The following is a 220704-nucleotide window of genomic DNA, read 5'->3' as shown; positions in this document are numbered from 1 at the left end:
GGGCTTGAACTCATGATGCCAAGATCAAGAGTCACATGCTCCCGGACTGAGCCGGGCCCCTTGTGCGTAAGGTGGCCCATAGTGTTACCCTCAGGCACAGTGTTGCAGGGCGACCTCTGGAGCTCACTCATCTTGTATGACTAACCTTCTCTCCACTGAACGACTCCCCGTACAACCCAGCCCCCACCCAGGAATCACCCTCCTCTCCACATCTGTGCTTCGGAGAGGTTGAGAGAGCGCACAGGAGTGGAACCAGGCAGAATCTGTCCTTCTGGGACTGGTGGATGTTGCTTAGCAGAAGGTCCTCCAGCTCCGTCCTAATTGTCACAAAGGGTGGGTTAGGATTTCCTTCTCTTCAGCCTGGGAATTCGCCCATTGCTTGGAGAGAACCACATTCTCTTCATCCATTTGGCTGGTGATGGACGTGGGGGCGCTTTTCACGGTTTGGCTATTTGTGAATAAACAGGTGTTCTTTCGTGTCTCTCTTCTTTCAGTTACCATAATGTTTTTGAGGTTTGCCCAGCTTCTAACTTGTGTCAGTATGTCCTTCCCTTTCACTGTCAAGTAATACTGGAGGAGGAGGAGGAGGCTGGGGGTGGGGGTGGGGGAGAAGGACGAGCTCCTTGAGTGTGTCCCAAATGGACAACATGGCACCGTCCTCCTGGCCCTGGGAGAAGGAACTGTTTATTCAGGCAGGAAGCAGACTCGGCAGGTTAGACACCAGCTGCGGGACAGTATGTTAGAGGTGGTGGTCGAGACTTGAACTCCAGTCAGGCAGACTTCAAGAGCTGCCCGCCACTATCCACGAGGCCCCTTGTGTGCCAGGCTTGGTGCGCGCCTGACTGTGCACCGCACCTTGCTTCCTGGTCCCAGGCAACCCTCTCCCACCAGTCCCAGGAGATGGATGGTGTCCTCATCTCCGGTGCACCGCTGAGGTCCCCAGGCCCTGACAGTCACTGTGTATAGTCACACAGCCAGGAAGTGGCCGAGCAGCCCTGTCACTGTGGATAAAAAGAGTCGAGCCAGCTGGGGAGAAGACTCTTCATAGGGGCCCCTGCCCTACGAAGGTGAGAGTTTTTATGAGGAATGCGGATAAAATGTGCTCCATGCTTTTTCTGTATCTTGCATGTTAATCCAATTATTTTCTTCCTTATTCTGTTGATGGGATAACTTAGTTGGATGAACTTTTTGACGGTTAATAGATCAGGTGGCCTTCACCTGAACTAAAAACTTTCGTGCATCAAAGGACACTATCAAGAGAGTAAAAAGACAACCCAAAGAATGGAAAAGAATATTCAAAAATGGCTTCATGTGATAGGGGATTCACATCCAAGATAGAAAAAACTCTGTGCTTGGGTGGCTCAGTCAGTTAAGCATCTGATTCTTGATCTCAGCTGAGGTCATGATCTCAGGACTGTGAGTTCAAGCCCCTCGCTGGGCTCCACACTGGGCGTGGAGTCTACTTAAAAAAAAAAACAACTCCTATAACTCAACAACAAAATAACTGATAACCTGATTCAGAAATGGGCAAGGGACTGGAAAAGATATTTCTCCAAAAAATCGTATTTGTTCTATTAAGGCAATCCCTTCAAACAAACCAACAAAAAGACATTTCTTCAAGGAAGACATAGAAATGGCCAGTAAGTCCATGAAAAGATGCTTATCAGGGAAATGCAAATCAAAAGTCAATGAGATAACCACTTCACGTTCACTGGGATAGCTATTAATTTTGAACAAAAAAAATAAAGGAAAAAGGGGTGTCTGGGTGGCTCAGTGGGTTAAGGCAGAAGCCTTCGGCTCAGGTCATGATCCCAGGGTCCTGGGATTGAGCCCCGCATGGGGCTCTCTACTCAGCAGGGAGCCTGCTTCCTCCTCTCTCTCTGTCTGCCTTTCTGCCTACTTGTGATTTCTGTCAAATAAATAAATAAAATCTTGGGAAAAAAACAAACAAACAAAAAACCAAGTGTTGGCAAGGATGTGGAGAAATTGGAACCCATGTGCATTTTGGTGGGAATTCCAAATGGTGCAGCCACTACGGAAACTGGTATGGGGGTTCCTTGAGAAGTTTAACAGAGAGTCACTGCAAGATCCTGCATTTCATTTCTAGTTATGTGCTCCCAAAGAACTGAGGGGCTCAAACAGTACTTGGCACACCAACATTCACAGCACCATTACTCACAATGGACAAAAGGTAGAAGCAGTCCGGGTATCCATCGGCAGACGAACGGATAAACAGAATGTGGTACATCCATACAATGGTATATTATTCAGCCTTAAAACTTAAAATCACGATACACACCACAGCATGGAGGAACTTTAAAAACATCACGCCGAGTGAAATAAGCCAGACACAAAAGGACAAATACTGTTTGCAAAAGGACACAAAAGGACAAACACCACCTAGATGTGGGATGTGGAGTAGTCAATTTTATAGAGAAAGAAAGGAGAATAGTGCTTTTCAGGGGCTGGGGGGCAGGAGGGAACAGGGACTTGTGTTTAATGAGTACAGAGTTTCCATTTGGCATAACAAGAAAGTTCTGGGGGAGGACGGTGGGGAAGGCAGCCCAGCACCATGAATGTACTTATCGTCACTGAAATGTGCACTTAAAGATGATGGGGCTATGGGGCGCCTGGGTGGCATTAAGCATCTGCCTTCTGCTCAGGTTATGGTCCCAGGGTCCTGGGATCGAGCCCCATGGCTGGCTCCCTGCTTGGTGGGAAGCCTGCTTCTCCCTCTCCCACTCCTCCTATTTGTGTTCCCTCTTTGCCTGGCTCTCTCTCTCAAATAAATAAAATCTTAAAAAAAAAAAAAAAGAAAGAAAGAAAGATGGTGGGGCTGGTCAATTTTATGTGCTGTGTATTTTACCACAATTTTCAAAAAGTTAAAAACTTTAAGAAACTGAAGGCAAAAAACACTTTTCTTGACATTCCAAAGCTTAGAGAATTTATCACCAGCAGACCTGCAAAACAGGAAATGTGACAGAAAGCCCTTCAAGCAGAAGGAAAAAGATACCAGATGGAAATCTGGATCTACACGAAGGAATGAGAAACGCCAGAAATGGTAACTATTTAGTAACCACCAGAAATGGTGGGTAAGTAAGTACACAAACTGGTTTTTTTGTTTTTGTTTTTTAAGGTTTTATTTATTTATTTGACAGAGAGAGACACAGCGAGAGAGGGAACACAAGCAGGGGGAGTGGGAGAGGGAGAAGCGGGCCTCCCGCTGAGCAGGGAGCTGGATGCGGGGCTTGATCCCACAACCCCAGGATCACAATCTGAGCCAAAGGCAGATGCTTAACCAACTGAGCCACCCAGGTGCCTCACATCTCTTCAACAGACAACTGATTAAGCAAAATTAATTACAGTGTGTTGTCGTGGTGTGTATAACATATGTAACAGTAAAATGCATGAAAAGAGCGCAAATGTAGGGAGGGGAGACGTGCAAAGGTCCTGTTGCAAGGCTCTTATGCCCTATGTGAGTTTTAGTAGATAACCTGAATATAGTCTGTGATAAGTTAATGTTATAACATAAACTCTAAGCAAACACTAAAAGAACAAAGCAAAGAGCTGTAGTTATTAAACTTAAAAGCATGTGAAATGGTATCATAAAAAATACTCAATCCAAATAAAGGTGGAAAAAGGGAACAAGGACCCCATAAAACAGACTTTTTTCTTTAAATCAAGATGACAGATTTACGCCTACCCATACCAATAACCTAATAACCAATAACATTGAACCTAAATTATAGAAACACCCAATTATACGACAGACTTTGTCAAGCCAGACTGTTATGGACTGTGTGCTGCCTAAGGAGTACACTTTACTTTTTTATAACATTTTATTTATTCAAGAGAGAAAAAGACCGCACACACAAGATGGGAGTGGGCGGCAGAGGGAGAGGGAGAAGCAGAAGTTGGTTCTTTGAGAAAGTTAATAAAACTGATAGTTTCTCATTAGATCAAATCAAGAAAAGAAATGATAAAATTTTCTAAATTCAGGAAGGGAAGAAAGGACATCTCTGCATTTCCCAAAGAAATTAAAAGCATAGAAAAAAGAATATTACGAACAATATTATGCCAATAATTTGACACGTTAGTTGAAAGGGACAAATTCCTTGAAAAATGCAAATTACCAAAACTGACACAGAAGATCTAGGATATCTCCATAGCCTTTTAACTATTAAAGAAATCAATTAATAGTTAAAAACCTTTCCACAAAGAAAGTGTAAGAAGCAGACGGCTTCACAGTTGAATCCTATTAAACATTTCAGCAAGATGTTATATTAATCTTACATAAACTAAGAACACAGAGGAGGAGAGAGTGCTTATCAATTCACTCTATGGGACCAACATTACCTTGAAATCTAAATCAGACAAAAGCATTACAATAAAAGAAAAAAAAATAGGACAAATGTCCCCCAGGAAAATAGTTATGAAAACCCTTAACAAAATATTAACAGAGCTACTGAATCAACACATAAAAAGGAAAACACTTGGGGCGCCTGGGTGGCTCAGTGGTTTGGGCTGCTGCCTTCGGCTCGGGTCATGATCTCAGGGTCCTGGGATCGAGCCCCGCATCGGGCTCCCTGCTCCGCAGGAAGCCTGCTTCCCTCTCTCTCTCTCTCTCTCTCTCTCTCTCTGCCTGCCTCTTTGCCTACTTGTGATCTCTGTCTGTCAAATAAATAAATAAAATCTTTAAAAAAAAAAAAAAAAAAAAAGGAAAACACTTGGGCGCCTGGGTGGCTCAGTGGGTTAACGCCTCTGCCTTCGGCTCAGGTCATGATCCCAGGGTCCTGGGATCGAGCCCCGAATCAGGTTCTCTGCTCAGCGGGGAGCCTGCTTCCCCCTCTCTCTCTGTCTGCCTCTCTGCCTGCTTGTGATCTCTGTCTGTCAAATAAATAAATAAAATCTTAAAAAAAAAAAAGGAAAACACTTCCTGACCATTGGGGTTTATTCCAGACTGAAAAGCAGATTTAGCCATCATAAATCTACCAATGGAATCAGCCACATTAATAGGATTTTGGAGAGAACCCACATCATCTCAACAAATAACAATAATGTGACATAATTCAACATTCATGGTAAAAACTCCTAACAAACCAGAAAGAGTACGACATTTGCTTAACTTAAGAAAAGGCATCTGCAAAGAGCTACACTGACATTTTACTTACTGTGAAGACTGAACACCCTCCCTCTAGGACCAGGAAGAGGAGAAGGATGTCTACTGTCATACTTCTATTAAATATTGTAATAGAGATCCCGGCTAGGGCAATAAGGCAATAAAAAGGAAATAAATGGCAACAGATTGGAAAAGAGGACGTAAACTTCCATTTGTGGTGACATTATTATTTACATAGAAAATCCTAAGTATTCTAGCAAAAAAAAAAAAAATTTAAAAGTGCTGGCACTAATAAGTGATTTTTTAAAAAAAGATTTTATTTATTTATTCGACAGACAGAGATCACAAGTAGGCAGAGAGGCAGGCAGAAAGAAAGAGGAAGGGAAGCACGCTCCCCGCTGAGCAGAGAGCCAAGATGGGGGGCTCGATCCCAGGACCCTGGGATCATGACCCAAGTCGAAGGCAGAGGCTTTAACCCACTGAGCCACCAGGCACCCCAAGTGATTTTTTTAAAAGATTTTGTTTATTTATTTGACAGACAGAGATCACCAGTAGGCAGAGAGAGAGGGAAGCAGGCTCCCTACTGAGCAGAGAGCCCAATCCTGGGCTCCATCCCAGGACCCTGGGATCATGACCTGAGCTGAAGGCAGAGGCTTTAACCCACTGAGCCACCCCAATAAGTAATTTTAACAAGGTTGCAAGATACAAGGTAAACATAAGAAATTAACTATATTTTTAGATACTGGGAACAAACAGTTGTAAAATAACATTTTAAGATATCATTTAAACAGTGCCACAAAACATAAAATACTTACATTAAAGCTAACAAAATATGTACAGGAAGTAGGCACTGAAAACTATAAAATATTAATGGAAGAATTTAATGAAAACCTAAATAAATGGAGAGATAGACTATATTCATGAATTGCAAAGCTCAGATTGCTGTCAATTCCCTCCAATTTACCTATAGATTCAATAAACCCCCAATAAAAATCCCAGCTAGCTTTTTTTTTAATTTTGTAGAAATTGACCAATGTAGAAATTCTCAAATTTACCTGGAAACACAAAGGACCAAGAATGGCTAAGACAACTTCGAAAAACAACAAAGTTGCTAAGCTAACCCTATCTGATTTCAAGATCTATTTTGCAACTGAAGGAATCAAATAGTGTGTTGTTGGCAAAAAGACAGAAAAATAGATCAATGATACAGAATAAAGAATCTAGGAATTAGGGACGCCTGGGTGGCTCAATCAGTTAAGCTGCTGCCTTCGGCTCAGGTCATGATCCCAGAGTCCTGGGATAGAGTCCCATGTCCGGCTCCTTGCTTGGCAGGGATCCTGCTTCTCTCTCTGCCTCTGCCTGCCATTCTGCTGCTTGTATGCTCCCTCCCTCTCTTTCTCTCTGACAAATAAATAAATAAAATCTTAAAAAAAAAAAAAGAATCTAGAAATTAACCCAATCAAAATCTCCCCATCTTTTTAGGGAACATGATAAACTGATTCTAAAGTTTATACAGAAATTCAAGGACTTGGGACTCCTGGGTGGCTCAGTGGGTTAAGCCTCTGCCTTCAGCTCAGGTCATGATCCCAGGGTCCTGGGATGGAGCCCCGCATCAGGCTCTCTGCTCAGCGGGGAGCCTGCTTCCCTTCCTCTCTCTCTCTGCCTGTCTCTCTGCCTACTTGTGATCTCTCTCTGTGTCAAATAAATAAATAAAATCTTTTAAAAAAAGAAAAAATATTCAAGGACTTAAAATATCAGAGATGGAATGCCTAGTGGTTCATTCAGAGCACGTGACTCCTGATCTCAGGGCTGTAGATTTGGGTCCCACATAGAGGTAGAGGTCACTTTAAAAAATAAATAAATAAAAATGACAAGAGCACCAAATAAAAGTCTTTAAATAAATAAATAAATAAATAAAGTCTTTAAAAAAAATAAATAAAATAAAAATAAATAAAATAAAATCAGAGATGGAGGGCTTTACTACTTGATTTCAAAACTTTCTATAAAGAGCCCAAAATAGACCCAAACTTGATTATCTTTTTTTTTTTAAAGATTTTTATTTATTTATTTATTTAAGAGAGAGTGAGAGAGAGCATGAGCGAGGAGAAGGTCAGAGAGCGAAGCAGACTCCCCATGGAGCTGGGAGCCTGATGTGGGACTCGATCCCGGAACTCCAGGATCATGACCTGAGCCGAAGGCAGTCGTCCAACCAACTGAGCCACCCAGGCGTCCCTATCCTTTTTTTTTTTTAAAGAAATTATTTATTGGACAGAGAGACAGCGAGAGAGGGAACACAAGCAGGGGAGGGGTAGAGGGAGAAGCAGGCCTCCCACTGAGCAGGGATTCTGATGTGGAACTCGATCCCAGGACCCAGGATCCCAGGACTCGATCATGATCTGAGCCAAAGGCAGATGCTTAACCCACTGAGCCACTCGGGTGCCCCCAAAGTTGATTTTCTGATTTTCTGTAAATATGTCAGTATAATTCATGGGAGGCAAAGATAGTCTTTTCAATAAAAAGTGGTTATATACATGAACAAAACTGGACCTGGCTCACACAGCACATGGTAATTTTTTTTAAAGATCTCATTTATTTATCTGAGAGAGAGAAAGTGAGTGTCAGAGCATGAGTGGAGGGGGGAGGGGCCGCGGGAGAGGGAGAAGCAGGCTCCCCGCTGAGCAGGGAGCATGAAGTGGGGCTCCATCCCAGGACCCGGGGATCAGGACCTGAGCTAAAATCAAGAGTCGGACTCAACCCACCCAGCCACCCAGGTGCCAGCACACAGGAATTAACTCAAGTGAACCACAGACCTAAGGATAAAGGCTAAAACCATAAAACTTGCAGAAGAAAACACATGAGAAAATTTTTGTGAACCTGGGTTAGGCGAAGATATTTTATTTTATTTATTTACTTTTTAAGATTTTATTTTTAAAATAAACAGGCAAAGATGTTGTAGACAAGACACGAAAAGCACCAGCCATGAAAGAAAGAAAGAAAAAAGGTTGGGGGGAGCCTGGCTGGCTCAGTCGGAGCAGTAAGCAACTCTTGATTTTGAGGTCATGGGTTCAAGCCCCATGTTGGGTGTAGCGAGGACTAAAAAAAATAAATAAGTAAACTTAAAAAAAATAAAAACAAAGATAAATGGGATTTCATCAAAATTAAAAACTTTTGTTCTTTAAAAGACATAATTAAGGAAATGATCATCTAAGCCAGAACATGGTAAGAAATATTTGCAATACTTATTTCTGCCACAGAAGGTGAATCCAGAATACATAAATTACCTGCACAACTCCATAATAAGAAGATTTTTAAAAAATTATTTATTTAAGTAATCTCTACACCCAAGGTGGGGCTTGAACTTGTGACCCCCAGATCAAGAGTTGCATGTTCTAGCACCTAAAATGGCCACGTGCTCCAGTAATTAAAAGATTTTAAAAATCCAACTTTCAAGTGAGCAAAAGCCTTAACCCTTCTGAAAAGAAAATATGTGAATGGCCAACAGACACATGGAGATACTCAACATCTACAATCACCACAGAAATTAAAATTGATACCACAAAGAGGTATCGCTACACATCTTCTAGGAAGGCTGAAATTGTACAAGACTGACAGCACCAGACCTTGGCAAAAACATGGAGGAGCTGGAACGCTCACATATTTGCTGAAGAGAATGTAAACATGGACCCTAGTTTGGAAAACAGGTTGGCAGTTTGTTGTCAGGTTGAACATAGTTTTATCTGATGACTGAGAAATCCCTCTTGGGTATGTAACCAAGAGAAAGGAAAGCACATGTTGACAAGAAGATTCATGGAAGATTTACTCATAATATCAAAAGAAATGGAAATAAGCCAAATGTGTATTCGTAGATCATTAGAAACCAGTCACAGGACAGTCAGAACGGATATCGCTGGTCAATAAAAAGGAATAGGCTACATCCGGATAAGGACACTGGTGAATCCAGAACCATCACGCTGAAAGAAAAAAGCCAGACCCAGAAGTGTACAGACAATACCATTTCATGTAGATGAAATTCTAGTCTGTGCAAAGTTAACCAATCATAACACGAACCAGATCTGTGATCACCGGGAGGAGTTAAGGAAAATTGGCTGGAAAGAACAAAAGGTCTTCTGGAATAATAAAAATGTTCTACACCTTGATCGGTATGGTGATCATACAAGCATATATATTTTTCAGAACTCAATGAACCGTATACATGTAGCATGAGCATTTTATTACATGTAAATTATACTTCTATAATGTTGATTTTATTTTGAAGATTTTACATATTTATTTATTTATTTATTTTAGAGAGAAAGAGACCACAAACAGGGGGAAGAGCAAAGGAGAAGGTAGAGGGAGAGAGGGCCCCGAGCGGACTGTGCCCTGAGCATGGGGCCTGGCGCCAGGCTTGATCTCATGACCTTGAGATCACAACCTCAGCCAAAGCCAGGAGTCACACGCTTAACTGACTGAGCTACCCATGTGCTCCTGTAATATTGATTTATTATTTTAAGATTTTTATTTATTTATTTATTTATTTATTTATTTATTTGACAGAGAGAGAGATCACAAGTAGGCAGAGGGGCAGGCAGGGGGTAGGGGGAAGCAGGATCCCTACTGAGCAGAGAGCCTGATGTGGGGCTCGATACCAGGACCCTGAGATCATGACCTGAGCCAAGGCAGAGGCTTAACCCACTGAGCCACCCAGGCGCCCCCAGGACATGTTGATTTTAAAATAATTCATTTGTTAGATTTAATGGGAGACTACTGATAACAGAAAGGAAGGGCAGTGAACTTGAAGACAGGTCAATAGGAATTATCCACAATGAAGCTCTAAGACAAAAGAATGGGAGGGAAAAAAACATAAAAGAGATGCCTGAGTGATGTGGACACTGTTAAATTATCTATCCTGTGTATAATTGGAGTAGCTTCAGATGAGAAAAGAGAGCATGGATCCCAGAGCAATTAAAAAAAAAACTTTTTTTGAGAAATTTCCAAAATGAATGAAAAACATCAACTCATAGATTAAAAAATTTCGGTGAGCCCCAAACACTATAAAAACCAAAGGTGGGAGGGGGGCACCTGGATGGCTCAGTGGTTTAAGCCTCTGCCTTTGGCTCAGGTCACGATCTCAGGGTTCTGGGATTGAGCCCCACATCAGGCTCTCTGCTCAGCAAGGAGCCTGCTTCCCCCCACCCCCCGCCTGCCTCTCTCCCTACTTGTGATCTTTCTCAAATAAAAATTTTTAAAAAATAAAAATAAATAAAATCTTAAAAAAAAAACCAAAGAGGGAGTGGGACACACCTAGGCATTTTGATAGAAGTACTGAAACTGAAGATAATAAACATAATAGAAAGCATAATAGAAACCAAAGATAATAAACATAATAGAAAGCATAATAGAAGATAATAAACATAATCGAAAACATAATAGAAAGATAATAAACATAATAGAAAGAAAAATGAGACAAAGTCACAACACTCTCAAGGGGAAAATGCAAAGAGCGTCTAAATGTTCACTGGAAACTATGTAGCAGGACCAGTTTCCCAGGGCTGCCATAAAAAGCACCACAAAGTGGGTAGTCTGAAATGAGAATTTACTGTCTCTGTTCTAAAGGCTACAAAATGTGAAATCAAGGTGTTAGCAGGGCCCCTGCTCTCTCTGAAAACAGAGAGAGAATCCTTTCTTGCCTCTTTCTGGCTTCTGACAGCTAGCACTCCTTGGCTCCCAGCTGTGTGATTCCACTCTCTGCCTTCATGTTCACATGGCCTTCTTCCTTTGTCTCTAACTTCATGTGCCTGTCTTCTTATAAGGATTAGAGATGCACCTTATTCCAGTATGACCTCGTCTTAACTAATTACATTGCAACACTATTTCCCAATAAGGTCATATTCTGAGGTCCTCAGAATTAGACTTCAACATGTCTTTTTGGGAGGGGGACACAACTTAATCCATAACAGATGCCAAAAAACAATGGAATAACATGTTTAAAGCACCAAAAGGGGGCACCTGGGTGGCTCAGTGGGTTAAAGCCTCTGCCTTCGGCTCAGGTCATGATCCCAGGGTCCCGGGATCAAGCCCCAAATCGGGCCCTCTGCTCGGCGGGGAGCCTGTTTCCCCTTCTCTCTCTGCCTGCCTCTCTGCCTACTTGTGATCTCTGTCTGTCAAATAAATAAATACAATATTTAAAAAGAAAAGGAAGTACCAAAAGAAAAAAGAAATTTTTACCCTAGAATTCTATACCAGTGGTAACAGCCTTAGAAATGATAGTCAGGGGGTGCCTGGATGGCTCAGTGGACTAAGCTTCTGCCTCTGACTCAGGTCATGATCTCGGGGTCCTGGGATGGAGCCCCGCATCGGGCTCTCTGCTCAGCAGGGGACCTTCCCCCCGCTCTCTGCATCTCTGCCTGCTTGTGATCTCTCTCTCTCTCTCTCTCTGTCAAATAAGTAAATAAAATCTTTAAAAAAAAATAAAGAAATGAAAGTGAGCAAAGGGGAATATTCCCCTTTATCTATATAGATAAGCTGGACTTTATTAAAATTAAAAAGGTGTGTGCTTCAAAGCATAGCATAAAGAAAGTGAAAAGAACACAGAGAATGCATTCCATACCATTTGCAAACCATAGATGTGATGAGACTCGTATCTAAAATATATAAAGAGCTCTTACAATTCAGTAATAAAATGAGGACTCAGTATTAAAGTGGGCAAAGGATCTGAGTAGACATTTCTCAAAAAACATATGCAAGGGTCCAATAAGCCCAGACAAGATGTTCAAAATCATTAGTTACTAGGAAAATGCAAGTCAAGACCACAATGAGATACCATTTCAACCCCCTACGATGGCTCTAATTAAAAGGACAGATAGTAGCAAGTGTTGGCAAGGAGGTAGAGAATTCCAAGTCATAGAGATGAGCTACTCAGGATTTCTTAATCCACAGCAACTAGAGATAATAAATGATTACTCTTGGGTTAAGCCTATAAATTTGGGGGTGATCTGTTCCACAGCAAAAGGTACCTAACACAGTAATCTCAAACACCATACTCCTAAATATATAAAACATAAATGAAAATAAACTGTCTAATTAAAGGAAACCATTGTCAAACTGGATTAAAAACAAGATCAACAAGATCTTATATACTTCTTGTGTTTTGGTTTTATTTTTTTAAGGCTTTATTTTTAAGGAACCTCTACATACAACATGAGGCTCCAACTCACAACCCCGAGATCACATGTGCTTCTGACTGAACAAGACGGGTGCCCCTATACTTTTTATGTTTAAAAAATTTTGTTTTTTTAATTAAGTGGTCTTTTTAAAAAGATTTTATTTATTTATTTGAGAGAGCACAAACAGGGGGAGCAATAGAGGGAGAGAGAGAGGGAGAACCCTGGGATCAGGACCAGAGCCAAAGGCAGACTTTTAACCATGTGAGCCACCCCAGGACCCCTATTAAATAGTCCCTAAGCCCAACATGGGGCTCCAACTCACAACCTTGAGATCAAAAGTTGCACGCTCCACTGACTGAGCCAGCCAGGCGCCCCAATTCTTTTTACCTTAAATATAAAATCACAGATGGATTTAGTGTAAAAGAAAGGGAAAATACATACAATGCAAATACTAAGTAAAATAAAGCAAGCTGGCATGGTCATATTAACATCAAAGTAGACTTTAGATAGAAGTCTTATAAGAGTTAAGAGGAATATTTCATAATTTAAAATGATGAGGAACATATGATAATCTTAAACTTGCATGTACCTAATAACACATCTTAAAAACATAAAGCAAAGGCTGACAGAACTAAAAGGAGGAGGAGACGAATTCACAATCATATTTGGATATTTTAACATGCTTCATGCAGTAACTGATAGGACAAGCAAAAAGGTGAGAAAAAATGCAGGTTTGAATAATGCAATTAATGAACTTGAACGAACTGATACCTATAGACCACTACATCCAACACCTGCAAAACCCACATTTTTTTTTTCAAGTCTATCTACTCTTTAAGGTAGCTGCTGCCTTCCAGTTTCACAAGTAAGGAACTGGGAATTCACCGCTTCATCTTAATACCAAATAAAAAGCTGAACAGACTGAAAAGCTGACAACTCTACTAGGATCCTTAAAAGAGGTGAGGACACAGTGCCAACCACTGCCCCCGCGATTGGAGAGACTGAAAGGCCAATTCACAGAAAAACTTACCGGGGCGACTCATGGGCAGAAACTGCTGTGGCGACAAGTACTGGGGCAGGAACACCAGAACTCTCCTTGATGAATTGCTGGAAGCTTCGTGTAGGCAATTCTGAGAGTTAAAAACCCCAGGGGGACCCCATCCTTGAAGAACCCCACAATTTTATGAGATTTGCCTCTAGGAGCTCAAGCTGGTTCCCAGAGTAAATATTAAAGAAAAATCCACTTGTGCTGCTAGCAGGAAGAGGAGAAAAAGGCCTGTTTTGAAATTCATCACAGCACTCTGTTCTTAAGGAGGCTCTCACCCCCAGGAGGAACTCCTTAACGAGAGCCCAATGCACCTGGGTGGAGGGGGGAGGGAACTACCCACCCCCAGCCCATTCCAGCTGTCCTCTCCAACTTAAGAGGGAGGGAAAAGAACTTAAAAACACTTGTGAAGCTCACAGTCTAGTGATACAGGCTCGCTCATCACAGGACTAGAACACTTCCTCTCCCCCCAACACCTCAGACATTTCTTTTTGGATCTTTTTCTTAGGATTTCCGTCTCTCTGCTGACATCGCCCATCTGTTCTTGCATGCTGTCTATTTTATCCATTACAGTCCTTAGCATATGAATCAGAGTTGTTTTAAATTCCCAGTCTGATGATTCCAACATCTCCGCCATGCCTGCTTCCAATGCTCACTCTGTCTCTTCCAACAGTAATTTTTTTTTTTTTTTTCCTTTTGGTAAATGCCTTGTGAGTTTTTCCTGACAGCCAGACGTGATGTGCTGGGTAAAAGGAACTGAATGGATCTTTAGTAATATGTGGGTTCCTAGTAGACCTACCTGTATTCATTCCAGACAGAGCGGACTTCAAAACAAGGCAGTGTATCAGGGATAATGAAGGGCATCACCTATGGTCCATTTACCAAAGTACACCATATTCCAGGCCATCAACCAAACCTTTAGAAATTTTTATTTATTTATTTATTTACTTACTTACTTATAAGATGTTATTTATTTTGAGAGAGAGAGAGAGAAAGCAAGAGAGAGAGAGCACAAGCCAGAAGGAGGGGCAGAGGGAGAAGCAGGCTTCCCACTGAGCAGAGAGCCCAATGTGGGACTCGATCGCAGGACCCCGGGATCATGACCTGAGCTGAAGGCAGACGCTTGACTACTGAGCCACCCAGGTGACCCAAGGCTTTAGAAATTTTAAAGGATGGGGGCACCTGGCTGACTCAGTCAGTAGAGTATGAAACTCTTGATCTCAGGGTTATGAGTTCAAGCCCCATGTTGGGTGTAGAGATTACTTAAAAATAATCTTTGAAATAATCTTTTTTTTTTAAAAGATTTTATTTATTTATTTGACAGAGAGAAATCACAAGTAGTTGGAGAGGCAGGCAGAGAGAGAGAGAGGGAAGCAGGCTCCCCGCTGAGCAGAGAACCCGATGCGGGACTCGATCTCAGGACCCTGAGATCATGACCCGAGCCGAAGGCAGCGGCTTAACCCACTGAGCCACCCAGGCGCCACTGAAATAATCTTTAAAAATAATCTTTTTTAAAAAGACTTATTTATTTATCTGACAGAGATGACAAGTAGGCAGAGAGGCAGGCAGAGAGAAAGAGGGGAAGCAGGCTCCCCGCTAAGCAGAGAGCCCGATGCGGGGCTTGATCCCAGGACCCTACGATCATGACCTGAGCCAAAGGCAGAGATCTAACCCACTGAGCCACCCAGGCGCCCCTAAAAATAATCTTTAAAAATAAAATAGAGCGGTGCTTGGGTGGCTCAGTAAGTTAAGCGTCTGACTTCGGTTCAGGTCTCGATCTTAAGGCCTTGGGATGGAGACCTTCGCATTGGGCTCCACACTCAGCAGGGAGTCTGCCTGAGACTCTCCCTCTGTCCTTCCCCCCCCAAGGTGAGTAAATAAACCTTTAGAAAAATAAAATAAAAATTTCAAGGGATGGGGCGCCTGGGTGGCTCAGCAGGTTAAGCCTCTGCTTTCAGCTCAAGTCATGACCTCAGCGTCCTCCCCCCCACCCCGCTTGCCTCTCTGCCTACTTGAGATCTCTGTCTGTCAAAAAAAATAAATAAAATCTTAAAAAAGAAACACACACAAAAAAACAAAAAACAAAGTATAATATAAAGTAATATAGATAGAACCAAAAGTCAGCAAAATAGAAAACATACAATATAAAAATCAACAAGGCAAAGGTGTTTATTTAAAAGGTTAGTGGCACCTGGCTGGCTCAGTCAGCAGAGCACACCTCTTGATCTCAGGGTCATGAGTTCAAGCCCTGCACAGGGTGTAGAAATTACTTAAAAATTAAAAAAAATTTTAAATAGGTAAATAAAAGGTTAATATACTCAACAAATCCATATAAAGGCCAATGAAGGGGAAAAAAAAAACAGAGAAACACATGACCAATATCAAGAATTAAAATGAGACATCACTAAAGGTCCTACAAGCATGAAAAGGGTAGTAAAAGGACATTAGGAACCACCTTATGTCAATGCATTTGAAAACTCACTGAAGTGGATAAATCTTTTGAAAAAGAAACCTTAACCACAACCGACCCAAGGAGAAATAGGAAACCCGAATTTCCTGTCAAAGAAACTGAATCTCAAATTAACTTTCCCGCAAAATTCCAGGCCTGGATGGTCTCACGTGAAATCTTCCAGACTAGTAACCAATAACCAATCTCACAGAAGGTCTTCTAGGGAGCCGAGGAAACAGGGCACGCTTCTCTGGTTATTCTGTACTGGGTCAACTGAGCTGTGCCTACACTTCTCAGAATCCCTTTCCCCTTGTGGTTCAAGGTTAGAGCAGGCCACACGGAAAACCACACGAAAACTCAATGAAGAAGTAAAGCTTGGTCATTGCTTCTGGCGGTGGTTCTATTCAGACGGGGCCACAGACAAACATGGCTGTGCCAGTGGCTTCCAACTCGCTGTTGCTCTCCGCTGTAGTGAGACAGACAGACAAAACACAGGACCTTGTGACCTGTTTCCCTCAAGCTCTGTTCATCTCAGTTCTCCGCCTGGCTGACCAAGGGTGACCCCCACACTCTCCGCCAGGCCCACATCCCGATGCAGAGGCAAGAGCCTTCTGGAGACGTCCTCACCGGTTGTCCTTCATGATCCCACTCTGACAGCTGGATATGCTAGCTTCCCAGATCTTCCAGAAAACTCTGACTTGTGCACCTGCGCCAGTGGTTTGAAAGTGCTGGCTGGAGATTTTCCAGTTCTCCCTCGACTCCCCTCTCTGGACCTTCTTTCCTCACCACCATCCTCAATTGCATAAGCCCTTAGTCCAATAATAAAGCCCCGATTCCACAAAATCCACAGCGTTTTTTCAACTTCAAAACAGTTCTGCTTCAAAGATGTGCGCGTCACTGAGCACAAAGGAAGGAAGAGAAGTGCTGCCGATTAAAGGAGGCTAAAGAAACAGGACAAATCAACGGAATGTGTGATCCTGGATTGGAACCCAGACAGAGGAAAAAAATAAAAAACAGGGCTACAAAAGACATTTTTGTGACACGGGCATTTTTAAATATAGATTGTGTATTAAAAATAGTACACGTCCAGGAGCCTGGTTGGTTCGGTTGGGGGAGCCTGCGACGCTTGATCTCAGGGTTGTAGGTTCGAGCCCCACAGTGGGTGCAGAGATTACTTAAAAATGAAATCTTAAAAAAAAAAAATAGTACCTGTCCATGATACATTTCCTAAATTCCATCACTGCCTTATTGCCTTTAGGATAATGTTCTTGCTCTTAGGAATTACTCCCTAAAGCATTTAGAGGGAAAGGATCATGATGTCTCAGAGGACTTTCAAATGAGCTGTTCACCGTCATTATCATCATCACATATGCAAGGAGAGCAAGAAAAGCCAGTTAAGCAAATATTAATGAGCGGTGACTCAAGATGAACAGTATAGGGATACTCGTTTTCAAAACAGAAAGTTAAAAATAGCCCCACCTGTTCCGGAGACGCTGGGGCTCCTTTCTGTTCTTTGAAGGTATCTGGCTTGACTCCGCTCTCAGCCCAGATCAGTCGATAGACGCGAGTGGGTCTTCCCGGTATCTTCCCGGAATGGGCACTGAGAAGTGGGAAAGCGAACACACATGTTGTTTTGTTAGTTAGCCACTGCCAAATTTCTCCCTGCGAAGGTTATCATTTGGCATCACCACCAGCAAATGCACGAGAGCGTGCTTTCCAGCTTAGAACTTTTGGCCAATTTTATAGAGAAAGCTACTTCTTTCCCTTGGCATTGTCCTTATTGCGAACAAAGCTAAGCGTCTTTCCATATAGTTAAGGACCATACATACCCGTTTCTCCGTGAACCGTCTGTTCATTTCTTTTGCACATTTTAAAACATTTGGGCTTTTTGTTTTTTCCTTATGTATTAAGGAGATAAATATATTGTGTGTGTCGTGAGTTGTAAATATTTTCTCGGAGATTGTCATGTTTTTACTTTGCTTATGGGATCATATTTTCTTAGCCAGTTTCTGAATCTGCTTAAGGAGTTTTGTTTACAAATTTGATTTTACTGCCCCTGAATTTTCCCTAGCTTTTTATTATGAAGATTTTCAAACATACAGGAAAGTTAAAAGAAGTGTACAGTGTACACCCACGTGTCTGCCACTTAGAGTCTATTACTAACACTTCACCATTTTTGTCTTCTCATATTTCTATCCACTCTATGCATCCTTCTATCCATCCGTTAATTCGCCTAACTTTTCAATGCATTTCAAAGTAAGTTGCAGCCATCAATACACTAGGTGGGGGGGGATTCTCTATTTGAAAAAATATTTTTATCGAGAGATAATTCACCTACCATGAGATTCACACTTTAAGTGTATACAATTCACCGGTTTTCAAAATATTCGCGAAGTTTTGCAACCACCACCGCTACCATCTTAGGTCTATATATAATTTTGTTTTTCCCCAAAATGCTTATCTGGTTTTCTGAACACCATATGGTAAAAACTCAGTCTTTCTGTCAGAGGCTGAGATGTCCCAGTTGTCACTAAATACCCACGTGTTCGGGGGTCCAGTTTTGTTCCATTGGCCTGCTTGTCCCTCTATTCCCATGTGTGGGATTTCTTTGCTAACAACAGCCCTGGCCCTAGATGGGGGCGGGGCGGGGGGTGGACAGCCCAAGGTGGAGGCCCTCCCCTGCTTCTGAGGACTACCGGGGCTGGGCCAGGGAATGTCCAGCTCTGGCTGCCCACGAAGGTACCTGTGCAGTGTGGCCGGGGCACCCAGAGGTTTGGGAAGTAAGGCCAAGGCTGTCCAACATGTGCTAAGCAGTCTTCGGAGTATGACCCGACGCTAGCAGCCCATACAGCACGAGTCTGGTCATAGTTGGCGTCAGCCATAAAGGGGCTCACTGTCTGCAGAAAGGGGGTGAAGAGAAGAACTCCGGTCCCCACCAGTCCGAGCTCCCAGACCCTCTCAGAATCACAGAGTGATTCACAGAATCACAGAATCTCAGAATCCCACCCACCCACGGCTCTGCCCCTGGTCTACCAGCTCCCCGGACCGCGCCTCCAGCCGGCCAGCCCCGAGGGAGGCGTGACCCACAGAGGCCACGCCCCCCGAGAGGCCCCGCGAGACCCCACCCCCCCCACCCCCAACCCCGGCTGAGCGCGGCGCCACCCCAGCCCTCCCGAGTCCCCATCCTCTCTGACACATCCCTCGCCCCAGCCCCTGAGCCTCCACCTTCTATAAGCTCCTACCCCTGCCAGAGCAGCCCCTTCTGAGCCGCCCGCTCTGGCTAGGCACCTGCAGGGTGACCGCTGAGAGGGGCACTCTGCACCCACCGCCGAGGAGAAACTTCACGTACAGTCGGGCGGAGGAAGGAGAGGGCGGGTCCCAGGACCGGAGCGTTCCCGGCGCAGACTCCTCCAACCCGCTCCTGCCCAGCGCCGTCCTGGATCCGAGAATAGGGCGTGGCTCGGGAAAGCCTCCAGACTCAGGATCCAAGTCCTCACCTTAGCTCCGGAATGTCTGCGTGCTCTAAGCCCTACCCGTTCCATACATCTCGCGCCCTGACCCCTAGCCTCCTCCATCTCTTTCAACAAACAAAGCCTGCCCTATTCACTGGACTGTGCCCCAGATGTCTGTCTGATCTATTAGTAGCCGCAGACGCGGGTGGCACTTTAAGCATTATTGTTTGTTTGTTTTTTAAATTTATTTGACAGACAGAGATCACAAGTAGGCAGAGAGGCAGACAGAGAGAGAGAGAGAGAGGAGGAAGCAAGCTCCCCGCTGAGCAGAGAGCCCGATGTGGGGCTCGATCCCAGGACCCTGGGATCATGACCCGAGCTGAAGGCAGAGGCTTCAACCCACTGAGCCACCCAGGCGCCCCGCAGGTGGCACTTTAAACACACGCGCGCGTTCGCACACACACACGACTTTGCACCATTTTTTTAAAAAGGATTTTATTTATTTATTTGACAGAGATCACAAGTAGGCAGAGAGGCAGAGAGAGAGAGGGAGAGGGGGAAGCAGGCTCCCCGCTGAGCAGAGAGCCCAATGCGGGGCTCGATTCCAGGACCCTGAGATCATGGACGGAGGCAAAGGCAGAGGCTCAACCCACTGAGCCACCCAGGTGCCCTGCACCATAATTTTCAATGCCAGATCAAAGAACGGGAGTTTTCAGCACAGCAGGCAGGACAGCCCTGGGCCGGGTCTGTGGGGTTGGAGTGCATTGCTAACAATATAATAGGGGTTCCTGTCGATCATCGGAGATCTGTTGGTTGATGATGACTTTGCTCCTGAAGGAGGAAGCCTTAGTGGGAAGGTGGTCATGGGCAATGGGGACGAGAGGATCCAGGATTCCCACACCTCCACCCCTTAGCGCCGCCCTACTGTTGAGTCACAGGGACAGGGAAGAGCTGGAAACGTGAAGGGACAACGGGGGTTGGGAGGTGGGGTAAAAAAAAGCCTAGAGGGTGGGTGGGGGAGGATCCAAAGTGTAAGAGGAAGAGGCTGACTCTGACCTGATGACCATTTGGGGCAGGACAGTGTAGTCTTGAGTAGAGAAGAGCCAGGAGCGCTGCATCTTTCCCTCTCCAATCCCTTCACCTGCCTCTCCTCCTCAAGCTCACTCCCATCTCTCTACACCCCCGCCCCCCGGAATCCCCTCCACACCAGGCCCAGCACCGAGGGGTGCCGGCTGGGTCCCCCACTGAGTGGCCAGAGCTCCCCTGTCCTTAACACCGGGTTTCATCTGGACCACTGACACCGTGTTGCAGTATATGGTATCCAAGTGTCTCTGTGCAGCCTGTGCAAAGGGTGGTCGGCTGTTCATGCGGCTTTGAACCAGACCCGAGGTACATGCAGGCTGGTAAAAGGCATGTGCAGACCAGCGAGCTGCCTGCCCTCCAGATTTTATATAGAGAGACATGTATGGAGTGTATGTTATACATATATAATATGTATGTATATAATACACAATGTATATTCTAAAGGATTTTATACATATCATGCATATACAATATATACCTATATTATGCATGTTAAATATGCATATTCATACTCACACATATTTATACATATACATATAAATAACATGCTATGTCACACATATACAGTGTGTAATGTATACTATATACTATTACATATATAATATACATATTATATGTGCTGTGTTATATGTATACACATGTGCGTACATATACACACATGTATAAAACAACACATGTATAATATCTAACATGTGAATTATACTATTGCATATATTACATACATATATATACTATTACATACATATATATACTATACCATAGTATATATATAATTCCATGTACATAGAGGAAAAAAACCTACTACATTTTTAATTGGGGGTCACTTTGGGGGAATGAGATAGGGAAAGAAGGGAGATTCTCACTTTCATGAAATTCTCTTTCTGGATTTTCTTTTTTTTTTAAGATTTTATTTATTTGGGGCACCTGGGTGGTTCAACGGGTTAAGCCTCTGCCTTCAGCCCAGGTCATGATCTCAGGGTCCTGGGATCAAGTCCCGCATCAGGCGCTCTGCTCAGTGGGGAGTCCGCTTCCCCCTTCTCTCTCTGCCTGCCTCTCTGCCTACTTGTGATCTCTGTCAAATAAATAAATAAAATCTTTTTTTAAAAAAGATTTTATTTATTTGACAGAGAGAGACACAGCGAGAGAAGGAGCACAAGCAGGGGGAGTGGGAGAGGGAGAAGCAGAGCAGGGAGCCTGATGCGGGGCTCGATCCCAGGACCCTGAGATCATGACCTGAGCCGAAAGCAGATGCTTAACCAACTGAGCCCCCCAGGAACCCCTCTCTTTCTGGATTTATTAATGTATAAACTTTTTAGAAAAGCATACTATACACACACCAAAGTGCACAAAGCTTTAACATAAAAAATGAGCACAAATCCTTAATCTCTACCCACACAAAGAAATAAGGTAGCGACAGCTTCCCAGATCGTCCCCCTCTTGCAGTCATCCCCATGCCTCCTCTGTCATTCACCACTGTCCTGACCTCCTCTAACATGCTCTGGAATAGTTTTGTCCGGTTCTGAACCTCAGGTAAGTGGGCTCACAGAGTACATACACTTTTATCTCTGGCCTCCTCTGTTAAACGTGATGTTTCTAAGATCCATCCACGCTGGGTGTAGCAGAAGGTCATTCCTGTTCATTGCTGTAATTTTCCATGTGTGAATACAGTGTGCTTTATTTAGCTACCCAACTATCGACTGACATTTCAGTTGTGTCTGGTTTGGGGTTGTCACAAATAATTTATCGAGGAGCACTCTCATGTCTTCCGGAGCCCGTGTGCGCTCACAGACAACCAGCGGAGAAACGGAGGCATCACAGAGTATTCATATCTCCCATCTGACGGGGTACTTGTCGGTTTCCCCCATCCTGCAAATTTATATCCCAACTAGCAAAGCTTAGGAATTCCGGTTGTCCCACACCCCAACTGCACTGGTACTGTCAATAATTTTAGGGTGAGGGGTGCCTGGGTGGCTCAGTGGGTTAAGCCTCTACCTTCGGCTCAGGTCATGGTCTCAGGGTCCTGCGATCGAGCCCCACATCGGGTTCTCTGCTTAGCAGGGAGCCTGCTTCCCTCTCTCTCACTGCCTGCCTCTCTGCCTACTTGTGATCTCTAGCTCTCTGTCAAATAAATAAATAAAATCTTAAAAAAATATTTTAGGGTGAACTATTTCAGTGGCTGTGTAGTGGTGTCTTACTCCGGTTATGATCTGTAATTCCCCAGTAAGAATAAGGTTGAGAGGCACCTGGGTGGCTCAGTCCATTCTGTATCTGACTCTGGATTTCTGCCCAGGGCATGGTCCAGGGATGGTGAGAATGAGACCTGAGTGGGGAAATATATAGATTTGCCCTCAGATTAATTTCTATATATAACATATATATTTTTAGATTTTAAAAATCTATTTATTTAGAGAGAGCATGTGCAAGCAGGGGGAAGGGCAGAGGGGGAGGGAGAGAGAGAATCTCAAGCAGGACTTCTCGCTGAACATGGAGCCTGATGCAGGGCACCATCTCAGGACCCTCAGACCGCCACCCAAGCAGAAATCAAGAATTGGGTGCTTGGGGCACCTGGGTGGCTCAGTGGGTTAAAGCCTCTGCCTTTGGCTTAGGTTGTGATCTCAGGGTCCTGGGATCGAGTCGCACATCTGGCTCTCTGCTTGGCATGGAGCCTGATTCCCCCTCTCTGCCTGCCTCTATCCCTACTTGTGAACTCACTCTCTCTCTCTCTGTCAAATAAATAAATAAAATCTTTAAAAAGAAAAAAGAAAGAATTGGGTGATTAAAATAAAAAAAAGAAGAGTTGGTGCTTAACCCAGAGAGCCACCCAGGTGCCCCTAATTCTGAAATATTTGATGTCCCTTCCAGCTATCATAAATCTTATCATTAAAAAATACTTTTTAATGGTTCATTACAGGTACAGAGGTAAAAAAAATCCAAGGCGCCAGGGTAGCTCAGTGGGTTAAAGCCTCTGCCTTCGGCTCAGGTCATGATCTCAGAGTCCTGGGATGGAGCTCATCCGGGAGCCTGCTTCCCCCGCCCCCAGCCCCCGCCTGCATCTCTGCCTACTTGTGATCTCTGTCTGTCAAATAATTAAATAAAATCTTAAAAATCTTTTAAAAAATGAAATTAAAAAATCCACCAAACTGATAACTAAATTCTTCTGGATTTTCCACATACTTGGTCTTGTCATCTGCAAATAATGACAATTGTACTTCTTCCTTTCCTGAGCCTCGTGAGTTTGCTTTACTTTTTGACTTTATTCCACCACTAGGACCTGCCATAAAATGTTCTAGAAGAGATCAGAGCAGAAATCCTGTATTGTCCCCAGCCTCACAAAAAAAAGCACTCACCGCGTCACCGCAGGGTCTGACGCCAGCTGCAGGTTTTTTGGAAACTGTTGATCAGATTGAGGTTTTTTGGAAACTGTTGATCAGTTTGCTTCTATTTCCATTTTGCTTCTTAAAAAATAACGAAGGCAGGGCGCCTGGCTGGTTCCGCTGGAGGAGCGAGCAACTCCGGATCCTCGGATTCTGAGTCTGAGGTCCACATTGGGCAGAGAGATGATTAAAATAATAATAATAATAATAAATTAATTTCTTAAAGATTTTATTTGTTAGAGAGAGGGAGTGAGAGAGAGAGAGAGAGAAGGAACAGGGAGAAGGGCAGAGACCGGGGAACCTGATGTGGGGCTCGGACCTGAGACTCCAAAGGTAGATGCTTAACTGACTGAGCCACCCAGGCGTCCAGTAAAGTTAATTAAAAAATAATGAAGGTATGTCAGCTCTTAGGAATTAATTCTTGGGGTGCCTGGGTGGCTCAGTTGGTTAAGCAACTGCCTTCGGCTCAGGTCATGCTCTCAGGGTGCTGGGATGGAGCCCCGCATCAGGCTCTCTGCTCAGCAGGGAGCCTGCTTCCCCCTCTCTCTCTGCCTGCTACTCCACTTGCTTGTGCTCACTCTCTGTCAAATAAATAAATAAAATAAAATAAAATAAGGGGCGCCTGGGTGGCTCAGTGGTTTGGGCTGCTGCCTTCGGCTCGGGTCATGATCTCAGGGTCCTGGGATCGAGCCCCGCATCGGGCTCCCTGCTCCGCAGGAAGCCTGCTTCCCTCTTTCTCTCTCTCTCTCTCTGCCTGCCTCTCTGCCTACTTGTGATCTCTGTCTGTCAAATAAATAAATAAAATCTTTAAAAAATAATAATAAAATAAAATATTTTAAAAAGGAATTAATTCTGACTTTTTTCTATGTCTACTCAGATGATCATATGGTTTTTCTTGCCCTTTTTCCTGTTAACACGGTGAATTATTTAGACTGGTTTTAATGTTCTGGATCATCCTTGCACTCCTGGAACAATGAGCACTTGACCGTGATATGTAATTCTTTTTGTATATCACAGGCTGTGGTCAACTAATTATTTTGACTAGGATACTTGCACTTATGTTCCCTTAAGATATCAGGCTCTAATTTTTCTTTCTCGGAGCTTCTTTGTTGGGTTTTGGTGTGATGGCTATATGCCCTCATAGAATGCATTTGAAGGTATTACTCTTTTCCTAGTCTTTGAAAGAGTTGGATAAGATCTTTATTAAACCTCAAACTGGATACAGCCATAGAACTGGCATCCAGAATTTTTTTTTAAGATTTTATTTATTAAAAAAAAAAGATTTTATTTATTTATTTGACAGACAGATCACAAGTAGGTGGAGAGGCAGGCAGAGAGAGAGGAGAAAGCGGGATCCCTGCTGAGCAGAGAGCCCGATGTGGGGCTTGATCCCAGGACCCTGAGACCATGACCTGAGCTGAAGGCAGAGGCTTAATCCACTGAGCCACCCAGGCGCCCCTAGCATCCAAAAAAACCCAAACAAACAAACAAACAAACAAGCAAAAAAACCCCACAACCCCCCCCCCCCCCGCAACAGGATTTCTAGCTCCTGAGAAGCTCCCATCCCTGTATGGGTCCACACGTGGCCCCTCGAAGACTATTATTGTGAGGAGTTTTATAGTATGGATTCAATTTCTTTTTTTTTAAATATTTTATTTATTTATTTGAGAGAAAGAGAGAGAGACAGTAAGAGAGAGGGAGAGAGGGAGCAGGGGGAGAGGGAGAAGCAGGTTCCCCACAGAGCAGGAAGCCCGATGTGGGACTCGCTCTCAGGGACCTGGGATCATGACCTGAGCTGAAGGTAGATGCTTAACCGACTGAGCCACCCAGGAGTCCCTGGATTCAATTTCTTGAACAGATTCAGCACAGTAGTTGTGGAAATAGCATTCTATATTCTTGGAATGGCTGGCTAGGGAGGGCAGTAAGGACCTTGTCCTCCAAAACTCTGGTGTTGTGCCTTTTGGTTAGTGTGATAATATCCTGGGGGATGGGTACAGACACTCCCGTGGCTTTGGCTTTCTCACAGGCAGCATCTTCCCTTGGAAGACTCTATCAGAATATCTAAAAAGGCAAAAAAAAAAAAAAAAAAAAAAAAAAAAGGCACTACCTCTCCCCCACTTTTGGAGACGGACACTTCCGGAAATCTTTGTCAGGTCACTAGATGATTGCGGAAGTAATGGAACAGAAATGTCAGTGACCACACACAACACCACATACACACTGGATGAAAATATTTTGGTGAAAAATCAAATACCTCCAGCCTCAAGCAAAATTCAGCAATCTTTGAGGAGTATTAAAGTCGGATTTCAGGAATTAACATATAATATTCAGAGTGTCCAGTTTTCAACAACAAAAAATTTACAAAACATACAAAGGAGGAGGAAAGTATCACCCGTTAACAGCAAAACAAACAAACAAACAAAAAACCCCTGCTAATTTCACAGACACCGTCCCAAGGAAACCTAGACACTGGAACTGTTAGTTAAATATATTGTGTCAACAGTCTTAAATATGTATGCTCTGTGAGCTAAAGAAAACCATAGACAAAAAACTAATGTAAATCAGGAAAATGATACAGAAACAAAATGAAAATAGCAATAAAGAGGGAGCAATTATAAATAGGAAGCAAACAGAAGTTCTCTAGCTGGAAAAGTCCAATAACTGAAATGAAAAAAAAAAATCATGAAGGGGAGTTCAACAGCACATTTTGGCAGATGGGGGAAAAAGTGAGCATTCTTGAAGACAAAGACTCTTGAAAGTAGGCAGCCTGAAGAACAAAAAAGGAAACAGAACAATGAACAGAGCCCGAAGGACTGTGGAACACCAAGAGACAGGACACATATCACAGACTCCCTATAAAGGAGGGAAGAGCAAGAAAAGAGCAGAAATAAATTTGAAGAAATAATGACTGAAAACTTCCTGAACTGATGAAAGACACGTATTCACAAAGTTCAACAAATACTAACCAGGATAAAAATCAAGGAGATCCACATTAAGATAAACTGTAGTCAAACTGTGAAAACATGAGGATGAAGAAAAATCCTAAAACAGCAAGAGCTGACGTGTCACAGACCAATAGTCTGCAATAGGGTTAACAGATGATTTCTCATCAAAAACCACGGAGGCCAGAAAACAGTGGGATGACATATTTAAAATCTTAAAAACAAAAACGAAAGTGAAAAACACCTGTCAACCAAGAATTCCACATCCAGCAAAATTATCCTTCAAGAACTAAGGAAAAATAAAACACTCTGAGATAAACAAAAGCTAAGGGAGATCATGACCAGTAGACTTGCCCTACAAGAAGTGCTAAGGGGAGTCTTTCAGGCTGACATGAAAAAAAGAAAGAAAAAACAACAACACTAGAAAATAAAGTTGTGGGGTGCCCGGGTGGCTTGGTGGGTTAAGTGACTGACTTGATTTTGGTTCAGGTCATGATCTCGGGGCTGTGGGATAGAAACTTGCATTGTGTTCTGCATTCAGCATACAGGCTGCTTAAGATTCTTTTTCTCCGGGTGGTGCAGTGGGTTAAGCCTCTGCCTTCAGCTCAGGTCAGGATCTCAGGGTCCTGGGATCGAGCCCCACATCGGGCTCTCTGCTCAGCAAGGAGCCTGCTTCTCCCTCTCTCTGCCTGCCTCTCTGCCTACTTGTGATCTCTCTCTCTGTGTCAACTAAATAAATAAAATATTTAAAATAAACAATTATATACAGAGTTCCATCAGAGCCCCAAATATAAGGAGCAAAACATAATAAACACAAACTCAAAATGGATCAAAACCCTAAATGTAAGAGCTAAAATCATAAAACTCTTAACAGAAATCATAGGGGGAAAGCTTCATGACATTGGCTTTGGCAATGATTTCTTGGCTACGACAGCAAAAGTACAAGCAGCAAAACAAAGACAGATAAACTGTACTTTAGTGAAATTAAGACCTTTTGTGAATTAAAAGACACAATCAACAGAGTGAAAAGCCAACTCAGAAAATGGTAGAAAATGTTTGCAAATCATACATGTCATAAAAGATTAGTATCTATAATATATGAAGAACATCTACAGCTCTTAAACACTAATGGGTCAAAAAAGAAATCATAAAGGAAATGTAAAAATATGTAGAGACAAATAAAGTAAAAATAAAAACAACAGGGGCGCCTGGGTGGCTCAGTGGGTTAAGCTGCTGCCTTCGGCTCAGGTCATGATCTCAGGGTCCTGGGATAGAGTCCCACATCGGGCTCTCTGCTCAGCGGGGAGCCTGCTTCCCTCTCTCTCTGCCTGTCTCTCTGCCTACTTGTGATCTCTCTCTGTCAAATAAATAAATAAAATCTTTAAAATAAATAAATAAATAAATAAATAAATACAAACAACATACCAAAATTTATGGGATGTAGTGAAATCACTGTTAAGGAGGAAATTTACAGGCTATCAATGCTTACATTAAAAAAGAAAAAAGGGGGGCATCTGGGGGGCTCAGTCAGTTAAGCATCTGCCTTCAGCTCAGATCATGATCTCAAGGTCCTGGGATGGAGTTCTGCATTGGCCTCCCTGATCAGTGGGGATCCTGATTCTCCCTAGCCTGCCAATCCCCCTGCTTGTGCACACTCTGACAAAAAAATAAATAAAAATCTTTAAAAAATAAATGGACCTCAAATTAATAACTATAACTCAAGGAACTAGACAAAGAAGAACAAATTAATTCAAAGCTAAAAGAAGGGGGTGCCTGGGGGCTCATCGTTAAGCGTCTGCCTTTGGCTCAGGTCGTAATCCCAGGGTCCAGACATCAAGCTCCGCATCAGTCTCCCTGCTCAGCAGGAGGCCTGCTTCTCCCTCTCCCACTCCCCCTGATTGTGTTCCCTCTCTCGCTGTGTTTCTCTCTGTCAAATAAATAAATAAAATCTTTTTAAATTTTAATTTTTATTTATTTGACAGAGAGAGAGAGCACAAGCAGGGGGAGCAACAGGCAGAGGGAGGAGTAGACTCCCTGCTCAGCAGGGAGCCCAATGTGGGACTCGATCCCAGGACCCTGGGATCATGACCTGAGCAGAAGGCAGTTGCTTAACCAACTGAGCCATCTGGGCGCCCCAAAGAAATAAATTCTTTAAAAAAAAGCTAAGAGAAGAAAAAAAAAAAAGATTAGAGCAGAGAAAAATAAAGAATAGAAAAATAATAAAGCCAATCAATGAAACCAAATGTTGGTTATTTGAAAATAGACCCTTATCTATATTGACTAAGAAACAAAGAGAAAACACTGAAATCTTAAAACTCAGAAACGAAGATGGGACATTACTACTGATTCTGCAGAAACAGAAGAATGATAAGCGAGCACTATGAACAGCGACAAACTGGACAATCTAGATGAAACGGACAAATTCCTAGTAACACGAAACCTACCATGTCTGTATCACAAAGAAACACAAAACTCAAGTAGAACTCTAACTAGAAAGGGGATTGAATCAGTAGTCAAAAACTTCCCAATAAAGAAAATCCCAGGACAGCTGGCTTTAACTGATACATTCTACCAAACATTAAAAGAAGAAATAACACCAAACCTTCGCAAACTCTTCCCAAAAACTGAAGAGGAGTGGAAAACTTCCTAACTTATTCTGAGGCCAGCTTTGCCCGGATACCAAAGCCAGACAGACTCTATAAGAAAACAGATCCACAGGGCGCCTGGGTGGCTCAGTGGGTTAAGCCGCTGCCTTCGGCTCAGGTCCTGGGATGGAGGCCCGCATCGGGCTCTCTGCTCAGCAGGGAGCCTGCTTTCCTCCCTCTCTCTCTGCCTGCCTCTCTGTCTACTTGTGATCTCTCTCTGTCAAATAAATAAATAAAAATCTAAAAAAAAAAACAAACAGATCCACAGACCGATACTCCTTGTAAACACTGATACATACATACAATGGAATATTCTTCAGCCTTAAAAAGGAAGGGAATTGTGGCACGTGCTACAAGATGGTTGGATTTTGAAAATATGCTAAATGAAATAAGCCAGGCACAAAAGGGCAGATACGGTACAATCCCACTTGCACGAGGTACCGAGAGTAGTCAAATGCATAGAGACAGAAAGTGGTATGGTGGTTTCTAGGAGCTGGGGGTATGGAGGAATGGGGTGTTCTTGTTCCATGAGAACAACACTTAACCATGGGACATTGAGAAGGTTCTGGGGAGGGGTGGTGGTGATGGTTTCATGACAGTGTGAATGTACCCAATGCCACTGAACCACACCGTTAAATACAGTCAAATTGTAAATTTCACATGACATACATTTAGCGCAGAGCCCGTCACGGGGCTTGATCTTATGACCCTGAGATCATGACCTGAGCTGAAATCAAGACTCAGATGCTTAACCAACCAGGTGCCCCAGCATGTGACTCTTGATCTCAAGGTGGTGAGTTCAAGCCCCACATAGGCATGGAGCCTCCTTGAAAATAAAAAAAGAAAGAAAGAAAGAAAACATAAAGAAAATAAAAGCAAAGAAGTTCCTATACTCGCCACAGCATGGATGAAATTGGGAACATTATGCTAAGTGAAATGAGCCAGACAGAAAAGGAAAAGTAGTCTACCGTTCCACCTGTTTGAGGGATCCAGAGTCAGCGAGTTCACAGACACAGAAGGTAGACTACAGGCTACCCAGGGTCGGGAGTAGGGAAGAATGGGGATTACCGCTTACTAGGTCCAGAGTCTCTGTTTGGGATAAGAAAGCTCTAGAAATAGAGAGTAGTGATGTCCGGGCAACACTGTGAATGTACTTCATGCCGCTGGGTTGCACACTTTAAAACTGTTAAAAATGATAATTTTTAGGGGCGCCTGGGTGGCTCAGTGGATTAAGCCTCTGCCTTTGGCTCAGGTCATGATCCCGGGGTCCTGGGATGGAGCCCCGCGTAGCGCTCTCTGCTCAGCGGGGAGCCTGCTTCTCCTTCTCTCTCTGCCTGCCTCTCTGCCTACTTGTGATCTCTCTCTGTCAAATAAATAAATAAAATCTTTAAAAAATGATAATTTTTAAAAAAAGATTTTATTTATTTATTTGACAGACAGAGATCACAAACAGGCAGAGGCAGGCAGAGAGTGAGAGGAGGAAGCAGGCTCCCTGCTGAGCAGAGAGCCCGATGTGGGGCTCGATCCCAGGACCCTGAGATCATGACCTGAACTGAAGGCAGAGGCTTTAACCCACTGAGCCATCCAGGCGCCCCTGATAATTTTTATGTTATACATCTCTTATCACGATTAAAAAAAACTATGCCAATATTTCCATGATCTTGGTCACTTGGGGACCTGTTTACCTTGACCTACTATTTCTTTTGTTCCCAGTCATGATGTTTCTTCTATCATTCTTGATTTTGCTAAGTTGTTGGGTGTTTAGTATAAAGAAACGCATTGGTAATTGGAGGCTCTGGGCTGTATCCTTTTTTCTATAAAAAGACGGGGGGGGGGGTGGTTCTGCGGTGCGCATGTGCGTTTGGCTTCTTCCCGGCGGCTAAACTAGGGGGCGCTAACGTACCATCTCCCCTTAATCCTCTCGGGATGGAGATCATTTGAAACCCGGCTTCAGTTCCTGTGAAACCTAGTGTGTTTCCGCTTTACCCTAACGCTTGAGACTCAGGGTCCAAACCAAAGCCTTGGGTATATTCCAAAGCTTTGAACTCCACTATTTGTGTGGCACTGACAGTATGTTGAAAGTTCTGGTTCGCTTCTTAAACGCTCAGCCTCCTGGAAGGGAAATGCTGCTCCAAATGTCAGATTTGCCTTTCTTGGGCTCTTTCCTCCCTCCAATCTTGGTGCTGCGAATCTTCGTTGCTTTTGTGGTTCTGAGATGTCTTCAGTGTTTTGTTTTGTTTTGTTTTGTTTTAGACAACTTTTTAAAGATCATTTTCTTTTTAAGTTTATTTATTTAAGTAAATCTCGAAACCCAGTGGGGGGCTCGAACTCATGATCGTGAGATCCAAAGTCACACGCTGTACCAACGGAGCCAGCCAGGGTCTCTGAGACAGTTATTTTTAAAATAGTTTACCCAGGGGCACCTGAGCGGCACAGTCGGTTGAGTGGCTGACTCCTAGTTTCAGCTCAGGTCATGACCTCAGGGTTGTGGGATCGAGACCCTTGCTGGGCTCTATGCACATTGTGGAGTCTGCTTGAGATTTTCTTTCCCTCTCTCTGCCCCTCCTATTCATGCCCTCTCTCTTAAATAACTTAATATTTTATTTTAAAAAAAGGTTTTAGGAGCACCTGGGTGGCTCAGTGGGTTAAAGCCTCTGCCTTCAGCTCAGGTCATGATCCCAGGGTCCTGGGTTTGAGCCCCACATCGGGCTCTCTGCTCAGTGGGGAGCCTCTTCCCCCCACCCCCGCCTGCCTCTCTGCCTGCCTGTGATCTCTCTCTCTCTCTCTGTCAAGTACATAAATAAATAATCTTTTTTAAAAAAGGATTTTATTTATTTATTCATGAGAGAGAGAGGCAGAGGCAGAGGGAGAAGCAGGCTCCCTGCAGAGCAGGGAACCTAATGCAGGACTCAACCCCAGGACCATGGGATCCTGGCCTGGGTCAAAGGCAGACACTTAACTGACTGAGTCACCCAGGTGCTCCAATAAATAAATCTTTAAAAATATATATTTTATCCAGCCTTCCTAACTGTTCTCATTTGCATGGCTAGTCTCAAACAACTTCCTCTAATTCCACAAGAAGAATACACAGCTACCTCTTTCTGAATTTTATAAAATGAGTGTATGCATTCCTTCTGAAATAATATTTAAAATTAAAAAATTTAAAACCGTGTTGATCTTCTGTTTGGTCTACATCTGACAGTAGCAGCCAACGCTTATAGAGCCTACAACCTAGGTTAATGTGCATTATTTCATCCCATTGTCAAAACAGCAAAAACATTTATTCCCATTTTATAGCTCTGAAACTGAGGCTAAGAGAAATGAAGTCATTTACCAAAGTCACATAATTGGTAGAAAACAAGGCTGACTTATCTCCACCCATACATCCTTTTTCAGGAGGCTACTGGAGGATAAGCTCCAACAACATGAGGGCAAAAACCAAAAACTGCTGTGGTATTTCATATGACACATGAACATAGGGGCTTCCTAGGAAAGAGAGAAGGGGAAGTCCCAGGATTTGCAGCACAGAAGGTAACCAGTCCAGACAGAAGCAAGACGGAAGGCAATGACTAACTCCAGGGAGAATAAAAAGTTGTTAAAGATAGGAAAAGGTCATCATAGTCTACCATGGGACTTGGCCATGGACAGCATTTTCACATGCAAACACTGCGTTATGTGATGCAGCCACATCTGTGAAATAAAGTGGAGGATGGGAAGCTGGGGAGGGTGTGTGTTTGTGGTGTGGGCACAGGTGTCTGTGAACAGGAAATAATCCTTATCTTCCATTGTGAGTAATCACTAATGTGGTTAAAACTGAAAAATCAAGATGTATACTATAAACATATCAGTTCTAGTGGGTAGAGGCCAGGGATCCTACAATGCACGGACAGCCCCCAGAACAAGGAGTCATTGGTCCCGAATGTCAGTATTGAGAAACTCTGCTCTCCGGAACAGGAAATGAGAAAGGGGAATGCTGTGTTCATTAACAACCCTTGGAATTATTTGACTCTTTATAATTTTGATTAAAAAAATAATAACAACAGGGACGCCTGGGTGGCTCAGTGGGTTGGGCCTCTGCCTTTGGCTCAGGTCATGGTCTCTGGTTCCTGGGATCAAGCCCCACGTCCGGCTCTCTGTTCGGCGGCGAGCCTGCTTCCCCCTCTCTCTTTCTGCTGCCTCTCTGTCTACTTGTGATCTCTCTCCCTCTCTCTGTCAAATAAATAAATAAGTAAAAATATTTTAAATTAAAAAAAAATAACAAAAATAGTGGTGTCTAGCTGGCTCAGTAGGAATGGGGAATTATGTGTACAGGTGATTAGGAGAAAAGAAGCCATGCAAGAATGATCCCAAATAAAAACCTAGAAAATCACATGCTCCAAATGTTGGGTGGGTACTTGTTTTCGCATGGGGGTCATCGCCCCCCTGAAAGTTAGCACCAACGAATGTAAAAGGGCGGAACCAGACTCAGTTTGAACAGTTGTGCGGGTTGGGCACTGCACAAGGGTGGTCCATGGAAAGGGACTTCCTCTGCGCCCTGAACATCGCACAATTGTGATGCTTTTTAAAATAATTTCCCGGGCCCCTGGGTGGCTCAGTGGGTTAAGCGGCTGCCTTTGGCTCAGGTCATGATTTCAGGGTCCTGGGATCGAGTTCCGCATCGGGCTCTCTGCTCAGCAGGGAGCCCGCTTCCTCCTCTCTCTCTCTGCCTGCCTCTCTGCCTACTTGTGATCTCTCTCTGTCAAATAAATAAATAAAGTCTTTTAAAAAAAATAAATAAAATAAAATAATTTCCCAGCGGAAGGCAACAGAGTTGCCTAGTTCTGACAAAGCTAGAGGACTGCGTGGGTTTTCCAACAGAGGGCAGCAGCGTAAGCAAGAAGAGCTGGGCACTCGCTCTGGCGGTCTCACACAGGAGTAGTTTTTCCAGCTGGTATATACCGCAGGTCACACTCTTCACTGGGGGAGAGAGAACAGATAGCTTGTGTCACTCCAACAGTCTCAGGGAGACCGGGTAGGGGCAGAGGGAAGGTGACCACAAGAGGGCTCTGGGTCAGGGTGACAAGGACGTAGGTAAGGGCAGGGCTCCTCGGAATGGGCATGGAGACATACCCAATTCCCCAATCTCCAGGTCCTTCAGTCCTGCGTCAGTGGCCCCACAGATCTCCAAGTCCTGGATAAAGTCGTCCTGAAGGACGGATCCTGCCACAAAGCCGCTCTGGGAAGGGGGCCAAGGGAGCCAGGCCTTTTGCTGGAATCCAGTTGCACCCCAGCGTTCATCCCACCCCATTCCCGGTTCAACCCCACCCATGTGCCCATCACCCTACCCGCCTCCCCTTCCCTGGTCCGGATGCGGGACACACACACACACACACACACACACCCCTCCTCCCCATGCTTCTGCCATAGCCACGCCCCAGGCCACGCCCCATACAGCCCCATCCTGCCCCCCACTTCCAGAACTTTCCCAGGCCCTCTGGCTCTTGCATCTGCCTCCTCTGCCCGCGGCTCCAGCGCACTCAGGTTTCTCCTGATAAGGCGGATGTGCAGACCTCACTCATTCATTTATTCACCAATTCCACAAATCCACTGTGCTGAGTATTGCACAGGGTCCTCGGTGCTGTGGACACAGGAGAGCAAAACAGAAAAGCCAACACCTGCCGGCTTGCAGTGCTCTCGGAAAGAGTATTCTAGGAAGACGGAACAGCACGTGCAAAGGCCCTGGTGCAAAGGCTGGCAGTTTTCAGAACAGCATGGAATCCAGCGCGCCCTGGGCAGTGCTGCTGGTTGTACAGCAGCTCAGCCAGGAGGGCAAGGGACCAGATCATGGGGCCTCAAGTGCCCAGGAAAGGCTTTCACTGTCATTCTCAGTGCTGTAAGTGATGTCTCACTGTCATTCTCAGTAATTTGTGTTCCTTCCTTCCCTCCGTCGTACATTCATTCCAGATACGCTTGCTCTTTGCCAGGTGGTGTCCCCTCCACCCTCCACTCAGCAACCAGAGGGCTCTTTCCAAAGCACAGGTATGCCCTCACCTCTCCTTTCCTGCTCAGAACCTGCTTTGACTCCCCAGGGCCCTTGGGAAAAAACCATGCTCCCTACCCTGGCCCTGAGTGGCCTGGCTCCTTCCTGAGTCTTCAGCTGTACCTTCTGGCCTCCCTTAAAGCAGACAAGTCATCTAGCCCCAAAAGCGACCCCTGAAATTTCCTGCCTCTGGGCCTTTGCTCACACTGACCCTTCTGCCCTCAACACCCTTCCCCTCCAAAGAGACCCGACCCTCTCAGCCTGCATGTCTGAGGGCAACAGAGGACGTGGGACTGAGTGTCCATCAGCTTTGGAGGGAGGCTGGACACAATGATCTCAACAGCTCCACGCACTTCAGAGGTCGATGCTGTGTGATGGTGTGAAGGGTGTTCATTCACTCAACAAACACTTGCCCAGCATCTTTGTGCCTGGCCCTGGACTTGGGGGCAGTGGCCAAGATACCGCCCTGCCCTGCCGGGGCTCAGGGTGCCATGGTGGGACAGATGCCTTTTGCACTCATGTGGCTGCTATTGGGGCCCTGATCTGACAACACCAATGACAAGAGTTTGTCCAACACACAGTTTGTCGGAAAAACTTGAACCTCCAGATTTTCTGCTCAGGCTGAGTTAAAGCCACACCACTTACAATGGCCTCCCATGTGAACTGGCTCCTCATTTCCTGTTTCCAGATGCTATTTTTTCCCCCACTGTTCTTAGTGTTTATTATTCTTAGTGTAAATATACACACCATGAAATTTACCACCTTAACTCTATTCAGGGGTACGATTCTGCTACATTAATATTCAGTGTTGTATCATCACCACTATTCGGTTCCAGAAATATTCCATCGTCCCAAACAGAACCTCTGGGCCTATTAAACAGTTATTCTCCATTCTTCCTTCCCCCAGCCCCTGATAACCCTTCTTCGGCTTTCTGTCTCAATGACTTTGCCAATTCTAGATGTCTCATGTGAGAGAAATCATACGTTATCTGTCCTTTAACGTCTGGCTTATTCGCTTAGTATAGTTTTCATCTGTTCATTTGTTGTGGAATGTTCCAGAACTCCACTCCCTTTTAAGGCTGAATACAATTTCCTTGTAAGGCTAGACCCCATTTTATTTTTTCATTCATCTGTTGCTGGACATTGGGTTGTTTTCCCCTTTTGGGCCACCGTATTCCAAGCTACTATGAACATTTGTGGGCAAGCATCCGTTTGAGCCCCTGGTTCCAACTGTTCTGAGGCAAAGACCTCACCATGGAGTTCCCGGACCATATGGTCCTTTTATATTTAACTGAGGAACCCCCACACTCTTCTCCACAGTGGCTGTGCTGTTTTACATTCCCATCGCAATGCTTGAGGGGTGCAATTTCTCCACATCTTTGCCAACATTTGTTATTTTCTGGTTTTGTTTTTCTTAATAACCATCCTGGAGGGTGTGAAGTAGTATCCTGTTGTGCTTTTTTTTTTTTTTAATTTTATTTTTAAGTAATCTCTCTACCAACCTCAGGGCTCGAACTCAAGACCTCAAGATCAAGAGTTTTGTGCACCACTGACTGAGCCAGCCAGGCGCCCCTCCCACTGTGCTTGGATTTGCGTTTCCCTGATGCACATCTTTACATGGACTTATTGGCCATTTGTACATCTTCTTTGGAGAAATGTCCATTCAAGTCTTTTGGCTATATTTGAGTTGATTTTTTGTTGTTGTTGGGTTGTAGAAGTTCTTTATATATTCTGGATACTAATCCCCTACCATATATAAGATTTGTGAATACTTTCTTCCGTTCTGTGGGTTACCTTTTCACTCTGCTGAGAGTGTCCTTTGATGAACAAAAGTGTCTAATTTTGATAAAGGCCAATGTATCTATTTATTGCCTGCACTTTTGGTGTCCTATCTGTGAAATCCTTGCAAAATCCAATGTCATGATGGTCTCCCCCTGTGTTTTCTAAAAGTTTTTTTAAAAAGATTTTATTTATTTATTTGTCAGAGAGAGACAGTGCACACAAGCAGGCAGAGTGGCAGGCAGAGGCAGAGAGAAAAGGAGGCTCCCCAAGGAGCAAGAAGCCTGACGCAGGACTCGATCCCAGGACCCTGGGATCGTGACCTGAACCAAAGGCAGCACCTTAACCGACTGAGCCACCCAGGCATCCCTCCTAATAGTTTTTTTGAAGCTATGATTGTTCTCTCATCTTCACAATGATTGATCTAACAATTGTGTGGTTTTAGCTCTTCCCTTAGGTCTTGGACTAGTTTTAACTTTTGGACATCGTAGAAGGTGAGGGACCAACCTTCCCTTTTTTAGGGGGACATGTGAATACCCAGCGTTTTCAGCCCCATTTGCCAAAAAGACCATCCTTTCCCTATGGAATGCTCTTGACACCCCTGCTGAAATAACTGAACTTTTTTTTTTTTTAAACAATTGACCACTGTTAAAAAACAGACATTTTTTTGATACTCCCATGTTTGTGAAATTAGAAATTAATAAATCTGGGAGTGCCTGAATGACTCAGTCCATTAAGCATTAGACTCTCAGTTTTGGCTCAGGTTATGATCTCATGGGTCATGAGATCGAGCCCTGCATCAGGTTGCATACTCAGTGGGGATTCTGCTGGAATATTCTCTATCTCTAATACAGAAATCTTTAAAAAAAATAAAAATACTAAACTCGTACACCTTTTCTCCTGTGAATCTGCCCATTGTCAGCTTATTTGCAGACCCAGCCACTGAACATAGGAGAGGACTTCTCTTTCCTGTGGTTTCTGGCAATGGGGAAGGGGTGTCACTGGCTGGCTGGAACCTTCCGCTCAATCCAGAGGCTGCATTGCAGAGTCCCCAGGGCCTGGCGAGGCAGACAGGGTGAGGATTCTTCTTGGTCTCCTGGCTCTCCACAAGGCACGTCATCCAAAGCTCTGCCGATTTCTTCCCTTCCGAAACTGCCAGGAGCTGAGAACACACGTATGTGAACCAGCTTTTTGGAGCAGGGGGAGCAGCCCTTGTGATTTTTGTTGGGGTGCTCCTGCTTGTATCCAATCCCTTCCCTTCCAGATATGGCCACTATGCTCCTCTGTGTCTGTCGCTGGTGCCGTTACCCACAGGGAGCATCCCAGGGCAGGATAAAGGCACGGGTCCTGCCGCCTTGATGCTCAAGCCAGCTTCACAGCCCGGCAAGTCCGTGGTTCTCGCCAGCCTGCTGCGGGTCGCCAGTCAAAAAACCAAACTGGAGGAGATGAGCCAGACTCTAACCCCTGGGAATGCTCTGTCTGGTTTCCGATGGCGCAGGTTGTCTGCTCGTGTTGAGTACCTAGCCAGCAGGCTAGGGATCCGAGATGCCAAGTGACATGCAGGATTTCAGACAGTGCCAGGCCTCAGGGGACTTTGTCTTAGTAAGGGGTCCCAGTCCCCAAGGGGCTGTGTCGTCTCTACTCTCATTGCCCTGTCGGTGCTGGGTAAGTCCCATCTCAGCATCACCTGCCCATTGTCCCAGATGACTACAGGTAACTCATTTTTGCAGGAGACTGATGCTGCTGAACGTTCATTCTGACTCAGGAAAGTTAATTCGGGTCTTTCCAAGGAAGGCCTTACTGGGTTGAGTCGTTATTGGACCTGCTGTACCTCTGACGAGCATACTTGTCAATGGCCACAGAGGGAGCCTTTGATTTGGAAAAACCTGCATGTTGGGAAAAGATTTTGGCGAGCGTTCATCCTCAGCAAATGCCTTATCAGTACCTTTAAAAAGAAAACCGCGGGCCCATTCTGGAGCCACTTGATGCCCCCGACATCAGGAAATCAAGATTTAATACTTAACCTAACCGCAGTTTGAACCCCCTCAGAAACGTAGCCTTAACCAGCCCCAAGAGGGAATGGAGGCGATCCCCGGAGACCCCGGTGCCCTTAGGAAGATGACCTTGAGTGAGCCAAGCCGTCTATAAAACCTTCCTCCTTCCTTCCTCTGTCTCCCCACCCTTCCTCCTCCTCCTCTTCTTTTTTCTCCTTCTCCCCCTCCTTTTACTTCTTTTTCTCCTCCCCTGCTTCCTCCTCCTCCTTCTTCTTGTCTTACGCCCGCTCTCTGCCTTTATAAACCTTTCCTTTCCTTCAGCTCAGTGGAGCTGCCCTCTGCTTGCCGGACGGAATGCTGCCTGATTCACGAAACATTTAATAGAGGCGATTACACCCCCAAGTTTCCTGGGGGGAATTTTGTTTTTTAAAAGTACCTAAGACTGAACTGAAAGGAGGACACCACAGAGCGCTGGGGCCGGCCTTAGGGCTCCTTTCACAGGATTAAGTACCAGAAATCTAAGCCAGATTTAGAACAAAAATTATGAGCCACGTGCATGGTAAATTCCCCTCCTCCATTCTTCGTGTGCCCCTTTACCCCCAACACCCTGTCCCCTGGGTTCACTCTCGCACCTGCCTCTTCCAAATCTGGCCTCACCTCTTTAGCAAATTCTTTTATTTTTTTTTTTAATTTTATTTATTTATTCATTTGACAGAGACATAGCGAGAGAGGGGACACAAGGAGGGAGAGTGGGTGAGGAGGACGCAGGCTTCCCGCTGGGCAAGGAGCCCAATGTGGGGCTCGAGCCCAGGACCCCGGGATCATGACCCGAGCCGAAGGCAGACGCCTAAGGACTGAGCCACCCAGGCACCCCCAGCAAATTCTTTTAATCCCTAAAACTCCTCTGACTTACCCAGAAAATCCCTCAAGCACCCAGAAGCCAGCATGAATTTTCCTTTTCCTGAAAGTATTTCTGAAAGCATCTGGCCTGATGTCTGGGCCCAGGGGACGCAGGTTATTCCCGAAAGCGCCGGTGGAGAGGAAGCTAGTTTGGAAGAGGCTCCGGGAACATGGTTCTTGCTGCCGCTGCTGACTTCTCCTGCTTCCCAGGGCTCCATAATCGAAAACCATCAGCTTTAGGCCTTCCCATGCGATGCCCTTCCTGAAGGCATCATTGAGCATAGCTTCTAGCCCGGGACAGCAGCAGACCTTTTAAAGTACGAAAGCCCCTTTCCTCCCACTGTCGGAAGACGCCACCTAACCTGGAAAGTTGGGAGAGATTCGTGGTCATTTCTAACCCGCTCTTCGGGAGCTTGACTGGCTTTTACGGGGTGTCCTTCTGGGGGCACTTCCTTACGGGGTGTAAAAAACCCATGATTAGTCTGTGGTTATAGGCCAAGACCTCCTGGAGAAAACTCCCCACCGTGGGGAAACAGAGGCCCAGAACCCCTCTCAGCCCTCCTCCAGATGAGCAGGAAGTGACACAGGTGGGCGCCCTTGGGGCAAGGCCCAAGGACTGATTCTAGAGGCCTTTCCCCTACAAAGGTGAGCCTGGCCGGGGGTTCAGTTGTGGGCCCCCAGAAGGCCAGCACCCCCAGCCTTTGCAGACATGCTATACAGGCTTCTCAGAAACACTGTGTTACACTTAGAAACCCCCCAACACAGGCATTGTCTTGTTTCGGTTTTAGCTGGAAATCTTGCCCCTGTTATAAGGAAGCAAATCCAAACTAGCGTGGCTGGCCAGGCCGGACCATCTCCACCATCTCTCCGTGCTGTTACAGACGCTGCTTCTTGATTCTTTGAAAACAGCTTGCAGGAGAGCATGAAGAAAAAGGAATTAAAAGTCAGTGGTGCTGGCCTGGCAGGTTGCGTCCTCAGAAAAACAGAAGTTGGCCCCAGGAGCGACTCAAAGTTCACTGGTTTCTCCTGCCAACTGCAGAGCCTCACCTACTTGGGTCAAGGCCACTGCAGATATGGCAAGAAGCCAAGGTCAAGGCGCACCTGGGTGGTTCAGGTCAGGATCCCAGAGTCCTGCTCAGCGGGGCATCTGCTTCTCCCTCTCTTTCTGCCCCTCCCTCCTGCTCATGCTCCCTCCCTCTCTTCTTCTTGGCCAAGGCCAAGGCACTGGGCAAACAACACCCTGAACTGGAAACAAAAGGAAGCTTAACTAACAATGTTCAGGGACCCCAGTGCCCTCAGAGGGTCCATGCCCCCCCTTCTGTGGGCCAAGCACAGTCCCACCCCAGCCCCTGCTACTTAAGTTAGATGGGAGCTGGGTTTCTTGATGGGTGCATCTACTGCTGGCCGGGGCACTCATGTCCAGCCTCCACCTCGAATTTCGCCCATGCCGGCGAAGTCTCCGGACAACCTGTTGCATTGCCTCCCTCGGGCCCCCTGAGATGCTCGGGCCCTCCTTACACCCCACCAGGCCTTGGTGGTCTTTCCGACTCCTCACCCTGCAAATCATTGTTCTGGTAGAGCTGTGTTCCGTAAATGCAATGGCACCATATATTGTAATAAATACGGTTATAGGTCCTGCCTTCACGCGGAGCCTCCAACCTCCTACTCTCCCCATAATCTCCCTGATAGAGGCCCAGGTAAATTCCTCTGAAGAGGACTCAGCCTTAAAATAGGTCCCAGCTTGGGGGAGGGGCGGGGAGGCTGGCTCAATAGGTAGAGCATTTGACTCTTGATCTGGGAGTTGTGTTCGAGCCCCACTTGGGGGGTAGGGATTACTTAAAAATAAAATCTTGGGGGGAAATATAAAATTAAATAAATAATAAATAAATTCTTGGCGGGGGTGGTGGTGAAAAGGTCAGGCTAGTGTATAGGTGTCATACACAAACAGCTGGAGGACTGCTAAGTGCAGAACCCAGAGGCCTTGCCTGGGGAAGAAATGAAGCTTTCTCATGGGGGACCGTCTCCCTGCTCCTTCCCCCCTCCCTCTCCCCAACCACAAGTACACAATAAGGAACTGAACCCACAAGACTATTAGAACAGGATGTCCTGATCTTTACTTCTTCGCCCGGTGGTACCCCAATCTTGCCTATGAAAAAGGAAGGAATATTTGATCCAGGAGAGAATCAAATCTACCAGTTTGTATAAGACCAAAGAGCCAGGAATGGGCGATGTTCTGGGGACCCTGTGGCCCAGACCCCAGCCACCATCGTCACCCAGATCCTTGCCATCACTCGGATCCTTGCCAGAGCAGCTCTCTTCCCAGCCCGCTGCCTCCCAGCTTGAGATTTCTCTTTGCATCCACGTTAGGGGGAGATGCCGGAACATAGCCTTGCATCCCTCGGGGGTGCTGTGAGCATTCCCCTCTATTTTTCCCAATTCTTTAAAGCTGCCTTAGACTTTGTAGCCTTTACCCCAGCCTTCACCTCCCTTGTTCAATATAGATACATATTTTTTAAAGATTTTTATTTATTTATTTGACAGAGATCACAAGTAAGCAGGGGGGTGGGGAGGAAGCAGGCTCCCCACTGAGCAGGGAGCCCAATGTGGGGCTCGATCCCAGGACCCCAAAATCATGACCCGAGCCAAAGGCAGAGGCTTGACCCACTGTGCCACCCAGGTGCCCCTAGATAAGTATTTTATGTATTTTAGAGTATTTTATGTATTTTAGAGATAGGGAGAGAGGGGGCAGGGGAGAAGCAGAGGGAAAGGCACAAGCAGGCTCGGTGCTGAGCTCCTGCTGAGGGGCTCCATCCCACCACCCTGAGATCATAACCCGAGCAGAAATCAAGAACTGGATGCTCCACCGACTGAGCCGCTGGTGCCCCACTTTGTTCCACGTACTGATGACCTCATACCCTGCAATCAAGACCAGGCAGGTCGACTTTAGACCCCCCTGTCCTCCTCGATGCACTAGCTGAACGAGGCCATCACACCTCCAGACCTGACCTTTGGTGAGCACAAACTGCGGTCACCTGCTTCAGCCCCGAGATGTCTCAGAGTGCTCAAAAACTCACCCCCAAATTCTGTCCATTCTTCTTCCCAAACCGAAACAGCTGCTTTGTAGCTCTCCAGGGGCAGCTTGGGCCAGCCTTTATGTGCCCTCCTCCCAGATGCTACCCACAGCCCATTTCCCCGCCCTTGGTGGCAGGGACCGCCTTTGAAACTTGAAAATGAGCCTCATTCACAGCCCCAGCTCTCAGCCTCCCTGACTGTGGCAAACCTTTTCACCTAGGCTACTGGGAGGATGGTGGAAGGGCGGTGGGTGCTCTTGGACAAGCTTCTCCCGGGTGTGTCCTGAGCCCACGCCTCGTGTCAGTTAGACCTCGTGGCATCAGGCACAGCCCGGGCCTGCCGGCGGCAACCCTGACAAAGCGGGGACTCCCCCCACCCCCCCCCCGTAGAGCCCCTGTCGCCTCTATGCTCCCGAGGCAGCACCTGCCTTCTTCCAAGTTCACAGGACACAACACCCTCCACTCGGCTGGCAGACCACGGGTGACGCACGCCCTCACCATCATCTTCCCACGCTGTGACCCTGACACCCAGCTCTCTCCTATCCCTCCTGGCTGGGGGTCCCTGTTCCGTCCACACTTGCCAACGGTACCAAGGGTCTCCGGGCCACCATGGGACCTCTTAGCCCTGCGCAGACCCCCCAGACCTGCTTCTATTTCGTGAGGGCTCCTGCAGACGAAACTGGCAGGACAGCAGAGCTGGCCCGGCACAGTCACCCCGCACTGAGGACTGGAAGCAGAGAGCTCCTCTCTGACCCTCCGGCACCAAGCCGAGTTCTCCCTGAAGCTCACACAGTGGAAACAGAGAAAACGGCCACATCCACACCAACTACGGTTGTGTTTTCAGAGTCCTCCATGCTGCTGGCACATGTAGAAATCCCATGGATGCTTTTTTTTTTTAAGATTTTATTTATTTGAGTGTGAGTGAGCACAGAAGGGGAGAGGCAGAGGGTTCCCACTGAGCTGGGAGCCCGACGTGGGACTCAATCCCAGGACCCCAGGACCATGACCTGAGCTGAAGGCAGACTCTTAACTGACTGAGCCACCCAGGCACCCCAATCCCACAGATACTTTTTTTTTTTAAAGATTTTATTTATTTATTTGACAGAGATCACAAGTAGGCAGAGAGGCAGGCATAGAGAGAGGGGGGAAGCAGGCTCCCCGCTGAGCAGAGAGCCCGATGTGGGGCTCAAAACCAGGACCCTGAGATCATGACCTGAGCCAAAGGCAGAGGCTTAACCCACTGAGCCACCCAGGCGCCCCAATCCCACAGATTCTTATCCTCTGCTGGGACTCCCGTTGCCAGTGGGAATAGTAATGCCACCCTCTTGCAGGCTAGTCCCCTCCCTGCTAAAACTTCTACTGTGCCCTGGGAAGCCTGGACTGAGGACCCTGAACAGTTATCTCCAGGGAAGGACAGAGTCGATAAGGCGGCTAAACTCACAGTCAGGTAAATGCCGTGAGATCTGAACCAAACGGATGCCAAAGGGTGCTGAGCAATTATCGGTCGGATTATGCCTTGGCCCCTGTGGCCCCGTTTCTTTTGACCTTCTGGCTTGCACTGACCGGTGGCAGATCCCAGGACCTGTGTGCCAATGACAAACAGCAAAGGAGCTGCAGAGGAGCTGTTCTGCTGTCGCAGCCACATTTCTGACCACATCATTTCCTGGTGCACCTTTTGTAGAGTTGCACCAAATTCCCAGGGGAGAGCAGCATAGGCGGGTAACCCCGCAGGGTCCGTGCTGCCCTTTGAGGCGTTCCAAATGGATCCCATAGATAAACCTCTGGCCTTAGGCTCATCTTATCCCCCATTTGCTGGCTGTCTGCACGCTTAGCACACAAACAGAACACTTGCTTTCTTCCAGATTCTCCAAGGTGGGGATCTGGGGAAGGGAAGCAGCTGCCCAGACTAGCTCATCACGTAATCTTCAGGTGTGCTTTGCAGTTTTCGATCATGCCCTCAAATCTGGGTGACCTGAACCTGCTCTAACTCACCACGAGGCCACTTAGGGATGGGCCCCCCAGCTTCAGCCAGAGCTCACTTTCAGTTGGTTTCTATGCTGGGGGTTCCCTGTCCTGTTTCGCAGCGGTAAATCTAAAGCCTGGTCAAGCGGGTGGTGGTGAAGTCCCCGAGGAAACATTCCCTCCACCCGGAGCCCAAGCAGAGATGGGCCAACTTTCTGGGTGTGTCTTTATGGTATCAATCAACCTTTTTTTCACCACAGGCTCTCATGGGAGGTGGATCTCTGAGGGACTGAGTTTTACGCACGGGTCTCTGCTTCCCTCCAAACAGCCTGGCCCAGGGCCTGGCAGCCGTGAAATTCCAAGGCCCTGGGTCTCTGCTATGGACAAATATTGTCAGGGCCCCCAGTCTGAAGCTCTTCCTGCAGTTTGGGCTGAGGAGACTTCCCATGCTCTCTTCTGAGCTCCACTGCACATTTAAAGGATATTTATTTAATTTTTAGAGATTGTATTTATTTGTGAGTGAGTCAGCACGAGTGGAGGGGCAGAGGGAGAGGGAGAGGGAGATGCAGGCTCCCCGCTGAACAGGGAACCCTGTATTGGACTCTATCCCAGGACCCTGGGATCATGGCCTGAGCCAAAGGCAGACGCTTAACTGATTGAACCACCCATGCATCCTAGTTCATTTCTAAACCAGCATTTCTGGGTATTTTCCCCAAAGCAGGCACCCTACAGAAGCACAGTCCAACAATCTCCTTCATGAAACACATACTCGGTGGCACCATTCTCCGCTTGCTGGTTGTTTAATAGAAGCTGAGTCCTCACCTGGTTTAAAAGCCCAGCCTAGGGGTGCCTGGGTGGCTCAGGGGGTGAAAGCCTCTGGCCTTTGGTTCAGGTCATGATCCCAGGGTCCTGAGATCGAGCCCTGCATTGGGGGGTCTCTGCTCAGCAGGGAGCCTGCTTCCCTTCCTCTCTCTCTCTGCCTACTTGTGATCTCTCTGTCCCAAAAAAAAAAAAAAAAAAAAAGCCCAGCCTCATCTGGCCTCTGCTGGGAATACCACTCACCCCATCTGCTTGCCACCCCAGCCCTACGGCTCTCTCCAACAGAACACAGCCACCTTCTTCTGTTAAATAGGTTATGCTCCCTTCTGACTCAGGGGCTTTGCACATGCTGTCATCCCTTCCCCCTCCCTGGAAACTCTTCTCCACTCAATCTAGTTTCACCTGTTTATAGCATCAGGGCTCAGCTCAAACTCACGCATCACTTCCTTGGCAAAGCCACATGTCCTCCCCCCATCTGCCCAGACAAGGTTAGAGAGATCTAGGCTCTGCCCTCACAGAACTCCTGTATGTCTTCAGGACACCCAACACGGTGCCAGAAAAATCACAGCTCAATGTACACTGCAATTGTGAAAACTACCCATTTATTTAGGAGACTATTTTATTAATGCCTGTCTCCCCCAGCAGGCTGTAAGCTCTGTGAGGGCCTGAGTTGGCTGCTGGGCCCCCCTCCAGTGCCCTGCATGGGACAAGGCGCACAGTAAGTGCTTGGTAACTGTGTGCTGAGTTAACAGAATGTGAGTAAATGCAGAACCTGGGCAAAAAAACCTAGGGGATCCCGATTTCCTGGCTCAAGCCTCACCTTTAATAGGCCCGGTATGAGAGATCTCCCAAGGCCCCCATTCTCAGAGAAATCTTCAACAAACCTACCCCGCTTGGGTGGGGAGACAAGACAAATTCTCCATAGCAGTAAGTGTTTTGAGTTTTAATGAGACGGCATAGAGCACCCTTCTTTACTTCTCTATCGGTGGTGGGGGGAGGAGCTCAGATCTCAGCTTCGGGTTGGGATTACAAAGTGTGGGAGGCAGATAAATGTGAATGGGACTTGGGGGCCAGGGCTGGGGACAGAAGACAGCGCAGAGAGTCTGCTAATCCCAGACCCTGAGCTGAGCCAGAAATCCAAGTCCCTGTAGCCTCCAGCGCCAACCTTGGGAACAGACACTTTGTGTGTGTGGTCCTTATCTGCCAATCGGGGTCAGAAAGCACCAAGAAGATCCATCAGGCCCTGAGTGCCTGAAGAGTGCCACTGCCAGCCTGGAGAGCCAAGAGGAGACCCATGTTGCATCTTGGACACAAAAATGCCACCTTGGCTAGAAGGGTGGGGACGACATAATAACTTGGTCTAGTGGGGCTGCTGAAGGTGCTCTCTTGGGCCTGGAAAATTGGGAGGACTCCCTTGGGTCAGGAGGGGGCCTCACCTTCCACCTGATGAAGGAAACCATGGGTGGGTGTCTGTAAAGCTCAGCATCCGGTACGTAGTATAAGCAGAAGGGGGAAGGCAAAAGACACAAAACTGATCCTAAAACTACAACTGGACTCAAGAAAGGGGATGGGGCCCAGGAGAGGAACTAAGCCCAGGGACTGCAAGCGAGGAGAAAGCAGAACCAGGACCAGAAGATGGAACGTGGGCCAAGGCCCAGCCGATGGGGGAGGTAGGGGGGTCCAAAATTTAGGAGGTGCGGCTAGGTCCAGAGGCAGAGCCAAAGGAGTTAAGGAGGATGCACCAGATTCTGGGGCTTCTGCAGGAAGCAAGAACCGGCCCCTGAGCAGAACCCAAAGTCAAGAAAGGCAGAGCACAGAGAGGTGAGACCCCACAACACAGGAAGATCAAGAACTACTGGTTACCAGGGGCTGGAGCCAAGCCTCAGGGACAGGCTTGGAACCAGGGAGCAGACAGGGCCAGGGGCCGGGAGTTGGAACCAGATGCTAAAGACAGGGTAGAACCGCACAATATTACCACTCCCATCCCGTACCCCCCACCACGCGGTGATATCCAGGGGGAGAGGCTCGCCCGGAGGGTGACAGCAAGATGCGCAGGCGAGCTACACAGGGTCCCAGAGGCCTTGAGGACTACTACCCCCAGGACGCAGTGTCAGGCGGGTAGTGGCTTCCCGCTAGGCCCTCGGTCCCGGGTCTTGCTCAGATTCGGTCCCCGGCACGCCGCGGATGTCGGGCAGCAGGCGGCAGCCGGCCACGATGTCCAGACGCTCGGCCAGCGCGCAGAGGTCTCCCCGCGCCAGGCGCACGCTGTGGGCCGCCGCCAACCCTGTCGCCTGGGCGGCCGCGAGCCTACTGGCCAGGGCGGCCACGTCGCGGCCCGCGCGACGGTACACGCCGCTCACCGCGGCCGCCACGTCGTGATCCAGCCGCGCCTGGCTCTCGGCCAGCCGGAGCTGCAGCAGCGAGCGCGCAGGGGCCGGCGCCGGGGTCTCCTCCGCGCCCCAGGCCTCCCCGGCCGTATCCCGCTGCACCACCAGCGCAGGCAGGTCCCCCGGCGCGGCGGTCGGCTCCGGCTCCGGGTCCGGGTCCGAGTCGGTTTCCGCGGCTTCCCCGGCCACCCGCAGCCCCGTGGGGCGGCCGCGCGTCGGGCCCGAGGGACCCAGGTACAGCTCCTCCTCCGACGAGGACGCAGAGAGCTCCGAGTCGGTCTCGGCCGCCTCCCCCAGCACCACCGTCTCGGGCCTCCGCGGCGGTCTCCGCCGACGACCCTGGGACGCCATGGCGCCGAACTAAGGAGAAGAGGGGCGAAGGGACCGCATGAGAGGCGTCTGGCGGTGGTTAAAAGGCACAGGTTCCGGATTCCCAACCCCTTCACCGACTGGCCTAGCGCTTTGGGGCCATCTGCGTTCCCTGCCTGGGCCCCAGTTTCCTCTTCTGCGAAAGGGCTCCTCATCCCTGCTGCCAGACATAATGGACCCGCCACCCTTTCGGTGCACGGACGGGGAAACTGAGGACCAGACAGACGCAGGCTCCGAGGCCGGAGCTCCCAGAAGCCCAACCCCACCTCTTTCCGATTCTGCCTCCTAGCAGAGGCCACACCCTCCACACCGTCCTCCGAGCCCGGGCCAGATCCGGAAGCACACGGGCTCCCCAGATGCGCAGGGACCAGCGCCAGGGTCACAGAAAGGGTGACAGCCCCGCTGGACCCCGGGGAGGGTGCACGAGCCGGGGCGCGGGGGCGCGGTATCACCGAACACCGTACCTGGTTACCGAAGCTCCGAGCCTGCAGGATCCGCAGCGTAGCCGAAGCGCGTTGTCTCTACCGAAGGAGGAGCGGGCACGGCGGCCAAACACGTGAGCCGCTCCGCTACCTACCAAGAAAGCAAGCCCCCCAAACCAGCTGTGTGGTTGGGGGGGAAGAGTCACGTGAGTATAGGTAGGACCAATAGGAAAGCATCTGGGCGGGTGCTTCCGGATTCTGCTGCTCGGCGAGTGGACGAATAGAAATTTTGAAAAGCGAGGTTTGTTTCAGGTAACCAGCGATTCGGCCAATCGAAACGCTCGGCAACCTGGAAATAGACGGGAGACGAAGGAGAAGGGCGGAGATGCTGTCACGTGTGGCCAATGAAAAGAGGCCCTCCCTCTAAGCCCCCCGGGTTCACGCGCGCACCATGTGAGCCCGGTAGGCGGGGCTACCTTGAAACCCCAATGGAGGCGGGGGTGGGCGGGCTCGCACCTGGTGCAGGAGGCGGGGCTTGTCCAGCTAGGCCAATGAGAGCGCGAAGCGCTGGACGGTCGTTGGGCGCGAGGCCGGCGCATGGCGGACGGGGCACTCTTCGAGTTTCTGCATACCGAGATGGTGGCGGAGCTGTGGGCGCACCACTCCGATCCTGGCCCTGGGGTGAGCGCCGGGCCCCGGGGGAGTGGGGAGGAGACGCGGGCTGCGGCGGAAAGGGCGGATCGAGGCCCTGGGGAGCGCCGAGGGCGGGTCAACGGCCCGGGTCGAGCCCCGCCCAAGCCCCTGCCTCGCTGGGCGCTGGCTCGCTCCTCCGTGAAGTGAGAGAGGCCGCTGCGGCTAAAGCGTACCTCAAGGCCTAGCACAGAGTCAGCAGGCGGTAATTATGATAATTACTACTGCTGGACGTGTACCAAAGACTTACTGCTGGGTTGAATCCCGCCGGCTCCACTAACTAGGTGTGGGAGCCAGTGACTCAATCCCCTGCGTGCCTCAGTTTCCTCATTATTAAAGGGGCATTATAACAGCACCTCAGCCTCAGAGAGGGGCATGTACTCTTCGAACAAACACTTATTAGGCGCCTATTGTATTCCAGGCACTGTTTCCCTGTCCTTGCGAAACTTCTAGGGAGTCCAACAAAAATATGTCACTACCTAGTGAGAGAAGTTCCATAGAGAAAACTTCCATAGAAGAGCGCCTGGGTGGTTCAGTCCATCACCCCTCTGCCTTTGGCTCAGGTCATGGTACCAGGGTCCTGGAGTCAATGCCCACATTGGGCTCCCTGCTCAGCGGGCAGCCTACTTCCCCCTCTGCTGCTCCCGGGGGTGCTTGTGCTCTCTGGCTCACTCTCTTTCAAGTAAATAAATAAAATCTAAAAACAAAAACAAGCAAATAGAGTTATGAAAAGAATAGGGATGGCGGAGGAAAAGCCTTCCAAGGAACAGACAGTAGGAAGTTAGCCCCGTGGTTAAGGCAGGGTGGGGGTGAGTGGAGCACATTCCAGAAGGAAAGGAACAGCAGGTGCAAAGCCCAGAGGTAGTAGCGTGCTTGGCATTGTGGAAGCTGGTTCTTCTGTGGAATAAAATGACTCAAACTTTAAAGCCCTTGGGGTGACGTCAAGCACCTAATCCACCCCCCGAACCTGGGAGCTCCTGTTACCAAATCTGTTACCAAAAAGAAAGGGTGGGGGAGAGAGTAAGGTGCTTGAGAAGTGATCGCCGCGATCAGTTTTATTTTCGTCATTATTCTTAGCATGATCATCGTCATCCAAATGCAGGACATTTTACCTCGCTTAGGTTTTCTGGTGTAGGAGCCCCAAGGAGGGTGTTGGTTCTCAACAGTTTCCAGTTCTTTCATTCCTTCCGCACACTTCATCGCTAACCTACCAAATGTTGGGCCCTGGGGTAGGCTCTGGGAATTCCTCAGTGAAACCTACAAAACTCCTGGCCCTCCTGGAGTTGCCAGCGGGAGGGGATGGCACTAAGATAAATGAATAAAATCTAGTATGTTGAGGAAATGCCATGAGAAAGATAGAGCATGGGATAGGGAGTGCCCATTGGCCTGTGTGTTGGGGGGGGGTGCTGGTTTGCAGTGTTGAGGTACCCCATCCAGCCTGGTTTTCAAGCCAGAAACTCCAGTATCCCCGACATCAGCCTTTTCTCCCTCACCAGCAGCCCCCAAGCGGGCCCTGCCCATTCTCTTAGAATGTGTGTGCCACTTCTCCCTACCCCTACCCTGGAGTCCAGGCCCCTCTTTGCCCCTGTACCAGCCTCCTCCCTCCTCACTCAGCTCATTTCACCTGCTGTATCTTCACTGCGTTCACATGGATTAATCTTTTGGACCTTGGCTCAAAGGCTTCCTTGGGGAAGCCTTCCCAGAGGCCCCAGCTCAAATCAGGTGTCCTTGGGACGTTCTTACAGCCCCTTCCCATTTGTCCTTGGCAGCCCTATCACACCCACGTATGTATCTAAATTATGGGTCAACATGAGCCTTCGATTCACATCCGTCCTCCCCCCACCATCCACACCAGGCACCGTGTAGGCTCGGCCAAGGTCTGCATTGATCATCACACAGTAGGTCCTGTGCACACAGTAGGTCCTCAGCGTGGGTTTGTTGACGTGGACGCAGCCCCCTGCGGTGGAAGGCTTGGGGTGGGGACTGGGGTTTGTGACCATAAGAGTGCCTACCACAAATGAATGTTTCCTGCACACCCTCCTGGGCTTCCCACTCCCAATTTTCATTTGATCTTCCTCCTGACCCACAGAGGTCAGCACAATCCTCCCTGCTTTGTAGGCTTCAAAGCTTGAGAAACCGAGGCTTTGATGGACAGGAGTGCTGGCTCTCAAGTGGCAGAGTCAGGAATGCAAAGCCTGTGCTGTAAACTTGGGCCCCTTCCCTGGCATTCTCCAGGAGCATTTTAATGGGTTTCTGTGGTCAAGCAAGTGTGGGAAGTGCCACGTTACTCAGCTGTGCTCACCATGGGCTTTCAAAGCATACGAATGGGCCCAGGACCCAGCTGCCCCTGGGATTCCCGTGCTGGGGTCCTGCCCCAGAGCTCCCCAGTGCTTCCAGGATGCAGCCAGGGGCGAGGTCTGCAGCAGCTCCCCCCAGGTGCCTGCCACCTGGGACCCCCATTTCCAGGACCATATCAGGAGCACTGCTGCTTAGGACACCCGGGTGGCTCAGTCGGTTGAGTATCTGCCTTCAGCTCAGGTCATGATCCCAGGGTCCTGGGCTCTCTGCTCAGCGGGGAGCCTGCTTCTTCCTCTTCTCTCTGCCTGCCTGTCTGTCTTTTTTTGTGATCTCTGTCTGTCAAATAAATAAATAAAACCTTTAAAAAAAGAGAGAGAGAGAGAGAGAGAACTGTTGTTTGCTCAGCCCTGTTTCTTCCACTCCTGGCCCCTCCTCTCTCTTCCTCTTTCTGTTCTTTCTCTTTGGTCCAACAGGTCTCCTGTCTGAACTGAATGCAGGCCTCCTGTTGGGTACTTTTGGTGTCCCCAGCACCATATTCTGTTGGATTTAGTCCTCAGAACGGACTTGCAAGGTAGACGCTACCATCCCATTTTACAGAGGGGGGCCTTCCCTGCAGGGGGTGGGGCAAGGGTGAAAATCTGAGGGGAACATCAGGATGCAGGCTTTGGGCTTTGAAGCGTGCCTGTAGCTTCCAGTCTACCCCCACCCCCACCACCTGCTGCCAAGTTCCTTGAGAGCAGGGATGGTGGCTCGTTCCTCTGTCCCCAGAGCACACATGCCCAGGAGTCTTGGAGATTTCCATGTCCTGTCTGGTGGTCATCTGTGGCTGCTGAAAGGATTTTTCTGGACGGTTACAGGTGGAGGGCAAGACTAGCCAGAGGAGTCAGGAGGTCAAAGGGACTCTGTTATCTTAGCAGGAAAACCAGGGAGGAGCCGGCAGTGGTTTCTCCACCTCAGCAGCTTTAAAGATAAGGAAAGCGGAGGAGTTCATTCTTCCTTAGAGCCAAGAGTGTCAGTCAGCTACGACCGGGAGCTCTGGCAGGCAGCCTGGGAGCAACCCTCCTGGGGCTGGACCTTCCCCGACCCAAGCCCAGCTGGTGCCTATGCCAGCCAGGGCAGCTGTCAGGTGCAGCCCTCGGCCTCATCAAGAGCCTGAGGAACCCCCGTCCCAGTTCCTGGCAGAGTGGATCCCCAGGACAGAGCCCTGGAGAGGGCGCCATGCACTTGAGGCCAGGGAGCTAGCCCTGGGAGCTCGGGCTCTGCCCCTAGAGGAGCCCTGGAAGGTTTAAGCTGAGGGGCGCGGGGTGCAGACCTACTTTCCAGAATGGCCTCCCAGGCCACACGAATGAGCCTGAAGGGACATGCGGCAGGCAGGCTGCGGCAGGGGCCTGGGGCCCAGGCAGGCACTCAGCCTGGGGTGGGAGGAATCAAGTCTGGGGGTGCTTTGGGAGTGTTGAGAAGGAGAAGGTAGGACCTGGGGGGGTCTGGGACCACCTGGGTGGATGCAGGAGGTGAGTCCAGGCCCACAGGGTGGGCAGCATCCTCATTCTTATGCGTTCACTCTCCTCGCTTCCTGGGCCATGCGCCATGCGCCGGGGGAAGTGAGGACGTCCCCTCTCCCCATGCTCCTCTTAAGGCAGGAGCTGCCCCCATGCTCCTCTTAAGGCAGGAGCCCAGGCAGCTCGTCCCGCAGGCCCCACAGCTGGGCCTGCACGGATCACTGAGGGCCAGGGCAGTGGAAGAGACCGGAAGGAGCCTGGCATGCCCCTCCCCCACCCCCAGTCCTGGATGCTCTTTGCGAGTCCAGGGCTCGGTTTGCTTGTTTCCCTGTTGTCGTCATAGTCATCATTGTCGTCCTCTTCCTCCTCCTCCTCCTCCTCCTCAGGGCTTGGGCCTCCCTACAGGGAGTACCCTCTTCTCTTACTGTCTCTGCGAGCCTTCTTCCACACAATTCCAACGTGTCTTCTTGGCCCTGGGATGAGCATCAGACGGCCTGGGGCCCTTCCATGGGACTTAGAACTTCTGTGCCAGTGTGACAGCCTGGGAGGCTTCATCCCCCTTACAGATGTGTCCGTCTGTCCACTCCCTTTGTTATTTTCACTACGGTGCATCCCATTTCCCCAGGCTGCCGCTGTGGCTGCCCATTCCTCCCAGCTGGGGGGGCGCTAGGAGGGCCTTCTGGAAGGGGCTTCCCTCTGTTCCTGCATCTCGTTTCCTTTCAGTGGGCTGTTGTGCAAACTCATTTGATGTTGGGAGGGACGGTGGTGGGAGTCCAGAACCGTTCTGGCTCTGGCTCTGGCTCTGGCTCCCGCTCTGGGCTGGGCAGGAGGAGGAGAGTCCGGCCCAGGCTTCCGCAGAATGACAAGCCTCTAATCCCTGAAGAGCTTTTGTAGGGACTGGTGGAGGCAGGCGGGGATAAAGCCTTGGGGCTTCCCCTCCCTTCCACCTCCACCCTTTCCCCTGTCACCTGCTCATCCTCTGCCCTTCCCTTTTCTTCTGTTCGTCCCCATTGCCTGGATCTTTCCAGTTCAGCACCTACTGCCCTGGCCTCTCACGTGGCCAGAGTCCGGAGTTGCCACGACTGTTGCCCAGTGTGGGTCACGCCACCGTTGTGAGGTAGGGCCTGCCGTCAGGCCCATTTCACACATGGGGAAACTGAGGCCCGGGGCCATGAGATAGCTTGCCCAAGGTCAGTAAGAAGCGGAGCCGGCCCTTGAACCCAGGCAGTCTGAAGTTCACCAAAGGGAAACCTTTCCAGACCACCCCCCACCCCTGGAGCTCCCTGGCCCAGCTGAGGACGCTGCTGAGTCCCGGGCTGTCTGCTGAGGGCTGCTGTCCTGGCTGCGACTCGGGCTTGCGGTGCCACCCCACCCCCTTCCCGCTTTGCCCGCCCCCCCACTCCAGGAGCACTCAGACTGGGGCTTTTCTCCTGGCGATGTCCCCACCTGGGCTGAAGCCACTAACACCATTAGTTCCGACGACGAGGCTGGGGCAGAATGGTGTGCCCTCTCCCACAGTGCCCCCGCCCCCAGCCTGGTCTGCAACCCCCCAACCCGCCCCCATCCCCACCTGTCAATGCTGTCTCCCACCCTCAAGGCCAGAGCCACACCCCCATCCCTCTCCCGGCCTCCTTGCCTTGGTACACAGCCTCTGCTGGGAGTTCCCTCCCCTTCCCAGCTCCCTCCTCTGAGAGGCACCCCAGGGACCCCCTCCTGGGGGAGCTGGCTCTGCCCCACTCTGCACTGCCCTGTTCCTGTCACCTGGGCACCTGTCACCCCCCCCCCACCTCAGGCACAGTGGCCAGCCCCTAGGGGCCACCAGGAAATGTCTGTGAAATGAATGAGAGTCTCCACGTGCCAGGCAGGCCTCAAAGACGCAGATGTGCTTGGTCAGAGAGGAGGCTGGCCCTGCCTCTTTGAGGCGCTCACCTCTAGAAGGGAGGGGACACGGGAGTGCGGCCACCCTGCCAACTGACAGAGAAGGCTAGCTGAGGGCGTGGCAGGCAGGATTCTGGGTGCTGAATAAGTCAGCCCACGGGACAGAGCCCCTCCTTCCTGGGGCTTTCCTTCCGCCCCAGGCTGGTCACCGAGATTGACAGATGCAGAGGTGGTGAGTGACAGGGACAGAAACATTTGCTGAGCCCAGCTGGGAGCACTTGGCCCACATTTAATGCTCACGAGGACACTGGGAGGGAGGCAGCACAACTAACACTGTCCTCTCTGTCCCAGGGAGGAGGTGGGGTCACGGGGCCCATGTCTGCCTCACGCCAGAGGCGTGCCAGCAAGGGACCAGAGGGCTGCCCGGTAACAGCCAGCAGGAAGCTGTGTCCTCACCAGGTCCGGTCCCCACAGGAGCACGGAATGGCGGGCAAGGGCCTAGCAGCCGGGAAGCCTGGCCGAGAAGAGGGCCACCTTGCTCGAGGACACAGGCAACCTCTGCTTGGGCCTCCGTACTCCCAGCACTTCCTCCCGAGGTGGGCCACAGCCCTGGCCTCCAGTCAGGGGTGTCGTCCTGGCCACCCCCAGTCCCTGGCCATCTAGGTTTGGGAGCCAGCCCTGCCTGGGTTTAAAAGGTGCAATGTGGCCTCAGGTGCCTGTCACCGAGCTCCTCCAAGCCCAGGTTTCCGGGTGTGAAATATGACCTCCCTTACGGTGTGGTTCAGATAAAACCAGAGGTTTGTACAAAGCAGCTGGTGCCTGGTACGTGCTCGAATCCGCACTTGTCACTTTACTGGGCTGCTGAGTGGGCCCCGCATGCCAAGGCCACCACTGGTGGTGGCCATCGAAGCTGGTGGATGGCCAGCTTGGGTGCCCACAGAGCTGGGGTCCCCCTCCACAGACGGTCCAGGATGGGGACAGGGGACCTAACCTGGGCCAGAGGAGGGGAGAAGGGCGGCCTCTGGGTGTGGGGACAGGGCCCTGTGAGTGAGCGGAGAGGTACCTCTCTTGGACTAAGGGAGGCTGTCCCTGGGGGCAGGGCAGAGGGCAGCAGAGGGACAGCTGGGTCCCGGAAGGCCCTCGAGGCCTGCTGAGGAGGCCAGGACAGCATCTCAGAGCTGGATCTAGCCGGACAGATCCTGTCCACCACTGGGATGGCTGTGCTAATGGCCTGTCTGACCCAGAAGGGCTCAGGCCTGGGGACTGCTGCCCCCCTCCCAGGCTCTGCTACAGTTTCTTCGAGGAGCATGACACCTCCCTGCCTGTGCTGTCCTGGCAGTTCTGATGCCTCCCCGCTCCGTCCTCTTCAGGACACCCACAGGAAACACACACACGACTACCCTCCTTGGGGCTTGCCATCAGCCCTCACGGGTGCCCAGACACCACCTACAGCCTGCCTGCCTGTCCCCTCCTCCTGTGGGCCCCTGGCCTGCCTTCCCTGAGCACCGAGGGCGCATCTCCTGGCCTGAGCCCCTGTGGGGTCCTCCCAGGGTTCCTGGCTGAAGTGTTCAGGCATGACAATCACAGTCAATTTTGAGAGCTTCCTGCTGGCCAGGCTGGGGCCGGGGGGGGGGGGGGTGTGCCCCCACCCTATGGCTCCCTTGCTGCAGCCACGTGCCTGCAGGCATGTGCCTGCAGCCATACAGGCCCTTCGGTGGGTCACCTAGAGCCCCAGCCAGGGTGCTGTGAGGACCCGCACTAGAGATGCTCTGATAAGTGGCCGGTGTTCTCAGTGACAAGCATGCTGAAGCTGTGACTGGGAATACCCCCATTTTTCCTGAGGCGAGGGGGCACTGGTCTCTAGAGCTAATGGCATCTGCGGGGGCATGTTGAAGGACTGAAGGCATCCAAAGGCCTGGACCTGTCCTGGAAGGCGCTACCTCCTGGCTCTCCTCAGCCCTGAGCGGGCAGGGGTGGGCACACTGGTCTTAAAGGACCCTCTGCGGCTGCTATCCTGGGTGGCTCCCAGGTGGAAGTGGCCACGGGCCCCTGAGCCTCTCTTCCCTGACCTTTTAGGGACAGAAGATGAGCCTGTGTGTCCTGGAGGGCATGGGCTTCCGTGTGGGCCAGGCCCTGGGAGAGAGGTGAGAGCCGGCGCCTGCTATCCTTGGCCAGAGGCAGGCAGGAGCTGAGGTCGAGTCCCTTCCTGGGCCTGGGTGGGGAGGGTGGCATTGCTCCAGAGGGGACCCCGGCTGGGCTTCCTCCCTCTCCCTCACCGTGGGCTCCCCATCCCGGCCCCTCCTGGCCCCACAGCATCGGCCGGGCCCAAGCGGCTGCCCCTGCCCTCCAGGCTGCCCCAGGAGACGCTGGCCTTCAGGGAGGAGCTGGACATCCTCAAGTTCCTGTGCAAAGACCTGTGGGTGGCCGTGTTCCAAAAGCAGATGGACAGCCTCCGTACCAATCACCAGGTGTGCTGCGCGCGCCCCGGCCCAGCTTCCTGACTGCCAACTGCAGGTGGAGCCTGACACCGAGAGGCAGGAGGAGAGCACCCAGAGGGAGGGTGCAGCAGGCCGGCCATCACTGGCGGGGAGCAGGGGGCGGGGGGGTGGGAGTGGCAGGCTGCCCTGAGCCCATTGGCAAGAGCCAGGTTTCCTGATTGGCAGCACCACCCCTCTCGGGACCTCTGCCCAGTCCTCTGAGAGAACCCGGGAGGCTGCAGTGTGGGGGGTGGGGGTGATCACAGCGATTTCCAGAATGTCCACAAACTTCCCGGGAGGGGCAGCAAGTAGGCTCCCCATGGTCAGCAGCATCTCTCCAGGCACGACAGCAAGTCTCAAGCTGGTCCGAGTCCCCACTAGGTGCCCACGCTGTGCCAGGCCCGGCCTGCAGATTCTCCCCGCAGCCCCAGCCCTGGGAGGAAGGTCCTGGTCCGCTGTTTCCTCCAGAATTCAGGCTGCTAGAGGGCAAGACCCACACACGCCATGGGGGGATCCCTGGCCCAGCTCAGGAAGCCCCTGGGCCCTTCTGGAGCCTGGAAGGATGGGGCCCACGATGATGGGTTCGGAGGCCCAGGTCCTTCCAGACCGCAGCCCCACAGGGTGAGGGGCTCTGGGCCCTGACCTTCTGTTCCCCAGTACAAATGCACGGGTACCCCCCAACCCTCACTGGGTTCTTCTCTGTCCCCAGGGGACCTACGTCCTACAGGATAACAGCTTCCCCCTCCTCATCCGGATGGCCTCGGGCCTGCAGTATCTGGAGGAAGCACCCAAGGTAGGGAAGGCACTTGGACTTGACCTCCCCCTATTTCCTCAGCACTCCTCCCCCGCGAAGGTGGGCCTCTCCTTAGGCGGAGGGGCTCTCCCATGGCCCAGGACCCCAGGGAGGAGCTGCCCCCACCGTGGAGCCCCGGGCCTGGGTTTTGGCCTCCCCGCTTCCCTGGGTGACGTGCCCCCCCCCCAACCCCGTCCCCAGTTCCTGGCCTTCACCTGCGGCCTTCTGCGAGGCGCCCTCAGCACCCTGGGCATCAAGAGCCTGGTCACCGCCTCCGTGGCATCCCTGCCCACCTGTGAGTCGTGGGGGAGGGGCCCTCCCTGTCCTTCCTGTAAAGTGGGGCTCTGAAACTTTCCTCTCCCTGCTCCCCCGGCTCTGGGAGGCGGGGCCAGGCTGCTGAGAGCTTAAGCCAGCCCATCTGCACCCCTGGCCCTGCGATGCCCCCTCTGTGCCCCCCAGCCTACTTCCTTAGGTGTAGCAACCCTGGAGCAGAGAGCCTCAAGGACGAAAAGCTGGTCTAGTGGTTGTGAACGTTATTCTGGGTGGACATGACAGAAGTCAGCCTGCTTGATGCTCGCTGGGGTCCCCAAAGGGCAGGCCAGGGCCCGTGGATTACAGCCTCCTGACCCCCAGGGGCCTCCATCGGACTAGCTGAAGCTTCACACCTCCCTCGGACCATCCTGCCCTCTGCTCTTCCCCCCCCACACACACCCCCGCCCTGAGGTGTGTGTTCTTCTGCTGGTCCCGGTGGCCAACTCAGGGCAGGGGACCTGAGCATCACGTGCCCCGGAAGCCGGGCCCCTCCCCAGCAGCCTGCGTGCTTGACCTTCCTGCTCCTCATCACCCACACGGTGATGGGATGCGGGCCAGGTGGGCGGGGAGCAGCAACCCCTTGGACCACCCCGAGGCCCAGCCCAAGGCCACCCACCCAGTCTGCTGGCGCGGGGCTGGGAAGCGCAGCTCTGAGCCGTGCTCTCTGCCTCGCCCCCCACATCCCAGCCTCAAACTGAAGCCCGCCCTTCTCTTCCAGGTAAGTTCCAGGTGGTGATCCAGAAAACCTGAGGAGCGCCCCCATCCACAGGCCACCCCGCAGAGCCTCACAGCCCCCGCTGGCCCGGGGACCTCGGAGCCCCACCTTTGGGGGTGGCCAGAGGGCTCACGCTGGGGACCCCAGGCTCTACGGGTGATGGACAAGTGGGAGGGGGGATGGTGCTGGGGGCCAACCGCTCTAGGGCATCACATGTGCTCCCCAGGTGGGTATCACAGAGAGGTCGGGGTGTCCTGGGAACAAGGTGGCCCAAGTTGGGGCCAGTGTGAAGGGATCCCTACGTTGGGCCCCTTGCTCGGCATGGCAGGTGCCCAATAAAGGTTCTGCGTGTGGAACCAGATGTGAAGTGAAGGTGGAGGGGGTCACCCTGAGTGGCACGGGGGAGGGGCATCTGTGAAGCCACTCTCACAGGTCCTGCAGGCGTTGGGGGGGCAGAGCCCCCCGTGTGGCTCCCCACCCCTTATTCCCATCCCTTGCAGGCCCCTTGCCGTCAGGTCTGCCTAAGCCCTGGTGCTCTGCCTCCTGCCCTGCACCCCTGGTGGGGGAGGGTGGCCCCGGCAGCCCTGCCAGCCTCAACAAGTCTGGGTTCATCCTCCACCCAGTGGGGTGCACAGAATGGCCCTCTCCCTGGGGAGCGGGGCTGAGGCCCCCCAGAGCGTGGGCAGGGGCAGGCCTGGGCTACCAGAACCAACAGAGAGGGGGACATGGGCCAGACACCCTGGGAGAAAGAATCTCCTTGCTTAAAACCCCACCAGTGGGTGCGGGCTCCCCATACCTCTACAGAGTCCTGTGAAGACAGCCCGTCTGGCCCCAGCCCAGAAAGCTGCACCCCTTATTTGCTGCCCTCTCCCCACTCCCCAGACTCCTGCCCCCTCTGAGGCACCCGGTTACCCCCCTCGACCTCTGCTGGCCACCACCCATCTCTGTCTGCACCCACAGCCCCCCGGGGGGGGACCCTTAGACAACTTCTTCCTGCCCTGTGTGTTTCCTTAGGTTCCAACACACTTCTTGGGTCCCTCTGGGTCCCTCTACCCAGTACAGAGCCTGGCAGACATTTTCCTGATGAACTGGTCATTCAGCTAAACTGTGGGCAGGTGGACGGGGGCGCAGAGGGTCAGCCCCCTCCTGCCCTCAGAAAGTTCTGGGCTCGTCCTGGAGGTTCCCTCACACACTCAGCCCTCACTCAGACATACTAGTCCTGCACCCCGCTTGGCGGGACTGCTGCCAGGGGTGCGAGGGGGTGGGCAGAGTTCCCAGCTGGGGGAGGGCAGGGAGGAAGCCTTCCCAGGTAAAGCAGCTTGAAGACCTGGGGAGGAGAAACGGGACTGGCCCCCAGCGGACGAAAGGATGCTTGGCTCTGGCTGCAGGGGGCAGGATCTGGTCACCCAGACCCCTAGAGGGACATCCTGCTGGCCCCGATGGGGTCCCTTCTCTCTTGTCCTGGGCGCTCTTTGGTGGTAGCCGTCCCATCCCCACCAGATCACCTAGCTCCCCTGGCAGTGACTGTTCGCCCCGTCGTGTCAGCAACTGAAGGGACATGGGTCTGGAGAGCAGACCCCACACCCCATGCACAACGGAAAGACCCTCTTACTCAGCCCTGCCCCTGCTGTCAGTGCTCCGAGAACAATCTGCAAGGCATCCAGGGCCTCACGCGCCTGCTGCACAAACCCCAGCTTCCAGAACGCCCGCTGTGCCTCCACGCGACTGAGACAAGGAACTTCAGCTCTCGGGAACCTCAGTTTCCTCATCTGTAACGAGGCATCACAGCCGCCCCGCCGGGGTGTGGTGAAGAAGAGGGGCTAAATAGGGGGCCGGTGCATAAACCGTGTGCAGTCCTTTGTAAGCCTTCACCCGCATGCCGGCTTCCTTCTAGGAGAAGCATCTAGAGCCGCCCGGTAAATGGGTCAGTCCGTGCCAGCACACGTTAGCTGCGGGCGTTCCTAAGTGCCTGGCGCTGTGCTCAGCGGACTCCTCCTGACAACTACCGGACAGTGGTTGTCCCTGGTCCACTCAGCAATGAGGAAGCCGGGGCTCAGAGAGGTGAAGTCATTTGCCTGAAGTCACACAGCTGGGCCCTGGAGGAACTGGCATTCGAGCCCAAGATTGTTTTCCTCTCTCAGCCCTGGACTCTTAATCCCTGTGCCGGCTTCCCCCCACCCCACCCCCCTGCCGGCTGGCCACCTCCCTCCCATACCTGTGGTACCATGCCTGGGGGGAAGCCCCCAGTCCTCGAGAGCTGAGTGTGAGCAGGCAGGGCGGCCGCTCCAGGGACGGGGCGGGGACAGGGCGGGCAAACCGGTCGGGCGGCTGGCACCGGCAGGGCCTCTCTCCAGTGGGGCCTGTGCCCGTGAGGCTGGCGCAGCAGCTCGGCAGGGCCGGCGGGGAGCTGCCATCAGGTAGGTCTGGGGGACCCCAGGCGAGGGGTGGGTGGGCAGGGGGCCCCAACCCTCACTGAGCCCCAACTCCCCACCTTTCCTCTTCCCCTTGGCGTCACTTGCCTCCCCCCACCGGCATCCTTCTCTCGCTTCTGCTTTCGACTCTTCACAGTTTCAGCCCGTGCGCCCTGTCTCGCCCTGAGTCTGCTAAGGCTCTTCCCCATGTGTCCCATCCTGATTGAATGTGTCCCCTGGAATTCCCCTCCCCACTCCCGCCCCCGTTCAGGCCCTAGATGCACCAGCCCCGAAGAAATCTCAGTCACTCCGTGGCGATGGTGGCGGCTCGGGGGCTCCCAGCTCTCCCCGCACTGGTTACGCGTCCTGTCCTGCGGCGCCAGCCCACGCCTCCCACAGCACATCCCCCAATACCTAGTGGTCCCCTAAGTTTACTCCACCACCCCTGGGCTCCCTGTGTTTCCCCACATCTGCTTGGCACCTCCATTGTCCAGGCCTCTTGGAAACTCCCAGGGGCTCTCAAACACCCAATCACCAACCTGGGAAATCCCACACACCCCGAATTAGCCCCAGGACCTCCATGACCCTTCTCCGTTCTCCCCCATCTAGCTGTGCTGGGGGTCCTGGCCATTTACTTTTACTCTGAAGAGCACCGCCACCCCACCTGGTGACCCAGGACCCCAACATCAGGGACGGGGTCTCTCACCTGTTCCAGGTCACATCCCGGGGGTGGGCTCTATCCGGCTGGCACCCAAGGGTGCAGGGCACTGAGTCCACCCTCGCCCTCCCCTGGAGCAGGTCCCCGCCGCCGCCATGCACAAACACTACACCGTCCGCTTCGCCAAGGGCGTCCTGCCCCTTCGGACCCCCACTGAGGGCTACTTCTTGGACCCAGAGTTGGGGCAGCAAAAAGGTAGGGTTTCAGTCCTGGCAGGGAGCGTGGCCTGTGAGTAGGGGGCTGCTGAGGGGATGGTCGAGCAGAAGGGGAACCTCAGGCCCCAGGCGAGAGGAGCTCCTGGCACTCCCCACATAAAGGTGTCGTGGTGGGGGGCGTGCAGGCCCCAGGGAACCCGCACCTGTGACCCCAGATGGGAATGTCAGCAGGGGGCCCACCCAGCCTAGCCTCCCCGCTGCCGCATGGGTAAGATGCCCCTACCCCAAATCGCCAGGCCTGTAAGGACTTCACCCCAACCTGGGGGGAGCGGTGTGGAGAGAGAGCAAGCGCCCCCCACCGCTGAGTGTGTATGAGTAGGGGGACAGTTTCCAGGGGGTGGTGACCACAGGTGCTCCTGCTGGGAGGGTGAGGGGTGCGGACAGTTACCTCCCATGGGGCCAGTTCAGCCTCTTGAGGTCCGCGCCTCCCAGGGAAGCCCCTCCTTCCCACCAACCTTGCCCAATTCTGAGTACGAGGCCCACCCCTTTCAGTCCCCACCCTATCCCCTGTCCATGGCCACCTCCCATCACCCAAGCCTTCTCTGGACCTACCAGGCCAGTTCCCGATGGGTTCCATTCTGCCCACCCAAACCGGAGGGACACCCCCCCCCCCAGGACTCCAAGGCATTGTCCCCACTCCAGCCCCTCACCTGGCTAAACCCACGCCTCTGCCCCTCTCCTCTGCAGCCCCAACAGGAGAGCACAGAGACTGCCCCCCAGCCCATATCTCCTCATTTTCTCTGATTTCTCCGGGGCCTCCGTGGAGGGACCAGCCCCAGCCTCCCCTTGAAGCCTCGGACCTGGTTCCTGCCAGTGCCCCCCAGGGGTCAGGGACCCAGGCCCAGTCACCCCCACTTCCTTCCTTCCAGGATGCCGTCACCAGTGGTGCCATGACCCAGCGGCCCTTCGCGCCCACGGGCCCTGTCGGCTGCCTCCACAGGTGTGCTGGCAGCTGGCCTACCACAGCCACCGGGGGGGTGTCAGCGGCTGCCGTCAGGGCCCCCAGCCCCCCGGCCTGCAGCAGCAGCGGCAGCCCCAGCCCCCGCCTCCCAGCCCCCTGCGGCAGCGGCTCTGCTCCGGTCCAGGGGCCCGGAAGGGGCCACCTGCAGCCGCTGCGGCCTCCAGGCAGCCGGCCAACGCCCCCCAGCCGCCCCCCGAGCCCACCATCTCGTCCCCCGCGGCACCTGCCATGGCCAGCAACGGCCCAGCCCCACGCTCTGCAGCTGGCACCCTCCTGGAGCCCAGCAGGCCCCCCGCCGCCCGCCCCCTGCCTGCCCCAGCGGCCTGTGGCCCCTTCACCTACAGCTCTGGTGCTCACCCAGCCTTCCCCTGGGCTCTGTCCCTGCTGCCTCTCCCCGCCCGGGCCTCTGGCCCCCCAGCCTGCCCTCCTCCTTCTGCTCCCTGTCTGGGAGGGTGCTTGCCCTTGACCCTGGGCCCTCTGGGCAGCCGCCTCTGCTTCACCTGTTGCTTTACCTGTCCAAAGCTGCCAGGGCAGGTGCGTCCCTGGTGCCTCGTCCTGGCCTAGAGGGTGGGTCCGGGCCCAGGCTGTTTCCCTCTGCTTGACAGCCTGACTCTGCTCTCTCTATGCCCGGTCCGCCCTGCCCTGAACCCCCAGTCCAGGGGACCAGAGAGGACTTGGGGCAGGGCGGGTGACAACAGCAAGCTTGCTGGCCAGGTCAGGGATGGGGGAGAGGGGCAGCAGTTGGGGAGTGGCCTAGGGGCTGGAAAGAAAGATGTGGCAAGGGGGAAGGATCCCTTCACTCACTCACTCACTCATTCATTCATTCATTCATCCATCCATCTGTCCTGTGACTAGGTATTGGATGTGTGCGGGGGGGTGGGGGGTGCTGGGGGCTGCAGGGAGCAGGGCAGCACCTGCTGTCTCCACAGAGCGCTGCGGGGAGGTGGGTGCAGGAAGCCAGAATTTTAGTGTGTCACCCACTGATAACTACACTGGGGGCCAACAGCAGCAGAGGTAAGAACATGACAAGGGTTTGCACATTACATCAGGTCACCAATCAGGCAAGCTGCCATTAGGGCAACATTTGAGCAAAGCCGCGGCAAGATGGGCCTGCTCCTGGGACCGGGACCGTGACAAGGTCCGCGAGTGGGGAGGGCCACATGGGGCCGTACCCTGGGGACCCTTGTGAGGGCTGGGGCTTTGGCCCCTGGGGCAGGTGGGAGCCACGAGGAATGTGAGCTGGCGTGGGATCTAACAGGAGCATGGAGCATGGGAAGCAGGAGTTGTGGGGGGGGAGGTGCTAGTAGCGGGGCATGGGGCCAGACAGCCGGTTTCCAGGTCTGCCTTGAATGTAGAGCAACCGTTGAACAGGGACTCGGGCTCTAGGTCAGGCGGCCCCTCGTCCCTGCAGGCTCTGGGCCCTGCTGCCCATTTCAGACGCAGAAGCAGAGCCCCAGCGAGGTGAGGTCACCCAGCCACCAGGAAGAGCAGGGTCAGAGCTGCTCAGGGGCCACCCCCACTTTGCCGATCTTGCTGGGTCGTCCTGCTGCCCTCCGTGCCTCCAGGCCAGGCCCTGACCCTCCAGGAGGGAGGGATCCCACAGCCCCCCAGGCCCCTGGGGAAGTTGGGTGTATTATCCCCAACACGAACCAGGAGGCTGGCCCAGGGCTGCCCAGAGCTGAACCCTTCCTTTTTGGTGCCCCAATTCCATTCAAAGATGTAGCACTTGGTGGGGGGGCCCCGGGGAGGGAGCAGGATGTCCTCAGCCGAGTGGACACTGATGCTTGGTGCATGGCACAAGGACTTCAACTTGAATCTGCTCCCTAAACAGTCATTCCAGACTGTGGCACTGACCGAGGGCCCACCCCAGGCCTGACGCTTCGGCATCCATGCTGCCTGGTGTCTCTGTACCTCCTCTTCATAGGGAGGGACTGAGGCTCTCAGGGCTCATGCAGAAAAGGGGGCATAGCCAGGCCCAAGAGGCGGGTCTGGGTCTGCCTGGGCTCGGGGCGGATGAGAGGCAGTCGGCATGGGGTTCTAGAGAGGGAGTGAGGTCTGGGCCAAGGGATGGACAGGAAGCAGAGAGGAGCCAGGATTGTCCGCTCTGGAGTCAGGCTAGCAACGCAGGCAGGAACTGACACGAGAAACTTCTGGGGCGTGCCAAGAGGCACTTTAAGCATCTGAGGGCCTCAAGTCCCAATAGAGGCCCGTGGGAATTTTCCGGGGGAACAGGCTGGAGGCTGAACCTAGTGACCTAGGGCTGGCCTGATCAGCCCAAATCCCTTGGGCCTCTGTGCTGGGGGTCGGTGGGCACTCTAGCTTCCTAGCCTTGACCTGGTAGATCTGGGGTCAGCTCCTCCTGGGGTGCTCAGAGGGACACATCGGACCCCAGAGAAGGGGGTTGCATGGCTACTGCCCCAGAAACCTCCATCTGCAGGCCTGACCTGAGTCAGCTAGGGGAGTGGGGCAGAGGGATCCCAGCGGAGGGAGGGGCTGAGGGTGGGCTCTGTGGAGGGCGGGCGGGAGGCGGGTGGTGCTTGGCCAGCCTCGCTGACTCAGTTTCCCCCCTTCCCCATTTCCCCAACCTGGCCCTCAGATATCCTGACAGAGGACGATGTCTACTGCAGCTGTCTGGCCAAGACCCTCTGCCACGTGCCTGTCCCTGTGACAGTGGGTTTCTATGCCCCCTTTGGCTGCCGCCTGCACATGATGCTGGACAAGATCACTGGTGAGGCTCTGTGTGTGCTGGGGGAGGTGGGAGTAAGGGAAACGGAGGCCCTGGTTCCTGCCCAGCTTCAGGCTACCCCCAGTCCCGCTCACTCCCGAGGCCAGCTGGGTCTCAGTCCAGAGGCCTGTAAGTCAGTTTTAACCAGGTTCCTCCTGATGCCCACAGCCTCTGTCTCCATGTCCCCGCTCATTCCTTCTCTGGCCTGGGCAGCAGTCTCATCCCCTCCCCTGCCAGGTCCATGCCAAGGAATCACCCAGACCCATCTCATTTCAGCACTGGCCCAGGGCCTAGTGCCCACAGGAGCCCCAACAGATAGAGGTTAACCCAACTCACGGGCCAAAACGTGGCCAGGGTCCAGAGCAGCTCGGACCTGGTTTAAGCTTTGCTCAGACCCCAGCCCCTACTGTAGCCAGAGCTTCCAAACACGCCTCCATTTGCCCCTGTGTTGTCGCAGAGTGATAAATAGCGTCGGGGACAAAACTCCCGGTTATAAGGCAAAAGCGAACAGCATTCTGGACCTCCTCCTCCAGTGCTAGGCATTTCCATTCATCTCCATTCATTCCATTCACTGACCTCAACAGCAGATGGACCCTGCCCCAGCCTCTCGTGATCAATCCTTCAGACATTCCCCCAGCCCTTCCTTGGTGCCCAGGGGACACAGGATGACCAAGAGCCCTGCCCTTCCTGGCCTCACAGGCCAGAGAGGAAGACAAACCTGGCCCCAGAGAGTGATGACCCAACAGTGGGTAGGGTTGGGGTGGGAGAGCCCAGGAGGCACCTGACCTAGCCTGGGGATCAGGGAGGGCTTCCTGGAGGAGGAGGAGCATTAAGCCAGGAAGATCAGACACAGGCTGTACTCTGCTGCCCACCCTGTCGCTTCCTCAGCACCTTGCACGCATGCTTTCCTTCCTTTGAGGCTCCCTCCCTCGCCCCTTCCGGTCCTCTCTCTGCCGCCAGCACAGCTTTTGCCCACCTCGGACCTCGGGCCGGGCCCCCAGACCCGCCCCTTCCCCAGCCGCGGGCGCTTCGGTGCGGACCCCGCCCCGCGCCGCTCAAGCCCGAGCACCCCCTCCTCCCAGCCGCTCACTCCGTGCCGCGCGCCCTACCCCCCTTCCCTCCCCGCAGCGCTGATGCAGCAGGAGGCCGCCCAGCGCGAGGCCGAGGAGCTGCGGCGGGTGCAGTGGCAGCCGCGGCCCGTGCGCGGCTGGGGCTTCCCGCGGCTGCTCTGGTACCTGGTGTTCCTGCAGCCCGTCATCACCGAGCTGCACCTGCGCCGCAAGAACGTCAAGTTCCTCTTCATCCGCTTCAGCGCCTGGCAGTACGCGGGCACGGACAAGCTGTGGGCCGGCCTGGTGACCACGCTGTGCGAGGGCATCCGCCACCACTATGGCGCGCTGCCCTTCAGCGTGTACTCGGTGCTGGGCAACAAGCCGGCCGCCACGCCGGGCTTCTGCCAGCGCGAGTGGCACTGCCGGCGCCGCGTGTGCCTGGCGCTGCTGGCGCTGCTGGCGGCGCTCGGCCTCGGCGTGGGCCTGCTCTACCTGTCGGTGGGCGCCCGCGCCCCGGGCCATGGCGCTGCCGGCGGCAGCCTGCTGCGGGTGTTCGGCGGCGCGGCCACCACGCTGTCGGGCTCGGGGCTGCTCATGGCCGTGTACTCGGTGGGCAAGCACCTGTTCGTGAGCCAGCGCAAGAAGATCGAGCGGCTGGTGTCGCGCGAGAAGTTCGGCAGCCAGCTGGGCTTCATGTGCGAGGTGAAGAAGGAGGTGGAGCTGCTCACAGACTTCCTGTGCTTCCTGGAGATCTACCAGCGGCGTCGGCTGCGTGTCGTGCTAGAGGTCACCGGGCTGGACACGTGCTACCCGGAGCGCGTGGTGGGCGTGCTCAACGCCATCAACACGCTGCTGTCCGACAGCCACGCGCCCTTCATCTTCATCCTGGTGGTGGACCCCAGCATCCTGGCCGCGTGCCTCGAGAGCGCCGGCTCCATGAAGGGCACGGCGGACAACGGCTACCTCTTTCTCAACCGCACCGTCACGCTGCCCTTCTCCGTGCCCATCATGGGCCGCCGCACCAAGCTGCAGTTCCTGCACGACGCTGTGCAGAGCCGCGACGACCTGCTCTACCGCGAGATGACACGCAAGCTGCGGCCGGGCGGCGCGGTGGGCGGCGGGGGTGGCAGGGGCGGCCGCGGCGAGGGCGCGCAGCTCCTGGCGGTGGAGACGCAGGCGGCCGCCGAGCGCGCGCAGAGCCGTATAGACGCCGAGGCTGCGCGCCGCATCCAGGAGGCGCTCTTCTGCCTGCACGACGAGCGCGACTGCCTCTATGAGTACGTGCCCGACAACGTGGTGTCCATGCGGCGCATTGTCAACACCGTACCCATCACCGTGCGCCTGCTGCAACAGCAGGACGGGGACTTCGCAGGCCCCACGCCGCGCCAGGCCGTGGCTTGGGTCGTGCTGGCCAACCAGTGGCCTTGTCGCCTCAGCTGGGTGTTGCAGTGCCTGGAGGACCGGCAGCAGGCTGGGGGCGCGCCCGAGGCTGGAGCGCGCCTCTGGAACGTGTTCTACGACAACAGCCGCGAGCTGCACTCCATGACCAAGGCGTTGCAGAACGTGCTGGACTTGGACGGTGACCCCGAGCTTTTTGAGCGCTTCCTGGGCGCCGACTTCCCTTTCACCGTGGCCGAGGCACAGACCCTGCTGCGCTGCACCGTGAACCTGGACCACTCCATCCGCCGCCGCATGGGCCTCATCCGGGCTGTCAGTGCGCTGAAGCCGCCCAGCCCACCCAAGTCCCCGGCCCACGACGCCCCCCACGATGCTCGCGGAGCCAACCATGCCCCCGGGGCCCTCTGGTCAGGTCAGGGCTCTGGGCATGTCCCGGCACACGCTGGCGAAGCCCACCAGCCCCGGGACCAGGGGCATGGAGGCAAGCCAAGACCCGTGGCCTGAGAACCCTTACAGCCCAGGTGGGCCTTGAAAAAGTACCCCAGGAGCAGCGGGAGGGAACCGCTCCTCCATCTGCCCAGACGAGGGGGCAAGGGGGTCCGCAGGGAGGCCAGTGGTGGCCACCCCCCGCCCCCAGGTGAACCTGTGAGCCACAGAGAGCTCTTTGCGGTTGCAGCGAACAGAGCCAGCATCAGAGAGCTAGAGCCAGAGGACCAGTGAAGAACCCCGGGTTCAAGTGCAATAAATGGAGATGTGAAAGCCCCCGTTGGCCTGTGTGTCCTGGGTTCCCTGGCCTGGCAGGGACTGGGAAGCAGCCCTGCCCCACCCCACAAGGAGTTGGGCAGCCTCAGCAGGCGGCCTCATTGCTGGCCTCCCTGATGGCAGGAGGCGTTGCGGGGGTGGTGGGTGAGGCCACTGAGGTAGGGGAAGACGGATGTGCCGGGTTGACTCAGGCAATGGAGAGCGCCTAGGCCTCAGGGGATCTAGGTCCTTGTCCCCACGCCCTGGCCTGCCCCAGTGCAGGCAGGGCAGGAGCTGGCATTTCCGAGGGTGGTGTCCCGGTGACCTCAGCAGGTTGCTCCACTCGAGGGGTGGCTCCGGCCTGGTGTGATGAATTAATTAGGGCTCGCTGACAGCTCTGCTCCACGGGCCAGGGATGGCCTCCAAGCGGACCCAGGGTGGAGAGCTGGCCTGTGACTTCCGCGGGGGCGGCCAGCTTAGCTGCATGGCCACGCCGGTGGGACAAACCTGCACCCACCTGGAGAGGTTCTCCAATGGCAGTGGGGGGCCTGCCCAAGAACAATACCCTTCCGAGATACGTGGTCCCCGTGACAGGTTGGTGTCTGCAGGCGTCATATTGGGGCCGGTTAAGTCCCTTCCCTTTGGCCTCCCTTCAGTCCATCTGGCTGGGGCTTCCGTTTCTCACCACCTCCGGTCCAGGCCGACACAGACTAGCAGCAGGAGTAGGCAGGTGCTGACTAGCCAGCAGACGGCCATGGGCCGGGAGCATGGCTGTGGACCCCAGGCCCGGGGGAGGAGTGTGGAAATACCAACTCCCACGCAGCGGCACCGAGATCTTTACATCTAGCCCAGTCACAGAATGGACGCAGTGTCTTCACAAGCTCCAGGGCTGTCTGGGTGGCTGAAGGCAACGGGGAGACAATCCTTGGCTGAGGGGATGCCCCCCATTGTGACCCCGGACTGATCCAGGATCCAGCTGGACAACCTGGAGCACGGCGCAGTTGGTCCCACAACCTGGGTGGCTTAGCACATAAATGTGTTCTCTCCGTTTCAAGGCTTCAAGTCTGAAAATGTGTCCGCAGGGCCATGTGCCCATGGAAACGTGGAGCGTCTACGGCCTCTGGGGGCAAAAGCTCAGGCCTAGTCCCCCTAAGCCCTGGTGGCTAATCTCCATCACACCCTGGGAGCCTAGGCCTGATGCTAGGAGATATTGGGGGGTTGTTTCCCTCTGGAGAAACAGGACTAGGAACTGTTTGAGAGGGGAGATACAGGGGCACAGACACAGCAAAAAAATTGGGGGGGAGGACACTGGGGCAGGGAACGTGGTGGGAAATGTGGCTTTTGCCTTCCCGGCCTCCCTGCTTTCCCCCGGCATGAGCACCACAGATGGTCCTGGGAGCTGGCTGGTCCCTGCCCTCCCAGCTCCTCGTGCTCCACAGGTCCCACAGGGGGGTGCTCCCCCACCCCCCCAACCTTGCAGATCGGCACAAGCAGAGAGCAGACGAGTGTGGTGAACCCAGCTCTGGTTTATTAGAAAAGGTGTGAACAGAGTTGCACCAACAGGAGTAGCCCCTCCCCCATCCCACCCACCTGTACCCCCCCCACGCCGCCCACCCCCCCACGGGTTGTAGTGCCTCTCAGGGCGCAGCTTCAAGGGGCCTGGACAGCAGGGTCTCTAGAACCCTGGCTGCTCCCCACCCCAGCTCCCTGATAGATTTATTGCACTTAAGAAAAAGAAAGCTCTGATCCTCTGCTCCCAGCTCCCTCCCACCCCACCCCCAGCCCTGGCCCTCACCCTGCCTGGGGCTGCTCTACCAATTTCCACCACCACTGCTCACCGCCCCTCCCTTGTCATGCCTCCTGCCTGGCCCTGCACCCAGGGACACTGGGGGGCCATCCCACCACCACCCAGGACTCCTGCCCTCCACGGGCAAGCCTGGCCAAACAGGCCATCTGGAAAAGGCATCTAGCCTTGTGGCTGATGTCCTTGGAGAGAGCACTCCTCCCATCCCCCCAGCCCAGAGCCTTCGAGTGCTGGACACAGAGATAGTGCTTAAGTCAGGGCAGGGACAGCAATCCCTGCGGCTCCTGCGCTCTGTGTAGTGTTGCTGTGGGGGGCAGGGGTCCCCAAAAAGGCCCCCCACACCCCTGGTGGCCCAGGCCTCAGGAAGGCTGGGGGTGAAGGTGAGCAGATTCTCATGGCTCTGGCCTCAGCTCATCGAAGACTGACCGGAAAAAAGGAACTTGGGGAGAAGAGGGGGGAGGGCCTGTCAGAGCCAGGGGCTCTACTGCCAGCCCCCTGAACCCCTGCCCTCTGGCTCTGGTCCCCCATCTCACCTAAAGTGTCACAGTGTCTCCTGCCCAGATTCCTGACTGGCTTCCAGAAGCAGCTCCTCGAGCTCCTTCTCATTCTTGGAGCAGCTCAGTTCTGTGATGGGAGAAGGGGCGACCAACCTCCAGTCAGGCAGGCGGGGATGGGGGGACCCCAGGACATCCCCACCAAAACTCTGCCCAAGTTTGACTCTCAGGGCAGCACAAGGCCTGGGTACCACTGAGACCGTCAGACTCCAGTCAGCACATCTTGCCTGTTCCGTCCCAGGGAGAACTCCCAGGGACCCAGGGGAAGCATGGTGGGGGCTGAAGATCAAGTCCTCCTCATCCCCACCCGTTCCCAGGGAACACTGAAGCCCACTGAGGGCAGGTGCTTGCCTGGGGTCCCACAGCACCCAGGGCCCACTGTCACTCTGCCCTGGAGCCCCAACTCACCATGTTCCAGGCCACAGCTGCCTGCCTTGGCCTCAGGTCCCGGGGGTGGCTCTGGGGGCAGTGCGAGGGCAAACTCAGGCTTCAGGCCGTTGGGCAGCGGTGGCCCTGCCTGAGGCGGCTCCAGCTGTGACTGAGGCTCCAACACCCCTGGGTCCTGAGTGCCAACGGCCTCAGCCGGTGGCAGGGCAGGTGAGGTGGGCAGGGAGGATAAAGCAGGTGGGGAGGGAGGACAAGCAGGAGCAGGGGAGGAAAGAGGGACGGGGGGAACCGGGGGCTCTGCCCTCTCAGGAGGACTCTCCACCCGAGTCACCACAAACACTTTGTGGCCCCGGCCTGGGCTGGACACAGAAATACGCTGCTCGGTGGGGGAGGAGGGGCTGCCTGGGGGGCTCCTGTCCCCAGAGCCCAGGGAGTCCGAGGGGGGCACCAGGGCAGGGCAGGGGGCCTCAGCCCTCTCCCCATCCTCCTCCTCCCCGTCCTCCTCCTCGGAGTCCGAGTCTGAGTCTGAGTCCGGCCTGGCACCGGGGCCCGTGGCCCCGTTCTCCTGGGCTCTGGTGGCGGGCTCGTCCCCGGGCTCCTCGTCGGGCTGGGGCTCGGTGACGGTGATCTCAGGCATGGAGGCGGAGAGCTGTAGCCGCTGCTCCTTCTCCTCCTGCTCGCGCGCCAGCATGAAGTTCTGCTTGCAGCCGTTCTGGATCTCTGCGAGCAGCGCCTTCTGCGTCTCGATGAAGCTCTTCACCTGCAGGCGGAGTGGGCCTGGCTCGGGCTCTGGACAGCCCGTCCCTGTGCTGGAGCCTGTGTTCACCCCGGGCCGGCCTGCACCCCAGCTCCCCCTGAACCCAGAGGCTTCGGGGGAAGATCCCACTCAGCTCACCGCCTCCTTCTTGGGCTCACGGTCAAGGTCGAGGCGCAGCAGTGAGTGGTTCACCTTGAGGGCCAAGGACAGTGCCATGAGCCCGCCCGTCTTGATCTCGTTCTCCCGAAGGTCCAGTCTCAGGAGGCGGGGGCTCTCGGCGATGAACTCTGCCACGGCCACCGCGCCTGGGAGGGGGACCGCAGGGGCTGGCCACGGGCTAGCCGCCCACCAAGCCCACCTGCGCCGCTCCCCCCACCCGCCCCCACACCCTACCCTCGCACGTGAGCTTGGTGGAGGTCAGGCCAAGGCGCAGCACGCTGCGGTTGCTGATGAGGCCGTTCTTGAGGTTCCGCACGCCCTCGTTCCCGATGGGGTTGTGGCCCAGGTTCAGCGTCTCCAGGCTGTGTGTGTGCGGCTGGAGGGGGCGGCGCGTGATAGTGAGGCAAGGCCCAGAAGGCCCATCAGGAAAGACACAAAGCCAAGCACTCCCTCTAGGGCAGCGCCACCCCGGACAGTCCTGCTTAAGGCCAGACGCTCATGGACTCGTCACCCCAGGGCCAGCTGCCCTGTCCACCACCCAGCCCAGGCCCGGCCAGCATCCCAAACGCTCAGGGCACACACCTTGCGTTGGTCATTCTTAACTTAGATGTGAGTCTTTGTAGCCTGTGAGCTTGCTTTAAATACCATGTATTTAGGTAAAAAGATGTAAAATGTACTGAAGGCTTCCAGAAAATTTAACTTTCTATGCAAAACATTTTCACCCTGGGTGCAACATGACACGAGGCCATGGTGCCAGACGTGGGAAAACCAGGATAAAGTGAGAAAGGCTACTTCCCTTAGGACAGAGAGGCTGGGGAAGCTGAGGGAGGGCGCCCAGTGCCATAAGGAGGCCTGCGAAGGGTCCCTGCGGTGTAGGGTGAGCACGAGGGAGGCAGAGGATGGCGCTCTCCCCCTCCCCGTCTGACTCACCAGCGTCACGCCCAGGAAGGCCATGCCAGTGTGCGTCAGCTGGTTGTTCCACAGCACCAGGGTCTCTAGCCCCTTCTTCTGCTCCTTGAGGCCCTCGCAGATGTAGGCCAGACCTGAAGAGGGCCCGTGGGCAAGTCCCCGCTGTGGTCCGAGCGCTTTTCCAGGGGACAGTGGTGTGGGAACCACTGCCACCCGAGGAGCGTGTAGAACCTACCCCCACCACTCTGGCCCCAGCCACCTCCTGCCTCGGTCCAACACCCACGGCTCCCTGGGGCCCAGGCCCAGAACATCCCTCCGTCTGCTTCACATCTCTGCTCGACTGTCAGCCTGCACGACACTCCCCAGCCAGCTCAGCTGCCACTGCTGCTTCTGTTCTCTCCAGAGCGCATCTCACAGATGGCATATTCTATTAATTTGTCTTGCAACGTCTCTCCCAAGGGCAGAGATCTCTGTCTCTACAGGCCCAGCATGTGCTAGGTGCTCAGTAAACGTGGGGTCTGGGCCTGGCCATCCTGGGGGAAGGGACTGGCCTGGATGCCCTAGGCTGTCTCTGAGCCCTCTCCTCACACTGAGGTCTGGAGACCGGCTCAACAGGGAACCAGGAGGAAATGGAGTTCCTACCACCAGCTATTTCCTTTCCCTTCCCATTTACCCTTTAACCCACCGTGGCTTCCCCCACCCCAAATATCAATTATCTAGGCTCTTTCCCACCTCAGGGCCTTTGTACTTGCTATTCACCCTGCCTGGATTCTTTTCCCAGACATTTTTTTATTTATTTGTTTTCTTCCAATATTGATTTATTGGAAAGAGAAAGAAAGTGGGGTGGAGCAGGGGAGAGGGAGAGAATCTTAAGCAGGTTCCATGCTGAGCACGGAGCCTGCCTGACGTGGGGAACCTGAGCCAAAACCAAGAGTCAGCAGCTTCAACTATGCTACCCAGATGCCCCTTCCCAGGCTTTTAAAAGGCCTGGTTTCATTCTCGTCCTCCTCACTGTCACCCAGAGGTGACCTCCCTGCACCATCTTAGACAGACTCTGCCTGACCCTCCATCCCAACAATCTTGTTTCCTTCAGCACATTCTTTCCAGAGGGTATTATTTTCATGATCTCTTCAACACCTCACTTCCTCCTGCAGATTCTCACTGGCCTCCTCTAGGACGCCCTCCCTGGGCTCCCACAGCCCAGCCCTGCCTAGTCGGAGTTGTCACTGCCTGGGAATGGTCTATTCTCCCTCCTGGACCGTGAGCCCCATGAGGGCAGGGCCGCAATCATCCTGGCCACCACCGTGTCTCCAGCACTATGGGGCCCCCGGCTGGGCACAGTGGGTGCTCGGCGGCTGGAGTGGGGTGGGCGTGGGCAGGCCTCTCTCGCACCTGAGTCCAGCACGTGGTTGTTCCGGAGATCCAGGATCTGCAGGGAGGAGTTGAACTTGAGCAGGTTGCCCAGCTGGGCCGAGTCCTGCAGGCCGTTGAGCTTGTTGTCGGCCAGGTAGAGCTCCCGCAGATTGACGTTCATCTTCAGTGCCGTGGCTGGGGGGTGCAGGAGGAGCGTGGTGACTGGCCGAGCCCCAGCCCCCGTGGGCCGCATGTCACTGCGCCACCTCCCTGGGTCCCGGAGCTCACCAAGCAGCATGAGGGGCCGCCCCGACAGGCTGGCGTTCTCCAGATGCAGCACTGCCAAGCTGCTGCGGATACGCAGGGCGCGGGCCACAAAGGGCGCGGAGTGGTCCAGCAGGGGCGTGTTTCGGGCGTCCAAGTACTGCAGGCAGCTTGTCTGCTGGGGCAGGTCAGGGCTGGGACAGGCTGGCCCAGCCCTCCTGGGCCCCAGGGGACCACCCCCAAGCCCCATCCCACATCCCACCGAGCAGGAGGGCAACTGTGTCTGTGAGGGATGGCCTGGCCTGGAGTCCTGCCCGTGAGCAGGCAGGGCTAGTTAACAGCTGGGCTCCCAGACTCCCCTGTGGCAGATGTCCTGGACATGGCGGTGGGAGGGGGGCAGCCACAGTCACCCCCCAGGGATAGCTTACAGCAAGTAAAGGAAGAGGGAAAGATACCTGAAGGGAGAAAAGGAGTCAAGGCTGGCCTGAGACAGGGCACACCTTAGCATGGGGACAAGAGCCTATACTGAGGGCTCAGGAAACCAAGCCCTAAGGGACACGTGTCGTGGAAAAGCACCTGGACAACCCTGCGGCCGAGCCCCATCTACCGCGGGAAAGCCACAGACGAGAGGCGCCCACCTTGCGCATCATGTGGGCAGCGGCCTGCCAGCCCCGGGTGCCGATGTGCTTGTTGAAGGAGATGTTGAGGTGGGTGGCGGACTCATAGTATTCGATCATGTCGAAGAGGGCCGAAGCACCCTGGGGGCCGAGGCAATGGGGTTTAATGACTTTTTAAGAAGATTTTATTTATTTGAAAACCGGAGAGAGAGCACAGCAGGGGGGATGGCAGAGTGAGAAGAAGCAGATTCCCCCCGGAACAGGAAGCCCAATGCGGGGCTCAATCCCAGGACCCTGGGATCATGACCTGAGCCAAAGGCAGATGCTTAACTGATCGAGCCACCGAGGGGCCCCGACAACGGAGTTTAGACTCAGGTTGAGCAGACCCAGGGGGCCCAGCAACTAAGGGATGGGGAGGGACCTGATGCTGTCCCAGCACCTCTGGGTTGTTTCCAGGAAACAACTTTGCCCTTCCTGCCCAGGCCATCTGCCTTCTCTTACTTGTCACCCCACCCTTGCCAGCAGGCAGCCCCATACGCCCCAGAACCAGGCCGGGCCCCTGGCGTTCCCGGGCCTCAGTTCCCCAGGACCCCAGCCCCTGGGTCTCCTGGTGGTCTCCGAGTCTGGGGAGGTGTGGACACCTGGGCCTAAACGGAGAGGCTGTTTTTTGTAAGTTTCTCAAACTCTCCCTTACAGGTGCTGTGATCTCTAGCGGGGGTTCCTGAAAAGCTTTCTAGTGGCCAAGCACCCCCTGCTCCCACCAAGGCCCAGCTCCCCAAGTCCTTCCCTGCCTCTGAGGTGGGTCTATGAGACCCCTTTTCTGGGCTCTGCCCCAGAACCCCAATATTGCCCTCATCCACTCTGGTCACACCAGCTCTCTCCTCATCTTGTCCTTCAAGAGACCCTGCCCAGCCTGTGTCCTGCAGGGCCCCCTCCTGCTAAACCTCTAAGCGGCCAGGGACAGGTCATGGCAGTGGCAGGGTGTGCTCACATCCTCATCCAGGTTCGTCTGCTCCAGATCCACGACCCTGAACTGCAGCCTCTTGAAGACCTCTTCCAGGGCCTCGCAGGTCTTGTAGTCGAGCTTCTCACCTGGCACGAGATGGAGTGTATCTCTATGCATGCTCGTGTGCCTGGGGGGCTGGCTAGAAACGGGGGCTCCAGGCGGAGGGAAGAAGGGAGGGCTCGCTGCACCTGCCTCCCCTCAGGGAGAGCACCCACACCTTTCGGGACCCCCACTGCCCCTGGCTAAGCAGCTCTCACGGCAGCACCTACCGGCCCACACCCGCCTCGGGGAGGCTCTGGCCCTGCCCACTACCCAGGGCTCCTGGCCTCTGTCCAGACACGCACCTTTCAGGTCCAGACAGTCGATGCGGTGTCCGAGGTCTGTGAACTCCTGAGGAAACAGAGGGGTCCGTGCTGAAGGCAGGAAGGCACCCTCCAGAGCCAGGCTGGGCACTGACCGTGGCGAAGGCGGGGGTCCGATCTGGCTCCACAGGCAGTGTTTGGGGGCAGGGGCGGCACGCAGGGCCTCACAGTGTGGGGCATTCTGTACCCACAGGCCAAATGGAGCATTCTAGGCAGGAAGGAGCCACCAGCACGAAGGCCAGGGAGCAGGAACGAAGGAGAGAGAGGAGGGCTGGCAGGCCTGCGGTGCCGGGTGGGCGCCAGGCCCCACGCAGAGAGCACTCAGTAGAGGGGCGAAGGCAGATGCTGCCTGGCCCCCGCTGGCTCCGAGCCCAGCCCCACCCCCACGGGGCGCCAGGTTCTCTTCTCTGGGCTCCGCACACACTCACCTGTGTGGAATGTGCTGCGACAAAGATGCGAACACACATGGCCATGGGCCAGCCTTGCCTAAGTCCATCTGCTAGTGAGGGACAGGCTGGTCTGATCTGGCTCGCAGGCCCTGGGATCCACACTCCTGGCTACCACGCTTTCCCTGAAGCTGTCCACAACTCCTCCTGGGCATTCCCTCCCCCACCCCAAGAACCCTTCACCTTGGGGGCAGAGCCAGGTGGCAAGCATGACTGCTCAGAGCAGTGCCGTCTGAGGAACCGACAACCCTAGAAACAAGCAACCTCGGAACATTCTGGAATGACCCATCCGGAGGGAAAGTACTAAGGTGGTGCTTTACCAACACGCCCAGGCCGGGCAGGCAGCAGTAAAGGCACCCGTGGGACACAGCGTCAGGGGACACGCCACGGGCACAGCAGCACCCGTTCCGCAGACACAGAACCTGTCCTCGGGTCTGTGTGCTTCTGGACAGCAAGCTGCCCCATAACAGACGCACAGGCAGGGCTAGAGGGTGAAAACCTCAAGCTGTCAACAGCAGGACACCCGGGAAATGGGGCTTGAGTGAAAAATGAGAAGTGGATTCTGCTTTTTACGCCAGTAGTATTTTAACTTTAAAAAAATTAGACAATGGATACAGAACATACAGAGATCATAAGGAATAGGTATGTCGATGGCTTTTTCCCCAGGGAACCAAATTTCTCTGGGGAGTGACAGACACCTGAAATTCTCACTTCATTTCATTCCACACAGTTTAAATACTCATGAAGAGCCTGATTGCTTCTAAGACTCAACAGAGGATTTTCAAGGATGTGTTTATGCGGGCCCTGGGCTAGGTGGCCAGTGGGTGCTCTGTGTACCCTTCCCTGCTAAGGGCCGGCCCCAGAGGCCTGGGGGCTGCAGCATCGGAGGGGTGGGGGGTGGTTGAGGGACCGCCTCTCACCTCCCCCGCCCCGCTCTGAGTGCACCCCACCCCTGCCAGGTACCTGGAGCTGCCGGAGGAGCTTGGGGATCTGTCTGCAGTTCAGCTTCTGGCAGGCTTGCTTGTAGGCACTGATGACCTCGTCCACGGTCACATTCTGGGCTGCAGGCACAGAGGACCCAGGCCTATGATGCTCCACACCTGGGTCCCCTTTGCCCCCTGCTCCCCATGCCAAGCCTCCACAACAAAACACCCCTTCCGATGACCCACTGAGTTCTGTCCTCCCATGAGGGCCCCTCACTGCCACTGCTGCCCTGTGGAGGTAACCCCCGGGCCCCCAAACTAGTCAGCCCTTCCCAAACACCTCCCTACGGCTCCTCGAGCAGCTCTGCACACAGAGCACACAGCTAACATCACACAGTTCTGCTTGTCAGTTGTCTCCCCCACTAGATAGGGAGGGCACGGCTGAGTCTATCCTGGTCACCACCCTGTCCCAACACTGGCCAGCCAGGGTGTTCAATCCACGGGGTTTTTTCTTTTTTGGATGAGAGAATGTTTCTTCTGTACTTTAATGCTATGACGAAGCTGAGCCCAGAGAGGTGAAGGCCCTGGCCCAAGGTCACACAGCTGGTAAGTGGCAGAGTGGAGAACTGAACTCTGCTCTTAACTGTGATGGACGTGGCCTCAGACTCCCCACTCCTGAAATACCCTCAACAGCAAAAAACATCCCCGAGAGCTACTCAACATGGGGCCTCCAGAATGGGGGACAATGCAGCAGTCAGAGAACACAGGGCATAGCCTGGGAGCCCAGGGTAGCTGGCGGTGCTCACAGAAGAAAGAGATGCAACCCAGACCCAACGGCCGTACGACACAGCCCCCAGGAGGCCCAGGCCCCGTCCCCAGGCTCCAGGCAAGGCTGGCTGGTCTGTCTGCTAGGATCTGCCTTCTGTGGACGTTCCGCAGAAACGGAGATAAACAGTATGTGGCCTTTTATGGCTAGCCTCTTTCACACAGCACAAGGATTTTGAGTTTTGGCCCCTTTACAAGGCTGCACAGTAAAAATCTGATGTATATGTTTTGTTTATCTGTTCACTGGAGAAGACATTCGTACTGTTTCCACTGTATGTCTATGAAATACTGGATTCTGCCTCAGGGCAACCAGGAGAACGGGAAGGAACGGGAGGGACGGAGTCCCAATCCGACGGAGAAAGCTCTTGGCGTCAGCAGGATGGAGGAGGCATGGGGAAGACAGGGCAGGCAAGGAATGGAGCAGGAAGAGGGCCTTCTGCCGGACCTCAGCCACCCCTCACTCTGCTGCCATCCTGGCTTGGCCTTTGGGAGCCAGCAGGAGCTCCTCGTGAAACTTCCAGGTAAACATCTCCCAGGGGACTCTCCCTCCTGATCACATCAAGCACTACCCTGTTTTCTAGGGGAGGGAGCCGAGTCCAGAGAAGGAGAGCTGCCTCCCTGAGGCTGGGCAGCTGGTACAGGGCAGAGTCTTGCACTCAGCTCCAGAGCTTTCTCTCCACTGTGCCAGAAGAAAGAACTGAACAGAGACCCCAGCTTCCCCCCTCGCCGCCTCCCTGAGTGGAGCTGCAGGTGACCAGCAGCCTCCTGGATGCCAGCTGCCCTCCTACAGTCCCAGTGAGGGAGTGTTGTGAGGTGCACGCATGCGCCTGGGGGCCCCCAGCGAAGGCAGCCCCCAGGCTCGGGCAGGTGTCCTATGGAGTCCAGCCACACTGGGTCCGCTGGTCCCGCGGGTGCCACACATGCAAGGGAGGAGAAACGACTTCTCTGCTTCCACTAAGTGAACTGAAATGAAATGCAGCTCTTCCTTCTTATTAACATGGGTAACACAGAGAGAGAGAAAGAGGAGGAGAGGAGAGGAGAGACCCTGAGACTTGTCAACAGGGATGGCAGGTGCTTCCACATCACGTGATGGTTTCTGCACGTGTGCCCGTGCGTCACCACCCTGGAGATGGCAGTCATCAGAGCCACTGCTCCAGTCTGCTCTTCCCCGTGCCAGTGAGGAAGAAGAGAAACACTGGGCTGCAATTAAAAACATTTTTTTAGTTGTTTCTGATATCCTTTCTAAGCCTACTTTATTTTTTGCCTTTAAAATTCATAACTTCAGGGGTGCCTGGGTGGCACGGCTGGTTAAGCATCCAGCTCAGGTCGTGATCTCAGGGTTGTGGGATCAAGCCCCGCATCCGCCTCAGCACTCTGCATGCACAGAGTCACACAGTCGGCTTGAGACTCTCTCTCCTTCTGCCTCTTTCTAAGAAATAAATCAATCTTTAAAAAAATAAACAAAATCTTAAAAAAAAAAATCACTCCAACGGGCACCTGATGGCCTCAGTTAGTACAGCAAGTGACTCTTGATCTCGGGGTGGTGAGTTCAAGCCCCATGTTGGGCACAAAGCTTAGTTTAAAAACAAAACAAAACAAAAAACCCCACACACAAAATCATCACTCTGAGAAAGGGTGAGGCTCCCCGGGGCAAGCTCACTTCAAGAAAGGCCCTTGGGCCAAGCCTGGGTTGGCCTGGTCACATAAGATGGGAAGGGAGGGCCTGGGCACATGGGGAGCCATCACTAGCAGTTCTCAGCATCCTAGAGCCTACAGGAAATAAGACTTCTAAGGAAGCTCTCAAGCTGCAATCAATCCTTTAGGTGTTCAGTTCTGACGTCCCTCCCTCCAGGAGGCTCTCCCTGACTGTCCAGGCTCCCGAAGTCGCCTGAGATCCAGCATCCCAGCCCTGCCTGCTGGGTCGGTCTTTGTTCTGAAGTCCAGGATCTCTAACCTGGCCAGCTCTACACCCACCACAGCTGCTGTCCGGTCACCCCTTCAGCCAGGCGTCCGTGGGGTTTGAAGGCAGCACAGTCTCACACAAGGTCACAGCCAGAGCTCACAGAGGTCTCATCAGCCCAGTCGTTTACAGAAAGCGAAACAGAACTGGGATCAGGAAGAGTGGACATATTCCCAGAAGCGGGAGAGCCACTAAGGCCCAGAGTGACTTAGCGCCCCCTGGTGACACGAGTAACAACTGCAGGTTTGTCACTATGTGGCGGACACTTTTGAGAGGGGACAGCACTGGGGAAAGACACCAAAGGCACAAGAGTGGGGGTGGGGGATGATCAGCCAGCCCACAGCAGCCTGAGGGCACCCCCGACCCGCCTTGATGACCCCAACAGCACCACCAGCACACCCCAAGGACCGGCGCAGCACCAGTGGGGACACGAGCGCGTCAGGTGGCTCGGCAGTGGCCTCACAGTAATATACTACCAGTAATATGATATGTATACAGACTTCATACACGTATTAACACAAGGAACTACCATACTGCATGGGAATGAGATGAAACGTATTCAAGGAAAGCAAACCCGACCCTATATTTTTAAAAAACCGGGAAGGAAACGGCAGCACAGGTGGTCCCGAGAAATACCATGCAGCGTTCAAGAGAGCGCTCATGCCGTGCTGGGCCCCCTGCCGGGCTCTTCATGAGCCAGCAGAACCCCAGGACCGGCCCCTCCGCACATCTGTTCGTTCGTGATGCTGTGGCAAAATGGGGAGAACACAGTGAAGGTCTGAGATCTGTGGAGTGAGAGAGACGAAGTTCCCCAGACCCAGCGTGGGGCCTCCCGCCTGGGGTCATCCACCCCAGGGCTTCCACACAGGCCTCACCACCACCAGGGAGCAGCTCCCTTCTGGCCTAGCAGCTGCCAGTGCCATCCCCGCCGCCCCCCACCCAGAGGCTGTGGAGGAGTAAGGGTGTGGCTGCTGTCTGAAGTGACCGGGTCTGAATCCTCGCTGCCCCCTTCCCCATCCTCTTGGGTGGGGCACCCGGCGCTCCCTATCAGAGACCCAGAGGCCCGTAAAGTGGGTAAGAACACGGGCTCTGGAGCCAGAATGCCTGGGGACGGATCCTGACTCCAAATTTAATTACAAAGCAACTTCACCTTTGTGCCTCCATTGCCTCATCCCTAAAATGGGGCGAGGGTGACTGACTCCTCGGCTACCTGTGCTGAGTACCACTCCATCCCTGACCGGCACCCGGCATCCTCACGGGTGCACAGGCAAAAAGCACCACCAGCCCCCACGGCCGTGTTTCCTCCCCCACTGGAGGGCAGGGACCCAGAAGATACCTGTCCATTACGGAATGGCTGGCGAGGCCGGGTGGACACGCATGTGTGGGAACAAGGAAAAACGTGTGCGTGCATGTGTGTGTCAGGTCAGGGCTCAAACGTGTTCACTCAACTCCCAAGTCCAATGCCCTGAAGGTCCCACACAAGCAAGGGCTGGAGTTCAAGTGGCTGTCAGCAAGGAGTGGACTGTGGCGAGTAAGGGAGAGCACGGGCCTGCCTGGCAGGGCAGGTGGACCCAGAGGTTGGCCAGGCTGTGATCAACAATCCCAACCACCGCCTCCCCTCTAAGAGGGACACCTGCAGGGTCCCTCTCAGAGGGGATGGGAGCGTGCTTGCTGGGCGGCCGCATGGCACCAGATCTGACCGAGCAGGAGGCGCGAATGGACCGAGGATGCAGAGGGCGGGCCCTGCTTCCCGGCACTGGCGCTCACTCTGCGGGAGGCACGATGCTGAGGATTTTCCAGGCACAGGTTCTCTCAGCCAGCTCAGAGACCCAAAGCTGGCAGAGTCACGATTCCATTTTCTAAGAAGGGGAGGCCAGTTCGGCTCAGAGAGGGCAAGTCTGTGTGAGGTCCCGGAGCCAGGAGAGGCAGGACTGGAACACATGGCCAGACCCGCACCGGTCTGACAAATGGAGCATGGCTTCTCACACTACTCTGGCCTGAGAAGGAAGGGATCAGGGTCACAGGCAGGCGGCGGGGGCCCAGACTCTGGGCGGGGCAAGGTGTAAGCTCTGGGAAGGGACCCTGCCAGGGGCGGCAGTCAGAGGGTGGGACCTCCCGCAGTGGGGAAGCTCTGCAGCTTGCCAGTCTCCCAGGAAGTGACGGTGAAGCCCGAGGAGGCTGCGTCCCGCTCCCAGCTGCGCTGGCCCTCACAAAGGGAGGGAGAGAAACCCAATGACTGGCATCGGGTGACAGGCAGAGCGACATCTCTATCTGGTTGGGGCTCTTGTCTGCACACAGGTAACGCAAGGAGAGGCTGGGCACCAGGGGTGGCAATGACTCAGGCCATCACTGCCAGCCTGAAGCTGGTGGGAGAGAGAAGACACAGTCATCCCAGTGGGAGTCAAAAACCAGGAAGCAACAGCGTAGGGGGACAGGGAAGGGGCGAGGGAGAAGGGACCCCACTCTCCCCACTGCGGCATCATATGGGTAAGACAGCTACAGAGCAGTGGGCAGTACCTCCGAGGAGAGGCAGGGGTAACAGGGTGGGAGCAGGCCTGGGAGGATCCAGGGCACCAGGAGGTAGTACTCTGGGAAGTGAGGACTCTGCTCTCTGCCTGGGACAGGAGCCCGCAGCGCTGACGCAGGGCAGTGACAAGAGCTACTCAAGACCTAGGGAGGATTCTATTCTGCAGGAATGGGGTCTCCTGGAGACCTGGGCAGGGAGCCCACCATGTCCAGTAACAAGAAGACTGTTGGGGGGGGGGGGACCAGAAGAGACAAGTGACTTTTAAGAGCGTGGGGCAGCCCAGAGCCAGGGGGCTGGGTTCTAATCCCTTCCTAATCCCCCCACTAGCTCACGGCATGTAGCTGTGATCTCCCAGGGCCAGCCCACGGCATGAGCAGGGCCTACCTTGGGAGCCTGCCCGCCTCGCTCTTCCTTCCCCACGAGGGAGGGGCATGATCACATCCACCCACTCGACAGACAGGAAACCAAGAATCTCGTGGCAGGTGGGTGGCCTGGCCCCAGAAGGATGGCAGCTCTCTGTGCGGGGCCCAGGAACCAGGCGTAGGGACTCTCTCCCACATGACTCCCCAGGCTTTGGTGTTCTCACAACATGAGGTCTGTGGAACGCCACTCTGCCCTAAACCAGGCCACTCTGGGCTCACAGGTTTGGAGCATGAGGCTGGCTGGTGTTTAAGGCCCAGGGAGGCCTACCAAGCCACAGTTGCCCTGTGGACGTGGTCAGGCAGACTTTGTGTCAGACACACAACCTGTCCTTGCAGGGACAGCTGCCTGGGCCTTGACGCCGGTCAAAGTACAGAATGCCTGCTTCCATGGCCTCCCTCCCGGTGGCATCCGGGAACCCCAGTGGGACCATCCACATGACCTCCACTTCCCACCGGCCTCCACAAAGGTTCCGGCAGGGGACAGCAGTCTGTCCGCAGCCCCTGTCACAGTGACGTGCTGAGGCTGCCCTCACGGAACCAGCCGTAGCCAGTCACGGGGCCACCCTGGAGCTGTCAAGAAAGAAGAGCTCTCCTCTGCAGGGGTGGGGCCGAGGTCACCTCTCATTTCTGGAGCTGCTGGTGGCTGTCCTGGTGTCTACCAGGAGAAGAGGGCCTCCCCAGCCAACAGAGAGGAAATGAGAGCTCAGATGTTTGAGACCTTGGACCCAGCCAGGCCTGAAGCCTGACTACTGAGGATTCCTCAGGTCCATATCCCACAAATCCTCTCCTTCTGGGCGCCTGGGTGGCTCAGTGGGTTAAGCCGCTGCCTTTGGCTCAGGTCATGATCTCAGGGTCCTGGGATCGAATCCCGCATCGGGCTCTCTGCTCAGCAGGGAGCCTGCTTCCTCCTCTCTCTCTCTTTCTCTCTCTGCCTGCCTCTCTGCCTACCTGTAATCTCTGTCTGTCAAATAAAATAAATAAAATCTTAAAAAAAAAAAAAAATCCTCTCCTTCTCCTTCAGCCCCAGAGTTCAGCTTCTACTCCAGGAGGAGCCCAGCCAAGATGCCATCTTGCCCCCAATTCAGCAAACACCTCCTGAGGCCCACCGCACGCCAAGCTCTGAGCTGCACTGGAAGACGGGGACGGCTCTGACCTGGCCTCCGCCCTCTGGGGGCTCTTGCTGCAGGGTAGAGGCAGGTATGCCCCAGGAGGGCAATGCAAAGGCCCCAGACTAAGCTAAGATGAGACAGTCAGGAGGCAGCCAGCTCTCACAGGCCCCCTTTAAGCCTCGTCCATGGCGCTTTCTTTCCTCCTGGACACCGTGCCCCAGCCACACCCCCAACTCTTTCTCTCCCAGAAGACCCAGTGCTTCCACACACCTCATATCCTACCCCTTCTCTCAGGTCAACTCTCAGCACAGATGTTCCCTCCTCCAGGAAGCCCTTCTTGACCCGCGGGCTGGGTCAGGCCCCTTCTCTAGGCTTCCCCATCTCAGCGCTGCCTATTCTGAGCTGCCACTATCTGGAGACAGGCCTGTCTCCGTCCATTGGACTGAAAGCCCTGGGAAGACAGTACAGGGATGTGGTCCAGGCTGTGTCCCCAGCACTGCCCAGCACAGAGGCCAGGCACAGAGGAGGCACCAAGAAGGTGGGGGAGGGCAGTGACAGACACATGGAGGAGCTCACATCTGGCCCCTGCTGTGCGGGGCCTCTGAGTACACAGGGTGCTCTGAGCAGGAGGGGCCCACCTGTACCGTGGGGAGAGACTACCATGGAGGCCTCCTGGACAACGGCCTCCTGAACCAGGAAGCCTGGAGGGGGCTGGGGGGTGCCGGGGCCGAAGCCCTGCCAGCCACCGCTCATTTTGTGACAACACGCTCCTTGCCCAGAACAGCAGGAACTACCCTTCAGTTCAGCCGCTCCCCTGTTAGGCGCCCCACCAGACACCGGACACGGAGCTCTTCATCCTGGGGATGACCCTGCAGAACAGAGAGCTTAGCGCGCTGCCTGCCACACAGAGCAGGGGCCCTCTCAGGACACGAAATGCTATCCTGACATCACAAAGCGGAGAGGAAGCGGGGAGGAACAGTCAAAGGCAGGCAGGAGTGTCGTCCCCCACCGTCGGACCCTAGTGCCCTGAGGTCCTCAGGCCCTCAGCTACAGGCTGGACCAATGGCTTTGGGGGCCTAGAAATGCAGCCTTCTCTAATATGAGGTCAGGGAGGCTGCCAGGAAGATTCATCTGTCCCTCTAGGGTTGCCAGGATCTGAAGAGCCAGTCCTGTTCCTTAGCAGACAGCCACCCTCTGGGGCCCCCTGTGGTGCCTGCTGAGATCCGAGGGGCTGCAGTGGCAGCATGAGATGCACAGGTGTGAGGCCAGCCTGGGGTGCTCTCATCCTGGGAGAGCTCTCTCCCCTCTAACTCCTACCCCAATAAGTAGCCAGCGATCCCCCTGGCCCTATCCCAGAGGCTTCCTGCATGGTCAGGGAGACAGAGCCAACAGCAATCACAGAGGAGCCTCACAGGCCCTAACAGAGGGTAGGGAGGAAACATTGAGGCAGGGAGGATGGGCAGACAGGGATCTGCTGGAAGGGAATACCTAGGAAAGTCTCAGAAAGGGTTTGAAGAGTGAGACAGCAGGGAGAAAGGCATCCTGGGCAGAGGGAATTTCAAGAACAGGTCCAGGCATAAAGACTGCACAATGCGCCTGGGCAGTGAGCCACATGATCAGGAGGGCCTAGGGTGTGTGAGAGGAGGTGGGGGGCACCCATGGTGCTTGGTCACCAAGCACGGAATAGAGGTGTCACCCTAGAGCTGTGGGTGGCAAAGTCTACACACAGAAGAAGAAGGAGAGCAGAAATGGCCCAGGAGTCAAGGTCCCTACTCAATCTTTGTCAGTGACAGAGCCATCTGTTCATAAGGCCTCAGGGTCTTTGCACCTGCTGCCCCTGTGCCTAGAGTGCTCTTCCGCCTTCTGTCTCCATGGCTCTGTCCCTCCCTCCCTGCCTGCCTGAGGGTCTCTGCTCCAACATCACCTCCTCAGAGGCCTTCCCTGACCACCCTAGATAAACAGTCCCCTTTGCCACTGTCCATCCCTGTATCCTGCTGTTTCCTGTGTGGCACTTCTCATGACCTAACAAAGCTTTATACTCTATTTGTTTGCTTATGAGACAATGAGAAGGATTTTACTGCTCCTGCTCACTGAAGTTCCCCCGGAGGGGACGCACGGGGCACACTGTGGGTGCACAATAAGCATTTGGTGCTGGAACAAATGAACAGAGGTAGGCCACAGGGTGGGTTTCTAGAGTCAAAAGAACAGGAGTCTGAGTCCCCAGTTCCACTCAGGCCACCTGGGTGGACTCAGGGAAGGTTCCCTCTCTCTTGGGGACCGTACGGAGGTTGTGAGGACAGAGCTGTGATGAGCTCATGGATGGGCACATGCTTAGCCCCGAGCTGACCAGGGCAAATGCCCTCCAAGCGCTTTCATCAGGCACCTTGTTCCTTCCTGCACTCCTGAAATGCCACACAAACCCCTCCCACAGCCTGGGTTGCCCCAAAGGTGGGGCAGGGGGGCCGCAGGGGGCAGAGCAACGCAAAGGTTCCTGAAGCCCGACACAGAGAGAAGGCGACACCCGAGCAACCCCAACCTCTGCCGTGTGGCTTCTGTCCCTTTGGAACCAGGCATCTCACACTGCCCAGGGGCACACAGAGCTGCCCGCTCCCACCCCCAACCCCCTCCCCATGCCCCTCTGGGCACACGGGCAGTCTTTGGGGCTCCGAGGAGTCAGCATCTTGCCCCTACTCCCAGACTGATTTACAAGCCTGACTGGTTCGTGCCTCCCAATAGCCCCGGGAAGCTTTCCAGAAGAGGTCTGGAGGTGGGAAGTGACTCGCCCAAGGATGCTTTTCCAGCTGAAAGCAGAGGGAGGCTCTGGCCTTCATCTGTGGGTCCCCATGCCTGCCTTCCTGACCGCTAGGCTGGCTGGCTGTGGGCTCCGACCTACATCTCCATGCCAGCTGCCAGCACCGCCTCATGCAGGCTGTTTTCCCCAGAGCAGAGCACTGAGTTTCAAAACTCTCCAACACTCCGTGATCTCAGAATAAGGGAAGATACAAATGAAACAAAAGTAAGCCAACACCATTTTTTTTTTTAAAGAATTTATTTATTTATTTGACAGAGAGAGATCACAAGTAGGCAGAGAGGCAGGCAGAGAGAGAAAGGAGGAAGCAGACTCCCTGCTGAGCAGAGAGCCTGATGCGGGACTCGATCCCAGGACCCTGGGATCATGACCTGAGCCGAAGGCAGTGGCTTAACCCACTGAGCCACCCAGGCACCCCAACCAACACCATTTTTTACCTACCGGACAGACCAACATCCTCACGCTGGACAGCGTGTACTGGTGACACTGGGAAGCAGGCATGCCCTCAGGCAGCTGCAGAATATGCAGACTGGTACCAGCCCTTCTGCAGGCGATCTGCCAATACCAGTCAGAATTCCAAAATCCAAATACATGTACTCTGTGACCCCACTGTTCCACCCCTCAAGACGCAGTCTCCAGAGACCCTTGCAAAGGTGCAAAGTCATACACCTCTCAGGGGCAGTTGTTGCCTGCACAACGGGACCGACAGCACTAGCCATCAACAGGGGAGCAGCGCACAAAGGCCCAGGCCACTCGGTCACCGGAACGCTATATGGCCAGAGAGAATGAGAACACTTGCTCTGAGCCAACGGGGAACAATGGCCAAGATACACTCAATGAAAAAAAGCTAAGTGCAGAACAGTGTGCTTGTGAATGCTACCTTTTATGAAAAGAGAAAATAAAACTCTGTGCGCACTGTTAGAAAGAAAACTAACACGGCGGCGCCAGGCTGGCTCAGTCGGTGCAGCGTGAGACTCTTGATCTCAGGGCTGTGAGTTAAAGCCCCATGTTGGGTGCAGTGATTCCTTTAAAACAAACAAACAAACAAGCAAGCAAACAGCCTAACACAAAAACAGAGCAGCAAGTGAAGCGGCTCGGGAACCTAGGAATGAAGGCGCCCTGTCCCTTCACTGGGCCCCTTGGCCGCCCGCAAAGCCACAGTAGAAAGTCAAGTGCGCCCTTGCCCTCATCAGTTACAACCCCTGACGGCCTGGGCTCTGAAGCCACTGTCCCTGGGGGATGACCCCCTATCCTGCCAGCCGGGGAGCTCCTTCCAGGACATGGCATAAGTCTGCATACTGGAAGGGACTCCGGGGTCAGCCGCTGGGTACCAAGAGGCCTGAACACACAGTGGGCTGGGGACACAGACAGTGGGAAGGGGAGCAGCTGCTTCCACTAGTGGGTAGAGGGCCGGGGCGGGGGGACTTCTGGCAGCTATTCGGAAAACCTTGGCCTGTGACTCCCCAGGGAAGACGAAGGCACAGTGGTCATGAGCAAGTCTTCCCAGTGAACAATTATTCAAGATTCCTCCGTCCCCATCAGCCTTTCACTAACCCAGAGGGACCAGGGGAGCGAGCAGGTCATGCCGCAGCTGCCAGAAGGGCACCTTCTCCAGCAGAGCGCGCCCTTCCCACTGATTCGTGCTCCCCTAGTCCAGGGACCTCGCCAGAATGCATGCTGAATGCGACGGCTCACTCTGAGGGCAGAGCAAAGTCTCCCCTTCTCCCCAGGGACCCACAGGGCAAAGGGGAGGGCACCACAACTGCACTGGACAGGAGACAGCCTCAGCTTGTGGGTGATTTGTGCTCTTCCCTAGCCCCTCCTGGGAGGCAAGTGGCTCTTCTCCAGGATGCCTGTGCCTGCGGCAGACCAGCTGCAGGGGCAGGCTAGCTGCAGGGGGCAGGCTGGGCGAGGCTGGCACAGCAGCCAGGAAGGGGCAGGGCCCTGGGAGAAGCTGCCCACTCCAGTGAAGGGCACAGACGGCAGGTGTCGAGGGCCTGCCCCACTCCCCCCACCCCCATCCCAACCTTCCAAGCCACTTGGCCCAACTGAATGAAGATCCTGTTACAGAAACACGTGAGATCAGAGGACGCCTGCAGCCTTCTGAGTCTCTTGGGGCAGAGGAAGGAAGCAGATCACAGGACTCACCTCAGGCCCCTTACAGAGCCTCACACACAGCAGGAGCTTGATAAAGCCAGGGGTACTCTTGGATGAAGGGGCAGGTCAAGGCCCCAGTCGGGCACAGGGCACACTGAACAACCACATCCAAGCTGTATGACAGGCAACTTCTAATTCTAAATCATTACTACTGACTACAGCCGACACTTATATAGCATTTTACACATCTTACTCCATTTACTGCTCTCAAGAACCCTCTGAGATGGACTAGCCCTATTTTTCAAATGGGAAACTGAGGCAGGGGAAGATTAAGAAGCTTGCCCATGGTCACAGAGACAAGAAAGGGAGGGGGTAGGATTCAAGTCCAACAGTCTGGCTCCACAGCCCTTGCTTTTAATACACTTTGCCACCTTGCTGATCACAAACACGGTTCAGGGTGCAGATACCCCTCCCCCACCCTTTCCAGAAAAGGAAACTGAGGCTGGGTGGGGGATGGGGAGAAACACTTGCCAAACACACAGCTAGGACAGAGAGGACCAGGCAGGAGGGCCTGTTTTCACAGCTCAGTTCCTCAGGCGTGGGGTAGGGGTGATGCAGGCCCATGGGACAGGGGTGACATTCAGTGTCCTTAAACAGGCCAGGTACCTCCCCCCATCAGCCTTACTCTCTTCTTCTCTATCCCAGCCCTTGGCTCATTTCCTTCTACACGCTTCTGTCAGTCTGTAAGGGCCCCACTGGCTGCTTGGCTGACTTGTCTCTCTCACCTCCCCTCTGGACAGTGAGCCTGTGAGGCACGGCCGGGTCTGTCTTGACCGCTGCTGTGTCCCCAGCACAGAGCTCAGTACTGGCTGGTGACTGTTGGGACCACCAGAACACACATCCAATCTCATGGCGAGCAGAGGCTAACGACATCCACAAAACAAGTGCCCATGACCGCCGCACTAACCCGCATTCTGCTGGGACATATGTGGGGGTCCTCTGTAGCCTCTGAGAGGCCCCCACTAGAAGGGGCTCCCCGAGGGGATGTGTGCATCTGAGGACACTGGTGATCTGCCACCTTCTCACTACACGGAACAGTACAGCCTGGTGGCTGAGGGCATGGCCTAGGCACCCTTCTCTTGGACCTTCCCCCTGCCCCCGCAAGGAGACATGGGCCCTCTCAGGCCCCACTGGACAGAAAGGACGTGGATTTTTGCTAAGACCACATGAACCGCCCGGGGCAGGCACCTGGACTGCTCGGCCCCGTCCTGGCCGCCTGGAAGGCCAGGCTTCTTTGGCCCGTAGCCAGATAAAAAGAGAAACAAATCAAAGTGCATGTGGCCCAGGCAGCGGATACCAGTCCTGGTTCTTGCTGGCTTTCAGAACCTCTGGGGCCTGGCAGAGGGCCCCATGTCCTCCCAATGGACACCCTCATTTACCTCACACAGCTCCAAGTGAATTCTAGCCCTGACAACTTAAACAGCCCCCAGCTGTCCCAGGAGAGGGCACTAATCTCTTGATGGTTGAGTCTCCTCATCTGGAAAATGGAGCCAATGAGACCGAGACACACACCCAATGAGACCAAGACACACATACTAAAACAGGCTTCTAGAAGCAACCACCAAGATCACAAGCATAAAACATCTGGCTACGGGGTTAGTCGCTACTCAGTAAACAGGGGCTGCTGTTATCACTGGGCCAGGGCCTGACACCTCAGCAACAGCTCGGAGCAGGGGCCCCATGAGCAAAGGGCAAACAAAGCCGGCAGCTCCAGCCAGAGGCTCACGGCGCGCCTGCCTCCGCACTTGCGTCCTTCACCTGTCCCCTGCCACCCGGCTCGGAAACATGGGTGACACACGCTCCCACCGGTCCGTAGGCAAGTATTTACCCAGGGCTAGGCTCCCGGGGGGCGCTAAAGTGAAGACTTGGAGACAAGCAAGCACCAACAGAGTGGCCAGAAAGCAGGCACAGGGACAGAGGAGGTGTTGGACCCGCCCGGGCTCACTGCCTCCCACTCACGTGTGCCTGTGATGCTGGGGATCACACAGCTCTGTTCCTTAGTCTACCTGTCTGTAAAAGGGAGCCGCTGCTTCCGATCTCACGGCTCTTCATGAGGAGGCAGGTGCGCCTGGAGAACAGCACAGGGCCAGAGAAGCCAGGCCCCCAGGTGAGCTAGACTTACCCTCTGTGTCTCAGGGTCCTCCCTCATCTGTGAAATGGGACCACAGTCCTACCTCCCTCATGGGATATGGGAAGAGAGAATGAGCCACAGCACGGAGAGCGCTCAACACCCCGCAGGTCACCCCCCCAACCCCAGGGCGCTTTGCAGACACCACAAACACCACAAACACCAAGTACAACCAGCTGTCCCACTTCTGCGTCTGGGCCCTCCAAATTCCTGCTCACAACCCAGGTGTCAGGGACCAGAAAGTTCACAGCTGCATCAGTTTGTAATACGGAAAAGCAGAATCAGCACAATGGACAATCTGAGGGATGGTCAGATGGTGGAAGAGTCTAGAGCACCTACACGGATGAAACTGGGAAACCTAATCTTGAGAGGAAAAGCAAGACCCAGGAGTCCACTCACTACGCAATACCATTTTTATAGAACTTGAAAACAAGCAAAATTAAACACTGTACTTTTCAGTGCATCACAGACACACACACACACACAAACACAGGGTAAAACTTAAAAAAGGAAAGCCCAGCTGGCTCGTCAGAGGAGCACGTGACTCTTGATCTTGGGGTTGTGAGTTTGAGCCCCGCAATGGGTGTGGAGCTTACTTAAAAATAAAATCCTTAAAACAAAACAAAACAACAACAAAAACCAAACCCCACAAGACATGCCAGTCGTAACCTTCAGCCATTCCGGAGAGTCATCTTGGAGCTCCGTGCCCCCCAGCCCACCCAGGAGAGGAGAGTCAACGGCAATGTTCTCATCCCTAAACTGGAAGGTAGCCTAAGAGGTCCTCGTTACATTACCCTTTAACACTTAAGTGTATATTACACACATAGTTCATATGCCTGGAAAAGAATTTATTAACAATAATTTAAGAAGCAGAGGGAGGGAGAAGAATGCAGCAGCAGAGGGAATAGCGCTCGCAAAAACTCTGCGGAGACAAGAGCTGATGGTGCCTCCGGGGAACTGAAGGTCACTGCGAGGGTCAAATGAAGCAAACGGGCAAGGAATCCAGCACAGGGCTGGGGGCCCAACGTGCATGAGAAAGGTCGCAAGTCACCCAGTGGCTCACAGCTTCTCGTCACTGCCACCCACTGAAATCCCAGGTAGGCTTTGGGCCAAGCTCGGTGAAGAGGGCCTCTGAGAAAGTGGGTGCCCATGAGGGGACGACCAGCGCTGCCAGAACCAAGCGGGCTATTTCAGGCTGCCCGCCTCAGGCTTCCGGTCAGGGGCACCAGATGGCCAGCTAGATGAGGAGGCCCTGGGAGAGTCTGAGTTTAGAATTAAAATCAAGTTACTGTGAGCTGTTTACTGGTCCAGCAAAGGCTCCAGGGATGGAAACTGGGTGCCTGGAACTTCTCGTTGCCCAACCTGAGTTTCTCTATCTAGAGAAGGTAAGCAACACCGCTTACCTTTATGAGGTTTGTCTGGTAACTAAAGAATATATTTATTCCTCAATTTTCTACCAAATGACGTAGGCTGGGCAGATGAAGGAGAACAAAACATTTGGATCCCTGCCCCCAGGGAGTAACCGCTAGGAAGATAGACAAATACACATACAATTAAAAACAGCAACTTGGGCACCTGGGTGGCTCAGTGGGTTAAGCCGCTGCCTTCGGCTCAGGTCATGATCTCAGAGTCCTGGGATCGAGTCCTGCATCGGGCTCTCTGCTCAGCAGGGATCCTGCTTCCCCCTCTCTCTCTCTCTGCCTGCTTCTCTGTCTACTTGTGATCTCTGTCTGTCAAATAAATAAATAAAATCTTAAATAAATAAATAAATAAATAAATAAAAACAGCAACTTAGGGGCGTCTGGGTGGCTCAGTAGGTTAAGCCTCTGCCTTCAGGTCATGATCTCAGGACCCTGGGATTAAGCCCCGCATCGGGCTCTCTGCTCAGTGGGGAGCCTGCTTCCCTCTTCTCTGCCTGCCCCCCTGCCTACTTGTGATCTCTCTCTCTGTTAAATAAATAAATAAAATCTTAAAAAAAAACCAAAAAACAGGGGCGCCTGGGTGGCTCAGTGGGTTAAGCCGCTGCCTTCGGCTCAGGTCATGATCTCAGGGTCCTGGGATCGTGTCCCGCATCCGGCTCTCTGCTCAGCAGGGAGCCTGCTTCCCTCTCTCTCTCTCTCTCTGCCTGCCTCTCCATTTACTTGTGATTTCTCTCTGTCAAATAAATAAATAAAATCTTTAAAAAAACAAAAAACAAAAAACAAAAAAACCCCAGCAACTTATGAGAAAAAAACACTTGTAGGAAAAAAAGGGGCATGCACACTTAGACCAAAGGAAGAGCTAGGACAAACCTGTAAGAGAAAAGAACGTATCAGCTGAAATCTAAAAGATGAGCAAGAGAGGGAGATTCATTCCTTCAAATACTTCTCTAGTGCCTATTCTGGGCCAGGCCCTGTTCTAGATGCCAGGTCTGCCAGAGTGAACACAACCGTCACACATCCCCTCCAAGCCGCTTACATCGGGGCATGGCGGGGTGGGGTGGGGGGCGTGCAGAAGACAATGAGCAGATGTAAATGAACAGTACGCCAAAGTTGGAGAAACCCTCCCAAGGCAGTGGAGAGAGGCAGCGCAGAGGCCTAGCATGTGGAGCAAAACCAAAGGACTGGGGTGAGGGGGACAGTGTGAGACAAGGCAGGAGCTGTGAGCGGGAACCACATGCCATGGGGCCAGGAAATAGTATTTCACAGGGATCGGGGAGCTGCTCAGGGGTGATGGCATATGACAAAAAGGCCCCGCACCTATGCGGTGCTGACAACACAGAGGCCCTGGCTGCAGAAGGAGCTGGACTCTCAGGTTCTGGGACTTGCTGAGCCAAGCCCCTGCCCCTGTGGCGGACTGGATGTGTCCAGTGACCAAGACAGGGCTGTTCTGACTTCCGTCACCTTCTGCAAAGGCGCACAACCCCGGGAAGCGACTGATGGCTCCAGGTCACAAAATGAAGGTCCTCACCAGCTTCACCAGATCCGTCAGCCTGGTGCTCAGCAAACAGTGGAGGTGGTTGTGTTTACAGGGACCCTCTTCATAGTGGCCTCGGGCTGGTTGCCACGAAAGCACCCTCCTCTCACGCTGCACAGCCCCAAGGACTCAGACTGATACCCCTCTCGTCCACTCTCAGACCTGGCAGCCAGAGCTCCTCCTCTCAGAGGCAAGGACTGACGCCTTGCGTGCAGATCCAGTAAAAGAGCAAGGGAGACAAGGATTCTTTTTAAGAAGGAAAGAGGGGCTCCTGGCTGGCAGTGGGTGGAGCATGCAACTCTTGATCTCCGGGTTGTGAGTTCAAGCCCCACGTTGGGTGTAGAGATGACTTAAAAATTAAAATCTCTTAAAAAAAAAAAAAAAAAGAGAGAGAGAGACAGCACCTGGATGGCTCAGGGGTTGGGCCTCTGCCTTTGGCTCGGTCATGATCTCAGGGTGCTGGGATCTACGACCACATCGGGTTCTCTGCTCAGGAGGGAGCCTACTTCCCGCTCTCTCTGCCTGCCTCTCTGCCTACTTGTGATCTCTCTCTGTCAAATAAATACATAAATCTTTAAAAAAAGAGAGAGCAAGAGAGAAGGAAAGAGGTGTCCTGCTCTGCTCCCTACCCTTTCCTTCAAGGCCGATGACACATAAGGAAAAATACACACCAGTGAGATAAAATTCCAAAGAGCCAATGACTTTCAACAGGGAAGGAGCCCTTACAAAAGGTTCCAAAACAAAAATGGGCAAAGAGCATGAAGGAGGAACTCCCAAAGAATGTAACAATAAATAGGTTTAACTACCAAAGGGATGCTAATTAAGGGTGCCTGGGTGGCTCAGTGGGTTAAGCCACTGCCTTCGGCTCAGGTCATGATCTCAGGGTCCTGGGATCGAGTCCCGCATCGGGCTCTCTGCTCAGCAGGGAGCCTGCTTCCTCCTCTCTCTCTGCCTGCCTCTCTGCCTACTTGTGATCTCTCTCTGTCAAGTAAATAAATAAAATCTTTAAAAAAAAAAACAAAAAAACAACAAAAAAAGACACCACTGGGGCACCTGGGTGGCCAGCACAGCTGGGCGCCCTGACTCTCAATTTTGGCTGAGGTTGTGAAATCAAACCCTGTGGCAGGGTCCATGCACAGGCTGGAGCTTGCTTAAGATTCTCTCTCTCTCTGCCCCTGCCCCCCCCACTCTCGATCTTTCAAAACCCCCCAAAAAACAACAACAACAAAAAGGGCGCTTGGGCGGCTCAGTCATTGGGTGTCTGCCTTCGGCTCCGGTCATGATTCCGGGGTCCTGGGATCCAGCCCTGCATTGGGCTCCCTGCTCAGCGGGAAGCCTGCTTCTCCCTCTCCCACTCCCCCTGCCTGTGTTCCCTCTCTTGCTGTCTCCCTCTGTGTCAAATAAATAAATGAAATCTTTAAAAAAAAAAAAAAAAAAAAGACACCATCTTGGCATCAAAATACCCCAATGCAAATATTATTCATTCATTCATCCAAAAAAGGAAATCAAGAGGATAAAACCAAGTTCTGTCACTCAGGATGAGGCACACATGGTACCTCATCAAAAGCTGCAACTGCTCCTACCCTCTGACCTGGTAAAACCACCTTCTAAGAATTTCTTCTGAGAAAGCTCCCCATAGCGAACATGAAGATTTATGGACGAGGATGAACATTACTGCATTATTTATGCTACTGAAAATGGGAAAGGACCCAAATGCTCAGCAATGTGGAAATGGCTACAAGTAATTACAATGGCCCAATGATGTATTTTAATCCTGCTTTTTAAAAAATGAGAAAATGAAGTGAAAACGAGCTATTCAAACGGATACAGAGTATCCTCCCAGTTTTATTTTTATCTATCTGTGGCAGTGCATCCAGCCACGAAAAAGAGATGGAAAGGAAACGTTCTGGCATTTAATGCTGAAAACATTCCAGGTGGTGCAAATCATTTCCCCAATAGGACTCTTGCATCCAGAATATATATGGAACTCTTACAACTCAGTAATAAAAAGACAAACAATCCCATTTTAAAACGGGCAAAGGATCCGAACAGACATCTCTCCAAAGGAGATACGCAAGTGCCTGATAAGCACATGAGAAGATGTTCGACATCATGAGCCATCAAGGGAAATGCAAATCAAAACCACAGTGAGATGCCACATCACACCCTCTGTGGGGGATGGGCGAGAAGCAAGGGGACAGACGCTGGGGCGCCTGGCTGTCTCAGTCACTGGAGCATGAGACTCCTGATCACTCCTGAACTCAGGGCTGGAGTCTGAGCCCCATGTTGGGAGTAATAAAAAAGCAGCAGCAGGCATTAACCAGGATGTGGAGAAATCAGAAACTTCACACGCTGTGGAGGGGACAGCAAGTGTGGCAGTGGCTCTAATGGTTAAAGAGAGCAGCTGCATGACCTGGCAATTTCATTCCTGGAGAAAAGGAAACGCACATGCACACAAAAACTTGTCCCTTAGCATTAACTGCATTACTGTTCATCACAGCCAGGAAGTGGAAACGCCCCAAATGTGCACCGACAGAAGAGAAACTGAATGGGATGCAGCCACACAGCGGACCGTTCTTCCGTGGTGAGGCACAAGGTTCTAACACAGGCCACAATGTGGGTGAGCTCCGAAAACATCAGGCGAAATGAAAAGAGCCAGACGCAAAAGGCTGCGGAGTGCATGATGCCATTTATGTGAAATGTCCGGAATCTAAACAGACAGCAGATCGGCTGTCACCTGAGTCGGAGAAGGTGGCGGCTAAGGGGTGCAGGGTTTCTACGGTGGGGGGCGCAGGGGGGGATGAACTGTTCTAAAATTGACTGTGATGATAGATGTACAACTCTGTGAAGCACTGAAAGCCTTTAAATGGGTGAAATATGTGTGAATTACAGCTCAATCGAGCCCTTAAAAAATTCCAGATGGTGAAATTAACAAGTGAATTTTTATTTTCTTCATTAGACTTTCCAAGTTCATTTTGTTTTTTACGATATACATACCTCACTTTTTTTTTTTAAGATTTTATTTATTTATTTGCCAGAGACAGAGAGAGAGAGAGAGAGAGCGAGAGAGAGCGCGAGCGTACAGGCAGGCAGAGTGGCAGCAGAAGCAGAGGGAGAAGCAGGCTCCCCACTGAGCAAGAAGCCGGATGTGGGACTCGATCCCAGGACGCTGGGATCATGACCTGAGCCGAAGGCAGCCGCTCAACCAACTGAGCCACCCAGGTGTCCCCACACCTCACTTTTAAAGGCAGGGAATCGAGGGAATGACCCTCTCCTTAGTGACAACAGTCATCAGCTGCCAGGGTGACTGCACTGCCCTCTCCCTGACTCCCCCAACCAGTTCCACAACAGAAAAGGAGAGAACCAAGACCCTGGCAGCCAACCAGCTCACGGGGCTCCATGCTGGGCCAGGGATGGGGAGGCTCCTTTGCCCAGAGCACAAGTCCTTTCTCTAAATACCAATTCACACAGCCAGTCGGTGGGATCCAGGAGCACAAGGCAGGTCTCCCTGACTGCCCCCAGGATAAGCCACTCTGCCCCTCAAAGCTACGGAGGAGAGCAGCGGGAGCCCTGTCCTGAGCTCCAGGCCACTTCCCTCCGGCTTGCTGCCTGCTCTATAAAGCAAGGAGGTCACCCCCACACACACACACACCCGACGATCTGTACTCTGGGGATGGGGAAGGGGCCTGCGCTAGCCCTAGATTCTCTTGTCTGGGTGGTTAGTGAGCACAGGCGTTGGACCCAACTGCTGGTGGTGGCGCAGTACATCAGGCGCCTGCCTTCAGATGCCTGTTCCACAGTCAGGCTGCTGTCAGACCTGGCAGCTCTAAGCAGGGCTCCACAAGGGCATCTTGCTGGGGTCCTGCCCATACTTTCTGCCCCACCCCTGAATCCATCCTAAAGCTATGACATTCCCTGAGCATCCGCTCTGCACCTGAGACACAGTAGTGACTGAGACAGCCTTGGCCCCACCCCAGCTCACAGTCCACCGGGGAAGACAGACCATCAGCAGACAGGGAGGACCCAGAGCAGGCAGGGCCGGGATGGGGAGCCCAGAAGAACACAGCACTGCAGATCCTGAGGCTGAGCCCAGGCCCAGCAAGGAAGGAGGCTCCCCAAGGGAACACAGCACTTCCTGGTATTCTGATCAAAGTGGGGAGAGCTGATCAGGAAGCAAGGACCCCACCCAGGGAAAGAAGGGAGTTACAGAACAAAGAGTAAGACGGAGGCGGGTGGCTGCCTGCCACTGACATCCTCACCTTCCTCCTGTGACACCTTGTTGTTGGAGGGACAGGGAACAGGGTCGCCTGCCACACAGGTGGAAAGGCGGACCAGTTACCAGAACCTGGGCTCTCTCAGCTCCATGCCATGATTTGGCTCCCTCAGTGCTGGGGGTGATCTATGTAGAGAGATGGGGAAACACACACAGTGGGAAAAGACCTCAGACACCATCTTGCTGCACAGAGAGGGCAGTGCCTTGGCTTATAACACACAGCAAGTCAACGGCAAACCCGGCCTCTCCTGCGCTCTACCAGGCTGGCTAGCTTTGGGGTCTGCCAAATCTGGCAGGGGGACACAAGAGGCACCCGCCCCTCTTCATACTCCTTTTCTGGACCTGGGCTACAAGAGGGCAGGGCCTATCTAGTACCCAAGACCCCCACCGCATATTGTTTCCTTCTCTACCCGCCATACAAGCTCTTGCTCAGAGCCAGGCACAGAGCCACATGGTGTGGGCACCAGGGGATAGAGGAGAACCAAACCAACCCCGCCATGCCTCGGTGCTGCTCATGGTCTGGGGGCAACAGAGATAATCAGCAGGCCTACAGATCAACAGACCACCTGATGGCCAGGAACAAAGGACAAACTAGAACCGGGACAGCAAGGCCAACATTCCAGGATAGGAGGTAGGAAGTTCCTCATATGTTCTGGGAATTGAGAAAAAGCAGCCACACCTGAACCCAGGGAGGACATGAAGAAGGGTGATCACAGTCATGGTCAGTGAGGGTGGCAGGGGCCAGGCTTCCGAAGCTGGTGCAGGGACTCTGGACTGGGGGTTACAGGTCAGAGAGCGTGACTTGAAGCAAGAGAGGCACCAGGTCAGCCCCCCTGAGTGCGCAGGGGGAGCGTGAGAGAGCAGGGGCAGCAGTAGGAACCCCCCTACCTGGCGCCCCACAGGCATGGTGTGTGCCCGTGAGGAATGAGCACACGAGAGGGTGAACAAATTGGGTGAACAAATGATCCCTCCACAGGCATCTTCCTCCCCCGACGCTCTTCAGGGCCCCCGCCTCTCTGAGGCCCCAGTGACTGGGTTTCAAGGGCTCTGAGGCACCCATATTGGGGCACTTGTTAGCAGACCCACTTTGCCTGGGTCCCTAAGATGCCCTGGTGTGCGCAGGGGTGTGCATCCTCTGGGGAGCCACACGGATAAGATGTGGTTCCCCGTGGCGCATCTGAGTCTGGGGGCCGGGGGGAGAGGGATCCAAACAAGTAACAACAGCCCAAGGCATGACGGGAACCTGGGCGAATACAGCAGTGCTATGTCTGGGGACAAAGGAGGACCGTGCCAAGGAGGTGACATCTGAGCCAGCCGGAGAGTCAGTCAAGAACGGCAGGGAGCTGGCTGGGGCACACCAAGCAAAGGGACTCGGTGTCCCTGGGTCGGGAGGGAGGGCCCTCCAGCAGGCTCAGAGGTGTGGACTCCCTCCTACGGTTATAAAGGGGCCCTCAGAGGCTTTCTGGGAACACAGCAGAGGATGAGGACGATTTCTGGTTTGAACATGGCTCCCCCTTCCCCACCCCATGACTTGGCTTTTGCCTTCCAGCTGTTTCGAAGATACTATGAGTAGATGCGTGGAAGAACTGAGACCTGCTAAGAGCCCCATGAGAGCTAGACCAAGCTGCGATGATCACCACTGCCATGGTCCAGGGCCATGACCCCTCCACTGGGTCACCTCCCTGGTGTTTGCTGGTGTTTGCCTTCACCCCCTGGCAGCCCCCCCAGCCACCCTGTTGCTTCAAGGAAGAGAACGCGGGCAGCTCTGCCAGGACTTGGCTGATGACAGCTGGCCAGAGACTGAGAGCGCAAAGACTCAGGGGTGGGTGTGACGGTGGCACAAAGTCTGACCCCAGTGGGCTCCAGAAGGGGCCCGCCTACCAGGCCAGGGAGGACATCCCAGCTGGGACCCAGCAAGACCTCCCGGAGCAAAAGACTGCGCGGCTGGGGACCCAGGCTTCTGCTGGAAAGGAAGAGGGCGCCAGCAAGTCACATGGGCTGAGCGGCTGTCGGGAGACACCTCCCCAGCGCCAACCCCACTGGGAAAACAGCTCAGCGCCTGCTGCAGAGTAAGGAAGTGGGAGAGGATAACTTCAGAGCACCTACTGTGTGCCTCCATCCCCCAAAATACAACCGATGGGACGGCCTGCACAGTGCCAGGCACCGCAAAGGGTTCTGGGGATGGCGAGGGGAGTCAAACTGAGATGGGCCCCGCCTTCATGAAGCTGTATTCCAAATGGGGGGAGACATAACCAAAGCACGACGACAACCAACCTCTGAACCCCTTCCTGGAACCGGGGACCCCTCTGCCTCTCCCACACTCATGCCGGGCTCCAGCCTCCCGAGCCCCTCCAGCATGGAGCGCTGCCCCAAATCTCTCCCAGCTGCCAGAGGGGCCGCAGGCTCCGTCACATGAGCAGCACCCGGGGTCAGGACGCATCCAGGGTCAGGACGGGCAGTGCCAGCATCCGTCCGGGAGCTGCCTGACGCTGGGCTGTGCTGCCGGCTCGAAAGCCCTGGGCCTTGGCTCTGTTCCCGGGGAGTCTGAAAGCTCTGAGATAGACTTGCCTGCCAAAATGGCTTCACCAACGGGGACAGTGTGGCACACGGATGTTTCGGGACATGCCCACATCCACACAGCTGAACCCACACCTGGGCCTGTGCCTCCAGCGTGGAGAGGGGGAACTGTCCGCCTGCTTTTAGAGAGAAGGGAGCCTGGGCAGGCGCACACCAGAGGCATGACCTCATTCTACTTAACCAAATCTTTACTGACAGTCTGTAACGGGCAGTCACTGTGCCAATCACTTTCCAAGTACGGAAAAATCTAATCCTCAATCCCCATTCAAACGGGGACACTGACACAGAGAAGTGTCACCGAGGGGCAGAGCTAGACTGACCGAGTGGGCTCCAAAGCCTGACCTGGGAGGCCTCTTGGACTGCTACCATTTCACGTTTTGGGAAACAAGGCCCACTCCGTGGTCTCCGGATGCAGGCCCTTGGGCCACATGCGTTCTGGATTCAAAACTTTTTGGAATTTTTTCAGAAGAGGAATAGGATAGCTCTATCTTGCTAAGACCCCAGCAGGGTCTGGGACAGCTTTTAAAACTTCCTGGATCTGGGAAATGTGGGGTCTGAAGGGACTGTGCAGGTGAAGCCACTTGCTGAGGCCACACAGGAGAGGTGGCACAGGTTCTAAATGCGCAGCCCAGAAGCAGCCCACCACCCCACCCAACGGCAGGATAAACTGACTGGGGGCGGGGGGATGTGTGTTCAGAGATCCAGGAAGAGAATGGAAATGGGGGAAAATTGTCACGGAAACACCAGTAATGGCAAAACCTTTGGGGGACAGGGGAAGTTCAGATAAAGCTGACAAATGTATCAATGAAGTAAAATGTTAGCTATCAGCCCACGCAGGGTCACCTCCCTAGTCTCTAAACCTCAGTTTCTCCCCCTTCACACGACCCAGAAAGTTGTGCTAAAAATACCAGGCATGCCCATTCTTAAAACCTTCGGAGGGCTCCCCACAGCCCTGAGGCTAACACCGCCCATGAGGCCCCAGCTGGGTGGTCTCCTTCCTGCCTCGTCCTCCTCACCTCTGACCCTCCTGCCTCCACCTCCAGGAAGACTGGCTGCTTTTCCCGTCTCTCAGATGTGCCTGGCTCACTGCCCTTGGTGCCTACTTCAGCCACCGCTCACCTGGCCAACTCCTGTGATTTTACGGCCTCAGACAGCCTTTACTCCAGGAAGCTACCTTTGCCTGCCTGCCTGCCTGTCCAAGGACACCTGTGAGCACTTCCTGGTCAGAGTCCTGGGCACCCTGGTTTGACTGGAATTGTTCGCTGTGGGTCTCCCTTACTCGTCTGTGACCTCCAGGGGGGCAAGGAGTGGGCCTGCCTCACTCCCTGCCCCCTAGCACCTGGCATGGTCATGCTAAATGAATGGATGGCCATGGGGTAACCAAGTCACATACTCAGCAAGTAGGTACCGAGTACCTACCAAGGACCAGACACCATGCAGCACGGGGAGAACTTGGGCCAAGGGTCAGAACAAGGACCTGATGCTGAGGGCAGGGGAGCCGCATGGACCTCCCAGGACTCTGGAGCGTCCAAGAGCCAGAGCGAACCCCCGTCGTGAGTTGTCAAATGGGCTGGGCCCTTCATTTGGTCAGTTTCTCATCCTGGCACCACTGCTAGAACCACCATCCCCACTTCATAAAGGGTTCTGGGTTTCAAACAAACAACCCGTACGGCCACTGAACTGAATGCAGCAGCACTCCAGAACTCATGTTGCCAGTACACGGGGGTTAGGGTACTGGACTGCCCGCCCTGAAGCCCCATTCTGCTGCCTACGGGCTCTGTGACCTCAGGTTAGTCACATCACTTCTCTGTGCCTCAACTTCCTCATCTGCAAGTTGGAAGGACAGCCCCTACGTCCTGGGGTGGTGGTTAAGAGGTAACTGAGACAAGACACTTGGCTGCATGGGGGCATGTGGCAGGCCATGGGGGGTGACCAGTAAGGTCATCCAAAGAGCAGGGCTTTCCACCCAGGGCCCTCGACGCGCTACCACAGCAGGCTGCCTCCCCAGCTCAAATTTCTGCAGTTACTTCAAGTCAGACAAGTCAGTCCGCCCCAGACCAGCCTGGGAGGACAACCGCAGCCACCCCAATCCCAGGGCTGAAAGGCAGTGTCGGGATTGAGTACTACTGAATGGGCTGAGCCCTGACCAGAAGGACAGCCAAACCTAGCCACTGGAACCACTGGAACCAGCTTTCTAGAAACACAGATTCCTTGCCCCCATTTCCAGAGGGCTGCCTTAGTCATAGCTAGATCAGCCCGGGGCATCTGGCTCCACGGTTCTTAACTTTCGGAGCATGAGACGAAGGAGAGCCACGCACGGGGTGACTTGCTCCCGGACACATGCCCACGTGCACTTCCCCTGACTCACTCACTCAAGGCCTAGCTACTGCCTCCTGGCCGCTAAGTCTGAGTGCTCTTTCTGGGGGCTCACTGAGGAAGAGCCTCCGGCACAGACTGCATTACTCCGGAAGCTGTCTCCCAAATACCACCACCACTGGGTTAGATGTGAGGACAGCCTCACTCCTCTGACATTGATCCAGTGCCCAGGCCCTCCTGTGTGCCAGACTGAGGTCAAAGAGGTGACTCGCACACAGTCTTTGCCCTTGAAGAGGGAAATATGACACGAACACAAATAAAGAGTTGGAGGTGGAAAGGAGGAGGGAGGGCAGTCTGCCTGAGTTTTGAGTGTGTAAAGGGCCAGCCTGGCACAGTGGCACTCCCAGCCCAGCACCCGGGAGCGCAGAGGGCTAGGTGGTGGAGTCCATGCTCCAGACGGGGCTAAGGCTCAGGGAGGAGGTGTAACTTGTCTAAGGTCATCAGCCAGTGTCCGGAGAGACTACCGCTTAAAGTCTAGAATCTGGGTGCCCTTGCAGCCTCTCAGGCTAGTGGGCCAAGACAGGCTTAGTTCCAGCTCAGAGAGGTCGGGCAACTTGCCCAGGGTCACCCAGCTTCTAACAGATGGAATCAGGCCTGGAGCCTGAGGTCTTTCCCAAGCCTGGTCAGGGTCAGGACAGCAGGGTTCTGACAGGGGAGAGGCTGGGGAGAAAGAGGAGTGCAAACACACAACAGAGACAGGAAGCTAGTGGGGCCTGGCGATGGCAGGAAAAACGAGGGAGACATCCGATGAGCACGCACTATGGACTCTGTAATCTCACTTAATCCGCCCGGTCACCCTATGCGGAGGTACCATTGTCAGCTGCGTTCCAGAAACAGAAAAATCTCCGGCAGGGAGAACAATCGCCCAAAGTCACCCGGCAGGTTATATGCCAACGCCAGCAGCAGGGTGTGAAGTTGGGCCCAGAGGGAAATCTGGGCAAAAGCATTAAAAGCTGCCCCCTCATGACCCCATCACCTGCTCTCCAGCAACACCACCACTCAGGCTAAACCAAGCTAAGTCCCTCTCTCTCCCTCTCCTTTTTTAGCTTATTTATTTATTTTAATCTCTGCGTCCAACATGGGGCTCAAATTCAGGACTCCAAAATTAAGACTCACACTCTCCACCAACAGAGCCAGCCAAGAATCCCTTGAGCTGAGTCTTCTAATGCAGGGCCTTTTTCTACCACCGACAGGTGCATTCCTACCTGTCAAACCAGTTTCAACGACTAAATCTACAACAGTAAAGCGTGTCCCTCCTCTTTGATCCCCATTTGAGAACACCATGGCGAATGTCCCCACCGACCCCTCCAACCCCCAAACTCGGGTGGCCAGAGGTGGCCTCATATTTGGAGCCCCCTCACCCTGTGGACATGTCACGGGAGGAGTTTCCTGGTGGGCAAAACTTCCTCCACACACACACACACACTGCAGCAGGACTGACTCTCCTGAGCCAGAGGTCCGGGAGTGGGGAATGAGTCATTGGCAGGACCACAGGGAGGGCAGATGAGCCTCCCACAGCATGGCCAGTGTCACGTGTGGGAGTGTCAGTGACAGGTGGCCCTCCGCCACTGGTCTTGCAGAGCCCACATCTCCTCCACACACGGCATTTGTGGAACTGGGAAGATGAGCTGAGCCTTGGGTCATTCCTGCAGTTTGGTCTGGAAGGGTCTCTAGCACAAGTCCCCCAGGAGAGCTGGGACCGCAGGGCCTGCCACCAGGGGCTGCAGCACACCCAGTCAGCCCCTCCTCCCCAGTGCCCACTTTTGCCCCCGGGGACAGTGGAGCCCACAGGTGGCCAGGCCAGCAGCTCTGAGGCAGCGTCTCCCACTCCCAGTTTCCACCCGCCCCCAAGCTCCACTTCCCATCCCTGCACAACTGGCTTGTGGAGGAGGCCCTGCCCCGCCGGGTGCATCCCATCTGCTCAGACGGCCTGGGTGGTCAGCAAGGCAGGGATCAGGACTTCACAGATGAGGAAACAAACAAGCTCAGCAAGAACAAGGACCTTGCTGGAGGCCCCGGCGCACGGCCGCCGGGGCTGGCCGGAAGCACGCTCTGGCTGCACAGGTCCCATGAGCAGCCTGCTGTTGTCCCTTCCAGAATAGCTGCACACAGGGACCCCCGGCACGCATTCCACCATGATCACCTTGTGCCCTCTGAGAGGCTGAGGAAGTGGAAATGAGGACGGACAGTGTCTGCTCTCCGGTTTCAGTGGGGAAGAGACCCCAAGTATGAAAACGAGAATCAGAGGTTAACAGCAGATAGCCACTAGTGCCCCAAAGAAAATAAGGGCTGGGGGCGGGTGGGCAGAGACACTATGTGAGATGGGAGCCAGGCAAGGCCCCTCTGAGCACTGGGTTGGGTTGCGCCTCCAGAGGTCTGGGACCCCGCCCATGCCAAATCATCTCACCTGCAAGGATCCCCAACACGTGACCTCAGGCGGGGGCTGATGGGGCTCTCGCCCTCTGGCAGACACCCCCAGAGGCTCCTCCCTAGCTGGGCCACCACTCCAGTCTGGGCCTGGCCCAGCTCTCCTCCCTGAATGCTCACCTGTGCTGGGGCCCCCGATTCCTCTAGTTCGGGGGCACTCCTGCACCTCCTGGCTCAAGCAACTTCCCCATCTCTATGATGGAAGAGCAGCTTCCAAGTGACCTCTCTCCCATGAGACCAGCCAACTCTCCCCGCACCCTCGACCTCAAGGTCACATCCCCGCAGCAGGCCCCACAGTGACTCCTCCATCACCCTTCCCACCAGGTCCACAGGTCAAATGACACCCCCTGTGCTTTCTCACTGCTTGAAGACCAAGTCCAACATATCTCCCACCCCTCCCTCTAAGCCCAGCGAAGTCCTCCCTGCAAGACCCAGCGAAGACCCTTTGGCCTCCCAACCAGGTAACCCCCTTGGCCCAACTTTCTGTCGCTGGCAGGACTCCACTTTCCCTCGTCCCAACCCAGGCAGAAACTCACTGTCCTCCCCAGGCATAGAGGCTAGCCACCTGCCCCCTTGGCATTGACAAGCCTTCCAATGCCCTGTCCTGCAAATCCCCCTGTCTAAATTCACCAACGTCACCCATGATCCCTCCCCTGCTTGGGGACCAAGATCCCCCAACTCCTTCACTGCCAGGCCAAGCCCTCAGCCTCTCTCCAGAGCCAAGAGAGACCCACTCTGCCAGCCCGGAAACTGATTTCTCAACTTCTCCGTGTCATCACCGCTCTAACTCAGACCCACGGACTCCTCCGGACCAGTCCCTGCTGTCCCTCTTTAAATTTCCCGAAAAGCGAGACTCCCCCAGCCTGTAAGCTGTTACCACCTCCCCCTACCCGGGAAGACCAATCAGAAACCACCCCCTCAGCTCCTCCCAGCCAAACTCCAAGGGACCCCTGTTTCTTGACATTCTTCCCTCCCCTCAAACTCCTTCACCGCCTGGGTAACAGCAGCTGCTATTTCTGTGGCAAGAATTTACAAGGACTATTTTATTTAATCCTCACAACTACCCCGCAGTAGAAATTAGCACCTACATTTGCAGAGAAAGAAACAGGAGGCGCAGGGAGGAAAAACAGCTTACTCAAAATCAAACAGCTGGTTACACACAGCTGTTCCTCTTCTGGGAACCTGCACACCAGAAACTTGCCCCCAGCCCTGCCACCGACCCTGTGCCAACTCTCCTCCTGCCCCCACCATGGCCCTCCAGCTCACAAACTGCTCTTCTTCCCTTCTGCTTGCCCCAGGCACACAAACTGACGACCATCTATGTCCCTCTCCTGAAGGCTTGGGAAGCAGAAACACCCAGGTCCCAAGCATATGAGCGGACCCCTCTAGACCAGCCCCTAAAATGACTAATATCACCAACATCACCCTGAAAATAACCAACAATAACTGCAACTTCACGAAAGCTCATCCTGGCCAATTACTTTGCATACATACCCATATTCAGCCCTCCCTTAAAGCCTTCGGAGGACTATTACCACCCACTTCCACAGTCAGGAAAAACTGAGACTCCGAGGAGTTAAGACAAGCAGCCTGAGGTCACAAAGTGGATAAATGGGAGTCAGGATCTGACCTGGAACGTCTGCTCTCCACCATCCTACTCAGCCCAGCCAGGTCTTTCTCTCCTCCCGCTCTCAACTCCCAGAACTGGGTACCATGCTATGGCCAGGACCCTGTATGACTCTTCCCCTCCCCAGCCCAAGTCCTCCAACCCAAAAGTGACACCCATCCAGAGCCCAGGGCCCAAGATGTGGCTAGCTCTCGACGCCAACAATCATAAATTGCCTCTTTAATGAGAACTCGCCAAACTGGCACTTGTGCAGACTACCTACGTGCTCAGCTTCCAGTTACCATGTTTCCCACTCTCACAAAAAAGGCCACAATTTCTCCACCGCACAGACTAGCAATAGTGCCGCCTCTTTCCTGGGACCAAGTCACTTTTCAAGAGACCAGCTTCTACTGAGCCAGGACCAATCTGTGACCCCTCTCTTCCTGGGCTCCACCCTGGCAAGACAGATCTCTCCAGCACAGAAACAGACTCAATGGGGGCACCCATCTACTGAATGACTCTCCAACTTTGGCCCTATAGGTAGAACACACACACTTCTCAACTTGCCCTTTCAGCTCCAACACGAATCTGACCTTCAGGGAACCCAGACGTGCCGACCTGCTCCCTCTCCCAACACCTCAAGCCAGCAAACTTCTTCAGGCACTCACCTTCTGGCGACCAATTCCCCAACTCTTTCTCAGGAAAAAAAAAAAAAAAATTTTTTTTAAAGAGACCCTTGTATACCCAAGCCCCAAAGCTCGTTGGTGACTGATACTGCTTTGCTTCCCTTTTAGGGAAAATAAAAGGAGGACTGCAGTAACTTTTCTTTTTAATGTCAATATCTAACACCACCTCTGACTATCTCACCACCTCCAAAGTGACCATCCCCTCTGCTCCTTTTCTGGGCGTTTGTTTACCCTGACTCCCTTTTCCCAACCCCAGGATTTGCCAGCTCCTCCGCAGCCACAGGCCAGGCCGGTTTATTCCTCTTCCTCCTTTCAGCCAAAAAAGTGAGCAACAGGACTACCTCTTGTCCCAAGGTTTGCACACCAGCAACTTAACCTCTTTCCATCCCTATGAGCCCATCAAACTCCACCGGGCCTTTCAACGCCAATACTCATCCATTCTTCCCTCCCTGGCTGCTCTCTCTATGGTTGTTGGGGGGGGGGGGGGGGAGACTCAAACACTACGGCCCTACCCATCTCCCATGCGTCCAAACTTTAATTGCTTATCGTCTTAATTCCTAAAACGACCATCCTTGGCGTTGGAGAAGGAGGGGTGCGGGGGGACAAAAAAACAGCTACTCTTCACCTTCACAACCCAAAAGGCACATCGTCTCTAACATCCTGCAGCTCTAAACTGACGACAGTCCCCTTAAATCATCATTAGGTGCAATTCAATGAGCAACACCTCCGTGCCGGGCGCTGCACTGACTCCAGGTCCGCCACGAGCCCGCCCCCGCGCCCCGGCGGTAGCTACCGTGTCTCCAAGGGTCTTTGGGTTCCACCGCTCCGGACACGATATCCTCGTCGGAGGGGAACGTGACGCGCTTGGCCGCAGCCTTGAGGCGCCCGTCGGCGGGGGACGATGCGGGGCTGGGAGATCGGGCCTCGGCGGGGGCCTCCTCGGCGTCGCCGTCCGCGCCCGGCCCGGGCGGCGCCTCCTGCGGCGGGATCTCCATCGCCGCCGCCGCCGCCGCCTCCTCACGGAGGCCCCGGGGACATGTCCCGGACCCCGGGCTTGTGTCTCCGGGCCCGCCCTCCGTCCCGGGGCATGGGCTCCGCCGCTGCTTCAGGCGCCGCCTCCGACCGCTCTCCTGGTCGTCGTAGCCGTCGCCGCCGGGAGCTCGAGCGCGCCTCCCCCGAGCCTCGCGCGCGCCTGCTCGTTCGCGGCCGCACTTTCGTTAAGAGCCGGAGCGCACGTCGCGGACTAAGGAAAGCGGAAAATCAATTTAATCTATCTGCAGGTAGGGTTGTCTCGCGGGTTGTTGAAACGGGTAACAAGAGGCAGAAAGAGCCACGGGAAAAAGAAACGTGAGCAGCGAATCGGCAGAGCCGAACTGCAGAATACGAGGGGCGGGGCGAGATGGACGCCGTCTCCCGGAGCAGCGCGCAAGCGCGAACCTGAACCGCCTCCACCCCGCCTCCCCGCCTCAATCTAGATATCTAACGTTCACGCTCGCACACATTCGTCACGAGCTCGGGCCACCGAGCGGGGAATGGAGTTGATAAAAATAAAAACATCTGCTTGGCGCGGCTAGGCCAGCTGATAGGGAGAGAGGCATAGAGGCAGAGAACTTGAAAGGAAAAGCGATAGCAGGCGTACTGAATATATGGATGCTGACAGACGGATCCTCTGCCTGGAGACGAAACCTGTGCCTCTTTGCTACTTATTCTCCAGGCCTCCATTTGCAAACAGCAATTTCATCAATAGTTCTCTGTATTCGTTGCGTGAAATACAATTTAAAAGACTAAAATAAATATGAGCCCATGAGTATTAAAGTCCTGATTAAAAAAAAAAAACAAAAAACCTGAAGAGGAAATACATTCCAAAACCAAGAGACGAATCTGCCAACGAAAATAATCGGGCGATGGAGCGGGGAGATCACCAAGTACGGAGCGAACGGGCGAGAGCCCAGGCCCCCGACCTCCCCTCAATTCAATATTAAGTGTAATATTCGCCTCCGCACTTTCGCGAGGCTGTCCCAGCAAGTTCGGCGGTGGGGGGCAGGGCTGAGACTAAAATGGAGGGGCATTCGGGGATCCGCGAGCGACGTCGTTGCCAAGGCAACTCGAGAGCTAGTCCGCGGACTCGCTGGAGGCGGCGTCGCGAACGGACCTATGGGAGCTGAGGCTCTCCGCCTGCCCCTTTCAACCTCTCAGCCGCCGCACTTTCGCGACTGCAGACAAACAAAGCGAATCTTTATTTAACGGGATCCGCGCTTGCATGCTAAAGTTGATGGGACTACAAAGGGTGCAGCAATTATTTTTTTAAAGCGATGTGCTGAAAGACACTAGTGACGGGGATAAGGGCAGCGAATGATCCGGTCGGCCACACAGCTGGAGCGACACAGAAAGAGGGTGAAGCTTCACCCCAAGCCCTAGTCCTCAGCCTGGCCTCGGTGGCGCCGCCGCACAAGGTCCAACGCCTTCTGGAGAGGACGGGGAAGCCGTCTCTAGGGTGAGGTCCACACCGCTCCAGAGCCAGGCGACCAGGTAACCCGGTGCGAGCCACGCCCCTGCCTGGGAACACTCCTGCCCACCCGAAAAGGAAATCGCGTCCAAATGTCCCAAACCCGGCTTTCGGGTAGCTCCAGCCATTCCCGGACCAAGCCAATCTCCGCCTTCATCCGAGCTCCTCTCAGCCCTGTGATGTATCCTCTTGGCCCAGATCCACCAGATTCAGACCTTAGCTAGCCTGGCCACCCTTCCACTTCCTAGACCTGGCTCCATCCCTGTGCGCTACACTTTAAAAAAACAAACAAACAAAAAACAGGAGGCGAATCTTCCTGGGATAATTGGTTCTTTAGTAGGAGGGGAGTATCTTCAGGGTGGCTGAACTTTGCAGCTTCAAGAAACAATTTCCCACTCTGCCATTTGTCTTCCACGCCCAATCCTCAATCTTCAGGAACTGGCAAGAGGCTATTTTAGAGTTTAGAGTTCTTTGAGGTAGAGCATTCATGTCAATGGGCTCTAGAACTCTTGGGGTTGCAAAATTTTACCGACTACACCCTCGAAGTCCCAAGAAGCCAGAGTTGCTTGGAGGTCGGCTCAGAATTCCAAGGGAGTTCCAAACTCTGTGTGCCCCACGACCATGTGGCGGGGCTGGGGCCCGGTGGCTAGGCCCAAAACCAAAAGGTGAAGCCAGTAGCATCTTCATGGCTTGAAGGTGTACGCAATAATGTCACTACACCGCAGCAGGGCCTCAGCCTGCACACCTATGGGCGTCTGCAGCTGTGACACGTAGAAGTTGGCCACGTCCAGGTCAGTGGCTCCGAAGTGGGCAGTCACGTGCACGCCCTCGTGCAGTGTGAAACTCACCTGGTGACCCACCATGGCCAGCAGGCTGCGGAGGTAGCGTTCCCGGAGCGCCGCTCGTGCATGCTGTTCCTGGGATTCCCGAGACTCTTGAACTCCTGCAGACCCTGGGGTTTCAGGACCCTCTGGCATCCGGGGGGCCCTGCGTCCATCTGGGGCAAAGCCTCGGCTCAGGCCATCGGGGCCCCGAGGGAGCCGGAGCACAGGCACAGGGATGGTCAGTGGAGTCTGCATTATCCTGGCAGATGGGTGAAGAAAGCAAGAAGCCATTACACAGGGAGTGGGCGACGGTGACAAGAGGCATCTGTCTACCCCACCTCGGCTCAACTTGTCCAAAACCCAGTTCCGGATTCTCCTCCTCAACGCTGTCCCCTCCCTCTGCCAGTTACCGCCTCTCTAGGAGCTGCTACCACCATTCTCGAGGTTCATGAGAGCAGGAACTTTTGACTGCTTTGATCACTATTTTATTCCTACTCCCTGGCAATAAATATTTGCTGAAAGAACCAACTTCAGCCTCCTCTCATCTCTCACACACAGCACATCCGATCTATAGGGAAATGCTCTCTCCCACATACACTCCCAATCACATGGGAGCCACCTTACGACGGCTTCTGGGGGCCAGCTCTGGAATGATATGAACATTACAATAACAAGTTACACAGGTCACCTGGCTGGCTCAGTCGGCAGAGGCTGGGATTCTTGATCACGGGGTTGTAGGTTCAAGGCCCACATTGGGTGTAGAGATTACTTAAAAATAAAATCTTAGGGGCGCCTGGGTGGCTCAGTTTGTTAAGCAACTGCCTTCGGCTCAGGTCATGATCCTGGGCTCCTGGAATCGAGTCCCACATTGGGCTCCCTGCTCAGCAGGAAGTCTGCTTCTCCTGCTGACCTCTCTTCTTGTGCTCTCTTTCTCTCTCTCTCAAATAAGTAAATAAAATAAAATCTTTAAAAATTTTTTCTTAAAAAAATAAAACCTTCGAAGAAATAAAATAGACAAAAAATGATTGTTACAGATTATAACCCACTAAAAAAACCAGAAATCATGAGTCCACTGAAGGAGCTAAAATCCAATGGATGCTGAAATTTGTAGATGAGTGCTGGGCAAGTGCCAGCATAGCCACAGTCTTAAAGTACTTCCCCAGAAAATATTTATTTGTTGTAAAGAGTAAACAGTAAGTTTGTAACTGAGGAAACTGGTAGACAACGACCTTAACTTAGACATCAAAGCCATCACGTGCAGTAGTGGGACAAATGGACCCCCTGGGCCTCCTGACGTGGCACCATTTCTGTGGTATTCCTGCCAAAAATGGATTACCTAAGTCTCATCGTGAGGAAACTCAAATTGAGGGACATCCTATAAAAAAGAGCCTGCTGGGCCCCTCTGTGGCTCAGTCATTAAGCATCTGCCTCCGGCTCAGGTCATGATCCTGGCGTTCTGGGATCGAGCCTTGCATCGAGCTCCCTGCTTAGCGCACAGCCTGCTTCTCTCTCTGCCTCCTCACCCGCTTGTGCTCCCTCTCTCTCTCTGACAAACAAAATCTTTGAAATGCATTCTCTTTGCCCTTTAAAAAAAAAAAAAAATCAAGGTCATAAAAGGCAAAGAAAGCCTGAGGAGGAAAAATATATCTAACTGGCCCTTGAACAACTTGGGAGTTAGAGTTCCAGCCCCCTACATGACTGAAAATCCAGGTATAACTCGTAATTCCCCAAGACCTAACTACTGGTAGCCTGCTGTTGACTGGAAGCCTTATTGATAACATAAAGAGCTGATTAACACATATTTGGTACGTTGTACGTATCACATGCTGTATTCTTACATCAAGGTAAGCTAGAGAAAAGCAAATTTTATTAAGAAAATCCTAAGGAAGGGAAAATACATTTACAGTATTTTACTGTATTTATGGGAAAAAATCTGTGTATAAGGGGACCGATGCAGTCCAAACCGGTATTGTTCAAGGATCAATTGTTGTTTTTGTATTCTGAGTAACGCTGGTCTCTCCACTGCCCACATCTTGGTCCAGCCGCTGTCGCTTCCTGCTTGGACGCATGAGGTCACCTCCTCCCTGAGCTCCTGGCTTCCACCTTCACTGTCTCCTTAACCCCGAGTCTATCCCCACCTGCACAGCCAGAGGGACCTGCTTAACACCTGACACCCACCATCGAACACCGGAGCCTGGTCATGCCTGTACTCTGCTGAGAGCCCGCCCCTGGCTTCTGCCTGGCAGAGTCAAAGCCAAAGTCCTCACCACAGCCCTCAGCAGCCCCACGAGCTCCAGACCCTGCCAGCACGCCATGTTCAAGTCCCACCCCCCTCCCTTCCGGCCCTCCTCAGCTTCCCTGTCTTCTGTAGCAAATGGTACTCTTCTGACATACGGTGTATTTACTGTTCTGCTTATGGCCTTTGTACCCTGCTAGATGCCTGCCTCCCCCATGGACAGAGGCCTTGCTGCTTGCCTTCTGCTGTACCCTCAGCTCCTGGAACCCTGTGGGGCAGGGACACAGACACCGGCCCTTTAAACATCACTCCTGCTTGAACATATGCAGTGGAGACTGAGCTCCCAGGCCAGCTTCCCTGGGGGACCTCAAGCCAGAGAGGCAGTTTCCTCTTCCCTTATATGGAGAAATGGCACCTAGAGCCCCTCAGCGTGTCATTAGGATGCGACAGGCTCCTACAAGACTGGGAGCCTGACTCAAGGTAGCTTCTCTATAAAGTTGAGTTACAATTGTTATTATTACTATTGCTGTGTGACTGGGGTAAGTTGCTTAACCAGTCTGTGCCTCAGTTTCCCCATCAGTGAAATACAGGTGGTAAGAAGACCAGCCCCACAGGGCTGGCCCCGGGGACTAAAGGCACAATCACACAGTGTTTAGCACAGGCTTGGAACACATTAAGCACCACTATGATGGGGGCTGCATACAGGGAGATGCTGGTTCTGTAAGCAAGAGAGACGGGGAGAGAGGGACCCAGGTTTCAGGCAGCTAAAACCGTGGCTCAGTCCTCTCTAAAGTGATGACAGATTTTAGGCACCCGGTGTCCCACTCACGTAAGAGGGAGACTGAGATGATCCTTTTCCTCGTTAGGCGATTCCTGTCTCTGCAGCTCACCCGCGGGCTCCTGGCAAGAAAGGACCCTGCAGAGGAATGGGCCACAGCAGTAGATGAGGGTTTCTCAACCTCAGAATCATTGGTATTTGTGACAGGGCCCTCTTTGTCCTGCTGTGGGGGGCTGTTAAGTGCAGAAGTGTGAGATTTTAGCAGCAGCCCTGGCCTCTGGCCACAAGACACCTGTAGCATCCCCTACCCCAAGCCGTGACTCCCAAAATTGTCTCCCACTGGTGAATGGTATGGTATAAGAATTACATCTCAATAAAGCCTTTTTTTTTTTAGGATTTTAATTTTGGGGGGACGCCTGAGTGGCTCAGTCGGTTAAGTGTCACGATCCCAGAGTCCTGGGATAGAGCCCAGCATCAGGATCCTTGCTCAGCAGGGAGCCTGCTTCTCCCTCTGCCTGGACTCCCCCTGCTTGTGCACACGCTCCCTCGCGCTCTCTGTTCTGACAAATAAATAAATAAATAATCTTTAAAAAATAAGAGTTTTTTTTTTTTAATAATCTTTACATGTAGTATGCAGCTCAAACTTATAACCCCAAGATCAAGAGTTCCATGCTGTACTAAGCCAGCCAGGCTCCCCATAAAGCCTTTTAAGTTCTCCATATATTGGGGTGTCTGGCTGGCTCGGTCAATAGCAGGAAATTCTTGATCTCAGGGTCATAAATTCCAGCCCCAAGCTAGGGGTAGAGATTACATAAAATAAAATGAAATAGAATGGAATAATAAGATAAAATAGGTAAAGTGGCTGGATGCTTGGGTAGCTCAGCCGGTTAAGCCTCTGCCTTCTGGGCCGCCTGAGCCTGGGTGGCTCAGTGGGTTGAGGCCTCTACGTTTGGCTCAGGTCACGATCCCAGGGTCCTGGGATCCAGCCCTGCATCAGGCTCTCTGTTCAGCGGGAAGCCTGCTTCCCCCTCTCTCTCTGATGCCTCTCTGCCTACTTGTGATCTCTGGCAAATAAATAAACAAAATCTTAAAAAAAAAAAAAAAAAAAGTCCTCTGCCTTTGGCTCAGGTCATAATCTCAGGGTCCTGAGATCAAACTCCACATCAGGCCCTGCTCACTGGGGAGTCTGCTTCTCCCTCTCCTTCTGCTTCTCCCCTTGCTTGTGTTCTATCTCTCTCTCTCAGATAAATAAAAATCTTAAAAAAAAAAAAAATAGGTAGGGTTCAGGGCGCCTTGGTGGCTCAGGCACCACTTGGATTAAGCCTCCGCTTTCAGTTCAGGTCATGATCTCAGGGTCCTGGGATGGAGCTCTACATCAGGCTCTCTGCTCAGCGGGGAGCCTGCCTCTCCCTCTCTCTCTGCCTGCCTCTCTGCCTACTTGTGATCTCTATCCATCAAATAAATAAATAAAAATCTTTAAAAAAAAAAAAAAGTAGGGACACCTGGGTGGCTCAATTGGTTAAGCGTCTGCTTTCGGCCCGGGTCATGATCCCAGGATCCTGGAATCAAGTCCCAGATTGGGCTCCCTGCTCTGCGGAGAGCCTGCTTCTCCCTCTGCCTCTCTTTCTCTCTGTCTCTCATGAATAAATAAATAAAATCTTTTAAAAAATAGGTAAAGAGACAAAGGTTATGTATGCTTTACCCCAATAAAATTTTTTTTAAAAATTCAGTGTATATAATCAAAAAAATGATTTCTACAAAAAAAAAAAAAAAAAAAAGGCGGTGGGGCAGGGCACCCGTGTGGCTCAGTCGGTTAAGTGACTGCCTTCAGCTCAGGGCATGATCCTGGAGTGCCAGGATCCAGTCTGCTTGGGGCTCCCTACTCAGCAGAGAGTCTGCTTCTCCCTTAATTTAAAAAAAAAAAAACAAAAGAAACAACCAAAAAACTCTCCATACATGGCCCAATGTCCTTGGGAGGAACAAAATAAAAAACGTGTCTAGTAGAGAACCACTAGTGTAGACAAACAGGTGGGGGGTGGGGCGGATAAACACAGCTATTCAACTCCCGAACACACTCACAACCCCACAGACAACCAGGGAAATGCAAATTAAAGCTCCAATGCTAGAAGACCCTTCACTTCCCAGGTGGGGTAACACGCAAGGCTGATGAGGCAAAGTGTCTGTGCAGCTGTGAAGAAGCACCTTCTGTCCCTTGGGACTAAGGGCGTAAATCAATCATGGAGGGCCAGTTACGGTTTCTGTGAACACTGCAAAGGCTGCTGGTCCTTCAGCCCCCGGAAGAACCCAGGGGAGGGGCCTTTGAACTGTCAACCTCTTTATGACTTTTACAGTCCTTCCACAAAATATTACTCGTCAAAGTAGTATTTTTTTCTAAGATTTTATTTAATTCTGGTCATCTTTAGACCCAACGTGAGGTTGGAACTCACAACCCCGAGATCAAGAATCCCAAAGCTCTATTCACTGAGCCAGCCAGGGGCGTCATCAAAGTAATTTTTAAATTCTAATTTCGAGAAGGAAGGGGCATACTGTAATGCTCCCATCTCTCTCGAAAAATGTTAGATTCTGGGGCGCCTGGGTGGCTCAGTTGTCGGTAAAGTGTCTGCCTTTGGCTCGGACCATAATTCCTAGGGTCCTGGGCCTTGGGATGGAGCCCCTAGTCAGTGGGGAGTCTGCTTCTCCCTCTCCCCTGCCACCCTCCCCACCGCTGCTTGTGCTCCGTCGCACTCTCGCTCTCTCAAATAAATAAATAAATTCTTTAAAAAAAAAAAAAATCGAATTCCCGGGGCACCTGGCTGGGTCATTTGGTGGAGTGTGCACAACTCTTGATCTCAGGGTGGTGGGTAGAGACAACTTAAAATAAAATTTAAAGAAACAGAAATAAGAATGTCAGATTCCCCCTCGGGAATGTGAATTTCCTCTCCCCAAACTTTCTGTGCCAACCCAGACCTTTCCTAGGGACGAGCTGCCAAGCCCTACCGATCACAGTGGTGGTCAGATGGGATCCTTACTGCAAGTTAGCAAATTTCCTCTGTAAAGGGCCCAACAGTAAATACTTCAGGTTTTGTGGCCACAGGGTCTGTCACAACTACTCAACGCTGCCACAGTGGCAAGAAAGCAGCCATGGCCAGATACGCAAACAATGAACGTGGCCCTTCTTAAAACCTTACTTACCAGGAGGGACACTGCAATTTGAATTCCATACAATTTCATGCACCCACACAGATTTCTCAAAATTTTCCAAGCACTTAGAAGTGTTAAGACCCGCTCTTAGCTGGTGGGCCAGACCAGACCAGGAGGCAGGCCACAGCTTACCCCACGCGGGGCAGAGAGGATGAAGGTGTGGATTCCAGGAGCCTGGTGGTTCTTAGTCCTCCCAGATTCACTAAGAAGGATCTGGGCTGGTGGAGTTTGGGGAGTAGGCAGCCTTCCAGCTCCGGTTCCTCATCTGTGAAATGAAGGAGGAAAGAAAAGAAAAAACTGACCTCCTAAGGTTTCCAGGAGAGGGGAGCATCTTTCAGGGTGATCAGGCAAAGGACATCCCACGGTGTCCTGGACCCCTCCTCACTTTCTCTTCCATCCATCAGTACAGCCCCTCAGCTCCACCTTCAAAGTCATACCCAGAACCCAGCAACTTTTCACCCTCTGCCCCACTCTGCTTCCCTCCAGTCTGGTCCCGTCACCGTCCCTAATCACCTAGACTCTACCAGTCTCCTCCCCATTGGGCCCCCAGCTTCTACCTTCACTGTTCCCTGCGCGGACACAGCTATCAGAGAGATCCTGTTAGAACTAAGTCCCAACACACCCCTCCTTGCCTCAGAGCCCCCCCTAGGGCTCCTACCTCCCCCAAGAGCAAAAAGCCCAAGTCCTCCCAGTGGCTACAAGACCCCTCTGACCTCATATCCTGCCCCTCCACTCTTGCCTCAGTCCTCCAGTCCTTGCACGTATCAAGAACACTCTTGGGGCGCCTGGATGGTTCACTGGGTTAAGTCTCTGCCTTCGGCTCAGGTCATGATCTCAGTGTCCTGGGATCAAGCCCCGAGTCGGGCTCTCTGCTCAGTGGGGAGCCTGATTCCCCCCCCCCACCACCTCTCTCTGCCTGCCTCTCTGCCTACTTGTGATCTCTCCCTCTCTGTCAAATAAATAAATAAAATCTTTAAAAAAAAAAAAAAAAAGAACACTCTTGCCTAGAACCCTCTTCCAGATGGGAGAGTTTTATCCATTTCCTGATCTAGGACTCATCTTCCCCCGCTCACTGCACTCAGGTCGTTGCTCAAATATCTCCTTTATTGGGGGGGGGGGAACAGTAGCCCCTTCACCCCGCATTCTCCTATCCGCACAGTACTATCCCCTCCTGACAATTTGCACGCACTGTTTACCTGCGTACTGTCCGGTCTGCCACAGGACACATGACTTTGAAAGGCCATGTCTCGTGATTTCACAACCCCATCCCAGCCCCACCCCTGAGCCAGGCAAACAGGGGGAGCTCAGTCAATCTTTGTTGAAGGAAAGAAAAGATTCAGCCGTCCACGTTATCCAAGTGCCTGCTCAGTGCCCAGCCCACCTGACTTGTCTTTAGAGGATGCTGAGCCGGAGTGGGCAGGGCTGGAAAGAAGGAGGCTGGGGGCCCTCAGGTGCCCAGAGGGGGCACCAGCCCAGCCTGGGGGCGAGAGAGCAAGCTGGCCAGGAAGTCTGTTGCATTTGAGCACAGACCCAAATGGTATAAGGGACGGAGTCACGTAGAGATCTGGGGGGAAAGGTGTTCCCGTCAGTGGGAACAGCAAATGCAAAGCCCTTGGCAGGGAGGCCAATGTGGAGGAGGCAGGAGGCGGGAGCAGGGGTGGATTGTGCAGTTCCGGAAGGGCCTTGAAGACTACATGAGGCTGGCTCTCTACTCTGAGTGAGGAGGGACAGATAGGACAGGACTTGGATTTTCACATGATCCCTCTGCCTGCTGCACGGGGACAGTGGATTGTGAGGGACACCGAGGGAGAAGGAGGGAGCCTGGTGAGGAAGCCAGTGCAGTGGCCCAGGTAGGCAGAGGATGACGGTGCCTGGGACAGGTTGAGGGCCATGCAGGTGGGGAAAAGTGGTCAGATAAGAATTTATTTTGAGGGGCACCTGGGTGGCTCAGTGGGTTAAAGCCTCTGCCTTCGGCTCAGGTCCGGATCCAGGCTCTCTGCTCAGCGGGGAGCCTGCTTCCTCCTCTCTCTCTCTCTCTGCCTACTTGTAATCTCTGCCTGTCAAATGAATAAATAAAATCTTAAAAAAAAAAAAAAAGAATTTATTTTGAAGGTTGAGAGCCCTCACTACTTGCTATTAGACTGAGGGGTGGACCAGGACAGACTCTCAGCGTTTTCCCTGATGGGGAAAACAACAGTAAATGGGATTTATGGGATATATATACATTTTCTTCTTTTTTTGAGTTTTTGTTTTAATCCCAGTTAGTTAATACACACTGTGATATTAGTTTCAGGTGTACAATATACGTTTTCTTTATTTGACTACTACCACTGCGAATGGGACTCAAGGATATACACATTTTTTAACTTATCTGACCACTGCAGTCCAAACTTGGTCAAGAATCATCAGCCCCCAGGGCTCTCCTGCAACCTAGGTTAACACTTGAGTGATTTAAAAGAAACGCCCTACTCTCTAGGGCTGGTACTACAGAAAGGATCGTTAGGAATTAATCAAGTGGCCACAAATGATGTTAAATCCCTGGATAAAACAAAAATGCAAGGGTGAACCAGCGTACAGACTTGCTTTCTCTATTAAGGGAGAATAAATGGAGATTTGGTTAGCCCGTGGGATCCCCATTTTCCAGAGGAGGAAACTGGCACTGGGAAATGACGAATCATTTACTGGGAGTGAGCTGGCTGAGGGGCAGGGAAAGGGAGCAAACCCAGGTTGGTCTGACAAGGAATCAGGCCACGTCCTCAGACACACTGAAGGGCCACCGGAGGTTTCAGAACCAAGGTGTGATCCGATAAGAAACTGGCTTAGGAAAGGTCCGCAGGGCGTGTTCAAGAAGGCAAAAGCAGGCACTATCCATGCTCCCTGGTGATCAGGCTCCAGAATCCTTAATCTTTTCAGTTTCCAAGCCAAGGATTTCCCCCGGAAGATTTCAGAAAAATGTCCAAACCCATCCCCCATGACTTGAAAAACGATTTGCATAGCTAAGACTCCAGAGCCCATCACTTGGGTCGGGGGCGAGGGCAGCAGATTCGCAAACCTCCCTTCCAGGGGCCTCGGGGCTGACTTCCAAGGAAAAGGCAATGGATCCGTTCAGTGGAAGCTTCGCTAACTCTTCCGTTACCAGGGCAGGAAACGAGCTGGTTTAACAGGTTCACGGCGAAGACCCCCGACCCCGGCGAATGAACCAAGGGGCTGAGGAGTCCACACAACCAGCCCCCATCCCCAGCTCCCGCACGGAGGAGTCCCTCCCCTCCCCTCTGCCCCCAGCGCAGGTCAGCTCCCTTTTAATTCCGCCCTGGCCACCCACCGCCAGCCCTTTCTTATACTAAGTAGGTCCTCCCGGCCCCCGGGCGTCCATTCCCCACTCTGCCCGCGCCGGGTGTCCTCCCAGCTCAGATCGGAGCGGCGATTCCGTCCCACCACCGCGGGGCGTCAGGATTGCAGCCGCGGTCACTGCCCTGACCGTCGTCTTATCCTCTTCCCGGGAGAGGCGGGCCGGGGGCGGGGGAGGGCACCGCGCGCTGCCCCGGCTCCTCGCCCCGCCGACCCGAGCGCGGGAACGTGCCCGGATCGGAGTACGGGTGCCGGAGCTCCGGGCGGGGTGGAGGGACCGGAAGGTCCTCCACGGCCGGTGTGGCAGGCGCGGACCTGCCCCTTTCCCGCCGCTCCCGGCTCCGCACGCGGACGGGAGCTCCCGCCCCGCCACCGACACCCCGCACTCACCCAGGTCCGCGGCGACTGGCGCTCGCACTTCCGCCGGCGCCCCGGCTGCAGAGGCCCGGGTGGGCCGAGAGCCGCCCAGCCTGGGTTCCGCCCGCGCCTCCGCCCCAGACCCAAGCCCCACGTGGTGGCGGGCGGGCTCTCGCGCTCGGAAGCGGGCGCTGCCCGGCGTCCCACTCCGCCGCGGCCTGGCCCCGCGCTGCCCTCGGAGCCGCTCGCCGGCGAGGTGGGGCCTGTCTGGGATGCCCGCTTCACGGAAGAAGAAACCGAGGTGCAGAGAAGATTTCCTCCCGGCTGAGTTAAGCGCGGCGCTTGGTGTTTGCACCCCCCCCCCCCACGTGCACACTCCTACCCTTCACCTGCCATCCAGACCCCAGGCCCCCTTTCCTTGAGACCCCGCGCAGCCACACGGCGGGAAGGAGGCTTGGGGAGAGCTGCTGCTGGGATGGACCCAAGGGGTGGTGGTTCTGTCCGGCACACCTCCCTGCAGCACCCCCGTTTTACAAAGGAGGAAACGGGCCTTGAAGGATGGAATGTCTGGCCTGAAGGGCTTGGGAGCCTCGTTCATCTGGGTTCAGACAGAATTCCCTTCTGCCACACTTTTTCAGTAAGGTGGAGGCTTTGTGGACCTCTCCACCCCACCAGATGCCCTGGCACACAGGCCCTCTGCCATACCTATTGAAAGACTGTGCCAGATGCCCAGGTGGCTAAGTCGGTTAAGAGTCTGCCTTGGGCTCAGGTCAGGATCCCAGAGTTCTGGGATCGAGTCCCATGTGGGGCTTTCTGCTCAGTGGGAGTCAGCTTCTCCCTCTCTTTCTGGCTCTCTTGTTCTCTCAAATAAATGTCTTTTTTTAAAAGGGTGGGGGGAGAAACTGCAGAGCAGGAGCTCAATACAATTTAACTGAACTATGCAGGAGCAGGGCCCTGTGGACAAGGCTGATTTGGCTCCTGCCTGCTTAGAACCTATATTCTAGAAGGGCCCGTAGGGGCAGATACAGGGTCTCCAGGAGCAAATACATCAACAAGATCCTTCAGGGCTTGTGATGAGTGATACAGAAGGAATAAAATAAGGGTCATGTTGGCTGTGAAGAAGCACCCTGAGGTATCAGACAGGGAAGCCGAGGGCCAGGGAAGAAGCGAGGACAGATGGAGGTCATGGTCCTGAGGCCAGCAGCAGGGTGGGGCTACATTAGATACAGTGGTCAGGGAGGTCCTCTGCTCTCTGGAGGACAATTGAGCTCAGCCCTGAATAACAATATGAGGAACCTTCTGGCCTGGAGCAGTACTCTGGGGAGATTAGCATGTGAAATTCACTCAGAGCTGGGCCAGGGACGCCTTGGAGGACGGACCCTGGCCCTGACCTCAGGGGGCTTGTGTGGGGTGGGGGTGGGGAGGAAGGGAGGACAGTCAACAGGTCTAGTTCTGATGTGGCCGGTGCCAGGAAGAAGAAGAAGCTCGTCAGGGTTGGAGGGTGGGGCTGGGTGTCGATGCCACTTCAAACAGTGATCAGTGAGCTGCTTTGTGGAGGGAAGTTCAAGGAGGCCTGAGGGGGGCCGCGGAGGTGGGGGGGGGGCGGTGAGACAGTTGCCTGTTTGGTTTGAATGGTGATTCCAGAGCAGAGATCTATAGGGTCACAACCTTCCTCGCCTTAAACCACTCAAGGCTCTGGTCTCAGGAAAACCAAGACCTTAAAGTGATCAGAAGACCCTCTTGAGTCTGACCTCATTTTCTCAGAAAACTCAAATCGCCCACGCCTCTCCCCACGCCCAACCCCCTTCCTTGTTATTCTAGAACACGCACGGCCGCTCTAGGTTCCACCAGGCTCTGCTCTGGAGAGAACGGACCCTCCTGACCCCACCCCAGCAACCCCGTCCCTTTGCAGCCCCTCCTAGCTTTATTTTGCCCCACTGCACTTGTCATCCTGGGAGGCACTTAGGTTTTGCAGTCACCTTGTTGAGAATCTGTCTCCCCGACAAAGAAACTGCCTGAGGCCGGGGATTATTACTTTCTGTCTTGTTCCCTGCGATATCCTCCGTGCTTAGAACAGAACCCAGTGCACAGTAAATGCTCAATAAATGTTGGCCCACAGAATTTTTATTGTAATGCATTTAATGAAACCGTCCCGATTACTCATAGGCGCCTAGCGAAAAACGTGGCCCCTACTATTTTTCTCTCTCGGGGGTGGGTGTGGGCACCCTCTGCCTCAGTTACACCGGCCCCAAGGCCGGATCAGGAATAGCTGTTTGCGCGTGTACTCGTGTGGCCTCGGCGTAATTAAGGTTTGGTCCCTAAGAAAATGCAGTAGGCTCGGCTTTGATCGAGTTTGGCTGCGGCCCGGGGCCCCTGTGGGGGCCGCCCCGTACTCTCCCGTCAGGCCCCGCCCCGGTGGGCGGAGCCAGGGCCGGGCAGCACGTGTAAGAGTTCGCGGCCGGTCTCCGCAGTCACTCACCTGAGCGCCTCGTACGGAGCGCGCACGGCCCGCGCGTCCTCCGCCCGCCAGCCCGCCAGCCCGCCCGGCCCTCGACCCATGTCCCGCCGCAAGGCCGGCTGCACGCCCCGCCGAGTAGACCCCGCGCCCGCCTCCAACACAGACGACGAGATGGAGATGCCGGACCTCGTCATCGAAGTGAAGCCCGAGCCAGACGCGCGGCCCCTACAGGCCCCGGGGCTGGGGCCCTTCTCCCCGAAGGAAGTGCCCGCGTCGGGGCGGTTCGAGGGCGAACCCCGCCACTCCCCCGGCCCCGCGCCCGCCGGGAGCCCTCTTCACTCCCTGGGCGCTCGGAACCAGTGGGCGCTGTGGACGCCACTGAGCCTCAGCCCTCGTGGTGAGCGCCCCCTACCCCTGCCCCGCCTCTCTCCCCCTTCCCTCCGGGGGTTGGGGGGTGGGGGGTGGGGGGTGGGACGCCCTCCCTCGGGCCCCGACCCCCGACCCTTTGACCCTGCCTCATTTGTGTTGCGTGCTCCCGGTCTCCAGCCCCCATTCTGACCTTCGGGTTTTCCCTCTCCCTCGGAACCCCCATGCCCCATCGTGGCCCCACCCCACGCTTACCACCCGCTTCCTCCCAGCAGACCGCCAGCCCTGGACCGACAAACACCCGGATCTGTTGACCTGCGGCCGTTGCCTGCAGACCTTTCCGTTGGAGGCCATCACTGCTTTCATGGACCACAAGAAGGTGGACTGTCAGCTTTTCAAAGAGCCCAGCCCCTGCCAGGGCTCAGGTGAGTCAAGAGGAGATGCAGTCCCCCCCTCAAGTTCAAGGGCCCGGCTTCCTGTGGGAGCAGGGGCTGAGCTGGACAGGCGGGGCAGTGAGCACTACTTCCCCTTTCTCGCTCCCCATCGGGTGTAGCCTAGGCGTGGCCAGGGCCTGCCCTGTCCTAGGGCTGGGACGGGGGGGGGGGGGAGCGGGGGCTGGGCCTGTAGGAGGGCCGCCCACAGGGTGTGGCCAGCCCCTGAAGACTGGTCTGGGGATTTGCCACACACACACACACACACCCCCCCATCTGGTTTCACTTCTCCTTCCCCTTGGCCAGAAATAACTGGCCAGGTGGCTGGACCCGTGTGGCAGTAGGGGGACCTCTGGGGAGGGCAGCAACCTGGGGGAGGGGAAGCTGAGGCCAGCTGGAAGCCTGGCATGGCCACCCCATCCCACCTCTTGATAACTTTGGATTTCAGGTGCTGGTGCGCTTGCTCAGAGACAGGGAAGGGGCCTCTGGCTTCCCTCTCGGATGGAATCTCCCAGGCCTGCACACTGGGAAGCCCCTGGTTTGGGCCAGGTCCTGGGTGTCTGGACACCTGGGTTCCTTTTCTTGATAGGGAACCAAAGCCCTTGACCTGATACTAGACTCATGGTGAGCTTCTGGTCATCAGAGGCTGAGGCGCCTCTGAACCTGCACATTTCCACCCCCTGGCCCATGTGGTCTAGGATATTTGATAGATGGAATTATATTCAGGCCTGGGCTGTGGGCTGGAAGGTCCTGTAGTAGGGGAGGAAAAGGAGGGACTGTGAATTAGCTGTAGACTTGAAGCAGCTGGTGGTCTGGTGGCCCACAGAGGGGCCTTGGTGGAATCACTGTAACACCCCAGGTACTTGGACTTAGAGCAGTGTGGGTGCACCTCAGCCCCGTGGCTCAGCTCATGTTTACTGAGGGCTGACATGGACCGGAACTCTCAGTTCTTCTCCATTTGAGGTCGCAACAACCCTAAAAGGGAGAGGATCCCCAGGATCCCCATATTCTGATGAGTAAGAAAACTGAAGGCCAGAGAGAAGGGTTTCTCGCCCAAGGTCACACAGCTAGGGAGTCGGAGAACCAGCTGGAAGTCAGGCCGGGCTGGCACTCTCCAGCTGCCTTCTGAGCTCCTGACCCTGGCTGGTGGTGCTTCAGGAAAGCTGCCCCCGTCCCAGACAGTCTAGAATTTGGAAACTCAAGGCAGACACTTTACTGGTGGTACCTGGAGAGTCTAGAGAAAACATCGAATTTGGAGGGTTCTTTCTTTCGGGTGCATGAGGAAGGTGGGGGACCTCACTGCCCCACCCCGACGTCTAGGTGGCTGCTTTGCCTTCTCCCCACTTAAGCCTTGGCCCCGTCTTCTGCATAAGGCAGGGAATAGGAGACCACCCGTGGAATCCATGAACTTGGAGCCTGGTGCAGAAACCCACTCAGTAATCATCCCAGCAGTCTTTTTTGAAAATCTGTCTCCCCAGGTTTCTGCATTGAAACTCCAGCTCCGCCCTTCTAAGCTTGTGGCCTTGGAGAAGTGTGTCTGCCTCAGTTCTCCCATCTGGAAGACAGAGGTCTTGTTTCTTGTCTAGGTGGGAAGTTGAGTGGGGGTGGGACATGGCCCACCCCCAGCACCCAGAATTCCAGGTCTCTAGTAAGGCCTTCCTGACCCTCTCCCCCATAGATAATAGCACTCCTCCCATCCCTAACTCTGCTTTCCCTTTTCTTCTGGAAGATTCTCAGACACAGAATCCCCAGGTCGACGTCATCCACTCTACAGATTTTCCTTGTCTGTCTGCCCACGTCTGCCCCTCGGCTTCTGAGGATAGGGAGTTTGTCTCCTGCGGTGCCTTCTCAGCCTCTGACACAGGGCCTTTCCTGCGGAAAGGTGCCGACTGGCAGGTGTGAGTGGCGCTCCCAGGTTTCCTCCCTCTCCCTAACACTGGCCCTTCTCTCTGCAGAGCGCAAGGACCCCAAGGCCTTGAGCTGCTTCCGCTGTGGGAGACAGTTCACAGGGGCCTGGAAGCTGCTGCGCCACGCCCAGTGGGACCACGGACTGTCCATCTACCAGACGGAGCCCGAGGCCCCCGAGGCCCCGCTGCTGGGCCTGGCGGAGGTGGCCGCCGCCGTGTCGGCGGTCGTGGGGCCCGAAGTGGAGGCCCAGAGCCCGCGGGGGAGCGTCCTCCCCCGGCGGAGCCCCACCTGTCCTGTGTGCGCCAAGACCCTCAGCTCCTTCAGTAACCTCAAGGTGCACATGCGCTCGCATACTGGAGAGCGGCCATACGCCTGCGACCAGTGTCCCTACACCTGCACCCAGAGCAGCAAGCTCAACCGCCACAAGAAGACACACCGGCAGCTGCTGCCCCAGAGCCCCTGCAGGGCCGCTGCTGGCGGGGAGCAGGCCTCCGCCACTGCCCCTCCGGAGCCAGCTGCGCACGCTGCTGCCCCGGCCAGCACCCTCCCGTGCAGCAGCGGGGAAGGTGCCGGGGCTGCAGCCACTGCAGGCGTCCAGGAGCCTGGGGCCCCTGGTGGCGGGGCCAGTTGGGGGCCTGCCCCCAAGGAACAGAGAACCGAGCCAGCCAAGAGCCAGCTGTCCCCCAAGAAGATGCCCAAGCCACTGGGCAAGAGCCGAGGGCCTGGGGGCAGCTGCGAGTTCTGCGGGAAGCACTTCAGCAACAGCAGCAACCTGACGGTGCACAGGCGCTCGCACACTGGCGAGCGGCCCTATGCCTGCGAGCTCTGCTCCTATGCCTGTGCGCAGAGCAGCAAGCTGAACCGCCACCGCCGCATGCACGGCCCTGGGCCCGGCAGCACCCGCTTCGAGTGTCCCCACTGCTGCGTGCCCTTCGGCTTGCGCGCCACCCTGGACAAACATCTGCGCCAGAAGCACCCCGGGGTGGGCGGAGAGGCCTGAGATGTCAGAGTGCCCTCCATGCTGCGCTCGGGACCACCGGGACCGCTGCTGGGTGCCCTCCCTGGCCTTCCTCTGCTGCAAGTAAATTCTCCCTCCTGGTTACACACGTGTTTGGACTCTGGCTTTCTTGGGGTGTCTGAGGTGGGGCGGGTGGCTTCCCTCCTTGGGGTGGACGGCTGGACAGACCGGTTTGAAGAGGGGGAGGGGAAAGGCCAGCCCCCAGCGCCCCGGGCACAGCAGGACTGGCACAGAAAGCCGTGCTCCCGGTTCCCAGTGTGGGTGAGGCCAGGGCAGGGGCCGAGGCGAGGGTGGGGAGAAGCCTGGACCTGTCACCAGAGGCCCCTGGGCAAAGTCCTGGCCCGGCCTCTACATGCTGGGTGCTGGGCCCTTCCTGGCTAAGCCTGGAGTGGGCCCCTGCCTCCACTGAGCTATGGCGGGAACGGTGCTGCTGACCCAGGAGCCACCACCCAGACACCCACGTTGGGGCAGGACTTGCCACAGAGGCTCCTAGTGTTGGCTCCCATCCCTGAGCCAGCTCCCTCCCCAGCTGCCTCTGCTGGCCAGACCACACAGAGGACACCGAGCCCAGGTCAAGGGAATTAAATAATGAGTGATTTTATTTCATTAGAGATCAAACCAGCAGCATCACAGCCTGAGCCCTCACCCCCCCCCCATCTCCCTGCCCCCCACACTTCAGCCTAATGTCGATAATGGGGACTTCGAGATCGGGACCTTGAGCGCCTGGAGAGAGAAAGAGGGGTGCCATGAGGGCTGGGAGGAAGCAGCCACATGGTATGCACACACACTCACAAACTTGTGACCCCTGGGACGTTGGCGATGGGGGAGTGTGCTGCAGAGGGAGGAACATTAACAAGGGTTGAGGCCACAGAAGGGCTGCCAGGTGGAGATGGAAGAATCAGGGCAGGGACAAGGTCATCTTCCAGGGAGCTGGTAGGCTGGCTTACCTTCGGGAAGAGCTGTATTCTCGACCTGGAAAATTAAGAGAACAAAGCCGATGCTCAGGGACCAGGCTCCTGGGCTGCAGCCAGTCCCCTCCCCTCAGCACCCAGGACCCCGCAAGGAGCACTGCTTCTAAAGCCTGCTGTTCCCTGTGTCTAAGCTATCACACTGATGCGCGTGTCTTAAGAATACTAACCCACGGAAAACCACGGCGGAAAAGGCACCAGGTTTCCTGCAGCCCAATTTCAGAGTCTAGTGCTCCCGGCCAAGTGGCCGTAGAGATACTCACTGTAACGGGGGGAGGGTGAGCGGCTCTGTCGGCTGTACTGGCGTTCCCATTCTTCTCGCTCCTTCTCTCTACGTTCCCGCTCCCTGCAGGGGGAAAGAGAGGCAGGAGCACGCATGAGCACGTGATGAGAACACTGAACTGAAGGGCGAGGCTGGTTGCCTGGCCAGAGCAGGTGCTTCCAACATCCCGGCCCAAGTAGCAGAGTCAAGATGCAGGCAGACAGTGCTGCTGTCCTTGCTCGGACACGAGAGCACTGGGCTCAGAGGAATACCGGCTGGGAGAATGGGACTGAGCTCTCAGCCAGCTTCGCTTTGAAAGGCGTGCTGAACAGACACGGGATTGAGCTGGAAAGTTCAACCTTCTCCCGTCACACTCAGGTAGTCTCAAACACAGGGACCCACGCACTAAGTGCTTCATCGGCCTTTGTCAGGATGCCCGGGACTTGTGACCCCAAGGGCTATATTTACTGGGCCCCTTGTGCTTGCCTGACCCGGATCCGTCTGAATCTGCCCAACAGCCTGTGAGCGGGGACAACTATTCCATCCCCATTTAGCAGACAAGCAAACTGAGGCGCAGACACGAAAGCTTGTGGTGAGCGGAGGCAGGCTCAGAATCCAGCTCCGACTGACCACAACAGTGCGGAGTCCCCGGGTGCCCGCTTTCCCAGCTGATGGAGGCAGGCCGCACCCTGAGGCCCAGCACATGATGCGTGTGCACCGAGCACAGTGATGAGACAAGCAGCAGCCTGCCAACATGCGGGGCCCCGCGCAGGAAGCCAGGCAGCAGGGACCCCAGGAGAGGAAGAGGAAGGAGCCTCGGCTCAGAGAAACGAGGCTGCTCGTGAGCTCATGAGGACCGACAAGCAGCTGGAGACACGGCCCTGCTGCTGACGGACGGGCCCTCCTCGCAGCACTGAGCACTCAGGTCTCCATTTCTGCCCACCGCCCGAGTAGGCCTGCGCTCTCGGAGCGGGTCACGCCCCAGCTACCCTGCTAGGTCGTCACCAAGGTCTATCCTGGCTGCAAAAGATGAAGTGAGGCCTGAGAGGGCCAGCGCCCACCCTGGGGGCCCAAGGTCACAGACAGGCAGAGCCGGGACCGGACGCCACGGCTGCCTGGTCTAGGATGCGAGCCCGGCCCCTTTGTAGTTAAGAGCCAAGAAACAGAAGGGGAGCAGATAGAAGCTGTCATGGAACCAGCCTGCTGAACACCACCTCTGATCTGGGGGCTGGGCGCATGGCAAGAACCTCGCAGTCAGACCTGCCCACTCGTCCATCTCAAGTGACATCACCCACAAGCAAGGAAACAAAGCAGGGCATGCCAGATGGAGGTCAGCGCTCTGGAAAAACACGGCAGGCTGGGAGGATGGCGGGGCATGAGGTGCTACTCCAGACAGGATGGTTGGGGAGGGCCCCCCAACGAGGGAAGCCAGAGAGAAGAACACAAAGGCCCCGTGCATCCTGGCCAGCACAGCTGGGAGGAGCCATGACAGCCAAAGCCAGCAGGCTGGCAAGGCCAGATAGGCACTGGGACCTTTTCCCACCTGAGGGCTGGGGTAGGCAGCAGGGCTAGGAGTGAGGTGGTAGGGAAAAGGAGGGCAGCCCAGAAGTGGGGGCCGCGACCCAGATATGGGAACCATGATCGTCTTACTTCATGCGGATCTTGCGGGCCATGGCTCGAAGCTCGTCCTCCCGTTCCTGTTGGGCGGATGTGGCCATGAGGGTGGGCCGGCTGGCACCCGGCCCCGGCCCCGGCCCCGGCCCTCACCTTACCTGCCGCTCATGCTCCTGCTGGATCATCTTCTCCTGGGCCGCCTTCTTATCCGCCTTGACTGCGGGGAAGGAGAGACGTCATGGTGGTCGAGGGGTACCCCCAAAAGTACCCCCCCTTCAAAGACAGCAAGACTGAAGCCAGAGAGACCAACCAGATGGCCACAGCACTTAGCAGGGGAAGGGCATGCACACTGAATCTCCCCCAGAGTGCCACTGTGCTGACGCTTGCCTGGCCGGGAGCGGGCAAGGCCCCCAGGCTAGGCTGGTGGGCAGAGGCGCAGAGACCAGGGACGGGGTGGGGTGGGGAGACATACACTGCCTGTTCAGTGCTTTCTGCATCCTCAGCTTCAGTTTCTCCTGCGGTGTCAGCTTGGGCTGGGGAAGGGGGAGAAGAGACGGGAGAGGGGGTGGGTGTCCGGAGCTCCTACCACCCACCTCATCCAAGAGCCTGGGACTTGTAGGGACACGTGGGGAGCAAGAATTGGCCGCAGACACCCCCCACAAGCGTCTGAGAGGCCTGGGGACAGCTGGAGCCCCAGTGGACAGTGAGGAGGGGAGGAGGACACAGACCTCACAGGTCAGAGCATTCCCGGCCCGCTTCAACCCCAGGGCTGGATCTCCCGGCCCCCCCACCAGGTCCCCCCCTGCAGGCCCACCGGGCCCAGCTCTCGGGCACTGCTGCTGGCGGGAATTAGACGGGCGAGTTCCAAATTCTTACTGACTTTGGCAGCTCCTGTCTCTTTACCAGCGGCAGGTTCGGTCCTGGGAGGAAGAAAGGGTAGCTGCCACCTCCGACCCCAAGCCACTTCACCACCGCCCACAGGGAGGGATCATGTCCCTCTCGGATCCCTCAGGACGGAGCCGTGTCCCCTCAGACCCCCCCCAGAGGCAGGACCAAGCTCTCTTCCAAGAGCAGAGGACCAAGCTCTCTTCCAAGAGCAGAAGCTCTCTTCCAAGAACCTTCCCCGAGGCTGCCCGCTCTCCTCCTGCAACCCTGCCCCAGCTCACTTTTTCAGCTTCTCGCCCACAGCGGGGGACGCCGCCGGCCTGGTCAGCTTCTCCCTCGGGGGCGATGGCGAGCGGCTCTGGCTGCGGCTGCGGCTGCGGCTGGGGCTGCGGCTGCGGCTGCGGCTGGGGCTGGGGCTGCGGCTGCGGCTCAGGCTGCGGCTGCGGGATGGGCTGAGGGACCAGCTGCTGCGGCTGCGGCTACTGCTGTGGTGCCGGGGACCCCGGCCGCCCCGCCGGTACCGGTCCCCGGAGCGGGAGCGGCTCCTAGGGGCACAGCAGGGCGTGGGGAGCCATGAGGAGCTGGGAACCCCCTCTACACACCCCCAGCCTGGCTCAGAAACTATGGCCCTCCCCCTGGGCCCTGTGGAAGCTCCGGGTGTAACCACCCTGGCTGCTCCCTGGCCTCGATCTGCATCTACACGGAGCTCACCCTCCAGATACAACCACCCGGAGACGGCTCCTGCTTCTCACTCAGGAGACACACTCCCCTGCTCCCCTGGGATGTGACCCGGCTGACCAGCGCCCCTTTTATACACACGGTGCCCAGCTCTAGGCTACCAGGGGCTGTGACCTCACCCACACCCCCAGCACACTCCTCACCTTGCTGGGGTCCAGTGGGGACCACCCCGTCGCCCACTCTTTCCACCCACCTACAGCACAGACCCACGAGACCCAGCTGGGGCACATGCAGTCCCATCTTCTCTCTGTTTGGGATGCTGAGCACTTCTCGGCAAGGGCTCACCCCCAGGCTGATGTTCGAGATGGGGCCAGGCCCCCTCCCGTGCCCAGCCTTTCTCCTGTGGTAGCCCTGTGTCAGGCTACAAAGAACAAGCTGGAAGCCAAGTCTAGGCCACACACAGATTCTACCCGGACTAACCAAGTTTTTACAAGACTCAAATTTGTGTGCGACGTTGACAAAATGAACTACCTTTTAAAAGGTGACTCTCAACTTCTCTTGAGAAAACAAGCCAGGACAACACCGGGCCTGCCACTGCACAGCTAGCTGACAACCCGACTAGAGGGGACACGTGTGCCCCAGTCCATCCAGGCCCACCTGGTCCCTTTATTTTACCTGCCAGGCCCTGTAGGAACTGACGCTGAGATGCAGGCGACAAGACAAGAGACAAGGCTGGTAGCAGTAGCACCTGCCCAACACTAGGCCCTGTACCCAGCACTCACGTGCATCACTTGTCACACCTTCACAATGACTCCACAAAGGGAACACTATCCTTCCTTTACACAGGAAGAACCAGGAAATTTCTGAGCAGGGTCAGGATTTGAAGCCAGGTTCACCCAGTGAGCCGCACCGACACGAGGCAACCCCGATCCCACCAAGGGAGAGCCCAGGAAGGCCGCTCCACTCCTCAGGGAACTCGTTTCCTACCCTGCCTACAGTATCTCTCTACCGCACAGGGAGCAACCCAGCCCTGGAAGCCAGCCAGGTCCCTACTACAAGCCCCAGGACACCCTGGAGTGTCCACATACCTCTCTACACCTCCCCAGGAAACCGCGCACCCCCCCTCCCAGGGAGGACCAGCTCAGTCCCCTCAGAACATAGCTGTGCTCCAGCCCTCGTCACCACATGGGAGGAGTCGGGGTGAGGCACATCTCCCCTGCAAACCGAGTGCTTCCTCACACACTGGCAGTGGCCCATTCCCCTCCCTCAGAGCCAGGTCTGACTGACCCGGGGCTGTGCCCTCCTCCAGGCCCCCCCACACATCAGCGCCACACACCTGCTTCTGCGCCGGGGCCCATAACCACCGCGCCGGGCAGGCGAGCGGGAGTACCGGTGTCCATCTCGGGAGCCCCCACCAGAGTGCCGCCGGCCGCGGCTCCGGGAACGTGAATAGCGCCGGGAACGGGACCGAGAGCGGGACCAGGAACGGGAACGGGAGCGCGCATGGCGGCCTGAGCGGTAGTAGCCCCCGCCTCGGCGGGAGCGGGAGCTGGAACGGGAGCTGGAGCGGGAGCTGGAGGTCCTCGAGGCGGAAGAGGAGGAGGAGGAGGAAGAGGAGGAGCGGCGGCTGCAGGCAGGGCACGGAGGGCCGGTCAGCACGGGCCTGGGCCAGGGCCCCCCACTGCCCCGCATCCCCCCCCATAGTGGCCGGGGCGTAGGGCGGGCAGCGTGAGCGTTACCGACCGGGCGCTGGCATTACGTCCCGGTGCGGGGCCGCCGGGCTGGGGGGGTGCGGGGGGCTTCCCTGTGGTGGCCCCTGATGCGGCTGCTGCCGCTGCAGCCGCAGCTGCCTCCTCATCGCTGCCCCCAAAACTGGTGATGAACGTGATCTTCTCTTCACGGCCTGGGGTCGGGGAGCGGGAACGGGAGCGGGACTCAGAGCTGGACTCAGAGGGTGACCTACGGAGCAGGGAAGAGAGGACTCAGCTGTCCAGCTCTCTGGGAGTCCACAGGCTGACACGCATGGTGCAGAGCCCCACAAATGAGCACTGTCAGACACCCAGCACCAACACACCTGGCTGAAGGGCAGAAAGGAACCCAGCTATGCAAGGGCTTAACTCAGCCACGGAGCCTCAGCAAAAAAATATGCAAGAAAGAGAGCGACAACGAGTTGTACTAATTTCGTGTTAACTATTAAAGAATAATGAGCAGGGGTGCCTGGGTGGCTCGGTGGGTTAAGCCTCTGCCTTCAGCTTAGGTCATGATCTCAGGGTCCTGGGATCAAGCCCCGCATCAGGCTCTCTGCTCGGCAGGGAGCCTGCTTCCCCCTGGCTCAAAGCCTGCCTCTCTGCCTGTTATATAATTAAATCTTTTATATATATATAAAATAAAGAAGGATGAGCAGATCTGCAGATTTAACCTGGGAGGATCACTTCAACACAGACATCCATCAAGCAAGTTCTACACTGTTAAGCATGGCACAATTCCATTGTTATAAAAAGAAAGTACCCACGTCCTCAGATTGAGTATCTAGCTACGCTGACCTTGTACCCAGAGGTACCTGTCTCGTCTCCTGTCCTCCTAAGAGCCCAGAGTGGCAGGTCCCTCCCACCGCATTCTGAAGAGGGTACCAGGTTTAGGCTGACGTCTGTCCCTCTTCAAGGCCCATGCCCCATCGCTCCCACACCCTGGAGACACATGTGTGTGAGGCCAGGCCCTCGTGTGCAGAATCTCTCACTGCTTATTTCTGGGAGTTTAGATCAAAGACACCTCTGATTTCTCTAACAGACTTTTTGCCATGTTTGCTCATTTTTAATATATGACTCCACTGTGTTTAATTCAGAAAAAAAAAGTTCACATTTAAAGAAAAAAAACACCGGGAAAGCAGAATAACATTTTGGAAATCAGAATAACGATCCAGACCCACAAATGACAGCGGGTGCTGAGAACCACTGACCCCCCAACCCCCGGCCCTGCCCCTCCACCAGGTTTGCTGGCTGCCCCTCCTTGGGCCCTGGAACTCACCGTTTATAGGGATCGTAGGTAGGGCTGTCTCGGCGGGCATAGCTATGGAAAGAAAAGCGGAGTAGGACAAATAGGGGCTTGGGATCCGAGTGGGTAAAGAACTGGTTCCACTCACCCAACCAAGGAGCCCAAGGGCAGATACTGGGCACTGTGAGTAGGGGGCTGCTAGCCAGGTTTTAGGCCCTACCTTGATCCCTCTGCCTACCCACCTCTGATCTGTGCAAAGCAGGGACCTCGGCCACACCCCGCAAACAATGTCCTGGGCCCCTCCCGACCCTGGGCAACAGACTCCAGGAGCCTGAGTCCTGCTTGGGCTCGGAACCCCAGACTGCAGCATCCCTCCTGCCATTCCAAGTCCCTGGTCCTGTGACCTGGATCCCAGCTGGTTCATGAGAGCGATGGTAAAACCAGAAGCGCTGCAGTGTCTCAGATGCTCACTGCGTGCCGGGTACTGAGCACCTCACTTCTATGAACACAGACGCCCTTCATGACAACTCTCGGGGGTCATTCACAGCTCAGAGCTCAGGACACCAAGGCCCAGAACAGAGGAATCACTTGCCCAGCGTCACACAGCTCTTAAATCAAAAAGCTGGGCTCCCCAGCCAGGCCCTGTGGCCCCGAGCCCGCACCTTTATGTGCTACACTGACTGCACCCCTATGGGGAGGAGGATGACAGCAACAACCAGTGCAGCTTTCCTGGACCCCACACCAAGCCCTGAGCCCACACCAGGCTGCTTAAGGCCCACAGCTACCCTCAGGGACTCTCCCTGCCCGGAGGCGGGGGAGCAAAGAGGCATGAGTTTGCACTCAGCCTCCAGGGCTGACAGGCAGAGGCAGGCTCGTCTGGAGGCCACTTGACCTGGGCAGACTCTGTGCCACAACAGGCCACCTACTCCCAACCTGCTCCAGACCTCAAAGTGGACCCTGGTGCGCCCCAATCCTTGGAGATCACAGTGCTTTTTCCAAAGGAGGAAACTGAAACTCGAGGGAAGTCATTTGCCCCAAATCTGACAAGGACATGGCCCAGGAGGAGAACCAGGAAGGACTTCAGGGACAGGGCTGTTCCCCTTGACTCTGCCCTCCTCTTCAGCTACCCCACACCACCTCCAGACTGGTGCCTGGGACATCTGGCAAGAGTCCAAGTCCAGAAGGGTGAGGGGAGTGGCTGGCAGGGCAGGGTGTCCACGAGGCCATCCCTACCCTAAACCTTCCCCGTTTCCTGCCCTACCAGGAAGACTCTGCTCACAAGTCCAAGCCTGACCCTAAAGAGTCTCCGGGAACCCCAGCCCCTCCCCCCAGAGCCCTGAATGAGGCTGGAAGGGTAGGGGCAGAGGGGAGAGCTCACTCTACCTGGGTGGGCTGATCTTCCGGCCCCTCAGTCGCTTCTCCCGAAACTCCCTCCGCTGGCGCCGGGAGCGGCGGCCCTGGAGAAAAATGGACACCCTGTTGGTGAGGGACGTGCCTCCCTGAGCCATGCTCGTCCCGCCCCCCACGCCGGCCAAGCCCTCACCGAGTACATGGCCTTCTCTTCCTCAAGGGCCTTGGCATGCTTGATAGCCTCTGCCTCCTCCTTGTCTTTCCGGAGCATCCTGTAGAGGAAGGGAGGGGGTCATAACGGAGGGGGGGGCAGGCCACAGGCAGAACTGTCGCTGGAAGACCGAGATCCCATGCCACCCTGGGGTCTCTTCTTCGTTCAGCGCTATTACTGAGCAGCTACTGCATGCGGCGCTATTGTGCGGACTGAGGATTCATTACTGAAAACAAAAATCCTGGCCCTCGTGGGTCTAGGTTCTGGAAGAAGATAACGACCCAGGCAACGTGACAAGTAGTAAGTTAAACAGGGGAAGATACATTGCAGATGGGGGAAAAAGGACCGGGGAACAGGCGGAGCTGCTGCAGCTTTCAATAGGAATGTCAGGGGACTGAGGAGAAACCACAGGGAATAAGCAACACAGACGCCAGCAGAGCCACCGAGGCAGGTAGCGGTGGGGAAGTCTGACGGCGATACATAAAATCTTTAAAAAAAAAAAAAGAAAGAAAGAAAAAAAAGGGGCGCCTGGGTGGCTCAGTGGGTTAAGCCACTGCCTTCGGCTCAGGTCATGATCTCAGGGTCCTGGGATCGAGTCCCGCATCGGGCTCTCTGCTCAGCAGGGAGCCTGCTTCCCTCTCTCTCTCGGCCTGCCTCTCCATCTACTTGTGATTTCTCTCTGTCAAATAAATACATAAAATCTTTAAAAAAAAAAAAGAAAAAAAAGAAGTCTGACGGCGGAGAGGAGGCTCGGGAGGGAGGAGGCACGGAGGCCGCGTTGGGGCAGTGTGTGCAGGCTAAGGAGCAGAGGAACAGACAGACAGGACCTTGTGGCTGAGGTAAGGACTCCGGCTGCCCTAGTGCCAGGGCCCTCATGGAGGGTTCTGGGTTCAGATGGGATCCCCCAGATTCACACTGGATACCCTGTCCACGGGGGCAGCTGTATAGGATCTGCACAGGGTACGGCCCAGGGAAAGGGCCAGTGAATGGAGCCTCCTCTCCACCAGGGGGTGCTGTCTACCAGGCCCAGGAGCTCCAGGAGCTCTTAGGGATCAGAGGGCCGCAGGACAGACACATGGAGCTGTGCTCAGCCTGTTTGTGCAGCGGCAAAGCCTGGTGCTCAGCACCTATCCCAGGAGCTCAGGAGCCTGTGTGTGTGAAGCACTAGTGCTGAGGAGGGAGGCGGCCATCCACAGCAGGGTTAACGACGGACGCCAGGCCTCGAGCATGGAGGAACACCAGCCTGCAGGCCTCACCTGACGAAGTCGCCGTCGGCCATGCCATAGGTCGTGGCCTGCTTGTTGAGATCTGCCACCTGCTCCTGGTTCAGTTCGTCCACATCCACCTCCACGTCTGCACCAAGAGAAATGCTGTCAGAGGCCAAAGCCGAGCAAGAGGACTGGGGAGAAGGGGCAGCGCCCCGGGAGATAGGGGCACAGGGGAGATGCCCACCAGACTGGAGGTCTCTGCAGGCAGGGAACAAGTCAGCTCATCTTGGCATCCCCAGGCTGGCATAGGGCTTGGCCGGAGGGGAGCACAACCAACAGCAGGGGCGGTGGGGGATTGGGGGAGAGAAGATGTGACGAATGAGGGCCCAAGTGAGCATCAGGATGGATAGGCGAGACCAGTGGACAAAGCGATGTACGATGTGCAGATGGGGACGGATTGGGAGGCAGGTGTGGGTGGGCAGGAGATGGGGGCGGTGGTCACAGGTGTTCAGGACCTAAATGTACTATGAGTAAGTGGAAGGCGGAATGGACACGTTCCAGATGTGTGATAAGAAGCAGTGGGCTGACAGGAGGCGGGGAAGACAGGTGGATGGCTGGAGCCGTGGGTATTTGGGTAGGGGGAGAACGGCAGTGGGTGGGAAGGGGATGATTCTGCAACTGAATGAACATTTGCTCTCCAGAGGAGACAGAAAAAGAGGAAGACAGAAAGGCTGACCCAAGCAGAAGAGAACGGAGACAGAACCCAGGTGGGGACAATATCATAAAAGCAGTGACCTAGAAATGAGAGAGGAGAGATAGAGAGGGAGGCCAGCACAGAGGAGCACACGAGTGAGGACTGGGAGGACAGCTGAGGCTGGAGTGCCCCAGAGCAGGGACGGGAGAGACGGGGCTCGTCAGTGCGGGGCGCCCCACAGAGGGTGAGGAACGAGACACAAAAACGATGCCCAGGGACTGCGGGATTGGGGAGGGCAGAGAGGGGACCCCACCGATGTCGGGGATGACCTCATCTTCGTCCGAGTTGCTCTCCTCCTCGGCTGGTGACTCCTCCTCCTCCGGCTTCTCCGCCGCCTTCTCTACCTCGGCCACGGTGCTGTCTTCATAAGTGTAGCCAATGGAGGCCTTCTTTTCCGCCAGCCTGGGGCGGGGGAGCCCATGAGCCAGGAGGGCCCCAGGCAGGACGCAGCCCAGAACCAAGACTTGAGAGCACATGGACTTCCCAAGCTCTAGCCTCTTGAGGGCGCCCTTGCCTCTGGCCCCTCACACATGCTCTCCCTCAGCCTAGAACCTTCTGCACCTGCCTCGCACTGGCCCCTCCATCTTCCTCCAAGCTCCAGCTCCAGGGTCTCCAGGAAGCTGTCCCCCTAGGCAGGGTCAAGCACCATCCTGAGCTCCTCAGCCGTACCCACATGGAGTCATGACTGTCCGGGAACAGATCTCTCCCCCTGGCAGACTGAGCTCAAGAGGGCAAGACCCAGAATTATCCTGGGTAACAGTATGGCCCAGCTTTACCCAGAACAGATGAGCGGCCTCAAGCACGCATGTTGCTAAATTAATTTAGTCAACGTTCCCAGATGTCCCTCAAGTGTCAGCCTCATCATGAAAGTGGGCTCATGGGTAGGCATCAGTCATCGAGAAGCTTCCACAGCATCCGTGCAAATCCCAGTTGAAGGAGGGCAACAAGAGCTCAAGCTCAAAGGGGAAGGCTGGGCAGCAGGAGGGAAGCAGTCGTGCTCCAGCACTGCTATGGACAGGAGGGCTGAGCACTGCCCCACAGGAGGACAGGGCCACCCCGGCAGAAGGAACAAAGAGAGAAGGGAGACTGCCCGCCAGGGACCTCCCTGAGCCAGAGGCGGCTCCACCTACAGGCCTGTCACACACACACACCCCCCCCCACTGCTGTTCCTCCAGGGACACAGCCCAGAGACACCCCCTCCTCTCCAGAGTGACACCACCTGCAGACGAGCCCACGCAGGGCAGGCATAGGACAAACGACCCACAAGCTCCATCCACTGCGGGAATGGGGGTTGCCAGCTAGCCACACTGCAGCTCAGCAAGGGGGTCCTCATAGGCAGGATGCAAACCCGGGCCTGGGTCACCCCAGGGCCGGCTCGACCAACTTCACCTCCTACCGTACCCCAAGCTACAAAAGCAATGCAGAGGCTTCTCGGGAAATCCAATCCCTCGGGCACCACTTCCTCCTCTGAGTGTTTATTAAGTGAGCACTTAATATGGACCACACGCTGGCCCGGACTACGGGAAAGCCGAGGTGGATAAGCTGGAGGAGGTGGTGCCCTGGTTGGGCTCACTGTCCCCCTGCCTCCCCCTATGCCTTCATGCCCCCAGACGTCAACTCACTTCTTCTTCTCATCCTCACTGGGTCTCTGGAGGCCTCCGTACAGCTCGTCAATGTAGATCTGGTACAGACACTGCTCCTCCGAGACTGCAGCAAGGGGAGAGGCGGGGGGTCAGAGTGAGGGCGGAGGCAGTGACACAAGAAGGCAGTGAGGGGTAGGAGGGCGGGTACAACCCCAGTTCAGCCAGGCACAGTCACTGGTGGGCACAGCACTACAGATGGCGTGCGGAGGACACAGCGACCATAGGAGGACCCACCACGCGGCCGTGGTGACTGATGGGGGGTGGGGGGGCAGTTAAGTTCTCTCTGGCTTGTTTCCTTTCTGTAAACGGGGAGCCCTGGAAGAGCGAGCTCTTGGCACAGGGGCAACGCAACGATTAACCCTGTAAGGGAGGCCTCTGGTCAGATACTTCAGACCTGCAAACTTCTGAGCGCCAGATGTCACCGGGACTGCAGGGGCCCTTCCACCACAGGCCTCTCTGCGACTCAGCTTCAACTACACGTGTTTGAAGCCATCTAGGCTCTCGTTTACCCACAACACCTAACATGGGGAGCTCGACGCTGTATCTGAGCCTTCCCTGGTCTTCCCTGCAATGAAACGCATGGGCCTGACTGGCTGCGGGGCCTCAGGCAAGTCCCCTTCCCTCTGCGGGTCTTTTCCATGTGTGAAGTCAGGCTGGGGGGCTGGACGGGGAGCACCGTCCCTTGCTCCCGCAGCACTCCCTACCCCCGTCCAGCTCCTGCTGGGGCATACAAAGCCCGGGAGAGGGCCCAGCTGGCCTGTCTCACACCAGATGCCTCTTTCTCCCTGCTCCAGCCCCACAGGCTGCCTATGCCCATCCTCCCACCTGCCTCTTCTGCGGCCCCCCTCTGCTCACTAGAGCGCCTCCCCACTCTTCCCCGACCCCCACCTCTGTCAAGCACCTCCGAAAAGAGCCCACCATCCGTGAGAACGCCTCCTCAGCCTGCAATCGCCAGCCACGCTGGTGACTGTGTGGCAGCTGCCCTCTCCCCAATGAGCCCGCCAACCCTGGGAAGGGGGTGCCCGTCACACCACAGGTGCTCAGGAGCAGCGGCAAGGAATGAACGCAGAGTCAGACGGAACTAAGGAAACCCCTGGCTCTGTGGCCAAGTACCCCTGTAGGCCTGGGTGAAGGCAAGAATAGCACCAATAGCGAAGACGATAAACTTCCCTGATTCTAACGCCTGGCTGGTTGCTAGGATTTTGGCAAGCTTTGGTATCGGAGACACCAAGACAGTCATCTTCGAAACAGAGAGACGCGGGAACTGCAAACGCACAGCAGGGGCTGACAGCACCAGGCTCAGGGCCGGAGATTCATGCGCCCCTCACCGGAAACTTAAAACCAACCCGGGGGACAGAAACCATCATGACCACCCTTCTCTGGGAGGAGAGCAAGACCTGCCAGGCTAAGGGCCTTGTGTGGCCCATCTTCTCTTTAACTCAACAAGGAAACCCTGGGAAGGGAAGTCTCAGTCCTCAGGACTAAGCTAAAGCTCGGAGCTATCCATCAGGTGGGGCGAGAATCCCAGATCCTCGGACACGACGTTCCCACCAATTCCTGAGCCTCAATGCCCCCATCCATAAAATGGGTGTGACTGCTAGGGGCTGTGCAGATGTGACGAGATACTTAACACTGACTAAAAGGTCCAGGTCTGTCAGGTTCTGAAATTCCCTGGGCAAGCCCAGAGTGGGGAAAACTGTGAGCCTCCATTTTCTCATTTGTGAAGCAACATGGTGACGGCTCAGAGAACGACACCCACCCATACAAACGCTTGGCAGACTGCCAAACTCTAAATATTCCTGAACAATTCCTAAAAGAAATTTCCTCTTCAGAAATGACATTCTGACCCAAACAGGCTGGGGGAAACACGCAGAGTGAAATAGTGTGCTCCTGCTATCTTCCCTAACCTTTTAGGACAAAAGGCCAGAGAGGCAGAGGGTGCGGGATACGGAAGTGACCTCCGCAGGACCATCTCACTCAGGAGACACACCTATACTGGTCCAGAGATGGAGGCCTGAGAGAAAAAGAGCGGGGAGCAAACCCCAGGTCCCGTAGGAGAAAGCACTGGAGTAAAAGTGGTCTCCCCACATCCACGGACGCCCAACCCGCTCGCCATGCCCCAGCTCACTCACTGCCAGCGAAGTCGTTCTGCACCAGGCCTCGGTAGCGCTCGTAGTTACATTTCCGCTCATCTGACTCCTGTTCTGGGGAGCTTGTGGGGATGTCAAGGTCTTGAGATCAGAAGAAAAGGGAAGGCCCCACCCCAAGCCAGCAGGAGTAGGGGAGGAGGAGCCTGGCTCAGGCTGGGAGGCTCCCCGCTGACATACCTCCTTTCCAGGAAGGGGACAGACAAGCAAAGGCTTGGGAAAAGGGGGGAAAGCAGGCAGCTCAGGCTGCCTGGCAAGGCCTGGGGGGGGCTCTTACATGGTGGTAAGCAGCGGGGGCGTGTAGTCGGGGATGTGATCAAGGTGGGCACGGACATCGAAGCGGTCAATCATGTTGTTGGTGTCCCCCTGCCAGGGCATCCTGAAATGGGAAGCAAGGAGTTGAAGTTCCCCAGTGCCCACACCTGTTCCCTGTCACCCCAAGCTTGGGAGCCTGGCCCTCAGTTCCCTGTGATTTTCCAGGCCATGGGCCCCAACCTCACCCTCGACTTCTCAGTTTCTTATGTCACTAATACACCTGAATCCACATTTCAGGCTCCTGGCCTGAATAGGAAACTTGGGGCCCTATTTCTCAGAACCAAGCAGAAGTGGGAAACTCAGACCAGATCCCAGGGCCACTTGCTAAGTCCTGGTCACCCTGAAACATCCCCTCTGCCAACACACTTGCCACTTCATCTGGGCCTGTGGCCCCAGCCCCACCCGTTCCCATCTAAGTCCCCTGAGCTCCCCTGCACACTGCATCCCAACCCCTGCCCGCTCTCCCTGGGCCACTGTCAGCTCCTCATGCAGGTCAAGCCTTCCTTGCCCGATTCCCCACATGTCTCTCCACACCCCAGTCCCTCCTGGCCTCCAACCCTGAGACACAGACACCACCCCGGCCTTCTTCTTGGCCTCACATGTTGACGGGGCTCTCGGCGGCCAGGGCGACTGCGGAGTCCAGGTGCACCTTGCATGCTCGGCCATGCACCTGCAGGAACTGCGCTGGGTCCTTCTTCTGTGGGAAGAGATAAGGCAGACGTCACCACCGTGCTGAGCTCCAGCCCTGCAAAACCCAGCTCAGCAGCGAGCTCACCACTGACCGTCAAGTGGGCTGGCCTCAGAGGTAAACTAACCTGCAGGGGGGTGGCCACTCTCACGGGGGCCACCTCAGCTCTAGGAACGGGGGACCGTGAGATGGTGGAGAAAGGCTCTGAGCTCTCGCCCAACCTTCTGTACAGCCCATACCAAGATCTTCTGCCCCAAAAATATGATCCCCCAAATCTTCACCTCCCCACCCCCACCCCAGGTCACTCATTCAGAGCCAGGCATGAGCCCTCTGGCTTAGCCTGGTCTCTAAGACACCGGGCCCACATGAGCACAGGCAAAGATGATCAGGGTCATTAACGATCAGAGAAATGCCAACGGGAACCACAAGACACCACTTCACACTCATGAGGACAGCAAAAACTGAAAAGGACAGACGTTAACAGAGTTGACAGGAACATGCAGAAACTGAGTTCTTCAATGGTTAAACAAAGAACTTCCATAAGACCCAGCAATTCCACTCCCAGGGATACACCCGCCGGAACCGAAAACAGATATTCAAATACTTGTACTCGGATACTCAAGCAGCACGACTCACCGTGGCTGAAAGATGGAAACAATCATGTGGCCATCAATGGATGGCCGATAACCCAAACGAGCCAGATTTAGACCCCAAAACCTTGTCAATAACAAGGAGTGAGGAACTGACACGTGCTACAACAGGGACGGACCATGGAAACGGTGCTCAGTGAAAGCGGTCAGTCACAGAAGGCCCCGTGCTGTATGACTCCATTTCTGGGAAACATCCAGAACAGGCAAATCCAGAGAGACAGAAAGTAGAGGGATGAGTGCCTGGCCAGGGCAGGAAAGTTGGGGGGACTGACTGCTAATGGGAATGGAGTTCTTTTTGGGATTATGGAAATTTTCTAAAATTAGGCTGTGGTGACGGATGCACCATGCTGTGAATATTCTGAAAACCCCTGAATCATACACTAGGTGAACTATATCTCAATAAAGCTGTTAAGAGGGGCGCCTGCGTGGCTAGTGGCTGAGCCTCTGCCTTAGGCTCAGATCATGATCTCAGGGTCCTGGGATCAAGCCCCGAATCAGGCTCTCTGCTCAGCAGGGAGCCTGCTTCCCAGTCTCTCTACCTGCCTCTCTGCCTACTTGTGATTTCTCTGTCAAAAAAATAAAATCTTTTTTTTTAAAGATTTTATTTGGGGCAACTGGGTATCTCAGTGGGTTAAAGCCTCTGCCTTCGGCTCAGGTCATGATCCCAGAGTTCTGGGATCAAGCCCCACATCAGGCTCTTTGCTCAGCAGGGAGCCTGCTTCCCTCTCTATCTCTGCCTGTCTCTCTGCCTACTTGTGATCTCTGTCAAATAAATAAATAAAATCTTAAAAAAAAAAAAAAGATTTTATTTATTTATTTGTCAGAAAGATAGAGAGCACAAGTAAGCAGAGAGGCAGGGAGAGGGAGAGGGAGAACCAAGATCTCTGCTGAGCAGAGAGCCCCATGCAGGACTTGATCCCAGGACCCTGGAAACATGACAAGAGCCAAAGGCAGCTACCAACTGAGCCACCCAGGCGCCCCAAGAAATAAAATCTTTAAAAAAAAATAAAGCTGTTAAGAAAGCCCCAACATAGAGGACAATGTCCCCTGAGTCTATGCTCCTCCAGCCCAAGCCCTTGTATGGAGCTCACAATTTCAGGCATGTCAGAAATGGATGAAATCTACCACCAGTGCTCCCACGGCTGAGCCTTCTGAGTCCCGGACCCTGGCTGGGCTCCTGCTGCGGGCCACATCAGAGAAACCCACAAAAGCCACAAGAAGGACTGCCGCCACCCACTGAAAGCTGGCCAAGCTGCAGGCAAGGCCTCCCCAGGGTCCAAGGCCTCCTCCCCACACCCTAGTCCGGCCAGCCTGTCCTCTCGTCCAGGCCATTTGGCAGCCTCCTCCAGGGCTCCCCGCTGCCAGCCCACCCTCCGCAGTTCATCTCCCACACAGGGCCTGGGCAGGGGGGTTTCTGCTAAAACCTGTCAGGCCGCACCACTCTCTGACTCCTCTCTCCCAGCTCTGCCCCAGGGGCACCAGCCTCCACGCCACTCCAGGGCCACTGCACCCATGCTCCACTCGGAACCTCTGTGCTCACTCTTCCCCTGGCCTGCAAAGCTCAGGCAGGTGGCTGCCCTCGGGCTTACTTCAGATCTCTTTCTAGAAGCCTTCCTCATCAACTCTAAGTAGCTCCCTGCACAAGCCCATACTTACTCGCAATCTCTCCTTAACCCCACCTGCTCTCTTCACAACACCGGCCACCACCCCATTTCCCATCTCCCATTCATTTACCAGTCATCCCTCACCCCAGAACGTAACTTCCACAGACAGGGATCACCGCTCTCTGCTCACCACTGTACCCCCTGTGCCCGGAGCAGACCTGCTGTGCTGTGCCCAGAGCAGACCCGCCCCACAGCAGGCACTCGGGAACACGGGCTGAAGGGAAGAGAGAATGAACCCTGACAAATGAGGAGCCTGAGCCCCGCCCCAAACCCACCAGCATCAAGTTCCCAAAACCCCGCATGCCCTCAATGCCTCCCCCGCCCACCAGCAAAGAGCAGAGGACAGGCACAGAGGACCACAGCTAATGCCGTGTCCCTCCTGCACTCGCCAGGCACCAGGCTGTTCCCACTCAGCTGAGGGGGATCCGCCCAAGGCCACAGGGTCCAGCAGGGGTGGTGCTGTGGGAATCCAACTGCTTGTCCCAAACCTCACTTCCCTCCCTCAGCCCCGTGACAGCCCCTGGCCAAGACTCCCTCAGGCCCCTGGGGCCGCGGCGGCCCAGTGCCCAGGTCCCACGGCTATCGGGGGACACTTCTTGCAATACGGACACTGCCTGGTACAGGGAAGCCACTGGCCGTGCCAGCAACCGCAGGAAGGAAAACACATCAGGCTAGGAGTAAAAATCCATGTCCAGGGCCTGGCTCTGCTGGAAGATTCTGGAAAAGCCAATGAACTGTCCTAAAAGCCAGGCCCTAACCTGTTTTTTTGTAAATTTTCTCAAACTTCTCAAGCACAGGACAAAAGTGATCAGTGTTCCTGAAGAGGAAACTGAGCAGTGTGGCTGACTTGCTTGAAATCATGCCAGTGACACACACCATTAGGATCTGAACCCAAATGGGCCTGACCCATAGGAATCCACTGTTTGTTTGTTTTCAGTAATTTTTTTTTTTAACTTTGGTGAAAGGTATATGATAGAAAATCTACCATGTTAACTACTTTTTTTAAAAAAAGATCTTATTTAAGGGCGCCTGCGTGGCTCAGCTGTTAAAGGTCTGCCTTCAGCTCAGGTCATGATCCCAGGGTCCTGCGATCGAGCCCCCTGCATCAGGCTCCCTGCTCAGCTGGAAGCCTGCTTCTCTCTCTCCCACTTCCCCTGCTTGTGTTCCCTCTCACAGTCTCTCTCTCTATTATAGATTTTATTTGATTATCTGATAGAGCACGGGCAGAGGCAGGAGCAGATTCCCTGCTAAGCACGTAGGGTTCGAACCCAGGACCCTGGGATCAGGACCTGAGCTGAAGGCAAATGTTCAACGGACCGCCTAAGCCCCCCAGGCACCCCATACGTTCGCCACTGCTAAGGGTACCATAGGGTCGCATCAAGGTACATGCACCCTGCAGGGCGGCTGATCTCTAGAACTTCTCCATCTTGCAAAAATGAAACTCCACAGCCAGTGAAGGAAGGACTACCCTCTTCTCCTCCCCCACCCCAGCAGCCCCCCTTCTATTTCCTGTTACTAAGGGCACGACTACTTCAGATACCTCCTATAGGTGGTATCTTGCATCTTCTTTTTTTTTTTGGTGCCTGGTTGATTTCACTGGGCATGATGTCTCCACTGCTCCTCCACGTGGCAGCATGTGACAGGATACCTTTTTCCAAGGCTGAACAATATCCCACCGTACAGACAAACCACCTCGTCCACCGCTTCTTCAGTCGATGAGCAGTTCAGGTTGTTTCCCCATCTTGGCTAGTTTGAGTAACAGGGCAGGGAACACGGGGTGTACAAATACCTCTGCAACACCCGAAGTCCGTTCTTAACCACTGGCCTATCCTGCCTCCAGGATCAGATAGCATCAGAAGAGTTCACAGACTCTTTCATTCATTCATTTGATAAACAGGCACCCACCACGGGCTAGGCCCCATGCTAGGGCCACGGCAGTGACAGACACAGCCCCAGCCCTACTCTCACCGCTCACAGTCCAGGGCTGGGGACAGACTGCCCCCACCCCGGATAGTGATGACCCAGAGTGGACAGTGCTACGATGGAAGAGCCCAGGGGAATGTCTGACTCAGGCTGGGCAGTGATGGGGGTAGAGGGGGGTGGGTCAGCCTGGGGTTTTCTCGAGGACAGGCTTGAACTGAGAACTATTTATTGCCCATTTTCTTATCAACAGGGAATTCTTTATCCAAACCATTGATTAAAGAAGAAAGGTGACAAGGACAAGGGCAACAACAGAACCAGGCTTAGCCAGGGGAGAGAGCTGGCACCAAGGACAAATCAGGAGGCGGGAAGCCAGCCTTGTGCGGACCACCCACTCAGCCTGCCCTGAACTACCTCGGCTTCCCCAGTGCTCGCCCCACTGCCTCCTCTCCCGTCAAGACGACGAGGCCCATGTGAGCCGCCGCATCCTCTCCTCAAAGCAGCCTTCAACCACTGCCAGCGACAGAACAGCTCCGCTCTGCAAGCTGCTCACGCGCCCGCACGGGGACAGCGGCGGCTTGTACGGGCCCACACCACACAGCGCCCCAGACACCGCTCTTGTTCTTGCCAGTCCTCCCTGTCACCCAGGGAGAAGGGCTGATGATCACCACTGTCCCGAGGGGGAAAATAAAGCTCAGGAGGCTCCCAGCTACCAAGAACAAGAGCCAGAGTGCCCCCGCTCCAGCCTTCTTTACTCCACACCGCACAGATTCCCGCTTTATCAGGTAGGAAGAACTTCAGGGGCAACCAGAGCCAGCATTTACCGAGCAAGTCACCCCAGGCAGGCCTACGCTGAGGTTGGATGTGCCCCATCTCATCAAGCCACCCTGCGAGGGAGGCGCACGGCCCCCACCATCTGAGGCAGACCAGTAGCTGGCAACCAACCTCTGTTTCCCCTCCCTCAACAGTAACACACTCCTGATATGTGTGGCGCAAGGCCACCCAAGATAGAGCCTATGCCTCTCAGGCACCTTTGTACCCATACGTGAGCCTGGGACCACTTTCCGGCCAGTGGGATGAGTGGAAGTGTTAGATGCAAACATCTAGAAACTTTCTTAAAACTGGCATGAGAGGCGCCTGGGTGGTTCAGTTGTCAAGTGTCTGCCTTTGGCTCAGGACATGATCCCATAGTCCTGCAACTGAGCCCCGCATTGAGCTTCCTACTCAGCGGGAAGCCTGTTTCCCCCCTCTTACTCCCTCTACTCATGTTCCCTCTCTCCCTGTCTCTCTGTCAAATAAATAAATAAAATCTTAAAATAACAAAAAACTGGCATGAGCACTTGGATGGAATGTAGAGACAATGGCTGGAGTCTGAGCAGCCCTCTTAGCCCTCCAACGACAGTAAGGGAGTCCACATTCAGCTGAACAACAAAACAGTCCTTGAGCAGAGCCAGCTATTTCAGGGCCTTCAGGGGGAAAAGAAAGAAATTTTTATCTTCTCAGCCAAACCTGACTCTTCGGGATACATCATTTCACATGCAAAAAAGGAAACAGGCTCCGGCAGACAGTCACTCCCCCAAGGTCACACTGTATGAAAGCAGAAGAGCTGGAATTTGAACAAAGAGCCCTAGGACTCAAACTCTGAAGACTGAAGCATTTTACTATTTTGCCTCCGGCCTGTGTCACTTTGGACAAGTCACTGCACCTTTCAGAACTTCTATTTTTGCAACAGAAAGCCCAGGTGAAGTGCAAGAAGAGGTCAGGGTTCAGAGTCTGGGTGAGAATGCCAGCTATGTCCTCTTGCTACATGACTGTAGCCCAGGACTTTCTGAGCCTCAGTTCGCTCATCTGTAAAACGGACGTCAATAAGAACCAAACCCGAGGCTGCCGTGAGGCTCTGATGAAGCGTAAACACCTGTCAAGCACCTGGCACAGAACGGTCAGCACATAAATATGCTCAGTAGCACTGGCCGATTTCATCAGCACCATCGTTAACACGGAGACCGGTCCCAACCTCTCAATGCCGCTCGAAGGCCTCGGAAGTCCCAAAGCTGTGGGCACTGGGTCCAGCTCACCGTGAGCCTTCATTATAGCTCACGGCAGCCCTTTCCTCCTAGACACTGTTTTCCTGGCCCATGCCGGGGCCTCAACTAGGACAGGCCCAGACCCGGGCCCTGCCCTCACGGTCATGCTGCAGTTTTCCCAACACCACCAGAGAGGGGTTCGCCTTGAGCCCAGTGGTTCCTTCCTGGGAGACAGAGGGCAAGTGAGATGCTCTCAGAGATTCGTTTCCTACAGTAATAGCAGCCTCTGTTTCACTGGGGACTCTCAGGATTCCAAGAAACCACGCATCTAAAACTCTTCTCACAGAGCCAGGTGCCTGGAAGGAGCAATTAAAACGGTAACTGCTACTACACTATTAGTGAGTTTACTCATTTACTCTTTCAAACTGTATTTGTTGGCCCCAAGCTTAGGACGCAAAGATGACCTGAATACTAGTCCCCAGTCTTAACAGAACTAGATATATACGTATTAAATTCCAAAGGAGAAGAACATGGAGCTGTAATGGCATTTATATGGGACACCTGACTGAGTATGGGGGATGACGGAAGACTTCCTTGAGGACTGAGATCTGAGATGAGCAGTCGTAGTTACCCAAGTATGGGAAGAGCGCATGCAAAGGCGCTGTGCCTATGTAATTCTGAGAGCTAAACTGATATTCTTTATCCATCTTTTGCATTAGAGAAAGTCACTCTAGATAACAAGGAGGCTAGATGGCTGGAGTAAAGGAAGGCGGCAGAAAGCAGAGTGGTATGAGTCTAAGTTGGCGGTGGCGGGGGGTTGGGGGGATGTGGGAGGGGGCAGTGTGTGTGTGTGCAGTGCAAAAAGCCAGACCATGTCGAGGCTTGAAGGATGTGTTGAGGAGCCTGGGCTTTCTATTGAGGGCACTAGGGAGCCATGGAGGAGTTCAGAGCAAGGAAAGGACAGGGTCAGCCTTGTGCTTTAGAAAAGACCTCTCGTCTACGGCCATACCACCCTGAACGAGCCGGATCTCGTCTGATCTCGGAAGCTAAGCAGGGTCGGGCCTGGTTAGTACTTGGATGGGAGAAAAGACCTCTCTAGCCCTGCTGAAGAGGACGGATTGGAGAGGGGCAGGAATGAAGGCCAGGAGATCAGGTAGGAGGCCAAAACAGAGATACAGCAGTAAATAGGAACACCTATATTAGTATCATCTAGCAAGAAAATTGAACCTGGTACACTAGTGCCATTTCCAGCTGAGGTCTTAAGGGCAAGTAGGAGTTAAAGAGGTGAGGGGAGACATGACAGGCACAATGCCCTATGGTGACAGGGGGAAAAAGGGCCAAGGGAGCTACCCAAGGACGACACAGAGAGGCTGGCAGAGGTCAGGTCAACAAGGGCCTTTTAGGTCACAGGATGGAGTGTGGTCTTCTCTCTAAAAGCAACTGAAGCGGGGCGCCTGGGTGGCTCAGTGGGTTAAAGCCTTTGCCTTCGGCTCAGGTCATGATCCCAGGGTCCTGGGATCGAGCCCCCGAATCTGGCTCTCTGCTCGGTGGGGAGCCTGCCTCTCTGCCTATTTGTGATCTCTCTCTGTCAAATAAATAAATAAAATCTTTAAAAAAAAAAAATTAAAAAAAAAAAAAAAAGCAACCGAAGCATCAAACAGGAAAGTAAAGTGGTCACAGTCCCCTTAAATGAATACTGATGGCACTCCCACAGGGTGCCAAGCCAAACCTCAAGAACAGCTAAGCTTTTCTGAGCACTGCATATACAACAGGAAGACAGACAACCTTTAGGAGGTGGTCAGTCTTCTATCTAGACTGCTGTTACAAAACTTCCCTCCTTCCTGCTAACACCAGCTCTGTACTCTGAGGCCACACCAAAAAAGACAGTAGCCTAGAACCAAGAGAATGCCTCTGGTTTTTACCCATGGGTATGCTCAAGAACCAAATACTGAGGAGAGCCCTGAGGAAAGCTGGGCTCTTGTTTGGGCACATTTCCTAGCCCAAACCCCACCAGGATGATCTCCAGGGAAGGTCCCACCCCAGATCAAGGCCAGTTACTCACGATCTTTTTTTTTTTTTTTTTTTTTTTTACTCACGATCTTTTCATAGTACTCCCGCCGCCGCTCTGCCCTCTTCTTATAGTCAACCATCATGCCTCGAAGCTTCCGCTCATGCTTCCGAGCCTCGTGCCACATTGTGGTGAGGCCAAGCTGGGGGCCTCAACCTGGGGGAGGAGAGGGGAGTGTCAGATGGGTTGTAAAAACCATATAGGCAGAATCAAAGTCACCTAACTAAGCTGGTTGACAGAGCCCATCCCGAACACCAGCTTCAGGGAAGGGAAGTGAGGCTGAAGAACTGTGCCAGATGCCGGAGCATATTCCTGACAACTCTGATCCAGTACCTTGGGCTTCTGAAACCCACCCCCACCCAGGATATTCTGGAGTGAGTATCCCTGGGAAAGGAGTGTCCTGGATTCGGGGCACTAGAATCAAGGATGAAAGCTGTTGGAAGGTTAGGAGTGAGTGAGTGAAGTAAAGTCCGGAGGCAGGTCCTAAGCAGGTGGGGCTGTAGTTCAAGTCAGGGAGAGGAGCGGAACTGGGGATACCCGTGTGGGTAAGAAATGAATGCAAATGAAGAAAAAAAGACTTTACGGGAACAGAGCAGTGGTATGGGGCGGAGGAGGGGGAATGGGGAGAGGGTGGAGATGGAGGGCAGGTGAAGGGCGTGGACGGAAGATGACAATGCTTGGGGGAGCTGGGGGAACGTGGGGAGGTGCTGTAAATAAAGATCAGAGAAATCTGAATGGCGGGGGCGGGGGGGAGTGGGGCGGTGAGAAACCGAGTAGAGAATCAGGGAGGCGGAGCTGGCAGACAGGAGGGGGTGGGCTGTGCTCAGGGGCAAGGCTTGCGGACAGGGGCGGAGCCCTGGGGTTTGGACTGGGATCCCGGGCCGGGTGTGGGCCTCGAGGTTCGGGCTAAGGGTTCTGACAAGGACGCGGGGCCTGTGGTAAGCGGCGGGATCCGATGCGGCGAGTTTGGGCCCACCGCGGGGGCAGGGGCGCGGCCTGAGGCGCCGCAGGCCGGAGCGCGTGCGGGGCCAGCGGCCGTCAGGGCTGGGGCTCCGCAGAGGCTCAAAGCAGCTCGGGGAAAGGCCAAGGCTAGGGCGAAGCTGTGCTGACGCCCGCCCGAAAGCCAGGAAGGAGGTCTGGGCCCGCTGCTTGCACTCACCGGCTCGTCGCCGCCTCCCACCGCTGCGCTCGCGCGCTGCCCGCACCGGAAGCGGAAGTAGGGGGCCGCACGGAGGGGAGAGGCGGAACGTGGCGGAACGCGCTTCCGCCGACGCGAAGGGCGGGCCCTGGAGGGGAGGGGCGGGGTCTGGAGGAGGCGGTTGGGAGAGGTGGAGCCGAGGAGGTCACCGAGGTTTCGTGCGTGTGGGCCCTGGAGTTTCCCCAGCGGCGAAGAGACCAGACTCCCAAGGCTCAAAAACTCATCTTTATTGGGAAGACTCAGAACAAACAACCTTTACCCCCCACCTTCAAGCTCTGGGGAGGAAAGCCGAGGATCTGCACCTTTCTCCCATATGTACACTCCAGAATCCGCCTGGAGAAGGTGCCCCCACTCGCGGGGACTGAGGCAGCTTTACAAGCTGGTGCATGGGAGCCAAGCCCCTTTACCTCTCCGGACTCGGTTTTCTCATTTGTAAAATGGGCTCAGGGGAAACCGGTGCTGCGGAGCTTCTCACCAGCGCTGAAGATGTCCCATTCGGAGGAATGCGGAGGTTGGAAGACCGACCAAGGGTGGCCCAAGGGGACGGAGGTGCTGGACATCCTGGCTGGGTTTGCACGACCCCTTCCACCTCCCTCCCTCCCTCCCCCTCTCCTCCAGTGCCTAGGGGCTACGTAGCCTCCGGCCCCGGAGACAGAAGGCCTCCCCCAAAGCCCACCTCCCGGTACTGGTTGGGGAACATGTTGCTGCCCACAAGGCTGGCCGTGCCCCCGTCCCCGGGGCCTGGGGCCTGGTATGAGTCCAGCGTCATTGGCTCGGGGCCGGAAGGATCTCCAACCGCGGGCCCTGCAGCCCCATTGCCCGTGACAGCGCTGATAAGTGGCGGCGCAGGGGGCAGCATGTCCAGCATGGTGAAAAGTGTGGGGGCCGTGGCGTCGTCGTAGGCAAAGCCGTCGTCCAGAAGGTCCGACCCACCGGGGGGCTCCAGGCCGGGGAGGGACACGGTGCCAGAGAAGAAGTCTGTGTCCGGCAGCAGAGCTGACGGAGGGAGGAACGGGCCTGCATGAATAGAGAAAAGAAGTAGGATGCCTTTAGCGGCAACTCCGGGGGCTAACTCCAACACTCCAGTGCCCTGACAGTACTAAATACATGATCACTGTGGCCTCCTTTAATCCCAAGGAGAACCCCAGGGTATCACCATCCTCCTTTAATGAGCACACTGAGGCAAGATAATTCAGTCACACATAGCTGGCCAGTTGTAGCACCAGGGTTCCAACCATGCTCCAGCAGGGCTGGGAAGTTTTTCCAAAAAATAAAGAAGTTGAAGAGGCTCTAAAGTCCCTCCTCCTCCAAATTATAGAGACCACCCAAAAATGAAATCCCCACACACAGGAGACCCAAATGAGAAGTCACCAGGCCCCAAACTGGAAGGTAAAATTATGTGGAGGTGTTAAATTATATAGAGGAGAGACCTTCTCTGAGACAAGACAAACCTCACCAGCAAAGGTGTCTTATGCTTATCTCAGAAAGAGACCCAGGACAGCTGGGTCTCTTCTCCAGGGACTCTATCTCCCAGCCTCCCTTAGAGCTAAATGTGGTCATGTGACTAAGCTCCTCACTGGAACATAGGCATGAAGGCTGGAACTTTGGCAGCCATCTTGGACCAGGAGATGGAAACTGTGAGTTGAAAATGGCAGAAGCGTGCTTGGGTCTCTGATGATCATAATAGCCTCAAAACCATCTCAGGACTATCTACCTCTGTTTACCTGAGAGGAGAAGTAAAAGTCTAGCCTGTTGAAGCCCCTGTTAATTTGGGGTTTGCAATGAATACAGCTAAACATGACCATAACAAACGCAGGGGGCATTCTTGTCTGTCAAGTTCCTAAGATCTCCTGAGCACTAACTCTGTGCCAGCCACTATGCTAACTAACTGTGTGATACGACCTCACTAAGTTCTAAAAAGGACCCTAAGAGGTAAGGTTTCCATCTGAGAGATGAGATCCCAAAGAGATCCCACAGTGGCTAAATTCAGGCCTCAGAATCCAAACTCAGTCTAATTCCAGAGGCCGTGCTCCTAACCATTATACTATCATGCCAGAGCAGCTTTGTCCCAAGGATTGGGGAGGAGGGCCTTTAGGCACTGGAAAGTTGGGGTGATGGAGGAGGTAGATGAATGGCAGATGGCTAATGGGGAGAGGCTTTGGGAATAGGGGATGGAAGGCTGGCAAAGCGGGCTAGGATTGGTGGTTGCTATGGGTGGGGCTCTGAGCAGTGGTTACCAGGGGCAGTGGGTAGGGGGAACAACGGGTAATCCCTGAAACCTCCAGGGTGGGACTGGCTGGAGTGGTCCAGGCTCAGCAGACTCTGAGTGGTTGGCTGTCAGAGGTCAGTGGGAGAGCTGGGCACCCTGGGGTAGCTGGGTTCTTAGGCGGAGTGTTCTTAGAGCCAGTGGTCAGTTGGTGGGGAAGCTTCTGATCGCAGCCAGACAGGGCTGCAGCTCCCAGGAAGTGGAGGCTGGCGTGTGAGTTGAGATGAAGACATGGGGAGAACAGACCAGAGGGTGGTTGGGCTAGAGACAGGCTCTGGATTAAGGTTGGCTGGCTCTGCCAACCCTTCCCGTTTATCTACCATCCTCTCCTGCTACCAGCTCTACGTAGTGTTTCATCACTCATCTGTACAGCTGCCTGGATATAGCTCCCTGCTCCACCGCACATGTGGCGACCTCAGCTGAGAAACTTCACCTTTCTGGGCCTGTTTCTTCACCAGTAAAATGGGGGGGTGTGGTACGATTTCGATTCAACGAGTAGACCTATACAATGCACTTATGTGCCAGTGATATGGTGTCTGTAAAAATAAATGCGTTAAAATCTGAAAGGCCAATGAGGAAGGTCTATGGTGAAACTTTTCAGGGGAGCAGCTGAGGCTCGGAGAGGTGGAGCAACTTGGTGGGGGTCACACAGCCAGTGAACAGCCCGGGAGACATCAGAGCCTCCTGATGGTATCCAGAGCTGTTCTTCTTTCTACTTCATGCTGCTGCCTGAGATGTCAGTTCCTGACCTTGGGGGAGTTTTGGGGGAGTTTTGGGGGAGCTCCTGAAGAGGCCAAAAGCAGGGCTGCAGCTCACACTCATCCCACTTCAGAGAGCAGGAGCTTGCCCTCGGCGGGGACCCACTTGCGCTGTGACCCACCTGAGCTGGGGTTGGGCAGGAAGTGATCCAGGAAGGCTGGCTTTTTCTTCCGCCGTTTGCTCTCGATGCCATGGGGGTCTGAGGGAAGGCAGAGATGAGGACCCCTGGACCCTCACAGCCCTTCCTCCCAGCCTGGGGCTTAGCCATCCCCTCCCAGGAACCAGAAGATGGGTGTGGAAAGGGGCAGAGGGGACACACCCGAGCTCTTCAGCTCCCCAAGGACATCAGGTATCCCCCGTTTCCGCTTCTTGTCCACGCCATAACTGTCTGTTCAGGAGATAACAGGGGCAATGTTATCCATCAACAATAATAATTAAGACTTAATTATAGAGACTACTTAGAAAGTCATTGAGCTGTTCTAGTTCTTGGCCAACTAATGCAAATAGATATCCACATCTTAATCAGAATGCAACCCAAATCCACTTCTGTGTTGTTCCTGGGACACTGCAGCATGATCCTGCCTCAGGACCTTTGCACTTGCTACTCCAGCTGCTTGAAACCCTATTTCCGAACTCCCACTACTTCCCCTGGAGAACTGCTTAGTCAACCCCACATTCTCAGCTCAACTGTCCCCTCCTCCAGGAAGCCCTCCCTAACCTCAAAGTCTGGGTCAAATGCCCCCTCTGAGCAATCTGAGTCCCCTGAGCAATTCCATCCCAACTATAGGACTGTGAGACTTATGAGGTTGGGGCTGAGGCCATCTTGGGTCACTGCAGTGTCCCTAGAACCACCCAGTACAGGGTCGGGCATGAGCAGGCATGCTGAGAGAAGAAATCATCAAATACTCCCCAAATGCCATCAGATAGGTACTATTACTTCCACTTTGTGCAAGAGGAGACTGAGGTTCAGGGAGAGACCAAGGACACATAACCAGTAAGAGGGGGAGCCAGGAACCGAACCCCAGTCGGTGCAGTCATGAGGCTGTGTTTTACTTCTGCCTCTTCTTCCCCTGTCCCCTTTAGGCCAAAGACTTGTCTCTGGGCAGCGGGTCACCCTGGATTGCTGTGGTTACCATGGTCCCGAGGCAGGTACGTGAAGGGCAGAGGCTCACTGCAGACCCCGTCAGTAAGCCGCTGCAGGAAGACGTTCACGGTCACAGGCTCAACGATTTCCAGGTCCTCATAGGGTGGTGTCTTGAACACAATGGCGATCTGGCGGTGCACATCGGCCTGGGAGAAGTCAGCCCGGCCTTCCCAGGAGGCCCTGCTAAACACCACCGATATATCCTCTGGCGGGAAAGTGGGGACATCAGCTGAGCCAGGATGCTGGCCCACCAGGCCCCCAACTCAGTCAGCCTCCCCCCAAATCAATACTGATATTCTCTTAAAAAAAAAAAATATATATATATATATATATACATTTGTAGTTAAAATACATTTGATTTTAAGAGAGCTCCATGCCCAACATGGGGCTTGAACTCACAACTCCAAGATCAAAACTTGCACGTTCTACCAACTGAAACGGCAAGGGACTCCCAATATTGATATTCTTAACACTAAAACTAATCAGAGGGGCACCAGGGTGGCTCAGTTGGTTAAGCATCTGACTCTTGGTTTTGGCTCAGGTCATAATCTCAGGGTCATGAGATGGAGCCCCCCATTGGGCTCTGTGCCCAGCACGGAGTCTGCTTAGAATTTTCTCCCTTTCCCTCTGCCCCTTCCCAACTCAAGCGCATGTGTACGTGTGCTCACTCTCTCTAAAATAAATATTCTTTTAAGATTTTATTAATTTGGGGCGCCTGAGTGGCTCAGTGGGTTAAGCCTCTGCCTTTGGCTTAGGTCATGATCTCAGGGTCCTGGGATTGAGCCCCACATCGGGCTTTCTGCTCAGCGAGAAGCCTGCATCCCCCTCTCTCTTTGCCTGCTGCTCTGCCTACCTGTGATCTCTCTCTGTGCTAAATAAATAAATAAAATCTTTAAGAAAAAATATTTTATTTATTTATTTGACAGACATCACAAGCAGGCAGAGAGGCAGGCAGAGAGAGGGGGAAGCAGGCTCCCTGCCGAGCAGAGAGCCCAATGCGGGGCTTGACCCCAGGACCCTGGGATCATGACCTGAGCTGAAGGCAGAGACTTTAACCCACTGAGCCACCCAGGTGCCCCTATTTATTTTATTTTAGAGAGAGAGAAAGAATGCGTGCACATGTGCGCCTGGGTGACTCAGTGGGTTAAGCCTCTGCCTTCGGCTCAGGTCATGATCTCAGGGTCCTGGGATCGAGCCCCACATCCGGCTCTCTGCTGGGCAGGGAGCCTGCTTCCCCCTCTCTCTGCCTGCCTCTACCTACTTGTGATCTCTCTCTGTATCAAATAAATAAATAAAACCTTAAATTAAAAAAAAAAAAAAAGAATGTGTGCGCCAAGCAGGGGGAGGGGCAGAGGGACAGGAAGAGAATCTCAAGCAGACTGCTCACTGGGCACGAAGCCCAGTGGGGGCTCCATCTCATGACCCTGAGATCATTACCTGGACTGAAACCAAGAGTCATATGCTTAACCGACTGAGCCACTCGAGTGCCCCTCTAAAATAAATAAATCTTAAAAAAATTTATTAATTAAACTAATCAGAGCAGCAGCTAACCTCTTGTTGAGCACCTACTATGTGCCAGTCACTAAGTATTTTATATCGTGTTTTTTTTTTAAGATTTTATTTATTTATTTGACAGACAGAGATCACAAGTAGGCAGAGAGGCAGGCAGAGAGAGAGGAGAGAGCAGGCTCCCTGCTGAGCAGAGAGCCTGATGTGGGGCTTGATCCCAGGGCCCTGGGATCATGACCTGAGCCAAAGGCAGAGGCTTTAACCCACTGAGCCACCCAGGCGCCCCCTATATAGTTTTATATATCATCTCATTCAATCCTTTTACTAACCTGAGAGGCAGGTAGAATTAATATCCTCACCACATCAGATGCTCCCCACCATCAGATTTAGTGATTCACTAAGGGGACTCATGGGACTCAGCATATAGTCATACTCATGCTATAATTTACTTTGGCGAAAAGATACTAGCAACCTCAGTAAAGGAAAGTATGCCTGCATGAGCTTCCAAGAGTCCTCTCCCCGTGGAGTCACAGAGAACACGCTAATCCCCCACCCCCAGTAACAAACTATGACCACACACAGGAAATGCTAGCTATCAGGGAAGCTCACTGGAGACTCAGTTCCCAGAGTTTTTATTGGCACCTGATTATATAGGCACTCTCTGCCTGGCATATATCAAAATGTCAGGCTTCCAGAAGCAGAGCCGGTGTTCAGCGCAAACCACATTGCCCATACAAACAGTTTAAGCACCATGAGTCCCTCTCATCAGTCAGGGAATAGTGGGAGTCCTCTCAAAATCCAAGTTCTCGGGGCGCCTGGGTGGCTCAGTGGGTTAAGCTGCTGCCTTCAGCTCAGGTCATGATCTCGGGGTCCCAGGAGCGAGTCCCACATCAGGTTCTCTGCTCAGCAGGGAGCCTGCTTCCTCCTCTCTCTCTCTCTGCCTGCCTCTCTGCCTACTTGTGATCTGTCTGTCAAATAAATAAACAAAATCTTAAAAAAAAAAAAATCCAAGTTCTCAAAAGCCAGCCAAGATTCAACCTTGTAGGCAGGCCTTTCAAAGGATAACAGTCTCAGACCCGCTATATTAACTCTTTGACACGCCCATTTTAAACATGTGGAAACTGAGGCGTGGAAGAGGAAAGAGACTTACCCAAGGTCACACAGCTGGTAGCAGAATAGTCAGGATGCAGTATGCTATTCTGCCTGTTGTTTCTTTTTCTTGTCTTATTGCATTGCCTCTCATCACACTAATTTCATCTACAGAGGCTTTATATATATCACACATACACAGATTGCCTCTGAGTCACACAACAATCTTATGAAAAAAAGTACCTTTAGGAAACCCATTATATAGAGTACGAAGCAAAGGCACAGAGACATGAAGGCACTTGTCCAAGGTCACAAAGCCAATATGTGGTGGAGCCAAGATGGGAATCCAGGTGGGCTAGAGCTCCTTGCCACCAGATCCTAAGGGCTTGGGGAAGTAACCTAATATGTCTGTGCCTAATTTCCTCACCTAAACAGAAACAAAATCAGCACCCCTATCTCACAGGCTTGCTAGAAGGGTTAAGTAAAGGTGCTCAGCCCACATTAAATATGATTGCTTTTATTAGGATTATGCAAAGTCCTAGCTTCAGGCTTGGCACTCAGAAATTCTCAGTATATGCTAATTCTTTGCAGTGTAGTTCTTGGATAAGTGAGATCCTGTCTCATCCTAACACCAACCCATAAAGGGATAAGGGAAACAGAGGCTCGGGGTGGTGAAGTCACCAGCCCAAGGTCGGCCAGTGAACAAAAAAATGGAACAGGACTCACAGCTGCCTCAAGTTATTCACACACATGTGGAACAGCTTCCCTGCCCTCCCCCCAGCTCCCATGATCCTAACAATCTTCTTGGCATTCCTCAGATCTTGGCTGAAATATCACCTCCTCTGGGAAACCTTCTAAGATGCCCAGCCCCTACCTGGTCTTCCTATTGTTTTAGCTTTTCTGTCCAGTCTTCGTGCTCAGTCTTCTTCCCTCTCAGCAGAACTCACACTTGTAATTCATGTTTCTTTCCCTACCCCCGCCCCCCACACTAAACTGGGAGCCCTGTGAGAGCAGAGCCTGGGCCTGTCTCTGTCATCACCGTGTCGCAGCACTGCCTAACACAAAGGCCCAGCACAGAGGAACCACTCACCCTCCAGGTGCTCATTCACTCAAAATTTTATAAGAATCTTCTCCCACTCCTAGGCATATATCCAAGAGGACTGAAGACAGGTGTTCAAACAAAAACTTACACACAAACGTGCGAATGCTCGTAGCAACACTTCATGACAGCCAAAAGATGGAAACCACCCAAATGTCCACCAACTTACGAATGGATAAACAAATCCAATATCCATACGATGGAGTATCATCCCACCATAAAAAGGAATGAAGCACTGATCCGTACTATCATGTGAAAGAAGCCAGCCATGCATCGCCACCTAGTGTAGGATTCCATTTACATGAAATGCCCAGAAGAGGCAACTCTGCAGGCAGAAACAGATCAGTGGTCGCCCGGGACTAGAGGAGGCAAGATGGTGGGGTGACTTCTTATACAGCAGAATGGGGTTCAGGGTTTCTCTCTGGGATGATGAAAACATTCTGGAACTAGGAAGTTAGCTGTGCTACAACACTGTGAGTGTACTAATGCCACTGAATTTTACACTTTAAAATGTTTTGTTTTGTTTTGTTTTGTTTTAATTTTTAAAGAGTGGGAACTTGTGCCCCCCCCCCAAAAAACGAACAAGTAAAAACATTTTTTCTCTGTAAAAAGAAATGTTTTTTCCCTGAGAACTTCATCGGTGCTTGACCTTGGACTGAGCAGTTTGGGGGACACAACGGCTCCCAAGACAGTCCTGCCCTATACAAGCCAGTGGGGGGAGACAGATGTTAACCATAGAATCACAGAGCATGAGAAAGGATGGGAAGGGATTCCTGAGGCTGAGACAGTTTCTCCCACTCTGCTCCCCTCTTGTCCCATTGGCCTTGCCATTGGCCTCCAACAATGAGACCTGTTACCACCCCAGGGCCTATGTACTTGCTGTTCCCTCTGTGGCATCTCCTTACATAGTCTTCTCTGGCCCCACTGGGTAAAATTGTGCCCACAGCTCCCCCAGCCATTCTTCCCTATCCCCTTCCTCAGAATTCTTTTTCTCCAAATACTACTTTTCTCCATCTTCCTGAAGCTTTTTCAACTCTCTTTCTCTTTCATTTTTCCTCCCAGAAGAATGATTAGGAGCACAGACCACCTGCATTCAAATTCTGTCTCTTCCTGCCTAGCTGTGTGACCTGGTGCACATTACTTAACCTTTCTGTGCCTTAGTTTCCTCCTCTCTAAAAGAGAGGTAATAATTGGATCTACCTTATAGAACTGTTAGGCAATCATATGAGCTAACGAGTGAGGTGTAGAAAGTGCTTATAACAGAGCTTGGCACACAGGAAAAGGAAGAGACATAGATCTTTTAGTTAGATCATTAGGTGGTGACATTATTCATAAAAGAATCACAGGTTAAAAAATGGAGAGGATATAAAAAAGATCTATACAGTAAGAGGGAAAGCTCTCTCCAGCCAGGCAATGCTTGTGTACACCTACTGTTGGCTTTTTGGTTTTGCCAGCACTGGGCTTGAACCTGAGCTGCAACCAAAAGTCAGAGGTGTAACTGAGTGAGCTGTGGAGCTGCCCACACCTATTTTTTTTAAAACCCTATTTGAAGAAAAGACATTTGAATAGACATGAATAGAGGAGATACTTCTCCAGTCTCCATTTTCTTCATCTGCAGCCATCATCCAGCCCCGCTTAAGAATTTATTTACAGGACTCCAAGATTTTAAGGTCAGGGTCCCAGGAGTCGGTGGCAGGGAGCACAGCCTGGCACACAGCATGGCCAGCAAACACAGCTCTGCATCTTTGTACATGAACCAGTGAGTGAGCAGCTCCGTGAGTGAATGAACCGATGGGCTGTTTGTAGTCTGACTCCCAAACCAGAGTTTTGGATCCTTCCACTGCACCACACCCGTTAACCAGCTCTACCTCATGCTTCACCTCCAGGCTTCCTGGCTCCCCCATGCAGGGCAAGCCACCCGCTGGTATTCCGCCCACGCGCTGTCCCAGGTCCCTCACCTTTCTGCACCTTGTCACACAGCAGGTAGAGCTCCTCGCCACCCGTGCACGGCCCACTCTCCTTGTTGATTCGGCAAATCCGCAGCTCTGATGTGTTTGTGGACTCTGCAAGTGCCAGAGTTAGTGGTATATAAGAAAGGACGAGAATTCAGTCATCAAACCCTCAGCAGGTACCCCGTGGGTGCCCACCGTGCGCCATGCAGAGATGAGAAATGGAGAAGCCAGAGGGCAGGGGCGTCTGATCCTCCTGGGACCCGGTCCGGGGAGAGAAAGAAGATGCTCAGACAGATGAGTTGATGGACAGTCGCAAGTCCTCCAGGCTGACGGCCCAAAGGGAAGCCATCAGCCCTCAGATGAGAGTTGGTGGGGTCAGGGGTCAAGACCATTCATAGACGAGGATTAATGGTGTGAAATCCGTAGTGGAGACCCATGGTTTTCGCCCATCTAGCAATCCCAGACCATCCTCTGTCAACAGCCCCTCTAGTTCCTTTCTAGGAAACCGCCTCCCTGTCCCATTTCAGTCCTGGGGACAGGATAGGGCGGAACTCACTCCCTAGCTCAACAGTGATCACATGCTCCAAACCTGGCCAATTAGAACATTGCCTCCACTTGACCATAGCTGATTGGTCACAGAGGAGCACATGACCCAAACCCAGGCCATTGAGAAACAGCCCTGAGGCTCCAGCCAAAAATACTGGGTAAAGGAAGCTCTCTTTGGGCATGGGAAAGAGGTTCCAAGCTGTAGGATACAAGCCTAGAGCTGCATACAGTCATTTTGTCCCCACCATGGATGGGCTGTGCCAAAAATGACTCTAACTTGAAGGAAGTATAGCTGAAAGATGGAAAGAGATCCTTAATGACATCATTGAGCACCTAGATACAGCCAGACCTGAAGCACTTTACTACCTCAGATCTTTTAAGTTAATGGAACAAAAAAACTGGTTGTTTTTTGTTTTTTTTTTTTTCTCCTTCAGATCTTTTGAATTGGAATTCTGTCATTTGCACCCACCTGACTGGATTGATTTCTCTTCCCATTTTGATACTTGTGGCAGTCACTGCAGGCGCTAAAACCTAATAGCCATTCCCAATCTTCTCTTTCATACCCATATCTCCCTGTAGAAGATGGAAACCCTAAATATTTGCTTTCCCAGACTCCCCTACAACTAGGGGCCACCATGAGACCAAGTTCTGGCCAATGAGACATAAGCAGAAGTCTACTAGGAAAGAGGGAAGATTCTGGGGAATACATTATATTCTGTATAAAAGAGAAAATTATTACTACTCATGTTGCCTCTTCCCTAGACTTGCCTAGTATAGTGGTACAGATTGTGCACTCTATAATACGAGAAGGCCTCATTTCCATAGGCCACCTAATAAATGCTGAACACTGGACTTGGGCAGTGTACAGCCTGCACTCCATACAGCCTGTTTGTCCATGCCATCGTACATGGGCCTTTCCAGGACCTGTGGCCAACAATATCCCTGATACGCCCCGCACCCTAGACTCACTCTTGTCATAGACAGGTTCAGAGAGCACGGGGTCCATGCGGCGCATCTGTCCTTGCTGGTCCCTGTATGAAGCCTGGAAGCAGATCCTCACGACATTCATGTCTACCTCCTGATGGTTCTTCAGGGAGCCGGCTATAGGAGAGATATGGGGATGCTGAGGGTGGGGGAGGGAGACTCTGGCGGGGAGATGGCAGACAACGAAGGGAGGGGGTTGGGGAGATAGCGGATACCAGAGAAGGGAGAAGGGGGGGGAATGGGGTGGCAGAGGGCACGAGGGGGTTCAGGAAGACAAGACAGACAGTCAGGCTGGTTGCAGGGCCTCACCATTGTAAGGGTCGATGCCCAGCTGAATCTTGCGCTCGATGGCGGCCTCAATCTCCTTCTTCCTCACACATTGGATGCCCAGATTGTTAAAGCTGAACGGGGAGCGGGGAGGAATGGGTGAAGGGAGGCAGTCGTGAAGAGGCAGGTTTAGCTCTAACTCCAGCAGAGAGGCTGCCTCGGGGCTCACAGTCTCAGGGGCCCCAGCATTGGGAGGGGCCTGGGGTTTCAACCTCTCAGGAGTGTTGGGGAGTCTCGAGAGTACCTGGAGGTGCCCCTCATCTTTACTGCACGAAAACACGGGGCCGCCTCCTCCAGAATGAGAAAGCGGCAAAGGAAATATCACTGGGATGCCAACTTTTAAAAAGCCCATCAACACAGCAAGGATCAAAACATCTGAGAACGCTCCCTACTGGGGAAGTTGTGAAGAATCAAGCACTCTCCCCCACGGCAGGTGGGACTGTTAACGTAATCAACAATTACACTGAGGACAATATGAGGGCATTCATTCATTCCACAGTATTTCCTGAGCACCTACTGGGTGCCAGGCAGTGTGTGGGGGGGACACAGCGGGGAACAAAAGAGACAAAATCCCTCCTCTCACAGACCTTACATCTTTGCTAAATTTTTAAATCACAGAAAGTTTACATTGAGAGTTAATCGCTGAAGTTAGAGCCAGCGAGTTCGCCTCTAGGAACTGATCCTAGAGAAGAAATGATATATATGTAAAGCCACGCGTTTAATAATAGGGCCACAGGAGCATGGAACTATCCTAAGGGCCCATTACTAGGCGGCTTGTTCAAGTAATGGTGTACAGCTGTATATTGGAATACTATGAAGCCAAGAAAAAGGATGAGCTCAAAATGCTTACAGGAATGATCTCCAAGATATACTGGAACCTAAAAACGAGGTACAAATGTCTGCTACCATTTGTAAGGGGAGAAAAAAAATAGACATGCATAGCATATTATTAATTGCCTCCAGGAAGGACCACTGACAGCTGCACGACCAAAGGTGGAAGGAAATTTGCTTTTCACTATACAGTCTTTCTGAACCTTTTATTTTTTTATTTATTAAAAACGTACAAATTATTAAGCGAGAGAAAGAATGATCTTGCAGTGAAGTCAGGTCTGGAGTCAAATCCCTGCTCTGCCATTCCTCCAAGTCTCAGTTTCCACCTCGACAAAATGGGCATAAATACAACTGTGTGTGAAGGTGTGTGCAGGAGGGCCCCAGGCCCAGGCACGCCCCTCTACCCCTCTACCCCGCTGCCGGGCCCAGCCTTGGTCTCCCCACCGAGGAAATGCTGTGGGGAGAATCTGGCCAAGCGGCCCCTTGCCCTAAGGTCTCCCTGGGCACCTCCGTGACCTGGGGTGAAGGGTTGGGGGGATCAGGGGTCGAGTACCTGTGCCGAGGGCTGACATGAGGCCGTAACCTCACCCTGCAGACGCCGTCGGTGCAGTCTTTCCCCACGAGGCTGTGGGGGTGGACTCGGTGAGGCCAGTCCTTCCACACCAGGCAGGCGGTCACCTCCACCTCCCGAAGCCCTCCACAATCCCGGAGCTGCAGGGAGACAGGTGCATTTTTGGGGTCCCCTGGCAGACACCTGCACCCATCCCAACTCCCTGGGGCTTCCTTCAATAGCTCTCCAAGCTTCTCCCCCAGGATGATGGAAGGGAGTTTGCTTAAGACCCTTCTGAGATCCTAAACCAAAGGCTTCTCTGGCTGCTGGTCTGGGGCCTCATAACATCAGAGCTGCCCTGCCGATGTGCGTTCTTCGGCCACTATGAGTTTTGTTTTGTTTTTTAAAGATTTTATTTATTTATCTGACACAGACAGACACAGTGAGAGAGGGAACACAAGCCGGGGGAGTGGAGAAGGAGAAGCAGGGACCCTGATACGGGGCTCGATCCCAGGACCCTGAGATAACTGGAGCCGAAGGCAGATGCTTAATGACTAAGCCACTCGGGCACCCCAGCCACTATGAGTTTTTAAAACCTTGGATGCAAACAGGCTCTTCAAGTACTGTCCACAGAGAACTTAATAATGACCGGGGAAGGAAAGCACCTTCACTGCGGAAAACCCACTGGACACCACCTAAATCAGGTGACCAAGGGCAGCAGCACCAATACTGGGCCCAGATGACCTGGAGAGTCTGACGGGGTGCCCTGGGAATGCACGACCTCACTTCTGTGACAGCCCTCCAGGAGTATGTCACCCGAATCTCACCGTGATTCCTCAAATGAGCCCAAATCACGGGTCATCAGGTGAAAAAAAATCAGTGTCGCAAAAGACAATAAAAAGATGGGCATCATATTTCGGTGAAAATCGAACAAATAGTATCTTTTGACCTGGCTGGTAATCACATGACCTGGCTGGTATAGGTGTATACCTATACAAAAGTGTAGAGAGCTGTACATGAAGATTTGATCAATTGCAACTTGATTAAAAAAAAAAAAAAGCGTGTGTGGTGGGGAAACCACAGAGACATGACAACCGAATGCAACGTAGGCTCCTTAACCGGATCCTGGATTGAGGAGGAAGAAGCCACTGGATATTTGGGGGACAACTAGGAAATGTAACACATTGGATGACACAATGGGATACCGTTAGTTTTCCTGGGGATACTAATAATATTGTCACCACGTGGAAGCTTATTCGCAGGAGGTGCCCACTATCCCACTATCCCGCTATCCCACTATCCCGCAGGGAAGTAATGTGATATTGACAACACACGTGCAAATAGTTTAGCAAAAACAAGGTGTGCGTGTATCCATGTGTGCGTGCACGCGCGTGCGTTCGGACAGAGGAGTGTGACAGAGACAGCGAAGGTGGCAAAACGACAACCGGCGGATACAGATTAAGGGCACACAGATTGCATTGTTCTTCCCATTTTTTTGTAATTAAAAAACGTTTCGTCCAAACTCATTAAACTGGATTCATTAAGTATGTGCGATTTTGTATATACACATGATAGCTCAAGAAAACTTTTTTTTTTTAACTACAAAAAGAGATGACATTTTTGTTCAAATATGGGGAAAATTTGGAGCCTGCACTTAAAAAGTATGAGACAGGGATGCCTGGGTGGTGTCCAGTCCTCTAAGCCTCCCACTCTTGGTTTCGTCTCAGGTCGGGATCTCAGATGAGGATCAAGCCCCATCTTGCCCTCCCCACTTAGCTCCAAGTCTGCTAAAGTTTCTCTCTCCCTCTCTCTCTCTCTCTCTCTCTCAAATAAATAAATAAATCTTTAGGGCGGGGCTCCCGGTGACTTAGTCCATTAAACTTCTGCCTTCAGCTCAGGTCATGATCCCAGGATCCTGGGATCCAGCCCTGCGTCATGCTCCCTGCTCGGCTGGGGGCCTGCTTCTCCCTCTTTCCATCCCCCAATCCTCCCTCATTCTCTCTCTCTCTCAAATAAATTAAAATCTATAAAAAATAAAAATAGAAAGTATGAAACATCCTGTTATTCCAGATTTCCGATTCTATTTTTTTTTTTTAAGATTTTATTTATTTGGGTGGCTCAGCTTGTTAAGTAAGCATCTGCTTTTGGCTCAGGGACCAAGCCCCAGGTCTCGGGTTCTTCACTCAGCGGGGAGCCTGCTTCTCCTTATTCCTCTGCTTCTCTCTCTTTCTCTGTCTCTCATGAACAAATAAATAAAATTTTTAATAAATAAAAGAGGGAGAGAGAGAGCCCAAGCAGGGTGAGTGGGACACAGAGGGAGGTTGAAGCAGGCTCCCTCCCCGTTGAGCAAGGAGCCCAGTGTGGGACTCAGTCCCAGGACCCTGGGATCATGGCCTGAGCCGAAGGCAGCCGCCTAAACGACTGAGCCATCCAGATGTCCCATCTAGATTCTCTTTAAAAATAAAGTTAGTTAAGGGCGCCTGGGTGGCTCAGTGGGTTAAGCCGCTGCCTTCGGCTCAGGTCATGATCTCAGGGTCCTGGGATCGAGTCCCGCATCGGGCTCTCTGCTCAGCAGGGAGCCTGCTTCCTCCTCTCTCTCTGCCTGCCTCTCTGCCTACTTGTGATCTCTCTCTGTCAAATAAATAAATAAAATCTTTAAAAAATAAAAAAAATTAAAAAAAAAATAAAGTTAGTTAAGGCACCTGGGGCAGGAGTTAATGCTCAGCAGCCTCGAGCAGGAGCAGATAGAAACCAGCCCTTTAGGCCAGACCCAGCCCAGATCCACCTGGCTTTTCTGGGTTCCCCACAAGGACCTGCTGGCATCAAAGAACCTGTAAAGCCCTTCTAAAAGGGCTTTTAGAAGTTCTTCTAAAAAAGAATTTCTAAAGCCCTTGCCCACGCAGAGACAAATAAGTAAACAAACCAAAAAACAATGAATGAATGCATCTCTGTGGGGAAGTATCGCCCTCTAGGGGACGTTTTGGATATTGGGGGGGTGAATTGGGTTGACACAGGGATTTGTGTGTCACATCCCACAGCCTACATCCCACAGCAGGCAGGACCTGGGACCAGAGACGTCACACAGCCTGCAATACCAGGGACGGTCCCACACAAATCCTGCAAGACTTCCGATCATCCCACCAACACTCCCACTGGGGACAAACCTATTTAAAATGATCAGAGCCAAGATCCTAGCCATTTTACATACATAGTCCTTTTACCCATAATTTTAAACAAAGATTTTTATTTATTAATTTGACAGAGAGAGAGAGTGTGTGTGAGCACAAGCAATGGGAGCAGCAGGGAGAGAGAGAGAGAGAGAGAGAGAGAGAAGGAGGCTCATCGCTGAGGATGTGGGGCTCCATCCCAGGACCCTGGGATCATGACCTGAGCCAAAGGCAGATGCTTAACCGACGGAGCCACCCAGGTGCCCCTCTTTTTTCCCATAATTTAAAAATACACTGAATTTTCCAGGTGTTAATTAAGGGAAGACTGGCCCGCAACTGCCACTTTTATTAAGATTCCCTGGGGCCATGTCGGAGCATTTACACATTGAAATAAAGGTGCTTATTATGCTGTATTATTTTCCTTTCATTTCATATTAAAGTTAGGGCATGATCAGGGCGCCTGGGTGGCTCAGTGCGTTAAAGCCTCAGCCTTCAGCTCAGGTCACGGTCTCAGGGTCCTGGGATCAAGCCCCGCATTGCGCTCTCTGCTCAGCAGGGAGCCTGCTTCCTCCTCTCTCTCTCTCTCTGCCTGCCTTTCTGCCTAATTGTGATCTCTGTCTGTCAAATAAATAAATAAATTAAAAAAAAATAAAGTTAGGGCATGATGGATTTGGGGATGATTATGAGTAGCCGATGTCATATTGTCTATAAATTTCACTGAGTCAGGTGGGGTTAAAGCTATTCATTTAACCAGCTCCCCACTGCACTGTTAGGAGATTAAGAAAAGCTCAGAGTCAACAGTCTCAGAACTCATGAGAACTGCAGGACTGAAACCTTCTCATCTCTAAGACGTCACACAAGGTCTTAGAATAAGCCAGACCTAGTACCAAATCCAGGTTCAAGGACTGGCCATCTGCATGATAAACCTCTCTGTTCCATCCTTGCCTGTAGAATGGGTATTATTAAGTACCGGGCATACAGGAGTGCTTAGGAATTACTATAGCAAACTTGCTGGGTCCCCCTGAGCAAGTAACTTCTCCTCTCTGAGCCTCAGTCTGCCGCTCTGAAAGATGGGAATAAAAATCCTGAATCCACAACCAGAGCCGGGTCACCCCCTATTGTTAGATATTTCCTGTTCTAACTCCCGGAAATCAAAACTGACACTGAGCCAGGAAAACTACCTGGAAAGACACAGAAATAATGTGGTAGGGAAAACACAGCCTCAAAGCATCACCCCATAGTAAGCTGCTCATTACAGAGGAAAGCTGTGTCCTTACAACGAAGAGTGGGGCACTCGCTCTTACGGGCTAAATTGCAGCCTCCTGCAACTCATAGGTTAAAGCCGTAAACCTCAGGACCTCAGAATGTGGCCAAATTTGGAGACAGAGTCTTTAAAGAGGTGATTAAGTTCGTGAGGCCATTAGGATGGGCTCTATCCAATCTTCCTGGGGTCCTTATAAGAAGAGGTCATCCGGACATACAAAGAGACACCAGACAAGTGAGGACACAGCAATAGAGAGGCCGTCTGCAAGACAAGGAGAGAGACCTCGGAGGAAACCAGATCTGCTGGCACCTTGATCTTGGCCCTCCAGCCTCCGGAATGCTAAGACCATACATTTGTGTGGTCCAAGGCACCCAGCCTGGGGCAGTTCATTATGGCTGCTGGAGAGACTGACACACCGCCTTGACCATGGAATCTGACTCCGCGTCACTGAGAGTGGGACAGACTGCTGGCCCGTGTCTCCTGATGTGAGACACCGAGACCACAGCATCATCACCGGGGTGTTTCCCCCCAAAACACACAACCTGATCTCATCCGGAAATGGCCAACAAACACGGAATGTGGGACAGTTGACAAAACGTCAATCCTGTCCTCCCGCAAATGTCCACATCCCCAAATCTGAAGTCAGACAGAGAAATGAACTCAGGTCGGAGGATGCAAAAGACATCCGTCTTCATCCATGCGGGTTGCTACACACAAATCCCATGGACCTGGAGGGAATGTAAGTGACAACAATCCCTCTCTCACAGTTCTGGAGGGTGGGAGTTGAGACGAGGGTGCCGGTGCGGTCAGGTTCCAGGTAAGGCTTCCTGCTAGAAGGGGCCGTCGAGCTCTCTGGAGTCCCTTTTACAAAATCATCCATCCCTGTCTTGACAGCTCTGCCCTCATGACCTCAGCACTCCCCAGGGGCCCTCCCTTCTGAGGCCATTACACTGGGGGCTAGGACTGCAATGGATGCATGTTAGGGGGACACAAACACTCAGACCATGGCAAGAACTGCCAGCTAAACGCAGCATGTGATCCTGCACCAAATATTAAACAAGTGACCAACAAGAATAATAGCTCTCAAGCGTATTTGGAGGGGGTGGTGCATGGCTGGCTCAGTGGGTGGGGCGTGTGACTCTCGATCTCGGGGTCTGGAGTTCAAGCCCCACGTTGGGTATAGAGATTACTTAAAAATAAAATATTTAGGGGCACCTGGATGGCTCAGTGGGTTAAAGCCTCTGCCTTTGGCCCGGGTCATGATCTCAGGGTCCAGGGATTGAACCCCACATCGGGCTCTCTGCTCTGTGGGAAGCCTGCTTCTCCCTCTCCCACTCCCCCTGCTTGTCCCCTCTCTTGCTGTCTCTGTGTCAAATAAATAAATAAAATCTTATTTATTAGAGAAAGGAAGAAAGGAAAAAAGAAAGGAAGAAAGAAAAAGAATATTGGGGGATTAGAATATGGATTTCATAACAGATAATATCCTTGGAGAATTAAGCTTCTAGAGAATGATGATGGCATTTAGGATTATACAGCTCCTACACTGTAGGAAAACATTCTTGTTCTTGAGGGACACAAACTGAAATATTCTGGGCGAAGTATCATCCTCTTTCCAACCGACTTTCAAATCTTCCTCTATAAATGTCTGTACAAAGGGAGAGAAAGACATGAAGCAAATAAGCCAACAGGCTTGTTTGCTGTACTATTCTTGTCTATTGCTTGTAGGTTTTAAATTTTTCCAAAGAAAAAGATAGTTGGGAAAAAAAAAAATCCCCTGTCAGGGGCGTCTGGGTGGCTCAGTCAGTTGAACATCTACCTTCCGCTCAGGTCATGACTCAGGGTCCTGGGATGGAGCCCTGCATCAGGCTCTCTGCTCAGAGGAGAGCCTACTTCCTCCTCTCTCTCTGCCTGCCTCTCTGTCTACTTGTGCTCTCTTTCTAATAAATAAATAAAAACTTTTTTAAAAATCCCCTGTCAATTGGAAAAATAAAATCCTTAAAGACCTTAAATAAGGGCCCATGAAAATGCTCCTCGAGGCATCACGCTTGCCCTAGTCCTGAGAATCCTGTAAACCATTCAAAGTAAACCATTCTTTTAACCAGAACATTCTGCCCTGCATGCTGCTTTTGGCCACAATGTCTGGAGCCAAATCAAATAATAACTACCTCGTTGAGTAAAGAGGGAGCCTCCCCTCCAGTGCTGGTCCACCTTCCTGGTTTCCTCGTAGCATCCTGTGGGAGCGGGAACTCCAACCCCATTTTACAGATGAGGAAACTGAGGCCAGCAGAAGCACTGAACTAGCCTCAATTTGTACAACTGGTATGACTAAAAGCCATATCTTTCTGACTCTGAAATCTGTATTTGTAACCACTATGTTGACTGTTTCCTGGAGGGTGGAGGAAGGACGGGGCTGCTCTTTCAACACCCAAATAAACCTATGAGGACAAAGCCCATCAAGGGAGAGAAGGAGGGAAGAAGGAGACCTTATATGAAAGAGTTTGGACCTGGGAGGGTGGTCGGGGAAGGCTTCCTGGAGGCGGGCTGAGGCCTCACAGGTGAGTATGAGGTGACCAGGCTTCAGGAGGAGAGCACGGCAGCCAGGAGGAAAAGCATGGGCAAAGGCCCAGTGGCTAGAGGGTGGCCAGTGAGGAGGGGCTGGGTGCGAACTGGCAGCAGGATCAGAGAGTGAGAGCTTCAGAGGCACAGGGAGGAGCTTGGGCTTCCACCTGAGGGCACTAGGGAGCCAAGAGAGGATTCTGAGCAGGGGAGAAGAGCAGATATATAACTCAGCAGGGCCCTTCTGGCCACCTGGTGGGGGTAACTCAGAGGACACTGGGAGCTGATGGCAACGGATTAGCTTGGGCCGGAAGCCGGGGCTGTGGAATGATTAGTACACAATTCAGACTCAATGAACACTTGGGCAAAGATCCAGAAGCACACAAAGGCTCCATATTGGGGAGGCGCAAGGAACCAGGCGTCTCAGACACCAGCTAGGAGAAACAGTCGTGGGTACGAACTGCTCACAGAGGGCAATTTGGCAATATCTCTCAAATTACCTTTGACCAGCAGTTCCGCTTCCAGAAGTTATTTGCGTGACACGAGGGAAATAATAGATGAACCGAGTAGTTCTCTACAGGTTTGCTCAAAATAGGCAATGGGAAGCAACCTAAGTGCTGCCCAGCGGGCTCACACCCACCCAAGCAATGGGGCTCAACGAAAGAGAAGGGGACAGCTTTAGACCCGCTGAGGTTAGCTGTGCTCCAAGACACATTTTTTGTTTTTTTTTTTTATATTTTTTATTATTTACTTATTTATTATTTTTAGAAGATTTTATTTATTTATTTGTCAGAGAGAGAGAGAGAGAGAGAGAGCACACAAGCAGTGGAAGCGGGAGGCAGAGGAAGAAGCAGGTTTCCCGCTGAGCAAGGAGCTCAATGTGGGACCTTGCATCCTAGCCATGACCTGGGCTGAAGGCAGACGCTTAACCGACTGAGCCACCCAGGCATCCCAGATTTTTTTTTTTTTTAAGTAATCTCTAGGGGTGCCTGGGTGGCTCAGTGGGTTAAAGCCTCTGCCTTTGGTTCAGGTCATGATTTCAGGGTCCTGGGATCAAGCCCCGAATCAGGCTCTCTGCTCAGCGGGGAGCCTGCTTCCCTTCCTCTCTCTGCCTGCCTCTCCGCCCACTTTTGATCTCTGTCAAATAAATAAATAAAATATTTTTAAAAAAATAAAGTAATCTCTACACCCAGTGTGGGGCTCGAACTCACAACTCTGAGATCAGGAGTTGTGTGCCCTCCAGACTGAGCCATCCAGGAGCCCCTTCAAGATACATTCTTTTTTTTTGTTTGTTTGTTTTTCTTTTTTTTTTTTAAGATTTTATTTATTTATTTGACACAGAGAGAGAGAGAGCACAAGTAGGCAGAAAGAGGGAAGCAGGCTCCCTGCTGAGCAGAGAGCCCGATGCAGGACTCGATCCCAGGACCCCGAGATCATGACCTGAGCCAAAGGCAGCAGCTTAATCCACTGAGCCACCCAGGCACCCTTCAAGATACATTCTTTTTTTTTTTTTTAAGATTTTATTTATTTATTTGACAGAGAGAGATCACAAGTAGATGGAGAGGCAGGTAGAGAGAGAGAGAGAGAGAGAGAGAGAGAGAAGCAGGCTCCCCGCTGAGCAGAGAGCCCGATGCGGGACTTGATCCCAGGACCCCAAGATCATGACCTGAGCAGAAGGCAGCGGCTTAGCCCACTGAGCCACCCAGGCGCCCCTCAAGATACATTCTTAAGCAAAAAAAAAAAAACCACTGTGCAAAATAGTAAATAGATTATACTCCTCTCCATGTATAAAGGGTGGACTGTACATACGTATGTACACATGTCCCTACAGAACCATAAATAACTCCCAGAAGGATGCATGAGATACTGATAAGAATGGTCACCTCTTATGCCTGGGGGTGGGATGTAGCTGGCTGGGTGTCTGACACTTGGTTTCAGCTCATGCCATGATCTCAGGGTTGTGGGATCAAGTTCCACTTTGGGCTAATGCTCAGTGTGGAGTCTGCTTGAGTTTCTCTCCCTCTCCCTCTGCTCTTCCCCCCACCCCCAGCAGGTACCTATATGTGTGTGCTCTTTCTCTCTCTCAAATAAATAAATAAATCTTTTTTTTTTTTTTTTTTTAAGGGTCACCGGGGCACCTGGGTGGCTCAGTCGGTTAAATACCTCCCTTTGGTTCAGGTCACGATCCTGGGGTCCTGGGATCGAGTCCCACATTGGGCTCCATGCTCAGCTGGGAGCCTGCTTCTCCCTCTTCCCCTCCCTCTGCTTGTGCTCCTTCTGTCTGTCCAAGAAATAAAATCTTAAGGGGTGCCTGGGTGGCTCAGTGGGCTAAAGCCTCTGCCTTCAGCTCAGGTCATGATCTCAGGGTCCTGGGATCGAGCCCTACATCGGGCTCTCTGCTCAGCAGGGAGCCTGCTTCCTCCTCTCTCTCTGTCTGCCTCTCTGCCTACTTGTGATGGCTCTCTCTGTCAAATAAATAAATAAAATCTTTTAAAAAAATAAAATCTTAAAAAAAAAAGGAAGAAGAAAAGGTCACCTCTGCGGGGTTGGCGTGGGGAACCTGGGGCTAGGGACAGAAGTGGTAGACTTTTGTTCAGTTTAATTTAAATTCTGTTAATACATATGAATTAAATTAATTGACATCTTGGTAAGTTTCGAGCCATATGATTCAAAACTATAAAGCAAAATAAAGATGCGTGTAGTGAAAAACCTTACCTGCACCTTATCCATTTAGCATTACCCCAGCCCCCAAAAGTCATGACTTTTTTTTCCCCTTCCAGAGTTTCTGGAGGAACATACCAGCAAATGCAAATACAGAATCTTATTTTTCCCCCATTTTAAGGTAGTATAATCCCCTACTAAGGGGTCTGTGCCTCGATTTTTGTTTGTTTGTTTATTAATATATCTTGGAGATGGTTCCACATCAGTACCTGGGGGACAGCTTCATTTAAAAATCTCTCTGTGTGCACCGAATGCATTTCTATTTATCGGCATACACACAGATAGTTTTTGTGGTTGCGCAGGATTCCACTGTGTGCAAAGATGTGCACAGGTTACCCCACCAGCTGCTGATTAACTCTACAGTTTCCAACTCTTTACATAAAAGGCTGCGGGGGAACTCTTGCACACCCCTCTTTTTGCCCAAAGGCTGGATTATCCACATCGCCAATTTCCTAAAAGCAGAATGGCCAGACTTATAAATCACGATGGCAATAATACTAACCCCAGCTCATCTCTCCTGAGCACATACCATGCTAGAGGCCCTTGGCACGTTTAACTCATTCACGCCTCCTGACAACCCCCAGTGGTTAGTTGTTGTTGTTTTATTATTATTATTATTATTATTATTATTATTATTATCCCATTTTGTAGAGAAGGAAACTGAGGCACAGAGGGACCAAATAACCACTCCAAGGCCGCCCTGCTGGTAAATGGCAGAACAGGGATTCAAACCCGGCCACTCCAATTACTCTGGCCTCCCTTGTGGGCCAGGAGACTAGCTACCCTGCCTTTCAGGACAATGCTAATTTTGATCAATACTGCCAATGCCCGGAAGGACGCCTTTCTTGGAATGTCCTTTGGAACCGGAGGCGAGTGAGAGTATGAAGCGCTACAACAACAGCAACGGCAATAATGATAACCACCATGAAATACGCGAGCAATGCAGGCATGCGAATCTCCGCGCGCTGAGGGTGGTGGCGGAGGGGCGGGGCGGGGGGAGCGGGGAGGCGCGAGACCCAGCCCCGGGCCTCACCTCGATGGCGGGCAGCGTCTTGCTGGCCTCGGTGCTGCTCTCCCCGAGGATGCTGCCGGCCGAGCGGCCCTCGCACTCGTAGCGGAAGCGCATGCCGCGCTGCTTGGGTTGCTCGGTGATGACCAGGTGCGGTCGCGGCCCGGGGCCCGGCGCCGGGGGCACGAGCCGCCCCAGGGGGCAGCTCCAGGCCGGTGGCGTGGCCGGGGGCTGGGGCGCCGCGGGGCCCAGGGTGACGGTGCTCAGGGAGGCCACCCCGCGAGGCACGAGGCGCGGCAGCCCCTCGCCCGGGCCCGGCGGCGCCCCCTCCAGGCCGAAGCCGTTCTCCTTGATGTACTCGTCGATGATCTCTGCGGGAGAAGCAAAAACTGGGGGTGACGCTGATGATAGAAGGAAAGGCCTGATGACATCCCCAAGACCTGTGCCGCCCCACCTTTCCCCATCCACTCATTTCTTCGAGACATCTTCCTTGTGGGCTGAGTGTGGGCGGCGGGTGGGGTGGGGGGCTTGGCTCCCAACCCCAAAAAAGCCCCTACCCTGCTTGGGAACAGTTCCCCAGTTCTCGAAGCCCGAAACGCGGCGGCCTGGGTTCTCCTCCTCTACCCTCATGTCCACTCCCCTCCCTAAAAGTGCCTGAAATCATGTCTCCTTCCCCTCTCGCCTGGATAAAGGTAGTGCCAGGTGACAGGCGTCCCTGTCCCTGCTTCTCCTCTGCCCGGGGAAAATAACAACCCCCCAAGGAGTTCCCCCCTCAGAAAGCAGCACACGGGTCCACCAAGTACCCAAGCTGGAAGCCCGCATAGCTGCTCCCGATCCCACATCTGTCCCCATCCTTGAACCTCTTCTGCCTCTTACCTCAAATACATGTTTACACTCCCACCGCTGCTCCCCACACCCCCCGCTCCATTCTGGTCCACACTTACCATCTCCCCTCTGAACCACTGCTCCTGTTCCCCCTCTGGCCTCCTCCAAGTCCCCCACACACAGCCAGACATAGCTTAGGTCAGACCCTGTCCTCACTCTGCTCAGACACCTCCCATGGCTCCCATCTCCCTTAAGACTCAAAGTCAACAACCTCTCCATGTAACACCTTCCCCAAACTCGATTCATCTCAGGAAAACAAAACAAAACAAAACCCACACCCCTGACCCCCTGCCACAGAGTCTTGTGTGGACTGGCCCCCTCCTGTCCTGGGCCTTCGGCCTCCTGCCAACAAACCCCCTACCCACCTCTTGCCCTGCTCCAGTCTCTTTTCTGTTGCTTGCTCCCAGCAAGGCTTGGCCCTCTTTAGGGGTGCTGTGCCTACTCTCCATCTGCCTATTCCGTCCTTCCCCCCATTCAACCCACTCTGGCCCCTCGTCCTTCAGGTCTCAGCTCAAATGTCACCTCTTCTGAAAGGCCTACCTAGTGTGTCTTCCCAGGCCATCGGCTCCTCTTCCCGTTATCTCCTTCATAGCCTCAGCCCGATCTGACATGATCTTATTCATTTACTCCCTTTCCTACTATTGCCCCCACCAGAGGGTCAGCTCACAGGAGGGACCTCATTTGGCTCGCGGCTGAATGTGGTGCCTGGCACATGGGGCGTGCTCCACAGAGTTCACTGAGAAAACGACCCAGTGCTCAAGGTAATGATAACACTAAGGGCAGCTGATGTGGGGAGGTTTTTCTAAGATCAAGGACAGCGGGAAGTTTGGGAACAGAAACATTAAAGTCCCCAACAGTTCTCCCCAACAGCAAAGAAGGCCCAGATCCCGCCCTGTGAGCACTAGGACATCTTGCCAACCCCCACCCCTTCCCCCAGACCTGCCCTGTGATACTTACCCAGTTCATCTGTGGAAGGAAGAGAAAGAGAAAGAGAAAGGTGAGGTCCAGAAAGTGGTCAAGACTTTCATCTTTTAAGTCAGATTCCCCAACCCCATCCCCTGGAGGCCTGGAACCCTCCCCCTTTCTCTCTTCCTCCATCCTGGGAAACTGGGCTCTGGCTCGCTGGGGTGCCAAACCCCAATCCCGATTGCACCCTCCTGGGCTACCCTCCCCTCAGCTCGCAATATTGGAGCCCCAGGGTCAGGGGACCCTCAAGCACCTTCTTAAAAAAACATTGAGGCCAGGAATTCAAGGCATCATTGAGGACCCAGGGAAGCCAAGGATCTTATGACCAGGAAAAAAAATTAAACAGCTAAGATTCTAAAGGCTAGGAAAGCCCCTCATCACCTCCTTGGGAAAGCTCAGTCTTGAAAGGGGCCATGGAGAAACCGAAACAAACCTCCTGTCATTCTACAGACAGGACAATGGGAAGGCCAGAGCGAGCAGGCCGGCCTGGGGTCACACAGCGAGACGGGGCAGGCCGGGGCCAGAGCCCCTCTCAGGGTCACCTGCCCCAGCCACTGGCCACAGACGGATCAACGCCAGCCTACCCTGCTCCCAGACCTGTCCTCTTCCTCCACTCTCGGGGAGTGGCTCCTGGTAGCCAGACCTTTGCTCCTCTGAAAGCAGTTTTCCTGCTCCCCTTATCTCCTGTGATCTGTGAAGTCAGCAGGGTAGGGAAGATACCCCCACTGGGTAGCTGGGGACACTGAGGCTGGGACAGAAGAAGGGACAGGCTGTAAATCCCTGGCAGGGCCAACCTCCGGTCACTAAACTTGGGAAAAACTCTTAGGTGTCCGTCCTGGATGACGTGTGGGCCCGGAGTTAGACTTTGCCCAGGTTGCAGGGGGAAACCGAGGCCCAGGCAGCAGTGGCCTGAGGTTTGGACTACCTCAGTTCAAATCCTGGCTGTGCAACTTCCTAACTGGAGGGCCCTACGTCCCTCCACTTAACTCCTTTTTGCCTTGGTTTCTCCACCTGTAAAATGGACACAGTGATAATGCCTCATTGGGCTGCTGTGAAAATTAAATGAGCTAATATGTGGGAAGCACTTGGAACTGCTTAGAATAGTAGGCCCTGCATAAATGCTGGCTGCCAGCAGATCAAGTGTTGGGGGACATTCTTTTATGGACTTGGGTGACCAACCCGCCCTCCCTCTCTAGACCTCAGGTTCCCATCTCTAAAATGAAGAGCGTAGCAGACCTGCTTTCAGAGCACGGAGTATAGAGTCACACAGATGCTGGTTGGAATCCTACCTGTCACACACTCACTATGTAGCCTCGGGCAAGCCTCTCAACCTCTCTGAGTCTTTCTCAAACGAGGTCTGAGCTCCCATCTCAAGGTGTGAACATGAGGATTCCGAATCCCACAGGTAAACTGCTTAGCACCATGTCTGACTGCCCTAGCCCCTCCATAAAACTTAGTTAAGAGCATTATTATCTAAAAATCCCCTTCTGGGGGCAACTGGGTGGCTCAGTCGGTTGAGCAGCTGACTCTTGATTTCTGCTCAGGTCATGATCCCGGGGGGACCTGGGATCCATCCAGCCTGTGTCAGGCTCACTGCTCAGCAAACAGTCTGCTGGAGGATTCTCTCTCCCTCTCCCTCTACTTTTACTCTCTCTCTCTCTCTCAAACAAATAAATAAATCTTTGGGGGGAAAAAAATCCTCTTTCAGCCAGCAAACATTGGAAACTTCTCCTTATTTAGGGTTCAACTCAAATAACACTCCATCCCACCCTGACCTCCCACACAGATGTGCCACCATCCAGGGACAGCCAGGATGGGCTGCAAGCAGGCAGAGCACCAGCCATGTCTTTCCTGCCTCAGGGCCTTAGCACAACCTGCTCTCTGCCAGAATGTTCTTCCTCCAGTTGTTTGCAAGGCATTCTCCCCCCTCCTCCTCCTTCAGGTCCCTGCTCAAAAGTTACCTACTAGATGGGGCGCCTGGGTGGCTCAGTGGGTTGGAGCCTCTGCCTTCGGCTCAGGTCATGATCCCAGGTTACTGGGATCGAGCCCCGCATCGGGCTGTCCGCTCCGCGGACAGCCTGCTTCCTCCTCTCTCTCTTTCTACCTACCTCTCTGCCTACTTGTGATCTCTGTCTGTCAAATAAATAAATAAATAAAATCTTTTAAAAAAAAAAAAGTTACCTACTAGATAAGTCTTCCCTGACCACTTAATCCAAGACAGCCCCCAGTCCCCAAGATAGCTCCAGTCATTCACAGTTACATACCTTCGTTTTATCATTTCATTGGCACTGGTTAGGATTTGGCATGACTTTATGTTACGGAACTCTTATCTGTCCCCACCGTATATCCAGGGTACCCTACGTGTCTAGCCTATCAGAATGAGGGAGATGTTTCCCTCCTACTCGGTCACAGCATTTAGTTTTCTCATCCTTACCCTGCTGTTAGATTTCACTGACCCCAAGACTTCTTCGGAGCCTTTGTCACATCTGGTAATCCCACATTTAATTATTGCCTAAGTGCCTGGCCTCCTCATCCAGGTAAGGAACCCATGAGGGTGGAGTTAGGCTGTTTCAGGCACTGCCGAGTCCCCAGTGCTGCCCAGCACAGGACGAGGTACAGAACAGGCGTTCAATAAATATTTATTGAAGAGATGACATCACAAATGACTCTCAGTTGAAACCAGAGATCTTGGGCCAGAAAAAACCTCAGCCTTGTTCCTGCCCAGAACCAGTGCGTGGGCAGTACCTGTCCCCAGCACCATGCCCCACCTTTCCCCATTGTCCACACTCTCAGACCTGTTAGAGAACCAGCAGAGCTTCCTCCATGGCCAGGCCAGCTGCTAGGGTCCATCCCAGGATACTACCTCCAGACCAAGGCCCAGCCCCAGCCCACTAGGGGCTGAGTCTTCATGGTAACAGGACTCAGTTCCTGCCCTCCTAATCCCAGCAGATTTACAAGAGAGAGGATGTTGTCATTTGGCCATGATTTTGCATTTTCTTGGGCAGCACCGAATTTTGGACGACACTGGCTGAGGGACCTTCCCGAGTAGTGGTTCTGAGCATCTTTTGGGAACTTGCCAGAAATGCAAACTCTCGGGGCCGATTCTAGACCTACTGAATCAGAAACTCTAGAGGTAGGGCCCAAAAATCTGTTTTAACAAGCTCCCTGGGTGACTCCAGTGCACACAAAAGTTTAAGAACCACTGTTATAGGCAGTCTGATAATAGTAATAGTAATCATCATCATCATAACAGCTGTGAACAGTTAATGCTTATTGAGACTTTACTGTGTGCCAGACACTGCTTTCAAAGTCTGCCTGTATCAGCTCATTGAATCCTCTCAATACCCCGACAAAGGGAGGCACTGATATTATGTCCACTGTACAGATGAGGAAAACTGAGGTCCGGAGAGAAGTGATTTGCAGGCATTCACAGAGCGAGGAGGTGGCAGCATTGGCAGGTCCTTTTTAATCCTCTGCACTACCATGGCCCGTCTATAAAGAGGACTCCTCTTACAGGGAGAATAGGTGGTTAGCTTTACCTGTCCAGCTCCTAACCACCCGGGAAGTAGGGGGACCTGGGGCCCCCATCTCAACCCGCAGGGACAAACACAGGTGGTCGGAGGAAAGCTGAGGTGGCCCTGGATGAAACCCCAGACAGAGGTGTGCCCAAAGCCGCCTCCACAGGATTCCCCCCTCCCCCGTCCTGAGCGCGCGGGTGGGCCGGAACTGTGGTGGGCTGCTCACCCGTGGTCCTGGAAACGGCGAGCGAGAGCGAGGAGAGGTCCGCGGACCCTGCAGCAGGGAGGGAGGCAAGTCTCAGGAGGCGATGGAGATCCGGCGGGAGGACCGGAGAGTCTCCTAGGCCCCACCCCGTTCCTCTCCTGGCCCCGCCCCCTCGGATAAGGCACCCCCACCCCCTCACCCTTAACGCCCGCAGAATCTGGCCTTGCTTCCTTCTCTAACTTATGGACCGGATCCCTAGTTTCTGTCATTCTCCCCAGCCTGCATCTCACTCAGGCCGCCGGCTCCTTCTCTTCCTTAAGGTCGGGTGTGGAGGGGCCCTTCTCAACCTCAGTTACGAAAGCCCCCGCCCCGTCCTTTTTCTCAGGGTCAACCCCACCCCTTCACTTTTTCAGTGTCACCCCTTCCCTTTCTCCCTCTCAGACCCTGCCCCTCCTCTCCTGAAGCGAGCCCCACTCCCCCTTTCTTCTCCGAGTCAGGCCCCGCCCTTCTTTTTTCGGAACAAGCCCTCCCCCTTTTCCCTGCCAGAGTTAGGCCCCTCCCCCTTACCCTATGTAAAACCTTGCTTCCTTCTTAGAGTTAGGCTCCTCCCCCTTCTCGCTTTCATAGTCAGTCCCCGCCCCCTTCGGTGAGCCAAGGCCCGCAGTCTCGCCCACTCTGAGTCTGGCCCCTCTCTCGTCTGCCCCTTCTCCGAGGCTGGCCACGCCCCCACTCTTCAGGAGCGGCTCCCGCCCCGCCTTCTCTGAGCCAGGCCCCGCCCCCATCCCGCGGAGTCGGGCCCGCCCCCTCCTTTGCCTCAGGGTCAGGCCCCGCCCCCTTCTCACTCTGTAGTGGGACGCCTCCCTCTTACCTTGGGCTGGACCCCGTCACTATCCTCTGCCCCTTTCCTTCCCTCTGATACTGTGTCCCTGGAACCCTCAACCTCGTCCCCCAAAGCCCCTAGACTCCTGTAGGAACCCCCAGACTACTCCGGGCCCCCAGAACCCCCGCATTTCCAGTCCCGCCCCAGACTTCTCTCCCGAACCCGGGTCCCGCTTACCCAAGGCTCCCAGCTCCGGTGCAGCGGACGGTCTGGCGACGCGGCGACTCGGCATGGCCCGACCAGTGGGAACGGACGGCCCGGAGGCCGGCCCAGATCAAAACACACACGCGGGCAGGCCGGGCGGCCAAGGGGGCACGGTCCGGAGGACGATCGCGGGTCGAACGAGCGGCGCAGGGGCTGGGGCCGCAGGCCGGGCTAGACGCGCGGCGCCCGGGGCTGCGGGGGGCGCCGGGCCGGGCCGGGCGGGCGGCGGGCGGGGGCGGGGCAGCGGAATTCCCCGGCGCCGCCGGCCTGCGCGCCCATTGGCCCGCACCCCATCGTGACGTCACGCTAGGGGGAACGGGAAAACCCCCACGCGTCACGTGGCCGGGGGCGGGGCCGGCCGGGAAGGGGAGGCTGGGCGCACGGGAGGGGTTGGACCCGTGCCGCTGCCCATTGCTTTGGCGGAGACAACTGAGGTTGCTTGGGGCCACTCACGTCGTACCCATAGAACAAGTCGGGAAACTGAGGCCCGCCCGCCAGGTCTGCCAGTGGGAGCTGAGCCTGCTGTTTCCCGGGCTGTAAGGGAAGCTTTGGGATCAGGAGGGCCAGGGCTCCAGCCGGTAATAATGATCTTTAGGAAAACCAGTCTCTCTATGCCTCAGTTTCTTCAACTGTAAATTGGGGATGAAGATACTTAAACGTTTATGGCTAGAATGCTAGTTTTAGGTTTTGTCTGCCTTGCTCTAACTCTAGCGCCTAGGACAGTCCTTGGAACACAGTAGGTGTCCAATAACCAACTTGGATGCCCAGCACCCTCAGACCACAGAGAGCCAAGGTTTGACATCTTGTGTCTGTTTCCCTAAAAATGTCCTCTCTCCACGCATGACCACACGGCCTCATGGGTTCCTACTGAGCACCTGTCGTGTGCCAGGGCCTGCACTGGGCACCAGGTCAGGGCAGTCATCAAGCCAGGCTGGCTGTCTGCTTGTGAGAAGCAGAACCATGTACAGCTGCAGTCTCAAACTGTGGCCCTCAGCCCTTCAGGGGATGCAGAAAGCTCACACCCAAGCTGGAGAACTACTGCCGTACAGCAAAATATCGAGCAAACTTTTTCCACAAAAAGTGGCCAAAGACAGCACAGAAACAATGAGTGTGGCTACGTTCCAATAGGACATTTTATGGACACTAAAATCTGACTTTGTATCAAATTTTTATGTCAAAGGAAATAGTTTTGAGGTTTTTTTTTTCCCCCAACCACTTAAACATGTAAAAATCACACAAATATTAGAAAAAGCTGGATCCAGCCTGCAGGCTGTAGTCTTGCATTGGACAAAAACACTGCAAGAGAGGTGACAATGTGAGGGTCCAGAATCAAGAAACGTAGGTCTTCCACTTACCAGCCATGTGACCCCAGGCAACTGACTTCATCTCTCTGAGCCTCGGTTTCCCCATCTGTAAAATGGGTCTTGTCATAAGATGGTTGTGAGGATTAACTGAGATACTAAAAATAGCAGACACTTGCATATAGTTCTTACATGTGCTGAGTACTATTCCAAAAGCCAGGGAAACAGCAAAGAACCCAAGAAACAAAAGCCCCTGCCATCACATGGAACTGAAATTCAAGGTGGGTGAGACGTATACATAAGTCTGGTGGTGATGACGGCATTACAGAATAAAGCAGGATATATGGATTGGGTCTGGAGGATACTGTTTGGGGGAGGATGTTCAGGGAGGGTCTGAGATGACGCTGAGCGGAGTTGAAATGATGAAGGCTCTATGTGGCTATCCAGGGAAGTGTATGAGGCACAGGGGACAGCAAGTGCAAAGGACCTGAGGTGGGAACATGCATGACCTGCTCAGGGAACGACAAGGAGGCTGAGAAGTAGTGGGCCAGAGGATAGAATGCCGGCCTGTCAGGGGTTGGAGACACTGAATAATGTTACATTTGATAAATGAAGCAAACCACAAACAATCCTGAGTTTGGCTCGAATTGCAGCTCCTATAATAGGACCCGGATCCCCCTTGATGCCCCCCTGCCCCTTGCAAACATCGGGCCTCACCACTGTTTACTGGGTGAATAACTGGAGGGAAATCCTCAGCACTCGGGGCTTCTGCTGGGCTTTGAGCCCTGTGAGGGCAGGCCTAGGCTGTCTTGGTCCCTGCTGTGTAAGCAGACACCCCCACTGCCCACCAGCTTGGGGCTCAGGAAAAATTTGTGGAGTGACTGCATGTCCGTTTTTCTGCCAGTGTGTAAATGCAGGCCTCATCAAGGTCCACACTTCTAGATGTGTCTGTTTTTGAAAGTCAGGAGTGTACAAACATGTGCTCAGCAAACATTCCCAGAGGATAGAGCAATGACCAAGACAGCTCTGGCTCTGACCTCACAAGGCTCAGTCCAGCAGAGAATAATCTGACTCCAGGCAGTGATGACCCATAATGGGCAGGGCTGGGGTGTGAGAGCTCAGGGAGCTGGGGGTCCCAGATGAGGTGGTCAGGGAGGGCTTCCTGGAAGAAGAGGCATTGGAACCACAATGTGGAGGACACATAGGATAAGGTAAAGTTATGTGCCCAAGGGTGTCCCAGGTAAGGGGAGAGCAGGGTCCAGAGGCAGAAGGTAAGCGATCATGTCAAGTTAAAACAAGGGAGATGCACCAGGCTGTACGGGTTAGGCCCATCCCCTCAAGGTCTCGCTCATTAGTTAGGGGTCTGGCCTCTTCTCCCAAGGGTACTGGGAACCACGGTAGATTCTGGACAGAGGCCCAGTAGGGTCAGATTTGTGCTTTAGAAAACCCTCTGGGGAGCCTGGGTGGCTCAGTGGGTTAAAGCCTCTGCCTTCAGCTCAGGTCATGATCCCAGGGTCCTGGGATTGAGCCCCACATCAGGTTCTCTTCTCAGCAGGGAGCCTGCTTCCTCCTCTCTCTCTCCCTCTGCCTGCCTCTCTGCCTACTTGTGATCTCTGTCTGTCAAATAAATAAATAAAATCTTAAAAAAAAAAAAAGAAAAGAAAAAGAAAAAGAAAAAAAAGAAAACCCTCTGGCTGCTGAGCAAATGGGAGGGGCAGGACTGGGACAGAAGAGGGAACAGCCTGGACCAGGTGGTCTCAGGGGAAGTGAAGAAGTGAGGCTCCTGTGGGATGAGGGTGCGGGTTATAGCTGAGGGGCTTTGCCAAAGTCTTGGGCGTGTGCCTGGAGGGGAAGCCCAGTGAGTCCAGGGGGCCTGAGAACCTCCCTGGTTCCTGGAGTCGCAGGACGGAAGCCCGGCAGGGCACTGGCTGGCAACTATGAAATGAGGCAGAGCAGGGGAGGGAGCAGAGTGGGTCCCTGGCTAGCTGAGGCGAGGAGGAGCCCGCTGTCCTGTGTGTGTACACGTGGGGCTCGGGCCTCTGTGTGTGCTAATGCCTCCCAGGAGCTCCCGGATTCCCCGCCAGGCTCTGCAGGGCGGGGTGGCAGCTGGGGCCTGGTGTGGTCCTCAGCCCCGGGGCCTCCTCTCCCAACTGTGTTGATGAGGCCACCTCCCAGAACAGTAAATCTGGCCACACAGGGTCCCGGCCCCTCGGAACACAGGGACACCCAGAGATCTATAAAAGTCCCATCTATAAAGTGGGTGAACAGTCCCAGCACCCAGGTAGTTGGGAAGACGCACGCGCCATGCACTGTCTTGGTCAGGTCCTCAAGGCAGGCAGCCCCGAGGATGCTCAGGTTGCCCCAACAGGTCGAGAGCTCTACAGCCAGGCACACCCCTCTGCCCAAGGATTCGCCCCGATACCCCTACTGCACCCTGGCCAGAGAGCTCATAGGCCCAGAGAAGCAAAGTTTATGTGTCCAGTGTGTGGGGCCCACTGAACAAGTCATTCTGATGGGAAATGATCAGGACAGCAGGTGTCTACTCGTGAGGCCAGGAGACAATCAGTGGGCACAGGCAGGACACTGAGCCACAGCTGGCCAGACACAGCCTTGTTGTACAAGAAGGCCCCAGCGCATAGCTTCCCATTTGCAAAATAGGGACAGTTACAGAAGCCCCTCAGAAGGCTGCTGGGAGGGGAAAAGGGTAAGAAGGGCCTGGCCCCGAGGGTCCCTGTCTCCCACTTTGCTGTGTCTTGCACCCTGCAGGTCTCCCTCGCAAACCCAAGGAGAGCCACCCCCAGCCCGGGTGAAGCTATCTCCCGGGGGGTGGCAGAGGAAGGCAGGCACAAGGGGGGTTGCTGAGTTTAAGTTAAACACCCATATGAATTTATTAAATCCAGACTGTGTTAAAGGGCGGTGGTCTGGGAGGAGGGGCATGGCCAGGGGACAAGGGACAAGATGACAAATGGCCGTGGGCGTCCCACATAGGGGCCCCAGCCGCTCCCCCGCCGGGCCCCCCCATCTCGGCAGCGCCACGTCGCTTCACCATGATTCCCAATGGTGCTGGGCAGGCAGGGTGAGATGGCTAGAAACACAGAGGAACATACGGACAGACGGCGCCTCCACAGACAACGTGCCCTGGCCTGCCCCGGCCCCTGCAACACACGCTGGGCTCCGGCCCGAGGGGGGCCTCCTGCCGCCCTGGCCCGATCTGTCCAGGGAAAGGGCGACAGGGAGGGGAGGCGAAGGGGGCCGGGGCAGCAGGGGGAGGGGTGATGGTCACCAGGAGCCGGAGCGGAAGAGGAGGACCAGGGGCGGCTAATCCCTTTTCTTGTCCTCTGCTGGCTTTGGAGGGGCTTCCTGGGGCTCGCTGGTGGAGCTGGCCCCTGGGGTGGGCTTGGTGGGCAGGGGCGTAGAGGCCTCCTCCCTGGTGGCGGCAGCGGTTGTGATGGGGGTGGGGGCGGGGGCGGGTGGGGGTGGGAGGGCCCCTGCTGCTGCTGCTGCTGCCGTCGGGGCCTCGGCCACAGGGGCGGCTGCCGTCGGGGCCTCGCCACTCATGCCAAACTCATTCACCCGCGTGGGGTCGACGCGGTAGATCCACCGTTGGTAGAGGTAGATGAAGAAGACCACATCTGGGGGCGGGGCAAGGGGGGCTGTGTGAAGGGAAGGGGCCCGCCCGGCAGCCCCAGAATGAGCCCCGAGGCCAGAGCGGGCACCCCCCTCGCCCCGCAGCCCTCACCGTCCCGCAGGCAGCCTATCCGGTACATGACGGGCATCTTGATGACAAAGGCAAACAGGTCATCGATGAAGGTGTTGAGGGCCTTGTAGGTAAGCATGCGCCAGGGCAGGTGGGCCACGGATTTGAGCTTATAGTTGATGAAGAGCTGCGGGGTCATGGTGATGAAGCCTGCGGTGATGACGGCAAGAGCCCCGTGAGCAGAGGAAGGGGTGCCCTGACCCCCAACCTCCCTGACTGCACATCCGGTCTCTGTCCTTGTGCTGTCCTCTGGCGCTGCCCTGGCCGCCCAGCAGCTCCCGCGCCCAGGCACATCTTACCGCCGCTGCCTCACCAGCCCCCCGGGCATCTTTTGGGCCTCGATGTGCATACCATCTCCCAAGAGAGGTCTCTCCAACCCCCTTAACTTCAGCCCCTCATGGCACTTGCCACGTGCTGCAACATTCCTGTAGGCTCATCTACTCTGAAGGGGCCCTGAAGACAATGACTGAAACGCACTTCGCACGGCCTCATGGAAGTCCTCCCCAGCCCACTAGGCCAGGCACCCCTCCGAGGCTCCTCACTTGCCACCCCTGCCCACCCGGGGTCGTCCCTGTCTGGGGATAAGTCTCTCCTGCATGGGACCAGAGCATGAGGAGGGCAGGGCCAGGATGACAGGACCCCAGCTGGCCCCCTGCGTCACCCAGTGTGGACCAGGGAACATGTGCTGCTGAGTCTGGCCCATGCAGGAGCGCCGAGCGTGGCGGGGGGCTGCTCACCGAAGGTCAGCAGGAAGCCATAGAGCATGCTGAGCACCCAGGAGTACCAGCCCTTGTGCTCCAAGTACAGGAGGCTGTAGACCGCATAGCAGCCCAGGAGCGGGAAGAGGATCCACGACAGGTACCGGAACGCCATCTGTGGGGCACAGGGCGGGGCTGGCACCCCTGCTTCCCACCCTCACCCACCCACACCTGGTCTGGCAGGCCAGACCAGGGGAATTTCCAGGTGGCCCTGGGAACTCTGGACTTGGACAGGAAGTATACACAGCAGGCCCGGAACCCTGGAGGGTGTGACCCAGGCCATAAAGAATGGACGGGCCCAGCAGTCGGCAGGCAGATGCCTCAGACCCCACCCACTGCCCCTCTCCTGGTCTGGGGTGTGTGGGTTCTTGGAGACCCTCCCAGGGGCCCACTGTGGGGGACACTCACATCATCATATACTTTGGTCGAGGACTCGATGTACGTGGACTTGTCTTTGAAGGTTGGGCGGGGAAAGAGTCCTGCCACTTTGTGCTCCCGGTCCAGCTGCAGATAGGGAGGGAGGCTGTGGTCAGCTGCCACCCTGGCTCACACTCCCACGCCAGCTCCAGCCCCTGCCCTTCCTCACTGTTCCCCGTTCCCCTGCCCCACGAGTGACCCAAAAAATCCCCTGGTGCGAAAATCCCCTTGGTCCTGGGAGTGCGACAGGCATTGGGAAACCCCCAGGGGCCAGCTCCAGGGTCTGACTGGGGCAGACAACCTCCATTCCAAGCCCCCAGCGGCCCCCACAACAGCACAGTGGCCCGGCCTTACCCGGACGTCCATGACCTTGGTGATCTTCCAGAGGTCGATGAGGACCCCGATGAAGACGCTGACCTGGACCACGAAGTTGGTCTCGTTGTCCAGGATATAGAGAAGGACCACGAAAGACTGGAAAACGCCGAAGAAGACGGAGCGCACGGACAGGCCCTCCAGAGATTGCCGGCTGTTCCAAAACTGGATATCTGCGCAAGGGTTGGAGTGAAGCTGAGCTGGGGCACCTCTGAGTCCCTCCCGCAGCTCCCTTGGGTCCCGTCCTCCTCAGAACCCCAATATGGCGCTGGGTCTGCCAAGGGGGCGGGGTGCACACCACCATCCCCTTCCATGAAGAGTCTTTGCCTCAAAGGTGCCACCCAGAGCAGTCGACAGGATGGTGGCTGCAAGGACAGGGACAGGGACGGTTGCCCCTGCCATGTCCTGTGCTTGCCACACGCCAGAAGCAGAGGCTGGACAAGGAAGCCCCATTCCTCAGGTTGCGGAGCCTGCCCTGGCAGGATCTGGATGAGCCAGGTGTGCACGACCCCAGAACCAGGCTGTCCACCTGGTGCCATGCTCCCTTGGACAGGAGGCTCTGGGACGTGTACTTCTAAGACCAGCTCCTCCAGCCCACCATTCTGAAATCCAGAAGGACCTCAGATACTCCTGGGGTACAGATAAGGTCCTGACGTCTGGTCCCCAACCAGAACTCCTTCCTGTGCCCCTGGTGGAACCCCACCCACAGGGTCAGGCAATCCCTCTCTGAGCCCTGGCGTCCTGTGGGCCAAAGCGGGTACCAGCGCTGTCCAACACCCGCGGCCACGGTGGCCGGCCTACCACAATGCCTGCCTTATGGAAGTGGAGCCAGGCCCAGGGTCACACAGGGCTGGCTCTGCGACGCATGCAAAGCCGCCCACTCACTCTGATTCCAGAGATCTGACACACTCAGCAGGCTTGCCTCACCCCCCATCAGACCATCAAGCCCTGAGGAGACCTCAGGGGGACACTCCTAGAGCCCCCCCAAGTCCTGACTGGGAAGAATGGATCTGGAGATGGAGTTCTGTTGGAGGCTGGTAGATAGAAGTCCTGCCTCAGACCAGGGAGGCAACAAGCACAGGGTGTAAAGGCGCCAGCGGCCCAGGCCCCCACTGGGTGACCTCGGGCAAGGGACCGTACCCTCTGTGCCCTTGTCTCTCAGGAGGAAGTGGGACCGCAGGCGACCTGGCTGGAAGTCAGCAGGCGTGGCCAGGCCCAGCTAACAACTCCCTCCCTCCCAGTGGGCAGCACCGCCTACTGTCCAGGTTGGATGTTAACAACTTCTGGAAGGCAATGCTCAATTGCAGCAGCATTGTCTTCATAATGCCAACACCCATGCGGGCTGCTGCTCGCACAAACTGTAGGGCAACAGGCCTCCCGGAGACCCGTGCCTCTCGAGGGAAGGACGCAGTGGCCCACACAGGCTTAGAGGGGGAAAGTGGGTGTCGGAGCCCCCTCTTGGGTCCCAATTCTGGCTCTGTCACTTGGGAGGAGTGAGACTGTGGGCAAGTTACCCAGCCTGAGTCTCCACTTCCTCACCTGCAAGCACAGAAGCAATGACAGGCTTCCTCGTGGGGCCGGGGCCATGGGGATGCCAAAAGCTGACCCACGAGGGCGCTAAGAAAAATGCCTGGCACTTGGCCAGGCCCCCCTCAAATGCTGGCCATCAGCACTGCTGGCCTCTGCAACCTAGGGGCCTTTTGGGGGCAGGGCTGTCACCACCCCACTCAGGTGGGCCCCATGCACTCAACCTTGAGGGGCCTCCCCCAAGGAAAAGCCTGCTGTGCAGGGCAGCAGGAGCAGCTCGGGGGCTTCCCTTGTTGATCGCAGCCTTGGAGTTCCCCGGCCCTGCTTCCTGGTGGCGCTATCCCGGCCTCTGCCAGAGTAGCAGGCCAGCTCCTTCCCTGGCACCACACCCGCAGGATGGGAATTTCTGGGCTGGGAGTTTCAGGGCCATTACCTTCCCCAGCTTCTCAGGCCTCTGGAGAGTGTGGCTGAGAGACCCCACATAGAGGGCAAGCCCCACCCCCCACCCTCCTATCCCCAGCCTCCCATTGGCCCCAGGGTCCCACCCTACCGTTCTTGAAGGCCAGGAACTCAAAGACACTGTGCACGATGGACACAATGATGGTGAGCGCCAACAGGTAGGGGTTGGTCTCTAGGAGCGCGACCTGGAGGTAGGGGTGGGGGGCAAGGCCTGTGAGCACGGCTGTGCCCTTGCCCAGAGCTGACCACTGTGGCACCTTCATTAGCCAGCCCCGTTCTCCTTCCCATAGATCCCAGAGGCCCTGAGGCCGGGGCACGGAGGGCCGGGCGAGTGCTGTGCAGACAGGCGGGGGGTGGGTGGGGAGGTGGAGAGACAGTGACAGGGCGAGAGGCAGGGCGACCGAGACAGATGAAGAGACAGCTAGGGTGAGGACTGGAAACTCAGCCCCGAAAACAAGCTCAGGGAGGCACAGACGAGTCTCCAGATCACAGTCAAAGGCCAACAGAAAGGTGGGAACAGATGATATTCAAGGCAGCAAGAGAGAGCCAAGACTCAGGAGTCAGAGCCCAGGGTCAAGGAGACAGGCTGGGGTGGAGACAGGCTGGGGTGGGACAGGGATGCAGCTCTAAACCTGAAGACCTGGCTGAGCCAATAGAAAAGCCATGACAAGGATGACAAGGAGGTCCCCAGAAAGCCTCAAAGACAGGACCACCAGAGCCAGCCGGGGCCTACTGTGGGGAGGGGGCCCGGGAGGTTGTGAAACTGGGCAGGGAGGTTGGGCTGGAGGTCCCCAGGCTGCTGGCGGGCCACTTCCCCTTCCCCTCGTGCAGCCCAGAAAGGGGCTGGAAAGCCCCCGTCCGGCCTCACCTTCACCGAGTCCTGCTCCTCATCTGACTGCTCATACAGCTCGTCCCCCAGGAAGTTCCAGGGCGACTTGGTGCTCTGGGCGGCGTAGAGCTGCCAGCGCCAGAGCGAGAGTGGGCAGAAGGAGACACGGAGCGGCAGGCTGGCCAGGCTCTCGTTGATGGGATAGTAGTCCTTCTGCAAGTTCCAGTAGTCGTTGAAGTAGATGATGGGGTAGTAGTCCCCACTCACGGCGTCGAACTTCACATCTGCGGGCACGTGGGGCAGGGGCACCGCTCAGCAGGGCCGAAGGCCGCGGGCACCCAACTGGGTGGAGACATCCCTTGGGCCTCCAAAGCCAAAGGTGGCAGATTCAGATGTCCCTGGGGACCTCTGACAGAGACCAGAGAACAGGGGACGCCTCTCAGCTACACCATAGGGAGCTGAAGAGCTGCTTGACCTCCATGGAGGGGACAGGGTAGAGAGGGCCAGACAGGCCACACCTGAAGGGGCTGTCTATGGCTCGGCTCCAACCCACAGCTGCCCTGCAATGGCCACATATCAGGGTTTTTTAAGAGAAGTTAGGAATCCAGGTTTCTCAGAGACGCCGTCCTGACTTCCAAAGTCAGCCACAGCTCATGGGCCAGGTGAGACTGGCCAGAGGATGGGTTTGGGCACCCGGGGGTCAGTGTGGAGGTCACCGGGAAGGACAGGACGGGGAGGAGAAACAGAGGAGTGCCAGGGGGGCAGGAGGGGAACAGGCAGGGAGCCTGGGAGTGGTAGAGACCCAGGCAGATTGCACAGGGAGTCAGGGCTGGGGCCCGGGGGGTGGGGCTCACACTGGTCCAGAGGCGGTGGCACGCTGCCCTTCACCCATGGCGTGTGGTCGTCCACGATGTTGATGGTGATGTTGGGATGCCAGTGGGAGATCACCTCCACGGGCCCATAGTCCTCAGCCCTCTGAGGTAAGATGGGGTGAGGCAGGGTTGGGGGAGGGAGGCCTCCGAGGCACCTTCCCGCTTCTCCCTACGGGCTCCCGTGACATTACAACAGCAGAAGGGCAACCCCCACAGTGACGGTTGCCCCACAGTGACAGCCGGCCAAGGGCTTACCCCAGATGATCCCCAGGCCGGCCTCCACAGCATCTCCCCACGCCCTCCCCCCAGCCACCTAACAGAGCAGGACACTGAGGCCCAAGGATGTGGACGGGGTCACATGCCAGGCTGCGAAGCCTGGCCTCATGACAGCACAGATGTGGGACCCACCCGCCTGTGCTTGGGGGCCACGCCTCCCGTCCTGTCCCTCCCCTCGCCGAGGAGGAAGGAAGGCTCTCAGTGCCAGCACAGGCTCACAGCCCGGCGCCCCCCCCACCCCGCCTGCCACGTAGGATTCCTGCTCTGGGCCCACTATCAGCCGCCGGCTCTGGGGCCCACCGCATCCTGGATGTGACACTTGGGCCAAGTCTCCTTGTCTGAAGATGGAAACGGTGACAGGACCTTCTCGCCCGGGGCTGTTGGGAAGCACCTAAGCACCTGCTGCATGGCTGCTGGCTGCCACGCCCTCGCCCAGAGCCGCCCTGTGCTGAGAGTTGGCCTGGATTCCCACCCAGCTTCCAGAGAGAGTGCGCCCCTGCCGGTGAGGCAGCCTGACCCAGCCTCCACAGCTGCTCTGCTCCGTGGCAGCGCCCAAGGGGGACCCTGGGGGCTGGCTGCGGGGCTGTGAAGGGCCCAGACGCTTGCCCAAGGCCCCGCAGCCCTGCTCACATTCACCTTGATCATTTCTGGGTCGGCTTCCGTCTCTCCCGTCAACAGGTTCTTGGTTTTCTGGAATCGCCGGCGCTTGTATTTGTTGATCACTGTGGGAGAGAGGTGGAGGCAAGAGGGCAGGCAGGAGAGCTGGCACCAGACACTCTCTCATCTCCTGGCTGCACTCTTGCACTCCAAAACAAGGGGACAGCAACAGGAGCAGGAGAGCCTGAGCAGCCCTGTCGGACCTCATCCCAACCGTTTCACCATCTTGGCAGGGACACCAACACCTGCCCAACAGCCCCAGGCAAAAACCTGGCATCTCCTCTCTCCAGAAACTGCTCCAAACACTCCATCGGCCATTCAGGGGAGAGCCCGCAGCATGCGACTCACCTCCAACCACTTCTCCAACCAACTGGGCCCCCCCGCGGGCCGGCCATGGCGTCCCTCTCCCAATAGCCACAGTCCTCACCAGACTCCTAGTGGCCACTCTTGTCCCCACGACCTGCTCTCCATACAAACAACCATTCTCTTAAACAAAGTGTCTGCTCACGTCCTGCTGCTCCAGAAGCCCAGAAGGCTCCCACTCCCCAAGCAGGGCATCTGCGATGCTCACCACGGCCCCACTGACTGCTATCCTTCTTCGCCCACCTCCTTCCTCAAATCTGCCAGCCCTTGGCCTTTGCATCCACCTGGCATGCATCCACCATGGCCAGAACCTTCCCAGTGGGCTCCCTCAAAGCCCTCCGGTCCCTGATGAACTGCTCCTCTTCTGCAGGCTTCCCTGCCCGCCCCACTCACCATTTCCATCTCCCTCACCACTTTTATTTTTAAAGACTTTATTTATTTATTTGACAGAAAGAGTTCACAGGCAGGCAGAGAGAGAGGAGGAAGCAGGCTCCTGCTGAGCAGAGAGCCCAATGTGGGGCTCCATCCCAGGACCCTGAGATCACGACCTTAGCAGAGGCTTAACCCACTGAGCTGCCCAGTGCCCCTGCCCTCTCCACTTTTTATCCCGGACGCAAGTTCGCCTACCATCAGCTGGCTTGTCTGCTCTCTGCCTGCTCCAGTCTGTGAACCCCACGACTGACAAGTAGAACCCATGAATAACAGAACTGGGGACAGCTCTGGACAAGGCCCGAGCCACCAATGTGAGAAATACCACACAGTGACTCCCGAGCCAGGAGTGTGCCGCACTTCCTCTTGCAGGGGCCAGGTGGACTACAGGCTCCCCGCCACCCTGCCAACCAACACCTGCCAGGAAAAGGAGGCCAGTACTTGCTTATGTCCCATCTCCCCTCCACCACCCTGGCCTGGTACTTTTCAGCTCTTCCTTACACTAAGATGAACCAAGGACTCTGGGGCCGGGAGAGGTGGGGAAATGGGAAAGGGAGCTGGCCAGGAGCAGGGGCTCCAGGGTAACATCCTGGCTCTGTCTCCCTGAGGGACGCTGGTGAGTAGGTCACTTCCCTGAGCTTTAGTCCTTCCTCTGGGGAGGGGGGTTCAAAGCATGGCCCCCTCTTGGCAGGACCACTGTGAAGAGCTCGGCCAGGCAGCTGTCCCAGCGTCCCCGTCACATTTCCGCAAACCACAGGGACCAGATCCCTCCACCAACCCCCAACCCCGAACCAGGACTCGGGGCTTTTGGAGTCTATGGATGAGCTCAAGTTCAAAAATGCTTCCGGGAATTGGGCTTCAGTTTCAGCCCACGGCGTGCTGCTCTTTCTTGTTAACATGAATGCTACCCCCCACACTTCTACCATGTTTGTTCATGCGAGACCTTGCCCCCACGTCCGGGGAGCACAGGAAGCACCAGAGGGTGGGCATCCTGGAGGAAACCTTGCAGGGGGACGTGCTCTGCTGCTGTTCCACACCTGGGAGAGGCTGTCTGGGGAAGGGAGGAGCTGTATGCAGCCCAGCCCCAGGAGCAGAGAGGCTTTGGCTCAAGTGGAGAACATTCTACAACTGGGGAGCATTCAGACTGGATTGCAACATGAGGTGGACCTCGTTTCTGTCAGGGGGAAGAATCACCTTTTCTCAGTTACAGCTTCTAGAACTGTACCAGCCAGTAAAGTCGTGGCCCCATGAGGCTACGGACACTGACCATGTGGCTAGTCCGAACCAAGATCTGCTGTGAGGGCAAACATACAGTGGACTTCGAAACTTAATGCAAAGAAGAATGTAAGGTATCTTGCTAATTTTTTACACTGATTATGTGTTGAAATGACAACATGTTGACTTCAATGGCCACTAACTAGAGTGCATAATGGATGTGCGGGGCTGGCATTGTATCTATGGGACCATGCTCCTCGAGGCACTGACTACGGGCCCTTTGGGGAGAAACGGGGCTTCTCTAATCCCATATTCTCGTTCTTCCCTCTGGACTCGGCGTGTGGCCAGCTAGAAGTCTCTTCACGTCCTGCTCCAAGAGGTCCCAGATGAGAAACGGGAGGAGGAGGCCTGGAGGATCCTAGTGGGCTTTTCGGATCCGGGGGCTGCAGATCCTCCTTTGCAGACCACATCAACATGTGTCACACTGACCATAGCTGTGACCTCAACCATGCCTTGCTACAGACCATGCTCACCAAAGGCCGAACCAAAGAGAACAGTGGCGTCGACCGGGGGCACAAGGGATGCCAGTGAGCAGCCGCTCCCCTGGGTCACGGCCAAGGCAACCTCTGAGGCGTCAGGCACATTTAAGCAGGATCCCTGCTTCACGCCACTCAGAGGACCGTGGCTGTGGAGACTACCTGTGCAAACCACACTTGGCTGTGCTCACCTCTGCCTACAGACCCCGCCAATGGATGCCAGCTGGGCAGATCATCCCAGAGATCACAGCCCACAGACACGCTCATAGGATAGGGCTTGACACCCACAAGGGACTTTTCCAGACCAGCCGTGGAGGCTGATACAGGTTCACTAACTGTTTTTTTGGTCTACTACAGAGGACAACGAAAAAATTATCATCATTTGGGATATTTTTATACCCCCGAAATTAGGGAAGGCCTGACCCATCCAAGCAGAGGCCCCGCACAGAAACAGCCAGAGGGATGGCAACTAAATCCCCAGGCACAAGGAAACAAAAGCGAGGCGGGCATACAGGATTCATGGCGGGGCAACGGGAACTTTCTGAGGGAGCCGCTGATTGAGTCTCTAGATCTGCTGAAACGCAAGCATGGACAGAGATCCCCAGGGCTGCCAGTCAGGAGACAGTGGACTCAAGGACAAAGAGGGAGGAAAAGCATACAACCACGACTGATCCAAACAAGAAGTTGGACTGGAAGGGGAAAAGAACTCCAAAGCCAATAAGCCACGTGCTCCAAAGCACCTAAACACTGAATATTTTAGCTCCTCAAAATCGCCTTCCTGGGTTGGGGTTCTCTCTTCCAAAGGGGAAAGTCCAGAGAAAATACATCAAACTGAAAAACCAAGCAACTGCAGTACGGGCTGGTCTGGGGGAGCTCCGGAGGTTACGCAGGAGAGAAACAGTGAGGGAGCTTGAGGGCGATGGCTGTGGGGGGTGGGGCAGCAGAGGGAGGCAAGGGGTGCACAGGAGACTGAGGACTTGCACAGTCTTATTGAATTACTTGAATTTTGAACCATGGCTGTTCAAGAACAGATGAAATGAACGCGACGCTCTGGGCAGAGAAAACCCCCGGTCGCTGCTGGGCCACGTCAGAGGTCACAAACGGTTCGCCCTGACCCAAGGCTTCCTGGGGTCGCTCAGTCTCTGGGGTTTGTGCTCGCCGTCAGGATGGCCGAGTAGCCAGCCGGAGAGAAAAGGGCGGACCTCGTCTGGCTGTACAGTCCTCACAGTGCCCTCACAAGGGACACATCGAACGGGCCACCCGGGAGCCAGGCTCCGACGCACAAGGCCCCCCGAGGGCGGCGCATTTGCGAAGCTCCTGTTCGCACGGTCCGGGGTGACACAGATGCATTTACAGACCTCACACGGGATCCAGCAGGGCCGAGGCCCTCCTGTCTGCCCTGCGCACTCCTTCTGTTGTTCCTTCACAGACCATCCTTGAGTGTCTGCTCTGACCAGGCCCGGCAGCGAGCACGAGCCGGACCCACTCTTCTAGGAACACTGTCCCCTGCCCCTCAATAGTCCCTTTCTCTGCCTGCTCTTTGCCTCCTCTCCCGTCCACGCACAGGTGTCCATAGAGGCACAGAAGGTAGATGGGGCTCGAGCCCAGCCCACCGACCCCAGCCTCCCTGGGCCAGGGCCTCCCACCTGCCCTGGTGGGCCTGGCACGGGGCGGGGGTGAGGGGTGGGGTCCCTGCCGCACAGCAAGGGTGCTTACTCCGTGACATGTGGACCGTGGCGAGCCGGCGGTAGAGGGCCTTCTGCCGGGGGTCTGGGTGGAAGCCACTCTTGGTGAAGTAGACGTGGATGTAGATGGAGCCATTCTGTTGCACACTCTGCAAGGTGGGCCAAGGGAAGAAAAGACACACTGAAGCCCCTCCCGGCACTAGGCCCCGCAGCCTCACCACCCCGGGCTCCCCGGGACCCCGGGACTGAGCGCGTGGGTGGGCCGTGGAGCTGAGCAACCGAGAGCAAACTGCTCACGTCAGACCTGCCGAGACAGTCCCGGCAGGAGCACACGCTGGCTGTGGGAACCCCAGGCTCCACCTCGCCCAGCTGGGCCTCCACGCCTGCCTGTGCCCTGCAGGTAAGCAGCACCGGGAAGACTATCTGAGAGCACCCAGGAGGTTGATAAATGCCAGTCATCACCCCACTCGACAGTAAAATGAAGGCCAGAGCCCTGCTCCAGGCACTTCAGGTGGTCTCCCCCAAACCCAGCACGCTCACGTGTGTGTAACTGACACACATAAGCCTGACACTTCACGTGGTGTGACGACCCCCGTTTTCCAGATGAGGCCACAGGCCTCACACAGGGATTGTGTAACATGGTGAATGAGTGGATATGAACCCAGTCTGTGGGGCTCCTGTGCGGCTCTGCCTCTCCCCATCTGTGTCGCCCGCTCTGCCTGTGCCTGTCACCTACTATCTCCCCGGGACCAGGACTAGTCTCACCCCCACCTGTTACAGATGAGGAAAGCCAAGAGGGTGGCCATTTGCCAGAGGCCCCAAGGGGACAGCCAAGGCCAATCAGAGGCCTCCGTTGGAGCTCCATTCAGAACTTGGATTTACTCATCCCCCTCACTTCCCTGCCTTTTAAGCCCACCTCTGTGCTCATCATAGTTTGTATATTTTACTGTTTTAACACCTTGGGACAGTGTGTGTGGAGGGGTGATGGGGTTGGGGGAGGGAGGAGGGGTTCTTAGTTGGCTGGGGAGACTTGCCCCTTCCCGGGTTCCGAATTCCTAGAAACAACTCACCTGCCTTTGAACACATCTTTCGAATGCAAACCAGCCAATCCCAAGCCCACACTCCACCTACTCTCTTGATCTAAAAACTCTTATACACTAAGCTTCCCTAAATCACCCAGGACAGGGTACATGCAGCTGGAGACCACCCCTCTAGCTGACAGCCCACTGACATCTGACATCCGAAGGAGCCAGTCCTAAGCTGTTTCCCCTGCCTGCCTTGATTTTCCCACAGAAACCCGGGGAAAGGCTCTGGCCAGGCTCCACCCCCCACCCTCCCGCCCTTTCACTTCTGACCAAACCCGGTGCTTTCCCTGTGGCTCCTCATGGGAAATGCAAATAGTGAATTAGAATCAGCCACAACTGAGCCACCTCCCGCCCCAAAGCTGGGAAGGGGGGATAGACTGGCATGCTTAGGAACGGCTTCCACCATCCAACTTGCTGCCCTTCCTGGGACCGCATCTCAGGGAGGGCTCTAGACGCTGGCCGGAAGTCTCGGTGGAACCGCTCTGGGCAGAGTTATTCCACCTGCCTCAGAAAGACGGGAGCCCAGACCCTGCTTCTAGGCACCCAGATGGAACAAACATGCCCCCTGCCCCAGGGGCCGAGGAGAAGACCTGCTGGGGAGAAGTGAATGAAAGGGTAGCCCCAAAGAAATATCAACACCCACTGATTCATCACATTCACTGACTGGTGTATTTGCTGATGTACTGGTCCTATGCTGAGCAGAGCTGGGGACACAACGGTGACCAAACCAGCTCTGGGAGTGACAACCCAGAGGGCAAAGGCCTAGATGCAGAAGCCCAGAGAGGACCCACTGCCTGAGCTTGACTGTCAAGGAAGGCTTCCTGTAGGAGGCAGGATTTGAGCCTGGGGATGCCAGAGTCCAGAGCACCTGAGTTCAAATCTCTCATAAGATCTCTTACCTTTTATGTCACCCAAGCTCTCTGTACTTCAGTTTCCTTATCAGTCAGTCACAGAGGATAGGGGCCACTTCCTAAGGCAGCAGGGAGGTTCCCACCGGTCAGCCTAGCTTGATGCCCTACACAGTAAGTGCTCCATCGGCATTAACTACTACTTTCAAACAGGGCTGCCTGGTCCACCCCCAAGGTCAGTTCCTAATCCTTTCCTGGTTTAAAGCACAGGTTTACATGCCCTTGGAGGTAGCTGGGAGGATCCGAGGCCAATTACAACCCGATTTATATTTTTCAGATGGGGAGGCCAAGGCCCAGAGACCTCTGGGGCCTCCCTGTGGTCACATAGCATGGGAACGGCAGCAGCGCCAGGCTCAGAGCCCAAACTCAAGCTGCAGGACCAGAAGCCGGTTCAAGAAGAGGTCCTCCAGCAGGAACAGCACAGCCCTGAGCCCAAGCCCGGGAGCCGCCTGCACCTGTGGGATGTCGAGCTCGGCGAAGTGCTCGTAGCAGCCGTCAGAGTTCTCGCCGCTAGTCCAGTCGCCGTACACGAGGTCATGCTGCTCCCAGAAGAGCGCTGACGTGGCGTTAAAGTCTGTAAAGTGCTCGTGCTCGGAGATGTACACGTGCAGGTTCTGCGGGAAGGGGAACCGGGCAGGGAGGGAGCTCAGGGCTGCTGCTGAGGGCCTCAGACAGCGGCCGAAGAGCGAGCAGACCAAGAGCCGGGGCAGTGGTCAGCACACTAAGATGACCGATTGTGCGCGGGGAATGGAGAGGGGGCCAGGGAAGAACAGCAGCCCTGGGCGGAGAACCCAGTGTCTCTTTCCTCCACCCCCCACCACGGCTGTCCTGGTCTGAGTCTGTGGCATTCGTGAGCAAAATAACACTGGAAGGATGACCGGCCTGCTAGTTAGAAATCGGGCTCGGCACCGAATAGGCTTGGTCGGTAGGGCATGCAAACTGAATTCGAGCCCCATTGTTTTTACTTTAAAAACAACAAAACAAAGGTAGAATTTGGGGTCAGAAGGGATCAAGTCTCCTTGAAAGGTCTTCTTCCTTCTCTTACAGCCTGCTTGGTTGGAGCTCTGCAGGCTCACAGAGAACGCCCAGCAGAGAGCTGTGAGGGGGTTAATGGACTCCGGAAAAGCCAGGAGAATGGAGAGCCAGCCCTCAGCACCCTCCCTTCTCAGGTGCCCGTGGCCGTCTCCGAACAGAGCCCCGAAGGCCCGCGGACAGCCTCTCTGAGCAGTGGTCACCCTCCCCAACCGGCATGCTGTGCAGTCGGGGTTCCCAGAGCTGCAGAGAAGCGAGAGGCAGGAGAAATCTCAATTACTGGGGTCTGGGCACTCACTGCGGGGGCTCTTGAACCCCAAGCCCCAGCCCCTTGGGACCCAGCAGGACAGCATGCGCCTCCCTCTTCTCGCTCTCCGGGGCTGCTCTGCCTGGCTCCCCACTCTCTCTCTCCCCCACTCCTTCCCTTCCCATCCCTGCACACCCCCCTGGGCAACTTGTTTTCTTCTTGTCCCTGTGCAACTTTCAAGACCTGAATGTACTTTGGAAATAAAATACATAAGGATGCCGTTAGACAGTTTTTCAACAACTGAGTGAACCCTTTTCTGTCCCTCTTCCCCACAAACCTAAAGAAAGAATTTACTTTCTCCTCAGGGTGCTGCTAGAACGACACCGGTCTCAGGGGCTAAGGACGGATCCAGATCTCCTCAAGCCCAGACCTGTGCCCAGCTTACAGCGACCAAGGACCGGTCCGTCCCAACGGCCCACGTCACCCCCTAACACCCTCCCCTACACAGTTGTCTCCCGAGCCTGGCCTCCCAGCCAGCGGTTACCATTAAAGTGTCTTTGGGGAACAGGTTGCGGCTGGCGACGCGCGGGGCTCCTCCAGGGCCCGACTGGTCCTGAGGGGCCGGCCCTCGGCGGAACCAGCTGCTGATGACCCAGATGATGAAGATCCTGCGGAGGTGAGCAGAGCAAACCGTGAGGCCCGTGCCTTTTCTTTCCAGCGTGGGCCCACCCGACCTCCTTCTTACACAGCACACACTGGGGGCCTAACCCGGGGCTGGCGACCAAGGAGGGAGGGCCCCTAAGAAGGCAGTCACCAGGCAGGTGAGAAGACAAGATGCCCCCAGACGCCATGCCTGGGGTACCGTCCCTGATTCCACACAGACCCCCGCCCCGTGAGTCCCCCAGAAGTCCCCGGTGGTCACAGGGCTGCAAGACTCAGACCTTCCAACCTCGGACCTAGGAAACCGAGTATGCCAAGCCCCGGGAATCCCAAAGCCAGAGAACGCTAAGAATCTGGAATCTCAGCATTTTAGAGGCGCAGCACCTTTGAGAGCAACATTTTAGGACTTCAAATCAACTGAACGCTTGAGAAGGGGGCTAGGAAGTAAAGGGTTAGTCCCAATACTATGGTTAATATTGGCCTAGGCTATTCAGACCAACACTCCTGTTGAAAACAATCAACTGGACGGGGCCCCTGGGGGGCTCAGTCCGTTAACAGTCTATCTTTGGCTCAGGTCATGATCCCGGGGTCCTGGAATTGAGCCCCACATCGGACTTCCTGCTCAGTGGGAAGCCTGCTTTTCTCTCTCCCTCTACCTGCTGCTCTGACTACTTACGTGCACCTGCACGCTCTCTCAATAAATAAATCTAAAAAAAAAAAAAAGGGAAATTGGGGCGCCTGGGTGGCTCAGTGGGTTAAGCCGCTGCCTTCGGCTCAGGTCATGATCTCAGGGTCCTGGGATCGAGTCCCGCATCGGGCTCTCTGCTCAGCAGGGAGCCTGCTTCCTTCTCTCTCTCTCTCTCTGCCTGCCTCTCTGTCTACTTGTGATTTCTCTCTGTCAAATAAATAAAATCTTAAAAAAAAAAAAAAAGGGAAACAACCAAGTGGAAAAACTTAGTAAAAATGAATATACTAAGAACATATCAACATTTATATATCCTGCTATAATAAGATTATATTCCGCTCACATATGTTCTCATGTATGTTCTTTATCAAGTTTACACATGAGTAGGGGCGCCTGGGTGGCTCAGTGGGTTAAAGCCTCTGCCTTTGGCTCAGGTCATGATCCCAGGGTCCTGGGATCGAGCCCCACATCGGGTTCTCTGCGCGGCGGGGAGCCTGCTTCCTCCTCTCTCTCTGCCTGCTTCTCTGCCTACTTGTGATCTCTGTCTGTCAAATAAATAAATAAAATCTTAAAAAAAAAAAAGTTTACACATGAGTATATATAAGTACGTATTCTTAAAAACACTAAATAGACAAAACTATAGATTTACCAGGTAAAAACTGAAGGGAAGACTGGAACCAAAAAAGTAGAAAGAAGTTTCTTTTTTGTGTCTGAGGACATTTGCTAGGTGTGTTGATGGGTAACAGAAATGTTAGCCGAGGGCCCACATCGGGTAACTAGAGAGCTACCATACAAGAAGCTAAGACCCCACGTGGTACCACACCCAGGACTAGGGGACGCAGGCAGGACCTAGTCTTCCCCGGGAGGCACCAGGCAGTCACAGCCAGAGCCTTGAACCTGGTGCAAGGAGACCCCAGATGGATGCTGCCAGCCTTGCTTAGAGCTAGGAGTGGACACAGGGTGAAGTCCTGGCCAATAAGATGTAAACACCATGTATTGTGCTGGGCTTTGGAAAAGTGTCCTTAAAGAGACAGAACATGCCTCCTTGATTTCCTCTTCCCTCCTAGAAGGCAGATGTGATGGCTGGATCTTCAGCAGCCATCTTAGGCCATGCAGCTAAGGGGTAAAACCCAGCGAAGGTCAAACAAAAAGCAGAAAAGAATCTGGGTTTCAGAAAACTGGAGAATCCTGGTTTAAGTCCAGAACAGTACATGAGAGAGAAATAAAAAACTGCTATTGCGTTAATTCAGGTCACTCAGACACATGCTGCTATGTAATTACTAAATTAGACGAGTACTTATTAATTACTATGAGAAGCAACACAGCAGAGGTTGAGCGCTCAGCCTCTAAGCTGCTATACGTGGTCCTGAAGCCCAGCTCTGCCTCCTGTCAACCATGTGACCTCAGGCAAGACTCTTAACCTCTCCAGAGCTCCGTTTCCTCCCCAGTTAAAATGGGAATACTGACACCATCTACCTCATGGGGTTGTTCATAAGCATTAAATACGTGGATGACTATCTGTATCTCTATCTAAGTACATACACATATGCACCCATGATAAGTATGTGCCGTCTAGAACGAAGCCTGGTACGCACTCATAAGTACTTCTGAAGTGTTTCATCACAGGAAAAGATGCAGACAAACTCTCTGGAATGGAAAAATACTACAAGGGAATTCTAGTGTAGGTGGATCCCAAACCACACGGAGGGGCAGGATCAGGCACAGGAACTCATCTTGGCCTGTAGAAGCTCCGGAGCCCTGGGGTCTGGGGTCTCAGGGGCCATGGCCCTGCTGAGCCATCTGCTGCCTCCCCAAGAAGTCCCTGATGCACACGGCTGAGGAAGGTCTGGAACTGGTAATCTCAGGGGAACCCTCCACCTCCGAGAGAGGCTCCCATTTTAGTACATATGCCAAGGGAGGGTGTGGGAGCAAGGACACCCAGTGGCAGCCTGGCCCTGGCTTAGTGTGTGGCCTGTGGGAGTCCCACTCCCTCTGGGGTTCTGGGTCCCCATGTGTAAAACAAGGCTGACGGGACCAGATGTCTTTTAGGGATTCCAGATCCCCAGTTCCCTGAAGAGCACCTGTGTGTACCTACACGCCCCCAGTTTTGTGGATCCTCTCAGACGGCACATGGCCACATGCCTCCATCCACACATTCCAGGCCAGGAAGCCCTACCCTCTGACAACAGGCCTATAGGGGAACTGGCACTCCCCTAATGCTTTCAACTTCCTGGCTCAGCAAAAAAAAGAGACTTTGGATCTTCTGTCCCACCCCACCTAGGTATCCTACGTTCCCGGGCTCAGAAGTAAGTTAAATAGATAAAAAGACAGAATGAACACTTTCCCATCTCATCCATTTTCCCACCCGGTTCCCGTCCCATCCCCCACGCCAGGTAACCAGGGGTGTATCATGAAGAGGTGGTGAATCCCAGACTCCACCCTCTCTCCCCCAAAAAGGCCATTCTCACGCAATCTACTCGAAGCTTTGTAGAGTTCCCAGGCCCCTGAAAACAAACCCTGAGCCCTGCTTTCAGAGTGCCAGACAAGATGGTCTCCGGGCCCCCAGCCAGGCGGATGCTCGGTGCGGCCTGATTCTAAGGGAGGAAATGAGCCTCCATTGGAAGTGTATTAAAAATGTCTATCAGAAGGAAGTGCCCTTATGTACTGATGTGGAAAGATTTCTAAGATATACTGTTAATGAGAAAAAAATCAAGGAGCAGAACTGCGTAAAACAGGCTGCTCTTATGTAAAAGTGAAGGGAAAGATAAAAATAATCTTTATCCGCAGCTGCTTGGAGCATGGGAAAAAAAAAAAAAAGAAAGAAACAAAACTCATAGGTAAGAAAACTCCAGGTGCTTATACTGGACGTGGCAGGGGAGAGTGGAACAGAGAAGGGAGAGGGAACAGAGGCCCTGCCGTGGAAGAAGGTTGGAACATGTCAGGCATGGTGCCCAAGAGACCAGGCGGAACACTGAAGAATTTCGCGTCCTGGGTGGCACCACTGGAGGACGCCGGGCCGGCGGGCATGGCCCACACCAAACTGTGAGGGCTGACTGCATCTGGGATGGTGGGCTGTTGTCTTTTTTTCCTCCAGCTGTTTTTCTTTGTAATTTTCCAAGGTTTTTTTTTTTAACATCAACAACAAAAGTGGTCCTGGCCAATTCTGAGCAGATACCAGAGTCTCATAGCATCCCTTCGTGATCTGCGAGCTAACTGGCAGGATTCTGAACTCAAGATGGAAACTGAGACACAAGAGGGACCATCAGCCCACCTGCACACACGGTTCGGAGGTGGGGGGACTGAGACGTCAGAACAGACCTGTGCTCCTACTCAACGTCGTACTCCAGCAGGCACTTCCGCGGCATCCCCCCTCCCCCATTTCTGGAGCTGATCCTCCGGTGTGGACAAGCAGGCTGTTCTCAGTTTTTCTCTCTTCTGAACAACTGTCTGTGAGCAACAATCTACAATCACACTGGAGGCAAACTGCACGTGCATGCTCATAGGATGGTCCCCGATCTGCGACACTTCTCTGTTACTTTCTTCTTTCTATGTATCTGTATTCTTTGATTTTACTATGATAAGTGTGTATTATTCATAAATTTATAAGTTTAGGGGAAAAAAAAAAAACAAACAAGTAAGACAGCCTAGAGGAGACACATAGTTGGCCACCCAAACCACCCTCTTCTTCCTCAGGAACAAAATTCCTGCTTTCAAGCAGGGTACGAGATTTCCCAGAATAAAGACCACATCTCCCAGGCACCCTGGTGGCAAGCTACGGCCATGTGAGGCCATCCTAGCCAAGGGGAGGGCTCCTTTAAACAACTTGGCTGTGCAAGGATGTGCAGGAAAAGGAACCCTCTTGCTCTGCTGGTGGGAAAGGATATGGCGACAGCCACGTGCACAACAGCACGGAGGGTCCCCCCAAAATTAAAAACAGAACTACCGTAGACCCAGCAACGGCGCTACCAGGTATTTACCCGAAGGATACAAAAATACTGATTCAAAGGGATACATGCACCCTGATGTTTACAGCAGCATTTACAACAGTGAAATTCTGGAAGTAGCCCAGGTGTCCACCAACTGATGGATGAATGGATAAAGAGGTGATGCGTGCAGGTAAGCGCGCACTGGAATATTACTCAGCCATAAAAAAGAACAAAAGCTGGCCCTATGCCAAACACGGATGGAACTAGAGTACTAGGCTAAGCAAAGTAAGTCAGAGAAGGACAAATACCACGTGATTTCACTCCTCTGTGGCATTTAGGAAACAAAACAAACAAGGAAAGGAAAAAAACAAAAAGAGAGGGAGGAAGAGAGACAAACCAAGAAACAGACCCTTCATTACACAGAACACATGCTGGTTAGCAGAGGGGAGGTGGGTGAGAAATGGGAGAAACGGGTGGCGGGGTCGAGGGTCACAGGTGCACAAGCACACCTGTGATGAGCACCGGCTGACGGATGGAACTGGCGAGTCACTGTAGGCTACATCTGGAACGAATACTCTGCAGGTTAACGAACGGGAATGAATGAATGAATGAATGAATGAATTTATCTTTAAAGATTTTTATTTATTCGACAGACATAGATCACAAGTAGGCAGAGAGGCAGGCAGAGAGAAGGGGAAGCAGGCTCCCCGCCGGGCAGACAGCCTGTTGCAGGACTCGACTCCGGGATCCTGAGACTATGACCTGAGCCGAAGGCAGAGGCTTAACGCACTGAACCACCCAGGAGCCCCAACTAACTGGAATTTAAATAAAATCTTTTTTTATTTTTATTTTTTTTATTTTTTTTATTTTTTGGAATTTAAATAAAATCTTAATTAAACAAACAACTCTGCCAAGAAATTCCTCACAACTAAGGAGAGAAAAAGTCTGGGGCGCCTGGGAGGCTCAGTCGTTAAGCATCTGCCTTTGGCTCAGGTCATGATCCCAGGGTCCTGGGATTGAGGCCCACATCGGGTTTCCTGCTCAGCGGGAAGCCTGCTTCTCCCTCTCCCGCTCCCCCTGCTTGTGTTCCCTCTCTCTCTGTCAAATAAATAAATAAAATCTTTAAAAGAAAAAAAAAGAAAAGCCTGCTTAAACACACAGCATGTCTCTTGAAAACATTTCCCTACAATACATCTCTGGACAGACAAAGAAATGTCCATTTTGCAGGTGGGCAAAAAAGGCCCAGAGCAGAGAAGGGAACTATCACTAGGTCCAGGCCAGCAGAGGCAGAACTCAGCCTCAGGTATAGCTCCCCATACCCACACAGCATCTCCCCAGGGCCTCGGTCAAGGGCCGAGCTTCCGGAAGGCATGCCCTGGCTCCCACGACCCAGGGAAGAACCATCTGAATGCACACACACAAAGATCACCAACAGCCAGGCACGAATGCACAGCCTGTAGGACTCCAGTTATATGAGGTAAGTAGAACAGTCAAGTTCATAGCGACAGAAAGTAGAATGGTGGGTGCCAGGGGCTGGAGGGAAGGCAAACGGAGGGAAGTGCTCAATGGACATAGTTTCAGTTTGGGGAGATGAGAAAGTTCTGGAGATGGAGTGGTGGTAATGGTTGTACAATTGTGCACTTAAAAACAGGTTTTAAAATGGAAGGTTTTATGTACTGTACGGGTTGGGGCTAAACTGCGTGTGTGCCCCTGTTCCCTCCCCCTGACCCCCGTCCCAGGCCAATTCATATGCGGAAGTCCTAACCCTGAGCACTTCAGTGACTATGTTTGTATTATTTAAAGAGGTGATTAAAGCTAAGTGAGGTCACTAGGGTGGGCTGGTGACCTTATAAGAGACTAGGACACAGACACACACAGTGGAAGGCCATGTAGGGACATAGGAAATGGCCATCTATAGACCAAGGACAGAGGCCTCAGAAGAAACCAGACATGCTGACACCTTGATCTCAGACTTGTTGCCTCCAGAACTGTGAGGAAATAAATTTCTGTAGCTTAAGTCCCCCTGACCCCTGCCCCTAGCCTGAGCCATTTGTTACAGCAGCCCTAGCAAATTAATATGTATTTTAGGGACCCCTGGCTGGCTGAGTTGGTAGAGGATGGGACTTTTGACCTTGGGGTCATGGGTTCAAGCCCCACATTGGGTGTAGAGAGTACTTAAAAATAAAATCTTAAAACAAAACAAAACAAATAAAACCCCACAACAGTGTATTTTACCACCACAAGAAAACTCTATCATGGGCGCCTGGGTGGCTCAGTGGTTTAAGCCGCTGCCTTCGGCTCAGGTCATGATCTCAGGGTCCTGGGATCGGGTCCCGCATCGGGCTCTCTGCTCAGCAGGGAGCCTGCTTCCCTCTCTCTCTCTCTGCCTGCCTCTCCATCTACTTGTAATTTCTCTCTGTCAAATAAATAAATAAAATCTTTAAAAAAAAAAAAAAAAAAAAAAAGAAAACTCTATCATATTAAAAAAAAAAGAAACAGATCTCCACTAACAGGGTGCTGGTTCATCCCAGTGACTTTTTCCTTTTCTTCTTCAAACTTTCCTGACTTGATTTTTTTTCAGTGAACAAAACCAACCACTACGCGCTCACCTGAACAGCACACCTTTGATGACCTGCCAGGCATTGGGTGCTGGCTGGGGTGGTGGGTTCTGTGGCTGGGTCTCCGCCGGCGGGTCCCTCCCGATGCTGCCATTGCTGGTCACCTGCAGGAAACAGAGACACGCGTCAGGAGGGAAGGTGCCACCTGAGGCATGGGGGCGGTCTGAGGCCCCACTGCATGCCAAGGCCCAGCACAGGGCTAAGCACACAGAGCAGGTGCCTTGATCAGTAACTGGAGAATGAAGAGTAAAGTCACCCAGGAAGGGTGGTGGATCTGATTCCTTCAAGACAAAAACACTCCCCCAAAACCAACTCTGCGCTGGGGACACAGAAATGACCAAGACAGCCTTGTGCTGCCCTCCTTAGGATCACAGTCCAGTCGGGGAGCCCAAGAGTCCCCAGACAGGGATGATCCAGAGTGGAGAGGGCAGGGATATAGGATCCTAGCAGGGACATCTGAGGTCAAGGAGGGCTTCCTGGAGGAAGGGACCATTGGAGCTGAGGCCTAAAATATGTAACAAGGGGACACCGCAGAGGAGGCAGCAAGTACAGAAAGGAAGAGAGACATGGTCTAGTGGTGAGGACGGTCCACACTGCTCCCCGAAGCTAGAGCCCAGGATGCAAGGTGTCTACTGGGGATAATGCAGAAAGGTGACCAGGGCCAGGTTCTGTAAGCCTTGGGTTTGTCTGAGAGGTGCTTCCCTGGGCAAACAGGGCCTTCTCTGTGGCCAGCCCTGTGCAGGGCCCATCCCTCCAGGGGCTCCTAGCTAGCAGGAAACAGACAGAGATAAACACAGCCAGCGTGTGAGCCACGACAGAAGTCCTTGCCACAAACAGCACACACTGCCCTGTGGGGCCAGAACCATGAGTATCTCCAATCAGCAGCCACGCAAATGGAGGCTCAGGGAGGCTAACCCACTTGTCTGTTACTCAGGAAGGAAAAGGGCAGCAGGATGATGAGGAGGCGGGGAGGCCAGGGAGGTCAGGCAGGGCTTCCCAGAAAAAGAACCTTCACTCAGAAACAGAAGCTCAGAAGCAAAAAATTTCATGATGTCAGGAAGGGCCTGAGATGGGGAGGTTCTTCCTGCCCCTCACCTTGCACCTGCTACTTCCTAATCCTGTCCTCTTCCTCCTCCCAGCTCTGTCCCCTCGCTGCTCAGCCTTCAGGAGGCAGGACCAGGACGGTTATGGTCACCATTGGGCAGAAGCACCACCCAGGACAGAGCAGGGGCTCTGTGGAATCAACATGTGCTCCCTGAAGGGCTTGCCCCCGGCACCCAGGTCCAGGCCTCCACTGCCTAGCCTCCCCCCACCATGGCCCGGAGCCCACTCCTTCTGGCATTTGTCATCCCATCCCCTTCACCAGCAAGAGCTCGTCTCTGCATCTCCCAACGTGAGGGACACCACCATGGTAAAAGGTGGGGGCTCTGGGGTCCCGCAGTTCCTGGCTATGAGATCTTGGGCACGCCACCTCCTCTCTCCCACCCAAGAGCCAGGTTGTAAAAACACTGGTGTGTTAGAGACAGAAAATATTTCCTTTGTGTGTGGACAAAAAGATTTCCTGAGCACCTACTGTATGCCAGGCTCTGTGCTAGGCAGTGGCCAGACAGCTCTGGGCCCTGCCCTCCTGGAGCTCAGGGTCCAGAGGGAAACACACCCATGGAACCATCAACAGGATCAAACTGGTAAACAGGGGGAAAGTGCCCTGGAGGAAAGATGCAGGGTCAGAGAATGGCTCCTGGGGTGGGGACGGGGAGCCACTTTGGATCAGGTAGTCTGACACCTGCCTGAGGAGCTATTTTTGACATTTTGGTGAAAAGCATGCTGAAAGAGGGACAAATTCAGGGATGCAGTTGCTGGGGAGCAGGCAAGGTCAGAAACAGGCTCAGAGCCCCCTCATTCAGGGCTGGCCTTGCTACTGGGAGCACCAGGGACCAAGAAAGAGCTTCCAGCAGGTCTGACCTGACTCCCATCAAGCAACAGAAGATGAGGCCAGGCCGGGATCTGAACCCACCTCTGGTTGACCCTGAGGTCTGTTCTTACCCGCACTGGCAGACAAGCTGGCTGGAGACCCTTTCACAGAAACATAAATGGAAACTGCAGAGAAAAGGCACTTTGCTATGCTGGCCACAATCAAAATAATAGACAATCACAAGTGCTGGCGAAGTTGGATGGGCTGTACACTACCGGTGGGGAAACAAGAGCTGCAACTTTGAAAAATACAGCAGAGAACTAAAAAGTAAAATGTGCAGGATGCCTGGGAGGCTCAGTCAGTTAAGCGTCTGCCTTCGGCTCAGGTTGTGATCCCAGAGTCCTGGGATCGAGCCCCACATCAGGCTCCTCGCTCAGCAGAGAAACTGCTTCTCCATCTGCCCCTCCCCCAGCTAGTGCGCACATGCTCTCTTTCTCTCCCCCCCGCAAATAATATATTTTTTTAATTTTTTAAAAAGATTTTATTTATTTATTTCACAGAGAGAGAGATCACAAGTAGATGGAGAGGCAGGCAGAGAGAGAGAGAGAGAGGGAAGCAGGCTCCCTGCTGAGCAGAGAGCCCGATGCGGGACTCGATCCCAGGACCCTGAGACCATGACCTGAGCCGAAGGCAGTGGCTTTAACCCACTGAGCCACCCAGGCGCCCTTTTTTTTTTAATTTTTTAAGAAAATAAAAATAAAAAGTGAAATAGGCACCTGCCATACTAAGCAGCGGCCCCGCTCCTCGGTCTCCACCCAAGAGAAAGGAGAACTGTACATATGCACGAAAGCTCACGCACAGAGGTGCCTGGGTGGCTCAGTGGGTTAAAGCCTCTGCCTTCAGCTCAGGTCATGATCCCAGGATCCTGGGATCGAGCCCCGCATCAGGGTCTCTGCTCCGCGGGGAGCCTGCTTCCCCCTCTCTCTCTGCCTGCCTCTATACCTACTTGTGATCTCGGTTTGTCAAATAAATAAAATCTTAAAAAAAAAAAAAAAAAGTTTATGCACAAATGCTCATGGGGGCATTGCTGGTAATAGCCAGAAACGACCCTGATGCCCCTCGATGAATGAGGGTGTATCCATACAATGGAAAGCTACTCGGTAATAAAAAGGAGCTCTGCTGGGGACAGAGTGACTGCAAAAGGGAACTGGAAGGTTCTGAGGGGATGGGGACCGGATGATGGCAAGTGGCAATGGTTGTTCAGCATGACCACAGTAAACGCCACTGGTCTCCATACTGATGACAGGTGAATGTTGTGTGATCTTTACACTTCAAAAGAAAGGTAACTCTCCTGTGGCTTCCAATTCCCTTGGAGTAAAGGCAAAATCTTCAGGTTGCCTCCCAAGTCTTAGCCTCATCTGGCCCCCTCACTGCCTCTCTACTCTCACCCCTCTCTGCTCATTCACTGGCTTCAGACACATAGCCTCCTCACTGTTCCTTCATACAGCCAGGCACCTGTCACCTCAGGGCCTTTGCACAGGCCGTTCCCTTTATCTAAGAGGTTCCCACTCCTCCATATCTGCCTGCCTCCCTCTCCCTCATCTCCTTCAAGTTTTTGTTCATACACTGCCTCCTCAGGGGGCTCCTGGGTGGCCTATCAGCTAAGCAATCGACTCTTGGGTTTCAGCTTAGTTTATGATCTCAGTGTCGTGCCACCCAGCCCCATGTTGGGTTCTATGCTGAGCAGAGTCTGCTGAAGTTTCTCTCTCCCTCCCTCTGCCCCTTCCCAAGTTAGCTCTCGTACTTGCTCTCTCAAATAAATAAATGAATAAATCTTAAAAAAAAAAATAGTCACCTCCTCAGAGAGGCCTTCCCAGACTACCTTGTTTAAATTGCAACCCTCTTAGCCACCCCTCACTACTTATCCCCTTCCCCAGCTTTACTCTGTCTATGACACTTATCAATATCCGACCCGCTATATATACTTCTTTTTTATCTTATTCACTGTTTTCTTGTACATTTTTCTATCCCCACTGCCCAGCCCTTAAATAGAACATGAGCTCCAAGAGGGCAGGGGCTGTTCTGTTCGTAGCCATAGCCCCACCATTAGCCTGGGGCCTTGCATGGAGCAGGGACTCAGTATACGTCAGCTGAAGGAATGAAGGGCAGGGCTGAGGGCCCTGTGTTGGAGACCCTGGGTGGAGAAGCAGGCTAGCAGGAGCATGGACTGCTGAGGGCCCCATAGGCCTGGGGAAGGTATGTGGCTATGGACACAATACTGTCTAAGACACAGTTCCTCCTCTGGGACCCACATGTCCAGTCTCACACACAATCCACGGAACTACTGACTAAGGGGCCCAGAAGCAACTGAGACCAGGAGGCTGGGCTGGGAGCATGAAGACAGGCTTTCCAGCACATCCTCACTGACTGCCATGATCCACCATAGGAATTCCAGTCCAGCCCAGCCTCTGCCTCAACATCTCTTGATTCCACAAACACGGGGCACCTGCTCTGTGCTCTATGCCCAAGCTGGGCAGTGCAGGGGACAAGAGGTTGACCATGACAGACCTGGTTCTGCCCTCCAAGGGCTCCCAGTCCAGGGGAAGAGACAGGCAGATGGTATAACCCAGAGTGGGAAGGGCTGGGACAGGAGAGCCCATGGTGCCATGGGAGCCTTGACCCAGTCTTAGAGGGTCAGAGAGGGCTTCCTAGAGGAGGGGACGTCTGAGATGTACAGAACCTGTAAGGATCAACCAGATAAAGAAGGGAGAAGATGCAAAGGCAATAAAGAGAAAGCAAGGGGCACCTGGGTGGCTCAGTCATTAAGTATCTGCCTTCAGCTCAGGTCATGATCCCAGGGTCCTGGGATCAAGCCCCGAATTAGGCTTCCTGCTCCGCCAGAGGCCCGCTTCTCCCTCTCCCACTCCCCCTGCTTTTGCTCCCTCTCTCACTGTGTCTCTCTCTGTCAAATAAATAAAATCTAAAAAAAAAAAAAAGAGAGAGAGAAAGCAAGGCACACTGCTGGCAATAAAAGAGCTTCACAGTGGGTGACACTCCTCTCACCCAGTGGTTCTCAAGCAGAGGTGATCTTGCAACTGGGACATTTAGCAGTGCTTGGGACATCTCTGACTGCCACAACTGCAAAGGGGTAAGCATGCCACTGACCTCTAGCATGCAGAGGTCACGGATGCTGCTCAACAGGCTGCCGTGCACGGGACAGCCCCCCACCACAAAGAATTAACCAATCCAAAATGTCAATAAATGCTGAGGCTGAAAAACCCTAGTCTAGCCTGAAGAAAATTCAGATCACACAAGGCCTTGATCTACAAAAGAATTTGTACTTTACCCTGAGGGCAAAGGAATAAGTCTTGAAAGGTTTGAAGCAGAGGTGGGACAAGAGAAAATCAGGGGGTCCCTGGAAGCCCGACAATCGGAGCAACCTGAACCCTAGCCTCTCTGATCCGCCTCTCTGATCCACCTCTCCATCCAGTAATGGACAGAAACTCAGAGCGGGGAAAAGACCTTCCTTCAATGAGACCGGGAAATCCCTGATGCCAAGGGACTGACTGTTCATTCTAGAGCTAACTCAACAAATACTTCCTGAGGCTGTCCCCAGGTCAGGCTCTGGTTACAGATGCTAAAACAAGCACGTTGGGCTCTATCACACAAATCTCATCCTGGTGTCCTCCCTAGGTGCTATTTTATGCTCAAACCTCTGAGCTCTCTTGGTCCCTGGCACAGACTTTTGCCACAACCCCAGTCATTCAAGATTATAACTCTCTACATGTCAGTCTTCTCTCCCACTCCACGGATGGCAGGGACGTGGCTGGAACCATCTTTGTGACCCATTACATGGCTGACCATCCTGTGCAACCCCTTCACTTACCACTGGAGAAATGAAGGCCCAAAGAAGGCAAGAAACTTGTCCAAGGTCACACAGAAAGTCAGCTTCATTCTTCCCTCTCAACCTGCACTCCTCTCCCCTGTACTGCCTCCCACATGTCAGTGACATCCCAGTGGGTGGGTCGACAGCACCTTGCTGTCACTCCATCCATTCCCTACACGCCTGAAAGATGGATGCCTGAACTAGTATGTTCTGCAGCTTTGGTTTAGTTGAAGCAGCAATGGAGCAGAAGTCCTCAGTACCTGGACTAACTCCCCGACAGGATTAGTTTACACTGTAAGCACACCCATCCCAGTCCTGACCACCCTGGGTCAACAATGTCCGGTCACTTCTACACGGAATGGATCCCAAACTCAACCTGGGTGACCTTCTGCAAGCGCTTTAGTCTCATTCTTCCTGGGATTCCCGTCTGTAAAGTGGGACTGTCGGCCTTCACATCCCGTGCCCTTACCCACGACGATTACCTTACTTCCCCAGAGCTGGGAAACTCCCACTTAGTCAGTCGTTGCCCACATCCCAGGCACTGCAAGGGAGACCCTAAATGCCAGTCCACTTTAGGGACGGTCTTGGGAGTCTGGAATCGCAGAGTAGAGAACCAGGGCGCTTGGGTTTAAGTCTGCGCCCCTCCGCGCCACTGTCTCCCGGCTCGAGCAAAGAGCCTGGTGGCCGCCCAGCGCGAGCGTGCAGAGGACCCGGCGTGCAACAGGGCCCCGCTCCCCGCACTGTCCGGCCTCCAGGGCTGCCCGGCCCCACCTGGGCCCGGTACTCAAGGTCCCTCTGGGCAAGGAGCCCCCACTGCACCAGGTCCCGCGAAAAGGGGCAGGACACGCCCCGTGGGAGGCCCCCCGGGTGGGGAAGAACCTCTCAGGCCCCTCTCGGCCTCCGTACCTGACCGGAGCCGCCTCCCCCGGCCGCAACCACGGCGCTGCCAGCCCCGTCCGCCTCCTGCGCCGCCGCCATCTTCCCGCTCCGGGTCCCCGCCCCCGCCGCCAGCCCCGCCCCGTCCCCGACGGCGCCAGCGCGATCGCGCGAGATTTCACACTTGCCGGAGCCGCCAGCTACCGTATCCGGCAGGAGCGCGTAAGCCACGCCTCTCGAGAGAGCCGCTTCCGGCTAAGAAAGAACCAGCTCGGCCACCGTACTCCTCCTCCACTCCGCCTTCTCTCCGCCGTACGTTCGTTTTCACCCAGCTGACGTTCTCCCTGCTTTGAACTTCCGGACTTTCTCGGCGGGCGTAGGAGCTTCTCAGAGGCTCCATTCCCTTTGCTTTCTCGGGTAAATTCGCGTCTTCCATTTATGTGAGCGTTGTAGGCCATCCTGCCCGCCCCGCCGATTCTCCGAGGCCTTTCCGTTTCCGTGTTTCTTGAACTTTCCCGGCCACCGTAACGCCTCAAAACGATCTGGTCGAAGCGCGCCCCTCCTGTGTTGACTGAACCTCTGCGGCCACCGTACCCAGACTCAGGGGGCGGGCTTTTGGCCAATGTCGTAGCCTTTAGACACCTCTTCCAAAAGCAGTCCTTTTCTTTCAAGTACCCTTAGGTTGGAGTTTTCCCGTGCATTCAGAATTAGTATTTCAGGGTTCTCCCAGCCGCCAGCCCTTCCCCAAGCTTTCGGGTCACCTAGTTTAGCCCGCATGCGCATTCCGGGGCAAATTCCGCAACTCGGACTCGGCTTCAAGGGCTCTGTGAACTTCATACTTTTTCTTAGCTATGTATCTTTGTACTGTTCCAAGCCGGGACACGTGTTGCAAGACCCCTGGCCTGGGGAGGGTGGTATGGAGATCAGAAAAATGTGTCAGCGGCTGCTAAGCCTTATGTATGAATTGAGTGGAGGTGTGACCTGGGTTTAAACTCTGGTTGTGCTACTGGCCTTCTAAGTGATCCCGGACCAGGAACATACCTCTTTGGGCCTCAGTTTCCATCTCTTTTTGTTTTAAACGCATTTCACTCCCGCTTGTGCCCCGCCGGGGTTTTGGAAAGACCCAGTGAGATCCCGAATGTAAACAGCACCCACCCACCCAGCCCCACCTCACTCTTAGCAGGTGATCAGTATCTTGCGCTGTTATTACTGACCTTAACAGATTACCTGAAAGGGAGAGCAGGCTTCACACTAGATTGTACAATTATTTATTTCTCATTTTATTATCTAGTCCCTCCACTTTCCTCTTGTTCCCAGCTAGGCAGTAATATCACCTCCAGGAAACCCTCCCTGGCCCCCAGGCTGTGCGAGCACCGCCTCCCGGTCTTCCCGTTCCCTGCCCACTTTCTGTCGTCACTGTCAGGGACGGGTGTGGCCTGTCTTGCCCTGGGTGGGGGAAGCCAAGGACTGTTCCGCCACTGCCCCAGGGGATGATTACTAAGTGAAGGGATGAAACTTTGCAGAAGGTCGATGACCTATCTACCTCATGTTGAGGACCAACACAAGGGCAAGAAGTTACCTTAGAGAATGTCTTTCCCAGTCCACTTCACTGGCAGATTATAAAAGCGGCAAGAACCAGTCTGTGAAATTGTATGCCCAGTTGGTTAAGCGTCTGCCCTCAGCTCAAATCATGATCCCAGGATCCTGGGACAGAGGCCCCATTTTGGCGGCCCGCCCCTCTGCCTCTTCCCCACCTTGTGCTGTCGGTGCCCGCTCTCTCAAATAAATAAATAGAAATTTAGAAAAAATTGTAGGCCCAGTTTGTTTTTTTGTTTTTGTTTTTGTTTTTTTAAGATTTTATTTACGGGGCGTCTGGGTGGCTCAGTGGGTTAGGGACTCTACATTCATGGGGTCATGATCCCTGGGTCCTGGGGTCATGATCCCTGGGTCCTGGGATCAAGCCCTGCATCCGGCTTTCTGCTCAGTACGGATCCTGCTTCTCTTCCCCTCTCTACCTGTGATCTCTGTCTGTCAAATAAATAAATAAAATAATTTTTT

At 54.0% G+C, this 220704-nt stretch overlaps 9 protein-coding genes across 24 annotated transcripts; 3 read left to right on the top strand and 6 right to left on the bottom strand.

The window, feature by feature from the left end:
* Positions 1 to 46747: 46747 nt before the first annotated feature.
* On the bottom strand, positions 46748 to 49364 carry BLOC1S3 (biogenesis of lysosomal organelles complex 1 subunit 3). Its single transcript, XM_032325524.1, has 2 exons — positions 49040 to 49364; positions 46748 to 48566 (listed from the first exon to the last, which is right to left on the bottom strand). Exon 2 carries the CDS (start codon positions 48555 to 48557, stop codon positions 47952 to 47954), a length of 606 nt encoding a protein of 201 aa, XP_032181415.1. The 5' UTR covers positions 48558 to 48566; positions 49040 to 49364; the 3' UTR covers positions 46748 to 47951.
* Positions 49365 to 49501: 137 nt separating this feature from the next.
* Positions 49502 to 60015, top strand: TRAPPC6A (trafficking protein particle complex 6A). Its single transcript, XM_032325532.1, has 6 exons — positions 49502 to 49678; positions 57439 to 57506; positions 57713 to 57830; positions 58549 to 58632; positions 58834 to 58927; positions 59663 to 60015. Exons 1-6 carry the CDS (start codon positions 49595 to 49597, stop codon positions 59692 to 59694), a joined length of 480 nt encoding a protein of 159 aa, XP_032181423.1. The 5' UTR covers positions 49502 to 49594; the 3' UTR covers positions 59695 to 60015.
* On the top strand, positions 59599 to 69901 carry NKPD1 (NTPase KAP family P-loop domain containing 1). 4 transcript variants are annotated; one of them, XM_032325509.1, is made up of 5 exons: positions 59599 to 59662; positions 60674 to 62983; positions 63873 to 64313; positions 66561 to 66692; positions 67818 to 69901. In XM_032325509.1, the coding sequence occupies exons 2-5, from the start codon at positions 62884 to 62886 to the stop codon at positions 69641 to 69643; spliced, it is 2499 nt and encodes an 832-aa protein (XP_032181400.1). In that variant the 5' UTR covers positions 59599 to 59662; positions 60674 to 62883; the 3' UTR covers positions 69644 to 69901. The 4 variants fall into 4 exon arrangements, with proteins under 4 accessions (XP_032181400.1, XP_032181402.1, XP_032181401.1 ...); XM_032325511.1 differs by lacking the exon at positions 59599 to 59662 and having other exon boundaries at positions 60121 to 62076; positions 62869 to 62983; XM_032325510.1 differs by lacking the exon at positions 59599 to 59662 and having other exon boundaries at positions 60121 to 62785; positions 62869 to 62983.
* Positions 69902 to 71386: 1485 nt separating this feature from the next.
* PPP1R37 (protein phosphatase 1 regulatory subunit 37) lies at positions 71387 to 111632 on the bottom strand. 2 transcript variants are annotated; one of them, XM_032325513.1, is made up of 13 exons: positions 111052 to 111632; positions 79462 to 79559; positions 78035 to 78080; positions 77676 to 77776; positions 76706 to 76825; positions 76092 to 76245; positions 75843 to 75998; positions 74472 to 74584; positions 73776 to 73917; positions 73521 to 73687; positions 72647 to 73385; positions 72218 to 72308; positions 71387 to 72123 (listed from the first exon to the last, which is right to left on the bottom strand). In XM_032325513.1, exons 1-12 carry the CDS (start codon positions 111251 to 111253, stop codon positions 72226 to 72228), a joined length of 2121 nt encoding a protein of 706 aa, XP_032181404.1. In that variant the 5' UTR covers positions 111254 to 111632; the 3' UTR covers positions 71387 to 72123; positions 72218 to 72225. The 2 variants fall into 2 exon arrangements, with proteins under 2 accessions (XP_032181404.1, XP_032181406.1); XM_032325515.1 differs by having other exon boundaries at positions 76092 to 76242; positions 111052 to 111629.
* Positions 111633 to 112472: 840 nt separating this feature from the next.
* On the bottom strand, positions 112473 to 126736 carry GEMIN7 (gem nuclear organelle associated protein 7). 7 transcript variants are annotated; one of them, XM_032325526.1, is made up of 4 exons: positions 126648 to 126736; positions 119936 to 120068; positions 116654 to 116835; positions 112473 to 113847 (listed from the first exon to the last, which is right to left on the bottom strand). In XM_032325526.1, exon 4 carries the CDS (start codon positions 113841 to 113843, stop codon positions 113448 to 113450), a length of 396 nt encoding a protein of 131 aa, XP_032181417.1. In that variant the 5' UTR covers positions 113844 to 113847; positions 116654 to 116835; positions 119936 to 120068; positions 126648 to 126736; the 3' UTR covers positions 112473 to 113447. The 7 variants fall into 7 exon arrangements, with proteins under 7 accessions (XP_032181417.1, XP_032181422.1, XP_032181418.1 ...); XM_032325531.1 differs by having other exon boundaries at positions 116654 to 116740; positions 126648 to 126730; XM_032325527.1 differs by having other exon boundaries at positions 126588 to 126676.
* On the top strand, positions 125883 to 129775 carry ZNF296 (zinc finger protein 296). Of its 2 annotated transcripts, none has more exons than XM_032325521.1 (3): positions 125883 to 126363; positions 126605 to 126757; positions 128719 to 129775. In XM_032325521.1, exons 1-3 carry the CDS (start codon positions 126066 to 126068, stop codon positions 129669 to 129671), a joined length of 1404 nt encoding a protein of 467 aa, XP_032181412.1. In that variant the 5' UTR covers positions 125883 to 126065; the 3' UTR covers positions 129672 to 129775. The 2 variants fall into 2 exon arrangements, with proteins under 2 accessions (XP_032181412.1, XP_032181413.1); XM_032325522.1 differs by having other exon boundaries at positions 125890 to 126363; positions 126608 to 126757.
* A 486-nt stretch (positions 129776 to 130261) lies between these two features.
* Positions 130262 to 154990, bottom strand: CLASRP (CLK4 associating serine/arginine rich protein). Of its 2 annotated transcripts, XM_032325516.1 has the most exons (21): positions 154889 to 154990; positions 153758 to 153885; positions 145315 to 145412; positions 144678 to 144779; positions 144386 to 144465; positions 142233 to 142317; positions 140864 to 141012; positions 139905 to 140001; positions 138631 to 138709; positions 138471 to 138544; positions 137121 to 137162; positions 135840 to 136055; positions 135433 to 135723; positions 133700 to 133963; positions 133414 to 133453; positions 133006 to 133066; positions 132692 to 132750; positions 132570 to 132616; positions 130921 to 131003; positions 130637 to 130661; positions 130262 to 130412 (listed from the first exon to the last, which is right to left on the bottom strand). In XM_032325516.1, exons 2-21 carry the CDS (start codon positions 153854 to 153856, stop codon positions 130370 to 130372), a joined length of 2034 nt encoding a protein of 677 aa, XP_032181407.1. In that variant the 5' UTR covers positions 153857 to 153885; positions 154889 to 154990; the 3' UTR covers positions 130262 to 130369. The 2 variants fall into 2 exon arrangements, 1 of the variants encoding a protein (XP_032181407.1); XR_004281417.1 differs by lacking the exons at positions 130262 to 130412; positions 130637 to 130661 and having other exon boundaries at positions 130933 to 131003; positions 133410 to 133453.
* A 147-nt stretch (positions 154991 to 155137) lies between these two features.
* On the bottom strand, positions 155138 to 185598 carry RELB (RELB proto-oncogene, NF-kB subunit). Of its 4 annotated transcripts, none has more exons than XM_032325519.1 (12): positions 185332 to 185598; positions 184296 to 184343; positions 180543 to 180551; positions 178725 to 179071; positions 167987 to 168144; positions 166585 to 166676; positions 166261 to 166392; positions 164752 to 164856; positions 159086 to 159301; positions 158272 to 158340; positions 158074 to 158151; positions 155138 to 155944 (listed from the first exon to the last, which is right to left on the bottom strand). In XM_032325519.1, the coding sequence occupies exons 1-12, from the start codon at positions 185384 to 185386 to the stop codon at positions 155556 to 155558; spliced, it is 1698 nt and encodes a 565-aa protein (XP_032181410.1). In that variant the 5' UTR covers positions 185387 to 185598; the 3' UTR covers positions 155138 to 155555. The 4 variants fall into 4 exon arrangements, with proteins under 4 accessions (XP_032181410.1, XP_032181408.1, XP_032181411.1 ...); XM_032325517.1 differs by lacking the exon at positions 185332 to 185598 and adding an exon at positions 184474 to 184786; XM_032325520.1 differs by lacking the exon at positions 180543 to 180551.
* Positions 185599 to 189518: 3920 nt separating this feature from the next.
* On the bottom strand, positions 189519 to 218788 carry CLPTM1 (CLPTM1 regulator of GABA type A receptor forward trafficking). Its single transcript, XM_032324548.1, has 14 exons — positions 218677 to 218788; positions 211964 to 212076; positions 204628 to 204751; positions 203260 to 203418; positions 200843 to 200960; positions 196563 to 196648; positions 195633 to 195753; positions 194818 to 195062; positions 194041 to 194134; positions 191946 to 192136; positions 191583 to 191678; positions 191154 to 191289; positions 190399 to 190566; positions 189519 to 190291 (listed from the first exon to the last, which is right to left on the bottom strand). Exons 1-14 carry the CDS (start codon positions 218746 to 218748, stop codon positions 189978 to 189980), a joined length of 2037 nt encoding a protein of 678 aa, XP_032180439.1. The 5' UTR covers positions 218749 to 218788; the 3' UTR covers positions 189519 to 189977.
* Between the last annotated feature and the right edge of the window lie 1916 nt (positions 218789 to 220704).

Source organism: Mustela erminea, chromosome 19 (genome assembly GCF_009829155.1).
Source record: "Mustela erminea isolate mMusErm1 chromosome 19, mMusErm1.Pri, whole genome shotgun sequence".
Taxonomy (NCBI): Eukaryota; Metazoa; Chordata; class Mammalia; order Carnivora; family Mustelidae; genus Mustela; species Mustela erminea.
The sequence above is the reverse complement of the archived record's forward strand: the minus strand, read 5'-3'. Positions and strand labels throughout refer to the sequence as shown.

What these genes read in the sequence shown, in the direction of transcription:
- TRAPPC6A (XM_032325532.1), top strand. Translation starts at nt 49,595, where the DNA reads ATGGCGGACGGGGCACTCTTCGAGTTTCTGCATACCGAGATGGTGGCG. An exon ending in ACTCCGATCCTGGCCCTGGG is followed by an intron (nt 49,679 to 57,438) that starts GTGAGCGCCGGG and finishes CTGACCTTTTAG; the next exon opens with GGACAGAAGATGAGCCTGTG. An exon ending in GCCTCCGTACCAATCACCAG is followed by an intron (nt 57,831 to 58,548) that starts GTGTGCTGCGCG and finishes CTCTGTCCCCAG; the next exon opens with GGGACCTACGTCCTACAGGA.
- GEMIN7 (XM_032325526.1), bottom strand. Translation starts at nt 113,843, where the DNA reads ATGCAGACTCCACTGACCATCCCTGTGCCTGTGCTCCGGCTCCCTCGG.
- ZNF296 (XM_032325521.1), top strand. Translation starts at nt 126,066, where the DNA reads ATGTCCCGCCGCAAGGCCGGCTGCACGCCCCGCCGAGTAGACCCCGCG. An exon ending in ACTGAGCCTCAGCCCTCGTG is followed by an intron (nt 126,364 to 126,604) that starts GTGAGCGCCCCC and finishes GCTTCCTCCCAG; the next exon opens with CAGACCGCCAGCCCTGGACC. An exon ending in CAGCCCCTGCCAGGGCTCAG is followed by an intron (nt 126,758 to 128,718) that starts GTGAGTCAAGAG and finishes TTCTCTCTGCAG; the next exon opens with AGCGCAAGGACCCCAAGGCC.
- NKPD1 (XM_032325509.1), top strand. Translation starts at nt 62,884, where the DNA reads ATGCACAAACACTACACCGTCCGCTTCGCCAAGGGCGTCCTGCCCCTT. An exon ending in AGAGTTGGGGCAGCAAAAAG is followed by an intron (nt 62,984 to 63,872) that starts GTAGGGTTTCAG and finishes CCTTCCTTCCAG; the next exon opens with GATGCCGTCACCAGTGGTGC. An exon ending in CCCCTTCACCTACAGCTCTG is followed by an intron (nt 64,314 to 66,560) that starts GTGCTCACCCAG and finishes CCTGGCCCTCAG; the next exon opens with ATATCCTGACAGAGGACGAT.
- PPP1R37 (XM_032325513.1), bottom strand. Translation starts at nt 111,253, where the DNA reads ATGGAGATCCCGCCGCAGGAGGCGCCGCCCGGGCCGGGCGCGGACGGC. An exon ending in CGACTGTCTGGACCTGAAAG is followed by an intron (nt 77,777 to 78,034) that starts GTGCGTGTCTGG and finishes ATCTCGTGCCAG; the next exon opens with GTGAGAAGCTCGACTACAAG. An exon ending in CTGCCCACATGATGCGCAAG is followed by an intron (nt 76,246 to 76,705) that starts GTGGGCGCCTCT and finishes GACCTGCCCCAG; the next exon opens with CAGACAAGCTGCCTGCAGTA.
- CLASRP (XM_032325516.1), bottom strand. Translation starts at nt 153,856, where the DNA reads ATGTGGCACGAGGCTCGGAAGCATGAGCGGAAGCTTCGAGGCATGATG. An exon ending in GAAAGCACTGAACAGGCAGT is followed by an intron (nt 132,751 to 133,005) that starts GTATGTCTCCCC and finishes CCTTCCCCGCAG; the next exon opens with TCAAGGCGGATAAGAAGGCG. An exon ending in CTCACCCTCCCCCCGTTACA is followed by an intron (nt 130,662 to 130,920) that starts GTGAGTATCTCT and finishes TTAATTTTCCAG; the next exon opens with GTCGAGAATACAGCTCTTCC.
- CLPTM1 (XM_032324548.1), bottom strand. Translation starts at nt 218,748, where the DNA reads ATGGCGGCGGCGCAGGAGGCGGACGGGGCTGGCAGCGCCGTGGTTGCG. An exon ending in GCCACCGCCTCTGGACCAGT is followed by an intron (nt 195,063 to 195,632) that starts GTGAGCCCCACC and finishes ACGTGCCCGCAG; the next exon opens with ATGTGAAGTTCGACGCCGTG. An exon ending in GATAGGCTGCCTGCGGGACG is followed by an intron (nt 190,292 to 190,398) that starts GTGAGGGCTGCG and finishes CCCCGCCCCCAG; the next exon opens with ATGTGGTCTTCTTCATCTAC.
- BLOC1S3 (XM_032325524.1), bottom strand. Translation starts at nt 48,557, where the DNA reads ATGGCGTCCCAGGGTCGTCGGCGGAGACCGCCGCGGAGGCCCGAGACG.
- RELB (XM_032325517.1), bottom strand. Translation starts at nt 184,543, where the DNA reads ATGACAGAAACTAGGGATCCGGTCCATAAGTTAGAGAAGGAAGCAAGG. An exon ending in TGAACCTGTCTATGACAAGA is followed by an intron (nt 164,857 to 166,260) that starts GTGAGTCTAGGG and finishes TGGCACTTGCAG; the next exon opens with AGTCCACAAACACATCAGAG. An exon ending in TGGGGAGCTGAAGAGCTCGG is followed by an intron (nt 158,152 to 158,271) that starts GTGTGTCCCCTC and finishes GCCTTCCCTCAG; the next exon opens with ACCCCCATGGCATCGAGAGC.